The sequence below is a fragment of the Ambystoma mexicanum genome, chromosome 7q (genome assembly GCF_040938575.1).
Source record: "Ambystoma mexicanum isolate Mex_15411 chromosome 7q, UKY_AmexF1_1, whole genome shotgun sequence".
NCBI lineage: Eukaryota > Metazoa > Chordata > Amphibia > Caudata > Ambystomatidae > Ambystoma > Ambystoma mexicanum.
The window spans coordinates 678,136,293-678,424,650 of NC_090941.1; positions in this window are offsets into that span (position 1 = coordinate 678,136,293).

Below are 288,358 nucleotides of genomic sequence, written 5' to 3' on the forward strand. Positions count from 1 at the left end.
AGACCCAGGATCCTAGAGAAGGCCAGATCCGGTGGACCCCTCATGCTGGGAGGAGCCCAGATAACCATATTTCAGGACTTATCTTCGCTCACCTTAGCCCTGAGGCGTCTCTGCAGCCCCCTGACAAAATGGCTCAAAGAACAAGGCACGCGATACAGATGGGGATATCCTTTCTCCCTCACCTTTGAACACGGAAGCAGAAGGATAATGCTGCGATCTGAAGAAGAGATCAGAGATTGTATCTCAGACATCCTTGGAACAGGTCCGAGAGAAGGGGAACGAGAGGAAACCGAACAGAACGGAATGCGGTGGCAGCTCCAGGGCCCAAGAAGAAAAAGAGTGAAGGCGAGGCAACAACACACCTGAAAGCAGAAAATGAAGACTCATTTCACAGGGCTACATGTGAAAACTGACAACTGAAGAACCCAATATGGGCATTTATCAAGAAACTGGTGTCACACATGCCCGCCAGATGGGTACAATCGATGAAGAGTCCCCCCTTGAGGTAAGGGGGGAACAGACTGCCGATGAAGAGACCGAAAACTGCACGTAACGTTACAATTCCGATTTCTATTGTTACTGTTGCGTTTCTAGATGTTGGAGGGGAGAGGGGGACGGGAAGGGGGCTCAAATTTACAAAATGATGGTAATTATGATATGGACCGTGAGGTATCGGTCCCCACAGGTGGTCCGACATTGGACTGAACACTTCCAGCTAGTCCAATTTGGACACCTCCAAGCAAAGATGCAAGCCCTCATCAATGTGCTAACACACAAAGAAAAGATACAAAGGGCAAGGGGTATCAAGTTGGATGCCCCAAAGGGGAGGGAGGGGGCAGGGATGGTGGAAACACCAAAGTTCAAGACGGCCACGAGCGCTTACCAGAACATTGCTACTACCTCGGCGTCTGACGACAAGAGAAGGGACATGAAGAATGTAACAAGGAAACATATACATGATTGATAATCACGAAACGATAAGCGGCAGGCTAGGCACAATTAAAATTGCCACACTAAATGTCAAGGGACTCAATTCCCCCACCAAAAGGTCACTAGTGTCCAGGGAATTCAAAAGGGCGAGGCTTGACATACTCTTTGTGCAGGAAACCAGATATACCAGAGGAGAGGAAAGGAGGGTCCTCTCTGCCAAGACAGGCACCGAACACTGGAGCTCTGCACCACTTAAGAAAGCTGGGGTTGGCATCCTGATCGACAAACAGCTCCGTTTTGAAATCATGAAAACCTGGAAAGATGTAAGCGGAATGGCTCTCGTATTGGTCGTCAAGATACAAGGTACTATTATTACGCTTGCATGCGTATACGCCCCCAACTCTGGGCAGTCCAGGTTCTTACAACATATAGTCCCTAAAATCATGCTTGAGGCAGAAGGTGAAGTAATCATAGGAGGTGATCTTAACATGTGGATCGACCCAGCGATGGACAGACAAGCCGGAAACCCAACGGCCTCTACTCCACCGGAAGCCGGTCGCACACAAGTAATAGAAATGATAGATGCCTAGAAGCTTAAGGATGCACGGCGTCATATGAACCTCCAGCAAGCAGGCTTCACATTCTACTCAGCGCCACAAGCTACATACTGCATCCACCTCACCTCGGACCTAATTGCGACGATGTCAATATTCACAATATCACCTATAACTTGGTCAAATCATGACATGGTCACAGTCACTCTCAACCGAATGGCGCTTCCACACAAAAGTTCGAAATGGCGCTGCAACAAAACGCTCTGGAAAAACCCGATATTCCGAGACCAACTCAAGAAGGACATCGACCAATACTTTGAGCAGAACAATACGGGCAAGGTTTCGGTGAACACAGTATGGGAGATAGGGAAAGCCACATGGAGGGGGATACTCATCAAGGAAGGAGCAGCAAAGAAAAGAGAACGTCAACTAATAGAAAACAAGCTCAGAAATTAAAGAACCCAATTAGATTACATCGCTCAGTCCGCCGGCCCCGCCAGAGCCCATAAAATAGAGGAAGCTAACAACAAGAGACAGGAATTCCATCAACTCGTGGCAGACCAAACCGTGCGCAAGCTTCAATACCTGAAACAAAAACAATACGAGAAAGGGGACAAGGCAGACGCCCTGCTCGCCGCCAGACTTCGCAGGCAGCGTAAAGAAAGTTGGGTGTCAGCTATAGAAAGTGAGCCCAATTCCAACGTAGACTACCCCCCGAGCATTCCAGAGGCCTTTGCCAGCTTCTACGAAAAGCTATACACCTCGGACTCCATGTCACACGAGCAAGCAATTACAGAATACATAAACGAGATATCCCTCCCGAGCCTGCCCTCGGACATAGCCCAAACCATTGACGCTCCCATCACTGGCGAAGAGATAGAAGAAGCAATCAAGAGACTCCCAACAGGGAAAGCCCCCGGAAACTATGGTTATACGGCCGGCTTCTACAAAACCTTCATCGACATCCTCCTCCCTTTCATGGTCGAGTTCTTCAATAACATTCTCCAATCCGGTATCACTCCTGAATCCTTCTCTGAGATGCTAATTACAGTCATCTCCAAAGAAGGTAAAGACCCAAACCAGTGGGCTTCCTACCGCCCTATTTCACTTCTAAACACGGACGCCAAAATCTATACGAGAGTCCTCATCGCACGGTTAAAGTGGCATATGCCATCTATAATCCACAACGACCAGGTGGGATTCATCCTTGGCAGACATCGAGTGGACTCCACTCGTAAGACCCTCCATCTAATACATGAAGCCAAGAAAATGCAGAACACACCTTTACTGTTCTCAATCGACATGGAGAAAGCGTTCGACAGAGTCGAAATGCACTTCCTCGAGGCCACGCTGAAGAAAATAGGTTTAGGCCCTGCCCTCAGACGAGGAATCAAAGCTGTCTACACCTCACCACGGGCATCCATCGCGGTGAACTCCCAGTACTCACGCTGGTTCCCCCTGACCAGAGGAACGAGACAGGGATGCCCCCTCTCTGCCATATTATTCGCAATATCACTGGAACCACTGGCACAGAAGATCAGAATAAGCGACGGCGTCGAGGGACTATGCGTGAGTGGCCGCGAATATTAGCTGGCCCTATACGCAGATGACATTTTGCTCCATGTGCAGAATCCAATGACGTCAGTCCCCCAGGCAATTCATCTTATAGAGGAATACGGGGCACTATCAGGCTTCAAAATGAACAAAACCAAATCCATCCTCTTCCCACTGCATGAACCATCGCTGTATCAACAAATAGAATTGGAGCGACTGGGACTCCTCATCGGCAGCCCGAAATTAAGATACCTAGGTGTCAATTGACCAGAGACGTCGCGGTTATATACAAAGTCAACATCCCCCAACTCCTCGCTGCCCTAAAGGCCGACCTCACAAAGTGGCAACCTCTCACAATTTCTTGGATGGGACGTCTGAACGCTGTGAAAATGGTTAGCCTCCCGTGCTTCTTTTACTCCTTTCAGGTACTCCCGGTAACAGTTCCAGACCACTTCGTCAAACAAGTGAGAAGGGCAATAAATAGATTCCTATGGGCGGGGAAAAAACCCAGAATACCCTACGCAACTCTAATATTACCGAAGGACAAAGGAGGAGTTGGCCTCCCCGACATTGAACGATACTTTCAGGCGGCACAATTACAAATCCTGATCCCCCACCTCAGGGACAGGAAAGACCTGCAATGGGTTCAATTGGACAATGATAACCTAACCCCGGCGACCCTTGCAGAATGGATATGGGTTCCTCAGCCACAGCTCACAAGAAGACTGCGTAATCATCCAATTTTGGGGACAATATGGAATATATGGAAAGAAGGAAAGGGAATGGTAAGGGTAACCACATGGCCCTCCCCCCTGAGCCACCTCTGGGCCCCAGGGATCAGAGAAGAAATCCCAGAACATCCAAGATACCAAACCTGGTTCGACGCAGGACTTGAAAGAGTAGGTCAGTTATGGAGAAAAGACAAGTTCATACCAGTCATAGAACTAGAGGAAGCCCTCCAGATACACCCAATATCGACTTTCTTGTATCTGAGCTTGAAAGCCATCATCTCCAAGAAGGAATGGAAAGACAAGACACGAAGAGAGCTAACGCTCCTCAAAACAATCCTGGACACGACCACCACAAACAAAGGGCTAATAGCACGCAAGTATAGCACCCTAATCTGCACTGATCGAGCCTCAAGCCTCAGTCTAAAAAGAAAATGGGAAGAAGATTTCGGCAAGCAATTTGACCAACTGACGTGGGACAAGATTTGCAGCACGCCATCCCGGATATCAATTGCCTTGCCATACAAACTACATGCCATAAAGCTACTTCACAGACGGCAATACGACCCACTCAGACTGTCTAAAATGTACCAAAACAACAGCTCAAAATTCTGGAGACAATGCGGAATGGAAGCCAACAACTGGCACATGTGGTGGGACTGTCCCAAAGTCTGCATATACTGGAATGAAGTTCTGGGGTGGATCAAACAGGTAGATGGCATCAAGAGGAACTCGGCTCCCCTCTTATTGTTATTTGGCCTAGAAGAAGAAGAAGAAGAAGAGCTCACTAGGGTTAAAGGATTGGTGTCACCGTTGCTGTTAGCCGCTAGAGCATGCCTGGTCATCCAATGGAAGTCCTCACACCTCCCAGTTAAGAAAGAATGGATCCAAATCGCCAGAAATATCCACAAAATGGTAAAATCACAGCAGACCTCTATGATAAGGCGGCGCGACACGAAGAAATATGGTGTGATTTCGTCAATCAGTATATAGGAAATGAATAATCAAATGAGCCGAAAAACAAAGACAGATGACAACAACATCACCGAACGAGAACAGAACAACCGCGGATATGTCCCAACGAAACTAGCCTGCCGCAAAACCTAAGCACAAATGAGGCACACGTAAAATTAGCCGACGAACTGGTAGAATCTGAAAAGCCGTCAGGGAAAGGGAGGGGGGAAGAGGGAATTCAACACCCAAACTCGGAAGGAGTGGGAAGGACAATAATAGTAGAATGTAAAACATTTACCCAGTGGAAGTGTCAAATTTATGCACCAAAGGGAATTTAACTTGCGTGTAATTGTTTGAACTTTCCATATGATATAAAACCAATAAAACTTCAATTTAAAAAAAAAAGAACTCATGAAAGTTGAGAACAACTGTGAGTCAGAAGTAGCAGGGCTGAAAACAGCAATCAACACTTCCATGATGCACAAATTAAGTGCCATGAGAAACTGGCTGAGACACAAGATAAAAAAATAGACAAGCTACAAGAGCTAACAATGCACTCGCTGTGCAAGTCTCCCTGGCAGTCCAAGGACGCATATCTTACTGGCTCGGCTCAACAAAATGATACTAAATCTAAAAAAAAAAGGACGAAAGATAAGAAACTAAGTAAAGACATCATTTGTACGTTCGCTAACTCTCCCACCATCAGAGACAGACCACAAAAAAACAAAAGGAAAAAAAGATCAGGGCTAAAATCATCAGAAGAACAACAACCAGCACAAACACTTCAATCTTTGCCCATGCTAGTTTTGCCCACACCAATCCTACAAGTTCAAAAATAACACCACAAAAAATTTCTACAGGATCCCAGATGTTTCCTCCAGCAAAATATACAATGATCGCTCCAATTTTTAACAACTGCAGAAAAAAGACAGCAGCAACACAACAAAATGGGAGCACAAATGAGAGCATTACTAGCAGTAAGGGCGGAATACACAATCGTGACTCCAACACAATGGTCCATCAACAGTAATATAGCTCTGCTCAACTAACAAATGGAACAACGCATACTCAGAGTGGATCTCCAAATGTGAGCCTAAGCACAACTAGGCAAGCATCGAACGTCCAGCAAGTTGCGAATGAACAAGTCGCTGAGGAAATATTAGTGCAAAAAGCACTAACAAGCTGCTCAGAATTCGTCTTGCAAGATCAAAAGTATACGCAAAGACTATTCGTCTCTTCCGCGAGTGTGGTTTCAGCAAATACAGAGAGGTTCAAATTCCAGAGCACTAAACAGATCTGGTATTTTAGCAATTACAAAGAAAATGCCAGATTTATATCTCTTTTCCTCCAATGACATAGAATGTCTATCGTTCCCATGGAAAGATTTTCTGCACATAGTGGATGTAGGCCTAAAATCACAAATAGGTGCCACAGACTTATTGGCACAGGCAAACCAGTTCATAAAGTTGGGTATTGAAATTTCGAGTCCAATAGTTGACCAAGACAGTCCATCCAAAAACGCACCAGAGCCAAGAAATCACAGCTCAGCAATCGAAGAACAATTAAATGGGGAGCCATTAGATAGAGAGGATAGACCAAGGAAGGCAATCTGTTGAATCCCAAATATGCAATGTGGTCGCTAGTAGCAGAAATAATCAGTCTGGTGTACGAGAAGCTTTGGAAAATCTGGACTCTATTAAGTAGTTCATCAGCTGCGAATATTTGGGTGGAATACAAGATGATCAATATCCTTCTTCAGCAGATCCATGAAAAACGTTATCTACTTTCAAGAAACATGGTTGCTTGGGAAAATTAAACTCAATGGATTTTTGACCATTGAACGACTAGCCACAGCAAAAGCTAAAAGACGCCTGGCTGGTGTCCTAATGATAGCTGCCAGAATTTCACCTACACGAGTTTGACGAGGAGTCACAGAATAAAATGAAATCTTTAAAGAAAGCAATCTATGCACTGAAAACCTTGAAGTCATCATCAGCAGCACGACTGCAGGCTAAGAAAACTCTCACGAATAAGCACAGAAATTGGTCAAGAGCTAACAATCATCTGAGACTACAGAAAGATGGTGAAATAATGCTCAATATCTTGCTTTCAGAAAACTCGGGCAATATTCGGCACATAATCAATGGCATGAAAGCTCAACAACATGAAATGCAAATTAATGTCATCTCAGAAGCAAAATGGTCAGCTTATTTTAAGGAGATCTATCAAGGTGAAATCAGCACGCTGACAGATGCCAAACCTTCAGTAACCTTGCGCTTAAATGTTGATGAAAAGCTAATGAGAGAGCTGATCAGGAAGTCTTCATCCACCAGAGCAGTGGGCACCAACGGGCTGACGAATGCAATTCTGAAGTCTGACATCGATCTCTGGAGTAAAATACTGAGGTCACTATTCGCAGAGGCGATACATAAAGAAACTCTCCCAGCTTCCTGGAAGAGTGCAACTGTAATACCCATTCACAAAAAGGGTGCCTGAGAGATACCATCTAATTACCAACCAATTGCACTACTAGATGTAGACGGGAGGATATTCACCTATGTGGTGCTCCGAAACCTTGAAGAGTGGATTGAGAAAAACAAGATCCTAAGTAAATTTCAAACAGGTTTTCGCAAAGTGCTATCAACATCTCTAAATGGACTAGTCTTGTCCGTCATCTCACAACAAGCCTTTATAAAACAAGGGTACCCACTGTATAGAGCATGGTTAGACCTATCTCAGCCCTTTGACACCATCAAAAGAGCCCGTCTGTGGGAAAAACTGGATGCATGGGGAATTCCAAAAGGCCTTTTAGCAATTATACGATCTCTTTATAAGAACACATCCATCCGAATACGGCTAAATGCTGAGGGGCATCTAACAGATGAGATACCAAAAATGATTGGAGTGCGGCAAGGATGTATCATCGCAGCATGTCTCTTAAACCTGTACCTTGCCGACCTATCAAATGCCCTAGCACCCCATGCGTTAGCAAGTCCCAAAATTGGAAATCAATCAATACAGTGGATAGCATACACAGATGATGTGTTCCTATTAGACTTCACCTGACATGGCCTGCAACGGCTATTATGTGCGTTCGAGCAATATAATTTAACAGTAAACCCAGAAAAGTCTCAAACATTAACATTAAAAAAACAAGGTGTCGAAAAAGCAAATTAAACCTTGCTTCTACAAAACCAACCAATTGAGACAAAGAAATAACTTATTTATCTGGGAATCAAAGTGTAGGCCACGCAATCAAAAACTGTGACTTATCTGTCCCTGTTTGGCCTACTCAATAAGTGCATAAGTCAAAGGGTTAGAACATTAGATCGCCATTTTGGAATTGGGTTGCTCTTTCCTGACGAAGGCCTCATCTGATCAATCCAGAAGACCACTACATGGAAGTGGACTATCTTTGTATGTAGGCTGAAACTCAGTCCATCAACATTTTCCTCCATCAACATTTTCCATGTATTCAATCTCTTGAAAGAAAGTGACCGCCAACGAGCGCTTTTCAGACACGATGAAGGGTGCCTCAAGGGAAATAAGGATCACTAATTATTTATAAAACCTTTCTTTGTTCAACATATTGGTGGTATATTACATCAGAGGTGGTACCTTGAAGTTCATATAGAGTTTCTCCCCTAGAGATAGCCCTATAAGACATCGCTCTGACTTAGGAAGTCCAAAGATTGGACACTCATAAATGTGTTATACATATCTTTTGCTGTAAAGATGTACTAACCCAGTGTGAATAAATGTGTATTTATGTTTATATGTTGTGATTTTGGAATATTAGCATATATTTTTGATTAAAAAATGTGTTGAAACACTTGATCCTTCTTGGAGTACAATAAGAGTTGTTCGCTCCCATAGGACAATGTGGTGTCTTTTGACTATTCAGTAGTGCGATTATAACAGGAACAGGAGGTATTTGGTGGTTCATGTGTTTTGCTTTACATACGTACCTTTTATACCACCTTCCCCTCGCACTAGAAAATGTATAGGTATGACCTATGTTCTACACATTATTCCTAGTGCTGGCACGCACACTTGGCAACAGTGATTCTTAAATAAGCACAAAAAAGGTAGCAGGCGCCCCTCTCTCGAAAGAACAGGGCATGATAACCTGTTCTGTGGTTATTAACCACTTTGAGAGTTTGCAGCCATGTGCCTTTTGCTCACTGTACCTTTCACAGATGGGAAATATCCATTTGCATATCAGTCTTTGTCCCGCCCACATGGGCAGTCCAGCACCGAAATGCTATGGCAATTCTCTTCTGAACAAGAGTACCAACAGCAACACCATACATGTGTTTCAGCCTTGTTGGGCCTCATCAGTGAGGTGAAGCTGTGCCTCTCTAAGCACAGTGAGCAGGGAGTTCACGTCTGGTTGCCCCCAGGTAACTTAGGGTGACCAACCCCAAGTTCCTTACAAAAATACAAAAAAGGTAGCAGGCGCCCCTCTCTCGAAAGAACACGGCATGATAACCTGTTCTGTGGTTATTAACCACTTTGAGAGTCAGCCATCTGCATTGAAGGAGTTGGCTGTGACTGAATACACTTACTCCATTGAGCATCATGGGTTCGCCTTCACAGCTGACCCTCCCTCCTTATGTATTTAGCTATTTTTGTGATTAATGATGCACCAACATGTAGCTTTGTGACATTTTCAGGGTTTTTTCATTTGGTTTTTACAAAAATGTTTAGACAGGTCAGTCTTAGTTATTTATTTTCAATTTATGTCAACCATTGTACATTCGTCTCACCTCAAAATTTATGGGGAATTAATTTTAAGAATTTGCTCTCTCCTTCCCAGAGTTAAGTTACCATGCTCTGCTACCATTTACAGGGTTACTAGGGAGGTGAACTTTGCATGCAGGGCTGTTTGTGATTAGGTTCTTTTGGGTCTCCTACATGCAATTTTAACCATGTGCAAGGCAGAGTGCAAAACTGAAGAGTAAACCAGGTCAAAGCGACTTTACTCTTTAGTTTTATGCTCTGTTTTTCATAAAGGTCATCGCTGTCTGCAAATTATCTGTTGCCAGTGGCATTTGCTAATGGATTCCTATGGAATCCAAAAACAAAGGGATACCTGAAATAATCTATGTTCTTGCAGGTGAGAATAAGACAGTATAGCACAATAGACCGTTAGATAGAGGGTGGCAACACACTACTCAATTACTGTTTTCTCATGCTACTTTTTATTTTGTCATGCATTTTGTGGTACAAAAATAAACTAGGTTTTTCTCAAACAATATTTTCAGTTAAATGCTCCATTTCAATTGCTCTATCACTCACACACACTCATCCATTCATACATAGAAGTTATTTCTCCATATTAATACATGGCTTCATAATGCATATAACCATTTGGCAAAAGAATATTTACAAAGTGTATCTAGCACCCTTTTTCAGTACAAGTATGTGCAGACCACAGCTGATGTTACGGTCAGTTTTGCTGGGCTATTAATTCTGTAGCCCTGTACTGACCCAACCTTCATCAGGACGGAAGCTATGTGCAAACTATACATGGCTTCAGGGTAGATGGAGTGAAAGACATCATCTAAAAAAATTAAACAATTAAAACTTATTACCCTCATACTAATTCAATGCCATCCTCTATTATTTAACAAACATAGTAAATGTGTACATGTAACTTTCTTAATTATTACACAACATTGTACTCGCCGCCAATTGAAATCTTGGAGGTAGTACAATACTTCTGGATAATTGTTCCGAAAACCGCTGAGCCGCTCAATATCTTCTGGGCCAAGCCTGAAGAGCAGAGTACAACCAGTGGATGATACCAACACTCCCCTGACTTCCTATTTTTGAATACCTCTATCCAAACCTCCTAGTTGAGGGATGTAGAGCAAAAAGAAAGTGAACGTACTACTGAACGTAGCCGTAGCTAACTCAGACACGAACTTCCTGTTACATTGCTCAGCAGATTAATGATGTTTAATCCTGTTCCTCAGGTAAGTCAAAGAGCCTGGACTTCCTATGGATCCTCGTCCTAACGTCAGGGAATCATAAATACAAGCTCCTCGATGTCACTACTGACCTCTATAGTCAATATCACCTGCCTAATGGTCAGGTCTTATTCCACTCCTTAGCCTAATATGCAAATCAATCCAGCATGTTTATTTAATCAACAGGCTATACTCCGTCTTGGCGATGTATTGTGCCTCTTATCGCAGAAATTGCAGAAGTATAACAACGTTTTAATCTCATCTATCATAAGGAATCTCAGTGTATCGCTGTAACGGAGGGCAATCAGTTCCCTTACATTCGAGGTGCTGCAGTGTGGAAAGAGGGAAAAACACCAGGTGTAACCTTTGCCTGTCCTATAAATTCGAGTGCCCCATGCATTTATAGGCCACTCTGTAACGCTCACCTGGTATCCATGGGGACGTCACTCAGCCTGTTATGACCTCTTACGACCTCGAACCCTTCCCTAGAGTCTACTCAACTGGTGACTGGGCCTGAAACACTGGATTGGTAGAGTTTAACTCCCTATTGTCTCTGTGTGCTTGAACCCCTTCTTCCCCGGGGTCCAACCCTTGCCTTTGATCCACAGCTCACCTTGTTTTCTAGGAAAGTGTGCTCTCCGTCCTGCTTTCAGCGCAGGGGCGCGTTGATTTATGCAGGCTCGTTGCTGCCTAGTTACTTCACAGGCAAGAGTCTGACAGGTAAGTATAATGAGTCTTTTGAACAGTTCTCTAATTTCGTTCCTTTCCTTCCTTCGATGATGGCCGGCGTCTGGGGATAGCGACGTGCTGCTGATATGAGTAGCGCTGAAGGTGAGTGAGAGCGCGATGCGCGATGCGACCCTTTTGTATTTGGATTGAACTGAGTTCTTTTTCTGTGTCTTTTAGGTGCTGCGACGTTTTCAGCATGGATGCCGGTTATGAAGAAGAAATGCGGTGAGTAAGCGCGGTATGCGGCGCCTCTAGATGTTTCCACGCTAATCTGGAGTGTCTTTTCTCTCTTGCAGATGGATGAGAAGTTCCGGAGACAGAGTTCCCCCAGAGCGGTTGGGATTCAGGTAAGCGTTTGAAGCTCATACAGTCTTTAAAAATAAGCGAAGATTTGCTGAATGCTTACTAATGCCTTTTTTCTGTTCTTTTCCCTTTTCCTTAGGAAGCGGCATGCCGGGATGGGAATGACACTGCCGAAGATGCCCGCAGAACACAAGGAGCGATGAACAATCGTCAGAAGCGCCGCAAGGTAAGGCTGTTCCTAACGGTGTTCTTGTTCTTGCAGGAGCTGAGCGCAGAAGAAAGATGCAGGCCTACTGGAGACCGATCCGAACACAGTGAGTGTCACGCTACAGGTGCAGAAAACACAAAGCATGCTTCTCAGCCTGGGCGTGGCTTAAATAGTCTCTGGGTATCCCAAGTGTCTCTGGGCTGGACCACACCCAAAAGACTAGACTGCACATGCAGTTCTCGGAACCGAAATATGTGGGGGCATCTATCTTGTCCCCATCAATGCACTACAAGTCCAATCCCCAATGTTATCCTATGGAAGTGAGTGAGTCTGGTGCCACAAGCGCCAAGTCTGACTCCAAGTGGGTCTTTGGAGGGATGGAGAGGCCCTTGAGGGCCATGTAGGTGATTGTGGCCTGGCTCCAGCCTGACATCTTGGAGGGCTGGGCACATGAGGGGCAGGAATCATTATTTTTCCTTGGGGTCAGTTGGCCAGCCTGTGGGGCTCGTAGCTGGCCCCTGCTTTAGGCAAGCACTGACCCGAGAAGAGGGCCAGAGCCCTAGCTGCACCAGGAGCAGCCAGGCTTGGGCACCAAGTCTCCAGTGGAGTCAAATGAAGTTGCTCCACGGGAAATCTTTTTAGGAAAACCAAGGTTTTAGTTCCTGAACCAATTATTGCGGGATACTTAGTGGGAAGTCACAGTGGGATAGCTCGAAGAAGAATTGGAGTGGGACACATGGGAGCAAACTGACAGTGGGGCAATAGTATTGGAACACCAGGGGTACTGTCACAGTGTGACATATGGGGGCAAAGCCACAGTGGGTTCCTGGGGAGAAAACCCCAAATCACAGCAGACAGTATCACCATGGGATAGCTGGAAGAGTCCCAACACAGTACACTGTCACTCACCGGAGAAGATCTTATCACTTAGATAGCTAGTGCTGCCATAAATAACCGAAGCCACCAAACAACTCAATCCATAACTTTTCAAAGTTTTTACAACCGAGTGCCCAGACACTACTCACATCTCAATGTGTGCTGTTTGAATAGCTTACAGTCCGTTTGGGTAGGTCCTTAAAGCATGAGATCCATGTTGTTATTTTTTATTTATATTGAGCTTAATGTTTGACTTCTCCAGCTTCTAAACGCCGGACCAGGGATCACACCAATGTAAGATCTCTATTTGCCCTGGACATCTGCAAGAGAGCCTTGAAAACTATTTTCTTTGAAGACCTTCACTTTCATCCAGATATGACAGGGACAACCTATTTACCCACACATGCTTGCCTAAAGGAGGCGAGCCCTTATTGTCCAGCCTCAGGGCCAACAATATTATACTTGCCGGTGGCTGACAAAGCATAGAGCTCAGAGGTCGAAGTGGGGCGGAACTCAAGGGTGCCATGTTCATCATCATTCCCTTACGTTTTGTCACCCGGAGCACTCTTTCTGGGCGACAAAACCCAGAGCACTATTTCTGGGCGACACAGAAAGGAATCTTTTTTGCAACCCCAACCCCCCTACTGGAGATTCGGAACTGTGTTCTGGTGATAACACTCTGGTCACTAGTGTCACATCTTGTTGCGCTACCTCGCAAGCAGTGGTTTGCTTTGTTTACTTAAATAACCTGCTTAGGGCACGCTGGCAATTCCCGAGTCGTCATATTGTTCTGCACTGCAGTGTTGAGAATGTGTCCTGTAATTAAGCAAAATGAATGTGAAATTCCTGCAGGCAGAGCAGTGTGTGCAGGTAATGGGTGGGAGGGGGAAGCGTGGCTATACTCCTGGGCATGTCTGTAAAGCAGTGTGAATGGTAGTTATGCGGAAAGGGGAGCGTGAATGAAGCTGTGCTGTGGGGGACAATGACTGAAAGTAACAGTGCGCCTTCATGATGCATTGTTTTCAGTTTCTTCCAGTGTGGATAGTGCATTTGTTAGAGACAGTGTTGTGGGGAGGAATGGAGGAAAGTCAGGACCCAGGTATGGGGTTTGTATTGGGGGAGTGCACTCTGGGGTGGGGGCACAGGGGAACATAGGTGCTGGGGCCTACTCCCCAAAACGACAACACGCAGCTCTTCATAGGGGCAAAGCGCAACTTGTTTGGCATTTTTTCAAAATAATTCAGTACATCAAATGCATACTTGAGTTTTGCCTTTCGTGCTGTATAGATGTGGGAAACCACTATATTGTGCTAGACACAGTACAACACAAATACATACATAATCCACTATATTAGCATATCTTTTAGTCTATTAGTCATCCTCACCCTTTCCAATATCAGAGTGTCCTGCTCTGCTATGAAGTACTCGCATACCATTATTCCAATAAAATGTGGCGTGCAATTCAGCCTCTTTAAGGACGGGACGGATGTGCTTCACGCCATCTCTAACACAATGTAACACTCACAAACCAAATTTTGATAGGTGGCTCGATTCAGTGCATGTGTTCTGCTACCCCGAGGCATCCATTGTTTTGCAGTTTCTCAATTTGCCCCAGGAGACACGTTTCCAATATAAGATGGAGGGCAGGCAGGAGCCTCGAGGAGGAGCAGCTGTCATGGGACTGTGATATATCTCACATATATGAACCATTGCTTGTCCTATCTCTAGATTGAGGTCAGGGGGGTTTCCCAGATAGGCTGGCCTTCCCCAAGCCCATCGGCGAGCTGAGTAAAGATGCATGTGTTGCATTTCAACTGTGATGGGAATCACACATGGGACCTGTCACACAGCCGCAGGGCAAGTGACATGAGGGATGGCGGGTCAAACTTTATCAGTGGCGCAGGACTTTAATCTGAATCTGGGTTAAGCTTGTAGAAACCACCGAGGTCAGGACCCGGCATTCTTCAACTTCGGTGGACTCATTACCAGGATGTATGTAATGTCAGGCACACGCCTCCCTTTCCTCTCACAAGGTGCTTCGTGCTCCTTTCAGGGAGAGGAAAATAATAGCGCACCTCATACCAGCGCCATCTTGGTTTTTAGCTGCGACGCAAAATATATTGAGCACGTCTCTGAACTGCCCCCATGAAAACCAAAGCGTTATATCACAAAAGGCAGCAATTTCTGAAATGACAAATTTACGCTTTAACGCTAGTAAAAAAAATCGCGTTTTCCGTGCAGCCTTACCAGTCTGCCAGTACACAGAACTTGCCCCAGAACAACCTTTCAAATCATTATGCTTGAGGATACAGTGATTATGAGAATACAAAATAATGTTTCGCCATTTATATTTATTCATGAAAAAAAGAAATTAAAATATTTCGAACAGTTTTTTCTTAATACGGAAGTTCCCTGTAGGGACCTCAAGGGAGTGCATGAAAATATGGTACCCAGGCTTCAACGATGCACTGTAAAGATCGTCTGTTGACATTCTTTCCCTTGACAAGCCTTGGAGTCTTGCATTAGGGAGTTGGGAGAGGAAGTCGGTAATAGCATGTCAAGGAGAATACCTGGCAAAGGTCTCGCTCCTAATCTCAGCATCAAACAATGCACTGATGGTTGTACAGGCGTGTGAATGTGAAATGATGTAATATCGTTTCGGCTTCTAAACCTGTTTTCCCTATGAAAATAGCCATGATGTTTATTTATTTTATTGTACATGTGTAAGAATGCAGCAAGAATTGTGTTCCAAATCAGCCCAGTAATGCCAGTGAGTGTCTTGTGATAAGAACGGTCTCAGGTGGAGAATACCTCCACATCCATCTTCCTCATCCCATTACCCCGCTCTCTGAGGCTTCAGCCTCCATGACAGGAACACTTCTCCAACTCTTTTCCTTCCCCATGGGTCCGGTCCCTTATTGCGGATGGCATAAAGCCCTACTATTCCCATGATGTCCTGTTCCATATTAAAGCATGCCATAGACCCAGACAAATCCCATCGGGTGGGCGTGGTGGGTTGTAAGTACTATGACGAGTAAGAGCAGGACTAGAAGTGATGAAGATTTCTATACGTAATCCAAGCATTAACTCCATGTCCCTCTTCCTTGTCCAAGGACTTAATGTATGATGAATGCCCAAGCATGCAGATGGATGGGTCAATGACAACTCAGACCTCAAAAAATGCTCCGATACCCAACACCTTTATTGCCCGGTGCAGCTTGTCACTGCTCTGTTACCTCACCCAACACCCTGTGCCAAAAGCCATAGACACATGCTCATGGATGTTCAAGTGGTAGTGTCAAACAAAGGTACTTGGATCCCCCCATGGTACTGCTTGACAAATGTCTGGGACAGGGACCTTCCAACCTTCCTTGAACCACTTTGGTTGACCCACTACTGCAACCCCATATGCTTCTGTGTCCCCCCCTTACCCATCTGCTGATCGATGCTACCAAGTCTTTCCTGCCAATAAAAGCTACAACAAACATTACACACAGACTATCCAAATGCTGCAAGTCCTGTGCCCTTTGCAAATACGTTAGCACCACCTTCTTAAGGTCCAGTAAATGCCACCTCTCTTCTTCCTGAGAGGAGGGATGTGGAAAGAACGCAGACAGCACCACCTCTTGAGATTGATGGACCACTTTCAAAAGAAATGTGGGGTCTCATCGAAACTAAGGGCCTCAGGAAGTACATAGTCTCAGGAGGATAGCTCAGGGGCAACGTGCACGCCTTGGAAGGTTTCTAAGGTACCCATAGGTTTCAAAGCGCGGACCCAGGGTTCGAACCTGTTTTGCTTCCTCCATGTCATCTTGCTTCCAAGGTGAGCACTTTGCCCCTGAGCTGTCCTCCGGAAACTGATTGAGCAGGATGGCATAGTTGACCGTGTCAAAGGCAGAAGAGAGATCGAGTAGGATGAGCACAGAGGGGATGTTAGAGTCAAGTTTACAGAACACATCTTCACAGATGTTCAGGAGAGCCGTTTCCATGCTTCTGTCAGCTCTGAAACCAGACTTTGGGTATTTATTTTGACTGTAACCTTAACATGAAAGCTCAGGTTGGTAGCTTGGTGGCTTCGTCCTCCTATTATATTGAACTGCTTTCGCATACCCGCCCCTTTCTTTCACAAACCAGTAGGGAAACGATAGCAAGAGCACTGATAAACTCCACGATAGACTATTGTAGTAGCCTCCTGGCCTTCCAAACTCCGAATTGAATAGATTGCTGGTGGTGCAGAACAACACTGTTAGGGTTGCTATGGACAAGAAGAGGTCAGATCAAATCTCTAAGGCTAGAAGGGAACTTCACTGGCTCCCTATTAAGGAACAAATTCTCTTTCGGCTCCTGTCCATCTCTTTCAATTGTTTGAGAAACTCTGGCCCCACCTATCTCAATGAGGAATTAAGGCCTAAGACGAGTAAACACAATATCAGATCTAATAACCACTCTCAGCTAATTGTCCCGGTATGTAGATCTTCGCAGACTAAGGCCTGTGCCTTATTTTCTGCAGCTCCCGTGGCATGGAACAATCTTCCCTTGAAACTGAGAGATGAAAATTCTAATTGAGTTTTCAGACACGGACTGAAGAGATACCTGTTTAATTAAACACTTTATGGCTTTTCGAATGTTCTCCTACACCTGTTCTTCTCTCGTGCAGCTTGTTAGCCTGTGTCTGCTCTATGTTTGTTAGCGCCCATAAGCCCATAAGGTCAGTGGTTTCTGTGCTATACAAATTTATAAATAAAATAAATAAATGGAGACAGCCAACAGAGTCGGTTTGAAGATTAAGCTGAGAGATAATCAGCTTTTCCAAGAGTCTCCCCAGGAAAGGAATGATTAAAATCGGGCAATAATTAGCCGGGCAAGATGGGACGGCTGTGTTTTTTTTAGTTGAAGGTGCACAAGAGAGTGCTTCAGGGGGAAGGGGAAGGCTCCAGAGGCGAAGGAATGGTCACAGAAGTCGGCCAGAGCTGGAGCAAGGATATAAATATGGTCCTTGATGGTTTTGGATGAACAGGGAAGAACCTGTTTTGACAAGAGTTTCATAGATCAGACTTCTCTGGAAATCTCGTCAGGGGAGAACAAGGGAAAAGATGAGAAGGAGGGAGGAGAGTTGGCTGCTGGGGATCCAGAAGTATCCGAGAGAGAAGGGAGGGGGGGAGAGGATGAGAGGGTGGAAAAGATGTCCTTGTTTTTTTAGATGAAATGAGAGTCCAAGGGTCGTGCAAACGGCCTGGGAGGTGAGTGGAGAGGTAGAGATTGCATCAGGGTTGCCCAGCCCCCTGCAGATTCTAAAGAGTTCAGCCGAGTTGTTAGATGCCGCAGAGATGCGGGCTTGGATATGGGCTCTCTTCTTAGTGTGGACAAGGAGCCGGTTTTGCCTTTGAAGCAGGCGGCAGACCAGTTTGTCAGAGGATGCACAAGAAGCCCGCCATTTCCTTTCAGCCACCCAACACTTGCGTTTAAGGGTAACTAGGTCAGAATCGTACCAAGAGTTGCACTTGGCTTTGGGCTTCAAGCGTATCCTCATGACAGGGGCAAGAACATCAAGAGTATCAGAGATAGAGGAGTAGATCGTGGAAAAAGCTGAGTCAGGATGTGAGTCAGCCAGAGATGGAGGAGGGGGAAAGAAAGTGGTAGCGAAAGCCTCAACTGACACATGCTTCATGGGTCGAATGACCGAGAAGGTAGGTGGAAGTATTGGAGTTGGTTTGGCCTGAGGGGTAACGAGGGAGAGATGGGAGGAGAGGAGAAAGTGCTAACTCAAGGAGATAGGAGTGTTCAGAGCAATAGAGAGGGGGAGGTCTGAAGAGAGAAGAGCATCCAGAGTGTGTCCTGCAGAGTGAGTCGGGCCAGAGGGGAGAATAGAAAGAGTCCAGATGAGGGACAAGAAGCATCCAGGTGGATGTTGAAGTCTCCAAGAAGGAGGAGTTGAGTGATCGAGGCAGGAGGGAGGTGGAGTGGTCCGCCTACTCAGAGAGGAAGGAGAAGATCTGACCAGGTGGCCAATAGATAGTAGCCATGGTAAGAGAGCGCCAAGGAGAGAGAGAAAGCGTACAGACAAGGCATTCAAAAGAGGTGTAGGCCTGCGTAAGAATGACGGAGGCAGGAAACTACTCTGGGAAGATCAAGGCTACACCCCCTCCAGAACGGTTGGGTCTGGGCACGGAGAGGATCTTTTAGCCATCGGGGAGGAGGGTGTCAAAGCTCGTGACAGAGCTGGCCGTGAACCATGTCTTGGTGTGACTGAGGACTTCGAGGTCAAGTTCTTCCAGGAGGCTTCAGTTGTCAGAGGAGTGTTTGACAGCTGAGCAAGAATTGAGATTGACAACATGGAGAAGGTTGCCATCCTTGAAGGACTTCCAGGGAGGTTTACAAATCAGAGGTACGCCCTGCGGAGGTGTAGAAGAAGCCCGGGGGGCAGAGAAGGAGGAGGAGAGGGCAAGGTAGCCGAGGAGGAGGCAGAAGGGGGAGATAAGGAAGCTGAAGGAGGGAGAGACGAGACAGAAGGAGAAGAAAGGATATTGATGAGACATGGGAAGCGTCTGTCTAAGAGGAGAAGGTTGACCTGATGACCTTGGACCATGATGGTGCCATTAAGGTAAATATTAATGATGACCTTAGAGGAGTAGAAGGGGTCCAGGAGTGCCTCCCAATGGGTGCCACCATTAATGGGTGAGGAAGAGAAAGGAGAGAGCACAGAGACCATATGAGGAGTCTAAAGGTCCGGTGAAGGAACAACAAAGAGGATGTCAATGAGGGTCTGTCTGGAGGAAGCGCTGGAGTAGGGAGACCAGGGTTAGAGACCAAGATATCCTTTTGAACTTCTTCCTGCCAGACTTAGTGAGAAGGGTAGGATAGTCAATGGAGAAGCAGTTAGAATAAATGGGAGAGACAGAGAGTGCCATAGGTGTTGTGGTTAAGAAAAAGAGAGAGAGTAGGGGCGGAAGGGTGGGCGGTAGACAGGATGTGGGGGAAGCAGGAAGGGGTAGCACAGGGAAGTCACTGGGCACAGTTAACTTCAGGAAAGCAGCAAATGGTACAAGCAGCTAACTTCAGAACAGCAGTAGATGTTACTAACAGCTAAGTATGAAACAGCAGCAGATGTTTTAAACTGCTAAGTACCAAACGGCAGCAAATGTTACTAAGTAGCAAACAGTGGCAAATATTGCAAGCAGCTAAGTAGGAACCGGCAGCAGATGTTACAAACAGCTATGTACAAAACAGCAGCAGATGTTACTAACAGCTAAGTACAAAGCAGCAGCAGATGTTACAAACAGCAATGTACCCCATCGCAATCCGACCCTGCGGATGTGTAGAAGAGTACACTTTGTGCAACTCTAATATACATAAATCCAGAACATTAGTGAATCTTGAGAACAACAACCCTAATTATAGGTGTCATCATCAATGAGAAAACATCATGACATTATGCAAACAACCAATAGTCTACTCGATGAGACAGCTACACCACTGTCTTCTAAGCTTGAAGAGTGATCTCCCAGAGGGTCTACTTATTTTCCCTCCTCCTAGTTACGACAACTTGAAGTGGGAGAATGGAACAAAAGACTCCCACCAATCCCCTCACACCACTGGCCCAGAGGATCACGGCCTAGGCACCCACCACGAGAGGAGTTTGCCCATCTACCAGACGACCAAATACCCTGGTACAAGAACATTCGGATGTGCCCTCCCACGTGCCCGCCAGCCTGCCATACCCTTGCCGACGCCCGCGGCATGGAGGGACTCGACTGAATCATCCAGCGCTAACTCAACACATCGGTAGAGATGCCATGACGACCCAGCCAACGGCCAGAATACCCGTGCAACATACACACTGGACCCTCCCACACCAATCCACACAAAGAACATACTCAGTGCTATGACGTAGGTGACGGAAACACCCACAGATGCGCATCTTTATTATTTTTCACATAGGCCTCTCAAAATGCAGAAACGCAAGACGCACAATGAACTCATCTAAAAAGGCTTGCTCACGCTTCTCCTAAACCCATGCATCATAATGAGAAATATAACTAAGACACGATACTGGGGCTAAAGCAATGTGATACCATAACCTAAAGCGCTGTGTATCAAACGTTTCCGCCTATGCACCAGGCCCAAGTAGGCCGCAAGCAAGAGCTTCCATGAACATTGAATGAGCAAGAGTACAGTTGCTGACCCTGCAGAATGAGCCCGGCGATGACTGACAGTCAAGGGCACAATGTTGCAATCTTGTATGCCGCAAGCCGACGCCGAGGTCACACCTGCAACTAAAACCAGGCACACAGTGGAAAATACAATATTAATTGTGCAGAATTCAGCCTCGACCACGGTCCCACCTCACGTGACCAAGCCAAACCTGACAGGGTGCCAGACCCAGGAGGAGGGAGGCACCGGAGCCCCCCGTTTCAAGACATAGGCAGATACAATTAAGTGATTCAATGGACATCTGCGGAGGTGGGAGTAGTCGGCCTTCAGGCATACCAATAAATCTTCACGTTGTCTGCACATAACCATAGTGAAACATTGTTGCAAATGACAGGTGCACCGCGAGCTGGGAACAACGATGGTCCCAGACTGGGGGGCTCGTGCGTGGACCAATCAGAACATGGGGCTCTTATCACTGACGCCATTAACATTGACCAATCCCCAGGGATCTTCATGTAACAATTTTCATGTATCAATTTGAAGGGACAACCCAATTATACCACCTGACTAACCCTCAACCACTAACAATGCTCTCTATACGTATGCTATACTAACCCTACCACTCGAGGAACCAATCCAGAGTGGCGATAGGTTTTTTGCTAACTTTCCAAGGTGACGCAAGTAGCGCGTCATACTAAGGTAAAAAGGGCCTGCGAGCCCAGGAGGAGAGAAGAGAGTCAGGATGGACGCGTACGTTCCTTGACCCATCCCTGCCGTTTGTCCAATAAACAGCAGAACCACCTTGCTTCTTGCGTGTGTCTCATACTCATTTTTTGGGATACACGGGAGGAGTTGGGGCCTCCCTGCCCGGAGGTCCGCGGACGGCTCAGCCGACCCCGGCAGAATTTCCCCCGACAAGTTGGAGGCACTGCTGAGATCTGTTTGAGGTCTGCTTTTATTTTTATTTTTCGGAGCGCTCCCGTTGCGAGGAGGCCCGGCGGCGCGGCCCCCTCTGCCGCTGCCCCCTTTTGAGGACTACAGGGCCATCGCGGAACTGCGAGAAGACCAGACAGCGCAATCCGGATATTGGCCTTCGGGAGCCGGGTGAGAAGTATCCCGCCCGCGGTTGGCGAGTGTCCAGACGTGGTCCAGACGAGGGGAGGTGGCGAGCCGCTTGGAGGGGTGCACGCGGTCAAGCGGCCCTGCATCAAGAGCACTTGGTGAGTATGCCACGCACAACAAGCAATGTGAAATTGTGAGGGAGGGGGGAGCAATTGAATGAGGGAGGCGGGAGGTGTTGCACAGGTGCGCGGCGAAGGTTTGACAAATTAGTGTTGGCAATGAATGAATGGTAGCCAGATAAGTGCGAGAGCAGTCCGCTACGCTACGGGACAGAAGGGAGCGGAGCACGAAAAACATCACGTGCGGTCGCTCGGAGACACTGATTGGCCTAGGTCGCGACCACGTGTAAGGGTGTGTGTGCGTGCGCGGTTTCCTACGATTTGGTGATTATTGATCAATGAGTAGATGAGGATCCCTATTGATCGAGCAGGAAACTCGATAGATAGATGACGTTTCCCTATAGGCGGTAGCTAGCTGGTTGCCCAATACGGAAGATACGTGGCTGGTTAAGCCCTCCTGTCGAGGGGCGTATCACACGCGAGGCGACACAGCGTGCGCAGTCCGATTATATTGTTGATTACCTTGTTCCAGGCGTGACAGGAAGACAGCTGTGGGGTTAACGGGGGTGGATTGCAAATATAGTTTGAACTTTTGAAGAACTTACCAGTAGTTTGAAGAAATCGGTGACGTCACCAGTAGGGTTTTCATAGGATATCTCGAGCACAAGGCATCTTTATTTTTGAAAGTGGAGGGGAAGAGAGTTGTGGTAGGGGAGTGGAAACGAAGGTAAATGGTAATGAATTGATCGGGGGGAAGGCGGAAACGGGGACGTGGCTGCGCACGAAGAACGCCGGCCACGGCAAGTGTAAAGGAGGGAGGAGGAGCAAGTGGAAGTGGGGCGGCTGTATAAGAACACAATAAGGGGCACGCAGCCGCAGGGGGCTACGTGCGCCTCGGCCGCAGGGGGCCGTAAAAGTGAAAAAAAAAAAAAGGGGAGAGAGAAAAGAAAAGAATATACAAACGTGAATGCTATATTTTACGTTATTGGATTATTATCAGGTAAGAGGCTGTACATTATAAACTGTCAGTAAGATAACGGCTACCAAATAGGGGAAGGACAACAAGTAAAGAGCTACCATGTCATACTGGGCAGGATCGGGAGGGTGGGGGAACACCCTCACTACCCCGTTACAACACATATGTAAAACATTATCGCCCCATAGGGAGAAGCTGATCAAGTATAGCATTGAATGGACACAGGGGACGGACAACAAGATGACGACACCATGGCCACCTAATGGTAGTTTCGATCCATCTACCCAACATTCGCTACTGACCTATCTGCATAACACATACAAGGGGAAGAAGTTGACACACCATGTGGAGGTGTTTAACTTATGGAGAATGTTCCAAGGGTCCCGACCAGGACCAAACGGAATGTTTATTATGGGTGGAACAACAGAGGAAGAGAAGATTAAAGAGGGAGGAGAGAATGGGGAAAAGGAGAGTGAAAGCCCACAGAACACGGGGAATGGAGAAGAGGGAGAGAAGAGTAACAACATAAAAGAAAAGGAAATAAAAAAGGAACAGAGCGACGATATACCCCTAGCGAAGGTAGTGAAAAAGGAGGAAGGGGGGTTATATCCGTTAACAGAACTACGAGACATGGTTCAATTAAGGGCAGCTGAGGGGTACTCGAACCCGGCATACAGCCCGCCACCATATACAGCCACAGGTAGCCACACAGAAAGGGAGCAGAGTAACACGACGGGATCAGCTCGCGCAAAAATACCCGCAGGGGCAGGGGAGATTGACAAAGAGCAAATAGCAGGAATAGGACAGGATGACTGGGTAGCTGCGCAGGTATTATTAAAATTACGAGGTTCATTAACAGAAGAAGAGGAAGAGGTGGTAAGGAAAATGGACGAGGAAAACATTAGAAAGAGCGAAAAGAAAAGAGAAGAGGGGAAAAGAAAGGGGGAGGAGCTGTTACGACAAAAGGAAGAGATTTTGGAAGGACGATTAGCAGAATTAAGGGATGAGCAGAATACACTGATCAAGCAGCTCGAGAGAGAGGAAAGAGAGAGAGCACGGGAAAGGAAAGAAATCAAGGATGAGTTGGACAGAATGAGGGAACGAACTGAGGAGAAAAAGAGAGAAGCGGAAAGGGCGAGGGCAGTAGCAGAAAGGGTATCGAGAGCAGCACTGCGTGAAAAGGAAAGAAGAAGAGAAAGAAAAGGAAGGGGAAATATGGAGAAGGGGATTACTATCAGAAATGACAAGGAAATATGAAGAAAGAAGGATGATAGAAGATATATTAGAGCAGGAAAGGGCGAAATGGGAAAAGAAGAAAGAAGAAGAAAGAATAATGGAAAAGATGAGTATTGAAGTAATGGAAGAATTGAAGAGGAAAAGAGAAGAAATTGATAAAGACATAGCAGAGAAAAATGAAGGGGAAAGAGAAGAACGGGGAGGGGGGAGTGAAGTAAGGAGGTATGTATACAGAGACACAGAAGTAGCAACAACATCAGCACAAAGGGGAGCAATTGGCAATGAAGACAAGGGAGGAACGGATCTAATAGACTTAAGAACAGTGACGATTAAGGGGAAAAAGATAGATTTGGGGTTGCCATTAATGGAGGACTTTTGCAGTGAGGAAGGAGAAAGGATAGAAAAGGAAGGGAGAGACAGTGAAAGTGAAAGCTTAGACAAATTATACATCACCCGGACAAACGGAGAATCACCATGGATCTGCAGGAGAAAGGAAGAACTGGAGGGAAGTGAGGAGGAAGAGCAAGGAATAGCGGAAAGGCAGACACGCGCAGCCACACCGTCGCCATCCCGTCCCACATGCTCCACTACCTCACGTTCATTAGGTGCAACATACCCATCTAAACTCGCGCCCTTCACACACGAACTAACACCCTATGCAGGCAGGCTTAGAGACCTCCCTGGACGCAGGCAGGAAGTACGAATACACACGCCCACATTGAATAAAGGAACTGGCAAAAGAAAGGGAAGAGATGGAGGAGAAACAGTTACAAGCAGGGGAAGTATGGAGTCCATTGACGATGTAGAAGACAGGGAAGAAGAGGAGGGGTGTACAGATTCGATTGTGTGGGACCCACAGGGCCAACAAGGACACAACCTAATGCCACTTCTGGAAAAGGGAGGGGTTAGACCACAATACGTCCCCTGGAAGCATGCAGACAAGGAAAATATAAAGTGCAGGCTCCCGTCATTAAGTGGAGGTGCGGGAAAATGGATATATGAAATGGAAAAACATACTGCAGGACGAAATTGGCAGTGGGGGATGTAAAGGGCCTTCTAATATCAATATTAGGGGATGCAGCAGATGACATCTGGAAGAGAGCAGGCTTCCCCGGGGTCACAATAAAAAACACATCACACGATGGGGCACCGTTCGCAAACTGCAGACATGCTTTATGGCAGGCACTGAGGGTACAGTACCCAGACACATCAGACATAGGAGCTATTACCTCACGCAAGATGCGTGAGAACGAAGATCCTGTTGATTATATCCAGGAAATTCAAAAGAAGTGGAGTATGGAAACTAGAGAACAATGGGACAAGACACCAGCAATATTCTATCATATACTAGTACAAGGGCTCCCAGAAGCAGTCCAGAAACAACTGAAGAAAGTAGTGGGGATGGAAGCAAAAGCATGGCCAGAAATACAACTGACAATAGTGCATCATTGTAGGACATGGCAAGAAAAAATGAAGCAAAAGGAAGAGGATAGGAAAACGGAAGAGGCTAAATTAGTACAGAAAAAACATACTAAATATACAATGGAAGGCGCACTAAAAACAACACCTGCAACAATGACTCAAAACCCTGCACAAGTAGTAGCTGCACAAGATCCCTCCCAAATACAACCATCACAGACTGTAACACAACAGCTGCCGCCACTCCAACCATACACGACTAACATGGGAGGAGGATACTCAACGCCAGGAGCTGGGTATTATAATTACAACAGGGGTAGGGGAGGAATAATGAGGGGGAGAGGATACGGATATAGCACACAACAGCAGGGGGGAGGATTTCGAAATTTCTACCCCACCGTGCAACCAGTATACCAGGACAACCCAGGAGGCTTTCCATGGCAGAACAGGGAACCACCGGTGTGTTGGATTTGTGGATTAGTAGGGCACATGTCACGCATGTGTAGAGTGAGACCAGGCACACCATCATGGAGTGAACAGGGACAACAAGGGCCCACACAGGAACAGCAGGGCATCCAGCAACAGCAGATATTGCAACGGGGAAATGGACAGCAACAACCAGTAACACAACAACAGCCACAGACATATTTGCTGCCACAACAACAGGTAACAATGACACATCAACCCCAAGTACATCAAGCACAACAACCTGCCCAAATCCAAGACCATAACATAACCTCTACCAATACACAACTACAGCAAACGCAACTGGGAAGGGTGACGATCCTGGGACACAACCCTTACACAGGAAGTGGTCAATCATTATACCCTCAATAGGACAGCCCACAGACGGCCTTGGTGTGTCCCATCCTGTCGGTAACACCTAATAGTGCGGAGGAACCACGCATAGAGGTAACGATAGGTGACAAAAGATTATCATTCCTTGTCGACACCGGAGCGACCCGGTCTTGCATAAGGGAAGGTAAATTTAAGACGTCAGGTGAAGCCATGAACACCCAAGGATTTTCTGGGGCTAAGGGATTGGTTCCCTTTACTGATAACATTCCCTTATCGATTGGGGATTATGACATGTCAGTCCCGCTTTTATATTCTAGGGCCTCACCAGTAAACATACTGGGGAGAGACATAATGAGCAGGTTGAATATGACGATCTCCTTTATGGAGGACGGCATAGTTTGCTCCACTCCGGGAATTAACATGCTCACTGCACGACAAATTATGCAAGCATACTGTGGACAGACAGTGATTAGGGCTGAGCCAGTAGATGGCGAACTGTTCCAGTACGGGACAGACATGGCATTTGCATGGATGCCAGGAATTGAAGGAAAGATCTGGAGGAGGCCAGAAGCCTACTTGTTTAGACCAGAAACACCAGCCAATGAACCAGAAGGAAAGGTGATTGCAGTGAACCTGGAGAGCATTATAGCAACTGCTGATTACATTGCAGTACACGCCCATGACGGAGAAGGGAGAGCATGGAGGGCAGTGATAGCACTAGCAGAGGGATGTAGACTCACCCAGGTGTCAGACGAGGAGCTCTTCTCAGAAGAAAAGGAAGAAGGTGAAATGGTGTTTATGATGAGTGTAGAAATATGGCTTAGAGTGACATACAAACAAGTGGCACAGAAAATTGCAATGGCACTTGGAGCACCCACATCCACCCCAGCTCCCTTCTTTGAGGAGGATATGGCAAAAGGTACCGACATCATTATGGACTACTAGTCCCTATGACGTGGGGTGTAAAAAAAGTATAGGAGGAGTAAGAATAAAATTGAAAAAAGGTGCCATACTCCCCAGAGTGAAACAGTACCCACTATCAAAAGAGGCAGATGAGGGCATATATGAAACAATAACGGCCCTTATAAACAGTGGCATATTGGTACCATCAGAATCACCATGTAACACAGCTGTATACCCAGTGCGCAAAGCCAAAGGGGGGTCTTGGCGATTCATACAGGACCTCAGGCCCTTGAACAACATAGTGTAAGCAGAATACCCCATAGCAGCGAACCCGGCCACAATATTGTGCAGCATTCCAGCAGAGGCATCACGATTTACAGTGATAGACCTAAAAAATGCCTTTTTCTCAATACCCCTGCACCCAGACTCACAAGATCTGACAAGCTTCACGTACAGGAACACAAAGTGGAAACACACCAGATTGCCACAAGGCTACTGCGAGTCACCCTCAATCTTCAACAGGGTAATACAGATGGATTTGGGTAACATTGAAGTGGAAAGCACAGTGCTGCAGTACGTTGATGACATAATAATTTGCAGCACAAGCGAAAGAAGATGTAGAGAGGACTCATTGAAGATGCTGATGATATTGGCTGAAAAGGGTTACAAGGTAGAAAAGGAGAAGTTACAGTACTGTCAGGAACAGGTACTTTACATTGGTCAGCTCATATCTCAATACGGGAGAAAGATTGCACCACAAAGAGCACAGGCTATTTCACAAACGCCGCCGCCCCACACAGTGAGCGAACTGCAGCAGTTCCTGGGATTGTGCAACTACTGTAGAGCCTGGCTATTTCATTACAGCTCATACATAAGACCCCTACTTGAGGCACTAAAAGAAGCTAACAAAGTGGAGAGAAAGTTGGGGTGGACAATGGAAATGAAAGAGGCTTTTGATGAACTGAAAGATGCAATATCAACTGCTCCGGTGCTGGCCACCCCAGATTATGAACGACAATTCTTTATATTTTCACATTGCGACTCAGCAGTAATGAAAGCAGTGTTGGCTCAAAAAACAAGCATGGGCTACAAACCAGTAGCGTTTTACAGTGGTAATTTGGATCCTGTGATGTTAGGACATTTCCCTTGCGAACAAGGTCTCGCCGCAGCTGCCTTTGCGGTAGAGAAAGCTTCAGCAATCACAATGGGGTGCTCAACCACACTATTTGTGGAACATGCACTATTTGCAATATTGAACAAGCCTAAGTCCACACTCACCACGCAGAGGGCGTCAGGTTATGAGATCATCCTATCTAGACCAGAACTATCAATTGTTAGATGCAGCACGGTTAACCCTGCAAGGTTTATAGCAGAAGTAATTGAGGAAGGAGATTATGCACACGATTGTACGCAGACTACCGAAATGTACTCGTGTACTAGAAAGGTTGAAGAGAACGCACTAGATGGAGGTGAGCTCTTGTTCATTGATGGGTCCTCAACGATAGACCAAAGTGATGGGATAAGGAGAACTGGGGCAGCAGTGGTAAAAATGACAGAGGAACAGGTGTGTGTGCCGATGAAATGTGTACAATTACCACAGCATTACTCTGCTCAAGCAGCCAAATTGGTTGCACTGATCTTGGCGTTGAAGGAAAGTTTAGACAAACGAGTGACTATATATTGTGACAGCGCATATGTCACGTCTACTGTCCACTCCGGATTGTCCAAATGGAGGAGAAGAGGGTTTAGGAGAGCTGACGGCACCCCAGTGCAACATGCTCTCTTGTTGGCTGAACTAATTGAAGTAATAAATGACCCCCAAGAATTAGCTTTAGTCAAATGTACCGCACACACCAATGGAGAAGATCATATCTCAAAAGGGAATGCAGCAGCTGACGCACATGCGAAGTATGCTGCATATTTTGGTGAGATATGGAACCCCCCAGAGTCAGAGAGAGGGAGAGGGAGGGGAATAGCTAAGGAGATGTTGATAAGAGAAGGATACGCCCATCTCCCAGCCACACAGATAATGGAGCTACAAGCGGCTGCACCAATGGCAGAAAAAGAAATATGGGTAAGAAGAGGATGTACAATGTCACCAATGGACGCACTATGGCGCCAGGGTAACACTGGTAAGATGGTAATGCCATTGGCACTATTGAACACCGCCCTGAGCCAACTCCACCACCCAGCCCACACAGGCAAGGAAGTTATCGCAGCACGAATTAGGGAAGATTGGTTCTGTCCCGAGTTAAATTCCCATGTGACGAGTTTTATCAGCAATTGTCTCACATGTCAACAGTTCACGGCCGGTCACACGCTGAAGGTGATAAAAGGTACTATACCCCGGCCTGAGGGACCCTTCTTGCACATCCATATTGACTATGTTGATATGATCAACGTATGTCAAGGAAATAGGTATATGATTGTAGTAGTATGCCCATTCTCCAGGTGGATTGAGGCAGGACCCTGCTCACACCCAGACGCACTCAGAGCAGCTAAATTTCTAGTGAGGGAGGTTTTCCCCAGGTGGGGAGTGTGCGAGGTACTGCGGTCAGATAATGGCCCGCATTTCGCTAATGAAATGTTCCAGCACATCACATCCTTACTGAATATCAAGCACAAATTTGCCTGTGCATATCACCCGCGGGCCAAAGGTCTATGCGAACGCCTGAACGGCCTACTGAAGGAGGCAATTGCAAAGATACAGCAGACAACAAAGAAAAGTTGGCTGTATTGCCTTCCGCTAGCCATATTTGAACTAAGGAATAGACCAGGCTCCGATCACCACCTCACGAGGTGGTGACCGGACGACAAATGCGCCTTCCTCTAACGCCTACATCAAGGGCATTCACAGGCCATGAAAATACAGCAATTGTTCTTGGTGATGAAATGTACCAATATGTGTCTTCCTTGATTACTAGTGTGGTGTTTGTGTCTCAACAGCTCGAGCGCACGGGGGCGGGTCTAAGAGTGATCAACAAGAAGACGCGGATAAATAATTGGAAAAGGGAAAACTGTGCAAAATTGCTAAAGGTGACCACGTACTACTCCGCAATTTCAACAGAAAGTGGAACAGCCCACGCTTCACTGGCCCCCACCTGGTAGAGGAAGTATCAACGAGAGCAGTAAAGCTACAGGACAAACGTGCCTGGAATCATCTACACGACGTAAAGATCTGCAAACTCCAGACCCGCCCTGCCGTCACCGACAGGGCCATTGGAAGAACAGCAACAGCGTCTCCCACGGAGGAAGAGACTTTTACCACAACTAACAACCTAAGTGTCCCCCTACCCTACCACCCCCCTGATTACCCAGAGACAACTACTGGCATACAGAAGGGTAATTCCCACACCGCCCACCCCATGGTCACACGATCAAAGAGTAAAGTGACTTCCGCCAGTTGAGCCCTAAGCCCCCTGCTTGAATAACCCAATTGAAAGACATTTGAAGGACATTGTTTTGCACATATACACATGTAAACACTTGAATGTTCTCTCTTCTTTTTTCTCTCGCACATGCAGGTACCGTGTATTATTGTACTGCCAAGAATATAAATAACTAACAAGATTCACTGCCCAGGAGTAGATGCTACCCTCAGACGATAACTACCCTGAAGAATTATCACACCAATTTGTCCATCACATAAAAAGGCCAAAGTACCTAAAAAGAAGGAGGGTACGTGTCTACTGCACAGCATTTCTCTTGGCCATAAAACAATCAATGCCCCATCTCCACCCTTACTTGCCTGTCGTAAGAGATAGATCACTTAGATTGGCGTGGGAACAGCTCTTCGTCTGGGCACTGAACGACTACCTGATAGGGAGAGCTTGAAAACAACAACTAACACTAATAACGAGCATATTGAGAATTTTCAGGCGGGCAACTTTAACGTCGCAAGAATTAGCTGCCGGACTGCAGCAAGGTAAGAGCAAAATGCCGGTGAGATTAGCATCTGTAATAAAAATGATAGGGATCTTGATGATCACCGGGTTCTTGGCTGCCTCTGTATGGCAGAACAGTTGTGCTATCAATATTTTGGCTGTTCCCAAATCTAATATACCCCCACCCCCGGCTGCAACAGGTGTTACATCAGGTGGTACTAGCAAAATCCCACACAAGGGAAATAGAGTTAAACGCAGCACAATCTCAGACCGTAAAGGTATTGACAACTACATACAAGATTCAGCACACGTCTCGAATAACATGTGGTACTAACACATGACCCAAATAGGTAAGCAGACAACGGAAGACAGCTGCTATGTCTGCTCATTGATCCCATACGCCATGAGCGCTTCCAGAACTTTGTTGCCACGGAAATTGATGAAAAAACAGCACAATGTATAATATACTTGACACTGTTCCAAACGAAAGGGAGATTTCAAGGGAATACGGTGCACCTGGTATGGAAAACACGCGACACATACCCTTACGAAAACAATTTCCTCAAGGTTTACTTGAGTTACAACAAGGCCAGTCTACACGCTGAGGCATTCAAATACATAACAAGCGGCCCCGAAAAAGGAGAAACAAAGAAAGTAACACTACAATACCTGCCATGTGATTGGTACGCCACCGAAGTCCCTGGTAAACAAGGATGTTGGGAAAGACCACTGATAATACTAACAGGGAAGGTGTACCTGGGTGACAAATGGGACGTAGGAGTGGCTGGGAGCAACATGGTAACGCGAGAGGATACTAAGAGTATTGCTGAACACAACGACAGATGTTGGATGACTTGGGTAAAATACGTACCAATGCTAACATGGTTAGAGAAGGATGAAGACCCAATAACAATACTGCCGCTGACTGCGCCTAAGGTATGCTACCAACATAAAGGAGAAGTGGACGTGGGATACAACACCAGCTGTGCAAGTGTGACAGAGTTACCTGAGGGGGGAGCAGGAACAGCAGTGATAATGGACCATTACTGGGCCTGCGGAAACAAGGCATACCACACACTGCCCCCTCTGTGGAATGCTATATGCACAATGGTACACGTCAATGTACCATCACTAGTGGTGCCCCAGAAACATGTGAATGTGGCAAGCTTTCCCAAAATGGATGAAGGAAACAAGAGGAAAAAGAGATCTGTACACACTCAAAAGGAGCCAGAGAACCAACACAGCGGCAACAATTCTGTCCTGAATAGGAAGAAGAGATAAGGAGAACCTCTGACAGGAAATTACCTATGGGGACGGTCGGAAACAGCACTCTCTTCAATCCCACCAGAACACAGACTATTCAGCAGAGCAGCAATGTTCTTCTACTCAATAATACATCCGGGACTACAGGCTTACGCAAACGCAAAATGGCTCCAGATAACTAGGTGGGAACTAATGATGACAATTAATTCTACAGTAAATGGATTCAACGCAATAAAAGAAGAACTACGAGCAGTGAGGATGGTAGCACTACAGAACAGATATGTACTGGACCTCCTCACAGCAATGGAAGGAGGAGTTTGCGCAAAGATAGGACAATCATGCTGCACATTCATTCCTGCTAACGATGCTGACAATGGTACACTGACAGAAGCAGTATCACAACTGGCCCAGATGCACTCCAAGATGATGGATGAAAGCAAAGGTGTGAAAAAGGATAAGAGCTGGTTTTCAATATTATGGTCATGGATGCCATCTTGGTTGTCAGACGGACTGAAGATTATAGTTGGGTGCATTATTTTGGCTGGAGCTGCACTGATCTTGATAAGATTTTGGAAGGCCCGGAAGACACGCACCACTGACGAAATGATCGAAATGGTTGGTATGCACCCCTTGATGCCAGCAGATGACGGCCAACACACTGGAATAATAATAAAAGAGAGAGAAAAGTTGCGCAACCAGATCATCACCAACCATCTGGACCCACCATCTGTGAAGCTCGAAAACCCAAGAAACCCAAGGAGCTACATAGGGAAGTGGGTATACTGCACACCTGGAGGAACATGTGTATATATGTATTGGTCATTTGAAGACCATGTCAACCACTATGGACATTTGGGAGGAGTAACCAAAATATGGAGGGTGAGAGGAGATAAGGAAAAGGATATGTTTGTGGTCGACAAGTCGACCAGAGGGGGGACTGAAGTGGGAGAATGGAACAAAAGACTCCCACCAATCCCCTCACACCACTGGCCCAGAGGATCACGGCCTAGGCACCCACCATGAGAGGAGTTTGCCCATCTACCAGACGACCAAATACCCTGGTACAAGAACATACGGATGTGCCCTCCCGCGTGCCCGCCAGCCTGCCATACCCTTGCCGACGCCTGCGGCATGGAGGGACTCGACTGAATCATCCAGCGCTAACTCAACACATAGGTAGAGATGCCATGACGACCCAGCCAACGGCCAGAATACCCATGCAACATACACACTGGACCCTCCCACACCAATCCACACGAAGAACATACTCAGTGCTATGACCTAGGTGACGGACACACCCACAGACGCGCATCTTTATTATTTTTCACATAGGCCTCTCAAAATTCAGAAACGCAAGACGCACAATGAACTCATCTAAAAAGGCTTGCTCACGCTTCTCCTAAACCCATGTATCATAATGAGAAATATAACGAAGACATGATACTGGGGATAAAGCAATGTGATACCATAACCTAAAGCGCTGTGTATCAAAAGTTTCCGCCTATGCACCAGGCCCAAGTAGGCCGCAAGCAAGAGCTTCCATGAACATTGAATGAGCAAGAGTACAGTTGCTGACCCTGCAGAATGAGCCCGGCGATGACTGACAGTCAAGGGCACAATGTTGCAATCTTGTATGCCGCAAGCCGATGCCGAGGTCACACCTGCAACTAAAACCAGGCACACAGTGGAAAATACAATATTAATTGTGCAGAATTCTGCCTCGACCACGGTCCCACCTCAGGTGACCAAGCCAAACCTGACAGGGTGCCAGGCCCAGGAGGAGGGAGGCACCGGAGCCCCCCGTTTCAAGACATAGGCAGATACAATTAGGTGATTCAATGGACATCTGCGGAGGTGGGAGTAGTCGGCCTTCAGGCATACCAATAAATCTTCACGTTGTCTGCACATAACCATAGTGAAACATTGTTGCAAATGACAGGTGCATCGCGAGCTGGGAACAACGATGGTCCCAGACTGGGGGGGTCGTGCGTGGACCAATCAGAACTTGGGGCTCTTATCACTGACGCCATTAACATTGACCAATCCCCAGGGATCTTCATGTAACAATTTTCATGTATCAATTTGAAGGGACAACCCAATTATACCACCTGACTAACCCTCAACCACTAACAATGCTCTCTATAAGTATGCTATACTAACCCTACCACTCGAGGAACCAATCCAGAGTGGCGATAGGTTTTTTGCTAACTTTCCAAGGTGACGCAAGTAGCGCGTCATACTAAGGTAAAAAGGGCCTGCGAGCCCAGGAGGAGAGAAGAGAGTCAGGACGGACGCGTACGTTCCTTGACCCATCCCTGCCGTTTGTCCAATAAACAGCGGAACCACCTTGCTTCTTGCGTGTGTCTCATACTCATTTTTTGGGATACACGGGAGGAGTTGGGGCCTCCCTGCCCGGAGGTCCGCGGACGGCTCAGCCGACCCCGGCAGAATTTCCCCCGACAAACTGTTTTCATCAGGACAGCTGTGTCCATTTCTAAACAAAAATAAAGAAAAACAAATATGATTCAATAATAATCTATTCTCTTCTTGCAACATGTCAGCCAACATGATAAATGGTTCAAATGCACTTACGGAATTCATCATGAAAAGTGTGTTGGTAAACCTATTTCTTGTACAATCATCAACCAGACCCTAAAAACACAGACAGAAAGCAACCCATTAATGGTGTTGTCTAAAGTGCCCGGTTTCAACATCTACTGCAGATTTATTTTTAAAAAAGACCAGTGAGATACTCACAGTTTGGTTGTTTGTTTTATTATTTATATAGCGCACCAGACACAGGGGTATTCGGGCGCGAAGGCAAAAAGTGGGTTGTTAAGCTTAAATTGCAGGTTACAGATTAAACATAGGGGTACAACTATGGTTACAGTGCTGTAGATATGTATTGTCAAAGAATCACAGAAATATATACAGTAAGTTTACAGGAGTTCAGGTATGACATAAATAATGCAGAACAAATATACAGAATATACATGAGAACCTAGATGTCAGAAGGGGTTAGGCATCATGGTCTTTAAGCCATTGAATCAAGTTGTATCTAAATTGTCGGTAGGGGAGATCTTCCCTTAGGGCAGGGGAAGGGAGTTCCAATATTGTGCTGCTTTAACAGCGAAGCTGCTCCTACCAGATTTAGTGAGTTTGAATCTGGGTACTAACAAAAGGTTGGAGTTGGCTTTTCTTAGGGGGCGAGAGGCTGTATGTCTGGTGAATCTGTCTATAAGGTGTTGCAGGGCTGCGTGGTTAAGACATTTGTGTGTGAGGGATGCTGTTTTGAGGAGGATTTTGTCATTAGTGTTAAGCCAGTTGGTAGATCTCCTGAGGTCTGATATATGGGCGTTTTTAGGGACGTTTAGGGCGGCTCTCAGGGTGTTATTCTGGAGTGTCTGTATTTTAGCGGTGATGTGTTTGTTACTGCCTATGTAGAGGGTGTTGCAGTAATCTAGTTTCGATAGGATTAGTGCCCTTGCTAGAATTACTCAATTATTAGGTGAGAGGAAGGGCTTGGCTGCTCTGATTAACTTGCAGGTGTAGGAGGTGGCTGAGGCCATGGCAGTCATTTGTTTACCAAAGGTAAGCGTGGAGTCTATGTGAAAGCCAAGGGTTTTAACTGTTTTGGCCACAGTAATGATGTTATTGTCAATTATGAAGGAGTCATAGATGGGACATAGTTTTTTGATGTTAGAGGAGGTGCCTAGAATGAGGGGTTCGGTTTTGTCATCATTCAGGCATAGACCATGGGAGGCCATCCATGCCTGAATGATGAGGTAGACTCTGTTCACAAAGGCCAAATCCTTGTCATAATCTCCCGTCAACGGGATGAGGATCTGTGTATCGTCTGCATAGTTAGTGTAGGTGATACCAAGACCATCTAGATAATCGAAAAGGGGCTTTGTAGAATTATTGTAAAGGGTGGGAGATACGGATGATCCTTGGGGTACGCCGCATGATATAGGTGCGGGGTCTGCAGCTGCTAGAGGGGAGAAAACTCGTATTGTCCTGTTATCTAAGAAGGACTGGATCCATGCTACTTCTTCATGGGAAAAGCAGGCTGTCGTGACCAGATGATTGCAAAGTATTGCATGGTCTACCAGATCGAATGCGGCGGAAAAGTCGAGGAGTAGTAGGAGTGAAGTCGTGCCTTTGTCTCTTAGTGTGTCTCTTTGTGCCTTAAGGTCTAGGAGTGCAGTCTCAGTACCATGCTGTGGTCTGAAGCCGGACTGTCAAACTCCTAGGAGGTGGTTTAGTTCTAGGTGGTGCTGAATTTGTAGGTAAGCTACTTTGTCCAGGATTTGCAGTAAGAACGGCACAGTGGTTATGGGGCGGTAGTTGGTTGGGATAGAGGGGTCCAGTGTTTGCTTTTTGAGGAGGGGGAGGACCCAGGAGTGTTTCAGGTTGCTAGGTATGGTACCTGATGTGAAAGAGGCGTTTATAAGTTTGGTGATGAAGGGTGAGAGTTCACGGGCAGCGTCTTTTATGATTTGGCTGGGCATGGGTCGCCCTGGCAATTGGAGGGTTTGAGAGTAAGGATGACTTTCTCGACTTCATTTGTGGAGACTTTGCGAAAGTAGAAAGGAGGGGTGTCAAGTGTGGGTGGAGAAGAAGTGGATTTCAGAGTAGGTATTGACTTCGAGGTAGCCTCGGAAGGGGTACCTATGTTGACATTATTTGGGGTAGCTAAGGAAGCTTTTTATTGTGGATCTTCGCCTGAAGCATTGTTATCTTATTGGCAAGGGCATTTTGTATGCCTGTGCACCAATCTTTATCCTTGATGCAGGAATCAGGAGCTTGGATAGGGGATTCGACTTCCTTTAGGATGGCGAACAATTCTTTAGTGTTGGATTTAGCTTGAGTGATACGGGTATTGTAGGATGTTTGTTTCGCCAGGATGATTTCTTTTTTGTAGAGGGTAGCTAAATTGTTCAGGTTGTTTTTGTTGATGCCTGAGGGGTCTGATCTCCAGGTTTTTTCACTTAGGCGTTTCTTTTTTCTGATATTTTTCAGTAAGGGTGTGAACCAAGTGTTTAGGTGTTGGCGGGGTTTGCTTTTCCTAGTTTTCAGTGGTGCGATGGCGTCAAGGGAGGCAAGCATCACTTCATTTTACTTTTCTACCATGGAGGCTGGGTCAGACTGATCTGAGATGGAATTTAATGTGGGGAGAATGAAGGGGGTAAGGTTTTCAGAGGTAATAGTTTTTTATTTCTAGTAGGTGCGGAGAGATCTAGGATGCTGTTGTTTATGGGTGTGGTAGCTTCTAGGGTGAAGGATACCATGTGGTGGTCGGACCAAAGCTGGGGCATTATGGAAGTGATGGTGGTGGGGCAGTTATGTTCGGCAATCCAATCGAGGGTCCTTCCTTTGATGTGTGTAGGATCTGTAATATTTTGGGTAAATCCTAGTTCTTCAAGGGTGCTGTTAATTTGTAAGGCATTGGGGTCGCGAAGGTCGTTGAATCCAAGGTTGAAATCGCCTAGGATGAGGCATTGAGTGGAGTTTTTTAGATTGTCAGATAATAGGTTCATGAGGTCTTCCTCAAAGGAACCTAAGGGGCCTGGTGGTCGATAAATCAGGTGGATGGTGATAGTTTGGTTGTTGGCAATGGTGAGTTTGGCTGTAAGGGATTCACAGGAGTTGGTGTTATGGGGTGAGGAAAGTCTTAAAGCTAGGTGATTTTGGACAATTATAGCGAGGCCACCACCTCTAGACATGGTGCAATCCATGCGTATAAGAGTGTAATTATCTGGGATGGCTAGCATGATGGCTGGTCCAGCTGCGGGATGAAGCCAGGATTCCGTGATGGCCAAGAGATCTAAGTTTTCATTTTGGATTATGTCCGCTATTTCAGTGGCATGGGCTACCATAGAACGGGCGTTTATTAGGGCACCTTTTATTCCAGGTAGGGTAGTTGGGGCAGTGGGCGGCTGGACTTTGTGTTGGCATTTTGGGGGGGGAGGTGGATTCTCTAAAGATTCGACTATTGAGTTGTAGTACGTGTTGGCCAGTGTTAACTGTGTGTGGTGGAGTGTTGGTGGTATGCAGGGTGTGCCTATTGTGATTAGATGCAGGTTGGGTCTTAGATAGTGGGTCATACATTCTTGGGTTGGGAGTCTGGCACAGAGTCTTAGGTTACGCTGTTGGAGGCTGCAAGGATTAGTAGCCATGATGGTTTGCTCCTGGGGAACACTTTCGTGGGGTAGCTGGGTCTGTGGTTGGGATAAGTAGAGGATGGTTCTGAGTAGAACTGTGTAGAATAGTGGTAGATAAATAGTAGGCTAGAGTGGTTGGCTTGGAATGCTGGCCACCTGAATGCAACTTTGATAGTACACGTGAAGATGAGTAAGCCCTGTCTGATAACTATTGGTCCTGTATGTGCAAACTAAGTGCGAGATTACTGCGACGGGCAGGAATAGGTGGGCTGGGAGCTAGTGGAAAGGCAACCAAGATGCAAGTTTGCTAGAGCAGGCAACCTAAATGCCGATTTACTAGAGCAGGCAATCAAATGCAAGTTTACTAAGACAGGCAACCTAAATGCAAATGTATTAGAGTAGGCAACCTAAATGCAATTTTGCTAAGACAGAGCAAGCAGTCTAAATGCAGGTTTACTAAGACAAGCAGCCTAAATGCAAATGTACTAGAGTAGGCAGTCTAAATGCAAGTTTACTGAGACAGGAAACCTCAATGCAGATTTACTAGAGCAGGCAACCTAAATGCAGATTTACTAGAGCAGGCAATCTAAATGCAGATTTACTAGAGCAGGCAATCTAAATGCAAGGTTACTGAGACAGGCAACCTAAATGCAGATTTGCTAAAACAGAGCAGGTGGTCTAAATGCCGATTTACTAGGGTCTAGGAAACCTAAATGCAAGTTTGCTAAGACAAAGCAGGCAGTCTAAATGCAAGTTTACTAAAACCATCAACCTAAATGCAAAAGTACTAGAGCAGGCAATCTAAATGCAGTTTTACTGAGACATGCAACCTAAATGCAGATTTGCTAAAACAGAGCAGGCAACCTAAATGCGACTTTACTGGCGCAGGTGGGAGTGGATGGGCTGGTGCCTATTGGATACATAATAGGCGACCTAAATAGAGATTCTCAGAGCAGATAGCTGAGGCAGCAGGTAAGAGTAGTTAGGCATTGGCTGGTAACCTAGCAAAATCTAAGACACAGTCAATGAAGCAGCTAAACATGGGTATAAATAGCGATGGGCATATACACATCATTACTGCAATCGATCAACTCGAGCCAGTGTCGAATGTGATTAAGATTGATTCCAAATGACAGTTATGCAGCCAGAGGGAGCCCTTATTTTAAGCGCCAGTATGAGTCTGTGCATTCGGCATAGTCGTGAGCAACTAGCGTGATAATCTGCCTACATGAATCCGCATAGTTGAGCCGCAATGTCAGATGACAATAGAGCAGAGAGCAAAAATCAATTGTAAGTGGCCAGTAGCATGGGCAACAGGGAATATGCATTTGAATGTTCGGAATACAGTATTAATGTCACTTGGAGGTTCATACAGTGTATCGATGCTGCAGTTTAATAGAGCCGGTAGGTGGCAGTTATAGAATGCTGCTTCCCCAGGTAAATGGCTTGGAAATGTAAAAGGTCTTACGGTAGACTCTACAGAGGTGCAGGGGTCCTGGTCTCTTCCGGCTCCTGACAGGCTCACGACAGGGAGCCTTAGGCAGTGTGCCTTTGGTGGTGGGCCGGCTTAAACACCTGCCGGCATGCTATTGGTCAGAAATAGTGGCTGCAAGCCAATCAGGGATCTGGACTAGGCATACAATGTTTCCTCAAGTGGAAACTATGAAGAATATTGCAGGGCGGCCATTTTTGAGTGTATAGTGTCCTCGTGGTTGTCAATGGCGGCAATTACGCTCCGGAATGCTGGAGGCGCACACAATGGGGAATGAGTTACATTGAGCACACGTTAGTTATAATGGCAATTTGTGAAAGGACTCAGATGAATAAAAAATATATTTTTCAGGGAGTGAAGCGGACTTCAAGGCACATCAGCGTGAGGCAAGATTGCCTACCTGCAGGTGGGGGCCAGCCTCCTGGCAAGGCACTGCTCCTGCAGTGGGAGGAAGGAGCTCCAGCTCCAGCTGTCCAGCTGTAGTGGTGTAGTGGATGATCCTCCAGGCTCACGACAGGGAGCCTTAGGCAGTGTTCCTTTGGTGGTGGGCCGGCTTAAACAGTATCTGCAATGCATCATGGAACAGGTTCTAGTTCTGAAAATCAAGGCACAAATGCCATTCAGTCATGCCTCAGTAAATTATGCCCTCCAGGCAATGGGCCAAAGGTGGTCATAAGTCACTGGAGAAAAACGAGAAAGAGAAAAAGACAGAACCCAAATCTGTGGTCAAAAAAGTATACAATGCGCCATAGATCATAGCCCTTAATTTTCTGACTGGCCATATTGCTCGTAGTGCGAGTCGCCCAGCCTGATCGTTACCATGTCCAAAGCCACAGGACATTTGCTGAATGACTTGAATTCAGGCAAAGAAAGAAGGGGAGGTCTTTTTACCTGTCATGTGTCCTCTGTGCACGCAGCCCGGTGTTGGTTCCCTGCAAACCACTATGGAAATGAAATGCGAACACCTCGCCAGAAAGGCTCTGTCTTATTCTGTGTTGGTGGGAGTAAACAAAGAAAAAGCATCCAGGTCATTGTGGCATCATGTCCACCCAGCCATTGGTTGCCATTGGCAATCCCCTTTCTAAATAACATGGACATGGCTCGTTTTACGCCAGGCGTGATCCAGAACTTCATGCCGCGAATAGCCATCGCGTGAACTTACAACCATACATGTGGTCGAAAACACAGACTTCGCCATACGTACCCATCCAAACAAATGCGTTACAATATCCAATCACTATCCCCCCCCCCCATTTGCCAAAACACGGGACCATATCACGTTGAAGTATCCAGTATAATACTGCAGCGGGGGAAAGTAGTAGAAAATCAATGTCCGAATGTTTGGACATAAATGCTAAATAGGCACGTCCCATAGTCAGCCCAGAACGGGAGTAAACATGAATAAACGGCCTATATCACAAGCAATAGAACATGGAACAGGACCTGGGCCATGCCAATGTAACACAAAAAACAAAACATTAGCCTTGAACAATGAATCATAGCCCTGAAGGACTACATTAACCCCATCAGACTCCACTCATCTTGTTGATTTAATCCAGATCTATATGTGTCTAAAGTATATAACAAATGTTGTTCTCTTAGTGCTAACCTGCAGTCTGTGTTATGATGGTCCTTGCCAACAATCTTTTCGATCACCCACCACTTGATATCATTTTCATCATGTCCGTTCAGTACATAATGCCCAAGAAGCGGTGCTGTCATTGATTTTAGTTCTTATTTTTGACCGATGTTCAATAATCCTAGTTTCTTTCTGTCTCGATGTTTTCCCCACATATTTTTTCAGGCAGGGACATTGGATAATATAGATAAATAACATTAGTGCTTCTGCATTGTGAACATTCAAAAAAGAATCCTTATTTTGAATCTTGAAGCTCTTTTTGGTCTCAGAAAATGTACAATTTACACAATCCCCACAGGGGTAGTACCAAGACCCATCATTGATCTTATATTGACAGGTGATTTGACCATCATGCTGACTGCTTATATCAGATGCTGTTTAAGATTTCTGTTGTTTAGGATATAGATGGCTATAACATGTATCACAAACCACTGTAGAAGATTTACTCTCTGAAAGGGTAGCTCTGTCCAGGTTTCTTGCCCTCTTCTTGTTTTGTCTCAATGTATGTTTGGTGTGCCTCTTTCAGAGAATCTGTCAATGGCCAAGGCTGCCACCCTTTTAAAATCCTTAACGAAGGTAGAGTTTCTCCTAATCTGGAGAAACTGTCCAAAGGGTACACTGACTCTAAGTGATTGTGAATGATCACTGCTATAGTGCAAAATGGTATTACGGTCTGTAGATTTTTGATATAGATCTACCCCTAGTTTGCCCTCACATACCCTGATGTCCAAGTCCAAAAATGGAATATGACCCACATTTTTCTGAAGGGTAAATTTGAGGTTGGAATTCAAATCATTAATCCATTTGTGAAAATCCTCAACATTCGCGTGTGTGGTTTCCCAAACCATGAGGATATCATTGATATACCTCTTGTATAGGTGTATTTCAGAGAGGAAAGGATTGGTATCAGTAAGAATACATATCTCCTTAAACCTTGCCATATACAACATTTCCAAATTTGGGGCAAACAAGGCACCGATAGCAGTACCTTTACTTTGGATAAACTATTGATTTTTAAACCAAAAGTAATTTTTATTGAGTGCCATTTCCAACAGTACCAATATAAAGTCATGCAGTTCTATTCTGTTATTTAAATAGTCCTTACAGACTCAGACTGCCTCCCCTTGTGGTATGTTCGAATATAAGGATTCCACATCCAAAGTCACTAACAAATCACTTGTGGAGTCAAAAATCCTGCCCTCCACAATATTGATCACCTCCCTTAAATCAGCCAAGAAGGTCACAGTTTTCATCGCTGATAGCATCAAGAAGTCAACATATTTCATGACGGGTTCCAAAATAGTGATACATAATGACATAATGGGTCTCCCTGGTGGCCTAGTGACATGATATTCTTATGAATCTTAGGTAGTATTAAGAACAGTGGTGTTTAGGATTCATAGGGTTCAAATAGTCAAATTCCTTTTTGGACAAAATTCCGACATCAACACCAGCCATAGTCACCTGACCAATCAGTTCCCTGATCGATGGTATGGGATCGCCTTGTAGTGTACCATATGCGTCCTCTTGATTAAATAGTCCTAGTGCCTCGGAATCATATTGTGAGCTGTCCATAATTACAATGCCCCCACCCTTGTCAGTACTTTTGATGACAATCGAGGGATCACTGCAAAGGGATTGGAGAATCTTCCTGCATTCTTTGCCAAAGTTGAAACTCTGTCTGGGCCCCTCATTTTCCAATAATCTGTCAAAATCCCTGAGAATAACTTTCTCAAAATGTAATACCTCCTTCGATACCATATTGTTGGAATGGTTAAAGGAAGAAGTGGGGTGGAACGGGATGTTTCCCAAAAGCTCCTGGACAGCTACACCATCTTTGAAAAAATCATACAGTCTTATTTTTTGAAACAACGGCCTCAGTTCCTTCTCTAAATTCATCCTGGACACATTACCCGTGGGTACATATGAGAGCCCCAGTTCTAATACCCCTTTCTCTTCTTTCGAAAGCTTTCTTTTGGAAATGTTAAAGACAGCTGACACTTTTCTTATCTCCGTTATGCCCTGTTCTTTGTCTCGAATGGCTGAGGTGGTGCTGCCTGTGGTGCCTGCTGAGTCACCTACACCACCGGTGGGTGGATGTTTTGAGGTGAAAAGCCTCCTCTCTGTCTTTGGTGCCAATATCCTCTACCTAAGAAAGAGCACTGATAACCCCTTCTGTTCTGATTTACTCTCTCCCAATACGGGTCAAAGTCCAATTCTGACCCTGCAGAGGAGTCAGAATATGTAACCCACTTCCTGGGTAAATGTCATCCTCTATCACCTTTATTGGATGCCGATTGAGCCCACAGTGTTTGTCCAATATAATCTGCTAGGAGGTATGGGCACATTTTGTAAAAATTGGCCAGATCTTTATTTAATGTATCAATTTTTCTATTGGTTAAGGACTTCACAAATTCATCCTGCTGTTTCCGTATCACCTCCAATTTATCTTTGAAATTGTGAATTGATGTATCATTTAGAAGTTGCAGTTCAGCCTGCTCTATTTCCTCTTGAATTTTTTCACTTGTTTTCAAAGCTTTATTAATGGCCAAAACTAACCAATCCCTACTACAGTTAGTTCCATTCTGCTAAAAAGATACCTTATATTCATCTAAAACCAGATAAGGTTCATTTCGAACTTGCAAACCCATGGGAATGATGTTAATTTTTATGTATTCCTTTAACAAATGGCTATGCATCAAAACCCGAAAATGTTTCTTTTTTAATCTAAGTAGGGAATCACTAGTGATTTTGGAAAAGTCCATCAAATCCGAAGACACAGTCTCAAAGAAAGAAGGCCCACTGATGGCCTCTGCCAGTTGATCCTCAGTGAAAGAGAACATGTCCAAGATACAGGTCAACAGAATTTATATTAAGCTCACATGATGTATGCTAAAGAGTGTATAAATATATGGATCAAAACCAGGGTAGGACAGCCCCTAACGGCTCCATTCAAGGGCTAAATCACATAGTGCTACAAAAAAAGGTGGAATGAGGATATATTTTTCACACAATATTTCTTTATTCAATTAGTCAGGTTTTCATATTTATAAAGCCTCCAGCGCTGGTTAATCATTTTGTTGGACATACATATTACAAAAAGACACACACACACAAACTATTTCATTATTTAAAATTCATCACACTATACATAGATAGCCAGTGTCATAAAGTGCAATGTGCAGAGTGCAAACGTGCAATGTACCCCATCGCAATCCGACCCTGCGGATGTGTCGTAGAGTACACTCTGTGCAAGACTAATATACATAAATCCAAAGCATTCTAGGAGTCCTCATCGATGTAAAAACATCATAAACATATGGAAATAACCAATTGTCTACTAAGTGAGACAGCTCCACCACTGTCTTCCAAAATGTAATTGCGCTCTTCCAGAGGGTCTACTTATTTTCCATCCTCCTAGTTTCCACAACTGTTTTCATCAGGGCAGCTGTGTCCATTTCAAATAAAAAATAAAGAAAAACAAATATGATTCAATCATAATCTATTCTCTTCTTACAACATGTCAACCAACTTGATAAATAGTTCAAATGCACTTTCGGAATTCATCATGTAGTCTTTTATTCACAATTGCATGAAGCTTGTTCTTGTGTGTTATTGTGAACAATTTGAAGTGCTACATAAAAAGGAAAGGTGGTTACTTTGCAATTTAATTTGTAATTTTGAAAGATTAGATTGCTAAATGAGGTGTGTGGGGGCCTTGAGACCAAATGTATTGATTGTAGTGTAAATAACTTTAACATTCACACTTATCAGAAGGAATTGTCAAACACAAAGGAGTGAAATTAAATGCGTCATAGTGAGTACCATAACTTAACAACATTTGAAATAATGCATGTCAATATTATCCAACTAAACGATATTCATTCTGTCAGGTGCATAAAGAAAAAAGAAAGAGTTGGTCCAGTGTTGGAGCATGTGTATGTTTTCTCCTCTGATGCAGAACAGTAAAATGCATGTGAAAAAACTGCTGAATATGAATGACCCTTCATAATCGTGGCAAAGGTAGAAATGCAGAAAAAACGAAATCCACTTTTCTCAATTAGCATCATTCCTTCATGCACACACAGTCCTATTTCAAACATACTTCTCAAATCATGGCATGCATTTGTAGTGCATGCCATTTGGCATACCTATACATATTATAAATGAAGGGTTATATGTTCTAAATTGCAATTTGAAGTTAACCTAAAAGCCAGAACTGGTTTATTACGTCACACATGACATAGCACAACTTAAAAATATCTTCAAATTACTTTACATATGGCTGTGCTTCTTTCAGACTTACACAGAACCCAGAAGGTTCCTTGTGATAGTCACCTGCTTTTAGTCATTGTTGGACATGTGCAAGAATCTTTGTACCATGTATAGTATGCACAACATTTGTTATTCCACAATTAAATGTGTTCAATCTATTATAACATATGGGCAGCCAGAGGCTCCTGTTTGGGTCACCGCTGGGAATATCACAGATATTACTGAGCTTTTTTTTTTAAGTTATAGTTGCATTAGCAAAATGGTATCTATGCAGAAGCTCAAATAGCGTTTCTTAATGGAACGGGACTCCAGGTATTGTATTGTAGTATTGTACCGGTACTTGATAGAGCGCAAACAAAGACCATGGAAGGCATCAAGACGCTAGGTATGAGAGAGAGAATGAGATGTCCAAGTGAGAACATTCAGAACAGGCAGGTTTTTAGATGTTTACAGAAAGGCAGAAATTCGGCCGTATTCTGCAGTTCAACTGGGAGTTCATTCCACAGAGTGGGACCTAGGACCAAGAATTATCTTCCTCCGGCCTGAGAGCAATGATATCGGGGGATGCACAGGAGTGAGAGATTAGCTGAGTGCAAATCTCTGCTGGGTTTGTATCAAGCAAATCTGGATTGTAGAAATTCCACTCCAATACCATGAATAGCTCGAGGAACAAGGCATAAGGCCTTAAACTCAATGCAATTTTTTACAGTGAGCCAGTGAAGCTGGAGAAGCAGTTCCCAGGAGTTTGCCAGTCTGTGGGCTTTTAGAACCAAACGGGCTGCTGAGTTTTGGAGGATCTGGAGGCGGTGTAAGAGAAATTCAGGCTGGCCCAAGTAGATCCCATTGCAGTAGTCAATTGACCCCATAATAGAGGCCGCAACCACTTTGGCCTGAGCATTGTTAGGAAGAAATTGAAGGCACTTTCTTAAGACTAAGTTTGGCAAAGCCCGTTTGGCAGATGGCAGACACTTGGGCTGACCCGGAACAAGAGGAGAGGCTTTTTATGCCTAGGCTGTTAACCATAAGAGCAGGTTCAGGACAAGGCACCAGCAATGTAGGCCAATATTCAGAGGTCCAGGGGAGCTTGGGGGAAATAGAACCAACCAATAAAACTTTGGTTTTGTCCCCATTGAGCTTGAGCCAATTTTCTGACATCCAGTCATCAACAGCAGAGAGGCAGTTCTTTAGTTTAGAAGGGGGATCAGTAGATAAGGAATTAAGACAAAAGAGAATTTGAGTGTCATCAGCATATGAAAAGAAGTGAATGCTGTGACTGGAAATAAGTTTGGCAAGAGCTAGCATATATAGATTAAAGTGAAGAGGAGGCAGAGCTGAACCCTGCGGAACCCCATAAGTCAGAGTAAAGGGGGAAGAAGTAAAAGGAGGAAAGGAGACTGTCTGGGTTTGATTGGAAAGAAAAGATGAAAACCACTTCAGAGGAACGTCCTGAATTCCGGCTTCATGAAGACACTGAAGGAGTCGGTGATGGTCTACGGTATCAAAAGCCGCTGAGAGATCAGGGAGAATAAGAACCCCAGTCTCTCTGCGGTCCTGAAGCAAGGGGATGTCATCAAGCAGCGCAACCACAATCGACTCAGTGCCCATCCCAGGACAAAAACCAGGAGAAGATGGTTGCTCTCAAGATAGGCAGAAAGCTGAGGGTTAACAATATCTTCAACCAACTTCATGATGGCTGGAAGAAGCGTAATCGGACAATAGTTAGCACCCACGGCAGGATCTAGATGAGACATTTTTTAAGAAGGGGGGGAGATGACTGCATGTTTGAGGGAATCGGGTATATGTCCAGTAGAGAGCGAATGGTGAAGGGCTGAAGTAAGCAGTGGGACAAGATTACTGGAGAGAGTTTGTAGAATTTGAAGAGGAATAGGGTCAGCGGGGGAAGCTGATTTAAGTTTGAGAAGAGCAGCAGCCACCATGGCATCAATCAAAGTGCTAAACTGAAAGCTACTAGAAGAGATCGCGATAGAAGAGATCTCAGAGGGAATGCAAGAAGTTAGCATTAATCTGCTCGCGAATTTTGCAAATCTCTTCTTTCAAAAAGAGTGCAATTTGATCGCACTGTTTTTGATTGTGAAGAGTAGGATTAGGTGTGCGAGAATAGGCTAATTTTGCAGTGGGGTCAAGGGGGGAATGATGCCATCTGCGTTCCGCTTGTCTGCATCTGTGCTTGAGTGAGCGCAGTTCAGAGCAGTACCATGGAGCAGATTTCTTTGCTCGAGAGGTAGAGAGTTTAGGGAGTGCCAGACCATCCGCCATGAACTGTGGAGCCTTGATCAGGAAATCACAAGGATTAGAATCATTTGTAGATCATGACAGATGAAGTTTTCAATAGACATGGAAATATCACTGGGGGAGATGTTCACCCACCAACGTTGGAGTTTAACAGAAGGGGAAGGCTTGGTTAGTTAAAGCAAGAGGAATAGAGGAAGGAACCAGAAAGGGGCAGACCAGGAGACTGGCAGAGAGGCGAAAGGACATTGGAAATATTGGAGAAAATGAGATCAAGAAATTGCCAGCCTGGTGGGTAGGAGTGTGATTACAGAGATGAAGACCACAATCAGAGAAGGCTGCAATGAGTTTAGCAGCCTGCTGATCAAGAAGGTCATTTGGATGGAGATTAAAATCTCCTAAAAGGTGGGAAAGAGCTGGTCATATGGATCCACAGCTCCTGTGTACACTTGTATAATGAACATCAAACATCATGCCCTCAGAGAAGTTACATACTTGCAAACAAGAAGTGCATTTGCTCCTGTGCCCAGAATCTGTTTCGGTCCATGGAAGGCACAGACATTTGTGAAATGGTGTCAATATATCTAATCGAGTAAACCGATCTGCAGACAGACCCCTGATGCTGATGGGGGACTGACGGTGTATTTCCCTCGTGATGTCTTCTTTTCCTTGTGCGATTGACTGACCATTTTAAGCTAGGACCATTTTAACATATTATGGGTCTTGGGGCACAGAACATTTTTGAACTTTCCACGGACCAAATAAAACGAAGGGCCCTCAAGACTCTATGGTTGCACCCCCCCCCCCCTCTGTTGGAGTAATCACAACCCCTAGCTTCATAAACTGCCCTGGCAACAATTAAAATAATCATGGGAACTCCGCCTAAATCCCTTTACCCCCATCATCAATACTAGAATGAGAATAAAATACAAGTGGCAATTCAAGGTTGGCATTAGCAGTCCACAATGAGGGTACTTATTTTCTTGCAGGCATGCAGGGCACATTTTAACACTTGCAGCCATAAGGAAGGAACTTAGGCTGCATTAGAGATGCGGGACACAGATCAGAAGCTGTTTGACAAAGGTCCACTTCCGCCAGCGTAGGCACGGAACTCAGATGAGCAGCCTGGCAGCGTGTGCGACTGCTGACACATGAATGAAAGAGACAGATTAGAAGCACAAGTGATGCACACCACAGCATGGGTAGAGGCTGCAGATTAGCAATTACCTGCCAGGTGCACATACCCCAAACAAAACTGAGATTAGAAGCGCCCATGGTTTTGTAAATGATAAAGCTGTGAATGTACCAAGAAACACAGTGTGGCGTGCCAATGGTCGCTGCTAATACACATGAAGCAGCACAATCGCCAATTAAACTATGTGTGTGAATTTCGATGAAAAGCGCACACTAACAACTACATTTCTTTTATGCCCTCATAATTTTGAAGTATCAGGGACTGACAATGTTGGCAGGTTGAGCACTGTGAGATTAAATGAGTTGCCAAGGATCACAACATTTTTTTCTGGTCTGCAATTTTGGCACCTGACCGCATTGTTTCCCAGATCTTGTCATACAACAAGGTGCAATTATTTGTGAGGGTTTGTGTGACTAAGGGACTACTGTTTTGCAGGAGTATAAGGGTGAGTAGTGGTTAAAACTCAGACTTTGGTAAATGAACCAATTTCGACTGGTTAATAATAGTAATGTATGTAAATAATGTGAAACAGGCACCGCCGACAGGTGATGTGATATGATGATATGATGCGCCAGTACACAAGTGTTTCTAGGCACAACAAGACATGGAGGGGGAAAAAGAGAGAAAAAGAGGGAGGACAAAATAACGATCTTACTAGGCCTTGTGACATTCAGACCACGCAAGTGCGGGGAAGAAGGAAGTGGAGAAGTGCCAGGGGGAGCAGAAGGGGGAAGTGAAGTTAAGTCACAAGTGCAGCCAGCGGGTGGCTCATAAGTACAGAGAGAAGGGACTCTAGGGTTACAGATACAGACCCTTAAGTGCTGGGGAGCCCGGGGCAGTGCAAGGGCACCTGGACATGCAGGAGTCTGGGCCAGAGTTCAGAGGGTGACCAGGTGACCAGTGCACAGAGAAGTCAGGTGCATCAGCAGGGGAGAGGAAAAGAGAAAGCGGAATCGAAAAGGAAGGTCTTGAGTTGCTTTCGGAACCAGAGGTGGTTCTGCTCAAATTTTAGAAAGGCAGGGAGGCTGTTCCAGAGGGAGGCCCCTGCCGAGGAGATTGATCTGCCCCCAACTCTCTGCTTGGAGAAGTGTATGACCCTCAGGGAGTTGGAGGTGGATGCGTAGAGAGCTCGAGAAGGAAGATGTTTTGGAAGAGAAAGTTGGAGGAAGAGCGGTCCCCAAACCGCCTGTACCGCCTTCGACTCTTTTGGTAACATAGGCAGAGGGCAGGCTATACTCAAGTGGGTGGGGGTGAGCTGGTACAGATGCAACACAAAACAATTGCAACAGTGGTATCAAAATATAAGACTGTCCAACCAAGGTTCGATAAAAAAAGGAACTTTAATAAAAAAAACAATGTACATACATTTAAAAAAGTAATGACCCACCCATGTAAAGGAAACAAATAGGGTGCAGACTTCGGAATGCATGGTTACTATCTTTCTCAACCTCCCTCTTTCCTCCCTTCGTCTCCACCAGCTAATCCAGTATAGGGCTGCACGATTTGTCCCTGGCCTCAAGCCCAGGGACCGTATATCTAACAGCCCTAAAATCTCTCCACTGGCTCCCAGTGGCTGCAAGGATCCAATTCAAGGCCTTGTGCATCACCCACAAGGCCTTCTGGTGCCTGGGACCACGCTATCTCCAACATTTACTCCCTAAATACTCCCCTGCTAGAGCCCTACGCTCCTCTAATTCCAATTCCCTGACTGTCAAATGCTTCTTCAAGCAGAGATTTAGCTGGTGCCCACTTTTGGAACAGCCTCCCTGCCCCTGTCTGACTTGAGCCAGACCTCCTGAAGTTACGGAAACTGCTCAAAACTCTGCTCTTCCCCACCTCTTTCCCTCCCCTGCTAATCACCCCACTGCCGCTGTGACCGGTAACTGTTCCTCATGAATCTTACTGGATCCCAGACCCTTCCTCCCAGTAAAAACCAGCACCCCTCCCCCCACTGCACTGCCCTATTGGCCCCAGCTTGGCGGCTCCACATACCACCTTTAAGTCACCTTTACTAGCACTTAGCCTGAGGCTCTCCTCCTTGGCTCCCCTTAGCACTTTCCTCCCGGTCCCTCCTCCAGCACCTGTCCACTCCTCTGCTCCCCCTCGCATCCCCTCCCCTTGCACCTCTCTTCAATGTACATTACTGTTTTTGCCATTTATATTATTTCCCCTTTTCCCTTCCCATTTAGCCTTGTGGTGCTTTGAAACATAATTCTGTTGTATAAAGCACCCTACAAATGCTCAATAAAATAAAAAATAAAAAATGTATGGAGACGGGTGCAGGCAATTGATTTAGGTTTAAGAAGGAGTTTAAAAAAGGGAGAGATGGGCATTAAAAGTCACTAGGGCCCTTTAAGACAGATCATCCGTACTCTGCCACTTGTCTTTAGGGTCCAACAGCATTGAGCCAGGCTCTTCTGCGCTGAATTGGGAGTCTGGGCACTTTCCGTGCCCAACCTGGGTCAGGTCAGAGAGTGGTGGTGTTGCATACCAACAATGTAGTGCTGTTTGGCAGCAGTGACATCTTGTGGGTCGAAGATGGTGGGGACGATCAGCAATTACAGGTTGGCAGCGCTGGAAGACTTGGCAGCCTCTAGTATGGAGAAGCGGATACTTACCGTTGGTGGTGAGCAGGCTCGGCTGGCTCAACATGGCATCTTGGGTAATGCAGCAGCATCAGCTTGGAGCTCCAAACAGCTAGTAACCAGGCAGGTGTTGTTGAATTGGGGATGCTAGAAGACTCAGCGGGCTTCAGATGCGAAGATCAGATGTGCAGACAGGGTGTCACTGCAGGCCCGGCCTCGATCAGCCCCACTCATTAAAAAGAAAACCACACAATGACCAGGGCCTCCTTTTAAAGGGAGACTTTCTTCGGGAGATCGCAGCATCGCAGGTCTACAATTACCCTGACAGGCTAGGGGCTCTGGTGAAAAGGCAGGAGCAACCAGCAGTGCCAGAGAAGGAAAGAAAAAAAGTACAATACTAGGTCAAAGGTGTTCAAAACATTAGGAGTTACAAAACACACTCCCATCCTCTCAATGCGTACCCAGTTCCTACCTGGTATCCTGATGGGGCCTGCCGATACACCTATTCAGTATGTAAATACTCCTACCGGAGAAGTTGCAGCACGCCAGGCAGTTCTTTGTTGGAATAATCGGTGCAGAATGTGATGCTTGCACAAGACAACCTAACCCGTAAGGCACAAGGGCACAATCTAGGGACAGACAGCACCAAGCCCCCTCCCCATGGAAAATAGGGAACAGTACACAGTTCTTTCCGAGTCCAGCATAGTCCAGAAGATCCTCTGTTATCCAAAGAAAAGACAACCCTGGCTATGCCTCTGGCGAAGATGGCGAAGCGTCAATGTTTAGCAGGTCTCGTAGATGCAGAGGTGGTCGAGCATCGAGGTCAGAGATGGTTCCAACGGTTCCTGTTGTTACTGTAAAAATCAAAACTCGGAATCCAAATCATGAATTAGGTAGGCTTGGTAAATATTTTAATAGCAACAAAGTGAAGCAATACACAACATGATCACGTACATTAACAGGACAGCTTCCAATAAACTAAAATTCACCCCACTGCCCCTCTGTGCTTGATATAGAGGATTTACAATCATATATGTAGTTTTGGCTACATGGAGTGTCAGCCAGTATTTGGTGGTGCTGTTAAAAGTAGACATATTTCAACAAAACTATGATCGCTTTAGCATGCCAATCAGAAACACATCTTGTGGGCAAGCGTTCATTGATTCAAGATTGAGTATTCTAGGCAACCAGACCAGTGTGGGGCAGTCTAAACTAATGAAGCAGCATAAACATTTTAGTTTGTCATTTAAGTCTGCAGCACATTATGCTATGTTCATGTTTCTGTTGTTCATTACATATATTCTTTGCATTTTCATAGCACTCCCCCTTATGCGACCATCTCATTAGACTCATACCTTTTAAAACATCTGGTCAACAACTAATATATTCCTAGACCTCGGTTCAACAATTCATCAGAGGTTTTCATTAAGAGCAACCTCTCTGATACCTATAGAGCATTTTTTGTTTTCTTTCTTTTCGATGCAGGGGAAGGGCATTTGGCTACCAGGAATAAAGAGTATACTTCCAGCAGAACTGCAATCAATAATAATTCTCCATGCAATGTAGAGGCTTCTGATTAGCCACATGGGCCTGTTATCCGGGACCAAAGGGACCATGCAGCAGATGTTTTATCCTGATGTAATATGGCCATACATTTTTCTATGTAGGCAATGGTATTGTCGATATTCAGTGTTTTAAGATGGAGTCTTCTATCTAACCAGACCAGTCTGGGAATAAATGTAATATAGCAGCATCAAAACATTGGTTTGTCTTCTGAGTCAGCAACACATTACTTTGTTATTTCTATGTTTCTCTTGTTGATAATACTTTTTGTCTTATGCCACACCATGCATCAACTTGGACAGGTTTGAAGGTGCCCAAACTGTAATTGAGGTGGTTTTGCGATGACAGGAGAGCCAGGGTTCACTTCCTTGGTTGTGTTGTGGCTGAAAGAAACATTCTGAGGTCGCAAGGTAAATTCCTTTTCTGTCCTTCCCAACCAGGAAGGATTGTAGAGAGCACTTTCAGCATTCTGTCACATCCAGTGAACAGGTTTCTGAGTACCAGTATCTCCCTTGTAGTAGTCTGCGTCCACAGCACAGTTTCACCCCAAATGTTCTCTTAGGATAGGTAGGAAGAAGAGTTTTCTTCATCATTGGAGCCTTGTATCTTCCCCTCCATGGCAGAGTCCCAGGTGAACCCTTCTTGGCTTGAAGTCTAAAGATGAATCCACTAAGGGGAAGGTCTGCTCCCTCCTTATATAGGCCGAATGCTGCAGCAGATTGTTCCAGAGCGAGCCTGTTGCTAAGGGTCCAATGAAGGATGCTGTAACACGTTTCTTTTGACTTCCCATGTCACACCCAGAGTGTTTTGTCTGCAAGAAATGTGGGGAGGTCAGAACGTTTAGGGAGCCCTAGCAGAAACAAAGATTGTGCAACCGCTCCATGGATGAAACCTCTCGACTGTGCAATTCGAACTCCACCCTTTCCCCTGTCAGCCTTCTTCATAATGATTTCAGTGATCAGAACCAGGGTGTGAGCGTGCCATTGTCATGCCAGAACTGTTTCTGAAGCATCATGTTCCCAGGAACATCCTGGGGATGAAACCTGTGCCCTGAAGGAAGGTGTTGCCCTGTCTCACAAGGATCAAAGGGGCAACTGCCTGGGCAGGTTTCCACATAGTTGCTATCGGTACACCCACTCAAAACAGCTGATAAACACCCAGCCCTGTCAAATTCTGAGGTTGTATCATCATGTAACCTCAGCAACCACCATGCCACCATAAAAGTAGACATGGAATATATTTACAGTTTAATGTTCACCAACTGCTGGGGCACATACTTATTATGAATTGACTCAGAGTTGCTGACAACTAAAAAGCTACCTCTGCATGTTGAAAGTTTGTGTTCCAGCAGCTGTTTGGAATTGTGATGATTCTAATGGATTTATAACATTACGGATTCCCCCGGTGGTGACCTCCTGCTCCCATTTGGACAGGAGATGGCAGCTTCTACCTGATCCTGACCCAGGGCAGGTTTATGAGGGAGCATCACATGGGAGGAGACAACCACTTGGAAGATATTTTGGCTCCATTGGCCAAGATGCAGTATCCGCCCTTTTCCCATGAGGAAGACCCTCTGATACCCGAGTTCTTAATGTCCTGTTGTCATTCTATTCAGGCCTCCGCTTTTAGCTTAACCACCTACACCCCACACATAACTTCCTTTGTTTCTAATATGCCCTCATGTGAAATCCCTGAGAAAAAACATTTTAGAATTAAAAGTCCAATGACATCCATGGACTCCAGCTCCCATAATCACTCAGGAACTGAAACGAGGATGGGGGATGAAGGTCAAGTGATAGATGCTCAAATTACAACAGTACATACACAGCAGTACAAATAAGCACGAGTAACCTCAAAATGAATATGCATGATCTTTTAGATCCGGCAAGGCATCTGCTTTGCAGGTCTAAAAAAGTGTAACAGGCCCATCAATGTCCACCCATCAAGTTTGTTGACATATGACATCATTACGTTCTATTGCGATATATATGCTATTGTTATACAGCCATTTTGAATCTTGGAAAAACACACGGGAAGACAAACAACGCATGCGTTCCTGCGGTAGGTCATTGCATTTATTTCTTAATGTTTGGGCATCCAAATAGACATTAGAAACAGAATATTGACACCACACTTCTTTAAATCTAGGCTGCAGACCAGGACATTCTGCCAACCCCATGGTTCATACTATCTCCATGTTTACAAAGTAAGCCACGCCTCGTAGATTTTTTGTAACATACTAAATAACAAACACCTAAGTTTGGCACCTAACTTAAGCATATATGTTCCTTTTAAATAAAGGTGATGTGACAATGTAAAAAGTCTGCTGATTATTCTTCAATTCAGAATCTCACAAACATAGGGTCTTAGAATCAATAGAAGACAGGTATGTTGCTCCAGTTGAGCTTTTACTCTAATCTTTTACTCTATGAAATCTATGAGTTGCCACTAAACCCCATTATTAGTAGTATTGGCACAAAACTACAATTATTGACATGTCCTGTAGAATTAAAGATTCGAGAGAGCCCTGAGACCTAGTAAATACGTGAGGAAGATTCTGCTGTCCTCCAGCAAATCAACCTACAACGTTTGCAACCCTTTGAGGTTATTTATTTTCACAATATACTTGATTTTTCCTCTGAGTTAGTAGTAAGTGAGCCACATACTGATTGTAGTTTTTGATTTACTTTGTATATTGAGTAGAGAGTTGAAGTCTGAAGAAATAACTGAACACCAGAAATTTGTGAAATTGAATGAATTATTGCTCCCGATGAAGGGAATTGTCTTCCCAAACCGCGTAGAGCTCTTCTTTCATGCGTGAACTTGTCCTATCATTTAATGTGAATAAATGTATTTTGAAGAAAAATTATACCTTTTCAGCACAGAATCTATGACACATAACTCATAGGGCATCATTAAATTGTATTCTTATTACTATTCCAATTTTTAACTGACCGTGAAGTCAGTATATTTAGAGTGCAGTTGAGTACACCAGGCAGTGAAATTGTGTAAAGATTCCTGGCAGGGGAGTATACCAGGTGATCTGCAAAGTTGAAGGAGATGCTACAGAAAGAATATTACAGAACCTTTGTTTGAACAAAAACTTTGTGAGTCCAGTAAAGACACAAAGGAAATATAAAATACACGTATATTTTTGTCACCTTGTTTAAAGATCCAGGGGAAGGGGACCATCCTCTGGATCCAAGGGTCTATACCTTCGAGAACATTTTCATTGGAGTTATACTTATACTTTTGGTTTTGAACACTTTTTGACAACATCCAGATAATGACATTTCCTTGCACCTTTTGCTGTTCTGTTGTAGTGTGAGGGTCAGATTAGAATGTTTTGGATACAAGGACGGCTTTCTTTAATAACTGACATCCTGTCGCAGACAGACAATTAGCTTTAGTTTCTAGGTAGGGAAGTTCGTCTAAGAATAGGGATAGAGAGGTGTTTTCCCAACCCCTTTTTGAATAATAAAATGTCTAATTTTGAAAATATGTCAACCTTGTGCCTGGCTTTCATTTTGGACCCCTCACAGAATGTACATGTGCCCTTTGACCCTGCCACAGCAGGACAGTTGCTGGAGACAGTCAAAGCAAAGGCAAGTGTGTGCACTATGATTTTGGCAAAGAGCATTACGAAAGGGCGGTCTGATTCTAAATCATTGGGGCGCTCACACCATCAAGCATTTCAAATTTGGTTATTGCGCGTGATCTATGAATTCCCCAAAGGAAAGTAAAATGCAGCATAAGTTGTTCTATTGTAATTGCACAAACTGTATATACATCAGTAAACAAAGGATGTACTAAAGTATCAGTTGGCCGTATCAGACCTTAATTATCAAGAACAGCCAGACATCCGTCTCAGATCCTCAGCAGTGCACAATACAATAAAATAAGCTATTTTATTTTATTACTGGCTCCCATAGTTTTAAGTGTGTTCACTTAGCATCACAGGGTGATCAGAATTCCAATTAACTCATGAAAAGGTTAGCTTCCCACTCCACACTCTCCCCCTTCTCTATATTAAATGTAACGGTTTGGGTCCTGGGGAATAGAGCCTTGCCCCTCAGGCAACAGCCTTTCTAAACACATGGTTGCAGAGTCAACAAGGAAACGGGGGAAGCAGCACGGTTTTAACCTTTCATCATGTGCTGTTATAGTACAGTGATGGATGGGAGTTATTATGCATTCAGGATGGGGGGGGGGGGTGTCTACCAACATAACATGGAGGTGAACCCGCAGGCCCTTTAAGACGAGGCAGCAGTATCTCAGAAGGATGGGATGCAGATCTTACTCATACATCAATAATCAGAATGACTGTTTTATTTGCAATTGTCTAAAACAGGGAGTACAGCGGACATCAACGGACACCGCACAAGTATTCTCTCTCTCAAGAGTCTCAATGCATCACATAAAAAACACATCTTTATACTAAAAATGTGTCATCACTGATGTCATACAACGTGGCAAAATAAAACCTACGGAGTTTTGTGATAGGCTTAAGGAGAACATCTAAGTATACTTTCTATGGGGTATGGGATCGTGATTGGATCTCTAAGGTCAGGTGGAAAGCTATGCCCACCCCTAGTGCAAGTCATCTTCTGTGTCATACTAATACACAACATTCTATTGGCTTCTCAAACTATAGGGCTCTTTGCTTCTTAGCCCTCTATGATTGGTTGGCACCCTTATACCCTTCTGGAATATTCCACTTGCTAGCAGCAGCAAGCTGGTACCCCTAGTGCTGGGGGGTTGGCTTATTCATACCCCCCCAGCCAATTAGCCTAACATTCATCATCACTCCTGCAGTCTGCCATTCAATTAATGTCTTGAACTCGGCCTTGTAAAGGCTCACTGTGCTGAGAATAAAAGGGAGTGAGAGCATGGCCTTATTTTCTGGTCTCGTGCAGCTCGCCAAAGTCTATTTTCATCTGGCCATCTGACTGAAGACCAATTTTCAAGCTCCTTTGTTGTATTTAATACTATTAAATTAATAAAACCTGGCACTTCTAGTGTTTTTCAATTACACCTCAAACTGGAGCTCGGGTCGCTTCTCACAGTCATTGGATCTTCTCGAGTAGATAACCAGGTTCTTGCCAACCCCAACTTTTGACACTGGGCCAAGCAAGCTTTCTCGAATCTTCCTTCGCCGTCAGCTGTTTTATTCTACTGCGCCACACTTTCAGCCCTTCCTTTCATGGGGTCCAAGTTTTCTAAAATGCGTCATGGAACATTCAGATTCTATATACACTTATATTAGTGGCACCACCTACAGTCTATTCACTACATATAGCCAGCTTTATGATTACTTTGTCTACTTGCGTTATTGCATCTGTACATTTGTGAAATGGCTTTGATTTTCTTCAGTGCATCTCTGCACATGCAATCTTCATTTTGCTCCCAAAATGTTGCATGATTCTCTACTTCGCTATAGGGTCTATATACTTTCTTCATTGGCATCTCTTCTGGGTGCATCATTTCTGCTTCATGTGACGTCACTAGTTTTCTCTTTCACTCACCTTCATACTTCTTCCGGAATTTCCTTCAGGAGACTGTCATTTCTTTGCGGGTACATTATGTAGGGTTTTCTCAATGAATACCTTCTTTCAAGGACTTTCCGCGGTATAGGCACCATTATTGGCTTTGCGCATGTCGCAATTTCCAGCTGCCAACATATAGTCAAAATGGGGGCGGGACTTCCAGTAGAGGTACTTGGATCCTCCTCTACAGAGGTTTACATTTCCATAACTAATGTGTGTGTAGTTCATGGCAGCGATTCAGATTTTCTTCCATTTTTACCTTTAACCCAGTTCGGTTGAGGCTTCCCTTTGTGGCTGCTTCTGTGCACTTGAGGATGTAGGTTGCACATAGTGACTTAACCATGCATATGAATCGTTAACTGCCATTAGATGGCATTTGTGAGGCGCTCATGTCTGCTCTTGGCCCATCAAGAGAGCACCATACACAAGTGAGGCAACACCCTTAATGTGGTGGCTGAACCAGGGATATGAGGCATTCGATGGCATTACCAAGGCTGGATATGCCAGGCTGCACTTTATATATTATTACTGTGCCTGGCATGGAAGGCTTTAACAGATAAAAGATGGCAGTTACCACATATACGAGGCTGCACTTGCCATACTATGGCATCAGCTGGGAATGTTGGGGTGTTTAGTATGTAGTGAATATACTCAATGTGTGAGACTCTATCTGGCATACAATAATAGAAATGTGACATAGGCGACTATGCAGGCATATAAAGGCAGCACCACCGGCCAATGCTTTCTGCTGGGTGCACCGCTGTCTTATCATGACCCCACACACAGCATTTCAAAGAAAAACTAAAATATGTCTGGTAACCAAAATAGACTTGCTTTAAGTAACTATTTGGTATTGTCTAAATCTAAAGCTTATCTATATTGTTTTCTTTTACATCTACAATATCACTTCCTTTTCACATCATCAGACTCACAGGACAAGTCACTTCTGCTACCCTTGTCATTTTGTTCAATTGACGTCCCTAAATCTCCCAGCATGTAGCTTCCCACATGGGCAGGGGAGGCCAGCCACTCCCTAGTCAGTATTACACTAGATAAAGTCACAAATATAGTATTGTAGTTAATTATTAGAGGCACGAAAGATTTTAACATAATCCTCTGTGATTTTGCATAGTGCAGACTTGCCACAAATGAAAATAATGATTAGTCCTAGAAAGTTTATAACTGACAGTCATGATTCTAATTATGACAGGAGAGGGGAGTATTGAGTACTGCTTTTTTCTTAATATTTTTTAAATAGCAGCAAGACTTTGTTTGGAGAAAAAACTCTCTCTCCCACAGTCCTTTACTTAATGTGCCTCGCCTGTGTGACCTTCTCTTGTCATCTCTCTCTGTGTTAAATATGTTCTCCTGGATGCAGTAAGTCTTCTTTTCAATTTGTGATTCCCAGCACCCCCAACTCCATCACACCATAAATGTACGTAATGAGATTATGTCCTTTAGAAGATTAACAATGAGAAATACCTAAAGTGAAATATCAGTTTCTAAAGAACCATTGTTAAGGATCCTCATTGAATTCAAGGTTAAAGAAAACACATGTGCCTCATCACAAATCTGGCGGTCACCCTTAAAAGCGGCGGTAATAGAATTAGCACCGCCAATACCGTTTTGCCGGATCATGAGCCGGCGCAGATACCGCTGACTCCAAAAGCAGCCGACGCTATTACAGCCGGTGCAATTACAGCCGGTGCTATTACCGCCAGTGCTATTGTAGGACACACGAGGTACAAACACAGCCATATCACAAGTCCAAAAACACAGCACAGTTGCCTCCCGCTTGAAATGAAGTCCATGTGCATGCACAAGTAGTCCATTGACCTGATATCGTGTAAGTCCATCCCCACACCTTATACCGTGGCTAATCCCTGTGCCTTCCCCATGCAGTTGACTCTGGATACCAACAGCTGCCCTGGCTAATGACACCTTAAATGATCCAGAAACACTGCAGGATATTGCCAACAACACGCTCACAGCACGACCCGTGTGTGCATTGAGAGTACCTTTGGCCTCCTGAAGGCACTTTTCCACTGCCTCCACCGTACTGGTGGCGCCCTGATGTACGCGGTGATCTGGTACATTGAATTAATAAGAAGAAGATGAAGAATCGATGGCACTGATGACATATAGTGGATGAAGGAAGCCAATTATTATAAGCTCTACCCACCCAGCTGTGACCTTTATGGGGGGAGAAAGAGGCAGAGGTTGCATATCTGTTATAGAAGGTGATTGAAATACAACCATCCAGAGAACACGAGATTGTGTGTCAGATACTCAGATAGTGAAAGTGGATCTGACCTGTCTGAATAGGATATTAGGTATCAGTGAAGGATTTATTCCATTACATCTATCTGCATCTCCAAGTTGAAATATGGGGATTTGAATTAGCTTACTCCAGTCCATGAGAGGCAAGACATCTATACTTTGCCTCACGTCCTGAGGAAGGTCTCAAGAAGAAAAGGACAGCATTGTTGTCCAATTGACTGAAACATGTGTCGACTATATGAACTGTTTGGAAAGTATAACAAACTGTATATGACACCATTAGTAAGGACAGGGTCAGAAAAATACATTTTATAAAGATAATTGTAAACACAAGTGCAACATTTAGTAATAGTAGCACTATGTACATAGTACAGTAGTACATAGTACTACTATTACTAAATGTTGCACTTGTGTTTACAATTATCTTTATAAAATGTATTTTTCTTACCCTGTCCTTACTAATGGTGTCATATACAGTTTGTTATAATTTCCAAACAGTTCATATAGTCGTAAACCGTTATGGTTTTATGTATGTATGTAGGAATGAGGGATTGAAAGTATTTGGTTAAGAGTTGTGAAAGAATTGTGATCTTGTTGTGAAGTGACAATTGGCCTCATTACAAGTGCTCCGGTCTGGAATTAACGCAGCCGGTATAACCATACCGGCACCGTTTCCGCATCTGCCTAATCATGACCTGCGAACCCAGAAACAGCACCACCTCCAACTGCCACCGTGGAGCTAAAGCTCCTGTAAACTCCGCCTGCACGGAAACTACTCCGTTGCCGGCAATACGAAACACTGCGAGCATCACAACTAGCGCGGACATGGAAACACCGACAACAAAATGGCGGTAAAACCATGATCACGGTGGCGGTACTGCCGCCATAGCGAACATGACGTTAAACTGTGCCTGGTGTCCTGAATCAGGCCACAGGTGCACCAAATCAGCCCAGCTGGGCCCAGCAGGCCACCGGGTGCGTACAAAAGGGCCACACCCAGCCCAACTCAAAACAGAACCATGCAGGCAGCAGCTCCAGTAGCATTGGGACTGGGCCTACTCAACCAACAGGCAGTACTGCACATGATGGCAGTAATGTTGCAGAGGAGGAGGAGGCGGAGGCGTAGAAGGCGCAGGCGGCAACCAGCTAAACCTGTACCCATGGCAAACCCCATTGTCCAGCCGGCAGCACCCCACAGGCAGCCTGCAATACCACGCATCAGGGCCTCACCCTGGAACCCCCACCCCAGGACAGATCCACACATTATATCGGTTGGACCGTCCAATAATCCTGTACATCACTGGCCTGATAGAGGACAACATCAGCAGCCACATAGACACCCCCACCGCCACCCCCCCCCGTCCTGAAGGTCGTGTCTGTACTGCACCTTTTTTTGGCACCGGTACCTATCAACACACAGTCGGTGAGCTGCATGGCCTATCACAACCCTGTTTCTCAATAATCCTGGTTCAGGTACTGGATGCCCTGTTGCGCCATGTGTCTGAACAGATTGCCCTACCCCGTACCCTCCCCCGGGTGATTGCCACCAAGTTGGCCTTCCATGCCATAGCAGGCATGCCAAATTTGCATAGGTGCACTCGACTGCACCCACATTGAGCTGACAGTACCACGTGCAATTGAAATGGTGTTCCGCAATAGGAAACAGTACCACTCACTGAATGTACAGATGGTATGTGATCGACGCTAGTGAATACACATTGCTGCGCACGTTTCCCGGCTCAACCCATAACTCAATGGTACTGCAGAATTCAACATTGCCACGGTACATGGAACGCTATGCTGGACAAAGCACATGGCTATTGGGTGAGTACAGCTGCCAATGCTCCGGACCTGTGTAAGTGGGGTGTGTGTGTGTGACCAGGGCAATGAGCTACGTGAGTGGACTGCTGCAACTGCACATGCATCACCCCCCACCCATCCACTGAATAGACAGCAGAACCCAAACTTCACAAAGCAACACATGACAGGTAGCCACAGTGTGGCCATACACACCCTGCCACCTGACACACACAGCCTGAACTCCCGCTGGCACACACACCTGGAGCCACAGCAAACCCCCCCCCACCCCATAATATGCAACACAACACTCACAATGCACATGATGGCTGTACATGAGACGTCCTGCATCTACTATATCATCACTGTGGAGTGACCCTGCCATGTGTGCACATCACTGCACAATGCCGTACTCACAAGCCACATGCACACCAATGCATTGGTCAATGTCCAGCTGCCAACCCCCACTATGATGGCCATAGAAGATTAACACCCATCAGTGAAAACACGGCATGACACACACGCATGAATGAACAATGACACAAAATTGCACTCCATCTGATGAAGACATGATACTACCAACACTGACATGTCTCCCACATCTACATCCCATGTAGGAGATTCCGGATATGCACTCACGCCATGGCTGATGACGCCTGTACAGAGGCCAAGGAACAGGCATGAGGATGCGTAAAACAGGGCACATGTCCGCACACGTGGCATGATTGAGAGGACATTTGGACTACTGAAGGCCCGGTTCCGCTCTTTAAGCAGATCTGGCAGATCAATGCTGTACAGCCCAGTGAAGACGGGTAAAATTACGCTCGTTTGTGCCATGCCGCACAATCTGTGCCAGCGCAGGAACATTCCAATGCCCCCAGACGGAGATGATGAAGATGGGGATGGTGACAGAGACGGAGATGGGGATGGAGATGGGGTTGGTTATGGGATGGCACAACCACCTCCTGGGGGTCCACTAGATGGACAAAGAGCACGGGATGCACTGATTCGTATTTACTTTTGAGAGACAGCACATCCACAACATTTCAGGGATATGGTGATGCCACTAAATTGATAAAGGGTATTTCCGTGACCAAATTGCAATTGTCCCTATGGGTCGAGCATGTGTTTTGAGGCATGGATCTTTCGATCGTAGAAAAATTTCCTATGGACCTTACCCGACTTTTCGTCCACTAAACAAACAATAAATCAGGCTGCTGTGCACCGACATTATGTGATAATCCTATCACTTGCCCCATCGCCCTGGCTGACCTGCTTTTGCGGCACTAAATCATATCCCCCTCCCCTGACATCAAAAAAGCATTCATATTCCCTGCCTCTCTCCGTGACGTTACTGGGCTGCATAGCCAAATGCGCCCAGTCGACTTCTACGCGACTTCACACAGAACCCGTAAAACAACACAGATCATCTCACAGCACAGCGCGCAACAATTCAGAATATGAAACTGTGGTTTAAAAGCAAACAGCAAGATTGTACAATTGGTAAAGTACATTTATTTGACGTCAAATGTTTAGAGAATATTCAGCGATTCGCATTTGTCTTTGCTCTCGATCCACAAAAGTTCATCTTGAGTCACGCGCTTTTCCTTTGCGGTACACAGGGTGTTGGTTTACGATAATAGAAGCACTATGGTCGCACTGATAATTGCAAGGTTGTTACAACAACGAGGCACTAGCCCACCGTAATGGTTGGTATGTTGCTTCTAGCCGCTAGTACCGCGTAAGGGCATATTGGTCCTTGCCGATCGTCCCATAAAATGGTCAGGGTGGAGAAGTTGTTGACATGGAGCTGCACCTGGCAGCTGAAGAACCCGTCGGCCGGGGTCTGGAAATGATGGAATTGGCAGTAGGGAAGGATGTACCTGTATTAAAAACATGAATTAGTCTCTCCAGCCGATCTTCATTAAAATTATTCATTTCATTTATTGGGCCTGAAACTATTTGCTACTGAGGATAGTGCAACAGAGTATGTTACGTTATTCCCACTAACCCACCCCCTCTCCTCTGCCTTTTTCAGAGCCGCCTGAGCGCCAGGGGACCACTTCGGCATTGATAGTGCACGGTACAAAATGCCACATTGAACGAACAAGTCCAACTTAACCGACCTTTAACGCTACGCTATTGTTAATATATTCCGGGATAAAATCATCTAAAGGGTTACTTACATTAGATTTGCATTTTCTATTGTCTAGGCGTAATGCAGTCCCTAAATACCACTCCATTTGTGCCAACAATCTTTCTTATAGTGAACAAACATGAAAATCGGTCTTGTTTCTGAAATTTCATCCTTATCATCTCTTACGTTATTGCACCCCTTCTTCAAAAGAAGTCTTTAGGCATGGTGCCTGTCTGTCAAGGTCAAAAAACAATAGAACCTTATACTGCGAGTCGTGGGCCACTCCGGCCTGTGAGCAATAAATCGAAGCAGCTGACCTTCACTGTGAACGTGCATACATTCTTACTTTGCAACATTCTGTGTAAAGCCATCCCTGAGAACTTGAATTCTACACTCCATCTTTGTATATTGTCCGCATGCTTTGCAGCCCTAGAGAACCATAAATATGGAGATAATTGTCTATTTATGTAAAAGTGAGATTTATCGTTTGTTTAGTGGACGAAAGGTCAGGTCAGGTCCATAGAAAATTTTACTACGATCGACCTATTAATGTTTACAAACACATGGCCGACCCATAGGGACAATAAAAATTTAGGACCAGAAATACCATTTAATTGTACTGCTTATGAAATGACAGATGTCCACTAATTATGGTACTTTTCAGAGGTGTTGTATTTTCGATAAACCAGGTAAGAAAGTGCATTGGGTAGGTAAGCTGTACACCCGTGCCCACCCACCACCCAAACGTACACACCCCCAACCAGGCCCCAAACAACTAACCCCCTAATGGACCTCCCCCACCACCCAAATGTACCCACCCCCCTACACCCATGGTGTCCCCAAATGTCATGTTGACTGGCATCCCCACATGCCACTATTTGCGGGTGCGCTTATGTGGTGCCGTGTCCTTGCTGGCGCCTCCAGTCACCCGACTAGAACGCCTCGCTGTCCTGGCAGTGGCAGAGCTGGATGGGGTGGTGCTGGCTGAGGTGACTGTCGGTGTGACTGTGGGCAAGCACCCTTGAAACGCCTGCTGGGCTACCAACATTGACTGAGCAATGCTGGATTGCACACTGTTCCCTTCCCTGACATGGCGTGCCAGGGTTGTCAATGGTGGCCGCAAATCGTCCAATCGTCCTGAAGAGCCGCCGCACCAACGTAGCATTGCTCTCACGCTGCAGCCTGGCCTCCTCCAGCTGACTTTCCACCAGCTGCGTCAGGGTGGCCTGTTGTTGCTCAAAGTGCTGCAAGCGTGTACTGAGCTCAGCCATGGAGGGAGTAGGGGAGCTCATGGGGCTGTGCAGTTCTTGGGGCCTGAACTGTAGGCCATGGATGGGTGACACCTCATCCAGGTTGTCCCCCTCACCCTGTTGTACTGATTCGGCCTGCATGGCCGGGCCACTTCCATCTCTTGATGCAGCCTCCTCAGCTGTGCAGATGGGCTGCGAATCATCATCCGGGGCTAGTGTGGGTACCTGCATGGGGATGGTGGCATATGCTGGTGTGCCTGATGTAGCCGGTGTTCCTGATGTATCCAGTGTGCCTGATGTAGCCAGTGTGCCTGATGCAGCCAGTCCTTGTGTGCTGGAGCAGGTAGCATCATCCTCCTGGGCAGAAGTGCTGAGTTTGGCGCGTGCAGGTGGCCGCTGTGTTGCCTCTTGGCCGTTGCTGTCACTTGTCTCGACTGTGGGGATACAGAGGGCATGCTGTTAGTTGTGTGATGTTACTAGATGTTTCCATTACATGCATCCGACATGATAATCCATGACCACTTGCATGTACACACTTGTGACTATTGATGAACTCAGGTGTGTGTGTGTCTGCTTTCATTCAGACACGTACTGTGTGCATTTCCAGGGTTCATGCTTTGGGGATGTGTTACTTGTCATCTGGCCAGTCAGTGGGTCCATTGGGTCACTCCTGTCCTGTTGGGGGGGGCACTGTGAGTGGGTCCATTGGATCACTCCTGCCCTGTTGAGGGGGGGCATTGTGAGTGGGTCCATTGGGTCACTCCTGCGCTGTTGGGAGAGGGGGGGGCATTGTGAGTGGGTCCATTGGGTCACTCCCATTCACACTTATGGCTTTGTACTATGTGCACTTACCAGCATGTGCAGGTGGGCTCACGCCTGCCTCTGCCTCTCCTATGCCGTGGATGCCTTCAAGGTGCATGACACTGCTGCAGTGCTCCTCCCACGGTTGCAACTTGAGAGGGGATGCAGGGCCTCCACCAGTGCCAGTGCTGTGTTGGCGGTGTGCAGTCATGAGGTTGCGCACCCAGAGCCTGAGGTCATCCCACCTCTTATGGCAGTCCTTCACAGAGCGTGTGGTCACACCGACCGCTGTGCATTTGCGTGCTACCTCTGCCCACACCTCCTTGCGCCGTTGCTGAGTAGCACTCCGCTGGTCTGCACTAAAGAGCATTTCCGCATGCTCAACGATGTGGTCCACCAGAACTGTGAGCTCAGCCTCACTAAAACACGGCTTTCACTGTCTGCGTGCTGGTATCCTGGATGCCATTCGATGAGTTGTCAGTCTCAGGGAGGTAATCTGACCTGTGGTTTCTGAGGATGGCAGTGGATTGTGCTTTGTATAATGGCCGCCTCTCTGTTTCCGTTTTTTTCCCGCGGTCATGCTGTTTCCGCTTCCGGTGTTGGTGTTTCCGCTTCCGGTGTTTCCGTGTCGGCAGGGGCGGACACGGGTTTAGCACCGTTTTCTGTGGCGTAAAGTCCATGTGTGTGGGTGTTTACATGACGGCGGTGACTCCGTTTCCGCCTCGGTGTGTTGCGCGCGACCCAAGTGCCGTAATCGGCCCTTATTTCCGCAACCTTGCAATCGCGGAAGTGGAGTAACCGTCGTCACGGAATCACCAGATTCCGGCACAGCCGACTCGTAATGATGCCCAATGTCTTTTAAGGATACATACAGATGTATGATTATTTGTGAATTATTTAATACAATTTGTTTAAATTGAGATAGTGAGTTGTGTCACCCTGATCCATTGGTCCAATTTCTGTTTGCCCTGATGTATGCTCCAGGAAAAGTGGGTAAAATTGTGCTTGTGTGTGCCATGCTGCACAATATATGCTTGAGGAGATATGTAGCACTACCCTCTGATATGGACATGCCACCCCCAGAGGATGAGGAACCAGTGCCTTAGGCAAATGCATGCATTGCCAGAGATTACGTGAGGGATGGGAGATTGGCACTGATAGACAATTTATTTTGACACTTTCACATGGCACAAGCCATGCAAGACGGCGTGACACCACCTCAATCAATAAACACCACAATGACACAATCAGGAATGTTCTTGCATTGATGAAGTTCAATGGTTTTCCTGTAATGATGTGCCCCAACTATCCGCCGCTCACCACCAACCCCCATCACACTAACCTCCCTCCCCTACCAACCCCATCACACAATCCCCTTTCCCCACCAAAGCCACATCACACTATTCCCCCCTCCCGCCACCAACTCCCCATCACACTATCCTCCCCTAACCCATCCCACCAACAACTCCCCATCATGGCCACTCATGGCAGTCACTGTCTCAGAGTCCTTCACAACCGTGCCCCCCCCGCCAGCCCCTGGAGATTTTGGGCACAGAAGTCGCTGTGACTGATGCCTCGCCATGCTCTTCTGTGACCCCTCTGTGGGTGTAGTGGAAGTGGAAGAGACTGCCTGTCCCCAGGTTTTGTTGGAGTTGGAACTTTCGTGCCCTGCTGGATGCCCTCTGGTAGTGAAGAGACGCCTTCTGTCATCTCTCAGACCCTCTGGGCGTACACAGGGTGGCCATGTTGACTGTTGTTTTGACCCTGTTCCGAGTCATGGCCCACACATTCCGGCATGTAGCCCCTTGGGTCCTGTCCCTAAAGGCCTGCAGGTGTTTGGAGTGTGAATGACCAATTGCCTCCATCTCTCCTCAAGCCTCTGCAACAGCATGCTGCGTGCTGAGGTGTGTTATGTGGGTTAGGGGCTCTGCACTGGCCCTGGGCTGTATTCAAGGAAGTCATATGAGGGTGTATTGACGTCCCGCTCAAGTGTCCATGCACGCTGGCGGTGTGTGGGCTCTCCAGGAGTATTGACGCTGGCAGGATGATGGGCTGTCCGGGGAGTGTTGACGCTGGTGGTGTGGTGGGCTCTCCGGGGTCCCCCTGTGCCTCCTCAGTTGCCCTGCCAGCAGGTGGGGCCTCGATGTCTGTTTCTCTGGCTGCGGTGTGGGTGCAGTGTGCCTTGCACTGCTCCTGGTGGCCTGTGGAGTGGGCATTGGCTTGGCCCTGCTCAGTTGCAGTGTTACGTGCCGGTATTTCTGCCTCGGCATGGCCTTTGTGAGGTGGTGGTGGTGGCAGGCCTTGAGGGGCTGGATGCGCTGCTCCCAGGTGGGCCTGCAACCTCCTCCTCCTCCTCCTCCTTTGATGCCTGTGGTGATGTGCGAGTACCTGTGGGGAATGTAATCAGGTATGGTTACCCCACATGGGTTGGCATGCAAGACACAATTGCTATGGTACCAAGTGGGATCCCACACATATGGGCAAATAAGCATGTGGGCTCAGCATCATGGGTTTGCTTGTAGTGATGAGTGTGTGACACATGGCCAGTTGATCTTTGGCCTGTGTATGGGCAGGGTGTCCATGCCCGGCAGCTTATGTCTTGCATGCATGCTTGTGGTTCTTCATGACCCCACATCCCCCTCCCCGGTGGGCACTCACATGGTGGGATGGGGTGGTGGCACTGCATTTGTTTGGGCCAGTTGCTGCGCCTTCCTGCTGCTGCGATGCTCAGATGTGCCCTGCCCCATGGCTGCTGTGCAGGGTGGTTGATGTGCCGCACCGTCACTCTGCCCTGTTGCCATGCCTAGCTTCTGGGTCTGCTGACATGTGTCCCTGTCCACTGGGCCATCTTATGCTGAGCTGTCATTTGTGCATGCACTTGTGGTGGGTTGAGGGTTTGACTCACCTCCTGCCTCCTGGCTACTAGCACCTGCCTCTGCACTGCCGACTCCCTCTACCCATTCAATGTCCAGCACCGCACTGCATTTCTCCTCACAGGGACTCCTGGCAGTGTTGGGGCAGAAGTCCCCGCACCCTGACCCTCAGGTCGTTCCAACGCTTGTGGCAGTCCTCTCCATCACGGGGTACACTTGCCACTGCTGTCACCTTCTGGCAGATGGCATTCCCAATGGCTGTCCTGCGCTAACCAGTGGTCTTCCGCTGCCGACTGCCAGAAAGTTCCTCACAGCCTGCAATTACCTCATCTGGAGGACCACCAGCTCCCCCTCATTAAATTTGGGTACTGCACAGGCGATAATCTGCCACCTTGCCTCTTATCCACTCCTGGGCCATTTTTGCTTCTTTCCAGGACCAGATGGCTGCATGATGTAGGAGATATTTAATGAATTGTGTTTTTCAAAATGGTTGCCACAATGCTTCCCGTTCCGGCGGTGATGCAATTTTCACCATCGCTAATAGCGCCGGGTTCCCTGACGGTAACACTATTAGCAGCGGTTTGTCGCCCACCAAGCACTAATAGCTTTGTGATGCCTCGGTGCAAATTGCGCCAGATTACTACCAGACTTGTGATGAGGCCCTAAGAAAAAGGGCAGCAGTATAATACTCACTTTATGCCATAAAGGAATCACTAATGTCTGTTGTGAACTTTGTAGGGTTATTTGCTTTTTCGATGGCATGGCACCCCTATCATACATACTTCAAAGCTGTGCAAGCATTCACAATTGATTTACAATCAATCGATCTGTTTATTTCGAATCGGAAATTCATAAAACATAACAGTAAAATCATACATATTAAATAAAGAGGAAGTAAAAATCCATACTCTATGCAGTCTAATTTCTAATCAGCAAAAACGATATCATATAACATTCCAACATTGCAAAGGCCATTGCTTGCATAGAATAAAAATATGCGACTCGACATTGCCTAAAATTCAGTTATCTTAAAAGGGGCAATATAAAAAATGTACGTGGTATGTCATAGTTGGGACAGAAACATTCATATTATCATTCTTCCATACCTAAATATATATGAATCTTAACTTTGTGATTAGCTTAAATGGCCTATATCAGCTTCGGAAAGAGGCTTTGTCTACAAATTTCAACCATGGTATTTTCAATGCTTTGTTCATGCTTAATTCTTTTTTTTAGGATAAGCTTATTCAATTAGTTCACCTTACTGGCCAAAATAGATAAACATAATCTTGTTGGGGCATATTGCAGTTTGAATACCATAGGGGTCAAGTTAGTTTCCAAATACAATAACTCCTCGGTCATAACTGGAAAGACCCCTCATATTGACATGAGAAACTTTCTTTCAGTAAGCGCTAACTGGCCCAGATGATGTAGGGCCCATATCCAAGCCCCATGTAAGGCAATTCCGATAGACTTAGCCCTGTAGAGCTTTAATGCTGGGGTAACTGCTTGACCTCCAAATGATGTAAAAATATGCAGAATCATTCTTCCTGCAACATATTCAAGTTGAGCTTTCCAAGACCTAGTGTCTGAAAATCGTATGTCCAATTAATCAAAATGGGAGGCTCTAGATAGTTCAATTTAGTCCAGATAAAATGTAGGAAACTTATGGGACTTTTTTTTCCTATGAAAGAGCAGCACTTGGGATTTCAATATATTGACCCCGATACAAAGCGATAGGGGTTCTACCAAGTGGCGCTGCATCATCGGCGTACGCTAAAAAAAAGGGAATAAGTTGGTGCTTCACCCGCGGAACATCTGTATTAGAGAGCATCAACGTTGAATACAACTCATTAACGTATGCGTTAAATAAGTGCGGGGAGAATATAAATGCATGTCCTACCCCTTGCTTAATAGCAAACGATGAAGTGGCTTCACCTGCAGAACCATGAATGACAAATCCTTTGGTGCTCACATATAGCTGGCCCAGAATACTTGGTAAATTTTATCAATACCTAGTTTTGATAAATGGATCACAGCAGATCTCTGATCACTGTCTCATAAACTTTATTTGCTCAATAAAATCACTTCAAGCATCAATACCAGCCAGGAATAAGCCACTTAACACCTGGCAAAATTTCAAAAATGTGACCAGTGAGGCATTTAAGGAACAAGTGACACCGCTCCTACCACCTTTACAGGACCATATCTCCCTTATAATTTCACTCATCTGTTTAGAAAGGCCACTGATCAAGCACTTGACACCCTGCCCCCCTCGAACCTGCCAAGACAAACAAATCTACCAACCAAAATAGATGTTTTTCCGATTAAATTCTAGAAGCTAGAAGAATTAAGCGCAAAGCGGAGCACCTATGGAGAAAAGCTCCTTCAGCCGAGGCTATCTTGTGCTATAAACAGGCCGTAAAAACCTATAAACTAATTATTCTCAATGCCAAAGCCAAAGAATGTAATGCCAGAATTCAACAAGCAAAATCCCAGCTAAACGAAATATTTTCTATTTTGCAGGAGTTAAAAAACACCCCAGCTAGCTGCCAGGAACAAGAGAGCAATGCGTGGTGCCAAGTAATACATGTCAGGTTTACTCATAAAAACACCAGCAGGCGATTAGAGAACAGCTAAATCTACTAGGTGACAACGAAACAACCCCCAACATCCAAATCCCCCTGGAGCAAAACCATCTCTGAGTTTTCTCCTTTGAAAAGGTATCTGAGATGGAGGTCCTAGAGGTTATTCACAACCTCAAACCCTCCTCTTGTAAAGGAGACATCTTCCCTGCCAAGCTCTTCAAGGATTTTGCAAATACATTAGCTCCATGGGTTACCCGTTTTGTGAACCAGTCTTTTAATTAATCATATGTGCCTGGCAACATAAAAGAAGCCGGTATCACCCTGCTCATCAAAAAGGATAACCTAAACCCATCAGTGCCAGGAAATTTTAGTCCTATTACAAACGTGACATTCCTATTAAAAATAATCATTAGGATCGCATATCTGCAATATCAGAAAATTGTAGACAATAACTATATTGTTGCAGCAGAGCATTGAGGCTTTCGTGCCAATCATGGCATGGAGACGGCCCTCCTAGATCTGCAGGCGAATATCACAACCATTATTGAAACAGGCAACACAGCTTTACTCTTGTTGCTAGATCTTTCCTCTGCGTTTGACCTGATCGATCATTGTCTTCAAGCAGAAAGGTTTGTAACAGTTGGTAGATGCTCTCCCTCAGCAGCCAACTATTTAGATCCTTTCTGGGACACAGAATGGCAGCATTGGCAAAAAGAGATTTCACCTACCTTAAAACCTTGCTGCTTTGTGGTGTCCCTCAGGGGCCATGTTTGTTCCCCCATGCTTTTTAATATTGTTTCCAAGTTATTATGTGACATGCTACAAACACTTGGTGTCAGGTTCACAAACTACGTCAAACGGGACCCAACTGGTCTTTGAGCTATCAGGAAACTATGAAAAAGATGGCCAAAGAGTCAGGGAGGTGTTTCACACTATACAAAAATGGATGGTGACAAACTCCTCAGCCTTAAATGAAGCATATACGGAACTACTGATAGTTTGTAACTCCCAAAAGCTAAATAAAAGAGATGACCAATACCGAAGTTTTAAAATCCACAATAACAGTATCTTGGTGTCAGATCATGTTAAGACATTAGGAATTTTTATGGAGTCTCTTCTCTATTTTAAGAGGCAGGCATCATATTTAAATTCCACTTGTGCTTTTTACACCAAACGACTGTGGCAAATCCGTCCATATTTGACTGAGCAAAATTTGGCTTTGATTGCTGGAGCCATCAGGGCGGTTTTTGGGTTAAACCGACGATCCAAGATTTCATTAGCAACGAGGAAGTTACACTGGCTCCCGGTTGAACAAAGGATAAAATTCAAAGGTGCAGTCATGGTCTTTAAATTCTTAGCAGGTAATGCACCTAACTACCTGGCTGATAGATAAAAAAGCACCCATTAGAAGACGTCTTGGGTCCTATACCAATCATGACTCATACCAACCCGGGCAACTCCTTAAAGAGTTGGTGGCACTAACTTTAATTTCTGGGTGCTTTATGGTCTGGAACTCCCTTCCACTCCCCATTAACAACTTCATTTCTCTTGTCATGTTTAGGAAACAACTTAAGACCTGCCTGTTTCATGAAGGAACACTTTAACCAACTTTCACCCCTCCTCAGCTCTTAGAATACAACTGCACTAATCTTTTACGTACTATGTTTGTCTGTCTTTGGTAAGCACTCTGAGCCCTGTGAGCGATAAAGCGCTATATAAAAACAAACATACATAGATAGATAGATAGATAGATAGATAGATAGATAGATAGATAGATAGATAGATAGATAGATCACACCCACGCTCAATTAATGGATTAGTCGTCAGCCGTTTACTAAGTAATGTAAGGTTTCTGCTCCACCTCAGGAAAGGTTTTCCTTTTGTAACTTTCCCCAGATGACTTTGGTGGAGTTCCCAACATAATATGCTTGTTTGGATCCTAGTTGATTTTTGGGGTGAGCTAGGCCATTTTGCCTCATTCACCATTTTCGCTCATTTTGTTTACGATGCACTGGTCAGTCTATATGGCTACCACCAGCAGAGGGAATGTGTCTCATTCTTTTCTGCCTTTATTTTTACACTGTTGCACAAGCTTTCAGTGGTGTGCTGCAGTGACAATTAGTGTTATTTTTCTTTTCTCCAAGTAGCATCAACTTAAATGTGTTGGTACACAAGTTTCTATACCCATAAAGTTAGTACCATAGCCTGTAAGGTGGTCACTATTTTTATACCTATCGTGGTTGAGTAGACTTCACCTTAAAGTGGTGGCATTGGCTGTTATGTATTCCTTATATGTGTTGCATCTAACTTCCCCTGACAAGTTTTATAGCGAAATTAATACTTTTCTAACATTTTCTTGTAGCGTAGGCGTACATCAGAAACAATAGCCCTAAAGATGGCACAAACCATGATTGAGAGGTGTAGTTCATTTTCCAATGTTTGAAAATGTAGAGGAGCAGCCGATTGCCTCTGCAAGGAGTCCTGTCCCCCTACTACCTGTATGTTGGAAGCCTGAGATACTGCCATGCTTGACACCGCAGTTTTGACCATACCAAGGTGAATATTCAAAAGAGGTTACCCCAGGAGAAAACCCTATCAAATGTACTCCCGAAGAGATGACAATCTAATGAAGGAAATCCCTGAAGGAATATAAAAAAGAGCAAGAAAAGGAATTGATGATGTCACGAGAGACGAGTGTGATGCCCGAAGAAGACTGGCTGAAGAGAATATATAGACCTAATAGAAACCAATGACGAAGTAAAGAATAGAGCAAACTTTCATATGAGAAAAAGAAGAATGCACATGTGAAGAGCACTACAGAAAATGCAAGCCCTTCAATAACTGTACCGATGCAGCAACACAAGTATAGTAAGTGATCATAGAAGCTGGCTATATGTAGTGAATAGACTGCAGGCTGAGCCAACAATATATAGAAGCTGGACATCAGTATCATGAATTTAGTAAGCTCAGACCCATGGAGAAGAAAGGCTGAGAACTGTGCGCAGTAAGAATGAGCTCTGATCGTGAAAATGTATGGCGAAGCTCTCTTTTGTATTTTTTGTATTTTATTTATTTGCATAGCACACCAGGCCCAGGGGTAACCGGGCGCATCACTTAGTTACAACATAAGAAAAACAGACAGAACCATAATTACAAAGTTTACAAGTATAATACAGAATTTACAGGTATAATAATAGCAATGAGAGGACAAGCAGATTATGTATACATGTACAAATTAAGCAGAGAACCCAGAGCTAAATGTCCTGGGCGGCCAGCCAGGTTTTCGTAAGGTGAATCTCGGGAATGAGGGTTTTGCTCTAAGCTCATTAGGAAGCGTGTTCCAGAGTTTAGCTGCCACGATAGGAAAACTAATTTCACCTGATCTTTGGAGATTGAAACGTGGAACCCCAAGGCAGTTTAAATGAGCCATTCTGCGGGGTCTAATGGAGTTGTGGAGGGCAAATCGTTTGGCCAGGTAGCTGGGAGCTTGGCTATGAAGGCATTTGTGGGTAAGAGCCAGGGTTTTCAGGGAGATACGGTGTGGGACTGAGAGCCAGCGAATATTGCGTCTGGTGTCAGATATGTGTTGGCGCTTGGGAATGTTGAGGGCAGCTCTAATCGCATTGTTTTGGGCAATTTGTAACTTGTTTAGGTTGCAGCAATTGGTGCCTAGGTACAGTGCTTTGCAGTAATCAATCTTGGATAATACAAGAGTTCTAGCCAGGGTGACACAATTGGTTGCGGAGAGGAAAGGGCAACAAGCTGTAATAAGCTTGCAGGTATATGCCGCTGCGGAAGAGACTGAGTTAGTTTGCCTGGTCAGGGATAGGGTCGAGTCAATGTAGATCCCTAGGGTTTTTGTGTCCTTGGCGGTTGAGATAATATTCCCATCGATGATGAAGGACTTGAACGCAGGGTCGAGTTTGGTAAATTTTTGTGGCGAACCAAGAATAAGGAGCTCAGTCTTTTCATCATTAAGACAGAGTCCGTGTTGAGCCATCCACACCTGGATGACCTGGTAGATGAAATTGATACCGAGGGAGTCAGCCGTATAGTCACCTCAGATAGGGATTAGTATCTGGGTGTCGTCAGCGTGGTTGGTGTAAGTGACACCCAGATAGTCCAAGATATTGAAGAGAGGTTTGGTGAACATGTTATACAACGTGGGTGAAACACAAGATCCTTGTGGCACGCCACAGGAGACAGGTGCAGGTGGGGCGGCTGCTAGTGGAAAGAACACACGCATAGATCTATTGTCTAAAAAGTAGCTAATCCAGGTTGTAGCTTTATCGGAGAAGTGTGCAGCTGATTTAAGGTGGTGGCAGAGGATTTCATGATTGACGAGATCAAAGGCCACCGAGAGGTCCAAGAGGAGTAAGAGAGCAAGTTTGCCTTTGTCTTTTAGATCTTCAATCTGTGTTTTTAAATCTATGAGGGCAGTTTCAGTGCCGTGACGCGGCTGGAACCCAGATTGCCTAAGTCCCAAGAGTTTGTTAGATTCAAGGTAATCTTGAATTTGTAGATATGCTGCACGGTCGAGGATTTTTAGTAAAAACGGGACCGTGGTGATTGGCCTGTAGTTTGTGGGTATACTAGCGTCCAGGGTAGGTTTTTTCAATAGGGGAATGACCCACGCGTCCTTTAGATTGTCGGGTACGATCCCAGAGCTAAAGGAAGAGTTGATGAGCGTAGCAATGAATGGCGCTAGGTCATGAGCTGCTTCCTTGATTATAGATGTCAATGCTAAAGGCAGCCAAGACTGGTTATCTAGTCTTGAAGGCGGTGAATGTGAGGAGCTGAATCATCCCTTGTTAAGGTGCAATGAAAGAACAACAAGTGTGTCAAGTTTTATTCATTTAAGGCATTTAAATGCTACAAAATGGGCCAAATGGTGATCTCCTGTCACGTGAGCCAAGGATGGAAATAGAGTTGAGCTTGGAGTTCTAGAACGGCGATAGTGTGTGCTCATACTCCCTTATATTCCCAGAGACAAGAATACACTGCAAGGCCAAGTTCAAAGACAATCTTCATGGCAGAAGGCATGTGTGATGAGAGACGTTGGGCTAACTGGGTGGGGAGGTAAAGTGAAGTCCACTTCCTGACACCTAGTAATGAGCTCACATGCTGCTAAGTGAGCCGAATGTTCCAGACATGGCGCGAGTGTGCTAACCAATTGTAGGGGGCCATATAACGAAGGGCCTTATAGTTCAAGAGCCAATGATATACTGTGTACTTAATAGTGTTGAAGATAACTTGCACTAGAGCTGGGCATAAGTTGTCCACCAGATAGTAGATATCCAATCATAACCCAACCTCTTATAGAAAGTATACTTGTAATTGTAATTGGTTATTTATAACGTGCAGACTCGGGGATCAAACCTTTGTTGCTCTGTGATGTCCTGCGTCCAAGACGAGCACGCTGCCCCTGAGCTATCCTCTCGAGACTCAAATATTAGATGTTCCCCTTGAACCTATCATAACCCCTCGTAGGTTTTTCTTATTTGCCACATAGTATGATGTCACGTATGACAAATGTTTACTATATAACTGTGATTTTTGTAATGTACGCTGAGAGCTCAAGCGCACGTCAGTTGTAACTCACTGTTTTAGACAATTGATATTTAAACAGAAAACGTTGCCTTCTTCCTGAGTTGGTTTGAATATTTGGTGTCAGAGTTATTCTTCATCCCATTAATTGCATGTTTGTTACCAAAAGGCTCCAAACTCCAAATAATCTCACAAAACCTTCATACTCAGACAGCAATGGAGTGATGTTTGGATTTGGATGATCACAATACTGCTCAATGGCTAAAATTGAACCGGCATATTGTGGAGCCATGTCAAGCAAATCTGATGCATTCTATTGCCACTTGGAGGTGGGTATGCCACTATTCACCATTACAAATGTCAGAAATTTCACAACCTGTCATCCATAATCAACATAGATAATCTAACTGGATCAATAAAAAGGTCAACATGATTGCTCAAAAATGTAATTGGAAATATCTGCGGGAGGCCTGCTTATCTGATTTTGATAAAATACTGAGAGAACAAGGCTTAAGGTCTTGCATTTGCAAATGATTTAGCCAACAACAAAAATCACACCCCAACTATACGTATCACCACTGTAGCATGACCGTGCCAACAGGTATTGGTAAATAATAGTCTGAAATAATATGCTTATTTCCTATGCTTTTAGCATGTTTTGTTTTTGTCCATTGGCAAATGTTTACCATTCTGCTATTGTCTTACACAATGCAATGTGTTACTACTTGTGAGCCACAGATACCTATTAGTGGTGCCTTGTGGCATTGCTTCGCCCAAATCCACTACTAACTACCAACGAACACTTGAGCCTCCCATCCTAACCAACACCACCTCCAACCACAAAATAAATCAAAGCACTGCATCATTAGATGCCAAACACCTTCAAAGCACATGACATGAATTAATGCGCCAGACAGATCACCATACAAACTTACATTTGATTCCAAATATATTCAGCTCAGCCTATGAACAGGAAGGGTGTCAATGATCCCAATGCCTCCAAAACCTCCTAGAAGCTAACCTGGAAACAGAGCTCATATTCTTCCCATATTCACACATCAACGATGCTGCATCAGCCGCCTTCCTGCCTTCTCTCCACTCCTACTAACTACCCACCCCAACCCAACCAATCCCTTGCAGGTCCTCACGGGCCAAGGGGGTCATGAACATAGAAAAAGTTACAATATATAAGACTGAATAGCATAACATAGCATGACATCATATAGGTCAGGGCTGTAGAGCCACCACACGCTGGGGCTGCTCACTGAAAACAATTCCTTTGCAGGTTGTTTTGGCTGTCCCCAAGAACGTGAACCACCACCCTCAAAGCTGAGTGCAGAATAAGAGTCACTAAAGAGCAAATTGGCGTGACGTCTTTTCCTTTAAGGGTAAGGGTAGGGCTCATACTGCACAGAGCACTATGCCAGTGCCGCGGAGGCAGGTGCTTAGTATTGAGAAGGCACTCCTTTTACCCTGGATTGCCTCTACTTGAACAGTACTTGACACATTGGGATTAGTGTGGATCTGGTACAGTGTGCAAAGAAAAGTCCATTTGTGGGCAATCGAACCGCAATGTATTTGCTGCGATGCATGTTTGGGAAGGCAGATGGCAGTATTAACAGGAACATGTGAGATGTAGGGCGCCACACGTTGCATGCATCTTGGTGTGTGGCAGCCTGAGATGTGAACGCTTTTCCATCTTCCGCCCTATGAGCTACAGGCTCTGTGGGTCCTGCCTCAAACCGCTAGCAGGGAAGCCAGAAAGATAAAGTGCAGTTGTTGCCGTGAGGACCGTGAGAGTGCACAGTCAGAGTAGTGTTGAACCCCCTTGCACTGTATTGTAGTCTCTGCTGAAATCATGTGCCACTGCCTCCTCCAATAGGGCACTGAACGAATGCAGATTCTATCACCGGCTTGTTTATGTGCTAACACACCAGGGCAGTGGGATTCAAAATGTTTTATGCCAAGCCCCGCATTGAGTAAAAATGTTGTTACCGAGCACGCCTGGGGTAGAAATATTGCTGCTGGGCCCCGCAGATGCCATTTCTGCTTATATTTTCTAGTAAAATCAGTCACCCTAATCTCTTTTGGAAAAGCCTTGTGTCCCCCCCCCCCTCGACACTCTTCGGGGCCCCCCAGGGGGCCTGCCCCACAGTTTGAAGACCACTGCACTAGGGTGTAGGATAGGGGAGAATTACGTCACTCCCGTGGACATCCCGCTAGCAGAGATCGGGAGAGCAGTATTGACACTTAGATTCTAAATTCTATAACATTCTGCGAAGGGACTATATAGCTATGCTTAAACCAAAGATCATAAAGGTCTGTACAGCGGAAATGGGTATTACCCTGAGCAGAGATGAGTGTTAAAGGCAATGGGATCGACTGATCTTACAGACCTTATATTTGATACACCCGAGACGGCACTGGATGCTTCTCCAAATCAAAAAGCAGGTCTTCATCAGAGCGGTGATTGATGGCACTTCAATGGATTGCTTCCTTCATTGATCTGATACAGAGTGGAGCTTTGCACAAAGCAATCTTATTGTTCATTGGGCATAGACAAGTACTACATGATTATAAACACATTAACAAGGGAGGAAGGGAAGACAGCATATGGAATTAAATTCAGTTGGATGATCCAATTGGGGACCAATAGGCAGTTGGATGACCCAGTTGGATGATCCAATTGGGGCCACCCAATTGCCAGGAGGCTACCGGTCGTCCAGGCAGAGAGTCGCTGCCTTCCCCTTTGCTGAAACAGTCCCACTGCAGTTTTGCTATTTATTACTGTGTAGTGTGGTGGAGGCCGATCCAGTGTTGCATATGTTTGTTGGCCAATCAGCAGCTATGCATCCATTAAAGCTATATTCCTCTCAGTTTCCCACGATCTGGCCTTCCTAACTGCGTTTCAGTCTCCGGGTCTGCATCAGGGATGTTCCCTCTTGACTCCCTCGGCAAGTACAGAAGGGATCGCCAGCGACAGTTGGCCCCGTGCAGCTGGAGTTTACCGAGTGATATCGAGCATTGTGGGTGGGCATGAGAAGAAGACAATGCTGCACAATGCTACACCAGTAACAGCTGCATGTCCGCTGATCTCCTTTGCGTGGACCGTCCCAATTACACCGGAAAGGATGGGCATATACTTAAGTATAGCCGAGGAGAGGTCCTTATCTTCACTGCTCTGCAGTGGCCATCAGACCAACATCACTGTTCTACCTGGGTTCCTAAGAAAATTACCCACTGCTATTCACATTATGGTATTTGCGTGTAATGCCTTTTGTAGTGTATACCTTTCTTTTTACATACTAATGAAATGGTAAACATAAAGAAAGAGTTGAATGAGTAGCCAGACTTTGGACATCATTATGAGTTTGGTGGTAATTTCAGAGGAATTAACAGCAAACGCAGTCACCATTACCGCCATTTGTAATCAAGCAAAATCCACACAGAAGTGGTAGAATCCTGCTTTTTGGAAGTCCACGGAACTCCCTGAGGTTTTGGAAGCAATTATGGCAGGTGATAACTAGGCAGAGGTAATTGCTCCAGCTTTTGGTTCTAATGTCAAAGAAATACCTCCAGCCAAGTGCTGGCGATATCGCCACCCCATCACCGTCAAGTTTGCAGTATGGCGGTGCTGTAAAAGTGGTGGTAGTTCTATTATCACCACCTTTTACCACACTACCATGCAAGTAATGAGCCGCTTTGTCTGTATAGAGGGCGATGTTCAAAAATCAGAATTTACAGTTACAGATGTAAACCCTGGTAAGACACTTGGATGGTGAAAAGGTGCCACTTATCAGCTAATAGGGTAAGAGACCGTGCAGGCTGAAGGTGACAGCACCTCAACCATCAGAGTGTGTAATAGACACTGTGCCAAGCTACGTGGCATTGCTCTGGGTGCCAAATCCCACTATTTCCTGCCCGAACATACCCATGATCCCGTCCCACTGGGTGGGTGATAGCCCTTATCATCTGGGACCGTATCGGATTATCCGTGATCTTGTTTTTCTGGTTAAAAACGGTGGAAAGTGGGCTTGACCTCCAAAATGTACTCAATAAGGGACACAGTGCTTGGACATCTAAATATGTAATTAAAGGTTACTTTTTAACATCGTTCATTTATCCCATGCTATCTCTCCCATGAAGCGGGTTATCTCTTTTGCAATTATGAGTCACAAAAAATGTATATACATTAAAATAGAAAATCGTTTGAAATCAAAGTGTTGTTCTGCAGAATTTGTTTGGAGCATATTTGTGGTACTAAATATGCCAGGGTAAACTTCAAAGAACACGTCCATGCAGAGGGCTTAGCCACAGCACCGACTAATGGAAAAGGATGGGCAATGCTGCTAAGCTGGCATGAAGTGGCCAGAAATGGGGAGAGCTGGCGACAATAGTGTTCTAGGGTGGGCACTGTGCCATGCATGTTAAATCCCTTTCTAGATGATGAACCCGCAAGTACTTTAAAAGGAGGAGATGGGGGCTGGTATCCATTTGTACCTAAATTAATGATATTTAGTTTTTCAACGTTTGCATCTGTATTTATCCATATTCATTGTTTGTCCATTTATTTGCACTTATCTACATTTATTTTTGCTCCGTAAAAGAAATATGGCGCAACTGGTATTGCCCCTTATTTTTTCAAATGCAAAATTCAAATATCACATGAAGGCCTCTTATGTGGCAGGCAAATAGATGGGCGACTCCAAAAATCAAGGCAAGTTCCCTTTTCCCCTTTAATACAACTGGGCTTCTATTTGCTTAAAACAAGTACACTCGCAGAACTAGACAAATCCAAATCAGAGTTCCATTCACACGTCTACTACAAATGGCAATATTTCATATTCAAGATTTTCTAGCAAAAGTTTAGTTCAGTTTATTGTTTGTTAGGCGCTTATACAGCAATTACATTTCGTTTCAAAGCGGCAACAGGGAGGGAACATGGGATTGCAAATACAATTAACGTATTTAAATAATATATTTATTAAATACGTTATAGTGGGAGAGGCAGCGGCCGCACCTACTATGCCTTGGGAACATTCAGAACGTGCAAGTGCAGCAGGAAGAGGGCAATGGGGTAGGTGCGGAGGTGTCAGTGCTCGGTGGTGAGCCACAGATGAAGTGCAAGGAAAGTGCTAGGTGATCAGGTGCCGCGATGGGTGGTAAAGTGCACGACTCCAGTGTGGAGCATGTGTCACTGCAAGGGCTGAAGGTGGAGAGAAGCGGGGGAGATTGGGTGTGGGAGGTCAGGGGCCCCGAGGATGCATAAGGGACCAAGACACCAATCGCAGCAACTGTGAGAGCAGCAGAGGAGAGAAGAAGGGAAGGAGGAGGAAAAGAGGAAAGTCTGGGAAAGCTTTCGGAACTTAAGAATGTCCCGCTTAAGACTCAGAGGGAGGGGGAGGTTGCTCCATAGGCAGGAGCCACCTGAGGAAAGAGAACGAGCTAGTGGCACTTGACTTCAACAGATCAAAGTAATCTGCTTTTTTCAGCTACACCACACACACATATTTGCTAAAGAAATAGCGCAAGGTACTCTCACACAAACTGAACCGATGCTCTTTAATACGAGTGAAACTCTTGTCTGGGCATTTGATTTTGGCATTTACGCCTGTCACTCTTCTTCTGGTGACATTTCAGTGTTCGATTTGAACTGTGATGACAAAACATGGTGTGTTATTATCTCGGAGATCAAGGCTTTTAGTCGATCTGAAGGGAGAGGCATCACTCGTAAGGCGTGAGGACCAATTCCTTTTAGCAATGAGGTCCTACTATTGACGTGAGCACAGTGCTAAATTGCACTTATGACGGGCGGTAGTCCAAAACGCATTGGCAGCACAAAGCGCTACTGTTTCAGCTTCCTCTCATTGGAAAATATGATTGAAAGCCAAGCTGTTTGGACCACATCAATGTGTCCATTATGGACTACAAAATGATAAACCTGTATACTATTAAGCATGTTTAGCACACAGTACTCTGAAACGTTACCCAGAGTCCCTTCTGTGATACTATCTCACCCATTTGAAAAATATGTATGATTACATTTTAATTGGCCCCTCACCCCATTGAGGAGGGCCTACAAAACTTTGATTGTTCAAGACATGAACCAAAGAATATAAACTTGAAAAGCAGTAGGTTGTGCACACACAGCATCTGGATACTTCACCAATACAAATTAAAACATTCACGTGCCAGAAGATATGGGTGCAAGAACAGGCAGAACCTTGATTTCTTTTCTTTTTTGTAGGGGCAGGCGATGTATGGCTCAGCGCATGCTTTAGCCAGGGACTGGTTCTGAGCTAGAGTCGGGCAACAGCCAGTTGTTGGACCTCGGCCAGCCCGAGACAAGCCTGACTCCATCAGATCTTGTTATGTTGATACAGATTACTGAATTGCATCACAAGTGGAAACATTTGCCTATGTGTGTCTGCATGTATGTATGTGATTTATATAGTGTGAGTCTATCTACCTCGAAATGCAGTGATGTACCAGAAAGGGGAGGATACTCTAAGAGAAGGCTGGAAAGAGCCAAAGCAGGGCAAGCCGTTGCAGAGGTTTCCTCCCATGAGGCCAAATGTTTATGGGACCTGCATGCATATGTTTGAATTCTGGCGGGGTTCTTTCTGCCTTTCATCCTTACATAGTCGATAAAGTGAGCATCATTTAGTTGGGTGATAGTAATACTTGCTAAACTACAGTGCAGTACAGATAGCCGATAAAAGCAAAAAAAATCATTCCTGATCATGGAAGCAAGCAAAAAAATAAGCCCTCCAATTAAATAAAGATTTATTTATTTATTTGCTTATAGTTTATAAAAACTTTTGCAAAAATACACACGATGAAATACAAAATGTAGGACATTATTAAAGTACAAAAGAAAAGATTAAAACTTTGTGAACATTCAACAAGCAAAGAATATTTAATTGTTAACACAATCCTTAACCCACAATCACAACCTTATTAGTCAAAATGTCATTGTACAACTCATGATACAAAAAAGAAACACAGACAACTTCCATACAAACACCTTAAAAACAAAGCAGTTGCATTAAACTATTCCAAATACAAGAATCAACTAAGCAATACATTCACATACTAAACTTTAAAAAGTCTTTAAAATCATTTTTTAAAACCAAAATACAATGTCCAAAATAAAACAAAAACGAGCATATATTACTCCACAGTATGCTAACAAATACATATTTCAGAAAATCTCAGGTTCCTCCTTAGGATAAATCACATATTTTTTTCAAAAAAGCTGTTAATCTAATCTTTAGTGACATTCTATTGCCGTGTAGCATTTGGTACCATAGAAGTTCTCTATTAACAAAATGGGCTGATTCCACAAACTGTGAGAAGTATAAAATTCTCTGAGGGAGAAGAACTGGACATACTAAAAGCAGATGTTGCAACGATTCAACTCCTCCTTCAACTTTACAAAACCTACATCATTTAACATCATTACTGTTCTTATTTCTTACATTCAGAATTTCATTAGTCCACATTGGCTCTGAATCTCATTGTCTGATTACGTATGATCTTACTTGGATATTTTGCTAAGTATTCCTCCAAAATAGGATACATTTCCAAAAGGAACATGCTTGATTACATGCCCTTGAATTGTTCACAATTACATTGTTTGCACACCAGTCGTAACTCTTAATTAATTATTTAAGTTTAAGCGGTTTATTTAGTAGAGTGGACATAGATATTCCCAAAGAGCATAATAGGGATCCTACCTCCCGATTCAATTTGACCATAAAGAGTCCACCTAAATCTGCCCCTGCAATAGCGTATAGATCATTCTGTTTAGATATGAAACATTTCCTGAATAACTGAGTTCGTTTCCATAATACCGGGGATTTCAGTGATTGTAAACTGAGTTCTTACCTGATCAATTCCCTGGGGACACTCTTAGGAAGAAAAAAAAGAACTCCTTTCCACATAAGACTTTCAATACTTTTCAAATAGTCCAAGAATGTAGTTCATACACACAAAATTCAACTCCATATAATAATCGTGGCACTACCTTCATTCTGTAAAATTCTTTCAAAGGTGCCAATGAATATTTACCATATTTATGTTCAATAATTCGCATTTGTTGAAGAACGATGTCTGCGTTACTAAATAAAGATTTATATTTCTTTATTCGTTTATAGGGACTGCTGGCCTAGACCTGCATCTCTACAGGACATTCCCACGCCATGGTGAACATCTGGCAGCACCACTGGAGTAGCAGCAGAGCCACCACCTTGTCCAGGAACGCTGCACCCTGAAGCTGGAATGCTACAAACTGTTAAGTGTTTGCAGGAGCTGGGGAGAGTCCTACGCTGGATAATTTGAACGCAATATATCAAGAATGACAGAAATTAATTGTCACCACAGTGCCCCATAGAGGAAAATCACAACCCTAGATTCCCTGTTGAAATGGTAAGGAAATCAACTAGGGGAATGCAGATGATATTTGACCTACTTGAGCACATGGCGATTGGCTTGCACCAAGTACAAATAGACTTGAGGGCCTCACAACAAATTTGATGGTATTCCGCCGGTAAATCTGCGGCCAAACAGAATGACTGTTACTGACACTTGGTCCCACGGAATTACCACCAGATTACAAGTGGTGGTTTGGTGCTGTGCATCTCCGCTGGCAGTAATTCCACTGATTTGGCATTCATTTGCCAGAAAGGCAGTGGGATTACCCATTTTGTTAGAGGTTTTTCCTCCACCTCACCACCAAAGTTGTAGTACAGCAGTGCGGTAATGTGGTAATATGGTATGGCAGTGGAAACATAGTTAACACTGCATTACCACCATTTTTCCCTGCACTGCAATACTCGTAATGAGGCCCAGATCTTAAAAAAATATTTTCAGGTAAATCGTCGACATCCAAACATCAATGAAAGAAAAAATATGTTTTTGGAGGCAATAAGCTTAATACTATAAAAGCACATTTAATTTTACATAGGTCTTCACGTAGATCAGCCACCATCTCAGGGATAAGGGGTATTTTTACCACTTTGCTTTTTTGTTTCACGTTTGTTCTCAGAGACAATTTTTCTAATTTGAGTCACGTCTTTTTGGGGAATATTTTATGTGTTAGAAAGAGTAGTTCTAAAAATGGCAGAATCCAGTGTTCCCTCTTTTGCATTTTCAAGCAAGCATGGGCGAGACCACTTGATTTTGCATTTCTTTATACACGCCCCTGAGAATGTTGTTGGTTTCCAGTTTCTAGGCCAGCATGCCTTTCTAAGAAGTTGCGTCCACCCACCCAAGCACCTTCTCTGTAGGTCCATCAGGTTTCTGATCTCCCCTGGATAATGGGCAATGTGTCGTGACTTCTCTGGGTGAGAAGAAATATTTTTAACTGCCAGGCTATTCTGCAAGTCTATGCAAAAAGGAAGGGCAGGCATACTCATCCTTGGCATGTAAGGGGTTTTGTTGTTCTTTATGCAGTGTTTTTATTTTCCTGATATTCTAGCTAATTCTAACTCTAACTTTACCTCTGCCACATGATCACCTACCCATGATCATCTGTCCCATGTTCCGTCAACTGTCTCTTGCATAGGACTTGATATATTTCTTTCTGTGGCGGCTTCTCTATCATGGTTGGTGATATGAGATGATTAATCATCCTCTGATCTATTGATCAGGCTTGCATTGTGCCACCTTACACCTCTCTCTTAAGCTGGGAAGGTGGCTCTGTCAATATCACATTACTCCATTATTCTGCTTAATCCTGTTTGGTTCTTGTTAGGAAAGATTTCTATTTTAGCAACTTTCCCTCCATAGTATCTATGGACCCACAATCTATTTGCTTTGTTTTTGAATCTGTTCTTACTTTTGTGAGGGGAAATGAAGCCTGCAGCTTCACTTCATCTGCCTTTTTTGCTTATTTGTTATGGGGAAATGTATCAGTCCTTCAGAATATCAGTACTGGAAAACTATGTTTCCATTTTTGTCTTTTATATTTTGTAACTTTTTAACATTGTACACTGCATCTTACAATGCAGTGCAATGGGGATACATTTGTATCACCCTAGCTTTTTACACTTAGGAATTTTGGTAACTTTTATATGCGCCTAAAGACAAGCTGATGGCAGCAATTATATTTTTACCATTTTTGTGTTATTTCTAGTCTGCACATGTGTGTTTACGTGTATGGCTACTAAACATAGCTATTGCCCTAAACTCGACACACCACAGGATTATGGCTTGTTCATTGGCCATCTTGTTGCTTGCCCTTCTTCCTGCCTTGCCAGGTTAGGAAATCCCATATAAGGTCATACAATTGACCTGGGAAAGCTGCTGCTTTTGCAGGCTAGGGATGCCTTTGTGTATGTGTGGGGCTCAGGAAGGGGGTGGGACAATCTGGTCCCATTCCACATTCCTGGAGCCAGAGAGTCTAGGTGTGGGGCATGAGTAAAACAATAGTTGTCCTGATTGGATAACTACTGGCTGTTTTAATGGTGCAGATCCTTGCTATTGGTAGCCTTTGACTTGTTTCCATGTTGGATTTTGGATAAGAAGAGGACTCCTGTAGGCATTTCATCAGATTAGCACTGGAGCCAAGATTCCCTCATAGAAGAACAGCCAACTGAAGATCCAAAGAAGACTCCCAAAGAGGCCAAGCATCCCTTCTTGTGTCTGGCCCAGTGAAGCTGTGTTGGACTACCTGATGTGCAAAGGCCCTGTGCAGTACTTCAACCCCTGGAATGGTGGGGCCAACCAGACTCAATGTGTTCTCAAGGATCCAGTCATCCTGAGCCTTTGGAAATGTCCCTGGAGCACCCTGTTGGGCAGTCATCTCTCCAGTCAGACTTCTGCAGTTGTCAAGGATGGCACTTTGTCAAGAGTGGCACAGGGCACCCAGGTAAGGTTTGGGTGACTGTGCTGATGTAAGGTGACAGATAAGCACACACACAACAGGAAGCTCAACGAGAACAAAGAGTAGGCAACTGTAGCAGGAAATACAAAGGTACAAACAAACTGGATTCCCTCTTGAGGTGTATGCAGAAATGGGAAAGAGTGTTCCACGGACCTTAGGAAACTCCAGCCTTCTGCACAGATTGATATTACAGGGGCCCACGCTGTATGCTCATGGCTGGGAACAACAGCAGTGGGTGTCTGTAACACTGAAACGCGACAAGAGAAGGGGCAGAGGTTGGCTGCCTGAAACCAACAGTCAAGCTCTGTACAAAGGGATCTACATACGATACAAGAGAAGACAAGAACAGAAATATCCAGGGAAAAGGAAGTCAATGAGCAATCTAGCAGAAGGAAATGAAGGAAAAGCTGTATAACTGAAATGGGTAACCTAAGGGAAGGACAGAGGACTCAAGGAAGAGAAGGACAGGGATCAAGAACAGGGGGTTGAAAACAAGGAAGAGAGCAAGGGAGCAGCAGCCAGGAAACAGGGGGGCTGCAAACAGGGAAGCAGGGCTGCAGTAACGGATGGCACAAGGTACAGGTAAACTGTTGTGGACTGCAGAGGACTGTCGTAGGCTGCAAGGCAGGGAACCCAGAGGAGCAGGGCAGAGAGCTGTAGTAGACGGCAGATATAGAGCCCAGAGGAGCAGGGCAGCAAGGAGCGAGCCCAAAGGAGCAGTGCTGCAAGGCAGGGAACCCAGAGGACAAGGGCTGTAGGCAAGGATCCCCGAGGACAAGGGCTGAAGGCAGAGGAGTGTAGCGAGCTGCAAGGCAGGGGGCCCAGAGGCAAGGGCTGTAGGCAAGGAGCCCAGAGGACAAGGGCTGTAGGCAGCGGAGTGAAGCAGGCTGCAAGGCAGGGAGCCCAGAGGAGCAGGGCAGCAAGGAGTGAGTCCGGAGGAGCAGGGCTGCGAGGCAGGGTGCCCAGTGGACAAGGGCTGTTGTCAGCGGAGTGAAACAGACTGCAAGGCAGGGAGCCCAGATGACAAGGGCTGTAGGCAGCGGAGTGAAGCAGGCTGCAAGGCAAGGAGCCCAGAACAGCAGGGCAGCAAGGAGTGAGCCCAGAGGAGCAGGACCGCTGACTGTAGTAGGCTGCAGAGGGCTGTAGTAGGCTGCAAGGCAGGAAGCCCAGAGGACAAGGGCTGTAGGTAGAAGGCAGCGGAGCGTGATTGGCTGCAAGGCAGGGAGCCCGGAAAGGGCACTGGATCAAAAGCAGGATGAAGCAGGAACAGCATACAAAATCGTGGCTCAAGGCAAAAAGGGGCTGGGAGACTCTTGATGGAAGAGACTGAGCCCCTGCAGGCAGCTGCTTAAATACAGCCCTGCCCTGTACTGAGGCAGGCTAATTGGCAGCACCTGGAGCAGCACACCTGAAGATAATCTGCCTCCTCCCTCTCTGGTCCTGAGATGGTGGAAGCAGCAATGATCGCTAGGGCTTCTGGGGATTGTGGTTCCAATACTGACAAATGGGAATGGCCAGGAATTGATAGCTGTAGCAAAGTGCATTATGGGTCATGTAGTTAGTTGAATTAAATAGGAAAGTACCAATGTTGCGCAAATGGGAATTAAGGACCAAAGTGTGAATAGGGGTTGTTCAAAGAGTATTATGAAGATGAATGAATAACAATTAGTCCATGACGGTTGCCAATGAGTGCGCCCGTGGCGCAGGCATGTCAGCAGTAGAAGCAATGCTGTTCACTGTTTGCAGCCAGAACTTTGTTGGTTGCCATCCCATGGTGTAACTTGCCTTCCTGCAGAATTTCAGACTCCCTGCCTCAAGGGATACTGTCCTGGAAGGACTTTTACAACCGCGACTGCAAGGACGCCTGCATTCCCCCATCCTGTGAAGTGTCCTAACAAGTGCTGTATCAGTGCTATCTGTATTTCTCCATCGCCAAAGGTTGTACTCTGCTCCTGGACCCCACGGGAGGAACCCTTGTACCTGAAACTCCTGGGCACCTCTCACCGGAACCAATGGCGGAAAATCCAACCTCCAGCGACCCCGAGTTGACCCATCCAGTCATCTGGGAAAATCAGAGTCAGAGGAGTAAATAAACACAAAGCATTTGTTTCCCCCGTCCTCCATAGGATAACATTTAGAACAAGTCTCTCCTTCCATTCCGCTGCTTTTTGGTTGTCGAACATGAGTAGTACAACCTGAAAAATAAGAATGCATTTTACTTACCCAGTAACTTTGTTGCATCTCTTCTATTTAACAATCACCAACACAAGTAACGTACAGATACATTCTGGGGGGAGGCATTGTAAATTTTGGGCACAGGGTCCCACTCTTCTTCGGGATTGGACTGCTGAAGCTAGGGAATAACACTTGGGACTTGGTTCCATTTTACTGCATCTCTTTGCTTACATCTTTTGTTGATTTCAGTCATTGAATGCATTTTAAGAACCTATGGTGAATGAATATATGTTTATTATTGAGTGTTGAGCGATATTATCATCCGCTTATTTTATTTCTTAGTTTGTGTTTAGGGCCGAGAATAAGGACTGTATTTTTATACATCCCTCTTTAAATTGTATTATTGTGTGCTTCACTGTGTGGACCCATTGTGGCCTCCAGATCCCCTCACACTCTCCTCGGAATAGCCTTGACGGCTCCGTATAGCTAACTTGATTGGGTTTCGGCTAACCTCTCAGAGTTCCCCTGTACACTATAACTAGGGGGGCTTCCTAAAATCTGTCCACCAGGTCAGATTCTAGAAACCCATCTTGACAGTTCTTTTCTCGCTCCTTCTCCCGGAAGTTTGCCCATGTGAGCTATACCTAGAGACATATTTGTTGCTGATACTATGCCATCAGATTGAAGTTTACTGTTATGTTCATTAGGTATTAAAGGTAACAAAAGGGATAGCCCTGGAGCGGGGAGGACAATGGGCTGAACGAACGAACATTGGAACGGGGGGGGTGTCCTACCCTCTAGTATTTCAATCTTTGCAATTATGTAATGCAGAAACATTTATACCCTTGCATTGATCCAATGGGACAAGACCATCTTTGTCTCATAGGTATGCAACCTATAAATACACATGGAAAACTGTAATATTTCTGCAGCTCTTTATGCTGTTGGATTTGTTTCTAGAGGTTTATACATGTTCTAGATAAGTAAAACAATTGGCAATGGGCCAGTTCACGCACAAAACATGAATGCCATTGTGATAGCTCACAGTGTATTATGAACACTTGATTGACCATGGATCTGTTTGCCACTTTCAACATGAGTGATCAAAACAGAAAATGAACACAGTTATGTGGTCTTAAACACTGTCTGCAACAATAGTCAACAAACATGCACTTTGTAAGTTAAACATCATCAGTGAATTTGCATTTTGTGTCATAGTGCATTGTGTCAACCATGTTGGGTTGTATATTTGTTTTAAAGTCTGATTCTTGGTCGAGTGGGAGACCTCTGAGCAGGTGCTCCTGTGCCCGGCAGAAGGATGACCTCTGGGTAGGTCGACGTCTAGACCTAAGGTTAGAGATATGGTGGCAGACTGTAGCGCTGCCCAAAGTGGGGGCACGGAGTCTGATGACGTTTCGGCTCAATGGGAGGGGAGCCTTCTTCTAGGACCAAAAATCAGGTCTCTCTATATGAGGGACATACAAAAATATAGTGTATTTGAGGGACACATGTGTGGTCAAGGAAGGGTAAAAGAAATGTGTATGCAATTCAAATTAGCATTTCAAAATGCCAAGTTCCAGCGTCCATCAGACACCTTGCTGGGTTCTCCAAAAGGGAGTGGCAAACCCTTCTGAAGAGTGAAGAGCAGCAGTTTAGTAGGGCATCGCGGTCCCTCTAGGGTACATGAGCTGGGGTCCTCAAGAAGGTTCTGGGGCTCACTTCATCTGCTAATTGATGTGACCTGTGGATAAGCAAATAGGGCTTGAGAAGTGTTGTCCCAAGTGGAATCAAGTGAGGGAATGAGAATAGACTGGAGAAACAGGTTACCTGTGGGGCGGTGCATTAACGTTTCTGGTAATCAGGCTGGCTTGAAAGGAAGAAAGATGCCTGCGTCTGAAGTGCAGGGTTCCTAAGAGGAAAAGGGAGGGCATCATGAGTGGGTGAACTGAAGTGTGGAAATGCCAGAGCAACAGAAAGGAAAATAGAAAACTACCTTGTAAGGAAGTAGGTTAAGGGGAAGGCAGGCATCCTTGCCCTTGGATGGTGGAAGACTCGAAGGTGCAGTTAGGCAGCAGGAGTCAGCAACCGCAAGTGGAATCCTGTGGGGACAAGAGGGGAGCGTGAGTGTCTGGCTCTGTAAGGTAAGCAAAGGTGGGGGGCAGCTGGTAACATGGAGCGTGCAGGTAAAGGTATACCTTCAGAGCTACGGAGCTGGCTGGAAGGCTGGCATCCTGGTCCGGTGTCCGTACTTGCTCTTCCAAACACAGGGTGGGCGAGCTGTGTATATGCACCTATGGTGCATGCATGTGAGGAAAGTGTCTCCTGGTAATGCGCATGCGTGCGCGGTAGCCAGAATTGCCTACACGGGGTCCTCCCGGCTGAGGCCTAGAATCACCTGCACGGGGAGAGCAATGCTGATTGCCTATGCAGAACTGTCCTAGAGGTAATTAGGAGGCTCGAGCTAGGATTGTACATAGAGTGAAAAGTGTCAAACGTTAAGTCCTGTTGCCTGTATGCATGAACCGCATATTAGAGACATGTATAAAAACATATTCATATGTGAATCACATTATGTATTTAGTGACATGGTGGCAAGCCTGAAGTCACGTAGTACACAGTCCTAGATTCATGTCATGGATCTAGAAATAATAACAGGCAGGCGACGTCCTATTCATAAAGATTGACTGACATACTTAAAGTCGCGTGAATCCAAAGTTAACAACAACAGGCATTGAGTCACATAGATCAAAAAACGGAAAGACAAGGTTCTCAAGGAATGTCAATCATAGAAACATAATATGTATGTATATTTTGTGCTTGGGTCACATAGGCATGCTAGTGGTGTAGTGCAGGTACTGAAACCCCTAGTCTGGGAATGAGTAACATGGAACAGAAAACAAAAAGGAAAGTCAAGGTTCTCAAAGCATGTCAATCATAGAAACATAATGTGTCTGCATATTTTGTGCTATGGTCACATAGGCATGCTAGCTGTGTAGTGCAGGTACTGGACCACTGGTCGGACCGGCGTGTGGCGTCCAACATAGAGGAGGGAGTATTGACTTTGTGTTAGGGAATGAACTCAGTGGAGTTGAATATACTCCTGTGGAGGTGGCGGCCTTGGGGTCTATTAGAATACGCCCAGCTGGAAAGAACGGAGCATCCAGTGAAAGATGTGGAGGGCTGACCGTAGCTTTTGCCGGCGCCTGCCTATAGTGATGGTGTAAAAGAGAACGAGATGTCCACCAACGGGCCCATAGGTCAGTGCTCAGCCTCTAGTACTTGTAGGACAAGATAGCTGCACCATGTAAGGGATTGGGGTGCAGGATTTACTTACTCCTACACGACTCAATAATGAGGACTCAGTAATTTGGCAAAGGGAAGTCCGTTTAATGACAAGTACATCAAACAGGGAAGCAGTTGGGAATCAGCATCGTTGCGATCACCTGTCTCGCTCCAACTTCCTCGAACTTCAGTTGAACAGCAATTTTTATATACAAAACTCGTCATCATTGACGTCTAATTTTAAAAAACTTGTCATGCAATATAATTGGTTTGGAAAGGTAACTTAAATATAGGTGCTATATCTGTATATGATAATGGAGCATGCAGAATGGATAACTCTTATTGGGTGGGCGTCTACACCCCTCCCTCTGCATCACACGTGATAGACGTCACTACAAGTACGACGTCTCATTGGTTCTATGATCTATAGGACCCTAGATAACTTGGTCCTTTGTGATTGGGCAGGTTACACCCCTAGAAATAAATCTCCACTTTTAATTAGCAGCATGCAGAATGGACACCCAGGTGCCGGGTGTCCCAAGATTCACCCTGCCTCCCTTCCATCAATAAGTATCTTAGGGCTATGTGTCAATTAGTTGGCTAGGTATGGCCTCGAAACTGTAGCCTCTTATCAGGAAAAGTTATGGCATCCTCGGGTTCTGGATGACATCAGGCGGTGGCACCTCTTCGCCGTAGCTGGTCATGTGTTAGTTCATCATGAATTTGCTTCAGTTTCCAGCTTTTTGGGTATTTGTTCTTCTTTTAGCCTCGCCACCTGCCTGGGCCTCCCTTATCTTGACCTTCACGGGGCAGGCTGGTATGCTCTGAAGTTTGAATCTTGTTAGCTGACTCTCTCCTCCCTTTCTCAGGTTGACCTTGATTTCCTGGCAAGAACAGCTTTTTGTTGAGTTTCGATTCTGCTCCTTCTCATGACTCTGGCTTGGTTATGAAACTTGGCCTGTTAGGCCTCTGGCAGCCTGGGCACATTTCTGCTTTACAAAATGGAGACGGACTTGTATAATGTCCCTTGTTGAGGTAGATATATGGTTGCGCTTGCCGCTCTATTCTTCTTCTAAGCATTGCAAGCAGTATTGGTTTCTTAGCTTCTTGCGTTCCAAGCCCATTTACACACGTTTAACTGGTTGGTTACTTCCATCTTGTCTTGTAGCAACGTTTCCTTACGTTTTAACATCGTCTCTCGCTGTGTCCATTACATCTATTTTCATAGCTACTCGCACTGGCGTGCTATCTTCGATAGCCGTTTTTGTTCATTCACAAGTCTGTCCTGGCCCTTGTGTCATTTCCACTGGCCTTCCATTGAGGCTCTTTGGGTCTCTTCATGGACCGTCTGTAGGTATTCTTCATTTTGTCTCAGCGGCTGGTACGGCTGCCTAATAGGGTACCGTGCTGCCCAGGGTTGTCTGGTTGTGGGCGCTTCTACCGGTATGGATCTTCTGATGTACACTGGGCAGAGTCCCAGTGCAGCTCTTTGTTGGTTCATTTGTTCCTCATACATCACATACCTGGGCGAGTATGTTCATGGTACTTCAAAATGGCTGCTGGGGTGCAGGCCATGCCTGGGACCTCCTCTACACTCCCCCCTCTGGTCAGTTCATCGACCACTTCTGCAATCTTTTTTGCATTAATTTCCTTTGATTCTTTGGTATCGTGTTCATCGTCTTCAGGGTTTGTACATGATGGTGTGAATGTGTGAGTCTTCGGGGTCCATATTTTTATCACCCCTTTCAAACTCCCTGCTGTTTTCACATGCTCATCTTTGTTCCAGGTCATCAGCTGACATTGTCCATTTGGGCTGCAGTAGATCCATTTTCCTTCATACCTTCTTCGTTTCTTAGGATATGTGAACTTTGTTCCTTCTGGAGCACATTTGCTGGCCTTCACAAAGTCTCTTATTTCTTCATCAGTCAGGTTTCTGGGCTTCCACCCTTGGTTGACATCAACCATTATTTCCATCCCTGTGGCTTTCTTCGCAGTTTTTTGGCACTGTGTAATGACTATCTTGATAACACAGAATCCTAGCAGTACCAAGGCTCCCAGAAACTTGAATATATCTGCCATCCATTGTTGGACCCACGAGAATAGGTCTCCAAACCAGCTGTCATCGTCCTCTTCATCACTTTCGTCGAACATCTGGTTTTTCAAGTTTGTCAACATACTTATGGCTTCTGTTAAGGTTCCATTTTCTTCATCGTGCGATGGTACAAATGTGCAACATGATTCTCTGATTTTTGCACAAACACCTCCATCCATCGCCGTGATCATGTCAAGCACATATCTATTCTGGAGAGTCATCAGTCTGATTGCTCTCAGTTCTTCTTTGATCGCGTTAAATCCTTTTATATTGGTATTGATGGTTTGCAGTATCTCCCATCTGGTTATCTGCAACCATTTAGCATTCACTCCAATTTGGATGTGTGGCAAGAGCATCATGGTGAACACTGTTGAGGTGAGGCTGAACAGCCTGTGTTCGTATGGGATTGCATGGAATGCCTCTTCTGATTTGGCAGAAAAGTAATTTTCTCTCTTCATTCTGGATACCACTTCCACAGATCTCCTTCTCCTTAGGGATCACTAGCGCGGTAACGTGGACATTCACCAGTGTGCATATGCCTCCCCAGTTTTTCGGCAGTCTTATGTATGCCTTGGATCCGCATGCCCAGTAATGGTCCATAATAACTGCGGTTCCTTGTGTCATTCTTGGGGCTTCAAAGATTCGTCCGCAGTTTACATTCTCTCCCATCTTCCTTGTGCCATTACTTCTGAAGCATAGCTTTGGGCTTTCCAGTGGTACTATCTGCAGGGGTCCTCCTCTGTCTTCGACCCATGTTAACAGCTTTAACAGTTTTGGCCATAGAGGTTTGCATAACCTCTGCGAATTCTCTATTGCTTCTCGGCAGGCTCAAAAGACCATCCAAGCTCGGCAGATTACTACTCCTTCTTCCCATCCATCTGGGGAAACCACTGTTCCCCAAATATGCATTTGGCCTCTGTTCTTCCAGATTTGAGCCTCTTCTGCAGTTTTTCCTTGAACGGTCAATCTTACCCAATGTGTTTCTGATCCTTTGACATCAGGATTGGCATATCTGATCCCGTGATTCCTTGTGTGCGCCCTGTTTCTTGTCTTAATGTCCTGGACGTAGCCATCTTCATTTGGGTAATCCTTTTCGTTGGCCCATATCAACGAGGCGTCTCTTCCCATAAATTGTCCTCTGGTGTTGCACATTGCTACATGTGACAGACAGTGGGCTGTGGGTACATCAATTTCTACAGCCACGAAGATCTTGGATTTTCCCATGCTGTACGGTAGAAGAGCACAGACAAAGCATTCTCCTTCAGACTGTCTTCGTCCTTCTTCCTTCATGTGCTGGTACCATATGTTATTTCCGAGATTGGCTGTGCTGTCCAGGTAATCGTTGAGCTCATTGTCATCTTCATGCGGGTTTCTCTTGATTCTCAGCGCTCTTCTGTAGTTTGCTATTACTATGTCCTTAAAAGCTTCCTGCTGCTTTTCCACTCTGTGCGTCTTGGTAGAGCGGGCTGCCTTGGCTGTAGCGCAGTGGTAGAAGAAGGTTCTTCGTTTCTTTTCCTTTCATCTTGTAATCTTCCATAGAGGTTCTCTAACCGCCGTTGGCTCACCAACTCCCCAATGTGTGGCTGTGTCGTAGGTCTGGGGCTTGTTCCTTGCGTCTGAGCTGACGTGCTTACTGTTATAGTCTCTGTAGTTCTATTTTTCAGCTCCTCGTGCAGTTTCTTTGCTCTGACTATGAATGGGAACAAATAATCTATCAGTGCTTGTGTTTTCTCTGTCAGTTCCTTTGTGGCTACTTCTGTTCTTTTGAGGGATTTTGCTATGCCCTCTTTCATTGGTTTCTCATTTGGGTCTCCTTGGTTGCTTCTGCTATTTTCTGGAACTGATTGTTCGGCAGCCAGTCTCCCCTTCTCTGCTGCCTTCGTTGGAGGCTCTGTAGCCATAGACACTTACCCTTGTCTGCGTGCATTCTGTGTGTGGGTGCATGCAGTGGTCAGTGCCGTGTTTTCATTCATTCCGTGATGACCCTGTCTCCAGCTTTTCTCGTCATTCGTTACCTCAGGTGTGTCTGAATCACTGCTAATAATATTTAATATTAGTTCGTTAACTTTACCATCAGGTTTTCTTGGGATTGGGATGACTATATAGGGTCTGGTTGCTTTCGTAGGCCCCAGACATTCATTATCTGGTGGGTGCACTGAGATTGGGACACTTCGCACACCAATAAAGAAAGCAGTTCTGATAGTCAACGATAGAAAGACAATGATAATTACTACGCATATACACATTATAGACTTGTATGACATCTGGCAACATTTCCTTCCAGGGAAGCGGGGGCGCCCCTGTGCTGGTGGTAAATCCAAGTTACTGTTCTGTGCCCACTTTTCAAACAAGTCCATAGTCAGTTATTTATTCCTTTTCTTGCTCTGATCTCGTAGCTCATGAGTTCATTACTACTAAAGTGACGAGTGCTTTTCAAGTGTCGCCCCTCTTGCGGGTGCTGTCGGTAATCTCTGGGTATACAGTACAGTTCCTGTGCTAGGCTATGGAAAAGGGTTAGGCTAGCAACTTTGGTACGTCACATTCATAATGCATATTTACAGTAGGTAAAGTCCCAGTGCATTCCCCGAATTTGCCTTGGTTCTGAGGACATGCTGGAACCTGTTCAATGCGTAGGAATGAAAAGGTGGAACTGCTAAAAATCACACAAAAATAAAATGTTGTAAAAATAAAGATACAAATAAAAATGAAAGTGAACATGAACAATAAAAATAAAAGACAGAGAAATAGAGGAAAAGGTTAAAAAGAAAAAATAAGATGTGTAGTTCTTGTCTCTGCTCTCCTCGATCTGTCCTGAGGTGGAAAATTGAAGAACTGTGTCTCTGTCCTCGATTTGTCCCACGGGCAAGATAAAGCACTGTCTCTCTGTCTTCACGATCTGTCCCACAGTGGAAAGTCTCACTGGAACCTCCTAAGGTATTCTCGCTGGAAGTTAGATAGCTCCACCTGGAGCATTATGCCGTGGAGGAGTGTGCCCATGTGTGGGACGTTGGCTGGATCTCTAAGGAAAGTGATTACGTCAACATCTGCAGGCCTCGCCACCATTTCCGGATAGTCTGTGACTAGTCTAAGCAGGACGTTGTGCACCAGCGGGGTGTGCTCGGGTGATAGGGACATTTGTCCTGTTTGGCTGGGTCCTGCTCATGAGCTTTCCTTTTGATTCACAAAGTCTCTGCACCTTCCTGTTGCGTGGACTGCCACAAGGTGATTTCGTTTAGTCCACAACTGGTTCAACTGAGCTAGGTTTCTTGGGTCTCTGATGAAAGTATGTGTGTCAGTTGTTCTCCCAACGAGTCCTGGGCATTTCTCGATTATTTGAAAGAACAAAGTAAATGTGAGTTCATCAATGTCTGCCAGCGGTGGAAGCATTTGTGTCCTCCTCGCTGTGCTTGGGTAGCTCGGCGAAGGCTTCCGTGATGACAGTCAGCAGTTGCAAGATTATTTTCTCGTTCGCAGGATCTTGAATAAAGTCTGTCACACTGGTTTCTCTCCCTATGAGTGACGGATATGATATTACCATCAGCTGGAAGTAGGTTAGCACATCCACTTGAGGTCTCTTCTGGGAGGTACCATAAGTTCATAAACAAGGTCTTGTCACTGGTTGCCTCCGGACGCTGTGTTACGCTCTCAGGGAATGTCCTTTTTTTTTCCTTCTTTTGTTTCCCAGTCTATCAGAGTCTTGATTCTTTATACTACTTGAGCTTGATGCTATTTCAAAAGTTTGTTTTATCAACGTTGTTGTGGCTTTGTATGTGTAGTTCTCTTCTTTACCTTGCAACTGTGGTGCACAGAGTGTCCATATTATTGTTCCTTATCACCTTTCTCTGGTTTTGGGAAATGTTCTATTTAAAAGCCACACATTAAAACAGAGTTCTTTGTCATTGTTTTGCTGCTTATGCGTCCTTCTTCCTCGCCATGGCTCTTGTCTGCACGTGCTGAGGTTCTTCCCCATTGTCTGTGGTTTCTTCGTGGTTGGATGCAGCAGGAGGGCTTTCTCCTATATAAGGTTTAATGTCATTCAGGAAGAGCCATGCCCTTCTGCCCTGGACCTTGACGGCTGAAGGAGTGCAGTCCTCTACGATGAAAGGGACATTGAATCGTGGCTCATCCCACTTCTTCCTTGTAAAGTTCCTTATAAGAACAGCATCCCCAGGGAAGATGAGAGGCAAACTTAAACCTTGCGCAGCGTCTGTTTCAGCATTTCCTGTTGTATTTTGTACTGTGCTGCACCCATTTCGCCGTCGCTGCAGCTGGCCTGAAATGACAGAGACGCTGGATGTCATACAGTTCAAGTACTCCTGCATCTCTGTCGTCAAGACCTCACTTGTTGGCTGGGCATCACCTCTAGCTCTATCTTGGGGGGTAAGAGGGGTCCTCATCCTTCTGCCTGTGACTATCTCGTGCAGCGTGAGATGATGGTCGTAGCCTGGTTGGTTCCGAAGTGCATACAATGCCAGTGGTAGACAGTGCAGCCATCCCTTTTTTAATGTGAGTTTCAGCTTGACTATCCTCTCGTTTAACAAGCCATTGAGCCGCTCACATATGCCATTCCCCTCCGGATGATACGCAGACGAGAACTTGTGCTTTATACCAAGCAACAAACTGATCTTTCTCGAAAACTGCATTAACAAAGTGAGCCCCATTGTCTGACCTCATTACCTTGCACACCCCCCATCTAGGGAACACTTCCCTCACTAGAAATTTGGCAGCACAGGTAGGGTCTGGGTGTGCACAGGGACCTGCTTCTATCCATCTAGAGAATGGACACACCACCACAATTAAATACCTGTACCCAATGCACACTTGAATCATGTCGACGTAGTCGATATGCAAGTGCTGGAATGGCCCATTTGGCCGGGGGATAACTCCTCTTACTACTTTTAGTGTGTGCCCAGCAGTAAATTGCTGGCAGATTATGCAGTTCACCATGAAGAACGCAACATGCTCTGATAAATTTGGTGTAAACTAGTCTTCTGCGAGCGTTGCAGTGAGATTTTCTTTTGACATATGTATAGGGTAGTGTAATAGCTCCAATGCTACTTTTAGTAGGGCGACAGGCATTACTGGTTTAACAGTGATGTCTTGCCTCCACAACCCGTCAGAGGGGTTTAAGGAACACCCTCGACGTTTCCACACATTTTTCTCCTCCTGAGGTGCCTCCACTTGGAGTTCCATTAGCTGAGTCTGTCACATGTTGCTATAGGCCTCTGGTGAGGCTCGTGCTACCATCATACGCTCATGGGTACGTGCCACCTCCACGTCCATGATTGTTTCATCCTTGGATGCCATGCGTTTGGCTTCCGTGTCCGCTTCATGATTTCCACGTGACAGGAAATCTGTCCCTTTGGTGTGGGCGGCGCATTTCACGACCGCTATGCCCACCGGGAGTTGTAGTGCTTTTATCAACCTGTCCAATAAGGCAGCATGTTGCACTGGCGTGCCGTCCGCTTGGAGGTAGCCCCTCCTTTTCCAGTGTGCTAAGCCTGCATGTCACATAGGCAGACTCACTGTACACCGTTACTTGCTGGCCTGCATGATTCTCAATGGCGAGTATCAGCGCCAATAGTTCTGCAGCTTGCGCAGAATAGTGAGATGGTATTCATGCACTGACGAGTACCTGGAACTCTCCATTCGCTAGGTGTTTTATCACGGCCATGCCTGTGTATCTTTGTCCATCTTCTTGGTCGATTCTTGATGAGCTGTCAATAAACACGATCTCACCACCTGCCAGGGCATTTTCCTTTACCCTGGGGATTTCATCATAGAATTCCTCGTACTTCGCACAGTCATGTACGGGTTCTCCCTCTGTGACTGGTTCAGCTATGAATGTAGCTGGATTCACAGTTTTACATCGCACTATCTTGATCGATGGGTTAGAGATAATCACTTCATATACGGATGCTCTCTGAGATGTCAGCGTGCACTTTGGCTTCTCTAGTATGGCGAATAACGAGTGCTCGACGTACAATGTCATGGAGCACCCCATCACAATGGATGATGCCATTTCAATGGAGAATGCGGCAGCAGCTAGATTTTGTTCACATGGGAAGTGGCCCTTCATGACCGGGTGCAGAGTCCCACTGTAATATGCTAGTGGCTTGTACCCCAGTGAGGTTCGCTGAGCGAGCACTGCTGTCATAAAATTGCCATTGGTATGTGAGAACAGGTAGAATTCCTCTGCATAATTAGGAATCCCGAGAACTGGGGCCTTACAAATCGCCCCCTTCAGTTCTGCAAACCCCTTTTCCATTGTCTCAGTCCATTTGATTTTTTCCCTTTTCGCCGGGCCTTCCTTAGGGCCTGAAACAAGGGCTTGGTATACGAGCTGTAGTCGAAGACCCATGCTCTGACATAATTGCACAGGCCTAAGAAGCTTTGCATTTGTTTTATCGTGAGCGGTTTAGCCGTGTTCATGATAGCTTCAGCCCTTTCTGGGGTTACCTTTTTCCCTTTGTGTGAGATTAGCTAGCCTATGTACAGCACCTCTCGCTGACAGTATTGTAGCTTTTCCTTATCAACTTTATATCCTTTCTCAGCCAGGATAGTCAGTAGCTGGACAGAGTCGCGCCTGCATTGTTCCTCACTGATGCTGCAGATTAGAATGTCATCCACATACTGAAAAACAACACTGTCTACTGCAATATTCCTTAGGTCCATCTGCAGGACTCTGTTGAAAATGGATGGAGACTCACAGTACCCCTGTGGCAACCTCATGCTTTTCAGGCGCATTTGCCTGAAAGTAAATGATGTCAGGTCTTGTGAGTCACGGTGCAACAGGATTGAGAAAAATGCATTTTTCAAGTCAATCACCTTGAAATATTTTGCCTCAGTGGGTATGTTGCATAGAATTGTGGATGGGTTAGGGACTAGAGGGAACTCGGCTTCAACTATATTGTTTAATGCTCTTAAATCTTGGTTTAAACACCAAGACCCTCCCTTTGATTTCTTGACAGGGTAAATCACTGTATTGCAAGGTGATTCTGGCGTCACTAGGATGCCCTGCTCCATCATGGCGGAAATTGTCTTTGCGATTCCTTCATCTGCTTCTCTGGACATAGGATACTGTTGTGCTCTTGGTAAAATTGCTCCTGGTTTCAGTAAAATTTTCACTTCACCTGCCCCCCTCAGGAGGCCTACGTCATATGGCCCTGTAGTCCATACCATGGCAGGCACTTGGGCCATGTCATCATCAAAGTATTCTGGACGTATCAGCGCCAACATCATTCTCTGTGGCACCTCTCGTTTGATCATTTTGACCCAAAATGTGAGACTTACTTCCACCCTCGTCTCTTCCAGGTCAGGGTGTTCTTCAAACAAATCGTCATCAGTGACATCAGTCACTCGATACCCTTCTTCGATGGTGATAATTGCACACCATTGTCTGCCTTCGTCATCATATCCTTCGACCAATACCACTTTCCCTCGCACTGCGGCAGATTGTATCATTAAGGGAAATACTTGTCCCTCCTCTTCGTGCATAGGTATTCTGGGTCTGAATAGAAACTCACCTGGTGTCCTCATAGTTCTATCTGCGAGGCCTGGCAGTCCTGCCATGAGCACCCGCATCTAATATGCAAAGACTTCTGGCTCTAATGGAATAGCTCTCATGGCTATGCGACCTGAGTATGCTCTGATCATTTAGCACACGTTCGAATAATGCATTCCTGGAGTGGAGCACACTATACCGTTCTCAGTAAACGAGATTGTCATATTCAACTTAGTCATTAAGTCCCGACCCAGGATGTTTACTGGGGTCTGGTGTGAATATAATAAGGGTACATTTATTTCGCACTCTCCCACAGAGACAGGGAGTGAGTCTGTAAAGGGAACTCTACTGTGAGCTCCTGTGAAACTCTGAGTATCTATGGCCTCGCCGGACAAGGAATATTTGCCTTCTCGTATGCACGAGCGAGTTGCACCCGTTGCACCCGTGTCAACTAAGAAGGAATATTCTTTACCCCCTATGATGACATTCACCCTAGGTTCCCTATTAGGGTCTGCTGTCACTGATAGGATAGAACACATCAGAGTACCCCGTGAGCTGTCCTATTTCGTATATAAGTTCGGCCCACTGTATACTTGTTGATTTCCCCCAACCCCAGGGTTGACTCCACCTCTGGAGCTAGTGCCCTGTGACATTTTCAGAGGTGTCTGCTGGGTTTGTCCCTGCGGTACGTTCCCCATGTGCAGGGGTTGAACCACTTGCTGTGCACCTTGCTGCAGGCCTGGCGCCTGCTGCTGCACTGTGTGATTTTGTGCACTGCCCTGCTGCGGGATGGCAGGCTGATTCACCATGCCTGCCCCCATCCCTTGGCTATTTTGCCACATGCCTTGGCTTCTACACACGCGCACCACATGTCCTATCATTCCCCACAGCCAACAGACTGGCGGTGGTCAGGCCATCTGTCCATCTGGCGTAGCTAGACTGCCCATCTGCACGTTCTGAAAGCCACTTTGAGTATTCTGAAAGCCTCCCTGGTTACCTTGAAACCCACCCTGATTACTCTGCCATCCTCTTCCTCCAAAACCCCTTCCCCTCGGGTAAAATCCTGTGCTACCTTGGTTATTCTGGGATGGGCTAGCTACTGATTGCATGCTTGGTTCAGCTGGGCTTGTCAGCATGGCTCCCTCGAGAACATACTTTGAAAGTTTCTTTTGCACCAGCTTTGCTTCCTTACCCTTACGAGTTGCCTTCTTCTTCCGGTTCTTTTCTTGCAACAATCTACAGTAGTGTGCAATTGTCAACTGTATTTCGGCCCATGGTTTTGCTTCTACTCCTACCAATTTCTTGAGCTGCTTCTGCACCGGTTCAGGCAACCCTTGGCATAATATATGGTAGAATACAGGGATAGATTTCGTCCAAGATTCATGCGTTTCGAGAACCCATGCGTCTTGGAAATTCTGGATATAAATCAACGGACCCTCTGACTCTTTCATTTTCCGAGTCATTATAGCTCCCATATCTGAAGTATCTGGATATAGCGTTCACAGCGCTTTCCACACTGCTGCTCTACAATTATTAAATGGCGCTCTGTCATGGGAATTGTCGATTAAGGTTACCCTAGGGTAGCCTGCCTGTTTCCATACATCGTCTGCTCTTTCACCAAGTATGGCGATTAGGAGGCCCTTAATGTTCCCTATAGCTAAGGTGCCACCCCCGTCATTTTCTCTAACTCATGTATCCACTTCCCGGCTCCCGATGTCAGCATTGGAAGCTTATTTTTTAGGTTCTCTCGGTCCATGTGTGGCCATGGAATATATTGCGGTTATATATTGTGGTCTTGCTCCCCCCTTTTCTAGCAACGGGAATTGGAATGCGCAGTCTTCCTTTTCCTTCCCCAAAGCTCCTCTGTTTACCGCGGGGGTGGCATTCCCGCCTTGCCGTCTTCCTGGCAATGCCCTTAATCTGTCTGCATAAGTAGGTGCTGACACCCCCTCTGACCATGGGGTGTTCCTTCATGTCGTTCAGACTGCGCGGCAGACTTCAGTGTCCTACTTGTGGACTCACTAGCGTCTGACCAACGTACCCCTCAGTCTCCGGGGTGCCGTTTTTCGCACTGTCTCCCTTCCTCGTGTGCTCCATTTCCCCACCGGAGTCAGACCATGAATATTACCAGTTTACACAACTCCTTGCATCTTCTTCGTTCTGCCCAATCTCCAGCCTGTCTAGGGACAGTGCCCTGCTCCCACTACTTCAAGTGACATCCTCAGTGTCATATAGCTGAGTGCTCTCCAAGCGCTCATCTTCCCTTCCCCCATCGGATATCAATTCTCGCCCCATCTCATTGTATATTTCCCCGATGCTTCTGGTGTCGAAGTCATCCTCAATATTTGTCCCACTTATAACTTGCACTCGCAGGAAATAATTCTTCTACGTCTTCCCATTCTACAACAGGATTGGTTTTTTTTAACTTCCCGCTCCAGATGTTCAAGATCCCATGCCCTCTGTCTGTTCTTCCGTTCTGTTTCCTCATCTACTTCCTTGCGCTTCCTCGCTTCTTCTCTAGCTTTGTCTACCTCCCTCATCCTTTCGTTTCTACGTTCTTTTGCCCTTCTAATTTCCTCCTCTTCTCGTCTCTTAGCTCTCTTCTCACGTACCCTTTGCTCTTCTTCCATCCTTTGCTTAGTCTGTGTGTACTGGTTGTAGGCTAACTCTTGTCTGCGATCGAGCTGTTTCTCTTGCTCTTCGCAATATAGTTGTTCTCACCTTAGCCTATCTTTCTTTCTTGTCCTTTCATCCCTTACTTCATCTCTTTCTCTCTCTCTCTCCTTTGCGTCTCATCAGACCTCTCCCTTGGCCTCATATCATCACTTCCTTTTCCATCCAACTTCAGTAATATCTGACCTCCCATCCATTCGTCTTTCGCGAATGCTACCTCATCAACTCTACCTTCATTTCCCTGCGTTTATTTCCCTCTTTCTCCTTATCTGGAGGTGCACAACTCTGTGCCCAATCTTTTCCTTCATCTTCGCGTCTCTCCTTGTCCCTCGGGACCGCGGAGGCAATACTGTTTTCCTGTTCCCTTCCCTTATTGTCGTCACTACTGTATGTAGGTGACTCATATACGGGGTTGCTATACCCTGTGGCTGCCTTAAGTTCTCTTAGCGGGTAAAGCCCCTCTGTTTTTCTCCCTTCAATGACTGGCTCAGGCGGGGCTGGTGGCACAGTAGTCGTCTCACCCCCCTCCGTACATACATTTAGTATCCAGTCTGTGGGTGGTTCTTCCACCTTCGTTTCTTCAAACATCTTCCACAATTCTAGAACAGCAAGACGTTTCTCTAGCTTCCTGCCTGTATATGTGGCGTGTAGGAAGGTTGTCATATGCTGTAAAACAGTCTTAGAAAGGGACCCATTCTGTGGCCAAGGCATGAACATTTTGTGGGCGGTACCCTTAACCCACTCTGTGCTATACTTCTTGGGTTTTGGTGCATGCTTGGGTAGCTGCTTGCACAAATGTGCAAGTGGAGTAACTTCCTCCATTTTGATTTCGTCACCAACAACGTTTATACAGTATTTTATCCTTCCAATAGTATGAGCAAGCACCAAATATGCAAGCTCTGATCCAATCTTTTCCCACCAAAATTTATAATATCAATTTGCTCAGAAAACTATCAATTCTTTGGCGATTCCCTCTTAGTTACAGAATCGCGTAAAGCCAAATTACATTTCATACAATCAATAATACAATTATTTTACATTCGACATACACCAAAACACATATGACAGACACTTGACAGACTAGACGGACACCTGCTGGTCATACATATACCTGCCTTCTGATCAATACCCCGTCATGCAGTTTAAACAAACTCCTTTGATGCGTCTTTAAACGTCACTGTAGTCTATTTGTCCCTTAATATATGGGCGATGAGTTCATGTTTCTTTTGACCGCTGTATTAAAGCGCAGGAACAAGGCGAATCCGTGCGTTTTTATCTCAGGTGCCCCCTGGTAATCCTTCATTTTTATCTCTGGTGTCCCCCTGGTACCTCTTGTTTTTCTCTCTCTTTTTCTCCACTCCAGGGCCAGGATGTTAACCAATCAAAGCGCGACCGCAAACATAAATACAACGTTTTTAAAGCTGCGGCTCCTCCAGCCCGGAAAACTTAGAAAAAAAAACGCAGTTAGTGCTTATTTAAAAAAATAAATAAATAGCACTTACCGAGATTCAGCTGCAGCTTTCCTGCTCTGGTCTCCGGTCCGCGTCCTCCGAGTCCCGGCACCAATGAAGGAAAAGCCACCCAGCGGTAGCTTTTGTTTACTACAGCTGGCTGGCTTTTCCTTCATTAGTGCCGCAAAAGCAAAAGCCAGCACAGGCGGGCATCCATTTCACAAAATGGATGCGCCCATGTGCTTGCTTTTGCAAATTTTGAGCTTGAATAGCTCAAAATTTTACATAGGAAGTTTAAAAAAAAAAGCGCTAGTATTATTTTTTTAATGTTGCCTATCTATTTTTAAACTAAACATTTTTACCGGACTATCCCTTTAATGCTACGGCCTCAATAGTTGCCTACATATGCAAGCTCATTATCGCATGCAGACCATTCCTGTCCACAGCCAGCTGCACAACTCTAGCCTGAGCCCTGATCCTATCCAGATTGGATTATTGTAATGCCCTCTGTATGGGGACTAACAAAAACAATATCAAAAAAACTTCAACTGATTCAGAACAATGCATTAAGAGCAGCCCTAACCATTCCCAAAAAGAACCATATCACTGTGGCTAGACGTGCTGCTAACTGGCATCCAGGACACGACCGCATCCTATTCAAGGCCTGACCCACAAGTGTATCTCTCAATCAGCTACTAAACACCTATACAATACACTTGCACTGAACCAATCCAACAGACCAACGTGCAGCACCTACACACACCTCCTCTCCGTTCCTAATTTCATAATTCAGATGGCAGGAGGCAACAGTTTTCCAGTACTTGCAGCAAACACTGGAATTCCTTACTACCCTCTCTCAGGTCCGAGGCCTCATTCTGGACCCAGTGGTCGAATTGTACGAAAAGAAGTAGTGGAACTATGTTCCCTGCAGGCCTGCACCCACTCCCCACAAGCCCCATCAGCACGCCCCCTCCCAAACACAATACAAACACCCAAACAGATGCACCTACTTTTTAAGGGAACGTTCAGTGTAGTGCACTGAAAGTGCAAGTTTTAACTTCTTCCTACATTTTTATTTTAAAATGAAACTGTTCCAGAACGGTTTCTTTTTCAAATAAAAGCATAGGAACAGTAAAACTTAATTAAAAAAAAAGTAGAGGTGCACCGCTCCCAACCGCTCCCACTGACTTCGACCATTGTCTGGTTCTTCGGGCAAACGCCTGAAAACTCGACTCTTGACACCAGAACAGCATACTCAGCCCTACCTAACTCTTCGACAGTCCACACACCCATTGTTTGACCTCACACACTGACACATTTAATGTCCTGCTTGAAGTAATCTATGAATTGTATGTGAAGCCGCCTGCTACTGATAACATGTACTCTTAATGACCTTGCTTAATGTAATTTATGAACTGTATGCATTTCCAACTGCTCCATATAACATGTCACATGTGTGTAACCAGCTCCTACAACTTGTAACTATTAAGTATATTTTATGCAACATGTAATCTTCTAAGATTATCAGTTTCAGGGTTAGGCGTACTTTACAAATGTATAAATAAATAAACAATGTAACTGATGTACTTGCATCGGTCAGTCAGGATACTTTGCTACACGAGACAGAAAATACAGTACATTCTCAATCAGAATTGGATGGTCAAATAATTACACATTCACTCTATAGTACTCAGGATTAAGGAAATTAGGTGCGTTTAGAACTATCAGCCCTAGGGGACGTATTTATGTGCAAGAGGCATTACAGATTGATCACATGGAAATGGTTGCTACTAGTGAAAGCACAGAGATCCCTGAGAGCTCAAATGTCTATCCACTCTTCTGGAAACAGAAACAATTTAGAGGTAGACAGAATAGAATGAATGCTTCAAGGCAGACAAAGAAATAACAAAAATGAAAAGGTCCCTAGTAAGGCTTTAAATAAAAGCGCAAGAACATTTCTCTGAGCTTTAACTACACTAGGGCACACTTTTCGGTCTGAGAATGGTCTAGATGAGCAGGCTAATAGGAAAGAAAAGCACAGAAGCTTGCAAAAGGGAAAATGCCACATACTATCAGTGAAGACCATTCTGTTGAAAATGAATATGGTATTGACCCAGATCTAATGAATCTTTCTTCTTATTCAAATGAGGATTATCCAATTGAGCAGTCTCCAGAAAGACAAGAGAGAATGCCATCTCAAGAACCCAAGAGTCCTGTCTTGGAACCTTTAGTACAAGTCCACGTGCAGAAAAGATAGTTAATGTAGGGAGAAAATACCAAGTGGAACAGCCCTTTTATACCCTAGACCAGAGGAGACAACTTCTAAATCGATCGAATGGAAATGATGCATTATGTACCCGCTTGAAAGAGGAACATTCTGATGCCCAAAAGAAACATGTTTGCTTCTTGAATGTATGCCCTTTTCAAAGATCCAGTTGTGTTGAATAGATGGTACATACTGAGTTTATTTGATGTAATCCCTTCTCTGGATACAGTCAAGGGACATCACTCAGGTTGAATTTGTAGATAGAAAACAGGTGGATAAGGTTTCTCTACATATACCTTCAAATCTAATTAAGAATATTATTTCGGAATGTCCTACCTTACTGCAGCCAATGGGGTTTGATGTGTATCAGGTGGAAGAAAATGTGCATGTGAATAGTTTGCAAGCACAGAGTCCTAACCATAAAACCCCAGTTGTTGTGTGTAAGACATATTTGTCATTAAAGGTTGCCTGCATTCCAGGCGACAGTCAAACAAGAAGAGTGCAACTTCAACAAACTCTAGAGGTGGGAACAATTTAGATCAGAATTGGTGCCTTAGCGAAAAAAGACTCACGTAAATAACTAAATAACTAAATGATGCCAGGGAGGTGAAAGTGTTTGAACTAGCTTCTTGGAATACACAGGGTTGTAGGCATCTGTTTGATTTAGAAAATAAGTCCTTATTGGTCTGTGATTTAATTGTTTTGCAGGAGACGTGGCTTATGGTCCAGCCGATCCTCAATGGGTACTCAATCTAAATGATGCCAGCTTTAAAGGGGATCAAAGGTCGACCTATGGCGGAACTTCTAGAGGGAGTGAAAACTGGCAGAGTTTTTTCGGGGTATCGGGTCTTTCTATCGAAAGAGTTTCCAATGAAACCCTTTCCATCGAAAGTTTTGCAACAAATGTGTTTTCATCGAATGTATGTGTGTGTGGGATACAGAGTTAATTTTGTTTGGGATGGGTTTTTAAAGGTAAAAAACAGGGTGTTTGGGAGGTAAAAAATTCGAAAGACCATAAACCATTTTTCAGTAAGCTCCTTGAAACCACCAAATCCATTTACGCAAGTGGTAAGAATTGACTGGGAACCTGGAAACTTCCCGGGGAAGGAATCCTTTGTTCTATTGAATCTCGACTGGAATCCGATGGCATTACCATTGGCTGTATTTTTAGATGGTGTAACAGAACTGATGGATCAGTGTCTGTTGAACCCTATGATTACTGCAATAATAATATGTGGGGATATAAATATAACTATCAGAAACTTAGATCTACAGTTTCCTGCCCAAGCATCCTCCCAGGGTAAATCCAAATGTAGAGGTCGGCTGTGGTCAGAATTAATGGTCAGAATTAATGGACCTAAGGGGATTATCAATGCTTAATGGTACCTTTGATGGTGACATCCTGGCTAAACCAACTTGGACACCAATGGCACAACACGCGATTCTAGATTACATATATGTAACTGACTCACTACTTATTAATGTGTCAAAATTGGAAGTCCTTCCTAAGTGTAATATTGACCGTAATATTTTTAATGACTTTAAGTCTTCCTCACTTGAACAACATGTTATTAAGGTATAATCCTGTTTTAGAAGTATTGGGAGGAAGAAGCAAAATAGTGTGTTCCGAAGCACTTACACTAAAATTGAACCGTAACATATTAGAAAGAATAAATGACTACTCTACCAACTATGTTGAGTCAGTTGAGTCACATGTTATGGTTCTTAATTCTTTTGTGAAGCAGGACAGGTCCCACCCATAAACCTTTCTATGCACATAAGCACCACTTTGATTCGGTGGTACAAGGGAAAAAACGAGAATTAAGAGATGCCGTTCGCAATCTAAGGGGGAAACCTATAGGACTGCAAGGCACCAAAAAAGCAAAAATTGAGGCTGGAATTTAGGAACTTGGTAGGATCATATAGTGCCCAGTTATTCGATCAAGATTCTGAAAAAATGCTGAAAACTTTAGCATCTAAAAATTCTGCCAAATTATGGAAATTACTGAAAGCCCAGCACACGCCCCAGCTAACCTTACAAATAAACCCAATAGGGGAGGAAATGTGGGTGGTCCATTTCACTAACACATATAAAAATATTAGAGGGGCACAAAGCGCAGAAGTGGGTCAAGAGCCTCGGGTATGGATGGGTTGGTCAATGCTATTCTGAAGACGTTTCCAGAAATTTGGGCCCAAATATTATCAAATATATTTGGGACTGTTATAAAAACTAAGATGATTCCGCCCTCTTGGAATACTGCTATTGTTATTCCGATTTTTTAAAAAGGGATTAGAACAATCGTCCAATAGCATTGTTGGATGCACTAGGCAAACTCTTTGCCTCCCTATTGCTGAGAGAGCTGAGTATTTGGATCCTCTTGGTGGGACGGTCTGACAGGAATCAAACAGGGTTTGTTAAGGGTGTGGGCACATCCATGAATGGATTCCTGCTAAACTGTCTGAAAAAGAAAGCATTGAGCAAGGAAAATGCTATCTATTTAGCCTTTATAGACTTCGCTGTGGCATTTCATAGTATTGATAAATCACGTCTATGGCATAAAATGAGAAACTGGGGTGTCCGGAGAGGGCCTCCTTCAAATGATTAAAACCCAGTACACAAATACATCATTGTATGTGAGATTGAGCTAAGAGGGTAAATTGTCTACGAAAATCCTGACCAATAGAGGACTAAAGCAGGGGTGCATGTTGGCCCCTGCTTCGGTCAACCTCTATGTCTCGGATTTTGGAGAAGCAAAGGAGCTGGTAAGCGCTAATCCACCAAGAGTAGGAAGTCAGGGGATGCAGTAGCTTTTTTTATGCCAATGATTTTGTGTTAACTGATAGAACATCGGTGGGCCTCCAAAGATCCCTGAATGCCCTGCAAGGGTACGCGGTTGAAAATAAATTGACGGTTAATGATAAAAAATCAAATATAATGGGTATAGCTGCTAAACGTTCGCAGAGGAACCAAAGGTTTAAATGTCATGTGTCGGATGAAATCTTAATTAAAGTTGACACATAACGTTAACTGGGATTTGATTTCAACACTGATCTAAAAAATGGCAAAAACTTTGTATGCCTTAGGTCAAGGGTGGAGTCTCTTACTTCTCAGGGCCTGCTTATTTCACAGAAATGTGGGAAGTTTACTATTCTGCCTGTGTACAATTATTATAAGGCAAATGTGGTCGCGATAATAACCTATGGATTAGAAATCAATATGGGTAACACAATTATTAACTGGAATCACTTGGAAGGGCTTTATTGGAAAAAAAGTATTGGGTACCCCAATTCAGCTAATTAGATTTGAGCTGGGATTACTATCTTTAACAGCAATGGCTAAATGGAAACAACCAATGTTTCTGAGAAAGGCCCCGATGGCGGATGACTCCTCCCTTTATGGACCGTGCGCTCAGCAGGTAACACCATAGCTCCTTTACAATGAGGTCTTGTGCAAACCTTAGACAAGAGAAGCTAGATGCACGCAAAGTGCGGCTCGTGCTACCGAACCCTTTCTATATTTGTAGTTACTTTTTAGAGCCACGTTGGTTCTCGAAGATTAAGATGAGTGAACTCTCCTTACTGAGCAGAACCTTTGAATAGCTGAGGTGTGCTGGTTTGGACAATAGTGACATAGATACTTACAAGGTAGGATCTTTTACAGGTACAACTTTGATGTTTTTATCCTTTTGACATGTATGTCAGATTTTGATCATGGACATTTTTCCATTTGACAGGTTACCAGTTCCCCCATATGGGATTTGCCAGAGTGGTGTATAAGTTGAATATCAATATACTTACAGACCTGGACCCTCACCAGGTAAATGAGTACCATACTAATCATGATAGATTTTACACCTGTGTGAATATCACAACACACTGATGGTAACATATTAAGAAAGATTCTAAAATGATGTAAACGTGTTTTACAGATACTATCATAATAGGAAGAATATTGATGATTGAAGGAAGACAGATTGCTCCTGACCAAGGGGATTCTCACAGAAACTGGTTGAGCTTATGAGAATTGCACCATGTTCATTGATTTATTTGTTTACAATTTCACTCTATGTTTGAACACTTTAATGTACCACATAAGCAATTAAATATAAAGACTCTTCCACCGTTTTGTTGCTAAAGCAGAGTGAGTGGGATTCTTTAAATGTTTATAAAATATGTTGTCAAGATAGACTTGAATTATTTGTTGTTAGAAAATGTTTGGGATTCCCATTTGGGGGATCAAAGATTCAATTCCTTCACTCAGACACTGAAGTACTGACTGGTACCCAGTTGTTATAGGTATGCATGGGATGCGAGTGTCCCACAGACTGTGGGCATTTTTTGTATGTTCCTCCCTTTATGTTGTCATAGGGAAAGCATTGACTATGGGTAAAGATCAGTTTTTACTGGGGTGGAAAGGTGAATGTCTTCAGATAATCATGGACCTGCATTCTCAGGTGGAGACTATCACGGTCGACCCGCAGGAGCTGAAAAGAAGCTATGGAGAAAAGATTGGGTAACTACCTTAGATCAATCTATGGGTTATAAAGCTTTTGCAAATTTTAGCAATGAAACCAAGGCATTTTATCAATTGCCATCCTATTTATTTAAGTTTCCAGATCATTCACTCTTTTACAATAGCAGTGGCAACATTTTTACAAAACATTTTAACACATGATTAATTGAAGTTTATGTTATTTTTATGTAATTTGTGAAAAAGATATATTTTTGGTAAATTTCATATATGTGATAATTTTACTTGAGTGTAGGTTTGTCCAATTATTGTTTTTAGAAAGTTATTTTTAAATTATGCATTAATTAATGATTAATTAAATTGAAATGTTTTGTGATATGTATTTGCTAGAGGTTTGTTTGCAAGCTAAATAGTCACCTTCTCCTAAAACTATAGTGCAATCTCCCATGGTGCTTTGCCGCAGAGAGGCTGAGAGGCATTTCAAAAATAAAAAAGCAGCCGTTTTCTCACAAGATTCTATTGCTAATAACTTTTGATTAGCTTGATGGATTTGAATGACATTTTAAAAAAATTAAAAAGTTATTAAGAAACAAAACAGTGCTGTTTTTGAACAGCCATAGTGTAAAAACCGCTTGGCAGATTTGGACCAAAAAAGAATGAATTTGGGCACAAAACGTTCACTTAATTTCTTTGACTAGTTTGGGGTAAATCTATCCAGTAGTTTGGAAAATATTCAACAGAGAACGGGTGTCCCCTGTGCATTAACCTTTATATCGGTATTGGTGCTTTGCAGCAAAGAGGCTGAACGATGCTAATAACATTTGACTTGCTGGATGGATTTGCATGAACATTTCTAAACCAAGGGATTGTCAAGGGCCCCCTCAAACTGGAGATTTGGGATCAGTTCCTCAAAAAATTGAAAAGATTATTAAGAATGGTGTGAATAGTGTATAGTGGCCATGGCATTGGCCATGACCACCTAGTGTGTCCAAAAGAAACATATTGGGGGAGCATGTACAGTGGACCCGGCCAAATGCTGTCGCCACTGGCCATGACTGAAGTACATCACTAGTGGACCGGTAATGTTTTAAAATATACAGTGGGCATGGCCAAATGCTGTGCTCACTGGCCAGGACCGCATGCCCTGGCGAGTGCGCCCAAAAGACTTGTATAGTGGACACCTAGTGGGTGTAAAAGAAACATACTGCGGGATCATATAAAGTGGACATGGCCAAAGGCTATGGCTAGTGTGCGGTAAAAAAAGAAATATGGTATATAAATTATTGTATATGGTTTACAAAAAAACCTTTACAAAGCACATAGAAAAAGAACATCAATTTTCAATACATATTAACATTAAAAAAGTAATTTATCCTAGCATATCATATACATAGTAAAACATTTAAAATGCAGAAATACCTTATTTCTTCTATATTCATGTCCCCTAAAAATATCATCATCAAAACTTCAGATAAAAAATAACGGGTTTAAAACATATATCAAGATCTTAATTGCATACATCCCAATATCAGTAAAAGAATAATAATAAACTATTATTATCATTACTGCAGTACAGTATTTAGCTGGATAGAGTTCAGAAAAGCGCCACAGCCAAACCTACTGCTGTATTTTTTTTTAAACCATGTTTATTTTTGGTTCGAAGGCATATAAGCGATTACAACATAGCATTTGACAACATTAAACTCTTATGCTCTACATTTTACTTATTTTCATGTCTTACAGATCGTTAGAATTCGCATTACCTCCAAAGATTTCCCAATTCTCTCCCTCCCTCCTCCCTCCTCCCCTACTCACCCACTTCTTTTTATTAACCTCTCACCCTCCATGAGATCCTCTCCCCCCCAACTTTAAGTATTATTTTACATTTCAGAGTCCAGACTATTTAGAGTTTTCTTCCCCCTCTTAACATTGACGTCTCATTGTCTTTGTTTTTTTGGGGGAGTTCAAGTTACATTTGTGTTTCGGAGCAAGCGGGGTTTGAAGAAAAAGGCTTCTCTGTCCCATACATGTTCATGAAATGGATTCCATGTAGTTAAGAATCTTAGGTATTTACCAGTACTGATGGCACATATCTTCTCCATAGCCATCACCCCCCAGATCTTAACCCACCAGCATGCTGAGATTGGGCCTTCTTTGTTTTTCAATTTTGTGCCAGAGTCATGCTGGCTGCTGATAGTAGATGGGTGATAAGTTTGGCTGTTGCTCCTGACATTGCGTATCTGCTGTATTTTTACTATACAAGCATTTATGCACCGTTTATTCATATCAGTCCATTTAGTAGTTAAGAACAGTTTCTCCAGATAACTCATCCGTTGGACATTCAATGCAGTGCAATGTATGACCAGATGTTTAAGAGTTGCTACTATGTCTGCATTCGTACAAAATCTTCACATAGCTGCAGATGAAGATATTTTACCTCTCCTCAAAAGAGCCTCATTCGTTAAAAGTAAGTTCCATCTAAATCTCAAGAGGATGGTTCTATACAATCTATTGGGAAACAACAACAAATATGGTGATATCACCCACCTCTGTCTGTGTTCATGGGCTTAATTGTAATTGTAATTGTTTATTTGTAAAGCGCTTATACACAAGTGAAGTGCTTCAAAGCACTTCAAGGTGGGAAGGGAACAAGGGAATACAGTCGGCATTCTTAGGCCTTAAAGATTCTGAATGATCTAACAACAATAACTAGCATACTAGGCAAGAGGCATATCTACTAGTGTAGGTGCATGAGAAATAGTGAGAGGAGAAAGGGGGGAGAGGGAAGGAAGATACAGAACAATAAACTACAGTACTAGGCCTGGCAACATTTCAGATTGCTTGGTGGTTGGTCATCCAACGCGCCTATGCATGAGTTTTTCAGGCACAACCAAGCTAGGGAGGGGAGACAGAAGTGCAGAGCGGTTGTCCCTCTCATGGAGCATATTGCAGTAGTGCCAAGCAGAGTGCAGAGGCCCGGAGGCAAGTGCAGGACTGGCAGGGGAGACTGGGACCTGTGAGGCTCTGGAGGTGCACCCAGCGACCAGTCAACGAACTGAACAGGTTGGGGAAGAGTAACAAGGAGGGAACGAAGCAAAGAGAAAGGAGGTTACTAGGGGAGAGGGAGAGAGAAAGAGGAAGAGAAGAGGAAGGTCTTGAGCAGTTTCTAGATCTTAAGGAGGTCTGCCTCAAGAAGGATACACATGGGAACTTTCTACAGTCTCTATCCAGTCTAAATCAAAAAGTGCATGTTTGACTTTATCTGGATTAGAAATCAGATTCTCAGTATCTAGACTCTGATTGCTCAGTATAGTTTTACTAATCGGCCCAATATGAGCAACATAGATAGAAATGGTATTAACCCAATTGGTTGTTTCAGATTGACTGAATGGTACAATTGGCCGAATTCGGCCAGTGCCATTTGGTCGTTTTTGAAACTACCAATTTAGGTAATCACCACGAAACATGGGGAGCAGGGGTTGCGAGGGTGTCCCCTGCTCCCCATGTTTGGTAGGGATTGCCTTTGGGGGCAGGAGGGGTGTCCGCCGCTTCCAGAGGTATGGTGGCGGGGGACAAAAAGAAAACAAAAACAAAGAAAAGCAGACTATGCAGCATCGGATCCGGCCCATGTAGGAGGGACGGATCCGATGCCGCAGGGTCACTGAAGGCACGGACAGAGAAAAGGTAAGTAGAGGGTTGGTGGGGTGTGTGGGGGGTAGGTGGGGGTCTTTAAACAGGCCAGTTTTGGCTGCGGCAAAATTGGCTTTGCGCCCGATTTGACCACGAAATACCATGATTTGATTTGACCATCCTTAGAAATACTGCCTATTACAGTCTTTTCCAAACCTATATGTACATTAATTACTTCATACAAAGACCCATGAATAGGAATGATTACTTTATGATATAATGTCAACATATTTCATACAACACATACTCTGAGGGGGTGTAATCCCAGCTCAACCTTATAGCAGATAAGGGGACTGCATTCGGAAAGCTAGAACACGTCTCCAAATTTTAGATTCCAGAGTATTGTCGCGGTTCGAGGGTTCCACGATAAGTCTGAGGAATCACTTGGGTTAGATGCCGCTAAAGTAATCCAGACTTCCTTCCTGAGAGCACAGCTTGCAGGGAAAAGAAACACAAGTCAGGCCAAGGGCTCAGGCAAAAAGGCAGAACGCACAGCGGAGCTAGAGGGAAGAAAACAAACAAAGCAAATATTACATACCGTTTGTTGACAATTCCAGTCCCTCTACCCCCTCCGAGCCCCACAAGCTTACCTGTGTATTCTTTTCCTTCAGCGGAATACCTACTTGTGACAATACACAAGAATGGGAGTGCGTGAAGGTCAGGGGAAGTTTTCTGGCTTGAATGAAGGGGGACCATAGACTTCCCTCAATGATGGATTGGTGATGTCAACAGTAGAGTGTCCCCCATTCCAATGAGTGAAAACGGAATCAAATGTTCCAAGAGCAAATAGGCAAAGAAAACAGCAGAGCGTCCCACTATCCAAGGAGTGAAGCCAAGTGTCTCAAGATCCAAGGGGGCGGAGTAAATGATGAGCACAGCAAAGCGTCCCAAAAAATCCCACAAATGATGAGCACAGCAAAGCGTCCCAAAAAATCCCACAAATGATGAGCACAGCAAGGCGTCCCAACAACAACCAAGAAGTGAGGTTCTCCACTCGGGGAGCGGGTGGCCAGGAGTGAATTGAAGACTACGGGGTTGAAGGGGGCCGGAAACCAGAGATGAGAAGCAGAGTCCAAAATCAGTCCGAGGTGTATTCCGTGGTCGAGCAGGGGAGTTGATCAAACGAAGGTCTAAGGCAGAATCAAGGAGACGATAACAAAGGTCCAAAGTCCAAGGTAAGCATAGACTTTCAGGAACCAGAAAGGCAAGGAAAAAGGGGAGAAGGAACTTAATCCAAGAGCATAGCTCGCGTAACGCAATGGTTTAGGAGCACCGGCTTACTGGGGGCGTGGCCAATTATAGGAAGTGAAATGCAATCGAGGCGTGGAACGCACGCAAAAAGAAAGTAGAAAACGTTCCAAAGGTTCCTGGCGGGCATCGTCCTCTTGGGAGATGTAGTTGATTACCGGCGGTGGCGTCGGCGTTGCCGCAAACGGCAAGTTAAACGCCACGGGCTTCTCCCCTGGGCATAAGAATACCCTAAGAAACCGGGGGACGTGACAGTACCCCTCCTCAAAGATGGGCCTCCCCCGGGTCTCGAACCATTAGACCGGAGAAACGCCCGCAAAAGACGCGGAGCGTGAAGATTTGAGGCAGGTTCCCAGGTACGATCTTCGGGGCCATAGCCTTTCCAGTCTACTAGATAATGCCGGGTGCCCCGGATTACTCGAGTATCCAATATGGCCTGAACCTCATATTCCTCTTCCCCCTGAATCGCAACGGGAGCGGGACGATCACCCAAACGCGTACCGGCAACATAAGGCCGTAATAGGGAGACGTGGAACACGGGGTGGATCTTCCAAGCCGAGGGTATGCCCAAACGATAGGCCACTGCGTTGATGCATCGCGTGATGGTATAGGGACCCACGTAGCGGGGATTCAGCTTACGTTTTCCTGGTATGCGAAGGTGCACAGTGGATAGCCAGACCTTGTCCCCCAGGTGGTACTCCGGGGCTGTCCTGCGATGCCTGTCAGCATTCCGTTTCGTGCGATCTTGTGCTTGGTGTAGATGCTGAAGCACAGCGGCACGGATAGATCGTAAGGACTGGGCTGTTGCCTGAGCTGCGGGTACTCGTGCCACCGAAGGAAGGGTGGATGGTAGAACTCGAGGATGTAAACCATACATGGCATAGAAGGGTGAACAACCAGCCGATGCATGGCAGGCATTGTTGTAAGCGAATTCCGCAGCCCCCAATACAGACAGCCAGTCCGACTGATATTGTAGACACAAACATCGGAGATACTGCTCCATTGTGGCATTGAGACGTTCTGTTTTCCCGTCCGTCTGAGGATGGTATGCTGAGGATAGACGAACGTCAATGCCAAGAAATCGAGTGAGAGCTAGCCAGAAACGCGAGGTGAATTGGGATCCACGATCTGAGATAAGGATCAGAGGGAGGCCGAATAGGCGAACCACCTGTTCGAAGAACAACTTGGCCAATGTAGGAGCAGAAGGAACACCATTGCAGGGGACAAAGCGTGCCATCTTGGTGAAGGCATCTACCACCACCAAGATAGTGGTAAACCCCTGGACTGGTGGTAGCTCTACCACAAAATCAAGTGACACAGTGTGCCATGGGCGTGATGGGATGGGCATTTTCTGGAGAAGCCCCACCGGTTTTCCAGGCACCGTTTTGCATTGTGTACAGACGGCACATTTAGATACATAGTCTGCCACATCCCGTTTCATATTGGGCCACCAACACCACCGGAGGAGTAGATCAGCTGTCTTAGTTTGTCCTGGATGGGCCGCCAGGCGAGTATCATGGGACCAGTTTAGGGCCTGTAAGCGGGTCCGAGCATCAGGGATATATAGACGTTCCTGTACGTAAGGTAATCCCGATATCAATTGTGCTTTTAGCCCTTGAAGTACCTCCCCATGGTCAGCAGCCCAGTGACGGATCCGTTCTAATAAGGAACCGGTTGCAGCACAGACACACATAACTGTGTTGTGTGGCAAAACAGGAAGGACTGTCTCCTCGAAGGGGATATCAACTCCGATACGAGAAAGTGCATCGGCCTTGCCATGCAAGGGGCCCGGTCGATAAGAAACCGTGAAATTGAATTGTGCAAAAAACAAATGCCATCTGATTTGTCTAGAGTTGGTACATTTCACCGTGGATAGAGCTTGTAGGTTACGGTGGTCCGTGTAAACCGTGACAGGGTGTCGACCCCCCAGTAGATGGTGTCTCCACTCCTTAAAGGCGGCTCGAATAGCCAATAGCTCACGTTCCATTATAGTATAATGTTTCTCCGGAGAAGTCAATTTCCTGGAAAAGAAGGCTACTGGGTGTAGTTGCCGAGTCGTGGGGCATTTCTGAGATAAGATCGCCCCAAGGGCAAGGGCAGAGGCATCAGCTTCGATGATGAAAGGTAATAGGGGGTTTGGATGTAGCAAGACCGGAGCCGTAGTGAACGCCTCTTTCAAGGCCTGAAAGGCGTCCTGAGCCTGAATGTCCCAACAAAAGGGAACTGAAGGACTGGTAAGGCGTGTCAACGGGACTACAATGGCTGAAAAGGATGCAATAAAGCGTCTATAAAAGTTAGCAAATCCTAGGAAAGATTGTAAACCCTTAAGCAAAGTCGGAGCAGGCCAATCAAGGACTGCTCGTATCTTTGCATCATGCATATGAACACCCTGAGAGGATATCACGAATCCTAGAAACTCCACAGAGGAAACATGAAAGACGCATTTTTCAGCCTTTGCATATAACCCATGTTCCCGAAGACGGAGTAACACCGTCCGGACATGGTTCTCATGTTGTGATAACGTTTCCGAGAATATTAATATATCATCCAGATATATCACAACAAAAACATCCAACAGGTCTCGGAAGATGTCATTGACAAAGTGTTGGAAGGTTGCGGGGGCGTTACATAGACCAAACGGCATTACTAGGTATTCAAAAAGGCCGTATTTGCACTTGAAGGCAGTCTTCCACTCATCGCCCGCACGCACTCTCACCAGATTGTAGGCCCCCCTTAGATCTAGTTTCGTAAAGAGTTTGGCGGTAGAGAGACGATCCAACAACTCCGAAATGAGGGGTAATGGGTACTGGTTTTTTATTGTCACAGCATTAAGTGTACGATAATCTACACAAGGCCGGAGATCCCCTTCCTTTTTTGGGACAAAAAAATCGGAGAAGCAGCTGGAGAACGGGAAGGCCTTATATGGCCCATTCTCAGAGATTTCTCAACGTACTCCTTTAGGAGTTCTTCCTCAGGCCGTGCCAAAGAATATATCCTTCCGTGGGGGAGAATGGCATTGGGTACCAAATCAATCGGACAGTCATATTCCCGATGTGGCGGCAGTTGTTCAGACAAACCTTTGTCAAACACTTCCATCAGGTCCTGATATGCAGAAGGAATTTCCACCGTCATCCTAGTAGTAGCATTACAAGTGAGGATACTTGAAATCAGAGCCTTACATGGAGATGGGTGAGATGTCCCGTGAAGTGGAAAGCAGTCCCTCAAACACAGGGGAGAAGAAAAAAGCACTGTTTGCTCCACCCAATCAATGATAGGGTTATGTTTACGCAACCATGGGAGGCCCAAGATGACCCCAAATTGTGGTGTGGAAATGAGATCGAAGGACAGGTATTCAGCATGCCCTTCCGTTGTGCTCATCCGCAAGGGTTGTGTTTGTTTCACAACATGACCCGAAACCAAACAGGAGCCGTCTACTGCATAGACAAGTTCTGGTGACTCCTTAGGGTCTACCGGGATACCATAGGTTGCTGCCAGATGTTCATCCATATAATTACCTGTTGCCCCGGAATCTATCATGACTGGACTAGAAAAGACTTGGGAATTGGGCAACATAAAAGACATATCCAAATATATGTGCGCGGCAGCTGTTTGAAGGAATGAGCCATTGGAAGGCTGACCCGTCACGTCGGCTCGATTTAGGGACGGGTCGTGGCGTTTCCCGCCCGTTTAACAGGGCGTTTAGGGCAGACACGAATGAAATGTCCCGTTTGTCCACAATACAGACACAGATTGTTTTGCATTCTTCTCTCCCTCTCTGCTTTTGAGAGGGGACCTTTTACTGCCCCAATTTGCATGGGTTCTACCTCTCCAGAGGTTGGAGAAGATCCTAATTCGGATCTGCCAGGGCGAGGCTCAAGGTGACGGCGTTCTCCACGCCTTTGTTGCATCCGAGCATCGACCTGTAACACCAAATCAAGCAATTCAGGAAATACGGAAGGGATAGAAGGGACAACGGACAATGCGTCCTTAAGTTCGTCTGATAACCCCTTATAGAAGACTGCCGCCTTTTTTGATTCAGGCCAAGAGGTTTCTGCGGCCAGCTGATTAAATCGGGCTAAATACGCCAAAAGAGGTTGTTTCCCCTGGGATATTGCCAAAAACTCTAAATCCGAAGCCTGAGCCTTATATCTGGTGTCAAAGACCAGATTCATGGCGACTAGTAGGGCATCGAAATCGTACAAGACCGGGTCATTGGACTCCAACAATGGATTTGCCCAGGCCGCAGCCATACCCCCTAGATGAGAGAGCACAAAAGCTGCTTTTGTTTCAGAATTAGGGAATGCCAAGGGGCGGCATAGGAAATGTAAACGACATTGATTGACAAATGTCCTATACGTTTTTGGGTCTCCCGTGAAGCGTTCCGGTGGTGCCAATGGAAAAGGACCCGGCAACACCACAGGGGCTAGGGGTGTCGGAGGAACTGGTGGTGGTACAGGAGCGGGAACATCCCCAAACTCCTCATCCACCGGCAAGGGTTGCACAAAGCTTTGCATGACATCCATGCGTTGGTGCAAAGCGGCATGTGCTGCTGCCATGTCTGTGCGTAACGTGGTAAAGGCTTGCATCATAGCAGCCATAGGATCTGCATTAGGATCCATCTCGGACAGACAGGCACCAGTATTGGGCTCCTAAATCTGTCGCGGTTCGAGGGTTCCACGATAAGTCTGAGGAATCACTTGGGTTAGATGCCGCTAAAGTAATCCAGACTTCCTTCCTGAGAGCACAGCTTGCAGGGAAAAGAAACACCTGTCAGGCCAAGGGCTCAGGCAAAAAGGCAGAACGCACAGCGGAGCTAGAGGGAAGAAAACAAACAAAGCAAATATTACATACCGTTTGTTGACAATTCCAGTCCCTCTACCCCCTCCGAGCCCCACAAGCTTACCTGTGTATTCTTTTCCTTCAGCGGAATACCTACTTGTGACAATACACAAGAATGGGAGTGCGTGAAGGTCAGGGGAAGTTTTCTGGCTTGAATGAAGGGGGACCATAGACTTCCCTCAATGATGGATTGGTGATGTCAACAGTAGAGTGTCCCCCATTCCAATGAGTGAAAACGGAATCAAATGTTCCAAGAGCAAATAGGCAAAGAAAACAGCAGAGAGTCCCACTATCCAAGGAGTGAAGCCAAGTGTCTCAAGATCCAAGGGGGCGGAGTAAATGATGAGCACAGCAAAGCGTCCCAAAAAATCCCACAAATGATGAGCACAGCAAAGCGTCCCAAAAAATCCCACAAATGATGAGCACAGCAAGGCGTCCCAACAACAACCAAGAAGTGAGGTTCTCCACTCGGGGAGCGGGTGGCCAGGAGTGAATTGAAGACTACGGGGTTGAAGGGGGCCGGAAACCAGAGATGAGAAGCAGAGTCCAAAATCAGTCCGAGGTGTATTCCGTGGTCGAGCAGGGGAGTTGATCAAACGAAGGTCTAAGGCAGAATCAAGGAGACGATAACAAAGGTCCAAAGTCCAAGGTAAGCATAGACTTTCAGGAACCAGAAAGGCAAGGAAAAAGGGGAGAAGGAACTTAATCCAAGAGCGTAGCTCGCGTAACGCAATGGTTTAGGAGCACCGGCTTACTGGGGGCGTGGCCAATTATAGGAAGTGAAATGCAATCGAGGCGTGGAACGCACGCAAAAAGAAAGTAGAAAACGTTCCAAAGGTTCCTGGCGGGCATCGTCCTCTTGGGAGATGTAGTTGATTACCGGCGGTGGCGTCGGCGTTGCCGCAAACGCCAAGTTAAACGCCACGGGCTTCTCCCCTGGGCATAAGAATACCCTAAGAAACCGGGGGACGTGACAAGTATCCAACCATTTATTTGCATGTTCCAAATAGAGTTCCATTCCATAAATGGTCTTAGAGACTGCTTTCCCTTCATAAAAATTCATCACAGGTTTTATGGAAACGCGTCCATATTTAAGATTAAAAATGCACATTTGATTAATCAAAACTGCACCCTTTTCGGTCAATATCTGATGGACACTCTGAAAAGTGGGCTGAGCAGACACAAAAAAGCCCAAATATACAATATTCACAGAGGGTTTTAATATGCACGCCCATGCGAAGTGGCCTTGGAAGTGGCCTGTTGTGTCTGTTGCTCACGCTGCACGAGATTACGTGAGGAAGAAAAGAAGCCTGCTGCCGTATTCTTTTGCTTGGGACTTATACGGCCACGCCCTCAACAACTGCTAATCTTTAAAATCAGCTGCGTGCGCGCCCATGCGCGCGCGCCCATGCGAAGTGGCCTTGGAAGTGGCCTGTTGTGTCTGTTGCTCACGCTGCACGAGATTACGTGAGGAAGAAAAGAAGCCTGCTGCCGTATTCTTTTGCTTGGGACTTATATGGTGATTATACTCCTTACGGAATACAAACAGCCTGCATACTTATATTATATGCTGGTAATATATAAAGGATATATATTCACGTTATCTCCTTATCTTCTTAGGCCACGCCCCCAACAACTGCTAATCTTTAAAATCAGCTGCGTGCGCGCCCATGCGCGCGCGCCCATGCGAAGTGGCCATGCGAAGTGGCCTTGGAAGTGGCCTGTTATGTCTGTTTGGTCTGGTAGGGCTGCGGGGTGGCGGCCTAATTCTCTGCATTTTCGGTAACTTTACATGTACCTGTCCTACTACGGTACCTGTTATAATCTTTCTCTCTTTCTGGTAATATGGTGGTCGGAGCCTCATTATAGATGTAGTATAATGAGTCATGAGCCCAAAAAAATCTGTTAAAGTAGGTGTAAAAAAATCTGCTAAAACGAAGTGTCGTCTCACTAGCGTGTCTATGCCTCATATGGCTGCCAGAATGAGTATTGCTCGTGCAATGGCCCTATCTGCCTCTGACCTAACTAATTCTGAAAGGGAGATGGTGGACTGTGCACAATCTTGTTCTATGGAACAAAAACTTACAACTAGCCCTAAAGCATTAATTAATGATGCTCATCTATCGGAAAGTTCGCAATCTCTATTTGCTGAGGAGGGCTCAATTGCAGATATTGATGTAAACAGGGAAATTGAACCTGACAGCAATAAAGATAGAATGAACGAGAGCTTAATTTATGCTGATACTCCACCAATCTTTAGCTTAGGAATAACCTCAATGTTGGATGTATCACAACACTTGGTCCAAGATTCAAGCTATGACACCACCTCAGTATTGGAAATAAACAATGCAAATTCAGTCATGGCCACTGGGACATGTTGCAAAGAGATTCAAGCAACGGTACTATCTGAATTAAAGACTCATACTAGACTGCTAAATGAGATGGTGTTGGCTCTTACAGCTTTACCTGAAATGTTAACACGATTGATTACAAAATATGGTACTGAGTCCAACTGCATGAAAAAGCACTTAGATAATAGTGGTATTATAAAGATAAAAGAATTGGCCTTAAATGTAATTCCCTTAAAGACCCTGCAGGGACTGTCTCCTGGTGTGATTGAGACCAACATTGTAAAAACAGGTTTAAATGATCCCGCGACTGTTATTGAAGGTGCAACCATTATTAGTGATGACGATAATGGTGCCTTTATTGAAAAAATTTCGAAAAAAAGGAGAAAAAAATTAGAAAAAAACAGGCAAAACAAGCGAAGGCTAGCCTTACTACATCTCGTAAATTTATGAGAACTCTTGATATACGTGAGGCTTGGCTAGACAAGAAAGATAACAATAACACCAACAAGGTGGTGGACAATAATAATATATCAGAACCAATTCCACCAGTTTTATCGGTTAAATTGGCTGCCCTACCATTGGTCGCCACACGAAGCCCAGATAAATCAGAGTATACAGAAGGCACTTCTATGCTGTCAGCGGTACTTAAAAATAAAGTTACTTCTGACAGGATTGATAGTAATCTTCGTGCCTTAGAAAGGGGGGTTCAAGACATTTTTGACATCTTTAAGAACCCGGATGCCTTATCTAGATCAAATACTCCCACATTCATGGATTGTTCCCCCACCGCCTGCTCCCTATCCTCAGTAGCACAAGATAAAGAAACTATAGTGGCTTACCAAATTGACAATGAAAGTAGTGGGGTCACTTTAGGTGGCAATTCTAAAAAGGGCATGCAGGAGAACAAGTATCCCGATCTCAATGTAAAAGACAAACTTCCTGAGTCTCCCCAGATAAAAAATGTTGAAACTATTACATTAGAAATGGACAAATCTGTGAAACAGATTACAGGCATTATCGAACACCCCAATCTATCTAGGGAAGCAGTTAGTAGCATTGTTGAAGATATTCTGAATCATAAACTAAGTGAAGCAAAAAAAATTTTTACAAGCTTAGTGGGCCCCTCTGCGGGTAAATATGATAATCCTATCATGGAAAGTGGCGTAAGCAGAAACAACTGGTTGCCTGATCCAGTATTAAGCCAAAACACAGGTATAGGGTTGAATCAAGGTAGACAGGAACGCTATCAAGAGTCTGTCCATATGGTCAATACGAACAAGAGAAATGAGTCTCATAATCTAAGGCGTCCTGTGTATCCAAATGAACCAAGTCTGGTGCTTTATTATGTTTTTGATGATGGGGGACCCTGGTCCTTAAATAGGCAGTACATTCTAAGCTTATTTAATGACATTGATGAACTACGCCTAATAACCTCTTCAGATATTCAACTTGTAGATTTTATCCACGAAGAGAGATATGATTATGTTAGACTAATAATTAATTCTCCTTTGGTCAGAACACTTATATTAAAAGAAGCGGGTGCCCTTCAAAAAAGAGGATTTGACGTGATGGAATTTCAGGAGTCATATAATATTGACGGAAATTTGGGCTCAAATGAAGGATATATGAAGCACCACTCTAATCAAGGTACTTATCCACAAGAGGTTAGGTGCTTTACCGGTAAAGAAGGTGATAAGCCGGTAATGATGGAAGTCAAATCCCATCTCTCTGACATGCAAGAATGGAGATGGCTAGCCCTATCTCTCAAGGAATCCATAGATAAGCTGAAATCTATGAAGGATCCACTTTAGCGTAGATACAGCTTTTAACCTTGCATCATGGAACACTAGGGGATGCTCACATTTGACTGCTAATGCTAAAATTGTTGAAATGTTAAAGTGTTATGACTTTGTCTTGTTGCAAGAGACCTGGGCTACAGGCAATTTATTATGGGATGGCTATGGCATAATTCATATGAAGGCATCTAAAGGTCTGCAAGGCCGTCCCAGTGGTGGCCTTGTATTGGGTTATCGTTCAGAGACTAATATAAAGATGGTTTCTGAACAGCAGGTTATGGATTGTGCAATTGTTGGTACTTTTAGATTGGCCACAGATAAGGGCAATGTTTTCATAATGTTGTTAAATGTATACTGGAATACTGCCACTCATACAAACACAGAGCTTTTAAAGCTATTTGCCATGCTTAATCAAATACTACATGATTGGTTGGATTCAAACATAGGTGGTGCTTTGCTGCTTGCAGGAGATCTGAATGCAGACTGCAGCATAGAATATGATGATGCAACCTGGATTATCGCATCTACAGATTTGGCGGCTTCCGGGGCCTGCAATAAAGTGTACAGAGGTAGTATGTGGGTGGTTTTCATGTATAGTTGGGGAATGCAGCCTCTGTTTAATATCACTCCAACTTGGCAAGCACGGGGCCTTAGTTCCATATTGGACTACATCTTTGTAAGCAACAATTTTCAAGATTACTCTTGTTCACTAAAGGTGACTAGTCTGTTGGAAAGTGACCATGCATTGCTATCTACAGTTTTACCCTGGAGGAAGGTAAATTTAGATGTAGTGCAAAATATGGGGAACATCATAGTTAATGTTGCTTTTACTAAGGTAAAATGGACCCCTGAAAATATAACCAAGTTAAATACACTGATGTTACATGATTACTTATCTTCGTCAATTGAGTGGAAACTTGAAACTTACTCAGGAGACTGTTTTAAAACATATGTAGCACATATGCTGGCAAAAGGCAATATCATAAAATCATCTTCGCAAATACTCAATAACAAATGTCTACATGTATTTGATATTGAAGTACAAAATAGGAAGGCTCTGTTAAGGAAAGAACTGCGTATAGCAAAAAAGGAAACATCAAATCAGATAGAATTGATCTGCAAAACAAAACAGATCAAGCAGAAATATAAAAACTGGTTACTGTCTTACAGAGCATATATGGCACAAAAGGATGGGGAAGCGATGATTAATGCCCTAGATCATGGCAACTCTAGGAACATATGGTCTATAATTAATGGAACTGAAGTGTCTCAGCAACAACTGACAACAAATCCAATTGCTGGGCACATTTGGGTAGACCACTTTGTGAAGTTGTACCAACAATCAGACACCCTATTCTTAACCCAACACATTAATGAGCAGCTGTGGTCGCTGAACATATCATTAAACAACATTTCCAGGCACATAAACAAAGTTAAGTCTACATGCACCCCCGGTCCTAATAATCTTTCCTACATTACACTGAAAAACAATGTAACACTATGGGCAGGTTTATTGAACTGTTTGTTTAGTTCCATTATATATGAGAGGAATATTCCTAAATCTTGGAAGCTGTCATATGTAATATTGATACACAAAAAGGGTAACCGCCTAAGTCCCCTGAATTACCGGCCAATCACGTTAACAGATGTAGAATCTAAGATTTTTGCAGCAATTGTTTTGGATGAGTTGAATCTATGGATAAAAAATAAGAACATATTAGACATAAAACAAATAGGTTTTAGAGAAGGGATGGGCACAGACATGGGTGGATCAATTGTAGCAAATTTGTTGAGTATGGCTAGAACAAAAGACAAGCCGCCATTATATTTAGCATCCATGGATTTATCCATGGCTTTCGACATGGTCGACAGGAAAACCCTATGGACAACCTTATTTGATCTTGGTATTGAAAAAAATTTGCTAGATGTTATAATAGCTCTGTATTCGAACACTGTGCTTAGGGTGAGACTCAACAATAGTGGCCTATTATCTGATCAAATTTCTACCCATAATGGTCTAAAACAAGGTTGTAGATTGGCAGCAACACTGTTCAATCTTTATGTCTCAAAAGCAGGGAGATTTTTAGATGACAGTGGTTTAGTTTCACCTAAATTGGGAAAAATAAGATTGAACTGGATCGCATATGCGGATGACTTTTTGTTGTTTGACGGTACTAAGGTGGGTCTGCAAAGGTTGATTGTAGCATTTGAGAAATTCATTTTGAATAGAAAGTTACTGATAAACCGTAAAAAAAACAATAATATTTTACACAGGTGTGAAAAATATAAAACAAGATTCTTTTTCGATTTTATGTGGTGGTCTAAAATTAAAAAACAAATCAATGCTAAAATACTTGGGTTATATATACACATCACCTTACTCGTTAGGTTTTATAAAAAGTCATCTCCGTATAAAAGCCTCTGCTATTGCCAATCAGATATCAGCTGTGGAGAGAAGATATGGCAGATTCACAATGATGCCTTGTATTCTGTTTTATCGGTCGAAAGCTATTCCACGATTGACATACGGTCTTGAGTTTTACTCTGAAGAGCTGGTATTTTATCTGAAAACAGTTGAAGCACAAGTGTGGCGAAAGGTTTTAAGGTATCTACCGAAATGTTTGCCCATGGAACTCCTACGTTATGAGTTAGGTTTGTCCTCCTTAAAGTGTACAGTACATTGGAAAAAATTATCTCTACTACGTAAGTGTATGATGCCTGAGGATAACACATTGTATTACTTCTTGGGAGTTGACATGCTTGGGGATTTCATTTGTGAGTTAAAAAGAGATTGTGTGAAAATTCTAAGTGACCTAGGCCTCACATTAGAAAATCTAAAAAGGAATCCTCTTAAAGTGAAAGAATTATTAAAAGCCTCAGACTGGTTGGAGAACAATGTGGTAATTTTAAACTCCTCGATATATTCACAAGCTATATCATTCTGGAAATGGAAACCTTATCCTGAGAAATATCTAGAAAAATATCCATCCAGAGTATATAGAAATCAATTCATGAGATTTCGTTTTAACGTCTTAAATACTCATGAAATTCAGAATATAAGGTGCAGGAATGTGGCAAAGAAATCCTGCAGACACTGTGCTGGTACCAGGGTTAATGAATCATTAATGCATTTGCTGCTGGTCTGTCCCGCTTTACTGACACAAAGAATAGAATACTTTGCAATGTTTGTCCATGACACATCGAATGTAAATAGATACAACTTGTGGTTCGAAATGCTTCATGGTAATTCGACGGTTTTAAAAATACGTATTAATGAATTTTTGAGAATTATCTGTGAATTAACATGAATTTGATAAAGACTGTCTAAGTGTTTAAATACTTAGGAAGCTTTTAAGAAACAATGAGTTGAAGTCTCAGATTACTAATAATGTCTCAGTTACTTGGCACAATTATTATAAATACTAAGAAGTACTAGGCTCTAAGAGTTTTAATATGTATTGTCTGTTTTTAGCTGTTTAAAATGAATTGTTGATCCGGAATTGTATTAGACAAATGTGTTTTAAAAAGTGTAGTGTATTGTATTTTTCTTTTTTTTTTTTTTTTCTTTTTTCTTCTCTTTTTTTCGTTTTCGTTTTTGTATCTTTTTGTAAACTTTTCTAATATTCGATTGTATTATGAAAAGAACTCATTTTGTAAAGGTTTGTATAAATCAAAAACAATAAAGATAATAATATGCATTTCCCAAAAGTCCATACCATCGCAGTCAAAGCAAGAATTTTAGTTTTAGATGGATTGACTGAGATGATGTTATCATCTGCATAACCTAAAAAGGTTGTCAACAGCCGCCTCAGCCCAACCCGAAAATCATCAAAGAGAAGAAAGTAATCTGCATAAGCAAGCCATGGGTGCCAGATATTTGTCAATGTCCGAAACATATACATTAACAGGCCGATTCATGTAATTCCTCTCAAAAGTGTCGCACGCGGCTGGCGCACAGCGTGCCCGTGCGATAAAATCAATTTCCGCACACAGCGTATTCATGGATTCCCACCTCCAAAAGCAGACGTGGCGCAGCGACCCTGCAGCAGCGCCAGTTACGCCCCCAAGAACGCCCTTGCGCAAGGAAAAGCCATCAAGATCGCAAAACCATCGCAAAGGGCTGCGCCAACCCTCTACCAGTTTACCGGACTGGCAAACAGCAAACGCAAAGCGGGGAACGCGTATTACGGGTGTCGGGAACACGCGTGCAAGAGAAGTTTCACACGCGATCTGGCCTGGGGGAGCGTGTGCGTGTATTTCAGGGGTGCGCGAGAAGTTCCACACGCGATTGACCTGGGTGCGTGTATTTCAGGGGCTCGCGGGTGGTTTCACACGCGATCGGGCCTGGGGGAGCGTGTGCGTGTATTTCAGGGGTGCGTGAGAAGTTCCACACGCGATTGGGCTGGGTGCAGGTATTCCAGGGCTGCCCGGGAAGTTTTACATGCTCGCCTACAACACGTATTCATGGAAACGAACGTGGCCAATCCGGAAACACGTACGCCAGCAGCAGGTAGGCGTACGTCCACCCGCACAGCATAAAAGTGCACGCAAACAACAAACAAGCTCAGACGCCAGGATGAACATACCGTTCCTAGCAGCAGTGGCCGTGGGATACCGCAGGAGGAGGAGGAGGATAGTCCAGGCCAGAATTTATACACCCAGAACCAGCCTTTTTGGGATGCCTGATGACCATGTATATGGGTACAGGTTTCCACCTCACATAATACTCGACTTGGTCAGTGAGTGGGAGGATGACCTCACAGCAACCACCCTGTGCTCCCAAGCACTCAGCCCCCTGGAGAAGGTCCTCAATGTACTGCACTTCCTGGCCACTGGATCATTTCAGCGGACAAGTGCCATAGTGGGGGGGTGTCACAGGCCACGCAGTCACGCTTCCTACACCAGGTCTTGGCCATCATCACTGCACGCCCATCAGTCCGCAGGCACATATACCTGCCCAGAACACCTGCAGAAAGGCAGGCTGTTGCCCAGGATTTCTACAGGGTGGCACAATTCCCCAAAGTGCTAGGTGCCATTGATTGCACCCATGTGGCTCTACGTCCCCCCAGGGCAACTGAGCACATCTATAGAAACCGCAAGCACTGGCATTCCATCAACACCCAGGTAGTATGTGATGCCAAGGGAATCATCACCTCAGTATACGCCAACTATCCAGGCTCCACCCACGACAGTTTCATCTACAGAATGTCTACCCTAAACCGGGACATAGAAGCTGGGCGGCATGGCGATACATGGCTGCTCGGTGAGTATAAATGCCACTGCGCATGCATGCATGTCAGATACTGAGTAATGTCACAACCCCACTGATGATGCCCATCACCACCACCCCAGGGGACAGTGCCTACCCTCTCAGCACCCACATGATGACGCCAATTCGGAACCCCACCACACCACCCCAGGTAAGATACAACACAGCCCACATTGCAACCCGGGGCATCGTGGAGCGCACATTCGGAGTGCTCAAGTCACGCTTCCGCTCCCTTGACTGTTCTGGTGGGCAGCTGTTATACGCTCCCCCAGTAGTGTGCAGGATCATAGTGGCAGCATGTGTCCTGCACAACGTTGCAACACGCCGGGACCTGGCCGTGGACATGGTGGTGCCCCCACATCCCCAACCACATGCATGCCCACTGCGCATGGGAGGGGAAAGGGCACGGGGTGAGGCAGCCCGTAAGCAGCTTGTGGCTAATTACTTCACATAAAATCACACCCCTGTGGAGTGCACACAGCCCTGGCACATACCAGCTGACAATCAATGATGATTGTAACTGACAATTATGATGTGTCAATGGACAGTCAACTGTCACAACCATACCAGCCTGAGATTGTACATCTGGAAGTGTTCCATTGTGTGCTTCCCTAACTACACAAACACCACCAATGCTGTGTTCAAAAGACACACTTCTATGCTGCTAAAATCATTACCCCCTTGCAAGACACAACATGACAACAGTGCCATGTCACCCAACCCCTCCCCAGCACCGCCACCCAACACACCATGGCATGACATGCCATGTGAGAGCAAACAAAGTCATCCCCCAAACATGACACGTGTCACAAAGTATAGTGTCCCTAATGGAAACTGGCCACACACAATATGCCCACATAAATGTAGAAACAACAACACACATGACCAAATACTTACCACAATACAATCGACATAGCATAAACATGACAGTACTAAGGCAAAGGATACGTAGTCTTACAACATGACTATGCCAGCACATCCACCACCTCCAACTGTACAGTGTTGTTGCCACGCACATCTGGAAGTCCACTGCTCACAACATGAGCTCCATCTCCAAAGTGGACGGCCTTGTGAAGACATGAGGAATGAACCTGCAAATTAGGAGGGAGACATGGATGCACAAGCACACATCAATACACCATGCAGTGCACAATACAACAACAATATGCACTAGGAATGTATACACAGTATTGACTACAGACTGCCCACACAGCTCATGGGAGTCCAACGTCACTGTGTAATTCACTGTCACTTGGGCACACCCTTTGCAAGCCCATGGAAACGGGAAGCAGGAGGGGTGTGTGTCTCACGGACCCAAGCATCTAACCCAAACTCAGGACAAGCCTGCATGTGCCCAGCCGGAATACAGTGGATGCCCACGGGAGCCACACAAGGCAACACACTGCAACAAAAAATCAAAAATCAAAAATCAAAAATGGCCATGTGTGGGCCGGGCGGGGTGGGGGAGGCCACCCAGGAGGTCCGAGGACAGGGTGCCCACCAACAGCCACCTGCGTGAATGTTGCGAAAAAAAACACCTCCATGGGCTCATGGCCTGCACGGCTACTAAATAGTGGGAGATTCACTGCTGGATTCGCTCTCCTCAACCCCTGCTGCTGCTGCCACAGGAGGTGGTGGTGCTATGGGAAGCAGCCCACGCAAAGCCCTAGTTTGGTCCTCCATGGCAGCAAGCATGCAGGTCTGGAAGGCCTCGTTCTGGAGGGATATGGTGCGGAGATCCCCATGCAACACCTGACGTGTTGCCCGGACCTCCGCCCGAGTTGCCTGCATCTCTGCTGAGAGCGTACGGGTGACGCGTTCCAGCAGCTGTTCCGTCCTGGTGACAGTGGAAGCCTCAAGGTCCACAAGAGTCTGCCTGAGGTGCCGGACCTCTCCCCTCAGGGCTTCCCTCTGTCCCTGGGCATCTATAGAAATTGATTCCCTCAGATTGTCCAGGGCCGCCTGTCTGTCCCTGTTCGACGCCAACATGTCCTCCCTGACTGATTGGCAAACGGAGTCTGTTGCCTGCTGTATTAGCTCCATCTGCCTTTCTGGGGGGGACAATGGAAGTGGCCACCCTCTCCATGGCTTGAGCAATCATTTCGGGTGATGCTGCCTGTTGGTTGGCCATACCGTAAATGGATTGCTCCCATGCGGTATTGCCTGGTGGCGGACGGCCACCACGTTGGCGGGCCCCACACCTGTCTGGGGCAAGGCGAACTGCGCCTTGCTGTGTCGGCACTGCCTGAGGCTGCAGGACTGCATTTCCCCTCTGAACTGCTGGCCCAGGAACAGGATCAGATGTTGCGGAGTGTGGCCCTGCATCCGTAACCACCACAGGCGCACCTACCAACACTGACATCCCCATAGTGGGCTCTACCCCTGGTGCAGGTGGGTCGGACAGAACAGTATCCCTTCCATGAACACATACCTGCGAATCCACATAGGCCTCATCCGAATCAACACCTGAAAAGAGTTCTGGGGAGGTGCAGCCAGGGACACCCCTGGACAGTATGGCCTGCAGCAAGAGAGGGTTCTCCCCCACCACCAAACCACGTCCCCCACTGGTGCCTGGTCGTACTTCAGATCCCTCCTGGGCCTGCACCATCTCCTCTCCCTCAACAGCATCAGGTGCGTCATCCTCTGCAAAAACATGAAAGACAAAAAATGGGAACAGGCATTAGCACCATGGCACGCTATTAGGCCAGACAAGCTACAGTACCAGTACTTGATTTACACATGTCCCACATGACTATAACCCTCCCATGCATGCACTGTCCATGAGTTGGAAGGGGAGGAAAATGTCAGACACTGATGACACCAAGATGGGAGAGCAACACATCAGCTGCATGCTGGCTAGCAGTGCCATCACACATTGGCCTGTGAGTGGCATGTCCAATACACATACATGACACGTGCCATCACACAGATGGCATGTACCATAGGCATGTCATATATGTGACAATAGGGCAGAGTGATGCGCAGTAGAACCAGGTGAATTCCTACAATCAGCCTGAATGAACACAGCTAAATACGGAACAATGTTGTAGCAAGATGCCACTTCAAGGGCAACTGGCGCGATGTAGTGCAAAACGCCTACTGTGGCCAGAAGGGATACTGTAATACCCAAATCCCGGGGCGCCGAATGCATTGGATGAAGCACATGGGTGGGCCAAAACACTCAGGCACACACACCCTGACCTGGCACTCAACCAGAACCCCTCCCACAAACAACATACACATGGATCACACACACATGCATGTGCACTCACCGGACAATGCCTCGTAATCTGGCAGTTCTCCCACACCTTGGATCTGCTCCTCTGTGACGTAGGTCCCAGCAACATGCTCATGTAGAGTGAGTTCTATGTCCTCTTGTGGAGACCCACCTCCAGTCACCAGAGTTGCGGCATGACTTGAGGCCAGCTTTTTCTTAGCCCTACGCTTAAGGTCGTTCCAGCGCTTGTAGCACTCAACAGCTGTGCGCCTCATAAACCCAAGGGCACTTATGCTGTCCGCGATGGACTGCCAGTGTGCCTGACGTCGAGCAGGTGTAATCCTACACCCTGAAGTGACCAACATTTCGGCATCATGTTCGGACACATACTGCACAAGTGCATTCAGTTCGGCATCATTGAAGCTAGGCTTCCTTGGCGTGCCGGACTGTGTAGCCGTGTCGGGGTCATCAGCCTGTACTGGACGAGAACTCTTCCTCTTTCTTTTTGTGGGTGGTGGGGATCCGGAGTGCCCTACGCTGCTCTGGACACTAGAGGCAGGAGCACCGGTGGACTGTGTAGTAGTAGTGTGCGATGGCACACTGACCACATGACTTTCTGCAGGCATTAGCTGAAGTGTGATGATGGCAGGGGGAACCTCAGTCTGATGTACCGGGACCAACACTGTCCTTGCTGGGGGAGTCAGAGCTGGGGGGAACGGAGCTGCAGCTGCCCCTGCAGCCTCCCCACCCCGCCTACTCGGGGCAGCAGATGACATGTCTGCCCCTGTACCACGTGGCCTGGTGACACTGGCTTGCGCCGCCACCCGTGGCCTAGACTTGGCGACCTGGAAGTCAGCCTGGGAGTCACCCTGTGCTAGGTCAGGTGCCACAACGGGCCGGTCCAACAAGGGCTGAGCAGGGATGGTGTCAGCCACGTTTCCCTCAACCATGGGGGGGGGGATGTGTGTCCCTGACTGGTCCTCCAAACGTGGGGGGATAGGGGGAGTCTGCAAATCCTGGCCACGTCCCCTACCGCGCCCACCACGCCCACCTCTTGAGGCTCGGCCACCTTTGCCACCCTTACCACTTGCTCGCCTCCCAGCCATGGCACTGATGGAGTTGTGCGTATGGGAGTTGCAGTGGACAATTGTCCTGGGCAATTGGGGGTCAAAGGGGTAGGGTACTAGATGGAATTCGTACCCAAGTGCTCTAGCAAGGCTGTATGGAACCCCTGGGGAAAGATGACGGGTCACGCAACGCACAGGCACCCCTAAAACAGAAAATGACATGCACGCGACCCCTCGTAGACCACGTGCGTGGGAAAAGGAACCTGCACTACGCTGTGGCACCCAGAAACACAAAAATGAACGTATGCGTGTCACACGCAGCCTACAATGACCTCTGAAGGGGTACGCTACACACGGGGCTAGCACAGTTGGTAAATACGTGCGCGACTCACCGTCTGCCTGGGAAAAGAGCGTGAAAAATATGCGCGTGTGTGCGTTGGCAACACCCCCGCCAAAAGAAGAATTGTACACTGTCTGAGGAGACAGGACAAAAGGAGAAGTCAACGCTGTTTGAGGAAACAGGTCGAAGAGAAAATCAGAAAAATACTGACAGAGGTAACAGGGAGTACGAACTAGAAACGCTGTGAAGTAAATCGCGTGTGAACCGACAAGAAGTACAGATTTCACCCACTCGCTCTCCACGGGAAACACGTACAACGAAATGACGTACTACACGCACCTTTTAAACCGCACCACACGTCCAACGTCACTTCCGCGTATACGCACTGAGGCACTATCCTCCAATTACGCGGGCTGACACTCGGACGTGCAGTTTTTGGTCTTGTAACATTCCCCCGGGTACAGGGACACGCCCGCGCATGTCACGTCACAGACGCGCCTGCGCTGTCAGGGCCTTTGGTCCAATGGAATCGCGTACACAGGCCAATCGCGTGTGGAACTTCTCGCGCACCTCTGGAATACACGCACACGCTCCCCCAGGCCCGATTGCGTGTGAAACTTCTCGCGCACCCCTGAAATACACGCGCCCAGGCAAATCGCGTGTGGAACTTCTCGCGCACCCCTGAAATACACGCGCCCAGGCTAATCGCGTGTGGAACTTCTCGCGCACCCCTGAAATACACCCACACGCTCCCCCAGGCCCGATCACGTGTGTAACTTCTCGCGCACCTCTGAAATACACGCGCCCAGGCCAATCGCGTGTGGAACTTCTCACGCACCCCTGGGATACACACGCCCAGGCCAATTGCGTGTGGAACTTCTCGCGCACCCCTGAAATACACGCGCCCAAGCCAATCGCGTGTGGAACTCCTCGCGCACCCCTGAAATCCACGCGCCCAGGCCAATCGCGTGTGGAACTTCTCGCGCACCCCTGAAATACACGCGCCCAGGCCAATCGCGTGTGGAACTTCTCGCGCACCCCTGGGATACACGTGCCCAGGCCAATCGCGTGTGAAACTTCTCGTGCACCCCTGAAATACACGCACATGCTCCCCCAGGCCCGATCGAGTGTGGAACTTCTCGCGCACCCCTGAAATACACGCGCCCAGGCAAATCGCGTGTGGAACTTCTCGCGCACCTCTGAAATACACGCACACGCTCCCCCAGGCCCGATCGCGTGTGGGCCTTCTCTGGCGCACATTTTTTTCCTGCGCAGGGACGCTACCGCCTGCTTTCGTGTGGCGGACATGTATGGGCCTGTGCGCGTCTTTGGCCGTGCGCTGTTTTTCCCTATTCGATTCCATGAATACGTGTTGTAGGCGAGCGTGTGGGCGTTCTGCGCACTTGCCTCCTGTACTTCCCCCGTGACGCCCACATTTTCGCGAGTTGTTCCCCATTCTGCGTGTGACGCCCCGTGTTACGCCTACTTTTGTTATGTGCGCCGCGCTATGTGCGAATTCGCTGTGGCCTTATCGCACGGCGTTCGGTGACCTGTGCGCCAGCGTGCGCCAGCGTGCGCCAGCGTGCGCCGTGCACTTTTTCAGCGCACATCCCACATTTTGCGCATGCACGGACTTCCATGAATAGATGTGCGATGTTTTCTGTGCGATAATCACACTTGCACTGCGATAATCGCACTTGCACTGCGATTTTCGCTATTTCACTGCGATTCGCACGTTTTCGCACGCGTGCGCCGTTTTTTCGGCGCAAGTTGATTCCATGAATCGGCCTGTAAATAGGCAGGGGCAAGTACGCACCCCTGCTTCAAACCAGACTTAGTCGATATTCTTATCAATAGGGATCCCTCTTTAGCCAATCTTATCCCAGTCCCAGAGTCATACATATTATATGAGAAGGGATTCGCAATGACATACAAAAGGGCATTATAGGGGACATCAATGGGAGCGCGGCGAGTTAAGCTGGTCATGACTTCCCACATCCACTGAATAATCTTTTTTCACTAAATTTCGAGGGTTTTGCTATGTTATACCTCCCACCACCTGTCAATTCTGTTGTTTTTATTGATAACATACCTGATGTCATATTGTTTGTTATGAATGTCTTTTCTTGAGCTATGCAAAATCGGGATTATCAAGTACTAGCAAAAAGTACCCATTCTCTGAACGGGCTCTGTGGACAGACATGACAACACACTCATCAATTGTTGAAAATCAGTGATCTGTACGTCGCTGTTCCTATTCGCTTAGCGGTTGATGTATTTTGCACTCTGAAGTAAACTGCACTGAGAATTGGCACGTGTGGCTGGTTGACATACCCCAGAGCAGATGTTGGGGGAGGCGAGAGTTGGTGTGCTGCTGCATACTGGGACCTACTGTGCTCTCTCCCCACCTGTTGCCTCTCCTTGGTGTGGTGCAATTTATTGTGGTGCATTGCGGTGCAAATGTCCCAGAAACTGTGCATTCTAGGGTTTCTAGGGTTGAGGACCGATCCTTCTATGAACACATTGATGTTTTGCAGATTTCAGGCAACCGTCTCATGTTTGAAGGTGCTGAAATCTGGGGAAAGGGGTGGGGTGTCCAAATATTATGTAGCCAGTAATGTCCAGAGGGTCCTCACAGGTAACTATGCAAATTTGGTGAAAAAGTGTGGAATTGTGTAAGGAACAAAGGTTTGCCAAGCCACAACCCCACAAACACATTTAGAGTTTTGCTGAAATCCAGGGAAAGGGGTGGGGTGTCCAAATGTCATGCAGTCAGTAATGTCTGCAGGGTCCTGAACCGTAAGGTCCTTTTAAATGAGGAAGCGCGTCATTACATGAATGGGGGTGCACAATAACACTTTACACCAATGACAAGACCGACTCAGGAAGTTGATAAACGAAAGCTGTTATATTTTCAAACAGGGAATACAACGGACATCAACGGACGTCTCACAGCATAATCTCAACACGTTTCATAAGGAATCACATTTGTGATGTCATCTTTGATGTCCTGGGTGTTAGTTTTAGCAGTGCACAGTGGTGGCGCGAGTTATGGTTGTTTAACTTACCATAACTGGCGAATTTCAGGTTTTTTTCAGTTTTACTTGGAACCATAACGTCCCTTTAACAACGTTTTTTACTGAATTTCATAGGTTTTTAGTAGCGCAACTTAACCATAACGTCACTTTAACAAAGTTTTTTTACTGAATTTCATAGGTTTTTAGTAGCGCAACTTAACAATAATATCTCTGACTTTATGTACGTGTAACATGGAACATACTGAACCCCTCTACTGAATTTGATGTCCGCGAACTCTTCTAATGTCCGCGGACATATGCGGACAACAGCACCACTACCCAAAAAGTCTGGGGGGTATGTTTAATTGTTATATCATAACATATGAACATTGTACAAATTCACAAATCAGCACACATACACATTATAAGTAGTAATAAATAAGAAGTGCAATCCATATATATAACACATTAACCATTCATTTAAATACAATATGTTCTAAAATGGAATATACCAAAAGAAGAAAGATAGTCTTCCAACATGATTACCTCACAGAAACTCCACAACTAAGAGCAACAGCAGAACTACAGACCAGTACGAACACACCTTACCAGAAGCTAGTAAGTGTACTGCATTTTGCTCATATATTTGTAAACTTTCTGTATTAGATACAAAAAAAGTGATATTATGGTTTTTTTCTCACAGAAATGTCTAGTACTCTGGAGTGGCTAGAGGAGCATTTCCCACGTGAGGAAATGTCTGAAGATAGTGAACCTAATGGTAGACACTTTACTATATAAACCAATTAATAAATATTATTTTATATACATTTAACATATACATTTTATTTTGTACAGACCATACAAAAATGAAAAATAGTAAAGAAAAATAAGTATTGGATAAGACTCTCCAGCACATGGAAGAAAGAAAAAATTGACCTACTCATGGCAAATTTCAACAATTTAAAAAACTTTGTGGAGGATCACTTGAAAAAAAAACTAGATACCATTGTCCCACATGTACATGTCCCCCCCCACCATATCCCAGTCAATTATCCCCAAACCCTCTCCATGAACCAAAACGTTTTGATGAGACTTAAATCCCTTCTTCACCTCATATAAATCCTATTGAAACCCCCAATTCTCCTGTTTTTGTTTCAGTATCTGCCACACCTTCTCTGTCATAAATTTAACATCCATGTAAAATAAAGTAAAATTATTATATTGTGTCCTAATTCATTTCTTATCTTTTAAAAAAAAAGCAGTTCAGGTGTCCACGGACAGCGCGGGTGTCCAGAATGTCCATAAAGAAACGAAAATGGAGGAGTCCTAAGGACACTATATCTGTCCGTACTGTTCGCATGCAAGTTGAAACTGTTCTAAGAACACACCTGGTGTTCGGGATGTCCGCAATCAAACTACCACATGCGGTGTCCTGAAATGTTCGTAAATAAACAAAATGGGGGTGTCCTGAGGACGCAAGACCTGTCCGTATTGATCGCAGGCAAGTTGAAACTGTTCTAAGAACACAGGCAGTATCCTGAAATGTTCGTAAAAAAAAAAAATGGGGGTGTCCATACAGACGGTATACTTGTCCGTATTGTTCGGAGGCAAGCTGAAACTGTCCTAAGAACACACACGGTGTCCTGAAATATTCGTAAATAAACAAAATGGGGGTGTCCTGATGACGCTATACCTGTCCGTATTTTTTGCAGGCGAGTTGAACTAGGAACACATGCTATGTCCTGAAATGTTCGTAAATAACCAAAATGGGTGTGTCCTGAGGACGCTATGCCTGTCCGTATTCTTCGCAGGCGAGTTGAAACTGTCCTAAGAACACACACGGTGTCCTAAAATATTCGTAAATAAACAAAATGGGGGTGTCCTGAGGACGCTAGACCTGTTTGTGCTGTTCGTAAGCATGTTCAAACTGTTCTAAGAACACATCAAGTGTCCCGGGATGTTCGCAAATAAACAAAATGGAGGTGTCCTGAGGATTGTATGCCTGTCCGTATTGTTCGCAAGCGAGTTAAAACTGTTCTAAGAACAAACGACTGTTCGTAACTGTTTGTTTCACTTCTGACACACTTTTAATTAGTTTCAGGACCCGAACAATGTCCGTAGAACACCAACGCGCATGCGCAAATCAGTTTCAGTGCATTTGATGTCCTGCGGACACCCGCTCCCTTCGCGGACATGTTCGCGAAGCTATCATATGACCGCACCCACGCTGAGCGTGTGTTCTGACTGCGAACACTGTTTCTGTCCTCGAACAATTTAAAACTACCTTTTCAAGCAATCCACAATATTTTTCAATAATAAGTCCCACATAGTAATCCTGAGTTTCTACATACTTTTTGGGACTTTTTGAACCTTTCTTTGGTGTTCGATCTGTCGGCAGACAGCGCGCATGTCCGCGAACAGCGCACGAGCACCCCTATAAAAGGCCACACCTTAGAGCTCATTCTCATTGTGTTTCTGGCTATCTTACAGAACACAGTGCATTTTGCTGTCAACTTTCCAGATTTTCATCTGAAACCTGATGGCATCCACGGCTGCAGTACTGCCACCTGGTGCTACATCTGCCTCTGCACCAGCCGCACCCCCTCCACCACCACCACCTCCCCAAGGGCCTGAAGAGGGGAACAGGAGTGAGGATGCAGAGGAGGATGAAGAGGATGACGATAATGAGGTAGTGGAAGACCCTACTACCAGCACTCGGCGTGAGTCTTGGGTGTGGTGGTTATTTACCATTCATGGTAATGTACCCAAGGCGCGTGCGAACCGAGTCACCTGCAACGAGTGCAAAATTGTACTCCGTCGCGGGAGGCCTGGTTCATACAGCTTTGGGACAACTACCATGAAGCGACACCTAAAGTCATTCCACAATGGGGCCATTTGCAAGGTTGTACCTTGCGAGGAGCGTAGTAGGTTGACTTCCTCTACTACATCCTCCGTTTCTGATCCTGTCACCACAAGGAACACTCCTGAGGGACAGCGTATTCCTCAAACTGCCTCACAGGCCAAACGCAATACTGATGACCCTTACCTTTTGATGGTCACAGTTCTGTGTATGTACTGCGACGCAGTAGTCTGTAGGGGGGAGAGACTTCGAAGTGCTTTTGAGACTCTGGTATCAGAGCACGAGAAGTTCTGCTCACTACCCAAGTAAGACTGACTCTACATCTTCCTCTCTCCACCCGCCCTTTCTTCTCCCCGTGGTTGGTGTCCCCCCTTACCCTCCTTTTCCCTCCTCTCCTAGTGTGTCGTGTATAAAAACCGAAATAAATATAAAACAACAAAAATCAAAAAAAGAAAAAGGCTCTTTTCAGAGCCGACTTTCACAGTTTAAAAATAGAAGTGAAAATAAATGAAGCAGGGCCCTGTGTATTTTTTAGAAGTCCGCGGACAGTCCGCGAACATCTAAAATTTTGGGGTGTTGCCCTATCATAACCATTGCAGTTTTGTCTGGGAGGAAGTGGAGGGTCTAAAAAGAGCCTTTTGGTGGTGTTTGTTTGTGTTTGAAAAATGTGAAATGCTCAACACCTACTACAAAATGGATGCTGTAATTCCAAAAAAGGTCGCAATGCATTTTGTACATTTCTCAGAAAAATCTGATTGCCAGCATAAGTAAGATGGACTCCATCTCTGCAAAAAATGTATGTGCTACGAAACATAATATTTTCATTGTGAAAAGAGGACATGCCAAAATCTCTTAGAAAGGCACAAAAAGGCTTATTGACATTGCGCCTTGCTTTCTCCATTTGTGGACCAAATGAAGAAGAACGAAGCCACATTTGTCTCTGCGCAATCCGTGAAAAAATTACTTGAGAATTTGGAAACATGTCCATGACATTCCCAAGTCCTTCTTTCATTGCAAATTGCAAAGAAATTCCAGACACATGTCCTAAACTGTTCCCTCCAAAATGGATTACAATTATGTCTGGATGTTGCTCTGTCTCCAAAGTAGCACAGAGAGGTAGCAAGTCCAACCACTTCATTCCACGTACTCCATGTCAGTGCACTTCCACATGTGGGAATCCAAGATCTACAGCTACTCCACAGCCTTCTGCATGCACCTTCAACCAATGTATCCACGAGTCTCCCAAAATCCAAACAATCTGTTTTCTGAAACACGCAGCCATAGCTATCTGTTCTTTTCTCAGCAAAAAGAGTATCTGAGAAACTCTCTCTGGCACAACACACCCACTAAACTTTACTGACCAATCCCTTGCTCTGCTCATTCTCATTTGCATGCCTCCCCACCCCAAAATCCCCAGATGTAATATGCGATGTCCGCGGACTACCGCCATGTCGATGGACATATCGTAACATGTACAGTCCTTCTACCATTTCCATTTCACTTTCTGTGCCATTCCCTCATTGGATATAGCTAAGCAATCACATGAGCATCCACCAATCACATCCAAGACCTCTATATCTAACTGCATCATCATAGATCAGCATTTCAAATGTACTGTTAATCTCTCTGAGTACAAGTGTCATATCATTGGAAAGCACCTTCTACAAGAAATACTGTACAAGTCTCCAAGATTTCTACGTGCAGCTGCATGCATATCCATATGCATGAACACAAACTACAGGTATGCATATTTTCTGTATAGTACATGTACAATTCTTATAGATTCATTTAAAGAGATTAACTGACTTTTAGCTTGTATAAGCTATAAAAAGAACTTACTGTCATTTTTTCCATCTCCTATAATCAACTGTCACTTCCAAACCTATCTGGTATTTAATTTCTTTTTACACACACATTTGCAATGCATGTTGAACTAACATATTTAAAGTACAATATAAAGAGTTAACATACTCAAACAAAATTGCATGCACCCAGTATGTTCAAATATCAAACAACAATACTTGTACAAAAACATAAAAATCAATGTCTAAATTAAAATCAGTGCTATATGCAAACAAAATTACTAATTTGTTTCCCTTACAATTACAGTGAAGACCACTCTCCTGAAAAGAAGCAGCCGAATTTGAAGTACAAAGAACAACTAAGAAAAAACCTGCTCATTCCATAAAAAAAGTAAGTTAAATACCACCATAATATTTGTACTATTACTCAAACACAGTGTAAGGTTAATTCATGCTATTTCTGCGCCTAAAAATAGAGATTGTGCACCATTCTGTCCACAAATCCCCATTTCTTAAACAGAGATTTACCGGCAGAATGGCGCACAAATTCCTATTTTTCGGCACACAAATGACCCAACTCAGCCCCTAGAATGTTGATATTTTAGAACAAACAACTGTTTTAATTGTATACCATTAGATTTACTATTTTTACTTCTCCACACCACTAGCTTACTTTCTACTGTCATCTGAACCCCAGTTTAGTAGCACATAAATTCAAGAATACCCATCCCAACTAGTTGTAGTTGCCCAATGCACAATCACACACCATCACATACATCTTTATCATCATACTCAGACACTCATGCACACAGCACACATACATTGCAGAACACGACAACCCATGCCTTCTTTTTTTTTTCAACAGACCCTAAAGAATGCCTACCAAAAATCAAGTCTGTAGAAAGCAACGCAGAGCAAATGAAAATAGAAGTGTCCAAAATAAGCATCCATCTCTAGCAGAATTTGTAAAAAAAAAGTTCAAACAAAACAGCAAATACAGTCATTTATTGAAAAAAAACAAGCTTCAAGTACAGAAATGTTGCCTCCTCTATCAAAATGTAAAACGAACCAGAAAACAATTAACACAAATTCAGCTACCACCACAGAAAAAAACTGCTCCTACAAATCTTGATATAGTGCCAAGTAAGCATACCAAAAAAATTATTTTAGCAAAAATGTTCTGTCACAGAGTCCTTCAAAATCTAATAAAAACAGGAGAGAAATCAGGCACAACCCTTAAAACCTATCATAGGAAATTAATCTTAGAAGCTTTGATAGACAATGCAATCCTTCTCAAAAGAAAGTTATTTATTTTAGTGTTAAACAAAATGAAACCACTAACAAAACTAATGACTGAATTACAAAAAAGACTTCTCAATAAACGAAATGTCAACAGAAATAACTTCTTAAATATCTGTGGAGGTGAGTGGAGTCACACTACAAGCACAGAATCATATTTTAATGAAGAAGCATACAAACAAAAGCAAACAAATACAATTGCCATACATAGCAGTGGACGAGGTTATGAAAAAGTTAATAATACCGTAATGGAACAAGAAATACTGCTTACAAAAATATCCCCAGAAAACTTAGAATTACCTCTCCATTCTACTGAATCACAACATCTACTATAAACATGGCCATGCACATCAATCTGTAACATTCCCAAAAAATCCTTTAAGTCTTTACGCCAATTCCTCAATCAATATGTGAAAGACAAAGACAAAATCAAAATTAAACTACTGCAAAATATGGATACCTGTCCAGTGCGCAAGTGCACAGGACTCCAAGGACATTCATTGGCCTGCATTTCAGGACCTACTTGCAAAACCACCTTCCATTATATCAAAATGATATCAACAAATCATTCAACTATAAGAAATCCAGTCTATAAACTGTACTATGCTAAAAGTCCTGCTTTAGCACTAGCCAATTTAAATAACATTCTTCTATATGGTACAGCAAAAGACCTACTTGAGGAAATCGACTGTATCCAGAAAAAATATTTTGGAAGTGAATGAAATAGAATGAAATAGCTTTAAAACAAATTAGCAACCATTCTATGCATGGCAACCTTCTACTGCACACATACAAAAAAGAAATACTGACATTTAAAAGTACATCTGCTGAAGTACCAAACCAAGTGTGTGTATGTTGCCGCAGAACATTTTATAAAAGTAACACAAAAACTGTAACCTAACATACAAAATAGAAGACAATGAAGATTCTAAATGGTTTGAATTAGCTCTCTACCTAATAGCAGAAAAGAAATACGAAATAACTGACCCCTTAATACTTTGCAGTTACTGCACTACAAAACTTGAAAACAACCAAACTCCTTCACATGCTATCACAAATAATTTGGAATTATTTCCACTACTAAAACCCCTACAACAATTCAATTTATATGAGAGCATCATAAATCAAACAGTGCACCGCTTTCAAGCAATAATACGCCTTCAACCAAAAACAGCAAAATTACCTCCCTCTGAATTAGTGAAAGGTATTTGTGGAAAAGTAGTGTATTTACCATTAGATCTAAAACAAAATGTGCACACTCTAGGAGTGCAACGACCAATGGAGTAATCTTTAATTATCTTAGTAAATGGTGTACCTACAAAAGACAAAATAATTTGGCAACAACTGGTAGATTTACATAAAGTTAGACAAGCCTTGCAATATCTAAAAGACAATAATGAATACTACAAAGAAATGAATATTGAGGAAAACTTGAAGGATACCACTGAAATAATTCAAGAGTCTGGTTAATTTGAGCTCCTAGATCCGGCTACAGTATCCAATACTTTAGACCATTATACAATTCATCCATTGCACTCTAATGACACTGTAGGAGATGCACTAGAAACATACCAAATGCGACAAACAAAAGGATCACCAATCAGCATATGGGAAAAAAGTATAGAAGCACGTGCTTTTCCTCTACTCTTTCCTACTGGCAAAGGAGGAAGGTACGATGATAGACCTATTCAAATAACAGCATCAGAATACCGCTCGTTACGGATGTATTCTGAAGATCCCAGATTTAGACAAAATGTGGAATACATATTCCACCTACTCTTTGAAAGTGAACTAGCAACTTTATGTTACGGAGTTGCACACAGATTAAAATCAGGATCCCACTTTCAAAATATGTCAGCTACACAATTATTACAAAAAGTGCAACAAAAAGATGAGGTTTTACAATCAAATATTACAAATCTATTAGCAAAGATGCATGGTACTAAAGAGTACTGGTTTCAATGTCATGGAGATGTACGTTGTATGATAAGAAACCTTGGCCCACCCACTTGGTTTGTTACATTAAGTTGTGCAGAATATGCATGGGAAGATTTACATGATTTCCTACGCATATCAAACAAAAACAAAACAAACATAGATATACTAACACCTGGAGAACTTTGTTCTCTAGATCCTGTTAATGTTTCAAGATATTTTCACCATCGCTTCATTGCTATGCTAAACTTTATTTGTAATAAAACTGTTCCTCCCCTGGGAGAAGTGCAACACTTCTTTTGCAGAAAAGAATACCAAGCCAGAGGAGCACCACATATATGCATGCTTTTATGGATTAAAGATGCTCCTAAATTTGGTCAAGACAATGACGCCACTGTGTTACAGTTTATTGAAAAAATATGTCACTTGTGAAATTCCATCAGGAGCAACAAATAGTGATCTTCATGCACACATTTTACAATTTCATGCACAAATTTTACAATTTCAAAGACACAAATGTGGCAAATATTGTCGTCGCAAATACTAAAACAAATGGAAATACTACACCAAATGCCGCTTTGGTTTCCCTAGACCGGTTACAAAAACAGGTCAAGTGAACAACGTCATGTCTTCAGTTAGACATAGTGTTAAAGGTAAATCACCTAAAAATACATATTACATAAAAAGAACAGAAGAAGAAAAATATATCAATGATTACAATGCAATCATTGCCCACTTATGGAATGCAAACATAGATGTGCAGTACATTGCAGACAATTCCACTGCAGTTGCACGATATGTTACAGCATACTTAACCAAAGAAGAAAAAACAGAGCTCCAAGACCTCTGAAATGACCTGTCATCAGACAAAACATTGTCTCAGAAATTATACAGCTTGGGCATAAAAATTCTCTCCCATAGAGAATGTGGCTCCTATGAAGCAGCAGATCGTTTAACTGGTACTGCTTTGTATGGAAAATCTGAAAATATAGTATGGCTAAGTCTTGGTCCTGCTAAATCTAGAAAAAGAGTTCTAAAATCATACGACGATATAGAAAATATAGCCAAACATGATCCCAACAGCCAAGACATTTTAAAAAACAATTTACTAGACACATACTACCCAAACAGAAGTACCACTTTGGAAACCATGTGTCTATACCACATAGCCCAAAACTAAACATACAAAAATAATATAAAACTCGATGAAAAAAAAAGGTAAATACAAAGTGTCAAATTGTGAAGGCAGCTTAGTAAAACTCACCAAACCAAATTTAATTAATCATATCAAATTGTCATCAAAGACTCCTCAACATAAAGAACTATATTACATGTCCCTGCTACAACTCTGTAAACCATGGAGAAAAGAAGAAGAAATACTAGATAACTATGACTCCTATGAAGACACTTTCAAAGAAAATGAAAGCACTATAACCGATGTAAACTTTACACAGTACAAAACAATGTTGCACAATGAACAGCAACACGAAGAATAACTCCAGGCCCAACTAGATAAAGACACTCCTGACAGTAGTCAACCTTCTGTAACAGGAAGCCAAGAACCACTGGGAGAGCCACTAATAACAAATGAGGCAAAATTAGCTATGACGGAAGTAGAAAACACCATGTGTCAGTATGAAGATAAAGAAGACTTAACTATACTACAATCAAAAGTAAACAATGAGCAACGTAGCATTTTTGAAGAAGTAACAAAAGAAATTGCACATGGTGTACAACATGAAAACAAAGAATGCACCTGCCAAAATTACAAACCCATACTACTGTACGTCAGTGGTGAAGCTGGTTCTGGCAAAACATTCTTAATCAAAATCATCAGTAAATTCCTTCAACAATTGACAAACAACAAACTGTCAGCTGTTGTCACTGCCCCCACAGGTTTATCTGCCTACAACATAGGCGGTGTTACTTTACACCGATTACTACTCCTGCCAGTAGACACCAAAACAAATTATACTATTACAAACTTTCTAAAGAAGCTGCAATGGAACTACGCAGAGTATTAAAACAAATGAAAATGCTACTAATAGATGAAGTGAGCATGGTCTCCAACCTAATGTTGGCTTTGATTCACCTCAGATTACAAGAAGTACTCAAAAAAACTACGAAGAGCTCTTTGGAGGAAAACACATTATTGTTTTCGGATATCTTCTTCAATTGACACCAGTGAAAGGTGAGCCTATTTTTAAAACCTTAGGACACAAACTCTGCCGTAAAACTGTTGGCAGCATTGGGAATGTCAACCTTTGGCAACATTTCCAATACAGAGAATTAACAGAAAACATGCGGCAATCTGCAGATCTCACTTATGCCAACATCTTAAAACGTATTAGAGTTGGTATATTATCTCAAGAAGCACAAGCAATATTGAAAACCCGGCACATTCATGCACTTTATGGCGGTAATGCATGTGCTACGGATGTTATGGAACAATTAGCCCAATCAATTGTGTGGCCTTAATGCCAACTCTTGCAAGCTGTTTCAAATTCAATGAAACAATGTTAAAAAAAAAGAAATGCAACCAATAATTGAAATTAGCACCACAGACAAACTAGACATACAAGGTATGACACTACCCTTGTGTGAACAAGCCACAATGAGACTAAATAGTTTAGAAAATTCAATCTCCAACACAGCTGGATTGGAAAAAATATTTAAATTATCCTTAAATTGCAGAGCAATGCTTAAACGTAACCTTGACGTGGATCAAGGACTAGTTAATGGAGCACTGGGTACAGTTGTTGGCTTTCAAACATACCCACGTGACAACAACATTCAGTTCGTCAATATTCTCTTTGACAAACTTTCAGAAGTGAAAAGGATAGGACGCTGAACAGCTCGATTCCTTCTCTTCATAGACATGTATGTTCGCAGAGAACAATTTTCTCTAACTCTTGCATACGCAGTCACCATTCATAAATCACAAGGTCTTACCCTAGACAAAGCATTGATAGACATTGGTAACATAGTCTTAAAAGAAGGCATGAGCTACGTAGCACTATCATGGTTACGTACACTTGACGGTCTATTTCTAATCAACTTTGATGCAAGTAAAGTAAACGCTGATATTCCTTGCATTTTACAATACAATAGACTTCGTTCACTATACACCCCCATCTAAAAACATATCCTGTTCCACAAAAAGTAAAATGTTCTAAAAGAAAACTAAATCAAACAGAAATTCAACAGGATGTAACTGCAAATCCTCCAAAGAGAATTAAAAAAACGAATACTTCATCAAGTACCACAAACAAAAAAGAAACTATTAGGGAAAGTAAACCAGTTACTTCTTCAAAAAAGGAAGACAAACTCAAAAGAAAGCACTCAGATACAGAACTACCTGGTCCATTTAAACTTTCAAATGTAATTTGTGTAAGTTGCTACGCAAATGTAGCAATGAATATTCTATTTCAATTACCACCAATTGTTGACAACATTTACTTACACAGTACAGACCAATTGTGTTTGCAAATGTTAGTACTTCATAGAAACGCAACAAACAATCCTGACAACATGTATAGTGTTTATGGAATAAGACAACAATTGGACTACTGTGCTGGAATGGTGAAATTCACTATAAACTCACAGGAAGATCCACAAGAATTTCTAATGTACTTACTACAAGTACTGGAAAACAAAAACATACCTATAAATGAAATCTTCCAGATTTCATACACGTGGAAACATACATGCACTCTCTGCAACAATGTGACACAAGAACAAATCCCCAATGAGCGCTTTGTGTATGTATCAATACCTAATTATGAATCCGTTCCATTTCAACACCTTGCACAAAATGCAAACCATGGTAGATTATGTCCTACCTGCAATTCGGATAATCGCTCCACCTTACTAATACAAACACATAGTAAATACATAATACTAATGTTACAATGCAGATGGTACCAAAAACAACTGCAAGCTGACTGGATTCACACATGGTCAAGTATCACTTGGTAAGAAAACCTTCACAACAATAGGTATAATCTACCACACAGGAGCCACAACCAATGCAGGGCACTATACTGCAAAACTGCATATAAACAAAAATGTGGATGGTTCGAATGTAATGATAGTACCATTACTCTAAAGCAGAGATTACCTGCAAATCTTACAAACGCTTATTTAATCTTCCTAAAACCAAAATTTATTAACTAAACTGTACTTAAACATTAACTAAACTTCTATTAAAAAACTATAAACTGTTACAATATGCCAACAGCTATATAACTGCCCCAAGATTCTACAACAACTAAACAGATAAATGAATACCACTAAATTATATAAAAAAAAATAGACAGAATACGCCAACTGGTATCTAACTGCCCCAAACTTTTTACAATATCCAAATAGATAAATCAATACCACTTCATTATAACAAAAAATAGACTGTTAGAATATGCCAACAGGTATCTAACTGCCCCAAGATTCTACAACAACTAAACAGATAAATGAATACCACTAAATTATATCAAACAATAAAGAGTTAGAGTACGCCTACTGCTATCTAACTACCCCAAGATTTTCAAGAACTAAACAGATAAATCAATAAGACTACATTATAACAAAAAATAGACAGTTAGAATACGCCAACTGGTATCTAACTGCCCCAAAATTTTACAATATCCAAACAGATAAATCAATACCACTTCATTATAACAAAAAATAGACTGTTATAATATGTCAACAGGTATCTAACTGCTCCAAAAATCTGCAACAAGCCAATATATAGAGCATTAGCCAGAAACAAGTGAACACTGAAAACAAACAAATAGACTGTAGCATAACAAAAAAAGGTTTTTTTTTAAATCCAACATGGATTTTTTTTCCCACAGACCAAATGATTTTAGCAACAAACACATAAACTGAGCTAATTGCACAGTACACTGGTTTGTAATCTACTAAATATGAGGGTCAAAAAAAAGAAAATGTTGATTATTCAATGTTATAAATCGTTACAAAATACCAATACTAACATGATCTTTTCTTTTATCACAGAAATGAACAAGAAATACATGTACTCCAGTTACTAAACCAAACAGTAAGTATATTATAATAAGTACAACCATCACAGCAAATTACACCCATAGTGACTTATAACTTTGGTGCTTATAAATTTGGTCTTGTCCATGCACCCAGGACTATAGGCCCTGCCGACAACCACCACAGCATAACACACCCATAGTGGCGTATAACTTCGTTGCTTATAAATTTGTTCTTCGATCCCAAAGTTATAAGCCACTATGGGTGTGATATGCTGCGGTGGTTGTGGCCAGGGCATAGAGTCTTGGGTGCATGGCCAAACGGCCATGCTCCCAAAACTCTATGCCCTGGCCACAACCACCGCAGCATATCACACCCATAGAGTCAAACATTTTAACTATGCCATATGGGCACTTTTAATGTCCGCGGACATGATGAGTGTTCTTAGAACAGTTTCAACTTGCCTACGAACAGTACGGACAGACATAGCATCCTCAGGATACCCCCATTTTGCTTATTTACGAACATCCCAGGACACATGATGTGTTCTTAGAACACTTTCATCTTGCCAGCGAACAATACGGACAGCGTCCTCAGGACACCCCCATTTCGTCCATTTACGAACATTTCAGGACACTGCATGTGTTATTAGAACAGTTTCAACTTGCCTGCGAACAAAACGGACAGGCATACCATCCTCAGGACACACCCATTTCATTTATTTTCAAACATTTCAGGACCCCCCGTGTGTTCTTACGACACAGTATGGACAGGTATAGCGTACTCACGACACCCCCAATTTCAACTTGCCAGCGAACAATACAGACAGCGTCCTCAGGACACACCCATTTCGTTTATTTTCGAACATTTCAGGACACTGCGAGTGTTCTTAGAACAGTTTCAGCTTGCTTGCGAACAGTACGGACAGGCATACCGCCCTCAGGACACCCCCATTTTGTTTATTGACGAACATCCACCGTCCTCAGGACACCCCCATTTTGTTTATTGACAAACATCCGAGGACACATGATGTGTTCTTAGAACAGATTCAACTTGCCTGCGAACAAAACGGACAGGCTTACCGTCCTCAGGACACACCCATTTCGTTTATTTTCAAACATTTCAGGACACCGCGTGTGTTCTTAGAACAGTTTCAACTTGCCTACGAACCATACGTACCGGCATAGTGTCCTCAGGACAATCCTCTTTTTTAGCACCCCGTGTTCACGCTTTGGGAACCTAGGGTGCTAATGGTCCAGAGACCTCGTTATCCACCCTCGCTTCGCTTGGGCTGATAACTTGGACTGCTCGGCCGGTATCCACCATTCCAGTCCCTGGAACGGAGGATGAACGCCACAATATTCCCATTAGCATAACACAAATGCAAATGGAAATGCTGGAAAATCTTATTGAGTCTATGTACTTTACTGAGCAATATAAAGTAGATGGAGTCTATACATTTTTTTTTAGTTCTATTTTTTAACTGTGAAAGGTGGTTCCTAAAGGAAAATGTCTCTTGGTGTTTTTGGATGTATTATTTTTGGCAGGAGAGCTGAGAACGAAAGGTGGGGAGGGAATAGAGGGAATAGGAACCAAACACTAATATGGAGGGGTAGGTGGACAAGGGAAAATGTTGCACGTGTGTTATTTCTAAGGTAGGGGGCACTGTTTCTCATGCTCCTTGATTACAGCAGTGGTGGTGGCTCTTGTGGAGGAGGGATGGCATTAGCTGATGCCTTTTTAAGATAAATAGCAGTTTTGCTAAAAGTATGTACTGTGCACTAGATTGTTAATGGATAATGAGTAGGAATAGGTGTTGGAGCGGTGCAAGGGCAAATTTTAAGTTGAAAGTTCCCAGATCAGTAGAAAATGCAGTTCTGAACTGTCCGCGAAGCAGAGATCTTATCGTGAAGTGCGGACGGGTTCTCGGACACGTCATCATGCCGCGCGCCAATGTATGGTCATCTGGCACTGTCCGGAAGGTCTGCTATGAAGTCAGATATTCGTAGACGTCTACAGATGCAAAACTAGTTGAATTAGTTGCAAAAAGTGTATAGAAGTGTTAAAAATGAGTCCAGAAGGTGGGAAATGGCAGAGTTTTAAGGTGACACTTTGTAAATGGGACACAAATATTGCTATATTGGTTAAGTATGATATTAGTAAGTTGTAGGAAAATAGCATGCACTGGTAAAAACCCATAAAATTCAATGGAAAAAACGTTTTTAAAGGGGCGTTATGGTTAAGTTGAACTAATAAAAACCTATGAAATTCAAGGAAAAAACTTTGTTAAAGGGACATTATGGTTAAGTTGCACTAATAAAAACCTATAAAATTCAATGAAAAAACTTTGTTAAAGGGACGTTATGGTTCATAGTAAAACCAAAAAACCCCTGAAATGTGCTAGTTATGGTAAGCTAAGCAACCATAACTCGCGCCACCAACGTGCATTGTTAAGACTAACACCCAGGACATCAAAGATAACATCACAAATGTCATTGATGACATCACTGATGACATCACATGTCTGGCTCCCTCTTTTTTCCTTTACTGACATATCTTAGCCAGTAATACTTAGGAACAAAGAAATCAAAAAGTACTATATTTGTAGACTTATACTTCAAATATGTTCTTACAGTAATTCATTTGGGGTTCACTCACAGCATATATAAGGAGAATACACACTTGAAAGATACCAATGCTTTCTGTGTATGAAGACAATCAGTAAGGTTATCAACACTTTCTTATTGTTCTGCTGTTTTTTTATTACTGTACTTTCTCTGTATATGCTCATATTTGTATTTGCATTACTCTCTTCAGGGTGCAGTCACATCATGTGATAGGTAGACATAGGGAAGTAGTAGGTTTGAAGCAGAGCAATCATTTCTCTGCATAAAGATAATCAGGTAGGTTATGAACAATTTCTAGTTCTACTGTTGCTTTTTTGCATACTTCACTTTCCCTGTATATACTCATATTTGTATGTGTTGTGTTTTTGTGTTTTGTATGTAATAATGAAATTATATAGGAAGTGGGTTTCATTAGCTACTTATAACATGTTGCACAGTACACAAAACTCTAATAAGAAAGCATTTAGCATTTCACTATTTAACATGGGAAGATTATGAATATTGCACCTCCATCATGTATGCTGCACACAATGCTTATGTTTCGTAAGCTATTCGTCCAAATATTCATATAAGGAAAAACATACATATAACATTCGTAGAAGTTTGCTACACCTGATCTAATCAACAACCAAATTAGTGCATAACATATTTTTAAAAAAAACTTAATATAAAAACAATACAAATGGAATCATTTCTTTTCCAATCATGATTCACAGGTACAAATAAGTCTGCAAATGGATTGGCCCAAGGGCACATGCATGGTATGAAATCCGAGAGCCGATTGGGTCATAGACACACAGATCGTGAATCACATCTATTCCAGAAAACCTTACACTTTCTCATTGCTTTGGAGACAAATTCAGATAGTAACAGTGAAAACATTGACTATGCTATTTTACCAAAGAACACTTTTTCCTACCCAAACCATTTCCCTGTGTGTTCTCCCTTTGTTGTACTTTGTTTTCTGTTGGTTTATTCTATGTTCATTTTTATTCCCTTTTTAAGGGTGTGTTGATCTTTTTTGTTTTAATTATTGTTTTATTTCTTTTGAGTTTTCTTTTTGATTATTTTCTTGAGATGCGACACAAGATCCTGAGGCACCCTCCAGCGATGAAGACATCGACCTCGCCACTGTCCCTGAAGACCCAGAAGACATTAAATGCCTAGAGTAGCCATCTCCATTCAAGAAGTACCGCCGCAGGAGTTTCACCTTTCCCTTTGCTGGTGGTACTTCGCGGTGCCCAACGGCACTCCATTGTGAGACGTCGAGAAGGGACAGTGCTTTTCAGAACCACCATAAAGGTTTTTTAATTATTTATTTTATTTTATTTTTTGCTTTGGACAGAGGAGCTGGGTGAAGTGATTGACCAAAATGCTGGCTATGTTGCTCTGGTAATGTGAGGCTTGTGAGCATTGACTGGGGCTTAAGAGCGTCGCAAACCAAGCTTCTTTTTAGGGCCCTTTGGACGCCGGTGCGTCTGTTTAAGAGACACTTGTTGGAGAATTATATGTGTTGGAAATGCAAACAAGCAAGAGGCACTTTAAGTAATCAGATCTGGTTCTGTCCAAAGACTAAGGTATTCTGGGAGGGGGTTTGTGAAAGATTAGGTTTGATGTTGAGCTGCACCATTCCAATTGCTGCGTCTCTCTTAGTACTGGTAGATGTGGCACTGTTAGAGGATGTTGATCTTAGAAAGAAAATGTGGTTCCTCAGGGCCTGTATGATTGCGAAAAAGATGGTTTTTAGGGCATGGAAGTCGTCTACCTCTTTTTGCATCGATGAGTGGGTAGATGAGTTGCTTACGATCTCCACCTATGAAAAAGGCAATTTGCAAACTGAAAGGAGAGACTGGAAGGTTTATGGACATATGGGGGAACCTTTTCAATGTATATGTTCAAGTCTCATGGTGACTCAACATGCTGGTGTGTTTTGTCCAAATTCACTCTTATCTTGAAATGTATTCTGATTTGCTCTTATGCCAGCCAAGACCATGCCATGTTATGTGGGGATGTGTTTTGTGATTATTTATAAATTGTACTAACAAATAATACAATTAGATATTCTTCTGTTTCTTGATCTTCTCCTTTTCAGATCTCTTTTCAATTTTCTTTCTTGTTCTACCTTTTCTTCTTATTTATGTTTTGTTATGCATTGTGAGATGGTTTTCCCTTCTTTTTCTTCTCTTTTGGACTCAATTTTGTGACCACTTTTGTACTTTTATGAAGCTTGTTTATTTCTGATTGCATTGCACACTTTATTTGTGAAAATAAAATATTTATTCAGTGAAATAAAAAAAAACCTTTGCAATACAAAACTGTTGTAAATGAAATCAAAAAGTTTAGTAAACCTACAAGTACAATACAATTCAATTGATTTAAAACACATAACACATAGTAAAGATAAAAGGTAGATTAAAAAGAGAATTGATCAGAATTAAATCAGTGTGATACATTAGAAACCAGCAATTTGATTAGTTCAATACATAGGTAATGCATGTGTTAATAGAAATATGTAAAGCAAGTTAATTGCTATTTAGAGTTCTGGCCCAGAACCACTCAGTGTTTAAAAAACAAACATCACGAAAATGACCAAGGAGGTGGCGGCGAAGATCTGCCAAGACAGGGCATTATATAATCAAATGAAAAAGAGCTTCAACGCTCAATGCACAATGCCTACAAGCCCTCTCCGGGTGAGGAATGCCCTGTCTTGCAACAGCAACCTCCTTAGTAGGAAAAAGATTCAATTTAAAATGTAACATATCAAATCTGTGTTGTCTAGATAGATGTTGTTGTAAATAAAAAGGCAGACTCTTAAAAGCTCTTGTTTCATATTTGAGATGATAAAAAAGTAGATAAATCATAGATGAATCTCTATTCCTAATCCAATCAAATTCAAAGAGGAGCTTTTTTATTTTGATTGATGGAATCATCAGAGCTAGTGGGTCTAGATTGTATCCTCTCATGATTAACAACGAGTCATATACCCAGTCTCTCAGAACTTTACAAGGACTTGTGAACAATACCATACGCAGTTCAAACATTAAAGAGTTTTCAGGGGGCTGCATAATAGCTTTTAATAGTTGCATTCTCCTCCAGTCGGCACGGGCCTGAAGAGAAATCAAACCCAACGCGTGTCGGCGAACTGCCATAGGAGTTCCCTTTGGCACTAAAAGCAGTCTCTTCAATAATATAGACTCAAGTTTATCCTATTGATTAGTGATAAGCCCTGTATCTGCCCCATAAAGCAGACGTGGAATTGACTTTGGATGATAATATTTCAGGACCGAGAGAGCTGAAAATCTTCCATACTTTTTATCAAAGGCTGATCATTCGAAAGAGTTGAATCTAATTTTATTTTTCATCTTGATTGAGTCCATTCGACGTGAACGTCTTTCAAAGATTTCAACTCATAGGTATTTAAAACTAGGAACCAGTTCCAAACATGTGTGGTTAATAGGCCATTTGCTGTTTCCTTTTATGTGCAATTTAGCATGACTACTTTGGATTTAGGCACATTCAATGGTAAATTTAACGATGTAAAATAAGAGTTAATTGCTGTCAATGACCTTTGAGGACTGATTGGGGGCAGGTTGAATAAGACTATATCATCTGCATAAGCAAGATAAATCATTGTCGGATTTCCCAATTTAGGCGGGAAGTTGTTTATTTTCTGAAGGTAGTCAGCTCATTTATATAAAAGTTAAATAAAATGGGGCTAACACAGAGCCTTGGCGCAAACAACAGAGAGTGTTTATCCATCTGGAAAAGTTGCCCTTTTGATCCAAACAAATCTTCACTTTGTTGTCCGAGTGTAAGGCAATTAGCATGCCATTCTCCAATCATGTAATGGCGGACTTTCAGAAACAAAAAAAGCTTGACGACAGCAATGCATCATGGGAGATATAACTAACCTTTTGGCTACAGAGACCCCCCGCTCTGCGCCAAATAAAAAAATAACTGGACGGGTGTGCACCAAAACAAGAAAGGATTTCCTTTGAGCGCTTTGTGCCCAATATGTTTCTTATTTGGCACAAATCTGTCCAAATTTGGGCTGTAGGCTTCAGCAAGAATTGGACATTTTTCCTATGGGAAAATTAATGGAAAAGTGAAAAACACACCCTTGGTTTTTTTGTTTACCGTTGATATCTTTTGAAACGGAACACGGATGTGCACGTAAAGTTCCATTCCTCGGGGGATCCGGACCTAATATAGGAATATCAAAAGCAGTGCTGGTTTGTGCTATATCTCAAAAGTTATTAACCATAGAATCTTTGCTTTTCTTATAGATAATAGGTATCTCCTTAACTATAGGGCAGCAATATATATATATATTAAAATATAAAAAATAAGAACCTTATGAAACACGTTTAGAGTAGCAGAGGACATCTGTGGAACGTAAATGGTAACACGCTAGCCTGCTGGGAGCCAATTAAAAAGGCCCCCACAGCATAGTTGCGTTCTGCGTCTTTAAATGAAACCATATCTGTGCAAGCCTGGCGCGGTAATGATGGCAGACAAGCGGGCACATGATTTTAGCTGCTGAGTGAACAGGCACTCTGAGCATCCTTCTGTCACTCAGGCAGCTGCCGAATGCTTGACCCGCAGAAACGTGCGTTCGGCGTGGCCCTGTGTAGAGTCAGAGTGAATCTTTCTTACTTCGTCACGACTCTCCAGGGACTTCACTTCCTGCTTGCTTCCACTCGCTCATGTCCATGAAAAAATCCCCTTGTTGTGAAAAGCAGTAGGTGGCAGTGGACAGCGGTGCTCGCTGCATGGAACTTCTTCCGCCCAGAAGTGAATAAACAAAGTGCGTGCATAATTATGCATGCCAGCTGGATGAATTTCTTATGAGCCATTAGGAGGTAAGTAACGCGTGGGGCTGGATTGACATCACACCATAAGGGTATGACTTTTAAGCTCTGGTGCAAAATCCCTAATTGGAAAGTAGTTTGTTTTGCTCTGTTTTAAATGAATTTTTGTAGTGTTCATGACGTCTGAAATATTTATCTGCCTGTGGCTGTTGAGAAGAGTTCCCAGAAAACTACAGACCTTTCTCCCAAAACTTTATTTCATACACTGTGAGAAAGCAAAGCTGGTCAAAAACGTGTCATTCAGACAATGAGCCTCATTACGAATTTGTAGGGGGCAGGTAAAATGGCGGTAACATGTTAATTTTGTTACAACCACTTTACTAGCAATTTTCTGCGCCTCCGAATTCCGACCTTGTAGGTGTTACTTCTAAAAATGGTCAGAATTAGCACTTGGTAAATCCGACAAAATCCCCACTCCATAAATGGAGGCTAACACCGACTTTATCCCATTTGAATTCCGCGGTAAATTAAACAGGACCAACTGGCGGTAACAGTAAACGAGTTTATCAGTAGTGCCAACAGAATTAGCGCCACATACTGAGGCCCAATGTCCTTAATGCAATGGAAATTAAGGATTTGCCATTATCAAAGGCTTGGCATTGCAAGCACTGGACGCTCATTGCACGCCCCCCACCTCCTTGGTAGCACAAAGGGCCAGTCAAGTGCTCGTATGGGGGTCATCCTATCTATAATGGTAAAAAGATCCAGCACAGACAATGGCAATCAGTCAATACTTCAATGGGAAAGCAGCAGAGGTGTCGCTAGGGCGGGCTCGGGGGCTAGAGCCCTGGGTCTTTTGGCTGTAGCCCTGGATAGAAGCTAAGGGGCTACAAACAAAAGACTAGCTAGCCCTGAGAGCCAACATTAACATTGTCACAGATCTTTTCCAGACCTAGCAACACCCCTGGAAAGCAGTAACACAGGTGAAGAAAATACCGGGTCTATTCCAGGTGGACAGCTCATGGGTTAAGCCCTCACCTCTATCAAGGGACACATATGCACTCCCCTACTACAAGACCCCTCAGGTCCGCCTCAGCACTTCCAAATTTCATAAATAGATCACTATTATGTTGGGTAACAATAACTGTTGATATTACAATGCTTACAAGCAGGAGAAATGTGCCATGAAGTATGGTATAAAGCACACAATTGTATTATTGTAAAAGTATTTGGGTTAAGCAAGGTTATGGCTTTGTGGCATTGACCGTTTTGATAGGGAGAAGGAGCTTTGGAGAGAGTTGAGGCAGAAAGTCTAGCAGATAGAGCTGAAAAAGAAGGAAGGACTCTGGAGAGAGATGACGAGAGAGAGAGAAAGAGTGAGGTTGAGAACAGGCAGAAGATGGTGAGGGGGAACTTTAGTAGGAATACAGTGGCATCAAATAGAGCATAATGAATAGGAAAAGAGCAGGTTTGCGTACACCAGAAGGTTGGATGTTGGAGTCGACATCAAGGTGAAAACAGGAGTATAATCAGGAGAGTTGAGGTGATCCTGGAGGAGAAAAGGTGTACTGGGTTAAGGAGAAAGTCAGAAGAAGATTAGAGGACAGCGGGAACAGAATAAACACACACTAAGGATGAGTGGTCTGATCGGAGGAGGAGTGCAGCTGGAATTATTTGGTAAAGCATTGAATAAGCAAAAGTAAAGGAAAGCAACATGTAGGAGGTGCAGAGGGGACCTGACCTAGCAGTTCGGGCTGGGCTGCTACCATTGGTGGCAGTACCTGACTGATTTGCATATGACTGGACTTCTTTTACAATGGCGCAGACGGGCTAAAAAACGGTGGTATGGAAGGTTACCTAGAGCAATGCCCGTGGTTCAGCTCACTCAAAACCTTCCACCCATCACTTTTGTGGTTATAGTTTGTCTCACTTTGTGAGAGAGGGTATGCCCAGACGTGGGTCCCTTACCCGCTGAGCCATAGTTGAACCGCACTGAGGCGGCCCAACAAGGCCGAAACATGTCTGGAGTTGCTTGTGTTTCTGTGCAGAGGGGACCTGGCCTAGCAGTTCAGACTGGGCTACTACCAATTGTGGCAGTACCTGACTGATTTGCATATGGCTGGACCCCTTTTGCAATTGCGCGGGCAGGCTCAAAATTGGTGGTGTGGAAGTTTGCCCAGAGCAATGGCAGTGGTTCAGATTTATTCAAAACCTTGCACCCATCAATTATGTTGTTATAGTTTGTCTCACTATGTGAGCGAGGGTATACCAAGACGTGGGTCCCTTGCTCACTGTGCCATAGGGAACGGAGCGGCATCTGACTGAGGAGGTCCAACAAAGCTGAAACATGTCTGTGGTTGCTTGTGTTTCCATGCAGAGGGGACCTGGCCTAGCAGTTCGGGGTGGGCTGCTACCATTGGTGGCAGTACCTGACTGATTTGCATATGGCTGGGTCCCTTTTGCAGTGGTGCAGCCGGGCTAAAAACAGTGGCGTGGAAGGTTGCCCAGAGCAATGCCAGTGGTTCAGATTCATTCAAAACCTTCCACCCATCACTTTTGTGGTTATGCCTATATTTAAGGAACAGCTGACCAGCTTCATGAGGGAAGCTTTGGGACTTATTCCACAGTCACCCAGACTTATTTTGTTGCTGTTTTTCACCATAATGTGCAATTGAATATAAGGCCAAAATACCCAAAAAAGGGGCCTTCCCAGGAGTCAAGGACAAGAACCAAAGGACCTTAATCTTCAAAAAGAAGTACAGGAACCCTGAAGACCCCCAAGAATGTGAGTGACTTAGATTGCAAATTATGAAACTGAGAAACTTTGTTATCCCAGAGACTTTGCTGTTTAAACCTCAAGATGAAGACGTTACATTAGTTATATTTTACCTAAATTGGCCCACTTTTATTAACAATTCCTAATAAATGTATGTATGTTTAAACCCTTAATTCTTGTGTATCTTTTATATTGATACTACTCGATTTTGTGAAAGCAGCCAAACTGAACCAGTAAGTCTTTATTATTTCATCCACAAATGTCACATTCCAAAAGTGTTATTTCTGGTAGGGCTAACATCGACAATCGAACACTGCTTATGTTTAGGCAGAGGTGAATCTCCTAAGCCTAGCAGTGAATATGTGCAGGTCTCCCTGAGAGATGAATATGGCTTTCATGCCCTGGCGGATTGGCAGACATGGCTGGTAATGGCCCACCAGCCCACCAGCCGGAGCCATGGTAGAGCCGAGCAAAGCGAGGGCCCTCACTTGGGCTGCGTACGTTACTGGCCATGACCGCCCCCTCACGATGGCATGCAAGCCCAGGGTTCATCCTGGGTCCATTTTTTTTCCACCCTCAGGGGATTCGCTGCTTGCGTAGCCAAACTCCTGAGAGAAGAAAACAAAAATGAAAAAAAGATGGTCGCTGTCATGGTGGTGGCCGGTATCGGAGGAGCGCAACGCTGTTCCATCCATCTGATTGGCTAATGGCCCTTCCCAAGGTGCAAATATTTTTTACATATCAATTTGGGATCTGACATCTCACCAAAAATCTCTTAGAGTGATTTGTGAGACCCAAACCTCAGAGAACATGACGAAAATAAAATGATGTCTGGATGGAATAGAAATAGACTTTAAAAATGTAGTGGGAATAAACATCTGCACCTTGGGAAGTGCCACTGGCCAATCAGATAGCTGGGACAGAGGGTGAGAATATACATTATCTGCCTGCTGTTCCAGCCACCCTGGGTGGTGCCATTTTCTGAATTTCTTCTTATGCGGGGTGGCAACAGGGAACCTTTCCCTGTTGCCTCCCCACCTGCATCCCACCCCCCAAAACCAAAAAATCCCTTCCCCACCCACTCTCCAAACTTAACTGCAGGACCAGAGCTTTGAGCTTCAGTCTCTGCGATCCTCTGTACATTTATTCTCTTGTGGAGATACGTTTGAGCATTACAAATAATGTAGTCAAACAATAGGCAGTCCCCAATATTAACAATAATGTAATTAAATATAGTTCTAGCATTCTACGGTTCTCCTATTCACTTGCATGAATCTAAAGCCTATGGCCGATCATCAAACTGTACAAACATCTAAAATTTGGCACAGTTTAACTTAATAAATATGTTCAAAGTGGAGCCAGTAAACAGCTGAAGTTAACATCCACTGAAAGGGTTATTAGGCCTCAAAAAGGCGTGATTCAGCCCCAAAACATAGAAGCAGGCAAACATGGAGAACTTGAAAAAATGCAGATTTACCCTGTTTGATGCATTAGAATAGCTGCTGCTGCTTTTTAATATGAACAGTCGGGAATCTTATCCAGCCGTGTGGTTCATCCATACCTGCTAGTTCTGCTGCCCTGCATCGAGTTCGCTAACCAGAAAACAAACCCAAGGAAGCTCTGTGTGTTGCTCTTCTTTAAAGCTTTGTTTTCTCTGCAGAAGTCATACTTTTCTAAAAATCCACCTATTTCCTAACATCCGGTGTTGAGCTGGAGGTACCAGTGTCTCATTCTTGTTTCTGATCTTTTGAAATAGCCAGCAAGACTCTTTCCATTTATCTAAACGGTTTTACAGTAGACATATTAATCATGGTGATGCCATGTGAGTCTCCTACCTGAAAACAAACTGGATTCTGGGTTGCCTCCAAAACCGGAACCAGGATGCAGCATAGCTCATACCGCCCACAATCATAAAATGAGTTAGCCAGCAGGACATTTCTTCCTAGACTTTCCATTTATTTAAAAAATAATAGTGAATTTGATAAGTTATGTTGTGAAGCATGTATACAGTACCAAATCACCACTTTAGTGGTATCACAGTGTCTATCATTGTGATGTTGGGGCCTAATCTAGGATTCCTCCCAGGCAAACTCCCACAATAACCATAGTAAACCAGCCGCCTGTTCCATAGGGTTAACCCTGTGAATATGCTATTTTTTATTTACATACAGTTGATTTTTGAAAATAGCAGAAAATCAAATTGAAGTGGAAGATGCATTCTCTCTAATGGATGGTCTAGCTGATAGTTAAAATATTTTCTGTTCATTGTCCAAGTGCATGAATTGGGCACTCCATGAAATACAAACACCGATTTTTCAATGTATAAAACTGAAGTTCATCAGGCTGCAGCACTGCAGCTGAAGTCTATCCATTTACAAATAGCATCTGTTACATTAACACATTTTAATTTGCTCTGTAGTCTGTCTGTGTGATAATATAACACTTACAATTAAAATGGGGCTCATTTCCAAATAAATAAATAACCTAACAAAATGTGGAAATAGTAAGGGGCACATTTTCAATATGTTTTTTGGTGCAAGTGAGGAGATGCGCTATCACAGCAGCTCAATCCATAATGAACACATAAATGAGCATCTTTGATGGGCTCATTCAGATGCCCTTTTTCACCAAACCGCGAAAATGGGCTGATTTCTGCACTTTAAAAAGTACACCCTGAATTCACAAGCACAATGTGCTTTTAAATGTGCAAAAATGAGGATCATAGCCATGTGCCTGTAGGGATACAAGTAAAGGAGGAGGTGCAAATTACGACAGGGTTGTTTCTGAACCTGTTGTGTCGGAGATTGCCTACAAAAACTCAACGCAATATTGCAAAAGTAGTCAAAAAGGAGTGTACGCCAGTGCAAGAAGTAACGTAGTTTTATTCAGTGCCCCAGATGCAGCTGTGACAGCAAATTTAAACAGATTGTGGAACAGAACTGCCTGAAAAAGCCCTGTCCAAGAAACACCCCATAATATAGAACTTTTATACAATGGAAAATAATTAGTATTCGTGATCGTGCAACATGAACAAATCTCCTCACACAATGTTGATTGGTGTTCGCACTTTGAGCCCTTATATAAAAGCATATATTACGATCAATCATTGGGTCCACGAACCTTCCCACACCGCCCTCGATTTACAATATATGATATCACAATCTACCCCCAATTCCCACAGCACAAAGTTAATTCATTGAAACATTTGAGACGTCCAGATTAACTTTAATCAACTGCCCTGGTGGCCTCATCTCCGTTCTCATGAGCAGAGCTTACCACCATGTCACCGCCAGAGCCTTGAACCACGGATGTATTGCTGCACAAATGTTGCATATCAGGGATACTCAAATCCTTTCCCCAGGGAAAATGTTCTATGGTGCAATTTGAAACCACTGTGGTTCTTTTCGGTGCAATTGGAAAATCATATTTTACAAGGGATTTTGAATTTTAAAATTGTCATGCATTCATTATTCGTTGGTGGAAGCTGTGGGGTTCTAATCTGTGACCTTGAAAAATAATAACCATTGTATACTTCTTTCAATACTGGACTGGGATCGCAGGTTCTGCACTAAATCACCAGCAACAGCAGTTTTTTCCACACACAAAAGGCTAACCCACATTTTCTGCAAATGCAAACTTTTATGTTCTATTTTCCTTGTTATGTACTACCATTCATTTTGATTATACTTACCCTTGCCCCTGTATTTATGGATTTGTTTTATTAAGGATTTTATTTCACAGATATCAGAAAGAGCCGCCTCCACTTTTACAGTGCTACTCTCACAGCTGGTAAGTGCGTTCCTTTATACCGCGTTGAACTTGCATCTTTATTACATTATTCCCCCCTTTTATTAATTTCTTAATAATTAAATATTTTTGGGCCTCTCGTTCCTTTTTAGCAACTTCATCTTTATGTATCCAAATGTTTTCCAATCTTGTCATGTCTCCGACAATTTCCTCCCAACCATTCAGATCTTCCCGCACTCATACACACCCAGTCCCATCCTTTAGACATTGAATCCAAAACTATTTTTAATGTTCTACATCAGCAGGCTGTGTGAAAACCCAGCCATCAGGATCCTCTTCTTCATCTTTCCACATTATTTTGTTTCAACTCTTCATTTAAAACCTTTTTTGCCAACACTCAAGGGTAACATCAACTGTCATTTTTTCTTGTTAAAATATACTTTAAAAATGTTCTTAATAATGCAGAAGGTGATGTGAATGAGAACCAAAACAGACACAGTCACTTGAAACAATCCGGAAAGCCAGGTGGGTACCCATGTGAAGATGCTGTATGGTCAGACTTTTGCTTGCACTCCATTAACCTCACTTGTCATTTTTCCCTGGAGTGTCCGTATCTCTTGTATGACTGCACTTAATGTTCCATTTGAGGCATCCCCATCAGGTGTGGCTGTACAGCAACTTGTCTCAAACTTGGTGCAAGCACCTCCTTCCATGGCTGTTAGGCGGTCTACCACAAAGCATTTTTGAAGGGGCCCTCATCTCCTCTTTAATTGTGTTCAAACCTTTTTGCACTTGAATTTGCTAGCTGCAATAACTCATACTGAATCAGCTGCAGCATTTGGAATGTGCTGCAGCCTGTACTCCTGGAAGCAACAATGAAGTAAAGAAGGTAGCAGCCATTACGAACAAATGATACTCCTCCAGGATAGCAACCAAATTCTCTGCGCTCTTCCACGAAAAATAATGCCTTTCTCGTTTTAGTCTCCTCATTATGTTTGCTGCTGATTTTGTTGCACCATTTTTTCCTGAGGGCAATCTTCATGGCAGTGCTATTTCGAGGCACTACAAGTGCACGGATGTGCAAGGTGACGAGAGCACACACTCCACTCGAGTCAGGCGGTAGCTGGGCATATGCTTTGGATTTGCAGACCTACCAGAAATCCCTCACTGCTACTGCTCCCTGCATTAGCACTGCATTCTTCACCACCTTGGCACAGCCCAAATTAGCTCCTGAGAAAATTAACTCACTTGACCTGAAACACAAAGGGAATTGGGTAAAGCTCTTTATGTCAACTGGTTGATGTTTTTCATGTAGCCACTTTAAGGCATGCACATATTTTCTCCAAGTTGTTCGACAGCTATCATTCACCTTGGCTGCCACGTTTTGTTCAAAACCCACCAATCCTTCAGCATGACACTGCATTAGTCCCCCCTCCCATTTGTCCCCTTACCATACTGCTTCCTCTATTCTCATCAGTGGCCTTGTATGACACCAGAGGACGTTTTGGCCTTCTTTAGTTTTGCACTGTCATCTTTTATGGTCTCCAATTTGTAATTGCCCTTGTTTAGGACCCTCAGTGACATACTCCACTACCTTATGCCGGGTTTCCTCATTCTGAAATATTTGTGTAAATTCTACGACATTGTCTTCATACACAATTCCCCATTCATCCACCCAATGAAAAGCTGCTTTTTTCCACTGAAATAAACTTCTAGTTCTACAAAGTGACAGGTGCATTAGGCACCCCGCCTCCTCATCGGACACAGCTTGGGGTAGGAAAAGATTGGACACTCCTACTATGTGTGGAATGAGAAAGCAGACATAGCATGTGCCATTTATGCTCTCTCTTCCCACACGCATCATTTCATCATACCAAACATTTCTAGTTAATGACTTATGCTCCTCTTCAGTGCCATGGTGGAAGCTGTCCCCATTCACCATATTTATTTTTGCCATCTTTCTTTTTTCATTAATTTGTGTTTCATTTTTTTCTTTAAAAATCAACCAGTGTTAGGAAAGATTTCCCTAGGTGCAATTTTTGTGCGATTTATGGACCCCCAAACCTTTTGCTTTTGTTTGGCTTACCTAACCTGACTTTTTCCAGTAGAGCACAGCCATCAGCTGCACTCCTCTGGGCTTTTGCTAATTTGTTATGGGAAAACTGACACGTCCCTCAGGCTGTCAGTACTGGGAAACTAAGTTTCCCTTAGTCTTTGACTATGTTGCCATTTACTGGTATCCTTTTATCTATGTGCAAAGTACCTTACAGTACCGCGCATTGGGGTCCTTTTGTTTTATGGCCCTAGCCACCCTCTAAGGATTTTTTGGTGTGTGTACAAGTGTGCCTAGGATGAACTGGTGGCAACAGTTTACTTTTAAAGTATTTTACTTCATTTTTATGGACCTTATTGCATTTACCGCGTTTGGCCCAACTGTGGCCAGTGCCAAAAATGTCCGTGCAACAAAGTCTTTTGTTCTGTCCTTTGGCCATTTGGTCCCTGTGCCTTTCCCCAGGTCGAGAGACCCGGGTATTCCTTATTTGGGCATGCAGCCTTCCGCGAAAACCACATCTTTCACGGGCTCCTGCATGTCACATGTGCTAGTGCCCAGGAAGAGAGTTGGGTCTATCTGGTCCCAATCCACGCTACTGGTGCCAGTATGTCTGGTATGCCTGAATGACTGGAACCACTGTGGGCCGTGATTGGCCCACACCTGGCGTGAATGCAAGAGAGCAGATCTTCCATTGTCTATCCCAGATTTGAGCGTGAAAGTGTAGAGAAGAAGCCAAGTACCCCCACCTCAACCACTTCGCTCATATAGCCTAGATATTGGGAACCAGAGTGGGAGACACGAGCAAAACCATTGAACATACAGATACCAAGGAGAATCCTGGAAGCAAGGTTCCCATTGAGAAAACCATACTTGCATACGTGACAGTATGATGGCCATTTGAATGAAATCCCAGAAGAAACAGGACAGCTGAATGGAAGAGAAGGATGGTGTTGTCACGTCACACAAAGCAAGCTGACGTACATATAAGAGATGCAGAGGCAAGAGAATGAAGATATTCTATGAGGCATCAAGAAATTATCAAAAGATAAGTGACATCTTGGGAACAAGATGAGGAAACGTATGCTACAGAACTGATGATATTATCAAATCATTTTACACGTGTACATATGCAAAGAAACGCAAGCAAACAAAGTATTCTTGAGGCTAGCTTTATAGTGAATAGATTGCAGCATGCGCCAATGTATACATATATAGGAGCAAGTAAAGAATGAATGTTTCCACTACTTATAGCAGAGCTGGACTAAAAGAAGAAGGCCTCTTTTCCAGTGTGTCACAGTTAAAAACAATTGAATGAATTAACAAGAGTGAAACTTAGAAAGGCGAGGCTGGATGAGCCCAAGAAGCCGAGGTCGTATCAGGCTGGGATGAGCAGATATTGGATACAAATCGTGTGAAAGAACGAAACTCCTGTTCAGAAGACATGGACAAAAACAAGGAAGACATCAGAGGTCAATTAGAAAATAGTATTTTAAATGGACCTTAAGCTCGATTTTGTGGTCTTTAGTCACGTGGAAGGATGAAGTTGGACGAACATGACAACCACACCTACGCATGAGGGCAGAGCGTGTCTTCACTCCCCTGAATTCTCCAGAGCAAAGAACATTTCCAAGGCTGAATTTAAAGCTTAAGGAACAGCAGACCACTGAGGTGATGATAGATGATATGCTAATTGGTAGGAAGCTATGGTTAAGACTAGTTCACCAGCATCTGGAAGACCAGCTGCTTGCTGCTGTCGTAGGTGGAAAAGTGCTGACGGAGGTTAGAGTGGCAACCAATTGTAGGGGGGGCCACGTGATTAAGGGTCCTATAGTTTGTGTAACCAATGGACGTTGTGTATTTAGTTACATTCATAGTGACCTGTTTGAGAGGAGGGATTAGTTGTCCCACCAGATGTTATGAAGCCTATCACTTTCTTAGACTAGTATGGAATGTATACTTAGATGTTCCCTTAGAACCAATCATAATAGCCATTAGGTTTTTGAAGTTTGCCACGTAGGATGACGTTAGTAAATGCAAAGGTTAACATCATCAATGATGATTTTGTGTTATAAAAGAATGCTTTTTTTTAAATGCAATGAGAAATTATGCGCTGAGATGTTCGTTGATGTCCGTTGTACTCCCTGTTTTAGATAATTGATATTAAAACTGTTATCTTTTTGACAACTACCTCAGTCGGAGTTGTTTCAATTATTGATGTTTGAGTAACTTCTGCATTCCCATTCATCTCAAGGATATTGCTACCTCATCTTAAAGGGCTGGAGTCTCCCAGTTAAAAACGAATCTTGGATACAAGAAGGGGCTCTGCATCCATTCCAGGTTGATCAACTGAAGTTCACACCGAACTACAGAAGGAGCCAAGTATCCTGAAATGAAAGAGCAGACCGTGGAATACCGGAGACGTGCTGGAAGGTTTGGCACCCTGACCCTGCTGTCTTCCCATTGGACCCCTGTTTTTGCATCAAACCAAAAAGGCCTGCAAGGGCGCTTTGACCCTTTGGATTATTGAGAGCAACTACTCTCGGCACCTCCTGCTTACCCTCGCAAAGATTGACCAACTCAAACCCTGGGTAGTGTATAGGAGCGCCACTGTCCTGAGTTGAGACTCAAGACTTTGGGAATTGCTTACTTGTTGTCCTGGACCCTCCTCCACAAAAACTCGTTGTTCTTGCTCCTCTGGGTCATGATTTATGAGAATGCATCACGCCAAAAGCATTTGCAGTTCCTGTGTCACCCAGCTGGGGTGACGGTCATTGTAGGTGCCTTGTAGACCTGCCCCCCTGCCCCCCTGTGCCCTGATATGTGCTGCACTGGAACTGTATTCCTTTCTTCTTTGAGAGCAGAGAAAAGGCTACTGTCCCTCCATTGACGATCGTTTCGTCCCGTAGCCGCTGAGACCCAGAGCAACGTGTAACTGCAAGGGTTAAACCTACAAGTGCCCTGGACTAGACTGGCAAAGTTTGGCCCGGACTGTGTTGAGGGTCGGTGAGTACTTGCATCACTTACCGGTGGCCCCCTGGCACATCCATTTGTTTTGATGCACGAGAATCCCTTCAATTCCTTCCTTGTCTTGAGGTACTCATTTAGGATTCGTATAACTTGCAGCTGATTTTAATAATGGGTATATCGTATAGGGTGGGGGCGGTGCACTTCCCCGCTCGTTCCCCTCTTTCCCTTTCTCTGTCTCTTTTTCCTTTTCTTCGAACAATTTCCAAAGCCCTAGAATTTCCTGTCTCTCTTTAAGCTTTGCTCCTTTGTATATAGATGCTAAGTATAATATCGTTGTCGAACGTTCCCTCCCCAGATCATTCTTTATAACATTTTCCCACTGTGTCATGCACCCATTCAAAATGGTACTTTGATATTTTATCACAATATTCGGTAATTTTCTGCACATGTGATTAAATGGGGCATCCATCCAATAGGACTTTATTGTCCCCGCCTTAATCCTTTTTATTGTAATATTCTTCTCTCCCTTTCCCCTCCTACCCCTTATTATTTTAAACCTTTAAACTCTCACTCCTGCTTCAGGCACTCCCACTCACTCAATTTGTATACTTACCACTTCACTCGATCACCCTATTTTCATTCACTCTGTCCTTCTCTGCAAGCCCCGCCCTTTCACACCTCGCACTCAAGGCTTGCACACAATGGCCTTCTCCACAGGTCTCCCTTGTTACAACCACTTTCCACAACACTAAAAACAAACTGCCCCATCTCACAATACACGTGCGCGCATGTCCCTTTAAACAATTCTTGCCCAAAGAAAAGAAAATGATGCAACTAAACCAATTGCCTGCACTACGCGCAACTCCTGTCTAACAAGGTCCGCCACTTACTCTGCAACCCTTTGTCTAGCACAGATGTGCCACCGTCCACCTGCTCCCTATCGGAATGGCAGACCTAAAATCGAAGACTACTACAGTCAATGGCCCTCCACTACTAATGAGGATGCATCCTATACACCATAAAAATAATCCCTCACGCCCCTAGCGCTTTCGTGCATGGGTACACTCACATATCCTTTTTAGGAGATTCTTCACTTCTCTCGACCTCTGAACCTCACTTTAAAGGCCTGCACTTCAGTCAGAGTGAAGAACAGAACTTTAATCAACTGCCCTGGGCGGCTCATCTCTGTTCTCATGAGCAGAGTTTACCACCATGTCACTGCCAGAGCCTTGAACCACGGATGCATCGCTGCACAAATTTTGCATATCGGGGACACTCTAACCCTTTTCCCAGGGAAAATGCACTATGGGGCAATTTGAAACCACCTTGCCTCTTTTCGGCTCCATTTGAAAATCGTATTTGGCAAGTGATTTTGAATTATAAAATGGTCATGCATTCATTATTCGTTGGCGGAACCTGCAAGCTCTAATCTGTGATCTCGAAAAATAACAAACATTGTATACTTCTTTCAATACTGGCCTGGGTTTGCAGACTCTGCACTAAATCACCAGCCACTGTGGCTTTTTCCGCACACAAAAGGCTAACCCACATTTTCTGCAAAAGCAAGCTTTTAAAGCCTATCTACCACGTTTCGGCATACCATTAAGTTTGATTATACTTAACCTGTGCCTCTGTATTTATGGATTCATTTTTATTAAGGATTTTATTTCACAGATATCAGAAAGAGCCCCCTGCCCTTTTACAGTTCGCCTACGCGGTCCTCCTCTCTGTGAGCCGGGCGCTGTATCAGCATTAGGTGAGGCGGGCGGGGGATCAAGAGAGTGCTTCGGGGCGCAGGTAAAGGCTTGCCCTGTGTGTGCTGGGGGAGCGCCGGCGTTCAGTAGAGTGCAGTACCCGCCCTCCACAGCCAGGGGGCAGTGCGGCCGCATTAAAGGGCCAGCGCATTGAAGTTTTTGGTGCATATTGAAGGAGGGCGGGGGCATGCTTCTTCGCGGCTGCCCAGCTTGAAGGGGCGGTGGGTGAAGTAATGGGGGAAAAGGGGGCTGGTGGGGGGAGGCCGCAGCACAGAGCAGCGGCAGATGGGGCTCTCACTGCAGTGGTGGCATGTAGCCATGCAGTCGGTAGATGGGAGGTTTGGGATAAAGGGGTCAGGAGGAGCAGGAAGGAGATCCCCAGGAGGGTGTCCAGGGGGAGGAGAGATATGTGAGGGGTCAGGGAGGGTGTTGGGAGACAAAGAGCTGGTGGAGTACTCAAGTGGAAGGGGATTGCAAGGGGGTGCAAGGCAGGCTGGGGGTGAGGCCAGGGGTGCCAGGGACCAGAGAGAGGCGGCGGTGCAGAGGGGTAGGGGAGGTAAATACCTGCAGAAGAGTGCAGGTGGAAGGAGAAGGGAGTGGTCGCCAGAGTGTAGTGAGGAGGGAGAGGTGCAGAATGGCCTCCCCGACTAGGAGGACTTCAGACGGAGGGCATAGTATGGCCGCCGCAGTTCTGGGGGTGGAGACAGGAGAGGGCTTAAGAACGGCCCCTCTGGAGGACCTACGAGGACAGACTAGAGGGCGCAGCACAGCCCCTAGCATGGAGGAACAAAGAGTGGAGGAGAGGACCCCTGGCCCAAGAAGGGAGGAGCAGGCAGAGGTTTCTACGGCACCGCCGAGAAGACATTGAGGGAGAAGCGGGCTGATGCCCCGGACTCATCCGAAGAGGAGCTGCCCGGACCGAGCATGCGCCCCCAACAGCCATGGAATTGCATCGGGGATGACGAAGGGGAGGAGGAGTATGTTGGACAGTGAGAGGACGAAGGGTACAGTGGTGTAAGGGGGAGGGAAAGGATGAGAGGGGGTTTAAGGTGGGAAGGGGAAGGCCAAGAACAGAGGGGCAGGTGTATAGGTGTACGGCGGGGAAATTGGAAGGGTGAGACTGCTGATATGTTTTGTCCCCGCAGCAGGAGCTCGGTGAGGAGAGAGATGAGGAGTGTTGGAGTGGAGGCCAGACTGTGGCTGGGCGACGGCAGGGCAGAGAGGTGAGCGGGAGATGTTGAGGTCAACAGACATTAAGGCAGGAATGAGGAGTGCCGGGTTGGCGAGATATAATGTAAGAGCCAGTTGGGGGTGGTTTTGACCTTTATAGGGAGGGAGTTGAAGGCTGTGGCAGGGCCCTCAAGCTTGCTGCACGACAAGGTGAGCAGGCTTGTGGGGGGGTGCTTGAGAGGGTGATAGCGGCACAGAAAATAATACTGAGAGACGGACAGAGGTTAAGTGGGTATCGCAATTTTCAGTGTCCGGTAGTGGCATGGTTTGCATGTTGGTAGAAGACATAGCCCACGCTATGGCGGGGACTCAGTACTCACATCAAAGATGAAGTTGGCAGGTGTGGTCAAAGGAAAGCGCAAGTTTGGTTTGGATTATTTGAAGTATTTACTAGGGGCAAAAGGGGTTATATCAGAGTTGGGGCTCGAGGAAGGAGAAGAGGAAGACCAGCACTCAAGAGGTTAAGTGCGCCGAGAGGCGAAGTGAAGTGGCGGGTTATGTGGATTGGACTGCATGGATGAGGGTGTGCATTGCCCCTGGTGCAGGGGGGGGGTCCAGCAATGAGAGCAGTGGCATGGACTGGGGGAGCGTGTTTGCCCCTGGTGCAGTTGGGGGGTGGCAGCAATGCGATGGGACTGCATGGACGGGGGTGCACGTGGGCCCCTAGTGCAGTGGGGGAAACATGGTGATAAGGACCTATGGTGCCGGTGGGTGGACAAGCGAGATCAGGAGGGGAATACGATAGCAGAGGAAGGGTGTCTAAGGTGGGAAGATGGGCATTTATCAGAATTAGGTTGATGCGCGGATCAAAGGCGGACCAGGAAGGAAAGGGCTGTTGGGTGCTCCTGGAGGAGTAGTAAGGACTTGTGCCCAGTGAGGTTGGATTTATCTTGGGGGGAGACATATGGGGGGAAGAGACGGGCTGGTCTTGCAACACGAGGATGGGTCGGCAGAGCCGGCAGCACAAGTCGTGGGAGTTATGAGGAGGGATTTGGTGGCCTTAGGGGTGAGAACAGAGGTTTGGGAACTTATTCTTTCAGGAGGTGGCAGGCAGCATTGGAAGGTAGCAGAAGGGGCCCAGCTGAGATGGGGGAACAGGTGGGGGTGCAGGATTTCGGGAAAGTACAGGGGTTAAAGCAGAGTTTTGCGGGATTTGGGCCGGTTAGGATTGAGGGCAAGAGCAAGGGGCGGAGGGGGTGTTGTTTGGCAGTGGCAAAGAGAATCTCATAACAATGTTCTTTTACAGATGGCGGCACGGAGGAGTGGTGAGTTGCCGCAGATATGGAATTGTGGCCATTACATTGTAAATAGGCAGGGAGGAGTGTAGTAAGGGGATTGTTGGGACACAAATGGGATGCAGTTACAATGGTGCCTTAGTGAGATAGTGGGGCTTGGGTGGGACCAATTGCTGCCCATGGTAGCTGGAGGGAGGGACCGTCATGGGGTCTCCTGGCGGAATAATAGTACATGCGGGGGAGAGTGACTTTGTATATGACGTTGGAAAGAGTATCATTGTTATTGAAAATAAAAGGGGGACCTTAGCTGGTTTGGGAGATATGGCTCAAGGTAAAGGGTTTGGACAAAGTTATTGCCAAGAAGTTTTGGAGGAGCCGTGAATGAAGGGGCAGTGGGAAAGACAAGGAAGAGGAGATGGGGAAGCTTTGTAGTTCGGTGGGGGCGCAAGGGCTGGAGCATAGGGAAATAACTTATGAGGCTTTTCGGTATTTGAGAGGATGGAGTGCATCTATCAGTATAAGGAAACGGCTATTACTTAGTGGATGCAACGTTGGCGGTGCAGGACATAATAAAAAACTGGAAGTAAGGGAAAGGCTAGGTAGGTGGGGCAGAAAGAACACCTCAGGGGAGGGTTTTTCTGGTGCCGCGGGCATGGCCCTTTGGAGGAGGGGTGGGTGAAGCACAATGGGGTATTAGCACGGTAAAGGAAGGGGGTGGTGCTGTTTGCTACCCCAGGGGTACAAAGAAGGGCAACAGGCATTGAAGAAGGGGGGGCGTGGCCTAAAGGAGAAAGCAGGAATGAAGGTTGAGAGTATTTTAAGTGACGGAAGGGAGCAAGGGATAGGAAGGGAGGAATTTGAAAAGCTTTAATTATTTAATTATTTGATTGTGGGGGAATGGAAATTTATGTAATTGTTTGGCAATTGTTAAAACGGTTATTTAGTCTGTAAGGCCAGGGAGCCAGGGTAGCGTTTCTTTGTGAGCTGTGGCGTGTCACATTCAAGCAACCTTTTCCATTTTAAAGCGAGTCTGGGGATTTTTTGCAGACTTATTTTTCAACAACAATTTTCTCTTTTGTAAAATACAGTTCTGAATTCGATTGTGCCTCTGGCAGATATGAATAATACAAATTCAGCAGAAGCCAACAAACAGAGCTGCTAAACTGTTGAGTTCCAGGCCTGGCTTGGGTTGAACTCCATATTTAGTAGCAACTGTACATTTAACCTAGGTCAGAGAGATGTGTGGTTTGTGATTGTAAGTCAGAGCTGCATACACTGCACTCCACAAATTTCTCTGACTTTTTCAAACGGGCCCCCTTTCATTCATAGAGTTGCACTTTTCTTTTCAGAATTGTGCTTTCACGATGCCTGCCTGGGTCACCTTTGCAATGTGTCCAGTCAAAATACCCATTTTAAATGGCACAATGAAAGCAATTTTCTGGTGGATACCCTCATAGGAATTTATTTGCATGCTCAAGATATAAAGAGATAGCACTTCTTGCATTTCTGTAACGGCATTGCTTATTATTTCGTGGTGTGTCTGATTCAGACAATAATAAAATGCTGGAGCGATAGAGTAAAGCTGTCCTGATGGCCTATATACAATATGGCAAAATCTACCTTTTTTGGCATGGTCTCGGCTGACAGATTCCGGGTGTTCTGTTGTTGTTGGCAGAGGGACAGGACACCAGGTATGGGTCTCGTGTTGTGGGAACAGGTAGTTAGGGCACAAGGTATGAGTCTTTTGTTGCAGGGTGGGTAGGTCGGACACCAGGCATGGGTGTCGTGTTGTGGGAGTGTGTAGGCAGGGCATCAGGTAGGAGTCTTCTGTTGCAGGGTGGGTAGGTAGGAAACCAGGTATAGATCTCGGGAAGTGGGAGTGGGTAGGCAGGGCACCAGGTGTGAGACTCCTGTTGCCAAAAGGGTAGATAAAACAACAGTTATGTGTTACGCTCACCTGGTCTCTGCGGAGGCGTTGGGGCACGGTTGCAGCCCTCCCGTGGGTGAGGTCGCTCGGGTCTGACTTCGCCCTCTGCGCTTATGTGGTGACTGGTGTTGATAGGTGATGCTGCTCGGGACTGCTCCTGCGTGTAGAATAGGGGGCGTGAGTATGCCAGCTTGTGCGCCTGATCCCCTTCCAGACCCCTTCTCCCAAACCGTGGTACCCGTAGGATGCGCTCTCCCTGGAAAGCTCACCTGTTGATTTGTTTTGGTGAGCACTCCATCATGCTGCTTCTGGCAGGGGCGCTTGTATGATCTGGACCAAGTTCCTTCACTGGTCCCTTGCACGCAGTAGTCCAGTCCTGCTGCAACTAAGCCATTATACTTCAGGTAAGTGTTCTTGTTTGCCTTTGTCTTTCCTCGTCTGTTTTTGTTGTATTGTAAAGTTTGTTGTCTTTTATTGCTGTCCGTTCCACTTTTGGTGTTTGCTATTTTACTTTCTTCTCTTGCAGGTGATGTTGCCGGCCCGGCAGAAGCTGCGGAGCTCGAGGCGACAGTCGGATCGAATGAGGAACAAAGCTGCAGCGGTACAGTAGCTGGAAAGTTGTTAACTAGGGGGCGCACAGGGTTCAAATGCGGCGCAGCCCTAGGATGGATGTTCTAACCTTGTCTTTCTTCTTCTTTACAGGGTCCGAGTTCACGGCCACAATGTTCAGACTGCCTGCCACACCCGATGAGTCAGCACATGAAGACCAGGCCTAGGGAGCCACACCCGATGAGTCAGCACATAAGGATGATCTCTGGAATAAAGGCTTTCAGCTCCTGGAAGGTTCTTGTAAAATAAAGGCACTCCTGCACTGAAATAAAATAAAAGCACTCCTTCACTGAAATAAAGTGTTCCTGCTCACATCTCTATATGAGCCTGGCGCTAAAGGTGCCAGGACTGAGTCCAGCCAGGGCCCCTGTGTTTATAGGTCCCAAAGGGACATAAGTGAGTCAAATGACCCATTGCCCCCATCACTAGATGGTGTGGTTTTTGTGTTCTGGGGCCTGTGGGGCCATGACAATATGCATCTTGTGTTGTGGGGGTGGTTAGGCAGGGCACCAGGTATGAGTCTTCTGCTATAGGGCGGATAGGTAGGACACCAGGCATGGGTCTCGTGTTGTGGGAGTGGGTGGGCAGAGCACCAGGTATGGGTCTTCTGTTGCAGGGTAAGTATGAGCATATGGCCCTTGGAAACGTACATTTGTTACTGGATTGGATTACACCAAAATTATTCCGAGTCCAAATAACCGGACAAACTCAAGAAGATGGCAAGATGCTGTTTTATTAGCAATTATCTAAAACGGCCATGACCGCACTCCTCCTCAAGGGCCCTCTCATGGGTGGTTTCACCCCTGGCCCTGGTTTAGTGGGGTTATTGTGGTGGAACTGCCTGATTAATTGTGGAGCGTGGACAAGCTCACTTGGTTCCCAGGTCCGATCTTGGGGTCCATATCCTTTCCAGTCTATAAGGTTGTATAACTTGGACTGGACCATCTTAGAGTCCAGGATCCTTTTAACTTCGTATTCTCCTTCAACTATTTCGGCATCCGGTGGAGTATCGATTCGTGTACCTGGTCTCAATGGTTTTAGGAGGGAGACATGAAACACCGGGTGGATTCGCATGTGGGCCGGTAATTTTAATTTCATGGCTGCAGGGTTGATCAGAGCCTTGATAGTGTAGGGTCCCAGATATCTGGGATGGAACGCCCATGATCCTTTCAGGGGGATGTTTTTGGATGCTAAGCAAACCTTGTCTCTGACTTGGTAGTTGGGAGCTTCCCTTCAGTGTCGATCCGCAAACTGCTTCTGTTTCTCTTTGGCTCTGGCAAGATGCTCTGCTGCTTCCTTAAACACCTGGGGGATGATTTTATGTAAGGTCGTTACAGCTGCCATTTCTAATGATTCAAGTGGGTCGAAAACGGATGTCTGTGGATGTCGACCGTACACTATGTAGAATGGGCTTTGTCCCGTACTGGTGTAAATGGATTTGTTATATGCGTATTCTGCTAACCAAAGTATGTCCTTCCAGGTATCCTCGGTTTGTTGCAGCATACACCTTATGTATTGCTCGAGGGTCTGGTTAGTCCGTTCGGTCTGGCCGTCGGTTTGGAGGTGATGGCTTGTAGATAACGAGAGGTTGATTTCAGCAATTTTACAACACTTTTTCCAGCATGCAGAGACAAACTGAGATCCTCGGTCTGATATCAATATTGATGAGAACCCGTGTAGCCGGACAATCTGTTCCAAAAACACGGTAGCCAGTTTAGAAGCAGTTGGGAGACCTTTCAGGGGAATAAAATGGGCCAATTTAGAAAACAGATGTATGGCGACTAAGAGGGTATTGTATCCATTACTGGAGGGAAGGTTTGTAATAAAATCAATTGATAGCCTATGCCAAGGTGCTGGGGGTACATCTAAAGGACGTAGCAGACATGCAGGACTTTGTTTTTTGGACTTGTGTTGTGCACAGGTGCCGCAGGTTGCGATGAACTGGACAATGTCTTTTCGCCAAGTTGGCCACCAGTAATTTTTCTTTATTTTAGCTTCGGTTTTGGCTATTCCCGGAATGCCCTTCTACTAATGAATCGTGATAGTTTGCGATGATCTGATTCTATAATTTCTTATCCAGGATGTACAATCGTCCTTGGTAGTATGGTAGGTTGTCCACGATCATATACCGGTCTCCCTTCCCTAGCCATTCCTGTTGCGCTGGTGGACTCATCAAGTGTTGCAGGTCAGATTTTAAGTTGTCTAGAGTGGTGGTTGCGGCAATCATGCCTTTAATTCATCCTTCAGGGATGATGGCCACGGGATCTGGTGTAGTGAATGCCTCTTCTCCCTCGCTCACGCTAGACAGGGCATTGCTTTTCCATTGCGTACTCCGGGTCTATAGGTAATGACAAAGTCATATTCCACAAAGAAGAGAGCCCAGCGGAGTTGGCGTGACGATTGTGCTTTAGCGGTCTTCAGATATTGTAGATTGCGATGATCCGTGACAACGGTGACTGTATGTCTAGCTCCAAGAAGATAATGGGCCTCATTACACTGTAGGCAGTGGACCAAGGTGCTTATAGCACCTTGGTCCATGCCGGTAAAATACCGGCACCACCTTGGTGGAAAAGGGAATTACCGCCCTATTCCAAGGTTGGCGGGGCGGTAATTCCCCCTTCCACCATTGCCCTTCCCCATTCCCATTTTTGCCCCATAGAGCATAATGGGAATGGGGAAGTTGCTAATTATGGTACCGCAAATTTGCAGTGCCGTAATTAGCACCAAGGTCCCTTAGCGGGTTGGTTTTTAACGCCTGCTAAAAGCAGGCGTTAAAGTACCAACCCGCTAAGGGACATCGTAGTAAGGCGGTAAGGGTTAACGGTCACTGGTACCATTACCGGTGACCGTTAACCCTTACCGCCTTCCGTGTAATGAGGCCCAATGTCTCCAGGCTTTGAACACTGCCTTAATTGCTAGCAGTTCTTTATCAGTGATTGCATAATTCAATTCAGGGGCTGAAAACTTGTGAGACCAGGATGCCACGGGATGCAACTGACCAGTTTCAGGGTCTCGTTGTGACAGGACTGCTCCCATTGCTATGTTGGAAGCATCAGTTTCGACCACGTATGGTAGTTCTGGTCGAGGATGCCGTAAAATTGGTGGTGTGGTAAATGCTTGTTTTAGCTCCTGGAAGGCTATCTCTGCCTCTGCGGACCAATTCAATTGTTTATTTTTCCGTAGTTGTCACGACTCGCTCCCTTCCAACTGTGCTTCAGGTCCTGCAAGTCATTCATGCCTTTCTTCGAACCATGAGTCTCTTCCTCACCAGAAGCCTGCCTATGACTCTTCTAGACTGCAGCCTGATTCTATTCATTCCAGTCCATCTGCTTTTGCCCACAGGCTACCGTTTCCATCAGTGCCACCTCCAAAGACAAAGCACTCCTATCATGTAAGGAAGATGATTTGTGCAGGTGACGGTCGCCTGGAGACGGCCGTGGGAGGGGGTATACTGTCACGTCTCGCTCCCTTCGCTCCCATTCCCGCCACTTGGGGGCATGTTTTGGGGTTTATTCCCTACTGGACATTTCCTCCGAACCTAATGCTACAGTGCTGTGATGAATTGGGAGCGCTAAAACCTTATTTTCCAAGTTACTTCCCTTCCGGATCCATTCCAGGTTTTTGTCAGCCAGCATGCTTCTTTAATCTAATGACTATGCTTCCCAGAATGCCTGGCTCACTGCTTCATCTCCTCCCTTGCAGGACAAGGTTGGGTGGAGGATAGGCAACACCTGTGGCTGCAGGTGCTGCAAGCGGCACACCTGAGGGGTGTGCTCGTTAAGCAGCTTTAAAAGCCTCAGTTTGCTTCAGTCCAGCGCTGGTCATTGTTGCAGTGTTCCTGTTGTGACTGGTCCCTTGTTCCTGGTTCTTAGCTTTGCGCCTAGCTCCTAGTTTCTGTTTCTTGTTCCTCTACCCTGGATTTCTAATTTATGTGCTTAATTGATTTCTGCTTTCTAGATTTCCCTTTCTGTCTTCCTCTGTCTGCAGGCAGCCTTTCTCAGTGCTTTCCCCTTTGATGCAGCCCAATTTGCCTGTGTTCTCTTTTTCTTTGATGTTGTCCTTTGCTACTGAAAAAGTTGATGCTTTAGTCTTTCCCTTTATAGATTTAGCTTCCTGCCTTTATTCCTTGGAGGGGTGGGAGATGTTTGCCTTTTGTAATATCGTTTTCCCTGCTCCTGCTCCTTACTTTCTATTGGAATCCATTCCATGTTTTCCCTTGCACTTCTGCATTTATTTCCATTGATTATTAGGTGTGGTGCGCTGTTGTACCTAGCTCCTGTGTGAATGCCTTTGTTTTCCTCACTATTCTATAATCACAATTCTTACTTGCCCCTTGTCTTGAGTCTTATGTATTTAGTTATCCTCCACCCATTGCTGTTCTAGCCTTCTGGGTCCCTGTTTGATCAACAGGGTTCGTGGGCTTACTGACATTCTAGTGGTATTTCCAGTCCTCGTGAGTACTGTTTTTAAGTTCTTTATTTCAATATCATCAAGAGTGTCAGCTCACAGATCCTGTCCTTGCTTGCCCTCTATGTGGGTTTAGCGCTGTCAGTATCTGTAATAGCATAGTGGGTAAGGAGTTTGCCGACTTTCCTTTCAGTCATAAGGAGGTTCTAAGTGCTTACCCCACATCCCTTTTCATATATTTGTATTATTGTTTTACTCTATCTGCACTCCTGAGTTTTAGTATACATGAGTCTTGGTTCTTGTGTGCACGTTGTTTGATTCAAGGTTATTCACTGTGCGATTCTGTGCACTTTTCCCTTGCCATATTCGCTGCCTTTTTACTCACCTGATTAATCCTGACAGAATGACCAGCCCTAAATTCCCATTGAATATGGCAAGTTTAAGAAAGAAAGGCAGCAAGGCCTCTAACAAGTTTATACAGAAAGCTTCCCCTACATTTACCTGTGACAATCAAATCACTAGTCCTGACTTAAATGAACTCCTTGTCACGAATGGGCATTTACGTGCAGAGTATTTTTCCCACAGGATGGCACATCTTACATTGCCTGATCCTAGTTCTGTCTTTTATTCTGATCCAGATTATATGTCAGCACAAGCCTTAGCAGCAGAAAACAACACACTGTTAGACTTATTATACAAGAGTACCTCTGTTGTTGAACCCCATGATTCCAGGTGTGCTTCACCTCAGATTGAACAGTTTCATGATACAAACATAAAGAATGGAGGGGTTCCTTGCATAACTTCTGTTTTCTACCCTCAGTCTAAAGCATACTCCTTTGCACAAGTACATACTGTAGTCCCTAATGCCAAGAGGTCTAATGTCAATAGTTTGCTTAAGGGAAACACAGACCAAGTTGGTAAGAGAAAGTGTAAATCACAGAACCTGCAAGCAGTACATGACAATGTACAATCGGTGCACATCCAGATTGCTAATGCAGGATCCAGCCCTGATGCCACCATGCCTCCCCCTGTGCCTACTGATAGTGATGTACAGTTAATGCAGGGCATGCTAAGAGCTAAGCTTGAGGAGTTAAGACAAAAATTCATTTCTTTACAAGAGGAGAATAAAACCTTGCACTCTTTACTGAATACACCTCAGACTTTATCCATTGATGTTGATGAAGTGAACACTGTTCAACCCCTGAGTGCAGAGACTTTGGTAAACCATGATATTTGTCAATATGTTAGATCTATTGGGAGTGAAAGTCTTTCTTCTAGCACAGCGCTTAATCTGGGCACAGTTTCTGACAATTGTTCTGCTGTTTGTCAGGGATTGCAGTTAGCTGAAGATTTACAAGCCACTCCTTTACCTAAGATTTCCTGTGTAGCAGTTTGTCATAACTCTGAGCTTGAACACATACCAGCTTCTGATTTCCAAACACAATCCACAATTGTGGCATACACAGAATCAGTCACTACAGTAGGCTTAGGTTCTGCTCTTGATCTAGCTGCTGAGACTGAAGTAGACGTTCAAGTTGATGTGGAAAACGATGCTACCTCTGTGTTCGCTCTTCCTTCTGCCAATTTTGGTCACAACGAACAGTCAGAGACAGTACAGATTTCAGGTTTTGATGGACTCATTCCACAGTATACGGAACCAAAAACCTGGCAGGCGATTCCTGAACTGTTGATTGTTAATCTGCCACTTTCAGAAGCTAAGACAGAGGAATGGACAATTGACGAAATCCTGATTAACAGAGACTTTACTATGGTGATTCCTCTGGTTGATATTGACTTCTACAAAGGAAGAGACTCTGTGCCATCCACTAAGGAGAGGGACTGCAGGGGTACAGCTCAGTCTTTGGTTACTGGTGCCAAGGAGTCAACTGCCCTAAAGTGTTTTCCATTCCTGAGCCACAAATGTGTCTGTCGACTTCTGGGACTTCAGTCTGTCCTCCTACAACCATTAACTCTTATATTATCCAGTCCACAGCTCTGCAGTCATCTTTGGCACACGTGTCTTCAATCAATGAACAACTGCCATGTCTGCCATTCACTCAAGAGCCTTCACCATGTACGTGGTCAGTGCAAAGACCTTGACACGTTTGTCTTCAGCTAACGAGATGGCTCCAGCTTGCATGCCTTCAGCCTCAGAATTTCCTCTGGCATGCCTGTCTTCGACTACAGTGACTCATCCAGCAGATTATCCTTCAGCCATGGAGCCTCCGGTAGTACATTCTAAGTGCATGTCTTCGGTCCCAGAGCCTACTGCTAGTTTGGCTTCAGTTCATGAGAGACCTGTATCCTGCTCAGCCTCGCTGCCAATATCGGAGGTGTACCTGTCTACACTGTCAGATCCTGCTGCATATTCTTCTGCTCCAGAGATTCCTCCTGAATCCCAACCATTTATTACTGATGAACGTCCAGCCTGCCCTTCTTATGCTTCAGGGGGATCACCAGAATGCCTGCCTTTTACACAAGACGATTCCCCCAACTGCTTGACTGTAGCATCAGAGCCTCCTGAATATGCAACATCTGAGTCTGAAACTTCTGCCAGGTCTCACTTCAGAAACATCAAGCTGGATCACGACTCGGGAGAGCCTTACATGCGAGGCCATTGGACTTGCCTGGAGTATTACGAGAGGGAGACGGATACCATCCGCCACGGCCCAGTCACCGAACAAGTAGCCGACCAGGATAGCGGGCTGGGTGGTTCGCATCTGGGGCCCGGTTCGGATCAGCCGCTTGACAGCTTTTTTGTTGCCGGATCACACATGAGCCTGAGGGAGGGGACGGGCACGCCCCCCCAGCAGCAGCACCAGTTGGGTGCTAGTAGCCAAAGGAAGGGAATGACTGCTGCAGTTCAAGATGTGCCTGTTATTGCTCCTGCTGCGAGTGTGCCTGATGTACTAAGTACTGCGTCTATCACTCCTAGCAGTATGCCAAATGTCCCTGCGGTTGTATCCCACGTGCAACAAGGTGGCTACACGACTGTCACCGGGAATGCCAGCCTCGAACAACCCATAGGACTTCCAGTCCTCCAAGGCATGGAACATATGCAGTCAAACCTTAGTCACTTTCAACCACAAGCCTTTTCCCAGATGGATGACAGAAGAATATCCGAACCTCTACCTCGGCCGCCACCTTCTTTTGCTGAACATAAACATTTCCTGAAACCTGCAGTTTCCTCACCTCCTGCATGTCCACTCTCGGCAGAAAGGCTAACAGAGCTTCTACCGTTGTTTAAGGCATGTTGCACCAGCCTGCCTCCCTCCTCAAAGACTTATAAGTGTCCACTCCCAGTGACTGAGCTTCCTGGACCTTCCAACTCTGCTTCAGGTCCTGCAAGTCCTTCATGCCTTTCTTCGAACCATGAGTCTCTTCCTCACCAGAAGCCTGCCGATGACTCTTCTAGACTGCAGCCTGATTCTATTCATTCCAGTCCATCTGCTTTTGCCCACAGGCTACCGTTTCCATCAGTGCCACCTCCAAAGACAAAGCGCTCCTATCATGGAAGGAAGATGTTTTGTGCGGGTGACGGTCGCCTGGAGACGGCCGTGGGAGGGGGTATACTGTCACGACTCGCTCCCTTCGCTCCCGTTCCCGCCACTTGGGGGCATGTTTTGGGGCTTATTCCCTACTGGACATTTCCTCCGAACCTAATGCTACAGTGCTGCGATGAATTGGGAGCGCTAAAACCTTATTTTCCAAGTTACTTCCCTTCCGGATCCATTCCAGGTTTTTGTCAGCCAGCATGCTTCTTTAATCTAATGACTATGCTTCCCAGAATGCCTGGCTCACTGCTTCATCTCCTCCCTTGCAGGACAAGGTTGGGTGGAGGATAGGCAACACCTGTGGCTGCAGGTGCTGCAAGCGGCACACCTGAGGGGTGTGCTCGTTAAGCAGCTTTAAAAGCCTCAGTTTGCTTCAGTCCAGCGCTGGTCATTGTTGCAGTGTTCCTGTTGTGACTGGTCCCTTGTTCCTGGTTCTTAGCTTTGCGCCTAGCTCCTAGTTTCTGTTTCTTGTTCCTCTACCCTGGATTTCTAATTTATGTGCTTAATTGATTTCTGCTTTCTAGATTTCCCTTTCTGTCTTCCTCTGTCTGCAGGCAGCCTTTCTCAGTGCTTTCCCCTTTGATGCAGCCCAATTTGCCTGTGTTCTCTTTTTCTTTGATGTTGTCCTTTGCTACTGAAAAAGTTGATGCTTTAGTCTTTCCCTTTATAGATTTAGCTTCCTACCTTTATTCCTTGGAGGGGTGGGAGAAGTTTGCCTTTTGTAATATCGTTTTCCCTGCGCCTTACTTTCTATTGGAATCCATTCCATGTTTTCCCTTGCACTTCTGCATTTATTTCCATTGATTATTAGGTGTGGTGTGCTGTTGTAGCTAGCTCCTGTGTGAATGCCTTTGTTTTCCTCACTATTCTATAATCACAATTCTTACTTGCCCCTTGTCTTGAGTCTTATGTTTTTAGTTATCCTCCACCCATTGCTGTTCTAGCCTTCTGGGTCCCTGTTTGATCAACAGGGTTCGTGGGCTTACTGACATTCTAGTGGTATTTCCAGTCCTCGTGAGTACTGTTTTTAAGTTCTTTATTTCAATATCATCAAGAGTGTCAGCTCACAGATCCTGTCCTTGCTTGCCCTCTACGTGGGTTTAGCGCTGTCAGTATCTGTAATAGCATAGTGGGTAAGGAGTTTGCCGACTTTCCTTTCAGTCATAAGGAGGTTCTAAGTGCTTACCCCACATCCCTTTTCATATATTTGTATTATTGTTTCACTCTATCTGCACTCCTGGGTTTTAGTATACATGAGTCTTGGTTCTTGTGTGCACGTTGTTTGATTCAAGGTTATTCACTGTGCGATTTTGTGCACATTTCCCTTGCCATATTCGCTGCCTTTGTACTCACCTGATTAATCCTGACAGTAGTAAAGAAGTAATTGGGTGGACGAGCTGGGAGAACCTGGGAATGAACCAGCGATAAAAGTTGGCGAACCCGAGTACACTCTATACTCCCTTTATGGATGTCGGTGAGGGCCAGTTAAGGATAGCGTCTACCTTGCGCATGTCCATGTGTACGCCCCGTGGTGTGAGAATAAAGTCGAGGAATTCTACCTCTGTCACATGAAAGAAGCATTTCTCCAATTTGGCATATAGCCGGTATTGCCGCAGTTTCTCCAAGACTGCCCGGACATGGTTGACGTGGTCCTCCTTGGTGGTCGAATAGATAAGAATGTCATCAATATAGAGAAGAGCGCAGACGTCCAACAGTTCGCGGAGCACATCATTCATGAAAAATTGGAACGCCGCTGGGGCATTACATAGTCCAAAGGGCATAACCTGATATTCATAAAGGCCATATTTTGTGCGAAAGGCCGTCTTGCACTTGTCTCCTTTTTTGACTCTTACTAGATGGTAAGCCCCTCGTAAGTCTAGTTTTGTATATATCTGAGCGTTTTTGACTTGATCCAAGAGCTCGGAGATAAGCGGTAACGGGTACCGTTTTTTTACTGTGATCTTGTTAAGTGCTCTGTAGTCGATGCAAGTTCCCAGGTCTCCCTCCTTTTTAGGCACAAAAAAGAGGGGCGAGGATGCAGGGGACATGGACGGACGAATGAAGCCATTTGCCAGATACTGATCGAGGTAGGTTTTTAGATGCTGGTTTTCCTGTTCTGTTAGGGTGTAAATCTGGCTGCAGGGAACTTGAGCACCAGTTACCAGATCAATTTGGCAGTCATATGGTCTGTGCGGAGGTAGGGTGTTCGCTTGCTCTTTTCGAAAGACATCTTGGTAATTCAGGTGGTAGTGAATTGGTGAGGCCCAGTAAGGTTTCTTTCTTTGACAAACCTGGGTTGCTAAGACCTTTTAATGAAAATCCCTTGCTATAACAGGTGTTGGCACAGTCTTGGGGAAAGGTCAGAACTCGTTTACACCAGTCAATCCTGGGATTGTGGGTCTCCAGCCAGGGCATTCCCAATATCATCTGGAACTGAGGAGCGCCGACGAGATCGAAGGTGATGTCCTCTTGGTGACCGTCCTGACACAGAAGCGTGACCTTCTGGTGTAATGCGTCACTGGGCCGGATGATAGCTGAGATCCATCAACTGCTTTGACATTTTCCGAAACCTGCTTCTGTCGGAGAGGAAGGCCTATCCGGGTAGCCAGATCTTGGTCCATGTAATTTCCCACAGCCCTACTGTCAATATATGTCTCCAAGGCATGTATTTTCTTACGGTTGCTTGTGGTTTACCAGGAGCACAGGGATGACTAGATGTGAGGTCTGTATAGGTTCCTTTTCACTGCTCGACAAGTGGACCCCTACACTTGCCGGGTCCTGTTCTTCTTCTTCACCCTTGTCAGTTGCTCCAACTGCTTTCCTGGGTGGTTTCACCTGGCATTCTTGGAGATAGTGACCTGGACAGAGTAGAAACAAAGCTGCTGCTGTCTCCTTTTCTCCCTTTCGCCTTGGTGAGTGGGCTCCGGAAGCCTCCGATTTGCATTGACTCGGACTGATCGTGTGATTTGGTTTAATTCTCACGGGGTCGCACGTAGACCAACCGCCCCTCAGCCTTGGCCTGATCCATCTTCCGATCCTGCAATCTGTGATCGAGCTGCCCTGTCAGGTCGATGTATTCAGCACATCTTTCTGGGGGATTTACTACTTGGGCTAATACGTCCTTAAGTTCCCCTCGCAAGCCTCAGTAAAAGAGCGTAGTTCTTTTCTCCTCTGGCCAGTTAGTTTGTGCTATCAGACGATTGAAGGAAGCGATATATGTTAGTAGGTCTTGATTACCCTGCTGTAGTGATTACAGTTCATTGTCCAGAGCCCGCTCTTGAGTATGCCGCGCAAATAGTTTCTACATTTCACGCTGGAAACCTCCAAAGTCTCGAAGCAAAGGATCATCCTGGTTCACCATGGGAATTGACCACTCTGCTGCACTACCTCCCAAATATGAGAGTACAAATGCCACTCTCCCTTGATCGTTGTGGAATTCCCCAGGTCTGTACAAGAAATGTAGGCAACATTGATTCATAAAGATGGCGTACTTATTCGGATCGCCTGTGAAGCGTTCTGGTGGGGCCAGGGGAACCCCCCCTGGAAGAACCACCTGTACTGGCGTGGGCTGTGGAGGCTCGGCAGGAGAGGCATACCACTGCAGTGGGACCTGGCCTGCCTGTGCCTGGAGCATTTGCCTTGCTAGTTCATCTGTCCGCTCCCGATTCACAATTAGATCCCTCCTAAGGGTATTGGTTTCCTGTCTTGAGGCATGAACTTCAGCCCGTAACTCTCCCAGTAATTGGGCCAACTGTTGTTTCAGAAGTTTCCATAATGCCCAGGCAGAGATTCGAAGAGGCTTCGCATTCTGTTACGCTCACTTGGTCTCTGCAGAGGTGTTGGCGCCCGGTTGCAGCCTTCCCTGGGGTGAGGTCGCTCGGGTCCGACTTCGCTGTCTGCGCTTATGTGGTGACTGGTGGTAATAGGTGATGCTGCTCGGGACTGCTCCTGCGTGGAGAATAGGGGGCGTGAGTATGCCAGCTTGTGCTCCTGATCCCCTTCCAGACCCCTTCTCTCAAACCGTGGTACCCGTGGGATGCGCTCTACCTGGAAAGCTCAACTGTTGATTAGTTTTGGTGAGCACTCTGTCCTGCTGCTTCTGGCAGGGGCGCTTGTATGGTCTGGAACGAGTTCCTTCACTGGTCCCTTGCACGTGGTAGTCCAGTCTTGCTGCAACTAAGCCACTATACTTCAGGTAAGTGTTCCTGTTTGCCTTTGTCTATCCTTGTCTGTTTTTGTTGTATTGGAAAGTTTGTTGTCTTGTATTGCTGTCCGTTTCACTTTTGATGTTTGCTCTTTTGCTTTCTTCGCTTGCAGGTGATGTTGCCGGAGCTCGAGGCGACAGCCGGAGGGAATGAGGAACGAAGCTGCAGCGGTACAGTAGCTGGTAAATTGCTAACTAGGGAGCGCGCTGGGTACAAATGTGGCGCGGCCCTAGGATGGATGTTCTAACCTTGTCTTTCTTCTTCTTCACAGGGTCCGAGTTTGTGGATGTGGAGTGTGGTGCTGCGGCGTCGGGATCAAGATCACTGGATGTCAGGAGATGAGTCTACAGATGAAGCGATGAAGCACCAGTTTCCTGGAGGTGAGTATGCAGGAGAACGCCTGGTTTCAAAGGTAAGTAAACTGGTCCAAGTGGCGGTGAGCGTCATGTTGCACGCGAGTGCACAGTAATGCGAAGCACCGGCCTTAAGGATGGAGCAGCTTATATAGCTAAGCTTCTGAAGCCACGCCCATCAGGTTCAGCCTGCCTGCCACACCCTGCCACACCCAATGAGTCAGCACATGAAGACCAGGCCTAGGGAGACACACCCGATGAGTCAGCACATGAGGATGTTCTCTGGAATAAAGGCTTTCAGCTCCTGGAAAGTTCTTGTAACATTAAAGCACTCCTGCACTGAAATAAAGTAAAAGCAATGTTGCACTGAAATAAAGTGTTCCTGCTCACATCTCTACATGAGCCTGGAGCCAAAGGCACCAGGACTGAGTCCAGCCAGGGCCTCTGTGTTTATAGGTCCCAAAGGGACATAAGTGAGTCAAGTGATCCATTGCCCGCATCACTAGATGGTGTGGTTTTTGTGTTCTGGGGCCTGTGGCCATGACAGTATGCATGTTGTGGGAGTGGGTAGGCAGAGCACCAGGTATGGGTCTTCTGTTGCAGGGTAGGTATGAGCATATGGCCCTTGGAAACGTACATTTGTTACTGGATTGGATTACACCAAAATTATTCAGAGTCCAAATAACCGGACAAACTCAAGAAGATGGCAAGATGCTGTTTTATTAGAAATTATCTAAAACGGACATTACATTGAACATCAACGGACGTACGCTCATTCTCTCAGCGATTTCCACATGAAATACAATGATATACTTCTTTATGCGTGAGAATGATATCATGCTACGTGGCAAGAGTGAAAAACCTATCATGGGTTGGGATTGGTTAAGGGACACATCTAGATATACAATCATATAGGAGCTAGGTTTGGTATTGTTTGTCCTATATAAGGTGGACAACTTGTACCTACCTCTTCATGTGTGTCATTTAAGAAAAATCAGTTACACAGGGTTTCACTGGTTTCTCAAGCTATAAAGTCCTTCGTTATATTAACTATTAACTGATACTATTGATTTGGCATGCTTGTGCCATGTCTGGAACATTCCTTTCAATTAGAAGTATGTAAGCCAAGACCCAGGTGCAAGTAGATAGGACATGAAGCTGCCCTACCACCCAATTAGCTCAACATCCCTCATAACCCATGCCTTCTGCCATGAAATTCCCTTTGTACTTGGTCTTGCAGAGTATTCTTGTCCTAGGAATGCAACGGAAGTGAGGGCACTCACTATTGTGTCTGGAACTCCAAGTTCAAGCCCTATTTCCTGCCTTGCCTCACGTGACAAGAGAGCATGATTCTTCTCACTCTGCAAGCTTTTAAATGTTTGAGTGAATTAAAACTTGGTATTTGCTGCGTTCTTTCTTACACCTTAACGTGAGAGGATTTATCCTCCACACACACGTTCCTCTTTAGCGTAGATAGCTGACCTCGACTTCTCATTTTTTTACTTCAGGCCAGACAGCCTCCCACTGCAGCTCCAACAACCTGCTATTCTACTGCAATACAGCCTTTCATTTTCTCTCCATGGTTCTTTGGCTTACTTATTTCATGATACCAATGTCCAGGTCAGTACAATGGCGGCTCTGCCTGCATTCTATTTACTACTTGTAGCAAGCCTATACAATTACTTGATCTATCTTGCGTTTCAGCGTATGTTCATTCTTTATACTTTTGATTTCTGCTGCACTTTCTAACATGTAATCTTCTTTTACACTTTTAAGGTTTACTTGATTCTTTACTTCATCATTTCCCCTCTAGGATTCATACATTGTCTTCATTCAGTATTACAGAACTCTGTGCACACTTTCTTATGACGCCATCAGTCAATTTTCTTAGCTCTTTCTTAAATTCCTTCAGGAAGCTCCTCCTGCAGGCTGTCATCAACTTGAGGCTACATTTGACATGGTTATCTCAATGGATACCCTCTTCCAAATACTTGCTGCGGTATTGGTACAATAGCTGGTGTTAGACACGGCACATTCTCATGTCTCCAACACAGGGGAGTTAGTGGGGTAGGACCTCCTGTGGGGATGTGTACATCTGCTCCTCCACATTCCCCCCTCTGGTTGAGCCCTCGATCACCTCCTAAAGTTTTGCTGCTTCTTTGAATATTCTCTTGAATAAGGTTTTCTTTGGTATCCATATTTTCATCACCCCCCTCAAGGTGCCCACATTTTTTATGTGTTCGTCCACACTATAGGTCATGTAATTGCATTCTCCCCTTGGGGGACAGAGGACCCAGCATCCCACATAATTCTTATGATCTCTTGGGTACTGGAATTTCATTCCTTCAGGTGCCACAATACTTGCTTTCATGTGGTCTCTAATGGCACTTTCAGTCTGTGCGTTGTCTTCTGCTCATCCGTCGCATCGATCATGATCTTCATTCTGACTGCTTTCTTTGCTTTTTTCTGGCATTGTCCAATTATTATCTTTTTAACACCGAATCCACACCTTATCATCACCAATATCTCTACAAGGAACTTGAACACATTTGCCATCTAGTCAGGAATCCATGCAAATAGAAATGAGACCCAGTCATCATCTCCAATAGCGTTTGTCTCCTCCTCCATTTTCGTGTGCAGTTCTGTCAACATAGTTATAGTCCCATTCACACCGTCATGGGATGATATGAAAATACAGCAAGTAGGCCCTACCTTGGCGCAAACACCTCCTTCCATTGCTCTAATCATATCGAGGACATACCTGTTCTGGAGGGTCATCAACCTGATGGCCCTCAACTCTTCCTTGATGGAGTTAAATCCTTATATAGTGGCACTGATTGTCTGTAGCAGCTCCCATCTGGTGATCTGTAGCCATTTGGCATTCACCAATGTTTGGAGTCCAGGCATGAATATAGATGTCATTATCATAGCAGTCTTGCTGAACAACTTGTGCTCATCAGGAATGTCTTCTTAAGCCTTTATTGATTTCGATGAGAAATAATTCTCTCTTTTCATCTGGCAGAGTTCAAGTGACCTTCTTTTTCTCAGGTGCTCATCTACTTTTGGAAATACCTCAATATTCAGGTCGCTCTGGGGAATCACCAAGGCTGGAACATAGATGAGTACAATGAAACACGCTCCTGCTCAGTTCCTGGGCAAATTCATATATGCTCTGGACCCACAAGCACAATATTGATCCATTAGGACCGCAGTCCTCCTCCTCATTCCGGAGATATCAATTATATGTTCTTGCGCCCTTTATTTTCTCCAACTCAAACTTTACCTTTGCTCTGAAAGCACAGTGTTGCATTAACCAATGGGACTACAGCCACTGGCCCTGATTCATCACCCAGTTTAGAGTTCTTGGCCCATGACTTTAGGCACTCGTTGTTTACTTTCTGCACCCCATGCACTGGTTCCTTCCTTGGTAGATGAGCTGCACAGGACATCATCCCATCTAACCATGCTTTGGTTGTAATCACTCATCCATAGATCAACAGCTGTGTGCATGCCCAGCATACAGGCATTCCAGTCTTTTCAGTTTTGACAGAGCAATTCTTCCTCTTAATTTCTTCAAATATTACTTTGTCTTGTCCCATGGAAGGATACACAAGTATCTTGTCTGTCAATCGAGGCTCTTTTTCCATTTGCTTTGTCTTGATCGGCATTGCAGGCTTGTCCAGCTGTCCTGGAACTGACCTCTGGTAATACATGCTGCTAGTGTCACAATTCGGTGCCCAAGAGCACCCGTGCCCCATAATGTAGTGGGGCCCTCTGGATATCCCCTAAGCACCAGGAAAACCTCGTAATGCACCAAAAAGAGCCACCTGGGCTCAGTCCTGGCGCCTTTGGCACCAGGCTCATATGGCATAGGAAACAATCAACCCTTATTCCAAGATGGCAGGATGCTGAGTCACTGCTTCTGCCTGCATGCAGGCTAGTCTTTAGGGAGTGGCAGGGTGTGGTTGAGTATTTGAGCCCCACCCTTGCTGGAATCCTTGTTTCGTGTTACTCTGCTCCCTAGCAGCGTGACGCTCACCGTGACCAGCTCTCTACTCTTCACTACATCAGGACCTGCATTGACTCTAGCTACTCTCCAGCTGCAAGAAGACAAAAACAAACATGATTAGAAGGACAACACTCACCTGAGAACCTGCACCGCAATCCAGATGCAGGCGTGTAACTCCAGAAGCGGCCTCGTCCTTGATCCTCGGAACTGCTGCTACTCGGCACCTGAAAGAAAAAGCAAAAGAAGACAACAGGTCAGACAGGGAAACCGAAAGGCTCCTACGCGTTCCACAACCCCAACGCCCCACGCAGCCAACACTTATGAGATTTACTCCAGCTGGCTGGGCATAGCACTCCGCTCCTCCCCGCAGCTCACTCACACCAGAGTCAAAGAAAGAACAATATAAAAATGAACGCTAGATGCAAGGACAATGCTAAAACACTCTTAGGAGAGGACAAGCAAGAAAGCAATAGAAAGAAAACAAGCAGAAATCAAGAGAAAGAGAGACAACAACCAAGAGAATAAGGAAAGGACTACCTTAGCAAGACAGGACAGGTGTGTCTTAGCCACAGCAGTCTGGGCTTGGCTCTTCAAAGCAAGGTGGCCAGTGACGCAACTTGGTCCCAGCAGAGCCTGTACCCTGCAACAGCGCCCCTGCAAGGAATAGCAGGATGGAGAGTCCACCAAACACAGTCACCAGGTGAGGAGCATTCAGGGAAGGAATCCAGTACCCGGGGAAGGGGTAGTGTCACAAGAGAGGGAGGTGTGGGCGGACACAAGTACTGGCAGCCCACAGTTGACCTCGCTTTCCCCATCCTAGGAGCAGGTCCATAGCAGACCATACCTCCTGTGCTGTCAAGCCCAGCAGTCTTGCAGATGTCCGCTCGCCCAGCAATGCCCGATGTCCCCGCAGAGACAAGGTGAGCGTAACAGAACGCGGAGCCTCCTCCGAACCTCTGCCTGGGCATCATGGAAGCCTCGGACAATGACCAATTAGCCCAGTTACTGGGAGAGTTACGAGCGGAGGTACACGCGGCCCGACAAGAGACCAACGCCTTGATTAGAGAACTGATCGTTAATCGGGATCAACCAATACCTGGCACTCCTTGCCCACAGCATCGTCGCACTCTGACCCAACTTTCAGTGCTATGCGGATGACACCCAGCTCATTTTCAGGCTACCCTAAGCCTCCTCCTCTCCTTCCGTCATCTCTGACTGTCTGTCTGCTATCCAGGATTGGTGTGCCACCAATGACCTCTGCCTTAATGCCAGTAAGACTGAGATTCTCCTCATTGGCACACCCCCTCCCTCCTTTCCTGTAGCTCTCTGGCCGGCCTCTCTTGGCCCTCTTCCTGCTCCCACTGGCAAGGCAAAAAACCTTGGGGTCATCTTCGACTCCACACTCTCCTTCTCTCCTCACATCTCCGACGTATCTAAGAAGTCACCCTACCAGCTGCACCTCCTCAGAGGTATTCTTCCTTTCCTCTCCTTCCCCCAGAAGCTCACTGTCTCTAGAGCTCTAGTTATCTCCAGGCTGGACTACTGCAACAGCCTCTTTCTAAATCTGCCTGCTTCTACTCTCCGCCCTCTGCAACTCATCCAGAACAGGACTGCGAGACTTGTCCTTGGCCTCAAGCCCAGGGATCGTATCTCTTCAGGACTGAAATCTCTGCACTGGCTCCCAGTGGCTGCGATGATTAAGTTCAAAACCCTCTGCATCATCCACAAGGCCTTCTGAGGCCTGGGGCCTCAATACCTTCAACTCTCTCTTCCTAAATATCTTCCATCTAGAGCCCTTCGCTCATCCGCCTCCAACTCCCTCATGGTCAGTCGCTTCTCCAAGCAACGAGTTGGGGTAGATATCTTTCCTCGGCTGGTGCCTCCTTCTGGAACAGCCTCCCTGCCTCCCTTAAACTTGAGGAGAACCATCTGTGGTTCTGGAAGCACCTCAAAACCTTTCTCTTTGCCTCTGCTTTTTCTCCTCCTCTCCTCTGCTGACCTCCTGGCTGTAACCGGAACTGCACTGGCTACCTGGACAACCTCTGATCTCGGGCCCAGGTCCCTCCCCCACCAGCATCAAACACCTGCACTGCCCGCCTGGTAACCCTGCACTTGGGGACTGTTTCTGTATCCCTACAGTCCCCCTACCAGCCTGTGACACCTGATGTCTGCAATTATCCTGCACTTGCCACATGCTGGCTGTTACTTACTTATTGTTATTATCTTTTCCCATGTACTGCACTGTTCCTGCCCCCTCCCCACGCACTTGCGCGATATGAATGAAACCTAGCCTAGTAGGATCGTTGTCTGTCCTCCCTCTGTTCCCCTCCCTTGCCTCATCGCGCCTTGAAACACTTGTGTATAGGCACGTTATAAATGCCATATCATATCATATCATACCGAGGAGCTAGCAAGACAAGTACTTCAGACACAAGCCGTTCAAGCTCCGCTGCCTGGATCGGCTCCGCCCTCCGCGACAGCACAGCCCGCGCCAGTGCACGACGTCCTCCCTGGAACAGTCCCTTTGTCCCCACCTGAATGTTTCTCGGGCGACTCCAACAGATACACCATTTGTATGAATCAGTGCCGCTTGCACTTCCTATGTAGACCGGAGGCATTCCCCAACGACCAGTCGAGGGTCGCGTTTGTGCTCTCGTATTTGGGTGGAAGTGCTGCAGAATTGTCAATTCCCTTGGTAAACAGGGAAGAGCCGTTGCTCAGTGACTTCAGGGGGTTTCAACGCGAGCTCGAAAAGCTGTTCGCCCGGCACACTCGAGGCCAGGCCCTGGACAACAAACTATTGTCGCTCCGACAGGGCAGCCAGGACCTATTGACTTACATAGCCACCTTTCACAGGTTGGTGGCTGAAACTAACTGGCCAGAAGAAAAGAGAACCACGCTTTTTTACCGAGGCCTGCGGGGAGAGCTAAAGGACGTCTTGGCTCAGGCAGTGAAGCCCCCCGACGGGTGTGCTGACTACACCGACTTAGCCTTACAGTTAGACAACAGGTTGCAGGATCGCAAGTGCGATCGTGCCCAGTCCGAGGGGCGCGCAATGTATGTCCAGCCTAAAGAAACTCAGTCCCGGCAGCCCGAGCACCTTCCCGAACCCATGCAGATCGGAGGCTTGCAGAGCCCACTAACCAAGGCTGAAAGGGAAAAAAGGAGACTGCAGCAGTTATGCCTGTACTGAGGGAAGGCGGGTCACTTCCTCCGAGAGTGTCCAGTAAAGCCACCAAGGAAGACGGTGGGAGCCACGGACAGAGGAGATGCTGAACCCCAATTCGGAAAACTCCAACGCCCGGTAAGCATAGAGGTCTGCTTGTCGAGCAATGAGAAGCAACCCTCACAGACCCCGCACTTAGTCAAACCAGTGATCCTAATCAGCCACAAACAACCGTCCAGGATGCACGCCTTGGAGGCGTACATAGACAGTGGAGCGATAGGCAACTATATAGATCAAGATCTGGCTGGTAAGAAGGGCCTTGCCCTCCGTCCAAAGATGACAACGGAGCATGTCACGGCTGTTGATGGCACCCAGCTATCTTCGGGCCATGTAACACAATGCACGGAAGAAGTAAATCTGCTTTGTTAGGACGGCCACCGGCGAAGACATCACCTTCGACCTCATCAGCACACCTTAATTCCAGATGATCCTGGGGATGCCCTGGCTGGAGGCCCACAACCCTCAAATCGACTGGCGTGCAAGGGTCTTGACCTTCTCGCAACAATGTGCTGGTTCTTGTTACCAGGCGGGGTCCCTCCCGGGAGGACAGGTGGAAACTCTTCCAAAAGAAGGAAGAACGCTGGGCCTAACTGGCATGCCACCATCCGAGTACATGGATTACCAGGATGTTTTCCAGAAGGAACAGGCAAATACGCTGCCTCCGCACAGGCCCTGCGACTGCCAGATAGACCTGATACTGGGAGCCCAAATCCCCTGCAGTCGGATCTACGAACTCACCGAACAGGAGAACCTCCACTTGAAAACCTACCTCGATCAATACCTAGCAAACGGCTTCATCTGCCCTTCAAAGGGACATGCGGCATCACCTCTTCTTCGTATCCAGGAAAGAGGGGGATCTGAGGATATGTATTGTTTGTTTATTTATTTGTTTGTTTTATTATTTATAATGCGCATCATATCTGGGGGTAACAGGGCACAGCAGTTACAAGTATATGCAAGGCTTAGTTACAACAGAGTAAATTATAAGATCCCTACTTACAAGGCATTAATTATAAGAAGGGTATATACAAATGATACAGACAGCTTACAGAAACAGTATATACAAGAATTTACAGATGTTTATAGATATTTCCGGGTGGGCAAGGATAAATACAAATATTACAGGCAATGTGTAGGAGAGTTGTAGTTACCACAAGGGGGGTAACCGGTCAGGAAGAGCAAGGAGGGAAGCATTACATACAGGCATAAGATGACGAACGTTACCGTAGCAATGAGTCCTAGCTGATTGCTAAACAGGAGTTCAATATCATTTACTGGTCATTGGATTTCAGCCACATAATGATGTTGGCTCTGAAGTTTTGGTAAGATTGGTCTATTCTCAGTGTAGGAGGCAGGGAGTTCCATAATTTGTCCGCTTTCACAGGGAAGCTGTTGCCTCCAATTGTGGATCATTTGAATCTGGGTATGGAGAGGCGATCTCTGTTTGCTGATCTGGGTGGTCTCAGGGAGGTCTGTTTGTGGAATCTCTCAGCCAGGTAGAAGGGGCAGCATTGTTGAGAGATTTGTGGGTGAGCGACAAGGTTTTTAGAAGGATTTTGTCGTTGGTTGGGAGCCAGTTATTCTGTCGGCTGCTCTCGGAGATGTGATCTCTTCTGGAAATGCCTAATGCTGCTCTGAGGGCATTGTTTTGTAGAGTTTGGATTCTTCTGATAGTAGCTTTAGTCAATCCTAGATAGAAGGCATTGTAATAGTCCAGGCAGGACAGGATGCGGGCTCTGGCCAGGATGGTGCAGCTACAGTCAGAAAGAAATGGCTTACCGGTACGGATATATTTACACGTATAAGCCGTAGAAGACACTGGTGAGTTGACCTGTTTGGCAAAGGAGAGAGTTGAGTCAAGATAAAAACCTAGTGTTTTTACCTCATGTTCTACTATAATGCTATTGCCATCAATTATGAATGAGGAATAGTCAGATCCTAGTTTGTGTAGGTTAGAAGGGTGCCCAGGATAATGAGTTTGGTTTTATCATCATTCAGGCATAGGCCATGCGTGGCCATCCATGCCAGGATGATGATGTACACTCTATTCACCAAGGCCAAATCCTTGTCATAATCCCCTGAAAGCAGGAGGAGGATCTGGGTATCATCTGCATAGTTAGTGTAGGTGATGTGGAGATTATCCAGATCATCGAAAAGGGGCTTGGTAAAAATGTTGTACAGTGTGGGCGAGACGCAAGACCCCTGAGGCACACCGCAGGTGATAGGTATGGGGTCAGCAGCTGCTAGAGGCGAGAATACCCTCATTGTTCTGTCATTTAAGAAGGATCTGATCCAAGTGACAGCGTCGTCAGAGAAGTGTGCTGCTGTGTCAAGGTGGACTAGTTTAGTGGTAGTATTATTGGACAAATAGGAGGAAGTCAAGGTGGGTGGGTTCCCAAGGGTTGGTGTGTGGAGTAACATCAGGTAGAACGTAATGCTCTGTATAAGGACTGTGATGTAGACAGTCTGGCTGGTGGCTGTAGGGAGCATACTAGTATTTGGTGGTGGTATAATTTTCTAGGGAGCTGGTGCACATTCAAACCAACAATATAGGGCACTAGCCAAGTTCTGCAATGCAAGTTAAGGCATCAACATGGTACATTAGCAAGTTAGAGTAGGGCCATAGTGTAAAAGCACATTCAAACCAGCAGTATAGAGCACTAACCAAGTTCTGCAATGCAAGTTAGGGCATCAACATGGTGCATTAGCAAGTTAGAGTAGGGCCATAGTGTAAAAGCACATTCAAACCAACAGTATAGGGCGCTAGCCAAGTTCTGCAGTGCAAGTTAGGGCATCAACATGGTACATTAGCAAGTTAGAGTAGGGCCATAGTGTAAAAGCACATTCAAACCAACAATATATAGCAGGAGCCAAGTTCTACAATGCAAGTTAGGGCAAAATCACATTCAAACCAACAATATATGGCACTAGCCAAGTTCTACAGAACAAGTTAGGGTATCAACATGGTCCATTGACAAATCCGAGAAGAGGGGGCATGGTGTGCAGTGATCCGGATATAGCGGGAATGGTTAAGAATCGTTACCCTTTGCCACTCATCCCAGAGCTCGTGGACCAAGTCAAGGAAACTGGATCTCAGAGGGGCCTACTACCTGGTACGGGTTAAAAAGGGTGACGAATGGAAGACCGCCTTCCGTACAAGTATGGCCTGTACAAATACCAGGTCATGACCTTTGGGCTTTGTAACGCCCCTGCGGCGTTTCAGTTCTTCATGAACAATGTACTCTGGGAGCTACTTGACGTCTCTGCGCTCGTCTATATTGACGAAATCTTGATATATTCGGCTACAAAGGAAGACCATGTCACCCATGTCTGTGTTGTCCTCGAAAAACTCTGACAGCACTGTCTGTATGCCAAGCTAGAAAAATTCTTCTTCCACGTAATGGAAGTCGAGTTCCTAGGCTTCATCCTCACCCCACAGGGCATCCATATGGAGACACGAAAGGTAGACGCCCTCCTCAACTGGCCTTCACCATCGTCAGTAAAGGGAGTCCAAAGTGTTCTCGGGTTTGCAAACTTTTATCGCCGGTTCATTCCAGGATTCTCACAGATTGTCCATCAAATCACCTCACTGCTACGAAAGAACAAACGCTTTCATTGGTCCACAGAAGCGGAGGAAGCCTTCCAAGACCTGAAACGGAAATTCACTTCTACCCCGATTTTACAACACCCCTGGCCTGATTTCCCATACGTGGTCAAGACCAACGCCTCAAACATAGCCATTGGAGCAGTCCTTTCGCAAAAAAACAGACACAGGTCAGCTGCATCCAGTGGCATTCTGGTCGTGTAAATTCTCATCCCCGGAATTGAACTACACCATCACGGACAAAGCACATCTGGCGTTCAAGGCAGCATTCAAGGCATGGAGGCACTACCTCTTGGGGGCCAGGCATACGGTCACCGTGATCACCGACCATTGCAACCTGCAATACCTGAAGACAGCCAGAGCATAGTCATCCCATCAGCTTCGGTGGACCTTTTTTTTTGCCGAGTACGACTATGTGATCACCTACCGCCCGGGGTTACGTAATGGCAAGGCCGACGCTCTGTCCCGTATGGGTGAAGGAGAAGACCCGTATGCAACCCTGGACCCGGTGGCTATCATCCCAGAGGAGAACATTTTGGGGAGTGCTTACAGTGGCTTCACCCCTGGATGATCTAAGACTTAAAGTCCAATGCCACATGAACGCAGAGGTGCAACAGGCGTGGCTTCTGAAGGGGAAGCGACACACAGTCACCAACGGGCTACCGTATTACCGGGAGCGTCTTTACATCCCACATAAGGAATTGCAGGACCAGGTCATTGCAAGCTATCAAGACTCGTTGATTGAAGGGCACCCAGGAGTGACCAAAACACTGGACAAGATCAAGAGAAGCAACTGGTGGCCGACCTGGCGAAAGGACGTATTCCAGTTTGTGTCAACTTTCACAGAACAAGTCACAAAAAACAAAGCCTGCACGTCTCCTACATCCTCTAGAGATTCCTCCTACACCCTGGCATACATTATCCCTCGACATCATCACAGATTGTCCCCCCTGTAGAGGTTTCAACACCATTCTGGTCATGGTGGATGAATTTTAAAAAATAGCCCACTTCATTCCTCTGAAGGGCCTCCCAACCACCATCACATTGGCAATGGTATTCCTGGAACAAGTTATCCGTCCCATCAGTCCTGATATCTGACCGTGGCAGCCAATTAGTTTCAAAATTCAGGAAAAAGAGCTGCAAACTCGCAAAAATCGATGTCTGCCTATCTACAAGTCACCACCCCCAGACCGACGGCCAAACAGAGAGGACAAACCAGACACTGGAGCAATACCTGAGGTGCGTGCTGCACCAAACAGAAGACACCTGGAAAGACATGTTGTGGATAGCTGAGTATGCTTATACCTATGTCTTATACTTATGTCTACGTCCATACCTGTACTGGATAAAGTCCCTTCTATACAATGTACGGGCGGTACCCACAAACCTCTGTCTTTGATCCACCTGAAGAGTTAGGAATGCCAGCAGTAACAACCTTGCATACCACGATCACTCGTGTTCTTAAGATGGCAGCCGAACACCTGGCCAAGGCCAAAGAAAGACAGAAGAAATGTGCAGACCAACACCGGAGAAAGGCACCCGCCTATCAGGTCGGGATGCAGTATGGCTAACCTCTCGGCACATACCCTTGAAAGGGCCCCGAGCATTTCAGCCAAGGTACCTAGGCCCGTACCATCCTTCCGCCATGAAGCTAGTTTTACCCCCTAACATTAGAATCCACCCTGTGTTCCACTTCCGCTTCAAAGACATCCTAGACTCCAAGATGGTCAGGTCCCAGCTGTACTACCTCATAGACTGGAAGGGGTACGGTCCTCAAGACAGAACCTGGGAACCTAGTGACCATGTCCATGCACCACGGTTGGTGAAGCGTTTCTATCGCAACCATCCAACCAAACCAGGCTCGGGAAGGAATTCGACCTTGAGAGAGGCCTTGGGGGGAGTACTGTCACAATTCGATGCCCAAGAGCATCCATGCCCTATAAGGTAGTGGGGGCCTCTGGATATCCCCTAGGTGCCACTCTGCGCAAACCTCGTAATGCGCCAAAAAGAGGCATCTGGGCCTTTGGCACCTGGCTCATATGGGACAGGAAACACTCAACCCTTATTCCAAGATGGCAGTATGTTGAGCCACTGCTTCTGCCTGCATGCAGGCTAGTCTTTTGGGAGTGGCAAGGTGTGGTCGAGTATTTAAGCCCCACCCTTGCTGGAATCCATGCTCCGCATTACTCTGCTCCCTAGCAGCATGACGCTCACCCTGACCAGCTCTCTGCTCTTCACTACATTGGGACCTGCATTGACTCCAGCTACTCTCCAGCTGCAAGAAGACAAACACAAACACGATTAGAAGGACAACACTCACCTGAGAACCTGCACCGTGATCCGGACGCCGGCGTGTAACTCCAGCAGTGGGCTCTTCCTGGATCCTCTGAACTGCTGCTACTCGGCACCTGAAAGAAAAAGCAAAAGAAGACAACAGGTCAGAACTGGGAAACCAAAAGGCTCTCCCGCACTCCACAACTCCAACGCCCCACGCAGCCAACACTTCCCAGATTACTCCTGCTGGCTTGGCATACCGCTCCGTTCCTCCACACAGCTCACTCACACTGGAGTCTTCCTGCGCGCTGGCCCCGGCGGATGCCAGTTTCTATCCTTGCATCTGCAAAGGAAGGGAAACACAGAGAAAACAAAAGTCAAAGAAAGGACAATATAATAACGAATGCTAGATGCAAGGACAATGCTAAAACACTCTTAGGAGAGGACAAGCAAGAAAGCAAGAGACACAAAACAAGCAGAAATCAAGAGAAAGACAGACAACAACCAACAGAATTAGGAAAGGACTACCTTAGCAAGACTAGGAAGGCGAGTCTTAGCCGCAGCCGGTCTGGGCTCGACTCTTCAAAGCAAGGCAGCCAGTGACGTAACTTGGTCCCATCAGAGCCTGTACCTTGCAACAGCACCCCTGCAAGGAATAGCAGGATGGAGAGTCCACCAAACACAGTCACCAGGTGAGGAGCATTCAGGGAAGGAATCCAGTACCCAGGGAAGGGGTAGTGTCAAAAGAGAGGGAGGTGTGGGGGACACAAGTACTGGCAGCCCACAGTTGACCTCGGTTTTACCATCCTAGGAGCAGATCCAGAGCAGACCATACCTCCTGAGCTTTCAAGCCCAGCAGTCTTGCAGACGTCCGCTCGCCCAGCAATGCCCGACGTCCCCGCGGAGCCAAGGTGAGCGTAACAACTAGATGGCTGAGGCAATTCGGATCATGTGCCGACATCTCTTTTGAAATGAATGTTCTTACTGTACTCATGGAATAAGGGATGAGAGAGCAGACATAACAGCTCTCATCAGATGCTCTACTCCCTTCCTTTTTCATATGCTGGTACCACATATTATTTCCCAAGTGAGCCGAATTATCAAGATAGGAACTTAACCCCTGGTTATCTTCATCTGCATCCCTCTAATGTCGTTTGACATACCCAAATAGGTCAAAGAAATTATCATCATTTGTACTTATACTGGGAAAAATAATTGAACCACCAGAAAAATAAAGATTTCGGAATGTGAGATACAAAAAGAAGAAAAGAAAGCACATGCACATGTATATCATGCATAAGAGTCTAGAAAAACATTTTGTGTGCCACGCCATTTCTTGTTGAACTGCTTGCCTTTGTGCAACTGCATATACTCAAATTACATTCATAGTTGCACAATCTGCTCAATTACCGCAATCAAAAGCCTTAACTGGGCCGTTGTTTGGATCATGGAGAAAGGTGAGACTATTAACATCTCTCCTAACGAGGGTAGGGTATGACTGAAGTATAAACACAAAATGGCTGATTCATGGAATTTGTGCACCGAAAAACTGGGATTTGAGCGCCTTTCTGCCCGCAAATCCCCATTTGTTAAACAGGGATTTGAGGGCAGAATGGTGCACAAATCCCCATTTTTTGGCACACAAATTCCATGAATCAGCCCCAAAAACTGCAACCACAAACCTATGTGTGTCACTATCGGCTGGTGGCATATGTTACTTTTACAAAATATTTCTTCAAAATTAATCTGGGTATTGATCTCTTTTCCAGTTTTTAATAAAGAATTGGCGCTTGGGCATCGTGCCGATATGATTTTACTTTTTCAAAGAATCTCTAAAAAGTACATTTAAGCTGTAGAAGTCTCTGCAAGTCCATGCACTTCCTGCTAATATTTTAAGGAGTGTCCAATGAATTCCAGTCCAAAAGAAATCTTTTTTTAATCACAGGCTGCTTTATTGTCCTTCGTCTTGGTCATCGATTGAGTCTGCACATGCTGCAATTCTTCTTCTTGTCTTGCTTCTCAGTCAGTGGGTACTAGAGGGAGGGTCTTGCCTTTGTAGATCTTTATGTCACTGAAATGTAACCAAGCTATTCTTCCAGACACCCTAACTGCAGTAGGGGAAACTCCCTCTATTTTATGTGGTCCATTAAATCTTGGCTCATGTAACCTACATGTGACATTTTTAATAAGCATTTGATCTCCATCATACAACTTTGGTAGTAGCAATAATTCACTTGAATCAGTTACTGGGTCATCCTCTTCTGTGTTCCTCAACCCCTCCCCCCGACGATTGACTTGATTTGAAATGAAAGAAATACTGGTAGTCATACATGTCAAATTATCTTGCATTTCATCACCTAGAGTCTGTGCTGCACCCTGGGCATCACTTCTGACTCTAGATGGGGGCGTGAGGGGCATCCTCATGCAGCGACCTGTCACTAATTCCCTGGGGCATAAGGTGATGGTCTGAACCTGGCTGATTTTGAAGGGCATACAAGGCTATGGGTAGGCAATATAGCCATCCATTTTTCAAAGTTAATCTAATCTTTGCTAATCTTCAATTTAGGAGTCTGTTGAGCCTCCCACATATCCTGTTTGCTTGTGGGTGATAAGCAGAAGAAAAAGTATGCTTTATGTTCAATAAAAGCCATATATGTTCAAATAGCTCATTGACGAAGTGTGGCCCATTGTCAGAGCTGAATACTTTGCACACACCCCATCTCGGAAATACCTTGCGCATGAGACACTTTGCTGCACAGGTGGCATTTAGATGTGTACAAGGACTGGCTTCGATCTATCGACAAAAGGGACACACCACCACCAATAGAGACCTATATCCATTACATGTCTGCAGCATATCAATGTAATCAATATGCAAATGCTGAAATGGGCCATTTGGATGGGGTATTACTCCTCTAATTGTTCTTCGTGTATGCCCAACTGTAAACTTCTGATACACGATACAATTCACAATGAACTGTGCAACGTGTTCCAATAGATTGGGAACAAATCAGTCCTCTGCAATAGTGGTAGCAAGACTTTCTCAGGTTACATGTGCGGGGTAATGCAGCTGCTCGAGTGTGACTTGCAGTAATGCTGCTGGCATCACTGACTTTCCAGTGCTTTCTGTCTCCATAGTGCTTCCGTGGGGGATATAGAACAACCCCTGCGTCTCCATTGCTCCTGCTCATCTTGTGGTGCTGTACCCTGTATCTCTATTAGTAGCATCATTGACAGCACATTAAACCCCTCTTGTACTCACATGCTTCTAGTTGATACTTCTTTGACATTTTCAGTTTCAAAAGTCAACATTTCTGAATAATACACAACCATTTTGACTTACAAATCTGCTGCTTTTTCTTTCCGCAAGAAATAAAGTTAAGTATGTGCTGTAAATTTTACGACCACTATGGCCACTGGGAGTTGTAGTGCCTTAATGAGCCTGTCCAATAAAGGCGCATGTTGCATTGGAATGCCATCTGCACAGAGATAATCCCTACTCTTCCAACGTGACAGCCCTGGGTGTATGGTTGATGTCACAAAGGCAAAATCACTGTACACCGTCACTTCCTTATCTTTATGTTTCTCGAGCGCAACAATAAGCGCTTGCAATTCTGCTGCCTGTGCTGAAAACTTGGATGGTGGTCTTGCACTTGCCACTACCTCAAATTCGACATTTAATCTGTATCTTACAACTGTGGATCCTGAATGCCTCTCCCCACTAGTTTGATCAATTTTTGACAAGCCATCAATAAAGAGAACCTTCCTTCTGGCTACAACATTTTCTTTTACACAGGGTATATCATCATAAAATTCAGCATAGTTAGCGCAATTGTGTACGTGATAACCTTCTTCTGTAGGTTCAGCTACAAAAGTGGCTGCGTTCACTGTTTTGCATCTCACAATTTTTATCGCTGGATTAGAAAATATTACTTCATACGCAGAAGCTCTTAGTGTTGTTAATGTGCCCTTGGGTTTCTCTAAAATGGCAAAAATGGCATGCTCCACATATAGCGTAATTGCATAGCCCATGGCAATACTTGTGGACTTCTCAATCGCAAATGCAGCAGCAGTCAAAGATTGTTCGCATGGAAAATGTCCTCTCATAACTGGATCTAAAATCCCACTGTAAAACGCCAAAGGTTTATAGCCTAGTGTGGTTCATTGTGCGAGTAATGCTGTCATTACTGATCCATTGGTGTGTGAAAATAAATACAATACTTCACTATAATTGGGGATTCCCAAAACTGGAGCTGTACAAATTGCTCTTTTAATTCCTCAAATTCTTCCTCCATTTGTTCAGTCCATTCTATCTTTGTCTTACCAACTTGTGCTTTCTTAACTGCTTGCAAAATTGGTTTTGTTTATGTACTGTAGTCGAACACCCAGGCCCTGCAATAATTGCATAAACCCAGACATTGCTACATTTGCCTCACTGTATTTGGCTTTAGTGTTTTATGATAGCCTCAGCTTTCTCGGGTGTCACTTTCTTTCCTTCAAGTGAAATAAACATGCCTATGTATAACACCTCTTCCTGGCAATACTTTAAATTCTCCTTATCTACTTTGTACCCTTTGTCTGCCAATACAGTCATTAACTGAACAGAGTCCTGCCTACATTCATCCTCTGTTTCACTACGGATTAATATGTCATGTACATACTGATTTACTGCACGTTTCACTTAAATATTGCCTAAATCCATCTGCAAGACCCTATTAAAAATCAACAGGGATTTACAGTACCCCTGGGGCAAACACATGTGTTTTAGTCGTTTTTGTCTGAACATAAAGGAAGTATGATCTTATGAGTCTTTGTGCAACAGGATCAAGAAAAACGCATTTTTCAAATAGATCACCGGGAAGTATTTTGCTTCAACTGGGATGCTGCACAATATTTTCGCAGGATTTGGAACTAATGGAAACTCTGCTTCTACAATCTGATTAAGAGGGCGCAAGTCCTGGATAAATCTCCATGACCCCACTTTTGATTTCTTAACCAGATACACTGCATTATTGCATGAGGAGTCCGATGGCACTAGGATTACTTGTTTCATCAATGCTGAAATAGTCTCAAACATGCCTTCATCAGCTTCTCGAGACATGGGGTACTGTTTTGCTAGGTATTAAATAGCCATGTTAATAAAATGCTCACCCCATACAGGAAGACTTCTGGATCTACCTGAACCCCTCATAGAGCCAATTATCCCATAAAAGTCAGTATAAACTCTCCTACATTTAAGTAGTGTATTCTTACAGTGGAGCACCCTATTCCTTGATCAGTGAATGAAATCGTCATGTTAAGTTTCGTCATTGAATCTCAACCCAAAATGTTACATGGCGTTTGTCGCAAATATAACACGGGGACAGATATGTCACATTCCCCTATAGAAACAGGTAATTTATCAGTAAAAGGAACTAAATTCATTGCTCCAGAGAACCCTTGAGCCTTCATGACAATACCTGACATTCAATACTTTCCCTCCCTTATACAAGAGCAAGTCACCACAGTGTCTACACGAAAAGAAAAAGATTTGCCTCCTATCGTCACATTGCAGCCAATTATGAGCTATTTCCAATCCTTCCCTATTCTGCTAGAAAACCATCTCCCAATGTATACCACTATGGTACTAAGATGAAGACGAGACCACACAGGAGCTTACATTCATTCTTTATTAACTTAGACATGCACACACACCACTCTGGTTCTGGGACGAGGAAGAGGCATACCGAGTACCAAGACCGTTGAAAACTCAATGTGAACAGCCTGCACATGGAGCCAAAGGGACGGTATAAATCACCCGCTCAGGTGAGGCTAATGGAGAAAGACAAGGGGAAGGAGAAGGCGGCTAGGTGCTTGCAGACAGAGAAGCCAGAGGAAAAAGCAGGGAGTCACGTTTCCGAAGCGCTAAGGTGCTGCAGAGTCAGTGCAGCAGAAGCAGAGTGTGGTTGGCATTGTCGGAAGGTCTCCAGTGGCAGGGTTAGACTTCCGTCCTCCTGGAGTCAAGAGGACTCCTGCACTGGTAATCCGAGTTCTGGAAGCCCAGGACGAGGAGCTTGCTGAGCCAGGAACAGCTGCAGTAGCACAGGACTGACAGAAGCGGAGCAGAGCACAGGAAGACAGCGTACCCGGTGAGTCAAGTGAGGCTGAGTGACTCCAGGACGCTGTGGTGAGAGCCATGTGGTGAAAGAAGGTTGGAGCGCTTGCAAGTGAGCGAGCGACAGTAGGGAAATGTGATTTACGGTATTAGAATTGTAAAACACTACTGTTTAATGGCTATAAGAATGTGATGAAAGAAGAGGTTTCTGAATACCAAACTGCAACAAAATTAAGAAGGCCGCGGAGAGGGCCAGAAAAAGCAGTAAACATGAAACTTTAAATTGAATGAGAAGCCTGTGAGTAGGATGCAAATTCCCAGCAGGATAGTGAACTGGGAATTTGCAATTATGTTATTTTGAATATGAATGAGCTGCAATTTTGAATACCGACCCAAAGGAAAGTAATAATAAGTGAATGCCACACGAGTGGAAAGTGGAGAAAAACGTTCCCTGATACAAAGGAACTGTGAATAATAGAAACTGAAGAAAGCAAGTATTGGTAATGAATTTAAAGAACTGCAAATTGTACAAGTTAAGAAAAAGAAAGCATTGGCACGAGCCATAAGGTAAAGAAGAACTATACAAGTTGCACGTTGAAAATGAGGCTACAATATAATGCAGCCTGATAACCTGACAAGTGAATTGTGGCAAAACAAGTGTTGAAGAGAACTGAGAGAAACTAAATACAATACCACTGTTGAGCTGAAGCAGTGGTGGTGCATCTGTGAAAAAGAAGCCAATCAGGTTTTTCGGTTGCGTGACCTGTTATGGGCGGACCTTGCGGTCCGACAACTGCACCTAGACCAAACACACCCCACTAAAGAGAAGCCACTTGTTTCGTCTATAAGTTTACGGTTGAATATCCAGAGAATCCTGCATATGATGAACTGACAGAGTTGAACTTTATGATATTGATGAAAGAGACAAAAAGTCTGAAAGCTGTTTTCACAATTGTGTTGTTGTGAAAACAGAGAGAGACATGAAAGCTTGTAGAAGGGGACCCCTTTGTGATTGAAAGTGAGCTATTTGGAATCCTGGGGAAGGGAGAGTCCCTTTCCGACTCAGAGCTGGAAGAAGGTCTGAACTTTTGTTTGAACACTTTTTCAGTTGCTGCTGACATCCCTACACAGTTTGAACAAATAGATGTGAGGGGAAGTAGACAGACATTTACTTAGGACTTCCTGACACAGACTATCATTAGTTTCAATTAGGCAGGGAAATTCCACCTTAGCATAGGGCAAGGTATGCATTACCCCAACCTCTTTGTGTTTTTAATAAAAGTTTGTAGCTCAAACTTTACTCTGTTATCTATGTCTACTTCCGGATGCCTTCACACTAGGCTTTAAAAATCGCAGGGCACAATACAGGAGCTTTGCAGCCGTGCAACCCCAATTAGCATGAGGGCAAAAATTGCCCTAGCGCAAAAACATATTCTTTCAATGCATTTTGCCTTTGCACTGGTGCTAGAACTAGGCCAAAGATTTCTTTGGTATAAAAAATATATATACAATAATATGTTATTTTACATATGGGACATTTCTAAGTAATGTGAATTGCATTTGCAAGGGTGCAACGTTTCTGTAATACCACCCAAGAGCCCTGAGTGATTTTGCAGAAGTGAACACTACTATCCTCCAATCCCCATCACCAATGTTCCTTATAAGGTGCGCAGCTGTATGGCTGCGCACCTTTGATTCTGACGCTGCACATATTCTTTTCATTACCGCGCACATTCATTTGCCTGCCCTGCCCTCCCTTCCTCATCAGTATGGTGTATGATGTGTTCATCAAATCATGACAGGTCACACAAGACCTGTGCACCTTGCTTTTAATGTGATTGGCTGCTGCAGCGCTTGGCTGCACATGCTGCACGGCTACAGCCAATCAAACACGGCTGCTCCCTCCGACCTTGTGTGTAAGGCGTGGCACCTTAGTTGGGGATCTCCAATTTGGTGTGGCTGTGATTGCTCGTGCCCCAGCCTGTTTTCAGGCACATACGCTGTCTACATTATAAGCATTGTGGGCATTGAGCAGGCCTTGTACTTGAAGCCAAGCGGCAGCACAAGACCCTCTTTTGAGTGACTGGATTTTTGAAAGGTACGCAAAGAGCACTTGGGACTCGGAGCGGCACTCCTTTACTTCGTAAAAAAATGTTTTTACCATTCCTATAATTTTATATTAAAGTGCAAACGTTCCAGAACGGATTCCTTTTAATGTGAAAATGTAGGAACTGGAAGCTGTCACAAGCTTGCGACTTCGACTTGCCACTCCGACTCCATAGTGCACTGTCCAGGCACGGAAGCCATGCCCCCACCCCAGGATGGACTGTCCAGCCAAGGAGGCCTTGCCCCTTCCCTAGCAAGGACTGTTTACAGTTGAATTCAGTATGTATTGGCTAACCTTAGTGGGGAGGGGGACAGCACAGAATTAATTTATTCTGTCCCTATGCGTCTACGTTTTAAAGAGATGATACAAACACCTGATTTCATCCTTGCCTATGCATGAACTGATCCAGAATGATGTATTTGCATGTTAAATTGCTCAGTGGGTTGAGCTTCCCCGTCAGTTATGTGTAATTTACTGGGCACATTTCAGAAACTATTTCTAATTCGTGCTCTCATCCCTTTGGAAGGGAATGAAATCGCCCCAAAGAGTTATGATGGTGATGCCTTTAGGTACTTTGTTTTTGTCTTGAGCCTATATAAACTATTCATTATCGGTGTGTATGTGAGACTATCGGGACACCCTTTACGAATTTCAGCCTTTCCTGCTCCTGCCACAATGACGGACATATTCCCGCCATGCAGGTGAGGCTCACGTGACCTTAGAAGCCGCCTTCCCAGCATATTTCTAATTTTAATCCATTCAGCACTGCCACTGCTGTTCCGTTCCGTTCCTCACTCCGTCTCCCTTCCCTGATTGGCTGCAGGGACATCCAGGAAGACCCAGGTGTTAAAACCCTTGGCAAGCGAAGCATGCTCTCCGTTCTTGCTGCTGACGCCATGCTGGACATGCTCCCACCGTGCAAGGTGAGGCCCACACGATCTTAGAAGCTACCTTCCCACGTGATTTCGAAGTTGAATCCATTCAGCAGTGCCCAGGCTGTTCACTTGCCCCTCTACTGTCCTTCCCTCGCTCTGTCTCCCTTCCCTCCTCTCCCCGCCCTGTTCCCTCCCTGCGCCCTCCCTGATTGGATGCAGGGACATCCAGGAAGAGCCAGGTGGTAAAACCCTTGGCACGAGAAACCCATTCTCTTTTCCTGCTCCTGCCGCATTGCTGGACACGCTCCCACGTGCAGGTGAGGCCCACGCAACCTTAGAAGCCGATTTCCCAGCATGGTTCTAATTTTAATCCATTCAGCACTGCCCGTGCTGTTCCCTTGGCCCTCTCCCTTCCCTCCCCTTTCTGCCCTGTTTCCATGCTCCCCCTCTCTGACTGGCTACGGTCATCCAGGAAGACCTCTTGGCAAGGGGGTCCTAGGGCAGCCTGCTTGGGCAGCCGGCTAAGGGCCTAAGGCAAAGGGCAGCTCACTTGGGTGGCTTCCTACTGCCAATTTGCATCTGTTTGCGCTGGGCGCCTGACAAAGTATTCTGCTGCTACAACCAGGTATGGTGGTAAGAGTTGGGAGCTCAGCCATCGCGTGACCCCTGAAACGCTGCTACTATTACATTACTACAACTTGATCCGGAATTCTTTTAAATCTTGCTGCGCTCAGAGGTGTTGCTTTTGTTGGTTGATTCCTGCAATTGTTTCAATCTTACTATGCTCAGAGGTTTTGCATCTATTGGTTAATACCTGCCATTGTTTAAATATTGCTGCACTCAGAGATTTTGATTCTGTTGGTTGATTCCTGCAATTGTTTAATTCTTGCAGGTTTTGCATCTGTTGATTTATTCCTGCCATTGTTTAAATGCTGCTGTCTTCAAACGTTTGTGGCTGTTGGTTGATTCCTGCAATTGTTTAAATCTTGCTGCGCTAAGAGGCTTTGCATCTGTTGATTAATTCCTGCCATTTTTTACATCTTACTGCGATCAGAGGTTTTGCTGCTGTTGGTTCATTCCTGCAAATGTTTAAATCATACTGTGCTCATAGGTTTTCTGTCTATAGGCTAATGCCTGCCATTGTTTAAATCTTGCTGCGCTTAGAGGTTTTACTTCTGTTAGTTGATTCCTGCAATTGTTTAAATCTTGCTGCGCTAAGAGGCTTTGCATCTGTTGATTAATTCCTGCAATTTTTTACATCTTACTGCGATCAGAGGTTTTGCTGCTGTTGGTTCATTCCTGCAAATGTTTAAATCATACTGTGCTCATAGGTTTTCTGTCTATAGGCTAATGCCTGCCATTGTTTAAATCTTGCTGCGCTCAGAGGTTTTACTTCTGTTGGTTGATTCCTGCAATTGTTTAAATCGTGCTGCGCTCAGAGGTTTTGTGTCTGTTGATTTATTCCTGCCATTGTTTAAATGTTGCTGTCATCAAAAGTTTGTGTCTGTTGATTAATTCCTGCCATTGTTTAAATCTTGCTGCACTCAGAGGTTTTGCTGCTGTTGGTTGATTCCTGCAATTGTTTAAATCTAGCAGCGCTATGAAGCTTTGCATCTGTTGATTAATTCCTGCCATTTTTTACATGTGACTGCGATCAGAGGTTTTGATGCTGTTGGTTGATTCCTGCAATTGTTTAAAACATACTGTGCTCATAGGTTTTGCGTCTATAGGCTAATGCCTGCCATTGTTTAAATCTTGCTGTGCTCAGAGGTTTTACTTCTGTTGGTTCATTCTTGGAATTGTTTAAATTGTGCTGCGCTCAGAGGCTTTGCGTCTGTTGATTCATTCCTGAAACTGTTTAAATCTTGCTGCACTCTGAGGTTTTTCTACTGTGTTGATTCCTGCCATTGTTAAAACCTTGCTGCTCTCAGTGTTTTGTTACTGTGTTAATTCCTGCCAGTGTTTAATCTTGCTGCGCTCAAAGATTTTACTAGTGTTTAATTCTTCCACTTAGGAGGGCATCCACTCTTTAAAGCTTGCTGTGCTCAAATGCTTAGCTGCTTGTGGTTCCCACCACGGTCTAAATATATTTATGATCAGCAGTCCTTACACTATGTAGATTGACGCCACTGTTTGAACCTTGCTGAGCTTGGGGGCCCTGCTACTATGTTGATTCCTGGCAGCTGATAAATCCTGCTGCATTTACAAGTTACACATTATGATTGCTTTAGACCTTGCTGTGCTCTGTTGTTTAGTTGCCACTGCTTCATGCCACTGCTTAAATCATGCTGAGCTCAGGGGTTCTGCTACTGAGTTCATTCCTGCCATTGTCTAAATCTTGCTGTGCTCAGGGGATTTGCATCTGTTGGTTAATTCCTGCAATTGTTTAAATCTTACAGTGCTCAGAGGTTTTGCATCTGTTGCCTAGGTCCTGCCATTGTTTAAATCGTGCTGCGCTCAGAGGTTTCACTTCTGTTAGTTAATATCTTGAAATTGTTTGAATCTTGCTGCACTCAGAGGTTTTACTACTGTTGGTTGATCCCTGCAATTGTTTAATCTTGCTGCGCTCAGAGGTTTTTCTACTGTGTTGATTCCTGCCATTGTTTGAATCTTGCTGCACTCAGAGATGTTGCTACTGTATTGATTCCTGCCATTGTTTAAATCTTGCTGTGTTCGGAAATGACAGATCATGATCGCTTTAAACCTTGCTGCACTCTGAGGTTTAGCTACTATTAGATTCCCGCTTCATTGGAGGGTTGGCACTGTTAAAGCGTGCAGTGCATAAAGGTTTTGCTGCTGTTGATCGCCGCCACTGTCTACACCTTGCTGCGCTCAGAGGTTTAGCAACCGTTGACACCTAACCACGATTGAAATGATTGAAATCTTGTTGCACGGAGAGTTCAAGCTACTGTTTATCCTTGCCGCACTGGAAGGTTGCCACTGTATAAATCTTGCTGCGCCCAGAGGTTTAGCCACTGTTGATTGCTGCCACTATTAAATCCTGCCACGTTCAGAGGTCTAGCTGCAGTTAATTCCTGTCACATATGAATGCTGCCACTGCATAAATACTGCGGCGTACAGATGTTTAGCTGCTGTTGATCCCTGCCACTGTCAAATCCTACTACGCTCAGAGGCCTAGATACTGTTTATTTCTATCACATAGGAGGGCTGCCACAGCTCAGAAGTTACACATTGTGATTACTCCAAACCTCATTGCACGTAGAGTCTTTGCTACTGCTAATTCCTGCCACTGTTTTAAAATCCTGCTGCGCTCAAAGGTTTACCACTGTGCGAATTCCTGCCACAGCTCAAATCTTTATGTGCTCAGAAGCTTGCTTCTCTCTGAAAGTACCCACAGCGATCGCGTCGGCTCAATCACACAGTGCTCTGAACCCGGAAATTGCGATTGCCACCACTTCAAATCTTGATGCACTACAGAGTCAGTCTCTGAGTAGAGCCCAGACACCCATTATCGTGACCATCTTCAATCTCTCCACACCCCAAAGTCAGACACTGCGATTGCCATCTCCTTAAGCCTTGCACTGCTCAGAAGCTAGACAGTGCAACACTCACCCAAATCCTTTCCACGTGGCAAAGCTAGTCATGTGCTGAACCCAGATAACATCTAAGGCTATCCAACACTTGGGAGCCTGCCACACGCCCGTCCCAGCAAAAGCACAGCGGTAACTGCATGCAGCAACACACAGGTAAGTCTGTCTTGTCATAGAGGTATGGTTGCTTTCTAGCTAATACTGCGTTCCTCCCACAACTCACTCTCGGTCCATAACAGCCATGATATCGGACCTGGATTCACCTATCTTTATTACACAGAGTTACACCGCGTGGTATGTCTCCCCTCACAGTGCAGCTCTGACATAAGGCAGCATTCACCTTACAACATTAGTACTGGACCACCACAGAGAGGTCTTCACCACTGTGAACCCAATACTAGCACAAAATCCAACCTCCACAGAGAGTCCTTAGCCACTTGGAAGCAGTACTGGTCAACCACAGGGAGGCTTTTGCCACTATGAACTCGATACAACCACAAAATCCAACCACTACAGAGGCCTTTACCACAGTGATGCAGTACTGGACAACCACAAGAAGGCTTTGGCCACTGTGAACCTGAAGCAGAGAACTACACAAGACCCCAGAAGGAGAGAGAAAAATCACTGGGAAAATAAAATCAATCCAAGTCACTCATTAACACAAAAAGGGATCAAGACCTTTAACAAAGACACTCTTAGATGGAAACTTAACCACCACAGAACAGGCTTTAAAACCCCAGCATCCCAAGGAGCACAGGGCCCAGAAAGCCTCAAGACTAAAACACAACCACCTCAGAGAGAATTACGCCACAGCGGAAGTGATGCCCTACAGGATCCCTTAAGGAAAGGCGAAACCGAAGGGAGAACAACCCAATCTAAGCCAACACAAGGAAAAACACAAGCCGCTGGAGAACAAACCTTAACCAAGTCACTCATCGACAGAGAAGACTCTAGAACCATAACTAAAGAAACCCCTCAAAGGAAACACTACCTCCAGAGTGAGGCATTCGCAACCGCAAACCCCATACTGCGATTAAACTCCAGCGACAGGAAACCCCAGGCCCCACAAGATTCTGAGACTGAGACTCTCGCACTGCATACAAATACTCACATTGACCTCTAACCCAAACCTTAATTAGACACAAAACGATGCAGCTTTGTTTCGATCCCAGCACCATAAAAGCATAAATATATATATATATATATATATATATATATATATATATATATATATATATATATATATATATATATATATATTGCATGATTTAGCAGTACAGAATTAATTAAAAGAAAAAAGTTAGGATCATGGAAGTAGGTCAAATTTCATAACTTGACAATTCAATAAAGTGCAAAAAGTGTCCAGTAGTGCAAAGGAAGCAAAGGATGCTGATGATATTATTGGTTCCAAAAATGTCACAACTTAACAACAAAATAACATTGTAAATAACGTTTCCACAATTATGCACAGCATTGCATAAAAACATTAAGGGCCAAGTATGATGGTAATTGGTAAAATTGGTGGTAATTTTGTTACTGCCAGCTCTACCACTATGCCAAATCACGACATACAGAATAATTGGCAGAAATTCCCCTGGCGGAATTACCTCTGGCGGAATTACAAAAAACCATTTCCGCCACAAGTCCAAAATCAGCAGAATTACTGCCAACAATCGTCAGTAATACTGCCAAAAACACATCATAGTAAATGCATACAGGTGACAGAAATCAAGGCACAGGTGCAACAGAACCACTCAGGAAGAGCATAAAAGGGCCACTTCATCCCCAAACACACATCCAAGCAACATGCAGCTACAAGCAGACGTCGATTATGGGCTCCACAACCTACATCCAGCTAGCAGCATGCAAGACCACAACAGAGAAGGAGACAGGCACCACAAAGGTGCAGGACACATGTTCTGCAGAGGGCAACCATACCACGTGCCCACGCATCCCCATGGGCACTGACTGACATCCATTTAGTGACCCTATATGATTGGACCGTCCCACCATCACAGCACCGCTCACTGTGATCCAAGCAGAACTACAGAGTGCTGTTGTAATTAGAACTGCCCCCCACCCCCACTGAAGCTTGTGTCAGTTTTACACTTCTGTGGTACAGGTGGATTCTAGCACAGAGTTGGGACACTGCATGGGATGTCACAGCTCACTTTCTCCAAGGTGCTGGACCAAGTCCTTGATGCGCTCATGAGGTATGCCCATCTGCACATCTCCATGCCCATCACCCAGGCGCAGGTTCATGCAGCAAAGGCACGTTTCTACACTATGGGGGCTCAAATGGGAATGGGGAATGGCTGGTTCAATGGGGACTTACCTTATGGAATACCATGGCCGCGTTGGATTGCACACATGTGGCATTCGGCAACGGAACAGGCATACCGGAATAGAAAACAGTAGCATTCAATGAATGTACAAATGACATGTGATGCAGACCTCACAATCAGCCACTTCTGTGCCCGATACCCTGGGGCCATGCATGATTCCATCACAATGAGGAAAAGCACCATACCAGCCTACATGGAGAGACATAGAGGACAGCTCACCTGGCTTGTGGATAAGTAGTAGGCATACCTGATGACCAAAATCACTGTTACACACCTGAGGTCCTTAAGTAGTAGCAATGTGTGTGAGGGATTCGACCATCTGCATCGGAAGAGTGCACTCACCTGGCTTTTTTATTTATTTAAAAGAATGAATTATGGGAGAATAACCTCGGAAAATACGTTAGGCCATTCACGCACATATTTTCCACTCTCACTGCACAGCAGAAAAATAGCTTACCAGTGCTCCCTCCCCTGTCATGTGTAGCTGACACCTGACAGCCATGGGTACATCAAAAACCTTTGGCCGTGGGCAGCCTGATTATAATTTCAAGGCCCCTTGGATTTGCATCTCCATTGTCAATCCTTGCTGGTGGCGTTGAATCCTAATGTTAATTAGCAGGCCTCATGGAAGGCCTGGGTGCATGAAGTGACAATGGAAACCAGACACCAACACCTCCTTGTAATGCAATGTGTCAACTTGGTACTAACACCCCTCCCTGGTATGAAAGCGCAGTCAATGTCCTGTCTGGAACCACTCCTTTCAGGGCAGGGAAGAATGTGAATTGTAGGAGATGAAAGTCTGCCTGCAACCCCCTACTTCAAAGGAGGCCCATGTTGTGATCAAGCACTGCATAGGGTTTAGTTAATTACAGAGACACTTTGATGTACAGCCTACAGGAAGATGGGTGAGATGTAGAAGTATATGTTGTCATCCTTCCCCTGTCTGTTGCCAAGCGTCATGGTTCTGATCTGAAGCATCACTGAAAATTGTTGTTGGAGACCCAGGATTGGCTCACTTAAGTTAGGTTTGGCCTACACCAATCCCAGGGCATCGTTTGGCTTTAAAAGAGGGCTGAGCCCTTCATTAATGAGATCATTTGAAGACTTTTCCAAGAGTAACAAGAAGGACTCATTTGGACCCAGGTTGAAGGTACCTTCTACCTTACATCTTCTGCAAGTGAAAGAAGGCCAGGATTTCCAAGAGCGAAGCAAGATCCCTCCCCTAAACATCTTCCAGGGAACAGAGGGAGATACCGGACTCAGAGGATCTGTCCAGCAGCTCCAGAACCGGTACCCAGCCAGCACACAGCGTGCCCTGCTAGGTTCTGACAGCAAGCTTCCTAGGTGGGAAGTGCTGGAGATTCTCTGGATAAAGGACAAGGCCGTAGCCTGCTAACACCCTCCTGAGCTTTGGGCTGTCCACCTTGAAAGGACACAAGCCCTGCGAAGAAGCTAGGAGGAGTGCCACGCAAGTATCATCCAGCGTCATCTTTTTAAGGACAATTTTGAGACAGTCAAGTCCTTGAAGTGCATCCAGCTGCACCACTGACTGTTGTCATGGCGCAGTCGCCAGAGCCGTCTGAGACGCCTCGAGCAGCATTTAAGATCCGCCAACCAGCACAGAGACAACGATTCCTGTCCCTGAGCCGCCACGCTGGACAGCCTGGAGACGTCCGTCTAGCCTTGCTTGCCAAACTGCCTGCCGCCCGGTACCCGCAACTGTCTCCCACCACAAACTCTGTCTCAAGGGCTGCCAAGCACCCTGGAACCACTTTGATGCTGTTGAGCACCAAGAACCTCTTCAACACCACATACACTGTTATCTGCCCCCCTGGTCCACCTCTGAAAGCCGCTAGAGACAGTTACGACCCTTTGCCCCCTTGGTGCTGAGACCAAATAATATTGACCAGTAAGACTGATTACCTTAGCAGCTACCGTCCGGTCAGTACCCAGAGTGCATCTCTTTCCTTTGTGTAACACTCTGTCCTCTGAGTTCCTTTATGGTATGGGTTGTAATTGTACTGTGCTAGAACTGTCTGTTGTATTAATAATAAAGTAGATATGTCTATACAACCTTGACTGGACAGTCCCTTTTTTCATTGGGTAATAATTGTATTTTCTCTGTGTTACAACTAACCAATGATCCACGACCTTGTGGAGATAAGCCTGCCGTTCCGTCCACATTACCAGAAATGGACAAGGAGGTCTTATGATTCACTTGTATTTCAATCTGTTCGGATCCCTTCCTTTGTGCTAGAGGTGTGGGGTTGATTGATGGTTTAGAAACCGATATTCATCCCTGGACCGCTGGTTCCCCCGGAAGTTGATTTGTCACAATTTGAAACAACTACAAGTCCCATGAAGCAACAACAGAAATTTACAGAGCAGGCCTAGAACCCTGACTGACCCACCGCAGTACACAGACTGTCCCCATTTGACAACACAGAGCATCCTGCCATGCAAGGCAGCACAACGCAATCAGGGCACCCGTCAAACCCATTGAAGCATTGTCATGGTCCGTTCATGGCGTACTGCCACACCATAAGTGACAAACGCATTGCTAATTACACTGCATTGACAATACTTGATGACTACCGACTACCACAATGTGAATAACTGCAAGTGTACCACGTAGGCCAAGTCCCATCAACCTCAATGCACACAAGGTGCACCATACACATGCACTGAGGTTTGCACATAGGGGTAAACACATCAGAACCATATACATATACATCTTCCCCGACTTGGAACACATGCAGCTCATACATGCAATGAATGCACATGTCTCAACATCAGTGAATAAATACTGTTCAAATGATTATGATTCAACTGTGTTTATTCATGAAAACAAGGAACCCCCCAGCCCTAACACCATCGTCCACCCTCCACCCCCACCCCAGCCCCAACAACATCACCCACCCCACACACCAACTCCAACCCCCCACCCAGCCCCAACAGCAACTCCCATCCCCCAAACCAGACCCAACTTCCACTAGCACTTCCACTTTTCACCTTTCTTCCCAGGATTTGCAGCATATGATGCACACCTTTGTGAGCGCCTGGGCGGGATGCTCATTAATGACCCCTGAGTAGTGGTAGCAGCTATGAACTCCCTGTACGCTACCCTGGTTATGGTCAATGGTTAGGTGAATGGCTCTCGTCATGGCCTCATGGGAGGATGACAACGGTTCGGCCAGCTCCCGCAGCATCTGGCTCATGAGCTACTGCTGGCATTGCTGCGCACCGTGCTCCTGCACAGGTTGTCTATGGACCTGAATAACCGTCTGGAAGACCCCTGAATGCAATCATGCATAGCCTGTGATTGCCCCAATTTTTCTTGTGCTGTGGCACACATCTCTGTCTGCTTCTGTTCCATCAAGTCTAGATATTCCCAGTTGGCCTGCAGTGTGGGGCCTCGCACTGGCTGTGGTGTATTTCCACTGACATGGACATCATGGTGCGCTAAATGGTGAGAAGCCTCAGCCTGCTCATCGCAGGACTCCTGTTCATAGTGTAGAGAACAGCACTATGACTGGAGGGAAAGTGGTGTGTGCAGTGGGGAGCGGTTGGGCAGTGGGGAGGATTCTGGGGAGAATTTGCAGATGGGGGAGTGTGGCTGGCTCAATATGGAGGATGCAGACTCAGACTGCACATCTGCATTGCCTGCAGTGGCCTGCTGGGACTGCAGGCTGTCGTCCCCACTCTGGTTCATGTGTGAGTCCACAGTTGCCCCAGCTCTGGTGGTGGTTGACCCTGTTGCTAGTGCTGCTGCTTCCACGATTGGGTCCTATGGAGCCCCTGTGGCCGTGTCCTTCTCCACGGTCACTGTGGCCGTAGATGGCATGCTTAGATGGTGCCTTTTCTTGGGTGGCTCCTCCCACTCCCAAACTGCCTTTGCTGGCTGCGTGCTGACACTGGTTGGCGCAGGTGTCGAATATGGTCCAGCCACCTCAGTTGTTTCATGGGTATCTTGAGTGCCAATTGGGGAATATTGAAATGTGCATTACCACTTTGTGCTGAGGTGCATGGTGATTCAACATTCGTAGTCACTTGTACTATGTTATCACTGTGTGTTGGGTCTCCAGGGGGCATTCATCATGTGTCAGCCACTGTGTTCGTAGCATGCACTGCATGTGGGCAACCAGGTGTCAGCTGTGGGGTACCCTGCTTGCTTCAGATGTGCAAACCTGGGATGGGTTGACCTGCAGGGTGTCCTGTCCAAATGTTCATCAGAACTGTTGACGCTGAGTTAATGGTGGTGCAGTCAGTTGATTGCAGTGCATTTAGTTGTGTGAGAGTCAAGTGGCCATAATGACAGGCATGGATTTGTCAATGTGTGTCTACATGGAGCTTTGCATTTGATGGGCTTGTGGCTCTGTCCCAATCATCCACTTATGTGCATTCTTGGAAATGGCTGTGTCAAATGGATACATGATGGCTATGTTGCCTGTGCATGGGTGACCACTGTGCGGGCAAGGGGTGGTTGTGATGTGCGACGTGGGTGTGCATTGTACCTTCTGACTCAAGTTGCAATGGTGATTTCTGGCTAAGCCATCCCCTCCACTTTCTGCCTGGGTATCATGTAAGGGGGGGGGGGGATCATTGATTCACTGAATCATGTTGTGGGCTGAAGCCTCACATGGATTGTGTATGCATGCTGGAGTTCACGCCACTTGCATGCATGTCAGTCTGTGTGAAGGCCTACAGGGTTGGATATGTATGCGACCATATTTCACTCAGGTACTCACCAGATTCCCCCTGGCTGCTGGCTCCGAACGCAGCCATGCCCACGCAATTGATCCTGATTATGTGCAGGTTGCCACTGGCCATTTCCTCCCAAGGTGTCACTTGCAGTGGTTCTACTGTGCCACCTCCAGCGGCAGCTGTCTCCCGGCAGTGCGGGGATAGTAGGCTCCTGACCCTGCCCTTGAGGTCATTCCACTGCTTCTTCATGTCATCGACCTCGCGGTGGACGTAGCCTATGGCCACCACCTTGTCTCTGATCTCAGCCCAAATGTTGTTCTTCTGCTGTTGGCTGGTCTTGCAGTTTTGGACCCCATATAGCTCCTCAGAGTAGTCCACCACCTGCTCTGCTAGTACAGCCAGCTTCTGCTCTGAGAATGTTGACTTACGCAGCCTCATATCAGGCACCCTGCCTTTGTCCTTTCTTCCTTCCATTTTTAGAATTGTCTGAGTGTTTGGATGGCACTCTTCTGTCAAGATATTCAACGTATTGTGATTTCCAAAATGGCTGCCGCTGTTCTTCCTTATATAGTGATGACGTAATTCCACCAGTGAAAATTCTGCTGACCGGCATGGCGGTAATGGAAATTCCACCTATTTTTGGCAGAAATTCCGTCATGTACTGGGTTTTCGGCAGTAGCTCCGCTGAGTAGAATTACTGTTGCTGCTATTGTTCAGTGCACATGCTCACCAGCTTGGAATACTGCAGCAATTCCGCTGTTCCACACAGCGGTAACACTAATTCCACTACAGCAGAGTTACTGCCAATTTTAGCCCTGACTCGTAATGAGACCCAACAACTTTTAGAAACATGTCTTGACTGTCCTAAGGTCACAAGCTAAAAGCTATTTAAAACAATGCACTGTGCAAACAATGCCAGTAGTGCAAAGGTTGAGAAGGGTACTAAGGATATAATAATTTCAAGTAAGGGTTTTAAAAATCATTCTTTCAACAAACGTGCTCTCCTTCTCCGAGACCGAAGGAGGTAGTTTGTCACGGAATCAACTGCCAAATCATCACTGGAATTACAGCACAAGACACTTGATTGCAGAGTAGATCTAATAGCTCTTGCATAGAACAATGGCTTCAGATATCTTTCCCTTATATCAATATAACATTGGCAAATCATCAGAAAATGAACCACGTTCTCAATCCTGCCCACACAAGAGAAGCATCGATTATTAACATCATTATTCCATATATGTAGCAGATCTGCTAATGGCAAAATACCCATTTGTAATTAAAGGTATAATGCTCTCACAGATTTTGGGGTGGCCACATCTAGGTATCTTTCATATCAAGGTGATTGCTTAAGTAACACCTTGGACCTTCTAAAGTAGCAGCTTTTTTCTGGGATCGCCTTATCCAGCAGAGAACTGTTGATAATCTGTTTATAACTGAAATTAATGCTACATTGATCGCTGCAGCATTCGCTGAATCCTAAGGTGAGCAATAGCTCTTTAATGTGGACTATCCACAGTAATGAGTGACCACCCTCTGTCTTGCATCATAATATCCTCCATCTCCTCTATATACTTAATCAGTCTAGGCAGAGACCAGACCCTAATCCAGTAGAGTAAGGGTTTGGATGTACACATTGAATCACTTCTTTGAACATCTACTTGTAGAAAGACTGGAAGGTTCGGCACACAAACAGGCAAGCCTAATATACAATAAATAATAATAATATTCTTTCCAAATGTCTTTGCTATAATAGAAAGCTGACTACAATTCCTTCCTTACCACAGCTCTGCTCTGTACAGAGCTGCTTGCCTAGCTTGAATGCTATATGCCTCAATGGGCCCTTTTACAATCCCATTGCCATAGTCACGAGTGAATCTGGCAATGGCCCCACTGTAGCAAGCCAAGGTGATTGTAACTTTAGTTACCTGCGGAGAACAATTGCAATTCCTTGTAAATCTAAGGCCTACAGTCATACTTTTTCAACCGTCTCCCCATTTAAAATTAAATCCAGTTTGTTTATCCATCTGGAATTGGCTTTCTTAAATGCCATAGCTTTAGTCTTCATTGTTAACTTATTTTAATCACAAAAACCATCAAACGCTGCCAGATGTCGCTTGGAGCCATTTGGGGTTAGGGTAATGAGTGCAGCATCATCCGCAAACATAAAAAGTAGAGGTTTTTCCCTAGCCAATATTGGCCCGTCACACTGTAAATCAATCAATATAAAAGTGTACCTGTTAATAAAATGACAGCAAAGGTTTGCTGCAAGTCCACATCCCTGACTCATGCCCACTTGGATTGAAAAAGTGTACATGAAACTTCAATCAATACCCCATCTGATCACAGCCTCATTGTTAGTATATAAACTCTGAATGGCCTTCAACAGGGCAATCGGTATGTCCATGTCTTCCAGGGCATGCCACAACCCAATTCTTGGGACCCCGATCAAAGGCTGTCTTGAGATCAACAAAAGTGACATACAACGTCATATTTCACAATGTCACATATTTGTCATATAACAACTTTAATCTCAAGGACTGATCAACAGTACTTACTCCTGATTAGAATCCCACCTGCAGATGATGGATTTGATTTGTCTCCTCGATCCAGGATTCCTGGTGTGAAAGCAAGACTTAGCAAACACCTTACCCCTGGCATCAAGCATGTAGATCGTCCGATAATTGGGCAGATCTTCCCTGCTGCCCTTTTTATACAGTGGGACAATTTCATTGTTTGTCCAAGGTGGGGGTACTTTATTCAGCAACAGGGCTGCATTGAAGGGACGGCTGAGGTCCGGTGCCCAGATACATGGCTCAATTTTATAAACATCTACCAGAACTTTATCGGGTCCTGGCGCCTTTTCTGATGTTTGGTTTGCTATGGCCATTTTTACTTCATCAATGGTGAATTTGAGAGTTGGCTGGCAGTCCGGGGTGTCTGTAGGACCTCTTGAGCTCAGTAAAGGGAAAACCCCGGATTCCATATAGAGATTCACAAAGTGCGTGTGCCAGGTTACTGCAGGAATATTACCTTTAATTTGTACAAAGTTGTCTGTGTTTCCTGATCCAATCAATTTCCCAAAATTCTTGGAATCTATATCATAAATAGACTTCAATAGTGTATCCCATGTTTGACTAACAAATTCTTCTTTTTTGAATTTCAATATTTTTTTGTATTGGAGCTGTGCATCTCGCCAGGCAGAGAGAAAATGGCGCCTAGATTACTCTCTCTGCGCTAAGAACCTATTTCGCTGCTCTCTCTCGGCCTATCATGAGGCTATGACTACTGCTAAGAAGCTCTATTATAGCCAGAAAGTTCAATCAGCTAATAAACATAAGGCCCTCTTTGATCTTGTCCAATCTCTTTCTTCCCCTGAGAATGGGAAGGCCTCGGTCCCTCCTTCGCAAGGCCTGTGCAACTCTCTTTCGGATTTCTTTCTTGAAAAAATCTCTACCATTCGCCACCATATAAAGACTGGTTTGCCGTCGCTCACTGCCCCTAAAATGGTCACTCCTTCCCCCTCTCCAACTGCTTCCTGGTCTTCCTTTCCACAGTTCTCTAATTCTGACGTATTGTCAGCCATTTCTAGACTAAAGTCTGCATCTCCTAACGATGCTATACCTCTCACTCTTTAAAAGGAGGTATCTGCTGACCTCATTGAAAATATCACTACTGCTGTTAATACTTCCTTCTCCACAGGGCTTATTCCTCCTTCCCTTAAGCACGCCCTGGTTGTCCCTCTTCTTAAGAAGCCGTCTCTTGATCCTGATGTTCGGTTCAATTATCGTCCTATCTCACTTCTTCCTTTTCTCATGAAGTTGATGGAGGCATTGGTTTCCCCTCTTCTCTCTAACTTTTTTGAGTCCTCCCATTTCTTTGATCCTTTTCAGTCTGGTTTCCGCCCGGGGAGGAGAACTGAATCTGTCTTGAACTCGGTACTTGATGACCTGGTATGTTTGGTGGACAAGGGTGGTGTCGGAGCAGTCCTACTTTTAGATCTGTCGGCTGCTTTCGACACCGTCGACCATTCCATCTTGCTCTCTTGTCTTTCCAATGCTGGTCTTTCTGGACGGGTCCTTGATTGGTTCACATCGTTTCTGTCTGATCGCTCTCAGTCTATTTCTCTTCCCCCATTCCGATCTAAGTTGACTACACTTCTCTGTGGCGTTCCTCAGGGCTCTGCACTCCCTCCTATCCTTTTGAATATATATACTAGATCTCTTCTGCTTCTTATCCACTCACATGGTTTCCGCTACTACTCTTATGAGGACGACACACAGATTATCGTCTGCCTTGATCTTACTCAAGCTGAGACCGCTGCACGACTCAGGAACTGCTTGGAGGATTTGGGGCACTGGATGATGACTAATTAGCTTAAATTAAATGGCAGTAAGACTGAGGTCCTGGTTGTGGGTACTTCGTCCCCCCTTCTCTTTTGGACCTCGCAATTCTGGCCATCGAGCCTTGGCTCTCTTCCTCTTCCGGTTCAATCGGTTCATAATCTCGGTGTCAAAATCTCTGCCTCTCTGTCCCTTGACAATCAGGTGGCTAGAGATTGTAGTACTGGGCACTTTAAACTCTGCATTCTGCGGAAAGTCTTGCCCCCTATTCCTGCTGAATGCCAGGCCCTGGTAGTGGCAGCCTTGGTTCTCAGCACTCTTGACTACTGCAACTCTCTCTATTTGGCCCAGCCCCGTTACCTGATCCAAAGGCTTCAACTGCTGCAAAATGCTGCCGTTCGCTCCATACTCCACCCTCCCTTTGGATCTCATATTTCCCCTCTGCTCAAGAAACTACACTGGCTTCCCGTGGCCAGCCGGACCCTGTTTAAATCATTGTGTCTGGTGCATCGTGCCTTTTATGGCCTGGGTGCTGAGTATCTCCAGGCAAAGTTTGTTCATTACACTCTTTCCCGTCTACTGCGCTCTCAGTCTGCGTGTCTTCTCACTGCCCCCGCTATCGTCTGTCACTCATGGGAGGCTGTGCCTTTTCGGTGGCGGCTGCTAATGCTTGGAACAAGTTGCCTACTGCTCTCCGTGCAACTGAAGACCACCTTACTTTCCGCTGGTTGTTGAAAACCACTCTGTTTTAGGCCATCTCACTCTTATGGTGTTGTCGGCCGCTCTGGACTTTGACTCCTCTTCAGTAGCCAGCGCCAAGATGCCTTTGGGTGTACGTGCGCTTTAACAAGTTTTTATAACATAACATCTCGCAGGGCTGCTTGACCTTCCAATGGAATTTGTTTAGCACAGAATATATATCTTCCCCAAGCCCTTTTGAAATCATCGTCAAGCCATGGGTTAGTCCTTACTACATGTTTGCAATTATCTGTTGATGAAGTTAGAAAGACAGGTGTCTGCCCATCCACAAGAGCAACATGCATTGCAAGAATACAGCCAGGCAATCCTTCCTCAATTTAAAAAACAGATTCTAGAATTGGGAGAATACTCTTATACATTTGGGAGATGTTCAACTATTTATTTACTTTAGCCCATTTAATCGCTTTTCTGGAATGTCTGTTCACTGTAAGGGTTGTATTATCCCCCCTTCCAACAACATTTGTTCCTGGGAAAAGGGACCTAGTGCTCACCACAAGTGGATGGTGGTCACTTTCAGTCCTCTAAAGGACTGTAAAATCACTTATGGGTTCCAAAAACTCGAAATTGACCAAAATATAGTCTATCAGAGAGGTCTGTGGACTGCTAACAAAGGTATTTTTTGCAGGTAGATAACTAGGAAATCCTCCATTGCATGCTCGGAGGCCCAGGTTCATTATGAGACGGGCCACCTCCAATGCATTCTTTTTGGGTTTACTAGGTTTTAGAGCTTGTAGGCCTTCTATGCCCCATATTCTATCCTCGTCATCACACAAATCCTCAGTAAGGGTCAAGGGCTCAAACTGCAGATTGATGTCACACATAATAACAGAAATTGGATCATGCGGATGCCTCTCCCTCCATATGTAGACCCTAGAGAGGCTGAACGGCTCCAACAAATCATTATTAGCATTATCAATTCGGGAAGCTGCAATACCCCACCTGGTCTTCCCTCTGTGCTCTTAACTGCCAGTAATTCAAAAGTAGCATAACCTTGTAGGTGGGGTGCACAGAGTGCCCAGATCTCCTGAAGGCAAATGATCTTATGAACCCTCATGAACTCCACCCAATGCTCATTGTCTAAATTCTTGTTCAAACCTGCAATGTTCCAATACATGATATGCACCGCATTCTCCCATGGGACATCTGTGCCATTCCCATGAATAACCGAGGTCAGATCGTGGTGCGTACCCTGTCGTTCCCTATTCTCTCAGGGGATAAGTTATGCCGTGCGCATCCCTCCTGAACCCATCTTTGGATCAGAGGCTTCATTTTTGGCACCATTTGCGCTAAGCAAGCTGGCGGGTGCTGGGACAATGCTCGAGTTCTTATCAGTTCTATCCAGTACCATTCCACTCATGCCCCACAGACTCCGATGAAGATGGACTGCCCCCGGGTCTACTATTATTAGGGGCCACATTCCCATGAGCTCTCCCCTCACTTGGAACAACTTTCCTTGTTGGTGGAGTAAAGGAGATGAAAATTGCTGGGTCCACTTGATCTCAGCTCCATACCTAGGAGACCATCAGCTATGCTTTTGTTTCTTAATACTACCTCAATAAGATCTCTGTCCAGTTTGTCAGGGCAGGAGTGGTGATAGCAAGTAAATATATCACTTCTTATAATAGCACAACAGTCCCTTTTACTTCTAAGCCAGTGCATGGTTTTGTTCACCAGTGATTCTGTTGACTCCGTTTTTGGTAGATTCACCATACATGCTAAATTCGTAATCCTGGAGGGGTCTCTGGAAGCTCTTGCATGTTACTTCAGATAGTGTTATCTCTTCCATGCGATCTAAATGCAGGGTTATCAGGTGGATTGTTAGTCGCATGAGCTTCTATCACTCTATTGACTTATAGTAGTAACCGCTGTATGGCTCTTAGGGCTGAGGCGTTGGTTTTACAATTTGCAGAATGGGCAACTGTTACATTACCCCCTATTACACCCTCCTTCTTAGCATTACCCAAAGTGCCAATCTGTACTTTAAGCACCGCAAGTTCCTTGTGTATGGCCACATTGTCTGCCTGGAGTCAGGATACTATGGATCTCAACTCCTTGCAGTTCACTCAGCAATCTCCTATTCCCACCCTTGACCCCGGGGCTTATATTCTATATTCTCTGCCCTCTCCTCCTGGAGTGAGAATTGGTAGATCTATTTGTAATTGGTAGATCCAGTGAGCAGCAAGGGGGGCTGGAGCTTCTTCCTCTTCCTCACTCCGGACGTCTCCAAATAGTCCTTTACTCCCTTTATTTACACTAATTCCACTTTTTCCACTAGTGTTAACCACCTCCATAAGGACCTTATAACATTTACCCTAGCTTTGCCGTGGGGCATTTGGAGTCACGTAATTACCAGCGGTCGTCCAACATTAATTAATACTGGCAGTAAGTTACCACCTCCAGGGGTGTATTTGGTGCTGACTAGTAGTTCCCTCCCTTTTTGGCACTGTCTGCTTATTCTTGGCTGGTTTAAGGGTCAATTTCTAATAATTCCTTGGACTGGATAGATGTACAATTTGTAATAAGAACCACCTTCTTGCCGGCCTCCTTAACCCCATTGGGGTGAACGAAAGCGGCCAAATTCATGCCCTCGATATTAAGTTACAAACTAGCTATTTCAATTATCATTTTGTTTGCTTCATCAATTCTCTTTATAAATGGTGCCAATCTTTTAACCAAATTCGAATTGTGGGGATACTGTGAAGCTTCATTTTTAGACATGATTGCACACCTCCCACAATAATAGGTATCTAAGCACAGATATAGCTAGTTAACGTCTGTCAGTTTGATAACGAAGAAAGTACAATACTTAACAGGCCAAACATGCAAGGTGCGGCTTCAAACACCACAGCTCTAACCTTACAGAGGATTAAGGTAAACTAAAGGGCACCGTTTAAATCTACATTTGGTTAACTCCGGGAATGCCACAACAGCCAACTGGGTATCCTTACTCCATCTACCCATCCCTGAGTAACCATCAAACAATCACCAGTAGAAATCAATTAATGGCAATTACTTCCTCTTAAGTTTGCCCTCTTGGGTGGCCTTTATTCCACTAGACGGACAAGCTTCCAAGATTGCAGAAGTATATTCTGACCAGGAAAGTGTCCAGTTAAAAAAATCATTGTAATCATAGAAAGTACCAAAATGAATAAGGCTGATGTCAGGTCAGAAAATGACTCTTTACTCCCCAGGATTCCCTGTAAGCCTCCGAAAAATAACTTAAAACACTCTTATAGATGACAGGACACTGTGTGCTGAAAATATCTCACCAATATAGAGCACAATTATTTCTCTCAGGATGAATCCCTGGGTCTCCAAGATGCTCCAACTACTCTAACTGCAGCTCCCTTGGCTGCTGCGGGCTTCGACTCTGCGGGCAGCTCTTCGGCTAATGTTGTGGAGGTGGGAGGGACTCCCCGGGGCTTCAGATGTCACAAGGCAGTGTTCCTTCACTATAACTGCAGCACCCTTGACTTAATTAGAGACACAAAACATCAATCAGAGCAAAGCAGACAGCACAGCACATTGGACCACACCAACTTAAAAGGAAACCGGGAAAGCAATGAAATACACCCATCTAACTGGAGACCAGGAAATAACCAACCCAAGAGGGCACCCACCCCTGAAAATACACTAGGATACATCTCAACCCAAACCCGAAACAGAGGACATCACCAACAACCATAGCGAGGCTGACACCACTGTACACCACAGCAGAAGGTTCCATCTTTTATTCAAAATAATAATAAGAAAAATAAAAGACATCCAGGAGGGCACACACCCCTGGAATACATCACAAACCTAACCCAAAACAAAACAGTAATCACAGATCACCAACATGCCTCGATACAAGAAAGGCAAAGAAACAAGTAGGGAAAACAGAAACAGGAAGGAAACTGCACCCCAACCAAATGGAAACCACCCACCAGAATTCACAACACCCAGAAACCAGGTGGTGACACCACTAAATGTACTAAGTATACAGACAAAGAAAAGAGCAAACACAGAATATATCTCACTCTACCTTTCCACCTACGACTCCAACTGAATTGAAAACACACAACCAACAAATAACCATCAAGTAAAAAATCCAAACAAACCTGGACTTCAAACCAAACATCTCAAAATACAAAACACAGCAACTCAGAAAACACCTCTGGTAAGTCCCCAATAAGTATCAGGGGGAAACTTGAATCCATAACCATCCAAACTTACTACATAACCAAAGACTGGAACAAAGTCCTCACGTACAAACAACCAACCAACCACCATGAACCAGAACTAAGAAACCCATCAGCCAATATAATTGAACTCCTCAACGTAGAGGCAGAGCCCTCAATCACAATCTCAGCAAGCAGCGTAACCCAAGAGAGAATCCCAAGAAATGAAAACCCAACAAACTCCACCCTGGCAGGCACTCATGAAAGTATAGGCAACAACTTACAAGGAAAAACAGACATACTGCACTGCAGCTTTCTCAGTTTAAGATCCATGGCGAAACACAAAACAGAAAGTTTTGACCTCCTAAGCGGGGGAGACACTGACCCACTCTTTTTCACAGAAATATGGCTATCAGACAACTAAAAGACAATCGCCCACTAAGCCATACCAGACAATCGGCGATAAACCCACAGCAGACAATTTCTAACTAATACCCGCCAACAGAGAAAATCGAAGAGGAGGCAAAATCACAATGGTGCACAAAGACCACTTCTGCGCCACGCTATTCCCCTTAACTGACATGGAAGACTGCCAATCTCTCCTCATCAAGATCAAGCTCAACGACCAGTCGAACGTGGTGCTCCTTCTGATCTACAGACTGCCATCCTACAACCCAAACTTTGTAACTCCATTGCCAACCTCTACACCTATCATGATAACGTAATCGTCCTGGGAGATTTCAAAATCTGGTTCAAAAGAGAGAACGAATCGACAGCAAACTCACTCAGCACCCTTATGGAAACAGTCCACTTCAAGCATATAGTAAAACAATCCACCAACAATGCTGGTCAAACCTTGGATGCAATCTTCTGCAGAGACAGACTCTTTACCACCACCCCACCGGTACCAATGATATGGAGTGGTCACCACCTGTTACCATTCTCCGTCAATCTCCCCACCTGCATACTGCCTGGAAACACAATACTGCACGCTACTAACAAAAGAAACTGGAAGAATGTTGACCTGGAATCCTTCACACAACTGCTGGAATCAACTCAATCAAACACAGCTGAGCTAAACAAAATGACCCCTGACTCAGTTGTAAAAAACTCAACAACTGGATCACTTAGGCCATAGACAAACTAGCACCAGCAAATCTTTCAAAGTCACTGCAAAAGAAATGGCAGAAAGGTGGCTCACAGAAGAACTGAAGGAACTGGAAAAACTATGGAGAAACCATTACACTCAATCTGACAAAATAAAATACCAATGACAACTGAGAATATACAAATCAGCAGTCCTTAAAGCAAAACAAAATACTACGCCACAAGAATCCAATCGACATTGAACCCACAAAAAGAATTCTTCAAAATTATCAAAGAAATCAGAAATCGTACACCCTGCAACAAAGGCGTCATTCCATCACAATCACTATGGGACAATATCGCCAACTACCTAAGAACAAAAATAGAAAAAAACAACAGACCGCTGAAGCTAGCCATGCAACTGTACACAGAAATGCAACTAAAGAACCACCAACACACGCTGTGCCACTAACCATAGCAACACTCAACCGATTTGAACTGATAGATGAAGAAGTTTTCTCAACCTCGCTGGATCCCCAAGTGACCCACGCCCCCCAGGCATCTATAAAGAAAGCCTCAACCACAGCACCAGGGCATCTTACTTCTGGCTACTGATGAACCTATGCCTAAACACAGGAATAATCACGAATTCTTTCACATCAATTTACCTCAAGCTGTAGAGGAGCAGATATGTACATCCGCATGAGATCCCGCCTCCCTACCTCCTTTGTATTGGGGACATGAGACCGTACCTTGCCTGACACCAGCTATCGTACCAATACCGCAGCAAGTATTTGGAAGGAGATATCCATTGAGAGAACCCTATCCAGTGTACCCCCGAGTCAGTGACAACCTACACGAGGAACTCCCTGAAGGAATATGAGAAAGAGCTGAAAAGACCAACTGAGGATGTCATAAGAAAGTGTGCACGACATCCCGAGATATTGAGTAAAGATGATGTATGAATCCTAGAGGACAAGTGACAGCATAAAGAACTGAGTGGACTATTAAAGTGGAAAAGATGAAGATTACACGTTAACAAAGTGCTGCAGAAAACACAAGTTCAATGAATGTACAGACACTGAAGCGCAAAATAGGCTAGCTATGAGTAGTGGATGGAATGCAGACAAAGCCACAATTGCAAAGAAACTGGACATTGGTATCATGAAATAGTAAGCCAAAAACAATGGAAGGAGAATGAAAAGCTGTGTCACAGAGGAATAACAGGCTGCTGAAGCTGCATGGCAAGGCTTTCTGGCCTGAAGTCAAGATCCTAGAACTCGAGGTCAGCTATCTACTCTGAAGAGAATGAGTGTGCGTAGGATGAATCCTCTGACATTAACGTGCAAGGAAGAACACAAAGGATGCCAAGTTTAATTCATTTAACGCATTTAAAATCTGCAGAATGTACCAAATCTTGGTCTCTTATCACGTGAGCCAAGGATGAAAATAGAGTTCGAACTTAGAGTTCCAGACACGAAAGTGAGTGCCATCACTCCCGTGTATTCTCAGGACGAGAATACTCTGCAAGGCCACGTACAAAGACAATTTCATGGCAGAAGGCATGGGTGATTAGAGATGATGGGCTGATTGGGTGGTGAGGTAGCTTCATGTCCTATCTTCCTGCACCTGGGTCTTTGCTTACATGCTGCTAAATGAACCGAATTTTGCAGACATGGCACAAGAGTGCCAACCAATTGTATTAGTCAATATAACAAAGGACATTATAGCTTAGAAGACCAATGAAACACAATGTAATGAGTGTTTCTGAAATGACATGTTTGAAGAGGTAGGTACAAGTTGTCCACCTCATAAAGGACAGTCAATAACAATCCTAGCTCCTATATGATTGTATATCTAGATGTTTCCCATAACCAATGGCAATTCTTCATAGGTTTTTCACTATTGCCACGTAGTATGACGTCACTCTGACGCATAATGGAGCATATGAAGTATATTTTTTGTGAAAATCATTGAGAGGCTGAGCGTACGTCTGTTGATGTTCGTCGTAACCTCGCTGTTTTAGATCATTGTTAATAAAACAATGACTTTCCATCTTCTTGAGTTTGTCCAGTTATTTGGACTCAGAATTATTCTGGTGTAATTCCATCCTTTACCATGTACATGTTCCAAGGGCCATAAGCTCACATGGTAGCAGTGCGGATGATTTCAGATCTAAACTAATTTGACTTCAGAGTTTTGGATGATCGGGCATACTCTTCCATTAGCTGGAAGATGATGGAGTTTTCTGTGGAGAGCGGCCAATATAAATAAACTTGCAAGAAGAATCGAAACGCTGGGCCTGTCCCTCTTTGAAGAAATCCCTGCTCGGGTTCTATGGGCACTCCACGTATGAAAGGCAAAGTGGTTGGATTGGAGGAGGAGACGATACCAAAGGCCTCGAGTTGATTAATGGATGTAAGTAGACTAAGGGAAAAGGAAATATAAAAGGGGCATGATTGTGATATTTTTGGATAAAACAGGACATTTTGTGTGGATAATGGAACACCTAAGTAATCCTATTTCAAAGGAGATAGAAGAAGATGTCTCAAATTCCAATCAGAATATTAAGAGTGAGACGTCTTAAACCCTGCACAGGGTAATATAATTGGAGGTGAGGAGAGAATACCTCTTACTATAAATGATTATAGGGAAAAAGGAAGGTGATCACAAAAATTATTCATGTGTATTGTGTTGTTCTTTTAAGTATTATTTAATGTATGAAGTCTCGAGAAATGGTTGGAAATGACGTAAAAGTTAAAGTGTAGTAAATGATTGGCGCCAATCAGAAGACATATAGGTTGTTGAAATAAAAGAGGATTGAACGGCGATTGATAGTGCTTTGCTAATATTTATTGTTTTGAGATTAAAAGTGGTGAGCGATAAGCTTTGAAATAGGTAGAGGTTTATTAATGATCTGGTAAGTATCGGCAGTCAATTGTGATAGTCAATTGCGACTTGTTATTGTAGAGGACACTCCTCTCATGTACCTTTGTAAAACATTACCAAGACATACAGTACAGTGCAGAATGGGTAAAGGGCACAGCCGATAAAATGTTCAAGCCATGGTCACAAGGGAGATTGTTGTCCAAAGCAGTACTATAACACATGACCACATATGTGCACGCAGCATACACAGGAAATACATTATAGAAAATACTGGCAGTTTTAGAGCTTTGGAAAATGTACCAAGAAGAGAAAGAAAACCCAGTACAGGAAGAATGGATGCTTAATCAGCATAATGGGAGGGCATTGAGCCCTCAGCTCCTCTCACTTTATCTGAGATTAAGAGCGCAGATATAGAGGAGATAGGAGTTTATCCTTTAAAGGAATTAAAAGCAGCAGCGGGGTATAGTAACCCAAAGTATGAACCTCCTGCTTATAGTGGTGATGACAGTCCAGAAGAGAGCAAAAGGAAGGAAGATGCCTGTAAGTTCGTACGAGATGAAGAAGAAAGAGGCGAGAGATTGAATATATTATCGACAGAAATAGACAGAGAAATTAAGAGATGGAAGGGAGAAAAGGATAGGGCTGATGAGGTGACGCTTATACAGAACGAATGGATGGGAGGACAAATATTACTCAAGTTAGATGGATAAAGCATTGTGGAGGTTAGACAAAAGGATGACAAAGACGAGCAAGAAAAGAACGATAGGGAACGAGAAAAGTAGTTGAGGGAGGATGGGCAAGTAAAAAAAGGAGGGGATTGACGGGAACAGATATATAGAGAAGAACAAGAAAAGGACAAAAAAGCAGGCAGAGGAACAAAGGAAGTACAACACTAGGAAAAAAGAGATAGAAGAAAGGGATAGAAGAGAAAGAAAGAGATAATGGTCGTAAAATGCGCAGCATATACTAAACAAACAGATGTTATCTCACACAGAAACAGAACAGCAGATATAGAAGCCAACATTTTGAATTTCAATACTGAAAATGTTTAAGAAGTATTGAGTAGAAACATGCTAGTACAAGAGGGGTTGAACATGCTGTAAAATACGCAACTAATAGAGATTTAAGATAGAGCCCCAAAAGAAAAGCAGGAACTATGGAAATGTAGGGGGTATTCTCTATCCCCCAAAGAAGCATTATGGAGACAGGACAGCAGCATTTCTGAAAGTCGCACTCCAGCAGTTGCATTATCCCACGCAGATAACCAGAGAAAGTATTGCTGCCAAAATTGCAGAAGACTGGTTTGTTACCAATCTATTGGAACACGTTGCACAGTTCATTGTGAATTGTATCATGTGTCAGAAGTTCACCGCTGGGCATACACTGAGAACTATCAGAGGGGTAATACCTCGACCGAATGGTCTATTTCAACATTTGCATATCAATTATGTTGATATGCTGCAGACATGTAATGGATCCAGGTATATATTTGTAGTGGTGCGTCCCTTCTCTAGGTGGATCTAAGCCGGTCCTTGTACATACCCTGATGCCACTTGCGCAGCAAAGTTTCTAATGCATAAAGGATTTCCATGATGGGGTCTGTGCGAAGTATTGAGGTCCGATAATGGGCCATATTTTATCAATGAGCTATTTGAACAAATAGGACTTCTATTATGTATAAAACATACTTTTCTATCTGCTTATCATCCACAAGCAAACAGGATATGTGACAGACTCAACAGCCTTCTAAAAGAAAGGATAGTCAGGATCAGATTAACTCTGAAGAAGGGATGGCTACACTGTCTTCCACTGGCACTGTATGCACTCAGAAACCAGCCTGGTTCTGACCATCATCTCACGCCACACGAAATCGTGACAGGCAGAAGGATGCACACGCCATTGACACCTCAAAATAAGATGAGATGCCCAGCCAACAGGAGAAGTGTTAGGATTGGAAATGCAAAACTACTTGAATTGCATGACATCTTGTCTTACTGTAATTTCAGGACATCAGCAGCGAGGACAGGAAGGGTGCAGGGCAGCACAGAACACAGGAGATACTACAACAGACCCTGTTCCAAAATTACGTGTTCCTCCCATATACCCTGGGGACATGGTCCTAGTGAGAAACCATACAAGAAAAAAGTGGGACGAGCTGAGGTTCAACAGCCCCTTTAGCATGGAGGGCATTACACCCTCTTTAGTCAAGCTACAGCAAGAAGAGCTTGGATCTTTCTGGGTGACACCAAGCGATACATCGGAGAAGACCCTCTGCCTGCACCCCACCGCGTGGAGACTACAGACAATGGGGAAGAACCACAGCACATGCAGACGAGATCCGTGACGAGGAAGAAGGATGCATGACCAGCAAAGCAGAGACAAAGAACATTTTGTGAAAGTTGTGGCTTAGTTTTGGACATTTCCTTCGGGCAAAATAAGGGTTGCAGGGTGAAGAAGAAGAATTGCACGTATAAGCCACAAAAATAGCTTGTTGATTTTGGACTAGGGACTGAGGCACACTGAAGCCTTGAAAAGAAAAGATATGCTAGATTTTGATCGAGGATACATAAATTGAAAGAGAATACAGTATCCTGACTCTTTCGATACAGAAGCCTTATTTGGACTTACTCATGTTGTCACGCAATAGTGACCTCACCAAAGACATTCTGATCTATTTCAAGTTAGTATTGAGGTCATACCCGTCGGTGGGGGGAAGAATCACAAGCATAACAGTTTCTTCAAGATCCTGAAAACGAAAAGATAATAAGGAGGCTGCTCACAGTGATCGCAGAGCAGTTTCTTTTGCTTCTGGAATACAGCGAGGACAAGACAAATGTCCCTGTCACAAGAAGATAGCAGACTTACTAGTAACATATTTTTCCGCTTGATTGAAGACTTTCCAGAACTTGTGGGGAGACCTGCCAGTGTTGATGTCCTCACTTTCATTAGTGACCCAGCAAACTCTACAGAGATGAGCATGCTCCTGCATGGTATCATAATGCAGGTCGAACTTTATAATCATCAGCAGAATCACCAGAGAAGATTGTAAACTTTCCTTCGAGGGACAGATCGCAAAGTTGTTGCCAAGGACTTCGCTTTTGTTTATGCTGACAAAAAGGAACGACATGTCATCTGGAGCGGAACAGATAAGAGACATTGACTGGGAACTGGTCTATTTTGAACATGCAAATTAAAGACTTGCTGAACTTATTGCCTCATTTGGAACTTTTGTTGTTAGAAAAAGAACTGTTTCCAGAGACAAGAGACAGTCTATTATTCAGACAAAGAGGATAAGCAGTCCAGCATCTGTAACCTGCAAACAGAGACAGCAGAATCCAGATAAAAGTGTCAATGTTTAGCACATATTAAAAGTTAGTTTTGATTCCTTAGATGATCAAGATGGAAAACCATAGCAGTAACGATGTCCTCCCTCATGAGGAGAGACCTTCATATTGGCTAAGGAACAAATGCTCTAAACTTACTTACAAATGTATTATTTACATATGCATAGTATTCATTATCATATTACTGTCATTGACGATTAGAACTGCATTTTTCATTGGTGCACAAAGCATTCAGGTTCCTGTTCACCCACCTAATGATGTACGCATGACACCTACAAAGGTACCCAGACCTTACATAGTCATTCCAGTTCCTAGAAAGAATGACAGAGTGTCTGAACTTGAGATGGATGTGATAAATAATGACACACGCACAAAACTTTGGCTAACAAATGAATTGCAACACCGGAGACAGGGTCGGCAAAGTAAACCCGAGAAGGGGTTGAGGAAAGGTACACATACACAAATACTGAGTACATACACACCTGGTCTGGTGTCAATAAGTTCAGAATCACATTCCAGAGAATGGGGGAAGCTTGGACAAACAACAATCAGAAGTTCCACATCAAGAGAAGTTGAGAGACAAATGGAGAAAGCTGAACTTTTAAAGAGACAAAAGGTTTTAGAGAATAAGCAAACGGAGTCAACACCTGCAAGTACACCTGATTCCGTGAGACCTGAGATCAGGGCAGTGCCTGGAGAGAAGACAAGTGCAGAAATTATAAGGGACATTTTCATGCCTGGTTGGGATATTGAAAGGATGAAGCAAATTGCGCAAACTCCTACAAGAATAAGCCGACATAAGGACATGCCTGGATCATTGATGCAGATACCTGAGAATCCTCCAGCAAGAAGAAGGTATACGGATGTGTTTAAGGATGTGCTTATAGCAAACTACTGGAAGACCTTAAGAATTAGAAGGAACATACAAGAAGACAAAAACTAATTGAACGATTACTTGGATAGCACAGCACACTTGGGAAACAACATATGGTACCAACACATGAAGGAAGTTGGAAGACGAACTTCAGAAGAAGAATGCTTTGTGTGTGCACTCCTACCTTACAGCGTGGGGAAGTCAATAATCTTCATAGCTGATGAAGTGAATGTGCAGACAGCACACTGTCTGTCACATATTGCAATGTGCAAGACCAGAGGCCAGTTCATGGGGAGAGCTGCTTCACTCAAATGGGCAACTGAAGCAGTGGATCCAGATGAAGATGATTATGTACAAGACATGAAGACAAGAAACAATGGCAAAACAAATAACATTGTGTTAAGATATGAAAAGTCTGGAGTCAAAGGAGCGGAGATCAGAAGAGAAACCAACAAAAAGCTGAACGTCAAAGGGAAATCTCCAGAAGAAGTTTGAAGATGGAAGAACAGAGGTCAAATGCAAATCTGGGGAACAGTGCTTTCACCAGACGGATGGGAGAAAGGAGTAGTGATGTGCAGAGCATGGATGATCATTGGAAACCATTGAAAATGCACAGATGGTATGCAAACCTTTATGGCCGAGACTGGCACGACTGCTAACATGGGTCGAAGACAGAGGAGGACCCCTACAGTGCCATTGGAGAATTCCAAACTGTGCTTCAGAAACAATGGTACAAGAAAAATGGGAGAAAATCAGAACTGTGGACGAATTTTCGATGCTACAGGAATGATGCATGGAACAGCAGTGATCGTGGATCATTTTGGGCATGTGGATTCAAAGCATATATCAGGTTGCCGAAGAATTGGGGAGGTTTATGCACATTGGTGAATGTCCATGTTCCAGCGTTGGTGATTCCAAAAGGTGACCTGAATATGGGCAGTTTCCCGAAAGTAGATGCTCATATGAGGAAGAACAGATATGTGGAAATGATGAGCCAAATGAAGAGAGAGAATTTCTTCTCTGTCAAATCAGAAGAAGCCTTTCATGCAATACCATATGAACACAGGTTGTTCAGCTTGATCTCATCAGTGTTCATGACAATCCTGATGCCAAGAGTTCAGATTGGAGCAAACACTAAATGGTTGCAGATAACCAGATGGGAGTTATTGCAGACCATCAACACAACCATAAAGGGATTCAATGCAATCAAAGAAGAGTTAAGAGCGATTTGACTAATGACTCCCCAGAACAGATATGTCCTAGACCTGATCAGAGCTATGGATGGAGGTGTTTGTGCAAAAATTGGAGAATCTTGTTGCACGTTTATACCGTCACATGATGACGGAAATTGAACATTAACAGAAGCCATAGGTGTGCTGCAAAACTACCAAATCAGATGATTGATGAAGTTGACGAAGTTGGCGATGACAGTTGGTTTGGATCACTGTTTTCATGGGTTCCACAATGGATGGCAGACGCATTCAAGTTCCTAGGAGCCTTGTTGGTAATGATATTGCTTGGATTCTGTGTTATCAAGATAATATTCTCTCAGTGCCAGAAAACTGGGGAAAAGGCTGTAGGGATGAAAATCATGATTGATGTTGAGGCAGGATGGAAGCCCAAGGACCTGACGGATGAAGCAATAAGAGACTTTGTGAAGGCCAGCATTTATGCAGCAGAAGGAACAAAGTTTCGGTATCTGAAAAAACATAGAGAATATGTGGGAAAATGGATCTATTGCAATCCAAGTGGAGAATGTCAACTAATGACATGAAACAAAGAAGAGCACGTAAGAACAGCAGGATGTTTAAAGGGAGTGATAACGATATGGACCCCAAAGGAACATTTCTGCAGACCTAGATGTCTAGATCCAGAAGATGACAGAAAGGTGAATGCAAAGTAAGAAGTAAGAGTGGTTGATGAATCACCCAGAGGGTGGAGTGAAGAGGAAGTGCCAGGTATCATCTGCACTCCAGCCACCCCCTTCGAAGTGCCAGGAACGTTCACGCCAAAATATGTGATGTATGGAGAACAGATAAACCAGCAGAGAGCCGCAGTTAGGCTCTGCCCAGTGCTCATCAGAATAACAGCACCTATTGAAGTACCGACACCTAAGAAAACCTGGACAGTAAGGTACCCATTGAGAAGTCCATATCTACAGACAAGACAAAAGGACGTTTGTCAGAATGAAATACCTGAAGAAGCCAAGAGGTTACTAAAGGAAAACGAATGGTGACATCAGGAGAAATCAGACTGATGCACATATAGAAGATATAATGACCTTAGAATACTGACAAAGAGACAAAATACCATGGATAAGTGATATCTTGAGCCTAAGGTGAAACAGTTGATTTCAAGATGAAGAAACTTATGCCATATGCACGAAGAAGACATTAAGTCAGTTTAGACATGTACAGACGCAGGAAACCGCAAGAAGCAAAAAAATTATGAAGCTTGCTTATGCTTGGTAGTAAAATAGATTGCAGTAAGCGCCAACTATATATATATCTACCTCAAAAGCACTTTATAGATGAGTGAAAATCCACTACACACATGAGCAGAATTGAACAGAGGTTACTAAAGGTCTCAAGAGGTGAGTGCCGCAGCAAACAAATCAAGAATTAAGATGGAGAGAAACCCATCTGAAGGTAACCGTGAAAAGAAGCCAAGGTCGTATGAGGCTGGAATAGGCCAGTAATGGATACAATTAAAGAGAAAAAGAACAGAGTATCCTGTTCAGGAAGGTCAAGATAAGCTGCAGATGGTAGATAACTGGCAGAATGAAATCAGATACACGGAAATTGCATGGAGAAGAGGCCGATTTCACAGTGTCCTAATCACGTGGCAAGGCAGGCAGAAGGGGACAAGACTTTCACACCTACGCCTGGATCCTTGCCGTACCCACACTCCTTAACTTTCTCAGACCAAGAAGCAGACTCAGGTCCAAACTACGAAGCAGTAATTGACACACAACCACTGAGGTGATGAATGGTTGTAACATAATTGGAGGGAAGCTGGGGTGCAGACTTACTCCCTGCACCTGGCTGATTATTCTGCATGCTTCTATGCGCAAGTGGGAAAATATGTGTGGGATCGATGCCAACCCAATCATAGTGGACCATGTAATCTAGGGTCCTATAGAGAGTAGAGCCAATGGGACATAGTACGTTTAGTGACATTTACAGTGGGCACTTTGAAGGAAGGGGCTTACCTGACATTGATTATCCAATCCCCTCTCCCGGTTACTATATACAGATATAGTACCTATGTTAAAGTTACCTTCCTATAACCAATCAAGTTGCATGTTAGGTTTTTAAGAATACACGTCAATGATGATGATTATTTGGTATACATTTTGTGTTTATTCTGAAATTCATTGGAGTTTAAGTGAGAAGGAAGATCGAGCGGTTGCTGATGTTCATTGAACTCCCCGTTTTCTGTACTTGTCATTAAACAGACTCCCTTTGCCAAACTATTGAGTTGTCATTATTATTTGGTGCAAGAGTATGAATCTGCCTCCCCATCTATCTCAAGGGTGCTGCTACTTATCTTACAGGGCTGTTTGGAGACCCCAGTCTTACGGGCCGGCTGGGGTCCATCCAGTTCAGCATGCTTGTGATGGATTACATTGTTACGCAATATAATACATTGAAGTATGTGGTCGTAGAGAAGAACATGTGTGTTTCCAAGATATGGTGAATTTCACACTTCAAAATGCCATGGAGTACAATGTAGTGGCAAAGCCCATGGACATATGTACCACATACACCAAGCGCAGAGTTTGAGCGAGGGTTCAGGGTTCGATGCACCAAGCGCAGAGTTTGAGCGAGGGTTCAGTCTCATAAACAGCATTAAGACCAAATCAAAGAATCGACTGGAAGAAATACACCTTGATATGCTCATGTGCACAAAGGTGTTAAATGACCAAGTGAATCTTGATGATATGTATCAGCACTGGAAGAGCGGCAAAGACAGGCGAGAGAAGCATGTGAATCAGGGGGAGTCAGAAGAGTGTTCCAAGGAGTCACCTTTTAGTAGTTCCAAGGCCATGGTGGGTGGTAGCACCACTGATGTGGGATACCAACCACTGTTAACTTCTCCTCATCAATGCTGACACTTTGATTTGACTTCACAGATAGTGACTTTTAGAGCTTATTGATGCGTTGCTCATCAGAGAGAACTTTACCTTTTAAAAACAAAATCTTATTAGAAACAAGCTTCCAATGTAAACCTGTTGATGCTGCTAAAATGTGAAGGATACTTGAACTTAAACAAATGGCAATTGACATGTATGGCATTTACACAACCCTTCATTTAAAGGAGAATGTGTAGATTTGTATTTCTTCTTGATAGGTAGTAACATCAGCTTCAAATAACAATATAAGGCAAAGCTGATGTTGATCTGTCCTGTTGCTTTCCTATCAGATGAGAAATAGGTTTGTTTACAGTATTATTTACATAATAGTTTTATTTACATGATTGACTGTAAACTATGTATTTTGTAGTGTGCTCCCAGTCAGACTCCCAAGCTCTAACCTCTTTATATTTATGGTTCATGTTGAATAAAACAGTAAGAATGATATACTAAACTCTTCCTGTTAGCGTTTTTCCTGTTGCTGGACCTCTGCTTTGGTTTTACAACTGACTAAGGGTCTCATCATGAGTTTGGGGAGCGGTAGAATGCAGCGGTAATGCTATTACCACTGCATTTACCGCTCTGCCCAATCTCGAGTTTGGCAGAAAGTGGTCATTTTACCTCCAGCTTTTTGATGGAGGTAAAAATCTCTCCTTTCCACCCGTTTTCGGCGCTATTAGCATGGTATTAATTGCACCGGCACTGATACCCACAAAGAAACCCCCATCGACCCAATGGGAATGGGGATTTACCTCCCCACTGCAACTAGGGATCCGGCGCTAAATGCGCCGGACCGAGTTGCAGCAACGATAATAGAGTTGGACGGTATCCCGGCGCAATTAGCGCCTGGATGCCGCCCAACTCCTGATGAGGCCCTAAGTATCCTCTTATGATGCAGTATTCACACTATTCTTGGTAGACTTTATAAGACTGTCGGTTTGACTTCCACCAGGTACAATCTGACATAACATGATTTAGTGGTATTTAACGATACCCCTCTCTTTAGTCATCTTTGTCAATAATCATGCATTGTTTATTTCGTTCAATCAATAGAAAGCAGTTCCTTTCTATTCCATCCGTTAATGAACTGGGAGATTGCAGGAGCTACTGCTTATATGAATTTGTGAGGCAGCATCTGTGTGCCACCTGAAGAACCAAACTCCCTTCCTGTATTAATCATCCAAAAACAAAAGATCTTGCTAATGTTTTGAGATTTAAAAAGACATAATTTCAGATGAGTAAAAGTCTTAGGAAGAGCATAGAGCACCCAAATGTCCCTTGAAGTAGAGCTTGTTGTGGCGCAATCCTCGCTTGCACAGTGGATCACTAAAACCTTTTCCCATCACTCCGACTCTTCTCTCAGCTCATTGTTAACTTTACTTCAAGGCTAGCACAATTCTGATCCACGTCGCCAGTAGGCTTCATTCCCAGAGACAATTTATACATGCAATAAAGTAAAGAGCTGACAGTGGAATGCATTTTCAAGCTTCATATATTATTTTAAACAAATATATTTTGTGTTACACTATTTTAATGGGTCGTATTACATAGACTGGCATTCGACAGTTACACAACCTCTTGTCCCTTTGCGTTCTGTTAGAAAAGGGTCGAATGGTTAGTTTCACTGTATACTTAGGCCTATAGTCGAATGGCGCTTTATAAGAACAATATAGATAGATTAGGAAACATGTGGTTTGTCGTGAGATCTGTGTGGCTATGTTTCCCGATATGAGTTGGCAGTGATAAGGCAAAGAGGTCCAGGCCTATATCTGCAGATTGTCACCGGAGTGACATTTTATTTATGGTCGTTCTTTCAATTAGAATTAGCTTTTTTTTCAGTCTGGCTGAACAACAAGAATGCTTGAATAATTTCAAACTGCAGCCATTGCACACTGACAACTAGTAGCTTTGCTGGCCAAACCTGTATATATGTTTGACATTTACAAAATCTTTATTTTTAGGGTGACCTTTCTTTAAAAAAAAAGAAATGTGTACCAAACCAAGTGTGGTTTAGGTATTTAGTGATTCAGTCATATAACTCTTGCTGATATATAGGACAGAATAAAACTCTTTGAAATTCTTGTTCCCAAAATATTCCTTAATATGCAAAATAGCCAGAAGGTTGAATGTTTTATTGGTGCCACTCCACTTTATCGTTGGAGTTCCTTCTAATCAACACACACATACACTGTGTTAAGCAATCACTTTTATGTTCAAATCCACATGACATGAATGTTTTAAACCATTGCAAAAATTAGGGGGATCCCGCCATAAATGGAAAGATTAAAAATTATGGCAAATGTTCATACTGCTTCACAGCTGGAAAGAAAGGTCTGAGGTGACTCATGAAGATATCTGTTCCGCCGTCTTTGTACTAGCTGCCTAGTGCTACTTGGGCAAACTGCATCCCTGCTGGGTTTATCATGCGCCTTTTATGACATTCAGCTGCGAGCTCAGCACTGCCAGGAGAACAACTGCAAAGTATGCCACACAATACAAAGCAGTTATGTTTTAGGAAGCTTTACATTATTAGATTTTTAACGTAAGGTAGGACTTTTATTGTGAAATAGCACCTCAAACGACAGCATGAAATCTATATCTATAACCCACAAATCTCAAAATGTTCCTATGTACTGTACAGTCTAGCCACTCTTAAGGAGTTAGCAGCTATTTTAAATCGCCACAAATGCTAAATTGTAATATCCACAGCCGAAATCAAACCCACTTAGGTAATGTTGTGCTGGAAAGCCCTACCTATTTCCCATTTTCACTCTTGGGGTGTTGGGTGTTTTGGGCAATGGTACAGATCACAATGATGTAAACAGTATGTACCATTTAATGTGTTATAAATGCTGCCTGCACTGCAAAGCTACGAGGAAGCCTGTTACTTCTGACCTGTGAATGTTCAGGGTTCCCCACATACATGACCCCACACCCCACAATGAGAATGCGGAGCTAAAGGTTCCTTGAAACTACTGTCTTTACTCCACTGAGGTGTTTACACCCAGGCAGCGTTTACAAATTTCACTTGTGTGATTTGGCCATGTTTTTTCCAGCCCAAGGGCTTGCAGGTACATGAGCAGCAGCAGGTGCTAACCTGTCTTATCTCTGTTTACACCAGAACAGTAACCACGAGAAGGAAGTTTAGTTCTTTTTAATTAACATGTTTTTAAGATGTGCATGCACTACCCACATTTATTTATTTATGTATGTTTATTTGTATGACGCATATCACAGGCATAGTAGCGCAGGAACATAAAGCAATACATTAAAGACACCACATAAAACCTATACTCAGAGAAGCAACATTAGATCCTGAGCTAGACTGAAGGTCAACAGAACATCAGTGTTCTTAGTCAGAGACTGGCACCGTCTCAGGTTCGGGGGCAGAGCATTCCAGCTCTTGAAGGCAGCATAGGCAAAAGATCCCTGAGTGACCTTTAGCCCATGGAGTCCTCAGAAGTCCCAGATTATTGGACCTAAGCTTCCTTCGTGCCAGTAGCCAAGAAAGGCGATTCGAGAGATATGCAAGGCTCACTCCATATAGGCATTTATGCATAATACAGAGGGGACAGAATGTGACTCTACTGGCTATGGGGAGCCAGTGCGATGCCCTCCTGTCTTCTGAGAGCATAGTTTTCTTGTGTTAAATAAAGGCCTCAGCTGTGCAAGCAGTTTTAGATCATAAGAGGAGGACGAGACCAAGTAGCTTATGTGAGACTTCATTTTAAGCTCCTGGTCAATCACCATGCCCAGAGTCTTAACTTTCAGGAGGGTGGTGATTACACAGCCTCCTCTTTATATTCCAGACTTAGCTTCCTTAGTCGTGCAGCTATACCCACAATCATTATCTCATTTTTAGCATCATTAAGTGCCAGGTCATTATCCATCAGCCAAGTTTGAAATTGAGAGTAGACCATCTTGATCAACTCAGTGCCTTTGATGTAGTCTCCCGAAAGTGAGATGAGGCACTGAGTATCATCAGCATAGTGTGTATATAGCACCCCTTTGGCATCAAGCAGTTCAAATAGGGGCAGGGTAAGCAGGCAGAACAGAGCAGGGGACAGACATGAGCCTTGAGGTACTCCGCAGGACACCATGAAATCATTGACTCTGTGATTGTCTGCAAAAATCCTGGCTGTATGTTCACTCAGGAAGGATTCTACCCATTTCACAGCCGCTGGTGAAAATCTGGCGGAGTGCATCCGTCTGGAGATCAACGTGGTGTGATCCACCTGATCAAACGCTGCTGAAAGATCAATCAGCATTAGGAGAGTCGTACCTCCTCTTTCCACAGTCTCGAGCATATTGGCCTTAAGGTCGAGCAAGGCAGATTCTGTGCTGTGGGCCCAGCAAAAACCCGACTGCCTCTGTCCCAGGATCTTATGTTTCTCCCAAAAATATTGTACTTGCAGATAGGCAGCCTGGTCTAGAATCTTTAGCAGACACAGTGCGTTAGAAATGGGCCTATAATTAGAGGGTACACACCGGGACCAAGGGATGTCTTTTTTAATAGTGGGAAGATCCATGTCTGCTTAATGCACGTTGGCATAGGACCTTCCCTGAAAGAGAAGTTCACCAGTTTTGTGATGAGAGGGATCGGTTCATTAGCACATGATTTCACAACCCTGGATGGGCATGCATCTCCTTTACAAAATTTGGGGTTGAGCCAGCACAGCAAAGTAAGCATGTCACTCTCCGTGACTGCTGCAAACTCAAAGGAGGGGATATTCGTATTGACCTCCCGGGGGATCTCTGGGTGGATAATTCTTCTGTGAATTTCCAATTTAGCTTGAGTATCATCCAGGATATTTTTAATTTTGTTATTCATGGCATCCTGGATCGAGGCACACCATTATTTGTCTTTGATGATCAGAGGTGTGTTGGCGCAATGATCCTCCAGTTCTTTTTGAACAGTTCTTTGGTGTCATATTTGGTAATTTAAATAAATAAATACAAAGAGACCTGAATATCCTTGTTCAACTTGCCTAGAATAGAAGATAAACAGCTTCAATTAATACAGTGGAAGCAATAACTTTCTAATCCTGTCAGCTTTAAAAGCATACTTCTGTCATATGGGGCTACCTTGAGACAAGAGGGTGGTCAAGGGGCATAGTTTGGCGGAGCCAGACAGTCTTTTGAAGGGGCAGAATCGGGTGAAGATGCAGCACCTGGCACTGGTAGAATAAAGGTGGGGAGCAGCGGGGGTGCATGCACTTAGTTGAGGCTAGGGCAGCTGAAAGCTTAAACACACATCTGCCAGTTGGAGTGATCTTTTCAGCCTGTGCGTGAATAATTGCCAGGCAGTGATTAGCTTCTTGATCAGTGTGACAGCCAAACACTGATAACATTATGGGCCTCATCTAGCCACAATATTGGCAGTGCCGTAAGAAAGTACTGTCACTTGTTGTGGCTGTAATAGAATTACTACCACTTTTACTGAACCACCAAAAGCTGAGTTTGGAGGTAAAGTGGAGGATTCGCCCCCTGAAAAATGCTGGAGGTGAATCCTCCTCTTTACCTACAACAATCGGTGGATTTACTGCACAGTATTACTGTTTGTGGTAAATCATCCAAAGATCCCCATGGAGTCCTCTGGGCTCCATAAATGGACATTTACACCGCCATACCATCACTCATAATACTGTGGTAATGCCACAGGCCCGAATGGCAGTAACAGTAAACGAGATACACTGTAAATCGCTAGATTTAGCGCTGATGAGCCGACAAACTCAAAATGCGGCCCATTGTAATTGTTATAATGCAGAAAGAAGACCACGTTCTAGAATGATGTCAAAATGTGGACAATACATAATTACGAGGTTGGCGACATAGACAAATTACAGAAAATGGTGGCAATGGATTTACTGCCACCTAACTGCCAGTTTTCTGCTCTGAATTCCACGTTTGGTGGTGAAGTGGAGGGTAGACCTTCAGCATATAGCTGGAGGTGAATCCTCTACTTTACTTCCAAAAATCGCCAGATTTACCGCTCACAGTAAATCTGACAAAATCCCCATGGAGTGCTACGAACTACAAAAATTAGGACTAACACTGCCGTTACCCCACTCGTAATCCTGCTGTAAATTCGCTGGCCCGGTTGGCGGCAACGGCAAGCAAGTTTGGTGGTAATTCTAGCGGAATAACCACCAAACTATTAATGAGGCCCATTCTAAATAAACCGCAAAGGCCTATGTTTTCATTGTTTCACATTTAATCAGTAATTGTGATCTTGTTCTAATTCCGACATGTATTCCTTTGACCACTTGCATGGTGTAGCTTCGTAAAGTTGCCGTGCGCATTCCAATATTCGAGTTTATCGGCGGCGATGCTGTGCTACTGCACCTATCGTGGTAGTTCATCCCTCCTGGAATGCCCCAGAGAAAAGAGCACACATTTTCAGGGCCAGAATAGCATGCACAAACAAAACAGCACTGCACGGCTGCTTCAGCGCAGGGCGGCTTCCCATTGGCCCACAATTAGGAACAGATAGAAGAGCTCGTGCTGCGGTTTTCAGCCATTACTTTCCTTTGTTCAATCCCGCAGGAGACAGATGGAACATGTTGGAGCTGCTCCACTCTCTGAGTCATGGACGTAAATACACAAAGGGAAGGTTAGATAATGACGACAGGTAAAAAGAAATGCAAATATGCCGGTAGACAGTCTTTTCATTGACTTCCTGTGTGTCCACAGCAAAGTGCACACGCCTGTTCTTGCAAGATTGATAACAGCCTCAAAGTACCCTTGATGCCCTGCTGCTGACAAGAGTTGGTGTTCCATTACAAGTAACCATCAGCCTATCAAGATAACTAGGGCCATGACCCTGGTAAATGTATTCAGCAACACACCTGTCCTGTGCAAGGATAGAGCTTCAGCGGTGGGGTAACAAGAGGTATTTTGGTTGGTGCTATTTGTTGGCTGGTGGTAAATTGGAGGGTTCATAGCATTACATATTTTTTATATTAACTGCTTTCATTTTAAATAGTTAACTTTTTTAGTTTTTTATTTAATTGTTTATTGGCTAAAGAAAGTTAACCTTAACAATAAATACAAACGTACATACAAAATTATATCATAATCAATACAATTACAAAATTCATTTTTGTATCATATTTAGCTTTAGATTATTTAAAAAAACAACATTAGCCATGGGTTGTTCTCACCACTCAGACACCACTTCCAAATACACCCCGAATTCATACACTTTGTTTTATCCGAGAAATTAGAAAAAAACATTTGTCGTTCAGTACACAAATGAGGGCAATACACAACCAGATGTTCCAAAGTCTCGATTGAGTCCACTGCTTCACATAAGCGACATATAGTGACTTTACCCACAAGCAGCTTGTAGCGCTCCAATATCTGCCGTGTCCTGTGCAAGTTCCACCTAACTCTAGCAAAGTCATTTCTCAATATCCGACATGGGCATAATCTCCAATGAGCTACAAGAAAGCCTAAGGTTTTATGCTCGTGCTTCAGATGACTCATGCTTTTCTGCTCAAGGAATTAATTTGTTAAAATAATCCACTCATGCTTATATAACAATCTCTTAATAATTCCCAGGAATAGTTTTAAATCCTCAACTTTTTTCCCCAGACCATTCAATAACTTTCCACAGATAACACACAGTTCCCTTACTGAGAACACCTCATTCATAGATAGCATTTTATTCCAATCTGTAAATAAGGACTCTGGGCAAGGACACAGGATTTTTTTTATAATAAAAAAAGGGACAGCCACTTCCATCTGATCATAGAACAAACGCCACATAAACCCAGACCAAAAAGGATAGCAGACCTGGGCACTCCGTCTGGGAGTCCCAAGTCCCGGTGCCAGGTCCTTCCTTCACTTTTTTTGTAAGATCGACAGATAGATTTGGACTCCATATGTTAATTTAGGGATAGCTGCCGTGGTGTAGTAAGTCACCAAAGAGATCAATGAAAATGTACAAAACCTGTTTTTTATAAGATTAATTTGGATAATACTTTTCTTGGCCTAATCTAGATAATAACTTGGCATATTCTCCCTCTTAAGCGTGCATGTGATGTAAAAACCAAGATAAATCATCTCAACGACTTTATCTAACTTACACGGCCCATGTACCAGTTTCACTTAGTAACTCCATTCCTTTTCCCAAACGACAAAATATTAGTTTTCTTAGCATTGACTTTCAAATCATTTTTAACTGCATAGCCTTCAAAGGCAGTAGGTAAAGGTTATAGGCCTACAACCGTAGTATCCAATAAATTAAAATCATCTGCATAAGCAATCCAGGATGATCTCAAATGGCCTGACTTAGGAGCAGCCATCACCACCATCTCAACATCCTCTCCCACATCCGGGACATAAATATTAAACAAAGTGTGGATTAATATACACTCCTGTCTCAAACCATTATCCAATGGCATTTCAGACATCAAAGTACCTGAATTATTCAGGCGCACCCGAATTAGTGTAGTCTCATACAATTAATTGAATAATAAGTTTTAATAAACAAGGAGGTATCCCCCATTTATTTAGCTTCCACCATAACCTATTGCGACTCACTCAATCGAATGCTTTACTAAGGTCCATTGATGCCCCATGTATCACATCGTAGGTACCTTCCAAGACCAGGTACTGAAGACATCTCAGCAAAGAAACGTTCACAATAGTTCTGTGCAGCCTCCTAAAACCAATCTGCCACTTTTTCAGTCTTCCTACTTCTTTGGTCTATGACTCCAGGTGTTCCAGCAAAATAGCTGCAAATACTTTCCTATCTGCGTCTATTATAGAAATGGGTCTGTAGTTCTTTGGATCGTTCCGAAGTCCAGGTTTGTAAACCAAGAAAATTGTGCAAGAATTTCCAAGAAACTGACAAACATCCTGTCCTTACTATATCTTCAAACATAAGAGACAAAAGTACTGCCCACCTAATGGAATGACCTTTAAAGAATGTATTAGAATACAAATTAGGGCCGGTGTCTTCGAATTACTGGCTCTAACAATACAGTTGTAAACTATTTGTGGGGAGAAGTCTATTCCTAAACATTTCTCATTAGGCCCCAAGTCCAGTACCACCCCTAAATCAAAGTAAGGAGTCGGCTCCTGAGCATATAATGAAGTGAAATGGGAGACCCAAGCCTCTTCCGACACTGCATTTAATTGAGAAAACTGACCCTTCTGAACCACCAATTTTAATACCCTCCAATAATCCAAAGTATTTTTTTATTTGTCGAGCGCGCTGCTGCCTAGACTAATTCTTCTATTACGCCCTCGCTTTCCCAATCAGCTCCATATCCGGTCTTTTGGGGAGGGCCTGCTTCTTGACCACTCTAATGGGAGATCTCGATTTCTTTGTTTCTTCAGAATAGCCGGATCATACCGGTGAGTTCTAGAATTACTTTCAACTGCCTTTCCAGTTTCCAGCCCCCATTTATAGAGATTTGCAACATAAGAATTCAAAGAGACCTCAAGATTATCCACAGTAAAACGTTCTTTTTTATGTTCTAATCTCAATTGACCTAAAACAGCAGCCAGTTTGACATTATGGAACTTCATATTATATCCATCCCACCTCAATCTGTTCACTGTGGAATTACTTGTTAAGCTTACAGGATACAAACAACAATTGTGATCAATTCGTAAATGCATCTCACAGATCAGAAAACTGGGATCACTCAGGGGAGATGGAATCACTTCAAAACTACTACATTTCTCATAAAGTTCCACACCCACAAAGATATAATCTAACATGGAGCTACCAACACCTCTCCTCCAGGTGGGCTTACCTGGGATATCTCCTTCCACAGTTACGCTCAGTTTAAGCAATCCCAATTCACCCCAGCTTCTCATGCATCTAACACCTTTTTGTATGTTACCCTTAACAGGATCCTGTGCCCCATCCACATTTGTACAGTTTGAATTCAAGTCGCCCAGAATTACTACATTGCCGTATTTCTTCTCACACAGCCAATTTTCCACACAGCTCTCAGGTTTCTGTAGAATAAAGTCTAGGGGACAACACCCTTCATGCCAATAGATGTTAGCGGGAGATAGCGTACTTGCTCAATTATTGAAAGCCCAAACAGCGCCAGGTGCATGAAGGTCTTGCAGCAGGAGCCCACCGTCCAGTTCCACAGTTTGATTTTGTGGGGAGAGTGTCAGGCGCGCTTCAGCTGCTCATTCTACCGACAGCCTTGTCCAAGAATGCACACAGTTGACACGTTTGTGTCCTCAGCACAAACGGGCAGAAGCAGCTTCTGGTGACAAAGGTTTGAGGGGCTCCTGAGGGGCAGTGACATTTTAATTTTAAATGATTCAAAGTAAGTGGTGGTGTTGAACATTATTAATGAATGCGCATTATTAGTTCCCCCAATTAGCCCGAACAACTGAGCGCAATGAAGGCGCCCTAAGTGATATTGGGGTAGTCGCAGGCCCCACCCAGAACATTTTTTTTTAATTAATCAGTTGGAATGGTGCATTTTGCTTGGCAAAGTTTGAGAAATTGGGTCCCAAAAACAAGAGGATTGCATCTAAAAATACAATAGATGCCAGGTAACCAACAGTACACAGGAGCATTTTACAACATTTTCATGATTCCCATGCCCACAACACATGCCATCATTCCTAATGTAAAACTCACACTCACTCAATCAAACATGCACACACACTATCATTCAACCTATAGCACTCATGCAGACACACTATCATTCAACCTATAGCACTCATGCACACACACTATCATTCAACCTATAGCACTCATGCAGACACACGTTGCATAAAATTCAAACATACACAAAACACTTTAAAGAAAAAAGGAACCTTCCTTGTGGTGATCAGCCTTCTACTCTGTCCAGGGCAAAGAGGTTCTGGAAGCCTGGCACAGACAGCCTGTTAACACATGTGTGGAGCTGGCCAGGAACTGAACCTTGGTGCTTAGATGAGCTGCAGCGAGCAGATACTGTGTGGCAGTTCTGAGCTCATGGCAGGACCAGCAGCATCAATATCAGTGTAGATTGATATGTATTTATTAATTGGATATTTATAAGGCGCTTGTATAAGAAGACAGTGTTTCAAAGCACCACAAGGCGCAAGGGAAGGGAACAAGGGAGCAAGTAAACAATTAAATTGGCAATGAATGAATAGAAACAGACAGTGGTCCTACTAGGCCTTGTGACATTCAGAGCGTGCAAGTGCAGTGAAAGAAAAAGGAAAACAGGGTGGGGTGGGAGTAAGGGCTACTAGGGTCCCCAATGGGGGAGGAAGTGCCAGAGGTGCCCGTTGGGGAGGCAACAGGTAAGTGCATGGGCGGAGACATCACAGGCGGAGAGGGAGCTCTACCGCCCAAAAGGTAAGTGCAGAACAGTGGCATACCACCTGGCATGGGGTATGTGGGACCAGAGGGCAGTGCAGGATGGGGTGCTGGGGGTGATTGGGCAGAAGACCAGGACCCTATTGGGCACTTGAGGGACCAGGCCGCTAAGCTCAGCAATAGAGGCGATGGTTAGCATGTGAGGGGGAGAGGGAAGGAGGAGTAGAAGAGAAAGGTCTTGAGTTGTTTGCGGAACTAGAGGGGGTCCATTCAAGATGGGAGAGAGAGAGGGGGAGGCTCTTCCATAGGAGGGAGCCAGCTGAGGAGATCTGCCCCCAGCTCTCTGCTTGGCGAAGCGTTTGATCAGCAGAGAGTTGGGGCCAGAAGATCAAAGGGATCTGGAAGGAGAGTATTTAGTGAAAGAAAGTTGCAGGTAGCGTGGTCCCAGGCCTCGGACAGCCTTATGGATGATGCAAAGGGTCTTGAATGTGGTCCTTGCAGCAACCAGGAGCCAGTGGAGAGATTTTATATTTTTTGAAACCACCCACAGAAGCGGGGACATGAGGAATGCACTGGGATGTAAAGGAGAGGTCAACGAGGGGCAGCCTTCTACCACGTCCGGACTCCACAACTGTAGGTAAAGACAAAGTTAGGAAAGGAGACAGAAAGGGGTTAAAATCTAGGCAGGCATGGGAAAGTACATAAACAAAGGAAAGAACTAAAAGGATCTGTACAAAACACATCCACGTCTGTGTATTTATTGGGGCCAAACACAACCAAGACTTTCAAATTATTATGTTTTCACCTACCTTCATTGCCTCCTTAACTACACAGAACACTTACTTACAATTTTGACATAAACAGAAATCTATTCATAGCCCAAGGGCGCCCAAAACGCAGCCCACACCAACCTCAATAGCAAGACGGACAATTAGCATAAATATTATCCGTGTAACATTTAGAAAGGATGAAGAAAGCGCAGCTACATACATTCAAACATGACATGTAATATAGTAAGTGTGCATAAAGTATTTTCTATGAAGCGAAAGAAAATATACAACATACTTTAGAAAGATATGCCGCTCCATTTTATTCCTAAACTAATCACATAGGAATGACACGTGAACAGCTCTTTAGTTGCCGCATATCAGGTGTGGGTAGCCCGTCCATCGCTGCTTCCATGTTTGCATGCTGGGACAATTACAAAGAAAGGACTACCAGCCCCAGAATGCAAAACAGAAACCAGAACTGGATGAACAAATCGAGCCGACATTTTACAATTTGAGAATTAAACGCAGAAAACTCTCTGAAAGCATCTTAGGCTAGGTATTTGCATGTTTACAGGACGAAAACCAGAAAATTCCAGCTTCATCCGTATTTATTTAAAAAATAAGTATCCCTTCCACACACAACACAGTCAATGCCTCTTCTTTGAGAAGTACTGCTCCAGAAAACGAAAGCGTCCACACCCATTGTTCAAATGGCTTTGTCAAAAGGTAATTAATTAATGTTCCAAAACAGCAAGGCAGCCCAAAACAGCAGGTGTCAACGGAAAGCTTTGATCCTCCAGGACATCCCGCTCGGTTTAAAGCCAACCAGCCTTTTCCACCCCTTTTCACTGAACTTCTCTCAACTCTACTCCAAGACTGAATTCCTTTATCTTTTTTTCTTGCCTCCCCTGCAAGAGTAATTAAGGATATCTTCTCAAAATTGGAAAGTAGCTTAAACGATAAATAGTCCAAAATCTTCTGCTTACTGGCCAAATGCGAAGAAAATAGCCCAATCCGGCAACTTCAACTATTTAGTATAGATATGCACGTTTCTCAAGTATGGGGTGGGAAAGGGAGAAGGTACTAGAGGTAACGTTATGAATGGAGTGACAAGAATATTCATCCAATCTTTGTGTAACCCATGCTGCCATTTAAGGGTCAAGCAAAACCCTGACTGGATGAGGGATCAACAGGAACGGAACAGCAAACCTAACTATGCTCTTACCAAATCTGAAAGCACACACTTGATCGTCATATTTTGGCCAAGTTGACTTTGCCAACTGTCAGCCAAAACTAAAGATGCGCCTATTTGGGCAGTGATAAACCTTAGCTCCATCTTACACTTACAGTGCTGCGAACATGCACAAAATCAGGGTTCTTGTAGTCCAAAATTAGCACTTCCTGCATTTTGTGGAGTGAAATACTTTTTCCTAATTTGGAATTGTGGTAATCCATAAAAAACTATGATCTGCTAATTAACATTGTTACCTTTGCAGTTTTTGTGATCGGGAACCTCTTTTTTGACATATATTTTTAAATGGATAACTTGCATACATTGGAGACCCAGGAATCTGCACATGTTGGGACTAGGTGAGGTCAGTGCTGATCAGTGGATTAGTACCAGGTGCTCAATACAATGGACAAGTTGAGACATGGGAAGGTAGTATCAAAACTTTGGACTGGTGCCAATACCAGGTCAAAATTGCCTTAGTGCAAAAGACCTTCTTGCAATGCATTTAGCACCAGGCCAATGTGTGTCCTAGTCATTTGCCTTGGTGAAAAAAGGCATCAAAGAGGATATATATATATATATATATATATATATATATATATATATATATATATATATATATTACATTACAGCAATGTTTGCTCTAGTGCTAATTCCACTTGCACCAATGCAAAGTTTCTGCAATATAACCCTATGTATCTTTTCATTACACGCTATTGCCTAATACTCTGAGATTGACTCTTCCTCATCACAGTCCAAACCTTGAGCTACTGCTACTCCCTAAGGAGGCCTACCACTTGCTTTATCATGTACCTTGTAGTGTGAAGACCTCTTGTTTCCTTAAATCACATTTCCATATCTTCAGATAGGACCATTAATGCTACCAATATTTACTTCCAAAGCAACATTCCCATAAGGAGGGCAATGTCTGGACATGCAGGGAGGAGGGAAATAACGTTCTAGGTACTGTGGCAATATATGGTGGGGAGTCTTGTAACGTGTGTGGAGCTAACAGAACTCCTAGGCAGTTCAGTTTCACACTTTAAGTTAATATTAAGAATATACCAAATGCTCAATAATAGTGACTAAAATACAGTGGATTGGTGACTGTTTTACCTGAAAAAGCTAAGTTTTAAAGATAATAGATACACGGTTTAAATACAACTATTGTGTTCTTATTGTTACCCTGGTGACCCCCCCTAATCATAATATTAATTATTGGAATGCAGAAAATTATACCAGAGGTGTGAGCTGGCTATGATGATCACAGACATTCTAGACCGCCTTTAGGTGACTCTCGGGAACTATAAAATATGATTCCTACAAAAGTGACTTCTGGCTGACTATATGTAGACCTCCTTGTTTTAATGGCAAACTTTTATGTGAATTATAATCTTTTGGGGCCCTGTTATTACAGGCTAAATGTGCTCCATTACTGAGAACTTTAACATCTGCAACCTGGACGCCAGTAATCCCTTGTTCCGTTGTGTAAATCATTTGTAGACCTGTCAACAACAAGAAGCATCAACGCAAATATGGGATCAGCTTTTGGCCTCGGTTCTCATATCTGGGCTTGACTCTGCTGATCTCTTTCATTCTACTCTCTTCCGGTCAGAACACAGTTGGGGCTACTTTTCCATCTCCTTGCCAGCATCATGACTATTTATAGGGCCAGATTAAAAGTGTCTGCTTCAAAAGTGGCCAACTGTAACCCTCGGTCCCTGCTTCCACTTGCAGAAAGGCATCACACAAGATGATGGGTTAGAGTTATTAAAAATATTAAAAATATTTAGCTGGGATCATCGAAGCATAGCACTTTTATTCAGATGCCAGGTCGATTTTAAACTTGACATGATGGGGAGGAAGGGTGGGCACACCCGTATTTGAGTCAGTTCCAGACTTTACCACAGCAACTGTCGGTTGGCATGCATAAGGCAAAATGGAGGTGAGGAAGTTGATATATCACGTATTTTCATCTGTGCCCTTTTTTTGGCAAGACTGCCTTATGTCTGCTCCATCTACAGACCCCAATAGGTTATAAAATGTCATAATAGCTGCATAGAATTAATCAGGGGTAGAGATCAGGAAAGGGACAAAAGACAGTATAAAAGGTGCTTTCTGATTTGCAGTAACTTTTCACTTCATCACTGACCATGAGGTCTCTAAATAACTTGGGGAAAGGATTATGTCTCTTGAAAGGAATCATATGGCTGACCAAGTAGATAATATTCCTGCTTAAACAGGATAGAAGAACCACAGCAATACTCCCTGACTACCCTTCAAGAGACTAGTGGGGATTGATAAGGATTTGATGTAAATAAACACCACTTTATCATTACTCAAAAAGATCAGGAAGTTTTCCACTTTTAGCCATTAGCTTTTTTTAATATCAGAATGCATGCATTTTAATATTTTTCCAACTATTATAATAAAACATTCTTTTAAAATGTATTCGCAGGACTAATAGGAGCCTCTGAATACAAATTTCACCTCAGTAGTTTACAATGGCATATTACATAGCTGCGAGTGAGTAAGAAGAGAGGACGCCGTCCATGTCCATGCAGGAGCCGGTGTGTACAAGGCATCACCAGGCATGCGAGCAGGGCATGCAGAGAAGCAGAAAGCAGCAGGAGCCATCAGTATGGAACTCCGAGGACCGACGGGTATCCGAGGAAGGCACTCACAAGCCGGATAGCTCCTACCGGACTGCATGTAGGTAAAGTTATACCAAACTGAATACAAACTTGAAATTAAGCTGAACTATGCATATTGCATACCGAACCAAATACAAACTTGAATTTAAGATGAACTATGCATATTAAATACTGACCTGAATGCAAACTAAGTTGAGTTATACATATTGTGTACCGGGTGAATGAAAAGTAGCATCTAAGCAAGATTACGCATATCAAACTGAATGAAACCTAGAAATTAAGCATTCTGAACACTAAATGGAAATAAAACATTATGGGCAAAGCAAGTGAATGATGAAAGATAAAACAAGAAAGTGCCCAAGTTAAAGTAGCCTACGAAAAAGAGCGCAAGTGTAAAAGAGTGTAACAAAAAGGTGGAGCATTAGACCACCATAAAGTGAACCTTTATGAATGGATACAGTGTGGCAAGGCCAAAGTCCGGCAAGAGGTCTGTAACACGGTGTGGCAAGGCCAAGAGGCGACCCAGGCAAAGCCAAGAAAGTGTGAAACAGCCAATTAAAGCCAAGAGTCAGACAAAGAGAAACTAAGTTAATGTAAATCTGTACACAGGACAGGTACAGAATAACCTGTGCAAGCTGATGAGCCTAGGAATCCTGGTTGCGTGACCTGTGATGGGTGGACTGTGTGGCATGACAACTGCGCCCAGACCAGTGTGCCCTAAATTGTGAAATCTAGACATTGTGAAATACAGCCAAGAAGAAGCACTGTAAGCAAACTGGTCATACTATTTAGAAGGAGGGTCAGGTTGACCAAGAGTTGTGTTGAACTTTGATAAGCAAATACTAATTGTTACATTAAAGTCTTGGGGAAGAGAACCCTGAGACTTGAGAAACTACAAGTGCTGTCTTGAGGATGGAGCCGCAAGACCTGTTTCTGTTGAACTGTTGCTTGGAATTTGGGGAAGGGAACCCAGAGGAGTATCCAGAACTGTATTGCCTTGAACTGGGGAAAAGTAATTTTAAGACTTTTGTGGAATTGTTTTGAACTTGGGGAAGAAGAAGCTAGAGCTGGAAGAAGCTCAGAACTTTGTATTGATCACAATTATTTCATCCCTACATGTTTTTTAGCTTTAGTTGTGAGGTCAAGGATAGGTTTTAGACACAGACAGACGTTTAAGTTCAACTCTTTGACTCTGAAATGCCTTAGTTTTGTACAGGTAGGAAATTCCCAGCTTAGCATAGGGCAAGATAGGCCTCTACCATCCGTACATTTACTTTAATAAATCCGATTGTTTTTAACTTTGAATCTGTTGTCTGTGTCTTGCTTCATGGTGCCTTCACAATATGCCGTCGAGTAAAATACTGCTGTTAAAGCTAAGACTTTCCAGACAAAAGGGAGTGGGTGATTATTCACTACCCATTCTCTTGATGTTTAAAGTTTCCCGTTGAAGGTGAGAAAGGTACGCTTTTGCATGATAATTAAATAGAAACAGCACTGAAGAAAATCTAGCCTACATACTTGTTGAGCATAAATGGTCCCATCACAAACCATTTACATACCTGACGATCCAGTAGTTTGTTGCAATTAAGTGTAAAATGCTGTTGATTTGATTGATTTTTTTGTTTAGACTTGTAACATGCATATCACATATAACCAGGCAAAAACTGCGTATAGGCGTAGATGGAGCATAAAATAAATAGAGCTGGACAATCATCATAGGCCATTATTGAAATAGGAGAGTTTTTAACGTTTGGTAGCATGTTGCAAGCTCATGGACCTGCGATAGAGAAACATCTGTCACCACCAGAAGGTTTTGATACAGAGAACATAGTGGGTGGATCGGATGATAAAACGCCATTTTCTGCTAAACTGGGATATGGATGAGATCTTAGGAAGGGAGAAAATAAGCCTTAATGCTACATTTTCTGCAGCCTGAAGAGGTTGCATTTGGGTTGTCAGAATGCTGATAAGAAGGGCATTACAATAATCTAGCCTGGAATTGACTAGAGACCCAACTGCCATCGGACGTTATCTCTCCAAAATGAGAGGCAGCAAAGGCCTCAAAAGTTTAAGTTGGAAAGAGACAGCTTTGACTATTTCACTAACATGTGAATTACAGCTTAGATTTGCCTGCCAAATACAGCTGAGATGCTTCACCTTGGAAGAAAACAGGTGTCGGGACATTAAAAAGTGCTGGGCAGGGGACACACTGTTGCAAATTAGCTAATTTCTTATTGGGTCTGAATACAATAATCTCAGTTTGTGTTGTTTTTTATTGAAGCTTATTCTCCAACATCCAATTTTTTATGTTTCATATGCAGGATAGTACTCAGTCAAATGCTTCCAACAGTTGTTTTAGCTGTTCATAGATTTGTGTATCGTCTGCATACGAATGGTATTGCAAATTCAATTGAGATTACAAACTCAGGCATGGGCGTATGTAGACATTAAACAACAGTGGGGACAAGGAGGACTACTGCGGCACCCCACAGCGGGCCAGTAAAGAGTAAGAACAGTGTTGACCCATCTTAACTTTCTGTGTACTATTGGACAAAAATGAAATAAACCATTTCAGGGCTTCATCAGCGACCTGGGCCACCGTAGTTAATCACGCAATAAGAATGTCAAATTCGATCATATCAAAGGCTATTGATAAGTCTCGCAATAAGAATGTCAAATTCGACCATATCAAAGGCTGCAGATAAGTCCAGCATGACCAGCATGCTGATATCACCCTCACTGGCAGCCGTTAAGATATCCTCCCAAACAGTAATAAGAGCAGATTCAGTGTCGTGTCTAGGCCTGAACCCTCACTGATACATGTCCAGGATCCTGTTATTTTCCAAGGAACTCTGGAGTTGTGTAGTGACAATTTTGTCCAAGATCTTTGAAGGCCAAAGAAGATCGGCAATGAAACAGTAATTTGAAAGTACCTTGTGGTCCTGTGTGGTCTTTTTAAGAAGCAGGGTGAGATAGGATTTTTTAAGTTCTAATGAGGCATTTACAAATGAGGAGATAAACCTACTCAATGCAGATGCATGTTGTCTGGCCAAATATGCTGGAATAGTGTCATATTTAAAATGTGACGATTTTAAATTAGAAGTAAGATTAGTGACTACTTTTGAATTCACAGGAGAAAATACAAAGTTAGGGGATTTCAAGTCAGCTGTATATGTTGTATCTATGTCAGATGCGAGCATCTTTTGGTTAGCTAATTTAGAATCGATGTTCATCCGAAAAGCATTTATTTTGTCCATGAAAAATCCATTGAATTAATTCGCTCAACGATGGAGAACGATGAGATATAGTACATCATAAGGGGAGGCAAACTTATCTATAGCTGTAAACCGGGTTTTTGAACTGTTATCAGCAAGATCATTCTGCTTCTGAAGACAGGATGATTTGGCTTGAACATTGCTTTTTTTTTTTACAAATATTCAAGGCTGTCTTGGCCTTTTGATGATCATTAGGGTCTCTGTTTTTTAACCATGTCTTTAAGTAATTTTAAAGAGTCGTTATACCATGGATTACTCCTATTCCTTGGTTTTTTAACAATTTTAAGAGGGGCAATAAGATCAGAATTATTTTGTAAAAGTCATATATGAGTCTGATCAAAATCTTAGCACTGTAAATGAAAAAAGGAGTCAACCCCGTAGCTAATTGCCCACGTGTAATGGTGTTTGAGATCCTTTTTACTGCATTAGGATTGAACATTAGAAGTAGGGGCTTTCCAAGATTCTACAAGTATTCCTGGAATGGAAAAGGTGATCACAAAATGGTCTGACGTTGTTACAGGAATGTTTTTCTGGTGACCCAGGGTTTTCCCTCTAAATATTACAAGTTCCAAACAGTGACCGCCTATATGTGATGCAGATTCATTAAGCAATTGAAGATCATGTGACTGGGAAATATCTTTAAACTGAAAGCCATCGGAGTCATCAAGTATGTTGCACCAGATATTGAAGTCCCGTCCCCCCCCCGAATAATCATATTGGGATAGCATAGTGCATCAGTGCCAGGAAAGGCATCAAACTCTTTTAAAAAAGAGCTTGTGGAACCTCGTGGTCCATAGCAGAGAATCAGCTGGCAGGATTCATTAAGGGGTAGGGTAAGCGTACATGCTAAAATGTGGGTAACTTTATCCCAGGTCAGGGTATGAGAATTAAGCAGTTCTAAAGAGGACATCGCTAAAATAGCAATGCCTCCACCTTGGGATTCTCTTTGTAACCACCTAATTTGAAGTTTTTCAGGTATCAATAAATCAAAAGTGTGCAATAGAGCTGGCAGTAAACCATGACTCAGTTATAAAAAAAAAGTAAATCTAGTTTCCAAGCATTAATCAAGCTCTTTAGCACGTTTTGATCATGCATTAATTAATCTTGAAATTCTGACATGTCTATTGAGTAAGGGGGTGGTAATTTGAATAAAGTGGAAGTAGCGAGAAATGGATAGGCAGGGACACTTTAACTAATTTGTTGTTTTTCACAAATGAAAGCTTCCTCCTGGACTCTCATGCATTCAATCCATGGTTCCTACTTTGTGAATGACAGCTCTGGATGAATGAAATGCATAGATACATATGGTGATGTATTTGTCTTACAAATGTCTCTAGTTTTACAATGATGGCATAGGAAACCGAGGTGAATAGTGTGTTGATTATTTCTTATCATTGGCCTATTATGAAGAAACAATTTATTTATCTTTAGCCTGATTCAATTATTTCTATTTTGTTAATAAATAGACCTTCTGTGCAACCATGTGTGTTACTTGTCCCAGAAGGGGAGGGCAGCTGTAAGGAATCAATGTTATTAAAGTGGGGGACCCAGATTCATAAAAATAACTTGATTAAATAAAGGAAAACTGTGCATGCCTTGTTTGCGGTGGGTGGAAAGTTCCCCTGAATTAGATGTTGCCCGATTAAAACATCCAACATCTTCTGAGTGAACTTCTAAAACTTTGACTGTATGTCCGCTTAAATAAATTATCAAATCTTACTCTGAAATCTAAAAATCACTGGAATTCCTCCTCCAAGCTTGGTGAACACTAACGTCCGTATACTAGAGTGAAGATTTTCAGACAATTCCAAGGTCTGCCCACAGATCTTGCTGAGGACTTCGGGGTGGTTTGGCAAGCATACAGAGACCCAGACTGCTACTATTCACATCAGACAATCACAGTAGCATCACAAATTCCTTCACAGTTCCTGTTTCAAATTAACATTAATATATTCTATAAGCATGGCATATTAGTGGATGTTATAGGGGCATTAAAAATTTACAAAATGGAGCATCTCCAGAACTAGGCGTTTGAACTATGGTGATGACCATACATCAGCACATTCCTATAGAGAAATACAGTCCTACTACTACTACTTCATAACCAGATGACATATTACTGATTCTAATGTTGACCGCTGCCCTTACCAAAGCCCTCAAATGAACTTTGCCAGTGGCACAAGACCTGAGGGTGCCTGCTATCCTGATGCCAATGAATATGAGTGTATCTCAAATTAATGCACATGAAATTGAGCTGGAGCCTAAGGATCCCGTCCTGATAATATTTCTTCTGGAAATAGCACTTTCAGATTACCAGGTTAAAAAAACCTACTCAAGTTTACATTAAAAAAGATTCTATATTGCATATTCAAGTTCTACTTGCATCTGAAATTGGTCGAGTTTTCTTCATAAAAACTTGCTGAATTAGTGTTTTTAAGTTGGGAAACATGGTACGCTTGATGCACCTTCACAGACCATGGATGTTTTAGCTTTACCACTTTCAAGTTCCGTAGAAATTCCTCAAGCACTGGCAGACAAAGTGTGGTTTAATGTGTTTAAGTTCCAATTTGTGAACTCTTTGTGTCGATAATGATGCTTTATCATCAGTTTAATAATCAGGGCAAGTTATATTTTGAAATGAGGAAACCTCTTGTAGACAGCACTTGCCCTCAAAAGGTTAGAGATAGGTTTCTGAAACATTTGAGTGATCAGCTTACCTTTTGCCTGTGTCCTTGTGACTGTGCTGTTAGCTGACAACTTAAATATCTACATTTGAGGGTCAAAATCAAAATGTTCAGAAAGACATTTTACTTTTTTAGAGAACCACAGGGATAGTTGCTAAAGGAAATGTCATCCATCCATAATAACTCAGCCCAGGACATTTGACTTTGATGTATGAAGCAGTTTGAACATCACTCCAAAGTGCTATTTGTTATTTTGGTCTCGACATCAGACAAACGATAGAAGCCCCTTTACATAATACCCTTCAGACTCAACATGTTTCATACAGACCTTTACAATTAGGTCAATTGAGCCCTAGACAGTAATAAATACCAAAGACAGTCCGTTCACAACGGTAATATGCTGTACACATATCAGACCCAGTTATCCAGCAGTTGAATGGCTTTCAATGGCTCACCGACAGCCAATTTCCAACAATAGTCCACCGTATTCCTAACTGGATTGAATCACTTCTCTATCGGACAGTGAGGAGTTGCATTTGAGATTAATGGCAGTGTAGGTGATGGGAATTGTTGCAGAGGATTGGACTCTTTGATATATACCCTTAAAACAAGGTACACAGTTTACAGTCCAGATGTATTATTGAACTGAATATGCCATTGTGCTATTTGCCATTGTGTTTTAACCAGGCCAGAATCTTACATTGTCCTAGAGATTCTGGCATTCTTGCATTGTCATACAATTTTGAAGGCAAACTCGTTCAATTCCTTAGCCTGAAGACACAGTAATCCTTCATTGTGCAGGAATGCCATTTGTTATTTATTGTGGCATTACATCTTTTCAACATCTAAGTTCTTCACACGCCACACTGTTCATTACTTTATTTAAAATTCTGGTCAAAACAAAAATCTGATAAGCAATTCGGCTGTTGGCTTTTGGCTTTTCTATTGGTTCATCTTCTTATGTCTATCATCACCAAGTTCATGCTTTTGGTTCATTGATGAAATGCAATGATGAAGTCTGCAAAAATAATGACCAGGATAGCTATGGGGTTGTAAACTACAAGTCCATTATAAAAATGTAGGTTTCACTGAACCGCGTGTAAAGAGTGATCATAAAATATGCCCACATTAGTCAGTGTTGCCACTCTGTCATTGCTTATTTTACTACTAACAGATCTGTATTTCCACCTCCTTCATATGTCTTACAAAGTGGCACTACATGGAAGAAATATGGCGGCAGACGACGGGTTCCATTGTCCAACTCTTTTGAGAAATACCAGCTTTACATTTGAAGGTTGCTCGTTTCGCAAAGTCCAAAATATTCAACAGTCACAGCATCAAATTGTCAATTACTCTATTTGGCATATAATCAGTGACAGTATACTTAAAAAGAACTTACCTCAGATGTTAAATGTGTTCAGTTTCATATGTGAAGTAAATCAAAATATACTCTATGCATGCAAATACAAAATGATCAAACTAGCTTAAACGACTCACTGAGAACTCCCTTAATAAAATATTAAAAAGCCACTAAGATTGATCCAAGATGGCCGCCGGCAGTGGAAGTTGCATCTAAATCGCACTCCCGCCGGGCCGAACACAAAAAAGCACTTTAACAGCGCATTTCCAAGAGGGCATGCACGGGACTTGCCGCCGCAACACCCGAGAGGCAGGGGACTTGGTGGCAGTCTGAAATTGCTCCGGCAACACTCCCCCGGGGGAGCTAGCACGCCGAGGGAAGCGATCGCCCCTCCCCCAATGAGGGAGACCCAGTCAGCCCAGCAGAGGAGTCTGTCCCGAGACGGAGTCAGTGAACCATAAGGACCGCACACGGAAGCCCAGGGGGAGAGCCGTCTGCAGACGACACAGGGGAGAAACAGGAACCGCCCCGGCCCCAGGAAGGAATCGCACGCCATTGTGAAGGTGCAACGCTGGAAGAGGAGCAGCTGTCGGAGCGCCGGAGCACCGGTTGGGCGCGGTGAGTGCGCCCCCCCCCGAGACAGTGCCGGTGGGAAGCACTGCGTGGACAGGCGGGGAAGGGCAGCGGGTCAAGCGGGACCGAGCAGGTCCCCACCGAGACCCACGACAAGGGGATAACAACACAACCGGAGGACCGGTAACAGCAAGGCACTGCGGGGGAAACGAACAAAAGGAGGGACACGGCACAGCATGCACCAGGCACGGAGAAGAGGAGATCGGGACGCAGAGGTGAGCGTGCCTGCAGAAGCGCCCCCCCCCCCTTCTCCCTGGCACTCAAGAATCAAAACCCTGGTCAGGCGCGAGTAATCAGGCAAGGCGTAGGCCCAGGACCAGACGAGTGCCCCTCCTCTCCCGCACAACAATATAAAGCATATAAGGCAGTAGAGGGGACATCAGAAGAGGGCACAAGCCCCTGTTATAACTCTGGGCTACAACCACATCCAGGGGCCATACGCTCCCCTCGATACTAAATAAACCCACGCACAGTACAGGGGCACAGTGCACTCGGCAGCAGGAGCACAACAAGAAGGGACAGTCACAGTCCCGTCCGACAAGCAGAGGGCCAATCAAGCCGCCCCACTACAACCGCCCAAGACCCCCACAAATAAGGAGGATGTCACGTGCGAAGGGAAAAGGTGGCGCTTCGCAGCCCATGCCGCAATCCCACAAACAGGACACAAGCCTACTACAATTGTGGTCCTCTGACGCCCCGGGAAACCCAAAAGACAGGGCAGATGCAGAATAAACTTTGGACACAAACCCCACAAACCAGAGCACTCTCCCGCCGACAAAGGACAATATGCGGGCCTAGTTCACGGGGTTCCAGGACAAGTTCATGTCCACGGTCCAGGACCAATTTGCCTCAATGAGAAACGAGATGAAGCAGGCGGTACAAGAGTTGAAATTAGATGTGGGCAAGCTGGAGGAAAGGACAGAATATGGAAGAGGAAGCGAAGCAGAACAGTGAGACACAAGAACATCTGGTTCGGATCACCCATAACCTAGAAATTCATTGTGAAGATCTGGAGAACCGCTCCCGCAGATCCAATATCCGCATCAAGTATATGCCTGAATCAGTGACGGACAAAGATCTCTAGATTGCGGTACAAGAGGTGTTCAGAGATATAATTGAGGCACAAGAATCAGAGAATATTGGGATAGACGGGCGTCCATAGGGTGGGTCCAAAGAGAACGGGCACCCCAGGGGAAAGGCCAAGGGACGTATTAGCAGCACTTACATCCTACCCACAAAAGGAACAGATCCTAAGGAAAGCGAGGCAACTGGACCACATCAGGATGAACAGAGCGGAAATACAATTGTACCAAGATCTGTCTTCGGCAACTCTCTTAAAAAGTAGGGAGATGGCTCCACTAGTGAGGGAGTTGGTGGCGAAGGAGATTAGATACAAATGGACGTTCCCATTCGGCCTACTATTTCGAGTGGGAGGGCAAGCAGAGAAGAGTGACCACCTGTGATGAAGGCCTTCACATAATGGATATGCAAAGGGAGCAGACGGCTGTGAGAGAGGTCAGGACGAAGAGGGACCCGCACAAAAGGCCGAGAGGATGGGAAGTAGTGAGACAAAAGAACAAACTAATGGATGGGGGAAAGTAAGGAAGCTAAAAGGGGACCAATAGAGATCTCTAACCAGGACAGACGGCTCAGCCTCCAAAGGGTGTGGGCGGATGGAGAATAATCGGAAGAACCTCGGAAAACCAAGTAGAAGGAGGCCCGGTGGGAGACCGGAATGGACGACACAACCCAGGTCTGAGGACGATGCAGGGTTTAGGACTCCCCGCACAGTTAATCCCGAGTTATGAGAGGGCATGGAGTGATAGGCGCAACGCCCTAGCAACCATAGGGGCCTGGGCCCTCCTCGGGATCGAAGTAGAATTTTTGTTAACAGTTGGGGGGGCATTGGGAAGTTGCGGGAGGACACTCCGGAAGAGGGAAGGGATCTCAGTATGCGGGAACGAAGACTGAACCAGCAGATTAGAAGGGATGGGGAAGCTCAGAATATTTTCACAAAATGTAAGGGGGCTGAATTCGCCGGTGAAAAGGAAAAAAATTGAGGCTCTGGTAAGAAGGGAGAAGGTGGACATTCTGCTCCTCCAAGAGACACATATTAAGGCCCAGGACAAAAAGAAGGTTCACCTCAGAGGATATACGATCTGGGCGCAGGCGAACGGAGGGGAAAAAGAGCAGGAGTGATGATCGCAGCGAAAGGGGGTCTGGGGGCAAATCTCACAGACACTCGGGTAGACAGGGAAGGGAGGTTCGCATTTGCTAATGTCTCAATAGAGGGCTACAGGCTCACCCTAGCGCCAATCTACTCGCCGAACTCTGGGCAGGACGGATTCCTCCGGGACACCCTGGGGAAACTAGAGGAATTTGCAAAGGGAGAGGTAATATTGGGAGGAGATCTGAATTTGGCCTGGCAACCTCTTCTGGATAGGAGTGCGGGAGGAACGCAGGCTCATGGGACTCCATCCAAACTACTTAAGCAAAGGATGGAACAGATGGCATTGCGAGATGCCTGGAGGGAAATAAAGAGACAAGAGAGTGGTTTCACCTACTACTCGCACGTGCATAACACGATGTCGAGGATTGACTACTTCTGGGTGTCGATGGGTTTGGTTGGGAGGATCCAGGATATCGAAAAGGGATCGATAGCCATATCAGATCATGCTCCGCTATGGCTCGATATACAGATCCCCGGAAGGGGAAGAGGCCTCTGGAGATGGAGATTGCGGTCCGACATATTAACAAGACCAGGTGCTGGGGGAGGAACAAAGGGACAAAATCAAGGAATTCTTTGAACTAAACGACAATGGAGAAGTTCCCCTGGGGTCTGTATGGGAAGCCTTTAAGGCTGTAACTAGGGGACACATCATAGCACTAAAGGCGGCCAAAGATAAACAGCACCAAGAATGGGAAAGAACACTTGAGAAGAAACTAACAGATATACGGGAGGAGCTGGCAGTCCGTCCCACAAAAACCCTCAAGAAAGCTATGAAACACGTACATGGACAACTAGAAATGCTGCGCAACAAAAAAGCGGAGTGATCCCTCCTCTACCTAAAGCAACGATGCTACATAAGGGCTAACAAGGTGGATAAATACCTAACAAGACAACTAAGAGAAAAACAGAATGCACTGACGATCTTGAACGATAAAGACGCACAGGGAAATCCCCATACAAACACATTGGACATAGGGGAGGCCTTTAAGACTTTCTACCAGGATTTATATGCAACTGAGCACCCGGATGAAGACAAGCAAGACAGGTTCCTGCAATCTATCCCCATACCGACAATAACAGAAGAGGACAAACAGGCCCTGGAATCTAGGATCACAGAAGAGGAGGTCCACAGGGCAATAGCGGGCCTCCCAATCTCAAAGTCACCAGGCCCGGATGGCTTTACGGCCCAGTTCTATAAAAAATATGCGGACACATTAGTTCCAATCCTGACAAGGCTACTAAACACATTCAAGGACAGTGGAAACGTAACTCCATCCATGAATGAAGCAAAAGTCCTGGTGTTCCACAAAACAGGTAAAGATCCCACTCTCCCGGGCTCATATCGCCAAATAGCCTTAATAAACCTAGATGCCAAACTCTATACCAGGGTACTGGCAGCCAGACTATCACCCCTCCTCCCGACCCTAATAAACACAGACCAATCAGGCTTCATCCCAGGCAGGCGAACACACAACAATTTAAGAAGAGTTATCCACCTGATAGAAAAAATAGGCATTACCCACACACCAGCAATTTTACTCTCACTAGGCGCCGAAAAGGCTTTTGATCGGGTAGTATGGTCCATCCTATTTAAAACAATGAGGCACATGGGGTTCGGTGAACAATTTATAAATATGGTTAAAGCCAATTACAACTCCCCATCAATAAGAATAGCAATTAATGGAGAAGTCACAGATAGGGTGGAGATCTCAAGGGGTACGAAACAGGGATGCCCCCTATCACCTCTGCTATATGCCATATTTTTGGAGCCCCTTCTAATTAAGATAAGAGAATCGGAGGGGGTAAAGGGGATTGAGATGGCAGGCAGTCAACACAAAGAAATTGCATATGCTGACAACATGCTATTGGCCATGAAGGACCCGGGGAACTCTCTGACAAGAACCATAGAAATACTGGAGGAATTCGGGGGGATCTCAGTCCTGAAGATTAAATCAGAGATCATGCTCCTTGCGGGAGACAAGGAGACACTATAAACAGTGGCAGGCTTACAGGGTCTAAAAACAGTGGAGGAGGGGATCAAATACCTGGCCGTGACACTCACACATAGAGTAGATAAAATTTACAAGAGCAATTACACACACCTCCTGGCCAGAGTCAGGAAGGATCTAGAAAGATGGTGCCCGCTTAGGATCTCCTGGTGGGGTAGAATACAATCAGTAGAATTGAATACATTACCCAGGGTGCTCTACTATTTCCATGCCCTCCCAGTAACAGTCCCTAACTCTTTCTTTAAAGCATTTTCCAAAGCTATAACGCAATTCGTGAAAAACCCCAGAGGGTCTCCAGAGCCATTCTCACAGCCCCAACTAAGGCAGGCGGAATGTCCCTCTCACACTTCAGAAAATACTATCAGGCAGCCCAACTCTGGGTCCTGAAGGAATGGCTGGGAGATGAACAACAGACGATCTGGGTAACACAGGACAGGGCGGTGGCTCGGTCCCCCCTGGAGGACCTACTATGGAAACACAAACAACACAGACACCAGAACCTTAGAATAAGTGAGGTCATGAGAACCACTCTCAGCACCTGGGATGACCAAACCAGAAAGGGAATCAAGACCACCCCACTGGCCCCGTTCACGCCCATTTGCCGAAACCCACAGTTCCCACCGGGACAGGAATCCGGCGGCTTTGATAAATGGGAAGCAGCAGGATGCAGGAAAATTGGTGAAATGATTCAGGACAAAAAAATAAGAACCTTTGCGGAATGTAAAAATATGTGGAAACTAGCAGAGGCCAATCAATATAAATATGAGCAAATAAAACATTGGCTAAGTACACCAGAGGTCTTCCAGGTGGCCACAGGGGACCTTACGCCATTTGAAAAGTACATAATAACCAACCCAGGTGACAAAGAATTGGTGTCAACCCTTTACAACTTCATTAGCACACAAGAAGAAGAAACCAAATGGACATACATGAGGAGATGGGAAGCCACGCTGGGGGAAGAAATAACCAGGCAGCCATGGGAGGAGCTCTGGGCAGGCATCCCAAAACTCACCCGGGCGGTCCAAACCAGAGAAATGTGGCTGAAAATAATCACCCAATGGCACTACACCCCAGAGAGACTCAAATCAATGTACCCAGCAACCTCGGATCGCTGTTGGAGAGGGTGCCCAGACGCAGGAACCTGGAGGCATATCTGGTGGGACTGTCAGGGAGTGAAGGGCTTCTGGAAAGAAGTACAAATGGAAATCACTAAAATATTCCCAGAGGCGGACCAAATGGGGGACAGGGTGTGGTTGTGCGGATTTAAAGACCCACTGGCCAAGAGACTCCACAAAGCACAATGGAGGAGCTTCATGGGCCTAGTCATCGTGGCATGGGCAACGATAGCACAAAGCTGGAAGATACGAGACCCGCCAATGGGATTCACCTGGCTACAGAAGGTGTGGTCCCAAATGACTATGGAAAAGATTAAGCACCATCTTCAGGACCATAACAACTCCTTCACTAAGGAATGGGGTTTAGTGCTGGATTATTTGAAATCAGACTACATGGAACAATGGTGTCCGCACAACATCAAAATATCAGACATATATAGCACGTAAACGTTCCAGAAGTGAAAACCGAAGTGGACCCGAACTCATCCGGGGGGGGGATTGGGTGAGGGGAGTTGGGAGAAATATATGTGTTGCTGTTTATTTCTGTATCAGAAAACAATAAAAATATGTTTTAAAAAAAATCCACAAAAAAAAGCCACTAAGACAGTGCATGAATATAATGTCATACATTGGTAAACCTCTTGACTTGGAACCTCCTCTGATGCAGCATTCTCAGCTCCCGAATGTGTGTTTCTATATTTTTCCATTGAAATAACATAGCGTATTGGAATCTATGCAAAACAAAGGGGGGTCTGGGAATCTCTCTACCAGCACGAACACAACCCAATGACCTGTTCTTGGGTGAATAACCCCTGGGAGAGACTCTACCAAGTCTTTAGCTCACTGTCCCTTTCACAGGGAAGAAATTTCCCTGCATATCAGCCTTTGTCCTTCCCTGGAGCAGTCCAGCGCCGAAATGCTAGGCAATTCTCCTCTGAACAAGAGTACCAACGTAACCCCATACACATGTTTCAACCTTGTTGGGCATCATCAGTGAGGTGAAACTGTGCCTCTCTAAGAACAGTGAGCAAGGGGTCCACGTCTGGATTGCCCTGGTAACTTAGGGTGTGACCCAAAGTTAATTTATGCAAAACAAAGGGGGGTCTGGGAATCTCTCTACCAGCACGGACACAGCCCAATGACCTGTTCTTGTGTGAATATCCCCTGGGAGAGACTCTACCAAGTCTTTAGCTCACTGTCCCTTTCACAAAGAAGACATTTCCCTGCATATCAGTGAGGTGAAACAGTGCCTCTCTAAGAACAGACTAAGTCATGGAATCTATGTCCAAATTACCACCCACCTAAAGCTACATGACTGAGAATAGGTGTGACAATGACATCACACTGCAGATCTGCTGGTATTCTGGACATTCCCCTGGTGGAAGCATGCCCAGCAGAAAACATTTCCAAAACCTGAAAACATCCACAGATGCGAGATGAAACTAAATTGTGATGTTCCAATGCAAAAAGACAGAGGAAACTTGTGGATTCAGAACTGAAAACTGGCTGAATAACGGAAAGCACAAAATGAGTGCCAGCAGAATATTCCAGAAGACATTCATGTTTTGTGTGCATGTCCCTGAAGGATACGTTACGTAGATACCATGCATATGAAAAACCTGACTCCTGTATAGAGACTAACGTGTCCCAAGACGAGTCACCAGATATACACTGGAAGCATCAACTGGTGTCAAGCTACATGTCATTAATATGTTATGTTGCATAATTATATTAGCCCCCACTATAAGAGCATGGCTTCTTGCCATTGTCTGATGGGGTGCAGGATTCCTCACATTTACTTGAGGAATAAGGGTAGCACTTATTTCCAGAAAGTGTTGAAAAAGAGACAAGATTGTGTTTTCTCTAAGTGGTGCTTCATATGCATGATGTAAATAGGGGGGGCATTTTGCAATAGTCATGTTTGGGATCTGAAGGTTCAGCCACCGGACCTGGCTTTCATGTAATGGAATATTTAGAGTTACAGGGAAGAGGCCAAGCACAGTGACACCTGGGGGCTATGAGGCAGTAGTCTGCCACTGATGAATGGAGGGGTACTTCTGGAGAAGGCCTGTAGGCATGGTATAATACCCTGAAATCAGCCTGTTGCTCAACAAACTCATGAGTAGAACAGCTGCCCTCAATTCTACAACACGCACATCATGTTGCTCATTCACACATGCACACTCTTTCAAACTGTCTCCAACACATACCTACACACTATACACACTGTCACTCACATACGCATGCACACACTCATTCATATTCCGTAGCATGTTCAGATATCTACATACATACAATCTCACACCTTGTCACTCATTCATGCATGCGCACAGGGCTAGCTTAAGGGGCGATCAAGTGGTGGGCTGCAAAATGGCACACAAAATAAAGGGTCCATCCCATTGCGCCCTGTCAAGCTTTCAGAAGTCAATGCGCATGCCCTCCGAATTCAGAAAGAAATTACCTGACTTCCAGAGCACCGCGCTACGACTAGAATGTTACTTTCTGTCCTGCCCCACTGCGCATAACAGGAAACCAGTTTTCTGGTTTCCTGTCTCTGTAGTGGAGGCCTTTCTGACAAAGACTGAGCAGGTAAGAAAATAAATGTTTTGTGTGTGTGTGCATTCGTGCTGCAAGTTCATGTTGTATGTATGCATGCAAGGGTGTGTTATATATTTTGTGTGTGTGCGTGTGTGTGTGTGTGTGAGAGAGAGAGAGAAAGAGAGAGAGAGATAGAGAGGTAGAGAGAGAGAGAGAGAGATAGAGAGAGAGAAAGAGAGAGGGAGAGAGAGCGAGCGAGAGAGAGAGAGAGAGAGAGAGAGAGAGAGAGAAAGGTTTGAGTGAATCGGTGCGCGTATGATTTTGGCTGGTGGGCGATGAGGGGCAGGGTGCTACAATGCCACTGAACTTTTTTTAATGAGTGTCTATGAAATGATAAAGCAAGCATGTTATGTGTTATTACTTGGCTAGACTGGCATTTTGGGGAAGCCAGTCTAGTCCTTTCTTACTTCGGCATGACCTTTTTTGGGAGGCATCTATGATAAAGTAAGCATGGTGTGTGTTATTACTTGGCTAGACTGGCATTTTAAGGCAGCAGGTCTAGCCCATTCTTACTGGGGCATGACTGTTTCTTCTGGGTATCTTTGCTAAAGGAAGCATTGTATGTTATTTATTCACTAGACTGGCATTTTGGGGCAGCCACTCTAGCCCTTTCATACTGTGGCATGACTTTGTTTCCCAGCATCCATGATAAGGCAAGCATGGTATGTGTTCTTACTTAGCTTGACTGGCATTATGGGCAGCGTCGGACTGGCCTCATCGGCCAATCGGCCACTAGCCGATGGCCCTTGAGCACCTGGGTGGCCGGTTTTTCATCAGCTACCCCCGGGCCGGTTTTTGGCAGGTGTTTTTTGAGTATGTGCAGGTGCGTGGGGAACTGGGCTGGCCCTGGGCACTGCAGCATCAAAGCAAGGTAACAACGTGTGTGTGTTTACACGTTGTTACCTTGCTTTGATGCTTTTTTTGCAAATTATTTATTTGCATAAATCCATCAAGGGCACAGTCAGCCAGGCCATGGAGAGACACCATGGTAGCACTTTTGTCAATTGTCTCGAGTGTCGAGACAATTGACAAAAAGTGTTACGAATGTGCCATGAAGAATCTGTGACCCGGTGACCGTGACTAATTGTAGCATGGTGCGGGGAGCGGGGGCTGGGCTCATGGGCTGAGGCCATTACAGGTACTTTAAGTTGCAAGCTGCAACTTGTGCCTGGCCCTGGTCCTGGGGCTGGGGCCGCACGCAGGGGGAAGGGAAGTTAAAAACCAATTAATGCAGGCAGCAGAGCCCGCACACAGAGACTTGGAGGCACCACAGAGGTAAATTCCTTGACTTGTGGCAGTGGTGTCAGTGTCACGTGAATATGGACCTCTGTTGCTGCAAGGGATAGGAACGCCCTGGAACATGGTAGGGGGAGTGTCCTGGGCTAAGGAGTGAAGGTGAGAAGGCACCGAGCTCTTCACTCTTTCAAACGGGAAACTCCGCCCCACACTGACAGTAGTGGAGATGCAAACACCATGCCTGGAGCGCAGGTGCTACCCTAGCACCTAGAGATCTACCCAGCAGCTGTGAACATTACCCAACGCTGCAGGTGCAATACGCCATCGGCAAACTTTTAACACAAGCGACTCGAGTGCTGCCATGGAGTTGTCGGCTGTACCACTGAACTAGGAACTTCACTGCAGAGCTAGCTGTGTCCTTCTAGGCGCTGCACAAGTGACTCACTGAAAGGCTAACCCGGAGCCTCAAACCTTATGAAAACTCTGCCCCTGAAAACTAAAGTTTACTTCGGAGCTGAAACAACATATGCACTTAGTATTCCAATTTATTCAGCACCACAAACTCTACTCCGGTGTCAATAAGTATTGTTCTAAAAGCCCAACACTCCAGAGCAGCACAATTCGCACAGAAGCACCACACTCTGCTCCAGGGCCACAACACCTCCCAATTTCTTCAGAGGTGCACATTATACCCGGAAGCAACTACTCCAGAGCTGCAAACTCGACTCCAGCCTATGAATCACAGCCCAGAGCAGCACGTCCGACCTCAGGGCCACTGAGTTCCTCTTCCTTCAGAGACGCAAACTCTACTCCCTAGCAGCGCGCTCTACTCCATGGGCACGGACTCTACTCCCAAGCAGCGCGCTCTACTCCACGGACACAGACTCTACTCCAGACCATCAAACTCCTCTATGGGGGCCATGAAGTCTTGCAATTTCTTCAGATAGAGAAGATCTACTACTCTGGAGCAGCAGCAAGGTCTACCCTGAGCCTCATCGTGCACACCTTGGAGGACGCTGGGAGCGCCACTGGCGGATCCGATCGACTGGCCCCAGCCTCGCCTGCAGGAGGGGAGTGGCCCACTTCAAGACCAGGCGCCATGCCATGGACCCGCCCGGGAGGACAGCGCCCAGAATCGGGGCGCGGCGCACGGGACCCTGGCATTGGTGAGTGGGGCGAGGGGATCGTAGAGGGTGGATGATCCGGTGGCCAGCAGGGGGGGGGTCTGGAATATGGGATGTGGGAGTGCAGCTACTGCCCAGGAGGAGGGAAGGGGAGACGGTGAGCACCTGAGAAGGGCGATCGGGGGTGTTAAGAACAGGCTTCATGAAGGAGACTGTCCGAGGGAGAGGAAAGAGACATGCAAGGCTGGGCAAAGGGGGGAAGGGGAAAGGGAAACCGTGAGAGAGAACAGGGAGGGCAAGGCGGGGGGCTTAAAAAAAAGATGAGGGAGGAAACGAAGAGAGAAAGAAGATCAAATGCACAGAAAACACAAGTAAACGGGGTATGAGAGGCAGGGTTGGATTGGCCCCTCGGCCTCCTGGGGAGTGGGGGCATGTTTCTGGCCACTCCTGGGCCAGTTTGGGAGAGAACGTGTTTTTGATTTTTTTTTTTTTAAATTGTTGAAAAAAATCCTTTTTTGAAAAGAAAAAAAACACCTGAAACTGCATAATTCATCAAAGCAAGGTAACACATGTTGGGGTTTCGCCCGAAGTGATTAGAGCAATTCTGAGATGTAACCCCTTGCTTTCTGAGCATAGCAATGCACCTTTACCTCAGTGGTAGCTCACTGATTAAATCCAAGGAAACAGGAAAATATTTCAAGGATGTTGTCGGTGCTCTTATTCATAGGAGATTTGCCTGGGATTAAGGGCTGCGCTGCACTGTTCGGCGAAAACAGATTGATATTGAAATGGATGCTCTCCTTTGTTACAGCGAGCTATAAACATGATTAAGGTCCTCCCTAGTGGAGGTTACAACGTGCAGTTCATAGAACAAGCTTTTTTAACTTTTGCTCATTCTCAGTAAAAGAATACCCCACATTGTTGTCTGTAGAATGTTAGTAAATATTTACAAGAAGCGGGCTAAGACATTGAAAATGAGAAATACCAAATTTGGTTACAGACTGAAAAGTATCCATCGAATGTCATGAGAGAAGTCACAATGTTTTCAACTCAGCTCCCTATTTTGTTTTTTATAACATGGGGATCATGCAAGATTGGAAGAGGTCATAAGCCACAGTGTGCACAGAAATGTACAGCGTGCTCTCTTCCCAGCTAGGATTGCATTTCATGAATCCCATACACACAGACATCACATACACAGACCTGTGATGAACAAAGCATTGGAGCTGGCATCCTCTTACCTGCTGCTTAAACCATACTGCAAGAAAAGCAGTGTTTGTAATTCTGGTTAGAAAGAGTTAGATGTACGATGACTTGCTCTATATTCTTGTGATTTACAGATCATAGCCTTTGAACATTGTCATTTGATTTTGAGATGGATGGAAGGTTATAAACTGCTGAATTGCAGCTTTCTCCCTCTGGGTATGAGGTTATAGTTGTCATTAATGGCTGAATAATGCTATTTGTTGGAGAGTCACTTTAAAGATATTTTAATTAATTATCCACATAATTTGCTCAGCGGGGAGCGTGGTATTATTTTAGATTGCCGAATAGGGTTCAATGAGGATATAGATGACAGTTTGGTACTTGTGAGCGGTTGGGAGCAGTGCTCCTCTACTTTTTCTAATTTTTACTGTTCCGTTACTTTTTGTTCGAAAAAGACACCGTTCCCGAATGGTTTCATTTTAAAATAAAAGGGTAGGAAGAAGTTGAAACTTTCACTTCAGTGCACTGCACTGAACGTTCCCTTAAACAGCAGGTGCCTGTGTCCGGGGGTTTGCATTGTGTGTGGGAGAGGGCATGGCAATGGGCTTGTGGGGGCAGGGAGGGGGGCAGGCCAGTGGGGAACACAGTTCCACCATATTTCTTTTTGGACACTTCGACCACTGCAAGAACTCAATTCGCAAAGACCCTGACAATGTACTCCTGTTGTACCTCCACTTAGAATGAAACACTCTGGGTTTCACGGTTAAGTCTTTTTGCTCCAGGGAGAAACGGAGGGGTCCCTTTTTTACGCTTGCCTAATATTACAGACCCAAGAACTTTGAACGCACACAAAAGATCAGTATTGTTGTAGTAGAGTAACTCCGAGAGGTTTAGTGAGGTATCTGCATAATCCATGAAGATTTATTAATAAACGGAAGTGGTTTCTTAATAAGTATGTTCTTTGTCTATCTGCCAAGTACAGCTGGAGTTTTATTCCAAACTTTATTTTTGGAGCCACATATATTAATATCCGGGTGGATAGCTCACAAGTTAAGCTCTTGCCTTAGAGTGAGACATGTAACTAGTCTATACTTCACAAGTTCGAATCCCATGTGCTGGGCAACTCAGCCGTTCAGCATTTCTAGGTTGATAAGTTGAGTGCTAGTTAATTGGGTGATAACACCTGCCAATACACTGCTTAGGAGCAGGAGAAATCTGCTATGAAGTAAGAACGCAAATGATCATTTGTAGTAGAAAAATTAAATAAACAGTAATTAGACAAGGAAAGAGGACTGATACCCGTGTAAGTCCCGTGAAGTCCCGCTTTGCCGCGGACCCTGTTTCCAGCGCTTCTTTTGTGGATCCTTGGATTTTTGACAGTTTGACTACAAGCCCCAGCAGGCTCAACTGCAATAAGGGCTGGGCGGAGCTATATAAGCTCAGGGGCGCGCGCATCGCGCGCGCGCACCCGTGTAAGTCCCGTGAAGTCCCGCTTTGCCGCGGACCCTGTTTCCAGCGCTTCTTTTGTGGATCCTTGGATTTTTGACAGTTTGACTACAAGCCCCAGCAGGTGAAAAACAAAGGGAGAACTATTGACTGTGTGAAGGATTAATTAGCTACAAAGCTAAGAACAAGATTTTAATATACCTTTCTCCTTGTTTAGGCTCAACTGCAATAAGGGCTGGGCGGAGCTATATAAGCTCAGGGGCGCGCGCACCGCGCGCGCGCACCCGTGTAAGTCCCGTGAAGTCCCGCTTTGCCGCTTCGCCGCGGTGCCGCGGTTATCGTGGGAGAGCTAGGTTTTAAGCATTTCATGATTAATTATCAATACTGGTTTTAAAGTTTTTAAAAAGCAAAGCGAGGCATTATTGTGAAGTAAGAAAGTGTCAGCTATGTTCACTCTTAGATCTGGTATGCCTTGTGCGGAACGAGTGCGTGCCTTATTGGAGTCTACCTCAAGAGATAGTCCAACGTTTACCCCTAAATTGACGCGTCCTTTTGTTAAAAGTGCGCCTCTGGATATGCGAACAAAGAAGAAAAGATCACGACTTGACTTTGTTGCAGGTGACCTGAGAGACTACGGATTTGACGTTGGTCGTTCTCCACGTCCTGTGGCTCGAACTGCTGAATGTAATAATTTAAGTGTATCAAGTGTTGAGGCGCACCCTCTCAATAATGAACAAGCGGGTTCCGCTATCCAGCAACCTGCTCTGAGCCCACGATTGACCCAGGTCACAAATGCTGGTAATGAGCTGGGAGAGCAACATTGTAATATTTCTCTATCGGACTCAATGATGTTGTTGAACGCTCGCTCAGGAGTTGTTAGTTTAGCACCTCTGTCTATGCAGAAGCAAGAGTGTGTTGCTGTTGAAGACAATGCAATTATAGAGTTGGGGTCATCAGACTCTTGTTTTGTGGCCAAAGATGACGAATCCGACCTCTCTAAGTCCCCTGTTTTATTTAAAAATGGAGATATTTCAGAATCAGAAAGCTCCATCTCATTTATTCCACCGACTCCGAGGAGACTAAATAGTAATAGTTCAGCTGCAAGCCCGACTTTGGTAATAAAAAAAGTAGCTCCTGTAACATTAGAAGCAATGAATATGGCTTTGATGTCCCTCGCTAAATTATTTGAAGTCTTAGACTCAAAGATCAACTCATTACAAAATAATGTTGAAACTATCTTGAGGTCACAGAAGGCTTTTGGTTTATCTTTGGCCCAGAAACAAGAGTATGATGTTGATCAGATAGAATTCTTCTCTAAACAGTTAGGTGAGTTGGTGTCATCATGTAATAACATTGGTGACCAAGTGGACAGGAAATTGTGCTCATCTAGAGTTGAGAAAAATATGCAAAAGTCTATGACTGCGGTGCCTTTTGTTGAGGGTATTATACGAGAAATAATAGCAGAGGAGGTGGGGCTGGTATCTGTGGTGTCACAGTCAAGCCCTTATGTGGGAACAGCCAATGTCGTTGGTGAGGACGCAAGGGGTCAAGGTACTGTGAAGCTGACTAAACTGGCACCTATATTTGACCAGGTGGTGTTATGTGAAGAGGAACCTGAGGTCCCTAATGCTATTGCCTCCAAAATAAGAGACGAGCAGCAGTCTAAAGGGGCATATACAATATTTGCTAAAAATGCTAAAGGGTTAGCCCATCAACAGAAGGAAAATGTGAAGAAATCAAAAAATCAGAAGTCTAGGATAATACCTTCGAGTGGGAAAACAAAACAATTCTTTAAATCCTTGTCTAAACCGGATAGGGGCGCTTTGATAGCTTCTGATGCAATTTTAAAAAAATATCAGAACTTATCACAAGAGCGACAACGAGTGAAGAGTGGGGGTTCGGACCCCCTCCATGTGATCCCCCCGCATGCTCCCCTAAATGAGCTGGTGCAAATAGCGGAAGATCTTGAGAGCGAATCTATAAATGCGACAGATCGGAATTCAGCTTTAAGGGCCCCGAAGAAAAAGCAATCGAAAGATGATAGAGTATCCAACTCAATTACTAACACTCAAGATCTTAGAAAGGCAGTGGATGAGTATATGGCTCAATTTCATCCTGAGCCATCTCTGACTTACCCACTGTCCAGGGTCCTAAGTCCAGCAGCAAAAAAGCCTGAATTAGAGATTGATGGGAAGATAATTACTGGGAGGGCCTCTGATAATCAACTAATAACACCATCTGGAAATGTTTTGCCAGTAGCAGATCGGACTTTTGATACTCAAGAAAATCTACAAAATAATATCTTAATTACAATTAAAGACTGTCTAGTTGCTCTGACCTCAGAACAAATGACTCTTAAATCATCTCTGAAGGCAATGAGCTGTAGTCAGTCTGATCTGGCAAAATCTTTTGATGAAAGATCCACCTCTAAGAAGGTTTCGTTCAAATTTCCAGTTGAAGAGACCAAACATTATCCGCCCATAGAAACATCTAGTATTCAGAGTCGCCCTGGCTCCAAGGGAATATCTAAGAGCAAAATGCCCCCCCCCAGCTATTTGCCTTGTTTCTTAGCTGTCGTGAGGGCTCTTTCCCCAAGTACACCATGAATAGACGAAGTATAATGCAAATATTCTCGGATGTGCCGAGTTTAGAGGACATCTCTTCCCGGGATGTAGTACAAGTAGAGTTTCCGGATGACAACGATCCAACGGTGTCCTGTTTGTGGTTGGGATCCCGTGTCATTTATAACATTATTTGGTCTGCTAAATCTGATCTTTTTGATCTGGGTTTTAACCTAATTCCAACCACAAAAGAACCCCTGGTGTCCTAGACTGCTTTCAAATCTACTAGTCAGGTTACTAGTGATGATGGCAATTCAGCTAGGGGTTGTAGTTGTGGAAAAGCATAACTAAGAACAGGTGAATCTGTTGCGCGAACCCAGAAATTTGTAGTTATGAGCTGGAATACCAGGGGCCATAAACACCTGCTAAATAATATGAGTAGCTGTTTGGAAGAATGTGACTTAGTTCTTATGCAGGAAACATGGCTAACTGCCCCACTATCATGGGACAACCATTATGTCCATTTGGCTCCAGCGATTAAGGGACAAAAAGGTAGACCTATGTCAGGGATGACAATTGTCACTAAAACGTCCACGACAAATACAATCTCAGATGGTCCTAACCCAAATCCCTATTTGCAATGTTCCATAATAATGTTTCATAAACTGACATTTCTTGTTATAAACATATACTGGAACCCAATTGCAATTATAACATCTACCTTTTTTAATGATTTGAATGCATTGATAGAAAATACTATAACCACTACAGAGATTGCGCACATGATACTAGCAGGGGACCTGAATCTACATCTGTTGGAACCAACTAAGAAAAGAAATACGGATAGGGTCTCCCAATGGTTGGTATTTATTGACACCTGGGATTTAATAATGCTAAATGGAGCAGTTAATTCTGACAATCCACCATCTTATACTTGGACTTGTGGGGGCCAAAATGCTACAATTGATTACATGTATGTTGACCGAAAGCTATTTGAAAAAATATCTGAGTTCAAGGTAATTCCAACTACAGTAAGTGATCATTGGATGCTGAGGGCTGAGTTTTTACTCCAGGTTATGATTGAACCTCGATATTGTCAGTATCAACTGAATGGTCTGGTTATAAATCCTCAACGGAACAGGCTAATATGGACAAGCGAGGG